The sequence below is a fragment of the Syngnathus typhle genome, linkage group LG1 (genome assembly GCF_033458585.1).
Source record: "Syngnathus typhle isolate RoL2023-S1 ecotype Sweden linkage group LG1, RoL_Styp_1.0, whole genome shotgun sequence".
Taxonomy (NCBI): domain Eukaryota; kingdom Metazoa; phylum Chordata; class Actinopteri; order Syngnathiformes; family Syngnathidae; genus Syngnathus; species Syngnathus typhle.
Window position 1 is genome coordinate 6,051,292 of NC_083738.1, and position 288,358 is coordinate 6,339,649.

Here is a 288,358-nt window from a genome sequence, read left to right on the forward strand (position 1 = left end):
GGTCTTGTAGTCTAATCTGAAACATTAAAGCCACAGCAGGATCAATTTGTTTGTCTTTTCTTAGCTAAGGTTTGCCTACTTGACATAATGATAAATCTGACACTACTCTGAATAAGCAGCTCCATGTAGATTAAAAGCTACTCTAGACATGTCTGTTTGGTGATAAAAAGGGTCAATTAGACGTTTACTGCAATGTTATCTGAAAAGCTTGGGTACATTAAGATAATCTGTCAAATTTTAAAGACACTATCCTTTTATATGATAACTCTATAGATTCTCCTGATTTATTATCCTGCATTGTGGGTTATGTTAATGTTTTATTCCATACGATCTGCTCAGTAAATGCTTAGCCCAACCAATCAGAAATGTCAGTTATGACTAACCTTACCTTGATTGTCACATGACATGCAAAGGATATCCAATCAGGATGGGATCTGTTGCTGAAGATGGAAGCACATCCAAATAAGGTCTGACTGTGGTCTGTTGCTTGACGTTACAAATTGATGACCACCTTGTTGAGTGTTTATAATAGGGACACCGAGTCATTTACAATAGAAATGAATACAAAAGTAGTTGGCAAGAACTCGTCATTGCAATCTACTTACCAGATAAGCTAATGGCAAGCCAAGCTACAACCCTTTTTATTTGATACTTTTGGACGTTCTGGATGCCCTGCAGGACATCGCTGTATTAAGTCAGGCTACGCTTGATTGCGCGAAACGTCTGGTTGGGGGACAATACTCTTGATTGTCGGTGGACAGATGTGTGTGGTGTGTTAATCATATGGAGTGCACCACACAATAGCAACAATACACATGGTTCTATGCGATTGCCCATGTTTTACAAATATTCGCAACAATTGGGCTAAAGCTATATTTAAGATGACACTGGTAATATTCAGAGACAGTTTATTTGAGATTATACGGTAATGGTATAATCATAAGTATGAACACATTGCTCCACAAACAGGTCATGTAGAGGATGGATGGACGGATGGAAAGGCGGGCGGACAGATAAAAGGAGTTTTAATCAAGAGCTCTTTTTTTTTTTAAATGTAGCTTGTGTTGTAACTTTTTTAGTCGTATTTCACATCATTACTTCTGTTGAAATGAATGATGAGTGCTGTAAAATAATAAATCAAAAGTGATGATGACTATTTTATTGAATTCAAATCTATTTTAAGTGTGACAGCTTTTGATGGCGTTCCAGTAGTAAAAGTGAGGTCATCATAATATTGTGCTTTGGTCTTGGGTTGCAACCGGCTGCCAGTGAAATGTTTATTCAAGGTGAACTCTGCATATTTAAATGCAAAGCAAGCACATCTGGTGGACTTATGTTGATAGGCAGAATGCTATTTAAAAAAAACAACTAAATATTGTAACTCTTTTTCCTGAGGGATTTGGGTTCACAAGTTTCTACTGAAATTGTGAGACCAACAACAGCTAAGGAATAAAACAACACATACCTTACTCTTATAATTATGCTTACCCTCATTCTGGGACTTCAAGCAGTTAGGCAATCTCAATTTGCTTCCTCATCTGATAAGTGCTGAAAATTGTATCTCCTCGCTGCAGAAAAAGAAAAACTCAACGTGAACTCTATAGACAGACGCACACACACGCACACACGCACACACACACACACGCACACACACACACACACACACGCACGCACACGCACGAACTCCAGTGGACAGGTTTGGATGACTAATCAATGCTTCCTTAAAAAAAGCAAAAAAACAAGATTATACTTTTCTTTTTGTGCACTTTCTTTAAATAAGAGGAAAACAACAGAGAAGCCGACTTTGCGCCATTCATATAAGAATGTTATTGTAATATTTGTGACCACGCATAGTTTGCTGAGTGACCCATTTCACCATGGTAATGAAGCACACAATCCGTTGTTGCACAACCCAGTGCAGTGTATCTGTGCCTTTTTGTCACTGCTTTTCATTCCACTCTTGAATGCTGTCATTACAATTTGGAACATTCGTGTTTAGAATTAGGGGTGAAAAGCAAGTGCCTCAATTTTTTTTTTTTTTTTGTGTTCATTGATTCCTAAAGCTAAATATGTAGCATCAAAAAGTACTGCTCCGCATGGTCACTGCACCTCCAAGATATAATATAAAATAAGACTTTTCAGCACAAAAAAACACACACAAAAAACCCATAGAAAAACCATACATATAGAAATTCACGCGCTGAGCTTACAGATAAGGTTTTACGCTATGCCACCCACAAACCTTCCCCTGGAATCCTTCCATTAAAATGAGTGGCCCGAGGAAAAGAAAGGTGGACACTGAGTGCCGAGTGTTTAAAAAAGAGTGGACAATTTGGCTCGACCTACGTGTGTGAGCAGACTTTCAGCCACATCAACAAAGCCTGTCACAGATCTAGGTTAACTGACTGACACCTCCGCTCTATCCAAAGAATTACCACAACAAATTTTACTCCAGACCATGATGCACTAGCAAAAAAGAAAGACCAACAATACTATTGATTTCTTTATTATCGTGATTTACCATGCATAATGCGCAAAATTGAACAAATTTATTGTCCTAAAATCTGGGGTGCGCATTATGCATGGGTACAACAATTTTTGAAGAAAACCTCCCTCGAAATAAAACTTGAAATCACCTTTCTTCTTGTTTGTTGTCAATCGCGCATCGCATTCAGCTATCCTGCCCAACACACTTAGTCAGTAAAATTCATAATTGACGACACATCGTTTGATGCGATGGTGCAATCCTTGATGGTGTGTTATTGTCAAATATTGTTTGTTTTTTGATCTCCATCGCAGACCGGATATCATACGGAGGCCGCCATTACAGATGCGCAGACCGGATGCGCAAGACACGTCAGCTATATAAAGAGCGAGAGTTCAGTTCTCTACCTAAATGCGTATTACAGGTAATATTTTATTTCACAACACTTTGCCTTGTTCCTTTCTTCTCTGCTGTTCACTTCAAACACGCTCCATACAAACACAATGCTCTCGTATCAGACGCTTGCTCGATCACCTGCTCGTTTGCTGTCACAATGTACCCTACACAAATCCGAAACATTTCTCCGCTATCAAGTTTGCTAGCGCATGCGCAGTGATACTGACCGGCAGAATAACATCCGGTTGTTCCCGAAGATAATCTTTTTTCTGAAATAATTTTACGTTTACGGACTTAAGTAAGAGTCAAAATTTGGGTGCTTATTATACATGGGTACAGGCTTTTTTCCAGCATCGACATGCCATTTTTAGGATTATGCACGGGGGCGCATTTTACATGGAAAATTACGGTACTTTATTTAGATGTATTCTTTCACTGATTCTTCAAGATGATGTATTTGGTCAGAATGTTTGCCGTTTGATGTTATCTCATAAGATAAACATATTTCATAAATCTGACCTGCAGGCGCTGAAGTGATGGAAACTATTATTCATAATAACAGTGTTGTATTTAATGAGAATCACCAATAGTAGTTTTTTGGTGAAATATTTTTTAATGCTGTTAATAAATGCATTTGTTTTCAAAAAAATTTTGAACATCCATGCTTTACTACCTAAAAGTAAAGACCTTTTATGCATTGACCTAATGACACTACATCCATCTGCTCCTGGTTTGGCCCCCCCGGTCAAAATTTAGAACCCAATTCGGCCCGCAAGTTAAAAGGTTTGCCCAACCCTGGTCTAGGCAGTGAATAAAACTGATGAAACTCCACTTTAGCCCTGCAGGGAACATTAACGATGATGAGAAGAGATTCTGAGAACCGAAATATTTCACATCTATGACCTCATTTAAGAGACTTATGTGATTGATGTTTTTGGCACCAAGCATGTTTTGACTCTTGCACCAGCCTAATGCCACTAGTGTCTAGAGTTTTCATCCTTTACAAAAAATGCACAGTACTAAGATATACATTTTCCAGTGGTTGTCATTAGCTAATGTTGCATTTTTTGGTACAGATTTCTAAACGGCACTTTTGCTTTTACCGTAGTCTTCTTTTCTACACAACAATCAGAACTTTGCCTTAAGTGCAGTGTGATAACTTTTGCGACCTCTGAACATTGTACGTATTTAATATTCAGTTGCAAAAATTCCCAAGGGTTCATATACTTTTGGGAATGAAATAAACAATGACAGCAATGACTATGTTAGTGCGGCTAAACAAACAACATGTTTACTCGACCCGCTTCCAGCAAAACTACTTAAAGAATTATTTCAAATTTTAGGACCGTCCGTCTTAAATATAATCAATCTGTCTCCTCTGGGATATAGTGCCAACAGCCTTTAAAACCGCTATCATTAAACTGTTACTTAAGCGACCAAACCTTGACGCGGACTGTCTCAGTAATTAGAGGCCAGTTTCAAACCTCCCATTCATAGCAAAACTTCTTGAAAAAGTAGTAGCGCAGCAGCTTATTGATTACATGGTCACCAATAATCGATATGACTCTTTTCAGTCTGGTTTTAGAGCTAGTCATTCCACTGAGACAGCACTTGCTAAAGTGACTTATGATCTCCTTATAGCTATGGATTCAAACACTTCATCTGTATTGTTACTACTCGATCTTAGTGCTACCTTCGACACTGTAGACTTCGATATTTTATTCGGGCGTCTTAAAAGTTGTGTTGGTATTTCAGGGTCAGCACTAGGCTGGTTCTCTTCCTATCTATCAGACAGAACGCACCGAGTGGTCCATGGCAACACGTCCTCTGAGCTCTATAATGTTACGTGTGGTGTCCCACAGGGATCTGTACACGGACCAATTCTATTTAATATTTATATGATTCCGCTGGGGGACATAATACGTAAATATAATATTAGTTTTCAATGCTACGCGGATGACACCCAATTATATATGCCGTTATCGATGACAGATCTGCGGGATTGTTGTAATCTTGAGGTGTGCCTCGCGGAGATCAAGCAATGGATGTCCCTCAACTTCCTTCGTAGATAAAACCCAGATAAAACTGAGATTGATAATTGGTCCAACTCGTTATCAACACTTATTTAAGGAAACCACTATAACTATAGATAACCGTACTAGAGAACCTTCCATCTGTGGTCCCTTCTCAAGGTTTCTCATTTTCCCCTGGTAGGGTTTTTTTTAGTTTTTCCTTGCCCTTTTGGGAGCTTAAGATCAGGGAATGCTTTGAGAATAATTGTCGATTTTTGTCTATGTGAAGCCCTGTGAGACTGCTTGTAATTTAGGACTATACAAATAAACTTGACTTGACTTGAAGTGGTTGTTTACAGCCGATTGAGAGCAGTGTTTCGATGAACTGATTCTGCTTATGTTTTGTGTTTCCTATTTTGTCAATCGACACTCTCTTTGTGTACCGTGTGTAATGGACATACTTATTTCCCATGTTTGCTTGTTTGAGAGTTGCCACTGTGCACATACACGATGCAGTTTTGCACAGGAAATGACTCATGTTGAACTACCAGACTAAAAGATTGCTGTCTTGCTTTCACCAACCAAAAGAGAGGAAGCAGAACATTGTGTGACAATAACAGTGTTGAACATCTTTGTATTCACATGAATACCAACTTTAGTATCTATCCCCACTTATGCACACAACCCTTCCATTCTAATTGCTTGTGCGTGTGTGTGGCTACCACCAAAAAATGTTTGACACAAATTGGACCAATATTTAGACGTGGTTCCAGAAGTCACCCAACGCATGAACAAGACAATGAAACATAGGCAAATAACTGTGTTAAAGTTTTTGTCCGTTTGTCTTAAAACAATTTACCTTAACTGTAATCCTGCATCTTTAGCAAAAGGTACAATCCCAGTGGTTTCAATTAAACATCAACACAGTGTACATTAAACTGTATAATACACAATTTGTTGATGTTAGTTCAAAGCGAAAGTAAATTGGGATGACTACTTCCGGTGGCAGTGCTTGTTCTTCGTCATTGTAGTTTAAAGATACTTTTGAATAAAATGCACCTCGGTATTCTAGTTAAGGTAAGCCGTTTAGGATCAAAACAAAAAACGCTAAAGGGACAACACACAAAATACGTGCATTCATGGGTTCGTTTCCATACGTACGCTCGAGCTTTGCTTGGATGGCGCTATTTCACTATACACCGATAAGGCAATGCATTTCCTCCTCATTTCAAGGACTGCTGTTTCCAATTTCTTGGATGTGCTCCATTCTTAACCTTTCCACACTGAAATTGGTGCATTTGTCTTGCATTGTGCAGAAGGATGTCACTGAGAGTAAAAAATGGATTGGTGTGTTTGGAGGAGTTAAGACTTAGACATGCCCTGTTCAAATCATGTATACTGTACCTATCTTCGGAATTTGGTTTCAATTTGTCTTGCAAAAATTGGATTTATGTTATTTGTTACTGTTCAGACTACACAAGAGCCATCCACTTTCAATCTAGATTGGCTAAAAATCTGATTTTTGCTTGCTGGCTAAATGCAGCCCGTGTTCAAACGACTCCTTGTTTGATGTTTACTGACTTCCTTGGACTTTCACACTGTGCTACGTCAAAGTCAAAGTCAAAGTCAGCTTTATTGTCAATCTCTCCACATGTCACAACACACAAAGAGACCGAAATTACGTTTTTCTCTATCCCACGGTGACGAGACACATAACACGATAGACATAACATGTACGCGACACAATATAAAAACAAGAAGGCAAAAATTCAAACAATCAATAGTAAGAGTGATGAATAAATAATAAATAAACAGATAACACAATAATTTAGTCGATACATTGAGTGCTGTCAAATATATCATGTTTATTTTGGCAAAGCCTGCTCTGACTGCACCGATTGGGGAGCTTTTGAAGCTGCAACTTCAGACTTCCATGAACTCACTGACACTGTCACATCATACATCAGTTTTCATCAGTGAGGATCTGTGTGTGCAGACTAAGACCTTCTCCACGTACAACGACGACAAACCTTGGTTTACACCGAACCTCAGGAGGCTGCGCAAAGTCAAGGAGGAGGCCTACAGGAGCGGAGACCGCCACCTGTTCAGGCAGACCAGAAACACACTGAACCGAGAGGTCAGGAAAGCCAGGAGGTGTTACGGGGAGAACCTGAAGAGACACCTCTCTGCCAATCCTGATCCCTCAACAGTGTGGAAAGGTCTGCAGAGCATCACGGGCTACAAGAAACGAACCCCCCGTCCTGTGGAGAGCCCAAGGCTTGCTAACCAGCTAAACAAGTTCTACTGCTGGTTTGATCGGTCCCCCCACACAACGGGACTTCCTGCAGCACAATCTACATACTCACCTCTCCCCACAACTGCTCTGTCCACACCTCTATCATCGCTGTCACCCACTCTCTGTCTTGCAGAGGCCGCGCCCGCACTCCAGATCCGCGAGGAGGAAGTGCGCCAGATGTTCCGGAGACAAGAGACCAGGAAGGCACTGGGCCCAGACGGCGTGTCACCTTCCTGCTTGAAAGTCTGCGCTGAGCAGCTGGCGCCCACCTTTGCACGGATCTTCAACCGTTCTCTGGAGCTGTGTGAGGTGCCCTCGTGCTTCAAGAGCTCCACCACCGTTCCAGTGGCCAAGAAGTTCGCCATCACAGGTTTGAATGACTATAGACCCGTCGCACTGATATCTGTGGTCATGAAATCTTTCGAGAGGTTAGTGCTGAACCACCTGAAGGAGGTCACGGGCCCCCTGCTTGACCCCCTCCAGTTTGCCTACCGGGCAAACAGGTCAGTGGATGATGCGGTCAACATGGGACTGCACTACATCCTGCACCACCTGGACACCCCAGGAACGTACGCCAGGATCCTGTTCGTGGACTTCAGCTCGGCGTTCAACACCATCGCTCCTGACATCCTCCAACAGAAGCTCATCCAGCTTGCGGTGCCTGCCTCCACCTGTCAGTGGATCACCAGCTTCCTGACCAACAGGAGACAGCGTGTGAGGCTGGAGGGCATCACATCTGACACCCGGACCAGCAATACTGGAGCCCCTCAGGGGTGCATCCTCTCCCCACTGCTCTTCTCCCTCTACACCAATGATTTCTCCTCAGGTGAATCTCCTATGAAGCTCCTGAAGTATGCAGACGACACCACTCTCATCGGACTGATCCAGGATGGTGATGAGACTGCGTACAGACAGCAGGTGGAGCGACTGGTCCACTGGTGCAGCCAAAACCACCTGGACCTGAACCCGCTCAAGACCGTGGAGATGACAATGGATTTCAGGCGAGTCCCTTCACCACTTTTACCCCTCACTATCCGCAGTAATACTATTCTCTCCACAGACACCTTCAAGTTCCTGGGAACCACAATCTCTCGGGACCTGAAATGGACCGGCCACATAGACTCTGACCGGAAGAAGGCCCAGCAGAGGCTGTACTTCCTGAGACAGCTCAAGAAGTTCAACCTGCCGCGAGAGCTTCTGAAGACCTTCTACACTGCCATCATCCAGTCTGTCCTCTGCACCTCCATCACTGTCTGGTTTGGATCGGCCTCCAAAGAAGACAAGCACAGACTGCAACGGACAATCAGGACTGCAGAAAAGATCATTGGAATCAACCTCCCATCTATCCAAGACTTGTACCTGTCCAGGACCAGGAAACGTGCAAGGAACATCTCTACAGACCCTTCTCACCCAGGTTGCAGTCTGTTTGAACTACTCCCCTCCGGACGGCGTTACAGAGCTCGGTACGCCAAAACCAGCAGACACAGAGACAGCTTCTTCCCCCAGGCTGTTGCTCTGATGAACTCACACCACTCTTAGAGTCTCAGAGTCATTACTGTGCAATAACATCCTTCTCTCCACACCTTTTTTGAGTTTGTCTACACTGTTTGTACTAACCCTAACCCTAACCTCTCTGCATCCATTGCAGCCTGGTCATCCTGGAAGAGGGACCTTCCCATCTGTGGTCTTGTGTCAAGGTTTCTCATTTCCCCTAGCTGGAGTTTTGAGTTTTTCCTTGCCCTTTTGGGAGTTTAAGATCAGGGGATGTTTGAGAATATTTGCCATTTTTCACATGTCCTGTGTTGTTAGTCACCTAAATGTTGAACAGAGGGTGTGATTTACCGAAGTCAAATTCCTTGTTTGGCACGCTCAAACATGGCGAATAAAAACTCTTGAATCTTGAAAGAGAATTACCAGCACCAGTCAATCAACATAGGTTAAAGTGTGGGATTGAGAACATCCAGTATGCAATCAAATTTGTGTTCCTGTTAGGGTGCTGCTCACTCTAACTTATTTTGCAAGAACCACACTGGAGTCAAGTTAGTCATTTTAGACACCTGCAGGCGGAGAGTTCACTCGTCGCTGTGCTCACAGCGATGGTCGAATGAAGTCTGACTCAGGCCTCGTCAGGTGCTTATTTATTGAGAGAAACAGAGTGGGGTTGAAAGTGGGGGTTGAAAGTAGGGGTGTGGGAACACACAGGATAGGGTGAAGACGGACGGTCCCCTGCTGATCAAAGCATAGCAGGGGGCCTTTTACAACTTTCTGTAAACAAAGCAACTTTGATTGCTTCCTCTGCGTTTAGTCAATCAGTGGTAAACTAATTTTGTCTAGACAGGGCAAACTAATTAAATTATTACAGGTTACATTCCAACATAATCATACGATGAAGATATTCTGCAAACCCTAACAGTTCCCAACCTTTGCTTTTCGTACTCATTGAAGATGCACATCTTACCTTGCTTAGAAAAAAACATCAAATGACCAAAATAAATAAGTAGATAATTCACAACCAAGATGAGTATATAAAAACTACTGACCGCAAATGCTTTACAGTATGTTCATTTAGAAAATACTTTGTAGGTACTGGACACCGACTTTGTAAACAGAAACATATTCTATCGCCAAATCATGTAAACGCATTTGTTAAAAAAAAAAATCTTGTCTAAGATATGCATTTTTGCATATCTGTGTAAGCATAGCCAGTGATTGAATAGTTTTTTCTTTATAGCCACATTCATTAAAGAGCTCAAGAATAAATGCAAGGTCCCTTGGTGTTAATAAGGCATCTCCTTCCGCACAATCTTTTCAATACAGTTCCTAAGCCCTACACACCCGCTTTGTCATTCAGCACAGCGTCCTGTCCTGACATTAACATTCTATCATAGTGACTTAAGAATCTGCACGAAATTCCCTTCAAGGAAAATGGGAAATTGTTGCGTTGATTCCATTCTGCACTGAATGAATATGAAACCTTCAGCATTTTGTAGACCACAGCTTGTGCTGTTCAAGCTTTATTTCCAATTCAAGAAAGGGCTCCTGCTTTATTTGATCAGAATGGTAGACAGGGGTGTGAATCATTGGCTACAGTGGCCCATTGAAAGGCCAAATGACACAACATATATATTTGTATCTGGCTGCTGATAAGATGACACAGATGCTCTACTAAGTGGTCATATAGGTCTGGCTATATATTGTAGTAATTATATAATAACTATTTAAGTCCGATATTATATTATATTATATTATATTATATTATATTATATTATATTATATTATATTATATTATATTATATTATATTATATTATATTATATTATATTATATTATATTATATTATATTATATTATATTATATTATATTATATTATATTATATTATATTATACAGAGACGTTTTCATATTACAGTGATACCTTGACGCATGACTGCACTGCAACCTACAGCGACAACCGTATCGTGAAGTTTGCTGACGACACGACTCTGGTGGGTCTCATCACCAAGGGAGACGAGACTCGATACAGGCTGGAGGTTGACCTTCTGACCACGTGGTGCAGGGACAACAACCTCCTGCTGAACGTCGACAAGACCAAGGAGATTGTTGTGGACTTCCGGAAGGGTCACACCCAACACCTGCCGCTGACCATCGACGGTGCTGTGGTGGAGCGAGTGAGCAGCGCCAAGTTCCTGGGGGTGCACATCAGTGAGGATCTCTCCTGGTCCACCAACACCGCATCACTGGCAAAGAAAGCCCAGCGCCGCCTGTACTTCCTGCGGAAACTTAGGCGAGCGAGCGCTCCTCCGGCCGTCATGACTGCATTTTACCGCGGCACCATTGAGAGCGTCCTCTCCAGCTGTATTGCTGTTTGGGGTGGCGGCTGCACTGACTACAACTTGAAGGCCCTGCAGCGCATAGTGAACACGGCTGGTAAGATTGCTGGTGCTTCGCTCCCCTCCTTGAAGGACATTTACACCTCCCATCTCACCCGCAAGGCGACCACGATTGTGAGTGATGCGAGTCACCCCGCTCACTCTTTGTTCGAGCTTCTGCCCTCTGGGAAGAGGTACAGAAGCCTGCGCTCCCGCACCTCCAGACTCTCAAACAGCTTCATACTCCAGGCTGTTAGGATCCTGAACTCGCTCCCCCGTTCTGCGTAGCGTCCTGTACTTTCGCTGTCTGAACTGTCTGAATGCACACTGGCTCTTATTATTTATTATTTGTTATTACTCTTATTTATTGTTTGTGCCTTTTTGTTTGTGATGTTTTTTACTTTTGCGCTATGCTTGCTGGCTCCGTTATTTATTGTGTTATCTGTTTATTTATTATTTATTCATCACTCTTACTATTGATTGTTAGAATTTTTGCCTTCTTGTTTTTATATTGTGTCGCGTACATGTATGTCTATCGTGTTGTGTGTCTCGTCACCGTGGGATAGAGAAAAACGTAATTTCGGTCTCTTTGTGTGTTGTGACATGTGGAGAGATTGACAATAAAGCTGACTTTGACTTTGACTTCAAAAGGCCTAAAGTTGTAAAATACTGAGGTCAGACTAATTGTTGGAGTTTAAACCATCATCACCATGACATTATTTTACAATGCAAGCAATCAGTGAACGATTATATAATTGTACTTTACTGTAGGAAAAAAGTAAATCAGTCAGGGTAATCACAGAGCAGGAAACACATAAGAGCAGGAAGTAAAACAAGCACAGAGCATGCTGTACATGCAAAGAGAAGTGAAAGAGCAAATTATACCACAATACGTCTGAAAGTTGGTATCAGTCATGACAGGTTTGACTAAAAGAAACTGAGGGAAAAAACAAGTACCGTACGGATGCACAGTTTATAAGTATAGATTAAGCAAATGTAAATATGGGCAGAGTACATGAAGTATATATATGATTAACAACTAAAATACAATCAAACAACAAATCTGATGAGAGCGAGAGAGCAAAAGAGGGAGGAAGTGCGAGAGAAAGAGAGAGAGAGAGAGAGAGAGAGAGACAGAGACAGAGACAGAGACAGAGAGAGACAGACAGACAGAGAGACAGAGAGAGAGAAAGAGAGAGAGGGACAGACAGACAGACAGCACAGTATGCCCAAGTTTCAGACCCACATTCACTTATACAGACATGTTCGCAGCCATCGGGACACCCTGTCCATACATATCAAAGGGCATCATTATGAACATTTCGACTTAAGACCAAGAAAACATCATTTTTGTCTAAAAACCGCAAGGGGTAAATCTGAATACAGTACTGGTATCTCAACGTTGCCTTTTTATACCAAAATTATGGAGCGAAAATACGCAGAGTTGAATATGCGAGATAAATTAAATGAGAATTACATCATAAATACAGTAAATTTAAGCTCTACATACCTTGAAATTGATTTGGCACTGAATCTATGAACACGGAGGAGGAGAGAAGGTGTGTGGGAGGAGGGGGTCATCGTTTGAAAGAGGAATCCCTTTCATAAGAAAAATCCGGTGGCTGCATTTTGTGAGTGTTTTCCTGATTTGTTTTTTCCACTGGGACCTCATAACCCCCTTAATAACACTAGCAGTTTTTATTCAAAAATGAATTTATGGTCAATCTCTGCACTTTGAATTCTGATGCCAAGCCCATCAGACAAAGGCGTCTTTCATACTTATCTATGATATGTTATAGATTTTGACTACCCCAGAGCACAAGTGACTTATTGACCTGCATTTTCATAACCACTGAAGTGACCAGAATCTAATTCATGCCAAAGGTTATGGGGGAGTAAGACCTTTCAAATGATATGAAGTATGCCCTGATATTGAAAAAATATATAATTTTCCCTGGCCCTAATTTTGAAACCATTCTTCAAGGGGCTTCACGTCCCATTTATGTCTCAAGCCCATATTTTGCACTGCTTTGTTTGATGTTACCATTTTTTCAAATGCAGTTGGCCTGCTGAGATGAAATCATTTTAAAGTCTAGCACTGTGTGTGTGTGTGTGTGTGTGTGTGTGTGTGTGTGTGTGTGTGTGTGTGTGTGTGTGTGTGTGTGTGTGTGTGTGTGTGTGCATGTGCGCGTGTGTGTGTGTGTGTGCGTGTGCGTGTGTGTGGTGGTCGTGGTGGGGGGGGGCAGTTGGTAGCACACAGACTACAGATCATTTTTAGAGTACTATATGTAACTGTATCTGTCAGAGTTTCAATTAGCTGTGGAGGTCAACGCTTGTTCATGAAAGCTGTGTCAGCATGGTTTGTATGTCCATTGCAGCAGCAGCAGCAGCAGCAGCAGCAGCAGAAAACAGTGCTCTCTATTTCGAGTCATAGTGTTTTACAACCTTTACTCAACAATATGACTGTATTTGTAAGACACTCAAATGCAGAATTCCCCTAAATAATTTGAATAAATATCAACAAAAATGATGCCATTGTGATATTGTGTCTATGAAAGACAGTTAAAAGTACAATACAATTATTATTAGTATTAGTAGTAGTAGTAGTAGTAAATAAATGAAATGAAATTCAAATGTATTTTGCAGCATCTTGGATTAATTGAATTATCACTTTAATATTGAGAAAAATGCGTCCAACATTTACCACAAATGACAAAGGATGATGTAATATTTCTTTTGTTTCATGTCTTGAAAAACTGTTTGTTGGAATTCAAAAAATACACTCTGTATCTTATGATTTGCAGGTGGTGGAGAGCAAGAATATGTAAAAAGTACTATATGTCTCCTCAATGCTCACAATGTGCAACAACAATAATACTTCATTGACAGCGACTGTGCCTTATGTTTATTTGCTACGCAACATTCAACTCATCACCTCCATACTGTTGCATTATGGCACACTCATTTTTGTTCCTCATTATTCCAATTTTAAATTGACGTCATGAATCAATTTACAGTATGTCAACAAAGGCAGAGAAAAACATGTCAGCATCAACGTAGCAATGCTGGTGATAAATGTTCCTAGGAGGCATTCACGTGTGCTGTTGTTTTTGTGATTCTATAAGATGCCCATTGCTCATGATGAATATCCGAACAATGCATCTTACCAGACATTACCTCTCATTTCAAAGAAATAATCGGATTTCCAGCAGTCTGCGGCCGATTTCATACTTTGTTGATGAAAGATATGAAGTCAACGGTGACACTTCGTAAAAAAAGATACAATATATAAATATATGAAGTGTCTCAAGGATAAAAGAATGAATCTGTCACAGTCATAGTGAACAGTGAACAGCCATAGTAGGACAAATGATAAAAAAGAATCAACTGAAATTAAATGCATATTGAATAAAGATGACATAAAAACTGAAACTAATAAATTAATTAAAAGTGAACAAGCAAGTGTGCTTTTTACAGAAGAGCACTTTTTCTGCCATCTTTTGGTGAAAAGTCATCAATTGGGTCATTGCATGACAGATGCTTCAAACTTTAAAACTACACCATCAGCCATGTGGCTTGCGAGTGTTGCATTCACAGTACCGTAAGCTGTAAGGAATTTGGAAATCTTGTGTACAGAGATACCCTCTGCATCTCTTGAATGCAATTCACTTCAGGTAGGCTGGACCACTTGGGGGTTGGTTCTGGGCCGCTAGTGGCCCATGGGCTGCTATTTGAATAGGTTTGCTTTGGACTATAATGCAAATACTTGTTACTGTAGGCTTACTATATCCCATATATTGGCTACATTTGATATACAATTAAATTATTCCATTACAACTACAAACTGGTCCACTGGTACTATTCGTTTTCATCCAATTAACGCAGACGGATTTAACAAGATACTCAATACATGTTAATTCGGGCCGCTTGCTGGATTTCCATATTGACAGAAAATGGAGATATAAATTCATGTCTAATGAGCATCAGGTTTAAGCCACAGTTTTATTTCATTTTAATTCTTACTTGCTTACTCTCGACTAGTAGTTGCAACATCTTCCAACAAGTACGGGGCGTGGCGTTCCCTCTAGTCGGTCAAATGTCAAGTATTTTCATTGCTACTATCTTTGACTCTCACTTTCCTTCAGCAAATGGTGCTAATTTATGTACCTTACACAATAGCTTATGTGCAATGGATGAGCATATTTGCTGGTCATTTGAGCAAATGCATCTGATCATGCAAAATGTGAGTTCTGAGAAGGTGAAATGGAGAATAAGCCTGTTGTAGTGAGTGCACAGTGGCACCTTTTGTACAGTTTCATTCTTTTATGGAATATTCATGATTCCCAGCAATTTTATGGAGACTGCATTCATTATCTAAGGCACAATTATATTTAGACGACTTGTAAATAATAATCACAATTTTTTTTTAATACTGCGGTACAGTGGACACATTTGCAGTTAATATTTTGGTTTCTGTTATTTTCCCTTGGAGATTCTTTTTCAGTCATTTACTGCAGCCATCTTCACTTGCTACCTTCAGTTTTGAAGATGCTACACAAACAGCAGTCAAAAAAGAAGTTTATTGGCACCAAGGATAACGTGATAAGAATTTAAGCAATTGCATTGGAGCCTTTGCTTGGGCCCTAAATACATTATGATTTTCGAAAGGTCTATAAAAACAATATTTATAATAAGGGGTTTATTCATCATCATGACTGTCTTATATTTGCATGTGTGTTTCCATCATCTTCGCTCTGACATTCTTCACCTGCATGAGTGATTATTGCTTGATAAGCTCAATAATGTGTACAGCCTCTCCAGAAATATTATTGACTGACTCATAAAGATTTTATCTCTAGTGTCTGCTTAGCCTTCCCACACTCTCACAGGAAAAAAAAATCCTCTTCAGTATCTAATATCCCGCTCATAGCTTCAGTGTACCAAAACAATTTTAGGACTGTAGCTCTTTTTACGAGGCACTTGACAATGTGATGGCGACAAACAAAAGTGGTTCCTTGGTAGAGAATGAAAAGATCTCTATTTTAAGTCAGTCACCGTGGCTGAGGTTCAAAGGTTGAACAAGAACAGACGGGGGATTGTTTCCTTAACTGGTAAAGTCCAGCCAGCTTTGTTTACTCGTAAATCACCGCCGGAGGGGGGAGGAGGAAGCATTCCCGCTTGTTTTAGCCATGCAGATTTGCTTGGCAATAGGGAGCTATAACAATCAAGATGCTTTCTTGTGGCAAGTGGAGGGAAACACTCGAATTGTATTATCTAGGGCAGTGGTCCCCAAACTTTTTTGCGCCACGGACCGGTTACATGTCAGAAATATTTTCGCGGACTGGCATTTACATAAATAAATAATACATTTATATAAATAAATAAATAATACATTTATAATAAATATATAAATACAATGAAATAAAATGATACGACTGACATAAAAACAAGTACAAATGACAAAAATAAAACTCACCATTACGTTGAATTAGTGGGAGCACTGAGTTTGTTTCTCAGAAACGAGCCGGTCCCATCTAGACGTAATCGGAGACAATGACACCCGAAGTGATTAAGGTTTGTCTTTTATTGCAGGATGATTGGTCTCCATGTGTTGAAGCAGTTTTGAATGCTTCATTGCCTGGTTAGTTACCCTGTCGCCACATATTAGCTTTGCGGGCTCGACTGGGGAAACATGTCACGTGACCGGGACGAGTGTCTTGACCTGAATTAATTGATCGTCGATAAAAAATAATAATAATTCTGTGCGGCTTGGCGGCCCGGTACCAAGTGACCCACGGACCCCGGTACCGGTCCGCGGCCCGGTGGTTGGGGACCACTGATCTAGGGGATCAAAGCAAAGTGTCTTACAAGAATTTTGCCTCTTCTACTGATATACCCAAGTAAATGAAGTAGTATATTAAATGCATTCAGTTTTGATAAATGAGGTAATAAAAGGCTAATGTATAAGCAAAAAGCTCAGGTTCTTTTTCAAGGCTTCATTATTCTTTATATGGTCATCTGTTCAGGGTAGAGCTAGCCCGCTAGCATGAACCCCTTTTATTGTTCACGTAATGTTGAATAATCTCGATAACTCCAGATTTAGTCTGCAAATGCACATATTTCTTTGTGTCCCCCGCCTACTGCCCGATGATGGCTGGGATAAGCTCCGGCACGCCCGCGACCCCCATGGGGACTAAGCGGTACAGAAAATGGATGGAAACACCATATCATGCTGAGGACATTTTTTAAATGATTAGAGTAAGGAGAATATTTAGGTTCATAGTTGATGAATGAATTGTCCCACCATCAATCCATGGCAGTATTTTTTCTTCTTAATATCTGAAATTAATTTAGATTAAATTTCGCCAGAGTGATGGACACATTTCGATTGACCAGATTAGTTAGATCGCTACAGTGAATGAATCGCACTATTCACCTTCAGTCAAATATGTGAGTGTGGATCAATAAAGACCAGAGAGATTCCCGTGAGAGCAATCATTTGTCAGCCAATATCAGTACATGTTCCCGTGCTCTGATGTCAACACCACTTTGTAAAATCATGTTCTGTCACAAAATGTATTTGTTGGTGACTCTCAGTTCCAACAACAGTGAGGGAAAACATGCAGTGCTGGATGACAAAGTGTAGTCAAACCTGTTCTTCTCAAAGTAATGCATACAGGAAATGAATGGAGCTCCCCGCGTGTGTGACCGAAACCTAACTTTTAACCAAGAAGCACAGCCAAGTAAATTGGGGTTGAATGTTATTTCTTGACCTATATACACGCCCCAGAAAGGCCTCACTTCTCAAGCACTAATTTCTTCAGCAGAGGTCTTAGTAAAATGTAATCACAAACAACTTGTACCGTAATTTTCAGACTATACATTTTTTTCATAGTTTGGGTGGGGGGGCGACTTATAATAAGGAACGAATTATATGTGTTTTTTTTCAAACATTTTCAAAAATGTTCAAAAAAAAAAAAGTGAAACCACGATAAACGAACCGCGATGTAGCAAGGGATTACTGTAATTGGAATTTCAAGTGACGTCAGCAGCGCGACGCGGCGTGGCGCCGCGGTTGTTTACGTAAAGGACAAAGATTGATCACGGGATGACGATGATGACGAAGGGCCCCACGTACTACCGGCATCATTAGCGGCCTTGTTTCTAAGTGACACGGCGGACGAAGAGTTTGAAGGATTTAAGGATTTGGAGTGACACAGAAGGTTTGAAAAACTATTATGGCTTTTACCCACGCCCGGTCCTACTCTAAGGAGCTCTCTTTCACCTCCGTGGATTGAAGTCGGGGGCCGTGCGTAAAAGCCATAATAGTTTTTCAAACCTTCTGTGTCACTCAAAATCATTAAATCATTCAAACTCTTCGTCCTCCGTGTCACTTAGAAACAAAGCCGCTAATGATGCCGGTAGTGCGTGGGGCCCTTCGTCATCTTCGTCATCCCGTGATCGAATCTTTGTCCTTCATGTAAACAACCGGCGCGCCGCGCTGCTGACGTCACTTGAAATTCAGATCACAGTAATCCCTTGCTACATCGCGGTTCGTTTATCGTGGTTTCACTTTTTTTTTTAATTTTGAAAATTTCTGAAAAAATTCACATATAAGTCACTCCTCAGTATAAGTTGCCCCCCCACCCAAACTATGAAGAAAAAACGGATTTATAGTCCGAAAGATACGGTAAATTTGCCTGCATAAATAACACAACCAAACCGCTGTATTGGGTGCAGAACAGATTAGCATGATACAAATGGCAAATGGGAAGAAAACTGTGGAAAAGTATCCCCCAAAACGGATTTTACTTAGCTAAGCTGCTGTAACAGGTTGTCAACACACAGACGCCTCTTTATATTCCCTCCACTACCCAGTCCAACTGGGATATGTTATCATAATAATCATCACATTTGAACTTATGTTAAACAGGAGTCAAAACACCACCTTGAACCACTTAAAATCCCTCGGATTAAGCCCAAATAAATTTCAGATGTTCTAGAAGGCTTTTGCTCACATTTGTTTTGCTTTCTAGCAGAAGCCTGAAGGTTTTGTGCTCATGCAGACTGCTATTTCAAATTGATCCTAATTCCTTCCATTTTGTCAAAGGCCCCAGTTCCATCTGAAGAAAAACAGCCCCAAAGCATGATGCTGCAGCAGCCATGCTACACAGCTCATATTCTATTCTTCAAGAGCAGTGTTGAGTTTGTGCGCAAACATACCTTTTGAAATGGTCGCCCAGAAGTTCAGCCTCAATTTGATCGGCCCATAAAACATTTTCTCATGTTTATTGCAGATTTTTTCAATGATCGCCCCATCAAATTATACAAACATCGTGCACTACGGCATTCTGAAAGGTACCAGTATGACTCAAGTATCTGCTATTTTTTTGTGACTTGTCGCGAGACATGTCTGACATTATTGATTTGAGGGGTTTTTTTGGGTCATTTTTATCTTGTTGGATATCATCCAGACCATCCGGATGGGAAAATGTGTCACAATGATAACACACATGCCAAAGTCTTTACTCAGATGCAACCAGAGATCACACATTAAGTTCACAGGATTAACGTTGTGTGGCAGTTGAGTGATTCCTGCTGTATTTGAACAGAAGTTTGAGTAAGAAACCATGCGTTTTACATTTCACTCCCTAACCATGTGGTCCAGAGTCTAGGAAAATGACTGCTGCTTTTGGTGTTTTATTTTCAACTATATTTTAAAGAATATAGGTAGAATCATATCATTCATATATTTGCAGTAAATAAATATTTGGTGTATCCGACTTGATTACAGTGGAAATTTGTGAATCAACCAATTTTGCACGAGTGATGCCTTTTTCAAAAAGGCCACTGTGCATAGCATTGCAAAGTGACTTATTGGTCGCTGGTTGTTATACGCTAATTTTCATGGGTCAATTGAATAGCCCCTCAGGAAATTTATAAAGTAGAACGATTGCTCTGGATTAAGCCCAAAATGAAAGTATTTTTTCCAAGTAATTACACACAAGGAACAAAGTTGAATGGACTGTCATCGGTAAACATTTTTATGTGACTGTTTTTTGGTTTGTTGGCAAATACATTCATGCTTTAATTTGATTACCACGCCTTTGCATAAAAGTAGAAACAAATGCACAAATTCTGCCCAGACTGGAAGAATGACAAATATTTGCTAAAATTAGTTCCTTGTGTTTGCTTTGACCTGCTGGAAGTCACTTGCTGATTTCAACAAATATTGTTTTGCTCTTCTGGTCTTATGATGTTTCACAAATGCAAAACCAGTAAAAAGCGTCAACTCAAGAAATAAAAGTGGAAGTGAATTTTGAGGCCCTTGCATTTCCTTTCATTTCCCTGAAGAAATAACGCCTCCAGGTACTGTTCTTCATGCATCGCAGGAAAAATCTAAAATGGGGAAGTAAAGGTGAAAGCTGGATCATCAGAGCGACACCACAACTACTAAGAAACATAGAGTAAAAACATTTGAAAAAATGAATGAAGGAGATACAATGAAGTGCAACAAGTGACAGGATGAAATTTAAATGAAATGTCAAGTTGCAGACTGACGCTGACCTACTTTGCAAAAGTGGTGCGATTCCTCCATATGACAGGATGCAGGAAGGTAAATATCACAGATTGAGGAAGCCAGTCATGATTAATCAAAGATACAGACTCCTTTTGCAAAACAGCGCGACACTCAACAAGCAGGACCTGCATTCACTAGTTTTGACAAGAGGGCGAAGGGGTATGCCAGGGCAGTAATGAGTGTGGAGAATTTATTCATCCACTTCTAAATATGCACAAAGAAATAAAAGAAATGTCTTTTCAGCAGACACTACATCAGTACTTGACACTAAACCTTGAAGTATGTGTATCCAAGTGCAAAGTAAACAATTAAAAATGGCTATAAGAGGCGCTTATTTATAATTTATACTTTAATAGCGGGTACATTACATCCAGCAAACCATTTCCTTTAAGCTATTCTATCTATCTATCTATCTATCTATCTATCTATCTATCTATCTATCTATCTATCTATCTATCTATCTATCTATCTATCTATCTATCTATCTATCTATCTATCTATCTATCTATCTATCTATCTATCTATCTATCTATCTATCTATCTATCTATCTATCTATCTATCTATCTATCTATCTATCTCAGCTGATTGAAGGACTCTGAGTGACGCTACGTGACTTGCCACATGAATGAGAAGAGCAGGGAGGACTTGATTGGATCTCCTTCTGCGTCACGGGTCATATGGACCTCTCTAAGAGCTCATTGTGAGGCGCACGGCTGAAGAACAGTGCCTGTGGCACCAGCACATGGACCTCCATGAAGCATCATTGATTCCCGGTGTAGCACAAAATGTTTTTCACAGTCGAGTAGATAAAGGGCTTCTTTGTTAATTAATCTGTTTAAATGCTATGACCTAACCTCCGGAAAGTACAGCGAGCATGAGCAAAGTTTTCCTTTAAATTACTATATGTATGAAGAGGTTGGAGCAGGATATTTTGTGCACCAAAACCCAGGCAGGTATCCACTTATGAATACCATACTACAATATCCTTTTAAGTTCACGCTTGAATACAGCACGGTGAATGTGGATGTATAATTATCAAATACAAGGAATGGAGGTTGATCCAGAGGCGTAGCCAGGAATTTTTCTAGTAGGGGCGCACGCCCACAGGAAAAAAAATCTAACATCACCCACACCCTTCGCTGATCGCTAAAACAACATCCGGGTCAGGGAGGCAAAGGGTGAATGGATAACATCGCGCACATAGAATAGCGCAAGCACATTCGCGCAAGACCCAAAGAAAAAAACGGCATGAAAATGAAGAATCGAAAAAGCTCGATTTTTTTCAACCGGGGCACAGGGAGTCCTAACCGGGGCGCCGTCCCGGCTCGCCCCGGCTTGGCTACGCCACTGGGTTGATCCGTTGCTTACTCACCTGGCTAATTCCAGTTTCAAATCCTGAAATCCACACTTGGTCTATCAACTGTATCCTATGCACACTAGTAATACTTATGAAACAAAGCAACAGGACCACACTGGAGATATTTAAACCCTGCAGACAGTGGCGTAGCCAGGAATTTTTTCAGTAGGGGCGCACGCCCACAGGAAAAAAAATCAAACATCGCCCACGCCGTTCGCTGATCGCTAAAACAACATCCGGGTCCGGGAGGCAAACGGTGAATGGATAACATCGCCCACATAGAATAGCGCAAGCACATTCGCGCAAGACCGAAAGAAAAAAACGGCATGAAAATGAAGAATCGAAAAAGCTCGATTTTTTTCAACCGGGGCACAGGGAGTCCTAACCGGGGCGCCGTCCCGGCTCGCCCCGGCTTGGCTACGCCACTGCCTGCAGACTATCATCTTTGCTTGTGACTTTACTTTTTTGTGAATCAATGTATAGATGGCTAGATTGGTGGTGGTTTTATTCTGCTTGTATGTTAAGATTGTAGAAATCCATCAGTAGTTTTAATTTGTTCATCAACTGTACAACTGGAAACACTCTACCAAAAGGTGAACCAATATTCTTTCTTAACTACTGTCCTACCTCAACATACATTTATATATTTATATTTTAAGAGATGATGAGTGTCCCCAACACTTCGAAATGTGCTGTTTTGAGGGGGGTTGATTATTATTTTTTTTTTTATGTTTAAAGCAGGAATTTAAATGTGTGTTTATCTTTCATATCAATTGGATCCCCATTTTAATTGGTAGAACGGCTTTAAAGATTTTTTTAAAGGTGTCTGAAAACATTGTCGTGTAGACATGGAGAGGTTAAGATGGAAACACTGTTGGTTTTTTACCGAAATGTACACATCCTTTGAGTGCGCGAAAGAGCAATGTAAGGGGCCATAAATTATTGAGTGATGGTGCAGAGCCCTTAAATTGAACAAACAGCTGGTTTTATGTTATTTTTCTTTAAGGGGATCTCCCATCTGAATCTGCAGTATGCACCTAGTAAATGCAATGACTGAACGTGTTTTGCATGGAAATTCGGCAGCAATATTACATAAATGGGGTCAAACTTAGCATTTTGACAGCATGTGTGTGCAATTTGTCCCCTAACTTAGAGCCAAAAGTGTCAACTGTTAACCACTAGCAGACTCAATCCAAGCCCTCCAAATGCATCACTGAACACATTGTATGCATTGTAAAATGATGCCAGAAAATGCAGTTGTTTTGTATTTTGTCACAATAAAAAGATTTGTTTTTTTAATTTAAATTAATTATGCGTGGTCAGCTTTTGTCTAATCCAGTCACAACTGCAGGAACAATGTGTTCAAACTCTCTGCGGCTCTCAGCTCCCTCTACCATGCATATCCCCTGATTGGCTGAGCCCTGACTGTGATGTCATCAGTGCATGTTATAAGGGCGCTGACAAATAGCCTGAGAGACACATGAGAAGCAGTGCTGCTAAACTGAGGGGCAGCTTGAGTGAGACGCCAGCAGTCCAAGAGAAAGTGCGTAGAAAGAAAGACGTGGCGCTGAAGTTTTAACAGAAAGTCATCAGACGGTGACTTTTCTAGTAAAAGGAAGTGAAGGAAGGAAACCACCTGTTGAGGTCTGTACTTTTATTTTAAGGTCAACTTGTTAAATAGGCTTTAAGAAGTGGGCTTGCTGGACCTTTGTAGGATTGGACAGTGTTTTTGGCAACATTTTGGGTGTAATTGAACTAACTGCTGACATGTGGGTGTTCAATACTGAGTGCTATATCTTCCATAGTTTCTCTTGGATGTTTTTTTTTTCTATATTGTATCCTGTCTCAACAGGTCACTGTTGAAACGGTGGTTTTAATGGAGCCATGTTGTATCTCTTCAGATGGGAAGTCCAAGCCCACCGCCGTACCTCGATGTGCGCCCGGAGACGATCAACTCTTCATCAGACCCGGCCAAAACCGAGGAGGGTTTTAGTGAGGCCACAATGATTGTGCTGGGCATGATCGTGTCGTTGCTCATCCTCTGCATTGTTTTCGGAAACGTACTGGTCATAACGGCAATCGCCCGCTTCCAGCGTCTCCAAAACGTCACTAACTGCTTCATCACCTCCCTGGCTTGTGCCGACCTGGTCATGGGTCTCATTGTGGTCCCCTTCGGTGCTTGTTATATCATCTTCAAAACCTGGCACTTTGGTAGTTTCTGGTGCGAGTTCTGGACAGCGACCGACGTTCTCTGCGTGACAGCAAGCATCGAGACTTTGTGTGTCATTGCCATAGACCGTTACTTGGCCATCACCTCACCCTTCCGCTACCAGACCATGCTGACAAAGTGTAAGGCTCGCATTGTGGTGGTGCTGGTGTGGGTCATCGCCGCCCTGATATCTTTCCTTCCCATACACATGAAGTGGTGGATATCTGATGATAAGCAAGCCAAAGAGTGCATCGCTGATAGTAACTGCTGTGAATTCCACACCAACATGGCTTATGCCATCACATCCTCTATCATCTCTTTCTACATCCCTTTGGTCATCATGGTGTTCGTCTACAGCCGGGTTTTCCAGGAAGCCAAGCGCCAGCTCAGAAAGATCGACCAAAGCGTGGGGCGCTTTCACAACAGCGACAACCTCCAACCTATGTTTGCCAACATTGGACGGGGACAGAAGAAGGTGAAATTTTGCCTGCGGGAGCACAAAGCCCTAAAGACGCTGGGCATCATCATGGGCATCTTCACTCTGTGCTGGTTGCCCTTCTTTCTGCTCAATGTGGTGGTTGCCATTTGGAAGGTGGAAGACATCGACCTCACTTTCAGGATCCTCAACTGGATAGGCTATGCAAACTCAGCCTTCAATCCCCTTATTTACTGCCGGAGCCCTGAGTTTCGATACGCGTTTAAGGAAATCCTCTGCCTTAAAAGGAACCACAACTCCAAAGCGGCACCTATGAATGGATACATCTACGATAGACACAGTTGGCAGAGTGAGCCGCAGGGGCGGAGTAAAGGCAACTCATATGAAAGCGTCGGCAATGAGGGCTGTTTGGAGCAAGAAGCGTGTGTTGATAGTGTTGAGGAACGAGCGATGGACTCCAACGGGAACTGCAGCAAACATTTCACTATTGTGAAGGCTGTACTTTAAACTATGAGACTTTTGCCCATAGGGTATCTTTAATGTTTACACTGCTGTCATGCACGTATTGACTTTGGCAGGTAAAGCCAGTCAAGTAGCATGGTAGAGGCACAGGATTCTGCTTTAAGGAAACGATATTTATCATGTTACAAAAATACTGTTGGCAGATTTTACTCATTCATTCTGTTGATAGTGCATCTACCTCACCACGTCGCCTTGGATGTTTGCTTCACCATTTGTGTTGCTGCAACATGATAGCATTGCTGTTGTTTTAGCTATTGTCATGTTCAAAACGAAGGCATTTCTGCCACTAAGGAAGTGTTGTAGATTCACCAGACTAGATTTCAAATGTCATCATCGGTGGTGCTCCTTTGCAAAACATTCCAAAAGCATTCCATGTTCATTTAACCTTTGTTGAGTTTCTGCATTTCTTGACAATGCGAAAGATGAACAACAGGTATGGGATCATTTTACTTAAACTGTTCACTGAGCCCCCCTCCCCCCTCTACGCTTGATCTCCTTTTTACAGCCTGCTCCTTGGGAGGTTGTGCAGCAGATAGCGCCACTGATAAATAACAGTTATCTCCGTCTCGCCGGTACAAACTGAGCAACGCCCGGGGCCATTCACTGTCAGCTCTGTGATAAAAACCTGCACATTTGTAGAGCAATCAGCAATTCCATTATCAGCACTAACGTTTCCTAATAAGCATACTGTTTTAAATGCTTTCAGCGGCACATGCCGAGCAAGCAATTAATTACCTTCAGTGCACTGGTTCATTTGAATGTAATACCCAATAGTAGATGCACAAATGTTTTGTTAAATATTGTGTTTGAATGAGAGTACTGTGTTTACAACATGAACATAAGTGTGCATGTGATTTTGTGTGTGCCCGAGTTTGCGTGTGAATGTGCATACCCCACAGAGGGCGGGAATAGCCAAAACATAACAAGAGATATGGTTTGTGCTAATCATCTTAATGAAAAGAGACAAGCAGTGCACATTTGTCACTTGAGTGATGTTTTCCAGATTTCTATAGTGCCATGAACACAGTGCTCGGCACAGAGCTCTTCCCTTTGCGTGTCTGTCTCCAGGAAGTGCCCCAATCCAGCTGAGCCCAGCCCAATAAACAAAAGTAAATCCATTATCGCCACTGTCAAGCTACAGGATCTGATCGCCTCCCTTAAAACAACATCGCTGTACCGAGTTCCCGCTTTGAGTACTGCCATCACCCAAAGGACCAATTTGAAAATTAGTCTTATGAGAACAACTTTTTAGTCGGCTGACCTCCTGTCTAAATTGCTTTTGGGGGTGTGGTCTCTTGAGTCACGTTAGGATAACTTGCTTTGATTGCAGTGGCAGTTTGTGAAATGTCGCAACAGATGGCTGGAGGAGGGAGCGCAGTGAGTGTTAGTAAGATCTGTTTTTGTGGCTCTAGCCTTGCCCTGGGTCTCTGCAGTTTGAATCTTCCCCCACTAGTTTGCTGGGTTCAATCTAGCGCTGCAAAGCACAGCAAATTGACGCAAGTATGGGGTCATCCTACGTCAATGTGTGTGAAGTGAAAAACCAAACGACCTTTTACTGTCACATTTTCCCTGCCTGTTTTTCTTCATGGATTTATTACAAAACAAATCCAAAGGTTTAGTGTCATAACAAATGCTCCCTTGATGTCTTTTCACTGTAGTTTTTATATATAAAACAAGAATGGAGTTCAAGATTCCTGACTGTGTTTATATTTATTAGCACACACCATGACCTGAAACTTTGACTGTCACGTTTCAGGTTCATACAAAACGCAGCTCTCATTTTGGGGGGAATGGATTTTGAAAAATTTGTATTTGGCATGGTATATCTGTGCTGATGTGCTGTGCTCTTCCAAGTAATCTGTTTAGTCCCATTAATGGCGGCTTTGAACCGCACTCAGCCATATACCCACACTGCTCCCTCCTGGCAGTGCCCTCTCCTTGCACCTCAACTCTAACTCCTAAGTAGTTATTTTAGTGCACACAACACTTTTGATGTATGCAGTTTCAATTGCAGTAAAACTAATCATGATACGTTGACAACATTCCAACTCTGGATGAGAACAGTGAGTCAATTGCAGTCGGTTAAGCGTCCTTACTACTGTGTGTAAGTGCAATGGCATGCAAAGGCAGAGGTCCATTGGACTTCAATTAAAAGAAATACATTGGAATATGTTTGTCTGATTTATACAAGCACTGAAAAATGCTTTGCAGAATTTTAAGATTGGAAGAAAGAACACCACAACTCACTCAATGGTTAGGATACTTCACATTACCTGAATGTTATTGAAATTTTGCATAATGACTGTCTGCTGGACTGCTGTGGCACATTAACGTGTCAATTAGTAATATTAAATATGCTTCAGCCACATTGTGAAATGTGGCCGCGCTTGCTGCTCAGTGTTTACTAGTTGTTTTTCAACTCCTTCACGCACAAGTTTGTGGGAGGTATACGTCTGTTGCGTCGTGTGATGTCTGCGATATTTATAAAACGCCTGAGCTGTTGTTTTGAACTAAATTATTTACGTGTTGCATGGACTGTCCTCATTTTGTGATCATTAAAATGCTCAACAATAAGAGGTCTACCTTTTTTCTGCTGTTCTTACATGCAAATTCAAAAGCACTTAAGCGGTATTTGATATTTGCATTCTTATTCCTTTTACACACTGAATAATGGACAATCAGATAAAATGCGGCCTGGCTAAACTTGTCGATTAATTTTCATTCATTGTTTCATACTTACATCAAAGACAATACGGGACAATAAACTTACATACTAGCACAGATAAGCGCTGTTGTTTGTTGTCCAACCATCCTGGCAATACACTTTCTCTGTCCATATTTTTCATCTCTTGGTGTCATGTGGGAATTTGTGAATCTTCAACTTTGCCACTTTGCGTGTGACCATTTTCCAAGTATTTTTATTTTTTTTAATGTCGAAATTTTACAAAAACCTGGACCAGTGACAACAAGCGATTGACAGCAACCTTGCTACAGGAAAATCACGTGACTGCTTTCTGTCTGTAGTCACGACCACTGACAACCCCATTTGTCGGTCATACTGTTGTTTGCATCACAAGTGAGAAATGTGGAATGCATTGCTGTGCCCTGAACTAAATCATACCTGCATGATTAACAGAGGGAAATCAAAACACATTTGCACACAGAATTTATATGTAGCTAAGCTAGTTAATTGTACTCGTCCTATATTTTTTCTTATCCTTGTTGCGGCACAATAAGTAACCCCCTGAGTTGAATAATGTTTTGAAATGCATCTGATCTTTACTCTGAAGTTAGTTTATATAAATGGGTTAAATGCCTCCAAATGAAAGATTACTTTTGTTGATACAATGGGTGACACCACAGGCAAAAGAAAACCCATTATCTACAACTGGCTATTATTCACGTCATTGACTAGAATCAGTTGCTATGACATAACACAAACTGCACCCTGTTTAATGTCTATTATATGCTTTGTAGTTCATCTTGAATGCTTGTGTGGACGACTTAGTTTCATGAAACCATCATTCCTCATTTGTTTTTTACAACGAACCGTGAGACATGTTTTGCTTTTTATTTTCATTATCATTACATCTATACATCTTGTATTGGGCCTCCAGACATTGCGTTAGAGGTCCAGCTTCATGTGACCCTGCATAGCACCAGCAGTTGAGAATGATATAGATGTCATGAATTGATTGCTGACTGATGACATTTTCTTAATTACTTGGTACAGTTACAGTCTTTTGTTTGCCCAAATGTGTTTGACTTTATATGCATTGTAGCAACAATATTAAGAGTCACATCATTGAATATCATACAAAATGTTCTTATGTTTTGAACAAAATGAGTGACTACTAAATATTAGTACGCTGCTTTGATCCACAATATATAGTAGCTTCTTGATTATATTCGTGATTTACAGCAATTAGGGTGGGAGCGTGTGATAAGTTTTGTTGAAGAGATTGAACTGTCTCCTGACATTTTGGTGACTTAAGCAAACAAGGCACCATCATGTCTGCCGTCCCGACAATCCCATGGGCTTCTCTCGCTTACGGGCATGTATTCACAGTCACATGTAAAATCTCACTGTCGATTCTTGGTCCCGTTCTGACAAACTAGTTCCACCTGACCCGAGGTTATAAAAGCAGGAAGGACTCCAAGGGTGGGTTGGATTCTGCCAAAAAAAATGTAATAAAACAAATCTCTGAACAGCCTATGCAGTTTGGTGCTACATAACCGAATAACTTACATAAAACCAATATGTGTATGCACTGTCAACCAAATGCACTCCTATGTTCAAATGAGAACATTTCCTTTGACAGCATATTCATGGGCTTGTCTGTGCCACTATAGATTTAGGATGAAAAATGGCACCAAATCAGCTGCTTTCCCATCTTGAAATTGAATTGATCACTCATAGAGAAACAATCGCATAGTTGGTAAAGCTTGAATGAAGAGAATGGTGCATTACACTTTAAATGAGCTTAATACATGCAACCATCCATCCGTTTTCTATCCCACTTGTTATCATGATGGATTGGGTGAATGCAAGCTGTATTTTGCATATGTATTTAAATCTCCCAACAAGAAGCACTAAATATTGACACACTTTTCAAAATGCACTAAAGCCAGCCAATTCTGTGAAATCTAGCAAGTGAGTGAAATACTGTAATGCCTGTGGTGTCAGGCACATCTGCAGGATTTATTTTTTTCTCTTCTGGTTTTAAAGCAGTCCTTGACTGATACAAAATGGGGCGAAGAAAATACAGAAGGACCCCAGAAGTCGATTGCCCCAGTATTCGACATATTTCGATGCAAAAAGTCGAGAAATCTGTCTCTGATCTCGAACAAAGCTTCAGAATCCGATGTTAGTTGGCATTGTTGTTTAGCGGGTTTGAAACCATTGAGACGCTCGACTGTGGTCGTGTGCAGTGGTGTCTAGTTTCAGTAAGACAGGATGTGACTTAATGAGAACGGCAGTATTGTTAGGTGAGAGGGAATGATGCCTAAGGGAGATGTGTCTGATGGCATGCATGTGTGTCTAGTTCAACTGAGGTTGGTCTCTAATGGGAGTTCAAACCGAATGGAACAAGTTGTGGTTTTAAAGAAGCTGGATTTGGTGCCTACAACGAGAATTTACTTTTTTTTTCCACCATCAAATTTGAGAAAGAGATCTGATTTCCTGTATACCGTTAGTGATGGAAGTGTGTGTCTGGATAGAGGTGGATAGTTAGGTGGACAGATAGAGCAGGGTTTTGACTGCGTGTACGAAGTGCAAATGTTATTTATGTGTTTGAAAAGTATGGCTACCCTCTCGTCCACCAAGCTGAATCACAATGTACTGGCGCCAAACCAGGGAGCAATAAGTAACCCTAACCCTTGATCGGCGCCTCTCACCAAAGAGAGTCACGTGGAAGAGAGTCTAACCCCTCTCGAGAGGGCTTGTACCACAGCCCAAACCATGTGTGCCGGTGAGTCCGACTATACCTAGTCGGAACTTATCTGTCTGGCACACCTCTTTCCCTGTCAGAGGGGACATTCCGCATCCCTAGAGCCAGCTTCTGTAGCCAGGGATCGGACCGCCAAGGTCCCGACCCCATGGTCCCTCCAACAGATGATGAGCCCATGGGAAGGTGGACCCACATTGCCTTTTTGGCCTCAACCAGGCCGAGCTTCATGGGTGAGGTCCAGCCACCAGATGCTCACTTCTGAGCTACAACTTCAGGCATAGTTCCACAGGGCGGCCCCGGGCAAGAAAAATGAAGTCCAATATTATAACTCATCATAAACTGTGATTTGTCTAGTCTCTCACCTAGGACCTGGTTTACCATGGGTGAACTGCCAGTAGCATAAAGCCTCAGACAACTTAGGTTCTCGGATCATTGGGACACTCAAACCTTCCACCATGATGAAGTGATGGCTCATGGAGTGGTGTCCAAAACATGCGAGATAACTACAAAGTATCACAGATGAGGTAGAGCAAGTCAAGTCAAGTTTATTTATATAGTCCTAAATCACAGACAAGTCTCAAAGGGCTTCACATGTGCAAAATTGACAATTATTCTCGATATCCCCTGATCGTAACTCCCAGGAGGGCAAGGAAAAACTCAAAAACCAACTGGGGAAAAATGAGAAACCTTGATAAGAAACCACAGATGGGAGCATCATCCTCCCAGGATGACGAGGCTACAATGGATGCAGAGGGGGCACAGAGAACACATAATGTAAAACAATCCAATCTAGAGAGCAACCAAGTGCAACACAAATTTTGCTTATTTAAGGAAAAGGGAAGCGGGAAACTGGAACAAAAAAAATAGTGACTTTTATTTTTTAACTAACCCTGAGGGTAGCCGGCGGTGCCGAAAATGTTGAGCTCATTCACTGAGATGGGGGATTGTTTTTAGTTCCCAGTTTGCATGACATCAGCCAGAATCATCCAGACTTTTGGCCCATCATAACCTGTACAACATAGAAATAAAAAGACATACAAATACATGTACTTCAATGCAACGTGAAGTAAAGAAAAACATAAACAAAGTTTTGCTTGCTTTTCCCACTACTCAATGCAACGTGAAGTAAAGAAAAACAAAAATAAACTTTTGCATGCTTTGCCCACGGCTACTGAATCCTTTATGCATAACCTAATGTATGGAAATATGTACGTACATTACCCTAAAAACACTTTTCTTGTTGTGTTGCAGTCACTCACACACACCTACATAGTAATAAAGTTGGTCGTGTTTTGTTAGAGGAGTGTGTACACAGTTATGTTTGGCTTTAAGCAGACGTATGTTTTTGGAGCCAAACCGTTTCCAACTGCATAGTAACCACATGATTGCCAAGAAGCGTCATGTAAATAAGCTTCACGTCACTCAATGGTATACAACTGCAGTTATTCTTCAGAGTTTATGTGAACATCATTACTTATATTACTTATGTTAACTTTAAACACTCGCTGAAAATAATGTAATTAGCAACCTTCAATATTTTGAATTTCATGAGCAAAACCTATTCCACGCCACACTAAAAGATCTCACTACATCTTGACAAAACACAGTATTTACTGCCCATGAAATCTAGAATATTATGGTGATCCTTTTGATAAATTCAGAAGTTGACAAATACTAACGTCTCCCACACAGATTTAAACAATACCTGATGTTATTGTGGCACTCACTCGGCGGGTTTCCTCCGGTGGTTTAATGCGAGCACATTAGCACAAAATTCAATGCAAGCGTTGTATCATGCTTTATCCATGAAATGAAAAGGAGCACAAGTACGTCAAGGTGGTCTTTTCAAACGACTCTCAGACTAGACTAATTCGTCTGTGTTTCTAAATCCCGGATAGAAGCCGGAATCTTTGAAGCTCAAAACAGCAATTCACTACAACCATACTAATCATGAACTAGCCTACTATCTCATATCAACCACTGTCTTTTTTTCAATACAGAGTGTCTTCAGTGGGGAGAGGTTATCTTGTGTGTAAATTGGCAAAGCACCCGGGGCGCAAAGTCACAAACCTAACCCTAACCCTACAAACTGCTTAATTTCACCATCTGTAAGAGCTAGATTTTCTTTTCCTTTTTGCAGTGTATAGAAGTTTGATTGGAGCACTTTTATCTATCATTTTTGTGAAATAAATGCATGTATAATATTAATATTCTATCATTTTTGTGAAATAAATGCATGTATAATATTAATATTCACTTTCCATCCGTCCGTCCGCCCGTCTGTCTGTCCGTCCGTTCGTCCTTCCATCCATCCATCCATCCATCCATCCATCCATCTATCCGTTCGTCCCTCCATCCATCTATCCGTTCGTCCCTCCATCCGTTCGTCCACCATATTTCTGTCTGATTCGGCTCATGCTTTGAGGAAGTTGGAATTGATAAAAATACATTATTTTCTTTTGTTTCTCATGGAGGTTTCCTGTGTACGATGGGATGATTTTTCTTTTTGTGTTTGAACGTGATATCCAAACATTTGCTCAATTTATTACTAAAATGGAAATGTTCATAATTTAATTGTTGGATAGTGCGCAATTCTTCCCAGTTTTAACTTGAGTGGGTTTAGTTCATCTTCTATTTGTTCACTGGGATTGTGGGTGTATTCATTCGTAAGGACTTTGAACTCACTTTGTAATGCAACAATGAAGTGACAAAAAGCTGATGCAGTCACTGGGTTATGATTCTAGAGAGAGAGAATGTATTTAGGAAATTAATACAGATAATGTCAGTTAAAGACAACTGAAAATCCACAATAATGAAAAAATGCAAATGCACAACAAAAATAACCTATATTTAGTTTTGAACAATTTGAATCTCACAGGGAATCATTTAGCGCACACGGACAAGAATGTAGTTGCTTCATATTCAAGCTTGTCCTTTCTCCTAAATGGCTCCATTATCTGAGCAAAATAAGAAGCAGACATAATTGGCTTCAAAGCAATCAATATTTCCCTATTCAACTCCAAGCTGTAAGGGACATTGTATTCTTAATGATTAGTAATTACGTTCACAATGGGTTCACTTTTGCCACATCACTCCTACTCTTACGTGGCTCGTATATTAAGTGTTACATCGCATTGTTATGAAGTGCAGACAACTTTAAATGCATTTTTATTCCTTTTGAGGTTCCTGAACCTCATGGTCACTTCCTTCCAGAATCGCAGTGTGCAAGCATCTTTGATAAGTAGCAGTCGTCATGATTTTATTGTATTTTTATAAACAGTAGAGTTTGTGATGCGTTTTGTGTGGATAAAATAGATATCACTGATCTCAATCCCATCAAATAATATGAGGAAAAATTAAAACTTTACAGAACACAGTAATGAATATAAAAATAAAAAATAATATGTTGGTCCGTTTTTACATCCTTGTGGTGTCATGGCTAACGGTCCCAATAGTACTAGTGTTCATGTACTTTTGCTGTTCCATGCTGGAACAAGAATTTGGGAAGGATTCTAATATGGTGCAAAGTGCATGGATTGTGTGTTTCGAGTTGGTGACGCAAAATACCAAGCATGTTGAACAGTGCACATGTTACAAAGTGTTTAACTTGAAGATAACTTGCTGTCATGGTTATTGTCATGCAGCACAGGACATTCCAAGAGAGGACATAACTCAACAGAGGAGCGCTTAGTGTGAAATGGAAGCTAGTACATAACATAAGGCTGTGTATTAAATCCACGAGGATGTTGTAGGGAGGTCATGTATAGCAAGTTTTACTGGATTCCTCTCATCATTGAAGGCATCATAATTCTTTGGAGTGTTTTCTGCAGTCCTGACCATATTTGTAATCCAAGCTGTGGAAAACTCATTTCAGTCAACAGATCACATGATTGTATGTCGGTAACAGATTTCCCTTGCAGCACACGACAAGCCTCTGGTCAATATTTATTCTGGATATAGTAGTTTCCCCCTATAACTGTAGATAGATCATTTAGTTTTAATGTTTTAATGTTTTTATGATCAATAACGTATCGACGGTGCAACACCGGTTAGCACGTCCGCCTCACATTCAGGAGGGTACGGGTTCGATTCCACCTCCGACCCTCACAGTGGGGACTTTGCATGTTCTCCCTGGGGCCGCGTGGGTTTTCTCCGGGCAGTCCGGTTTCCTCCCACATCCCCAAAACATGCTTGGTAGGCCGATTGAGCACTCCAAATTGCCCCTAGTTGTGAGTGCGAGTGCGAATGGTTGTTCGTCTCTGTGTGCCCTGCGATCGGCTGGCAACTGGTTCAGGGTGTCCCCCGCCTACTGCCCGGTGACTGCTGGGATAGGCTCCAGCACGGCCGCGATGGGCTTTTGCTGCCCATTAAAATAACCATCTTCTTAAATTGACTCCTCGATGAGCTTTGTGAATAAATCTGATAAAAGCAGATGGTGTGAAAAACTGTGAGCAAATGTAGTCTATAAAATATTTCTACAAAAAAAGTCAACTGTGAGTTTTGAGAATTGTTATTGCTCTCACAAGGACTGAGTTAATTAATGCTCAAGATTAAGCTGTTATTCACGTGACATGCATAAAACTTGCCAGACATGCAGATCATGAAACCTGAACTTGGATTGTATGAGCGCATGTGTGCGTGTGGGGTTATAACCTACGCAACCCTACCCCACCTCCAACGGAACCTCCTGCCATGCTTTTGCCACACAAGTTAGAACGTCTTAGCGCTATTCAACGATTATACTAAGCAGGAAATCTAGGGCCCTGTACCTACATATATATAGATGGCCTTGCATCATTAAAGTACCATAAACCAAATGTTAGATTGTGGGCCACCTGATTTATCTAACATTCACAAGTTAACCTTTAAAATAACCTAACAGAAATAATGAACAACTACTGCTAATTGTAAATAGAATTTAAGATGTTTCAGGTAAAAGTGACAATGATAAATCATTTCTAGAACCCATCCATCCAATATCCAAACTACTTTATCTCACAAGAGTTGCAGGGGTGCTGGGGGCCGGCGGGGTACACCCTGAACTGGTTGCCAGCCGATTGTAGGGCATATATAAACAGACAACATTTTACACTCACAATCACATTACCACCCAAAATATTAAACTACCGTATTTTCCCGACTATAAGGCGCACGGGACTACAAGGCGCACCTTCAATGGATGGCCCATTTTAAAACTTAATCCTTATATAAGGCGCACCGGACTATAAGGCGCACCATTAATGCATCATGTCGGATTTTTAATCCAAATCAAATCATTCTCCATTTTATCTTTTTTATTTCAACTTCAGATGCAACAAATGACTTTATAATCACAAAATAATGATCCATAGTCTTTTTGATTCATGATTCATAGTCTTCAGCAGGCCACTTATGCTTGATTTCATGACACAATGCTTCGGGCCAGTTTGAATTTAGGAATTTAGTCCATATATAAGGCGCACTGGACTATAAGGCGCACTGTTGGCTTTTGAGAAGATTTTAGGTTTTTAGGTGCGCCTTCTAGTCCGGAAAATACGGTAACTCAATAATGTGTAGCTTGGTAAAGACATACAATATACATAGACAATGTGAAGATCTGTTTTATATTTTCATGAAAAAGAGATGATAGATGGTGCAGCTTGTTGTCACGGTGACTTTGGAGGGAAGCTTGCAAACGCTAAATGTACAGCGTATATTGGAACAGGACTGGGTATGAGAGCCTGCTGAACTTACAGTGCTTAAATATTTACACGCTACATTGATGCATACTCATTTTCTGTCCATCCATGCGTTTTCTATATGACTTAACCTCATTACGGTCAGGGTTGAGCAGGAGTCTATTCCTTCTGTCTGGGTTCGAGGCAGGGTACACTTTTAGTATGGGATCTGACCTGATCACCAGTCAGTTGCAGGGCATATGCAGTACAGAAAAACATCCATTCCCCCTCACCTTTACACATGGAGTCGAGAGACCGCAATGAACCCAACATGCATAACTTTGGGAATGTGGGAGGAAGCTGGAGCAAAATCTATCCCAAGACAGCAAACACGTCACTGGAAGACCCAGGCCAATACTGAATCCTAAACCTCAGAGCTGTTGGCCAGATGAGCTAAACATGGGGTGTCAAACTCTGGCCAGCAGTCCAAATTTGGCCCACTGTGTAAATATATTCGGCCCATGAAGACAAAGGGAGTTTCGCCAGTTTAACGTAACAAGTCAGTGAACGATCGGCTAAGGCAGCGCTATGGAGGCCAATCAGAGCCAGTGTTTTTACATGTGTGCCGACGCGCATTGGTCAGTCGTCACACGTAACACCAACAGAGAGGAGGCAGAACTGGTGAGTCAGCAGTAAGCTGATGAAAAGTTAGCATTTTCAAGGTGGCAATATCAACATTATTTTAAATTCATTGAGGTTAAAGGCAGAAACGTGCATGAGCGTGTACTTTCCCTGGTAACAAGTTATGTACTATTATTCAGTCATTCAGTTAATAACTCAGTTACTTTTTTGAACAAGTACTGAGTTCCCAACACTGTAAATTAAGGGCTAATAATAATTTGTGATATATACCTTTTACATTTGTTAGCATTCTGTTTAGGTTTGTTTTCTGTCTTCCCTTAGGTCAGTGCTTCTTAATTATTTTCTGTTACGCCCCCCCCTAGCAAGAAGAAAACTATTCGCGCCAACCCCCCCCCCTCCCCACCGTGACTATCCTAACTTGTCTTGTAAGTCGTAAAACGTTCTAAGATTGACAAGACTGTTACAAGGTCAGTTTTCAGGCATATTTATTTCCCTTAGGTTAACGTTGGCCCGTGATTAGCTAATGGAATGTTTGCCATTTGCTAGTTCCACTATAATTCGTGACAACTATTTTTGTGTCATAATTGAAAGTGTGCCAAGCATAAAATTCAGGAACGTTACCAAGGAGCTAATCGTGCCTCTTTCCTCGAAAGACAAATTAATGTCATGTATGAGTTTTTTTGCATTAATATGTATTATTATTATTTATGAAATTATTTACTACATTATAATGATATTTACATTAATGGCACTTTATGGAGGGATGTTTCGTAAAAGAGTTATATTGTGGTATATCAAGCTCAATTGCAACTAGAATTTTGCAATTTCTGGAGAAATTGCGTGTGAAGGCGAAATGTATGAATAACTTCTTCGGGGAATGCTGCCGAACGATGTTGAAACGTGTTGAATTACTTGAGAAATGTAGAATATTTGGAGAATTTGTGGTGAATTTCAAAATAAAAGATGTGAAGTTTTTGGTAAGTGGGAAGTTGTGGAATAGGTAGAAAAATGATGAACAGTTGAAAGTTGGAATGGGTTGAATCGGTTGAAAAATGTAGAAATGAGAAGGGAAAAAGGAATTGGGTGTGAATTTCAAAATAAAAGATGTGAAGGTTTTGGGAAGTTGTGGAATAGGTCGAAAAATGATGAACAGTTGAAAGTTGGAATGGGTTGAATCGGTTGAAAAATGTAGAAATGAGAAGGGAAAAGGGAATTGGGTGTGAATTTCAAAATAAAAGATGTGAAGTTTTTGGTAAGTGGGAAGTTGTGGAATAGGTAGAAAAATGATGAACAGTTGAAAGTTGGAATGGGTTGAATCGGTTGAAAAATGTAGAAATGAGAAGGGAAAAGGGAATTGGGTGTGAATTTCAAAATAAAAGATGTGAAGTTTTTGGTAAGTGGGAAGTTGTGGAATAGGTAGAAAAATGATGAACAGTTGAAAGTTGGAATGGGTTGAATCGGTTGAAAAATGTAGAAAGGAGAAGGGAAAAGGGAATTGAGTGTGAATTTCAAAATAAAAGATGTGAAGTTTTTGGTAAGTGGGAAGTTGTGGAATAGGTAGAAAAATGATGAACAGTTGAAAGTTGGAATGGGTTGAATCGGTTGAAAAATGTAGAAATGAGAAGGGAAAAGGGAATTGGGTGTGAATTTCAAAATAAAAGATGTGAAGTTTTTGGTAAGTGGGAAGTTGTAGAATAGGTAGAAAAATGATGAACAGTTGAAAGTTGGAATGGGTTGAATCGGTTGAAAAATGTAGAAATGAGAAGGGAAAAAGGAATTGGGTGTGAATTTCAAAATAAAAGATGTGAAGTATTTGGGAAGTTGTGGAATAGGTAGAAAAATGATGAACAGTTCAAAGTTGGAATGGGTTGAATCGGTTGAAAAATGTAGAAATTAGAGTACAAAAACGGAATTTGAGAGAATTTTGGTTGAATTTCAAAATAAAAGATGTGAAGTTTTTGGTAAGTGGGAAGTTGTGGAATAGGTAGAAAAATGATGAACAGTTGAAAGTTGGAATGGGTTGAATCGGTTGAAAAATGTAGAAATTAGAGTAGAAAAACGGAATTTAAGAGAATTTTAGTTGAATTTCAAAATAAAAGATGTGAAGTTTTTGGTAAGTGGAACGTTGTGGAATAGGTAGGCAAAAGATGAACAGTTGAAAGTTGGAACGAGTTGAATCGGTTGAAAAATGTAGAAGTTAGAGGTGAAAAACGAAATTTTGTGAAAATTTGTCGGAATTTTTAACGTGAAAACGTGAAATTTTCGAATTTGGGAATTTTGGGAATATCGAGAATCCTTCCGAATGTGATTAGAATGTGCTGAATGATGTGAATTTCAAATTGGAACGACGTAAATGTGAAATGTCGAATGTGCCATTAAGAATGAATGGGGAAAAATTTGTCGGAATTTGGGGAATTTTGCGGAATCGGAAAATATTCGGAATGAGAAAAATACAAGCCACCCTTCGCCTTCACACAATTACAATTACAGGGGCTCTTGCAATATAATTTGGCACATATAACGTCTGTGCGAAATAAAGTGTGATGTTTTTTTATGGCCGAGGGCGGCACTCAGTAGTTTCGCCAAGGGAGTAATTCAGTGTAGAACCGCCACTGGTTGTACTCCTATGTTGAGCACTCACTTGAACATGCATGGGTGTCCTGCATCAAGCTGAATTTCCCTTGATGTCAATAAAGTATCTACAATATTTGTGCAGACATACTATTGCTCAACATGCTGTATCTCCCACAAAATGTATATGTTTGCTTGCTTTGCCCCTGTCAGCCACCACGATGATCTGGTCAGTCGCTACGTGCACCTGTTCTGCTGGCGTTCCAGCCCTTGTTTTCCCAGTTTCCTATTCCTTAAATAAAGAGTCCGTGTTGCACATTGTTGTCCTGCCTCATCCGTAACATGCTTAGGTTTTGTTTGGAGTTGAAAATGTGATTTCTTTTTTCACCTCCATTGAGTGTTACTGAATTATAGTTTGTGTGGGTGTATATGTTTCTTGTGTCTGTGAACAGGTCATTCATTTATAGTATAAATGAAGCAAACAAGCATATTTCGACAGATATAAAACTAGACACAAAAATGGGAACACCAGATATGTATCAAACTTAACAATATTGCTCCCTTTCCCAATCAAGACCTCAATGTCCGGAAGTATCCTTTAAACCAGCGGTTCCCAACCTTTTTTGCACCATGGACCGGTTACATGTCAGACAATATTTTCACGGACCAGCCTTTAAATAAATATATAAACAGATAATACATTTATAATCATTTATACCAACTCAGTGGACTAGTGGTTAGAGTGTCCGCCCTGAGACTGGAAGGTTGTGGGTTCAAACCCCGGCCGGGTCATACCAAAGACTGTAAAAATGGGCTCCATTGCCTCCCTGCTTGGCACTCAGCATTAAGGGTTGGAATTGGGGGTTAGAAGGAGTGGAGCTCTTTACAAGCCCTAGGCTTCGTCTCCCTCCTTGCACAGTTATTGATATAATAATATGTGCTAAACAATAAACTAAACTAAACTAAACTAATAATAACAAAACTCGTAAATATAAAACTCACCAGTATCTGCTCCGTGGCTTTACGGGCTCGACTGGTGAAACATGTTACGCGTCTTGACCTGAATTAATTGATCGTCGATAAAAAAAATGTTTGGTTTTTTTTTCTGTGCGGCCTAGTACCAAATGACCCACGGACCGGTATCAGTCCGCGGCCCTGCGGCCCACCTCAATATGTTGTCATGCTTTGTTTTAGAGTTCAGTGGTTATGGCTGAAATCGTTCAAGAAGCATGGACTGCCACGTGTACTTATGGATCTGAATCTCTTTCCGGATGGTAAAGTTCAAAAAAGGTTGTATGTAGACAGTGTGGAAATAGTCTTTGATGATGATGAATGACTTGTGGAAGCAGTGAGAGGTGAAGCTGTCATTCAAGGATGGGAGCTCAGAGTTGGTTATGTGTTGTGTAGTATTTAGAATTGTATGCAGTGTTTTTTGTTTTTCCTGCTGCTGACCTCCTCCCGTCTCATGTAAGGATGCCGTACGTCAGAGGACTGGGCGTAAGGCACAAGCAGATGGTGTGATCGACTAATCTTACAGATTTTTTTTTTTAATTGGATGTGACTCACTGGCAAACAGACCAGAGTGGACAACATATCTTGCACAAATTCAGCTGGGATAGGTTCCGCGTCACCGGCGCCCCAATTGAGGACAAGGTATAGAAAATGTATGGATGTATGGATTTTTTTTACTGCTCTGTTATAAAGTGAAGGGCACTGTAATCATCTCCATGTCACTACAAATCAATCACACCTCTGGGCACTGTCCAGTTAGGAAGCAATAAAAATTGAGAATCAATCTCACCTGCTGAGTGGGGGGACAGAAAACAGATGGGAAGGAAGATAGCAAGATATAGGAACGATATTGAATCCTTTCTGGATGCGTCCTTGCTCGTCGTTTCTTCAGTACACATGCCACTCACTAATAGTACTGTGGGATGTATTTTTGCAGGTAGTGAGTGCAGCTCTTTGAGTGTTGCACATGCAGTCATTATCTACTCGCAAAATTCAAGCTCAAGGAGACATGCCGTTAAACCAGGAGATTTGGGGGGAGGGGGGCAAAATCCAAGCAACAGGACTGTGATTTCCTCCACAGGAAGAACAGGAAAATCAAACAGATCTCAAGTAGGCCTCTCGTGTTCATGTTGCTGGTTTCCTTCAACTGTCAGCAAAAGACTTGTCAAAAGCATTGACGTGATACCAGGAGAAAGGCGAGTACACCAGGAGAGGGGCTGTACAAGGGTAACAACCCGTCAGCAAGACGGCTGAGCAAATTGATCTCCAGCAGGCCACTTGTGTTTCTCATGACACACTTCTCATGAGCAAGTTCACGTAAGTACACCAGGAGAAGAAGAACCCTAACACTGCACTATTTGCTCCTTTATGTGCACAACCATTGCAACAACCCAATCGGAAGTGAAATAGCAAAAAGATAGAAATGCACAACACACCAGAGGCATTACTTGCACAATCATAGATGCCTAAAATCCAAGGAAAGGTTTCCTCCCAGTCAAACTGATTGAAAACACATATACTACATAGAATAGTAGTGGACTTAAATGGATGATGCAAGAAGAAAAAAAACAGGCATCATGCAAAGCCTTCCTAAACAGATCAAATATGCCAAGAAAATCACAATAACCTCTCAACCAAGCACACTTTTAAGTTTGGATAAGACAACATATACAGACATGCCTGTTTTCAAACTAAAACCGCGGGACTCTTTTTTCACTAAGATTCACTCCACCCATCATTGCACTTTATGTTCCAAGGTGCAATGGGGCTCTTTATCTGTGTGATGAGATATGCACTGGCTCATTTTCATTACAAGGTCTTAAAGGTAACATGCCACCATACATCACAACATCAAACTGGTAACTATTCAACATGTTTCAGTGGTTATAATAATCTACAACACTCAAGAATTGATTAAAAACGATTTTGCTTTTGAATGTAAATGTTTTTAATATTGGCTCTGTTTCCTTCCCATGTTCTCTCTGCATCAGGGCTGTCAAGCTCCAGTCCTCAGGGGCGGCATTCCTACATCTTTTTTTTGTTAAACACACCTAATTCAATTGATCAGGGTCATTATTCAAGTTTCAAGTTCAAAGTCAGCTTTATTGTCAATCCCTTCATATGTCAGACACACAAAGAAACCGAAATTCCGTTTCCTCCATCCCACGGTGACGAAAAAATAAAACAATGGAAAGATGACCTTGGAAAAAGAAGGATATGGTGACTTTGTTCAAATTGGGAAACAAGTAGACGACACAAAATAAAAACAAGAAGGCACAAACAATAACTAATAAATAATAAATAAATAAAAATAACCCAATAAATAAGAGGAGCAAAACTGAGCCAGTGTGCGTACAGCTGACAGTAAGCATAGCGCAAAGTACAGGACGCTACGCAGAAAGGGGGGGCTAGTTCAGGATCCTAACAGCCTGGAGTATGAAGCTGTTGGGAGAGTCTGGTGGTGCGGGAGCGCAGGCTCCTGTACCTCTTCCCAGAGGGCAGAAGCTCAAACAAAGAGTGAGCGGGGTGACTCACATCACTCACAATCGTGGTCGCCTTGTGGGTGAGATGGGAGGTGTAAATGTCCTTCAAGGAGGGGAGCGAAGCACCAATAATCTTACCAGCCGTGTTCGCTATGCGCTGCAGGGCCTTCAAGTTGTAGTCAGTGCAGCCGCCACCCCAAACAGCAATACAGCTGGAGAGGACGCTCTCAATGGTGCCGCAATAAAACTTACACACATGGTTTTGCTTAAAGCACAATTCCATCTGAGTCTGATCACCATACAAACACATGTAAGCATGCATGAGCTAACGAATGGGATCCCACACTGTCTGTCCCTTTGCACATACATAGAAAAACGATTTTGCTGCAAGGAAATGTTATGCTAAGCAAAGTATGAGATGTTCATCAAATATTTAAAATTACAGTAATCACAAAAAAGTCCAAGTCATCTGTTGAATTTCATTGAAGGCATTGCATAATACATTGTATCAGGTGCTGTTTGCAAAGCAAGATTTAGATTAGATGTTGCGTTTATATTTAGATTTAACATTTTCTCTCAGCGTAACATACTGTACAACATTTGGATTTAAACATCACATATATTATATGGAAATATTGTTGAAATGTGCAAAAAATGAAAGTGAGTCAAAAAATTCATAATGCACACTCAAGCTAAGTGTGACCATATGTTGCTTTTGTTATTTTAGCATGAGCCACTTTACAAGTAACAATGCCAGAAGTCACAAGTACATCTTATATTTTTACATGACTTTAACACCTCCATTTTACGTTGAGTTCAAATTGTATTGTATTGTGGGTTTCAGGTCCATGTTTGGATTCAATGGAACACTGCGCATAAAGAATATTTTGGAAAGTCTGGGAATACTTTAAAACAAGGAAAGAACAACACTCTGTTTGTTTTGGCTAAGGTGAATAGAGGTTTAGACTTGCTATGCCTCTGGGGAAGAAAGAAACAGCAGGGCTGTTCAGTATGCAAGTCATGTAGGCACACTCTTTAGCCTTTTAAATTTCAACACGCTAATTGTTTTCAGTGGTTTTTAGCTATTTGTAAAGTATATCTCATGCATTTTATTTTGCCGAACATTTGGCTATACTCTTCCTGGCCGATTTACTAGACATAGCCATTTTTCCCTCCACAGTTATCACATTATGCTACAATACATCCATACATGCAAGTTGGCCAAGAGGGCACTCTTGTTTGACTTCAGTGTCTTTCACACGTTGCAACTGAATGGAGCAGCTCATGTGGCCATAACCATCTTTTGACTTTGACTGCCCTCCTCTGGATACATTGGAGAATTACATCATCTCGCTGCTTTTCTTTGGGCAAGAGTCGCAGTGATTCCCGTGTCGTATGTGGGGGGAATAACGGAAAATATTTGAACTTGAACAAAGACACAAATCTAATTAATTATAAGTCTGATTATTTCACTTCCTTTTTGCAGATTCTTCAGATCCTTGAGGGCTCGCATCACAAGTGTCATGTCATGTATGACAGGAAGCCTAAGGAGGGTCAAGTGAAGGGTCAGTTCCCATGCTGCAAATGTGGGTGGAGATAAATGTTTTAAGTGTTTGCCAGAAGTGGTTAAAAATGGCCATTCATATTGATGGCCAGTCAGGGTAAACAGGGTCATATACCCTGAAAATTGTTTTTTTCAGCACTATTTTGTTCTAAGCTTTAGTCACACATTATCCTACAGTTTTTATTGATTGCTTTGACCTATTTGGAGAAGCTGGGAAGTTCTCGGTCTTTATCGTCACCATTGCATGCAAATGTTTTAACCCATTCTCAGTGGATGGACAGTTTTTTGCAAAACAGTTAACGCGGATGTCATTCAAGAGGTCCAAACTCCATTGTTTTAACTGAGGTTACAGAACATAAATCATATGCTCCGAGCCCTTAGAAACTCCCCGATCAGTATGCAATCACTAAAAGCACCTGTCTGACACTTCACAAAATTTTTCAATTAGCAATCTGTCTTCAGGCCTGTGTTGCTCTTTGCAAGCATGAATGGAGGACGTCTAAAGGAGGTAAGAGTAAGAGGCAGAGGGGTCAGAGGAAGAGGAGTTTGTATGCGAGGTGGAGTTATCGCTGGAAGGGCTCAGAAGAAGAGACAGAAGAGTATCACTTGTGGCTATCTCATACTCTTATAGTTGTAGTATATTTGCTTTTGTTACATATTTTAAATGGTTTGGCATAGGTATTGTCTTTTGCAAACAAAATGTAGCATCTGTTTTGAAAATGTCGATTTTGAGTTGCCGGCTGCGTCAAAACAATCGATTAAAACTGCAATACTCTGAAAAAATTCAAAGTTACATTGTTTTTTATAATGTTATAGTTTTATTGTGGCTGCAGTGCGATTTTCTTTCCCCATAAGGTTGGGAGGTATGCGGTTAATCGTGCGATATTTTCTTTTTATTGCAATACCACAATGTTGGAATTTGTGTCTTGTTTCCACAGCAGTACCCTTCTTTCGAAGGTTTCCGTAAACCCTTTCAGCCAAGCAGTAATGCAAAAACAGTATCCTAGGGAAACAAATACTAAAGAAATTACTTGCATGTTCTCAGTGTCAATATTGCCCAAAATAATTTATTGATGTTGTCATCTGTCGAAATGTATTCTTTCTCGTATTAACACAATCTTATAAGACATGTCGCAGAAGTATAAAAGACATAGAAAACCCCTATCATTGTGACAACATTCTGATATGCCAACTGTATCATAGAAAGGCACATCATTTAAAGCAAATTAGAACTCTCGTCTCATTCTATAAATAAGTGCCATCTTGTTAGAACATTGCATTCCTTTTACTGGCTCAGACACGTGTCTAGAAAAAGGAAAATAAGGAACATAAAGTGCCGTTAGGTTTTTTTCTTTTTTTTTCTGCGTGGAGGCCCACGTGAATCCACTCAGGATGAAAGGTTATCTCCACTGCTGCGATCTTTCTGATCAAAATGTGGAGCCATATCCAGTTCTTTCTCAGGATAGAGACTGATTTTACTGGACAAATCATCATCCCCATTTAATTGTTTGGGGGAAGTTTGTACAGTGTCTGTTGAGCTGCATGAGTCTGACATGTGCTCCCTGGCCGTGTCAAAGGACTCAGTCAAAATACTCTCATTATAAGACTGACTGGCAGTAAATGCAGGGATGTCAACCAATGAATTGTTTGTGTCAGGAGGAGGAATGTAGTCATCCACTCTTCTGATCGCAGTGCCTCTGTCGGTATCCACTTGCATCGGACAATTTCTTGGGAATGGTTCACTGTCACAGACTTCATCTGTATCCTTTCCAATTTCCTGGTTCACAGCAGAGTCCTCTGCTCCCGAAAGAATTCTCTTCAGGCTATGGGCTCTGTCTCTGTACAGCTGGCATAGCTGAGTATCAGGAATGTGGTTCCCGTGGATCTCCGCTAACTTCATATACACTACGTACAGGGCCTCTGCGTTTGCTTGATCCTCCAGGGCAGCTGCCAGAGCAAGGAGGAAATAACCCAATGCATCATAAGAATCCTGGTGATGAAGCATGACAAGAAAAAAATACATGGTTTATCCAAAATCAAGAAACAATCCAAAAGAATAGTTTGTGAAGCCTATATCTAGGAACTTCAAAACAGAGTATTTTCAGGGACATGGTAAATTTCTCAAAGTGTGCTTGTTGGAATAATTGTTTTTGCAGAAGCGCTGGTCGGCCTGAACCGGAGGCCTCATATGTTCGCTCAAGCCAACATATCTGTCTAGCTCTGGGGAGTTCTTAGACTCCCTTCCTTTTCTTACCTGTGAGAGGCCCTCACTAGTTATAAACAGAACACCTTTGTTCTTTGTTTAGTTCAAGAGAAAGAGAAGTTCTTTCGCTTTTATACCTTGTAGTTTCTATTCATGAATTGTTGTTGACCGGGACAGTTTTTAAGTTATCCCATATTTACCGTATTTTCCGCACTATTAGGCACACCTAAAAATTTCCATTTTACTAAAAAAGAAAACACAGTGCACCTTATAATGCAGAGCGCCTTATATATGGATCAATTGATGAATTTGTTGATCCATACTGGTTGTACACAGTGCTCTGGCAAAATGTTTCAGTACGTTTTAGTACGACTAGTAAATTACAAGGTCGCATCGCTTCCCAACATTACGGCAACTGTAGTCAGGGGGCGTCACCGAATAGCTGTTGTACCCGCGAGGCTATTTCATTTCAAAATAGGCTGCTCCGTTAATGTTTCGAGTAAATTTACGGATTGATATGGAAGGGAAACATAAGTAAGCAATACCAATGTGTTAGATCGAACTTTAGTCAGTTCCGATCATTTTATAGGAGATCGTTTGAGAAACGCGATTGTTTACAGAGGGCTCGTTGGTTATTGGCTAGTGGATGCATACTGCAACCCTAGTCAACCTCAGTTTGTTGCAGTATAGCTTCTATTTTATGCACCTTATAATCCGGTGCGCCTTATATATGGACAAAGTTGTTTTACAGGGACACGGCACCCAGCACGTTTGAAGATCGCAGCCTAGGACGAGACTGCCAACCAACTAAGGACTGATTCTGCATTGCTGGGGTCACATACCGGCCAAGGCCTCGCACCTCACAACATCCTTTAGTTGGCTAAATCAGCGTTGCTACAGCCACAATTTCCCCTCCCTTTAGTGTAGCAACGCCTCTTGTAACCAGGGCAACCCCAAATAAAAAGAGGAGATAGCGGAAGAGGAGTCCAGAATTGGTGGAGGACTGTAACTGTGCCTTCTACGTAATTCTCCTCGCGAGCAAAAGGAATACTGGTTGTCTTCTTCTCTTCTTTCAGTGTATAAAATAATGTCTTATGGTACTTAGACCTGACAGTGCTAATGACTGGACAAACAATAAATTAAGCTAATTGAAATAACAAATGAAATAATTGTATTAAGGTAATTGAAATAACAAATGAAATAATTGTAATTGTACAAATGTCCCTGATACTAAAGGCTGCGATGTTGACTGTGTGAAGAATTCAAAGATTTAAGTAGAACTGCGGTCCCCTATTTTGGTGGCGCGCATTCAGTTAGAGTTTCAAGTCTAATTAGAGCTGATGTTTTGGTCAAACCTATACTCACTTTTCCAAGGCTTTCCAAATGATTGGGCTATTTCTTATATAATTCACCTATTTACAGTTTTCTTTTCTAACCCATCCTACGTTATTTGCTGAAAAACTCACACATGCATGCTCAGGCCAAAGCCCTGTCGAATAGACACAGTAGTAAACCTTTAGGTGTGGTAGATTACTCGCAGATTTCCGCTATTTGAGGCAGGACTCGGTTCCTATCATTGGTGAATAGCGGGTGTATACTGAAATTTGATTACAGTCACATACAGAAAGAAAGAGCTAGACGGACAGTGTCATTTGGTCATCAGTTTTTGAGACTCTTCTGTATACTCTATCATGTACATTCTAGCCAAATCTTATGTCAGCAAAAAATCCAAACTACCCTGCAACGATTTCCCCAGTTTTAAACAATGAAGACTTTTTGCAGATTTTTCTGATTCTAGGAGTATTATATTATTGACTCGGGTTGAAAGATTTCAGGAAAATATTGATTTAAGATTTTTCTAACAGATTTCAATTTGATTCAGTTCCCCAGTGTGATCACCAAACAGAATTTTACAGAACAGTAAATGCTAGTCCCAGAATTTGCACAAGGGAAACATTTGTGCCATTGTCCACGTAGTACCTTGAGCTTGTGCAGCGTGAGATTTCCCAGTCTGCAGTAGACCTGAGTGTAGTAGCGCGCTTCCATTGGGTGCTCCATCACGGGCGGACAGAGAGACAAGGACTTGAGATAGTAGTTCTCGGCCATCTCATAATGCTGAAGGTTGTAGTAAACTGTCGCCAGTCGATGGTAGGCTGTCCTCTCATTCATATTCAGACCTGCAAAAATAAGTCGTAACTCGCCTGTACAAACTCAGTGGCCTTGCTTGTACCTGTTTTGTTAGCTACTTCAACAGTTAGTGTCGCATATTGCAGAGCCTCTTCCTGCTCCCCCTGGTCCATTAACAGCTGTGTTAGTTTACTCAACAAGCGGAACTCTGAATGCGTGTCTCTGATACTTCGGGAAAATGGTAAACTGCCATCCTGTTTAAGAAAAAAAGCCCAAAATATACCATCAATGTCAGACATCTGGGAATTTTGAAAGCAGTTTTGAAACAGATTGTGTTTTCTACTTACCCTGTAGAAAGGCACTGAAGCCATCCTGTTCCTGTGTCCTTTCAAATAGACATCCCCTGCTTCCTCGTAGATGCTCATCGAAAAATGGGGGTCGTTCATTCTCAGGGCCGTCTTCACTGCTGCCTATCAATCACAGCTTTATGTTCATACAGTACAACTGATTTCCATTATTACAATATATTGGATCAGTATATGAGCTACGCTGATCCTGACTATAACCAACAGCATTTTTAATATGTTTCATCAAAAATTGAAAAGAATCAAGATCCGCTGGATACGTCCCCTTTCACTCATCCGCTGCTGGCCCAGTTAAAATGGACAGTTGAAATTTATGGGAATGAGTTAAAATGGGCTGTTCTGCCTGCCTTTCAAGCAATTTGTGTTTGTTCTCACTCATTTTTTTATTTAAAAAAAACCCAAAAAAAAACCACCACGCTTCTATTTTGACGCAAGCAATGTAAAGCAGGAAGTATAAGGGGCTCATGTGATATAGCCTATTGCGGAAAAAAATATCTGCCAAATGTTGATGTCAAGATTTTCTATTAAAATCTAAAAAATAAAACCTTGCATTATCTCTCCAGTTTAATTGAGCTCATATGTTATAGCGAGGACAGGACATTTAAAGGCATTTAAACTTTGAATATTTGGAACAATAATTTAACACTAATATTCAGACCCACCCACTATAGCAGTTTTGGGTTCTTTTTCGACCATCTGAGCTTTAAAGCGACTGAAGTTGGCTTTTGTGATTTTGGCGTGGCTTTGCATAGTGATAGTCTGTGATATGGTCGGTGATATAAATTATTAAATGTTTCCTCATTAAAATGTTAATTCATTATCTTCAGCACTTGTCTAAATAATTCCTATTATAAGAAAAACATCCAGCCTAACAATCTTTTTTTTTTAACTGGCAAAATATGCAGGCCGACCCGATGCAACCCTATCAGATATGTACTTAAACTGTCAAAACGTCCGACCCTTGTGACCATCACGCAATCCAAACGTATTGCTAGCAGCCCTCCTCACCTGCAAGTACATGTCGGCCAGCTCATCCTCCTGGATGAGATAATAAATTCTTCCCACCTGCAACCAGGACTCAGATTCTTCTTCTCGCTTGCCTAAATCAATGGAAATCCTCAGGCTTTGCTTGGTGTAATCCAAAGATTTACGTGATGATCTGTACCACATATTTGAAAAACGTTTTGGTCTGTTACCATAAAAAGAGCAGGTCGTAGAAAGCTGAATGAGAATTAAAAGTCACCTTTCAGTATTTAGTGAGAGGTAGAGGCTGCTTAAGATTTCAAGGTACTCTCCTTCAAGTCTCTTATCCTTCAGCTCCCTGGCTACTGACACACAGTGTTCATAATAGACGATGCTTTGAGCGTAAAGCAGTAGGTCTGAATAGAGCCGACTCAGCACCTTGGCCACCACTAACTGACCTACACAGTAAATAAGGCACAATTTGAATGCAACACATTTAATTACGTTAGGAGACTGTGAAGTGTTCAATAGTTTTGTTCACTAAAGGGTGTACAATGTAAAATTGGTTTATATTGATGTTCACTGATTAGTCTTCATACTTACTGGGCAGGTTTCTGGCATGCAGTGCCATTAGAAATCCCATTTCATAAGACACCCTGACGCGGTGACTCTGCCCCCTGTCTTTGTAGCTCCTCCCCAACCAAAGGAAGGTCTGCACATGCTCCTCATCTGTGGGGCTCTCCCAGAGTTCCTCAAAAAGTCGCAGAGATCTGGAATAACAGTTAAGTCACTTGAAAATTCAAAATAGCAAGACTTGTTGCCAGAGCACATACTTTTCAGCAAGTGATCACTCAGTGATTTGATATACATACTTGGTTGATTATTGAGAAGGGGTGTATACACTTTTGCAGGAGAAAGTAGTCTAAAATTGGGAGGATATCTGACCTGACCAAGAAATGCTCTGCCAGTGTAGATGCCCCTGAATGCAGTGCCAGGCAGCCCAGGTTGGCTAGTGCCAGGGCCTGATTCCTCTGGTTTCCGCTTTCCCGGGATATTACCAAGGCCGAGTGGAGTTGCCAGCCTGCCTCTAGTACACAGCCCTGTTGTCTCAGACACAAAGCCAAGAGATTGTGGATGACACCTCTTTGAGTAGAGCTGTCCGATCCCTGCAAAGTGGTTCGACATGAAAACAGACATCAGAGTACTTTTAAAGGAAGGAGCAAACAAAACATGACTTTAGAGTGGTTTTGTACCTGAAGTGATGTAAGCAGTGGTTGTAGGACACCCTGAGCGTTCTCAGCCTGGCCTGTTAAAACCAACAGCCAGCTGAGCAACACAGAAGCTTCAAAAGCTTCCTCCTCATTGATGAAGCCTCCCGTCTCCACTGCTCGTTGAGCACAGCACACAGCCTTATCAAGAGCACCATACTGCTGGTAAACTGAGGCCAAGCCCAGACATAGGTCCCGCTGCGATTTTAAGTCCCCCTCTTTCTCAGCTATAGCCAATGCCTGCAGGAGGTAAACCACAATCTGGGCAGGAAGCAGCGAGGTTCCTTCCTTCCAGAATGGGTTCAGGCGAGCGGAGTTCCTGATAAACCTTTCAATCCTCTGGAAGGAGTCACGGAGCGAGTGGTCTTGTCTTGAGTCGAGGCTCAGGGAAGCCAACACCAGGTAAGGCATGTATTTCCGATGATAGAGCAAACTCAATAGCCAATTGAGGTCCAGAGGTGCTACAGAAAGCCCGTCGTTGGCTGAGAGAGTCGAGGAGAGGAACTGGAGGCGCTCAACAAAGGGAAGAGCATCGTCAGGTTTCCTTAGTAGCAGGAAGAGGCTGGAGATAAGGTAGCACACACGGGCCTCCAGATATGTATCCCCTGTGACCATTGATCTCCTCAGAAGCAGTTTGAGCAGTTCAATTTCATCGGAGGATGTGTAGGTGTGTTTGGGAAGACAAAGGAGCATGGCGCTGGCCTTCTCCAGGGTGAGGGGCAGCTTATCAGTCATCCGCTGCTTCAGGTAGACGGCTGTGAGATTAGTGAGGAGAGCGATCAACAGCGGTGTGTCTCTGAAACCTTCCACCTGAACACTCAGAGCTTCCTCGTAGTACACGCGAGCCTGAAGAGGGAGGACATTGTCAGAAACACTTTGTAACATTCACAATCTATTTCAGATATTGAAATGTGTATGATGAAAACTTGCTAATTAAAACAACGTTTTCATAAAACTGTAGGAAGACAAAATGTGTGTCTCTGTATACAGTAGAACATGTTTGAACTGTTTGTCTTTTTCCTTTTCTTCTTTTTCTTACCAAGCATACATACAACCAAAAAATACCAAGCATTGTTACTACTTTGGTTATGAGGAAACATCAGACTGTTTATCATAATAATAAAACAAACGTGTGCATTTTCAATTATGTTATATATTGGCCAGCACACAGCAATAATTGGTTATATTGTGTGCATTTAATTGACATTATCTATGAAAGTGTTAAAAAGTGTGTCTGCATGTCAGAAATGTTATGACGGGAAAGTTTTTTGTTTTTTTTACGAAACACTAAATGACAATAAACAACTCATCAATAGTATGTCACAAAAGGCCTGGATTGGATTTCATTAGATTTTGAACTTTGACCAAAGGTAAGTCTGACATACGTATGAGTAGGTTCTAATCGCATGAGGAACAGTATGTGATACAATCAAATCAACCAATAAAACCAAAAATGGATTATGTATTTAGAATATAAATGACCTGCGATAGCTTGAGCTTCCTGGCACAGAGTCTTCCCAGGAGGAAACATGCTCGCCTATGTGCCCAGTGCATCCCCATCCTCTTGGCACACTCCCTGATACTCTCAAGCTGACCTGAGAGCTCACTCTCGCCCTTTCCATTGAAGGTCACCCACAGGAAGGAATACTTGAGGTCATACATGGGGAGGAAGTCTTCCTAGGAGGAAAAAAAACAAACACACAGTCTCCTAACAGCTTTTAATGTACAAGTAGAAAATGATTTACTGGCACCACATCAATTACAATTCCATCTCGGAAGTATCTCAAGTCATGTGTTGGCAAATTTAACTTGTCACACATTGTAGATTAGTTCAGTAAGAGAGAAAACCATTGCCATGAACTGGAAGCAAACTAAAACATCTTTTAGAACCTGACTTGAAACAAATGAAATGTGTCAAGACACAATCTGTGAACCCTGCATGATCTGAGGCACGCAACTACAGAAGGCAGCCATCTTGGCTCACTAACTATGGCAACGACACTTTTAGTAATATAGGTAAAGTTTGGTATTTCTTTCTAATTCAAACTCTAATCAATCTTCTGTGCATTCTTCTCATAGAAAGTGGGGATTTCGTAATATTTCCACCCCTAATTTCTTTCCTTGTAGTATTTTAATAGAACTTAAACTGTCATTCATCTTCTCTAGATGACGAAAATATAATAGCCTCATAGGATCTATGTGTATGTTTCTTATTAGATCATACAAACGTGCACCATTGCGACTTCTAGTGTAGCTGCTTTACTTAGCAATCCAAGATGGCTGACCTACTGCGTATGCATGCATCAGATCGCACAGGGGTCACAGATTACATCTTGACAAAGTGACTTGACTGCAACTTTGCTAACCTGGAAGTGGTCATGGTTTAGCAGGATCAACGTTGGATCCCTAGCTTTTGATTCGTCCCCCTCCCAAATGTTTTCCTCCAAGAAGAGAGGGAGATCTTCCTGGAATTCACTGAGTTCTCTGAATGTGTCTTCTACAGTGAAGGACAGGCACCCTCCCTCCTGTGTCAGAGAATTGTGGGACTGATAGAGTGACACACCAGGTGATGAGTGCGATAGCGATGGGCGGGGGGAGGATTGGTACGGGGGCGTTCCGCCGCTTCTGTCCGACATGACACTCTGACGAGTGCTTGCAGGGACCTTGTGATCTGAGAAGGAAGATTATTGTTAGAACATAAATGAAGTGACAGCATGGTAGTTATACGGGAGTGCCACATAATCACTCCATCCACTTTCTCTACCAATTATCCTGATTACTGTTACAAAAGGGGCTGGAATGCATAGCAAGTCATGAGTACAAAAAAAGTCAATTACGCAACCCACTATATAGTCAATGCCAACCACATAACCACAGTAACTATGTGTCAAGTGTACACCAAGGCAACAAAACAGTTACAGACCTTAATTATTTTCGACTAAAGTATATACAGAAACTATAAATGAGTCACATTTATAGTTTATAGACTCATCATCTGGTGTGTCACTATCAGATTGATTGCTTCAGGTTTTGGGTGTGTTCAGCGACGGCGGAGAGACGACCCACATTCTACATTCGTTTTTCTAGTTCCCCTCGCCTTACATTTTTACTTTTTTTGGGGGGGTCTACTATTTTCATTTTTTGTAAGGTTCGACCCGTCAATCCATGCCAGTTTCGACCGCGTCATTGCTTGAAATTTAGCGGAGCTCCGTGGCTTTTTTTTGGCTTTCCCAGTCCAAAATCGCCCATGGCTCCGTCCTCTACGCCTGTGTACAGTTGGGCATTCACCTATACACTAACATAAAAAAAACACTTGTCGTTTGGTAGCCTTTTTTCACTTGGTCCTCAAGCATGCACAAATGAGATCTGCAAGTCACTAAGAACATGCAAAGTAAAAATAAAATAAAAATGCTTACATTTTAAGACTTGAGTCTTTGTACAATATGAAAATAATCCAACAATGAGTTTAGGGTTAGGGTCAACTTCTGTGTATTTGTGTTTTATTTACCGTAATTTTCGGACTACAAGTCGCACCGGAGTATAAGTCGCACCAGCCATAAAATGCCCAAAAAAGTGAAAAAAAACATATATAAGTCGCTCCGGAGTATAAGTCGCATTTTGGGGGGCAATTTATTCAACAAAAACCAACACCAAGAACAGTCATGAACAAGCAACAGCAGGCTAAACGATAGGCTATGCTAACGTGACATAAACACAAACAAGGAGCTGAGAACGGCCCTGACGTAAAATTCAGGGTTATTCAAAAAACTATTACATAAATAACACGTTAATAAAACCATCTGCGTCACTCCAATTCATTAAATCCATCAATCGTCCTTTGTCAACAATGCGTGCGCGCCGCTGAGGGCTCTTGCACTTCAAAATATTCCACAGGCCCATATAACGATATATAAATTATATATCAAATAATTATTATATAAGCAATAATGTTATCAAACCATCTGTGCACTCTAAATCATTAAATCCATCGATCAAATTCCTCGTCCTTTGTCAACATCGCCGCGCGTGCGCCCTGACGTCAGCCCTGACGTCAGCCTCGTTGTTATTTCACAGATCTACTATAAAACTATATTGTAGCGTTAACAAAGTACAAGGAAAGACGTGGGTTTGGTAAACGGCTCTTTATTTAACAAAACAAACTTCCAGGCGTGTGGCCATGTGGACTTCCAGCCACGGAAGTGGAAGAGAGCTCCATAGAATAGGACCGGGCGTGCGTAAAAGCCATGACCGAGCCCCATCCACTGTCCCCGGACAGCCCTCGACTTCTATCCACGGAGGTGAAAGACAGCTTGGTAGAGTAGGACCGGGCGTGCGTAAAAGCATTGTCCGAGCCCCATCCACCGTCCCTGGACAGCCACCCGGCCGAGCGCCGGCCCCCGACTTCAAGCCACGGAAGTGAAAGAGAGCTCCGTCGAGTCAATCTTTGTCCTTTATGTAAACAACCGCCGCGCTGCTGACGCGGTGTCGCGCTGCTGACGCGCGACCGTTTACATAAAGGACAAAGATTGAATCGACGGAGCTCTCTTTCACTTCCGTGGATTGAAGTCGGAATACGCCGACTTCCGTGGAATACGCCGCCACACGCCTGTAAGTTTGTTTTGTTAAATAAAGAGCCGTTTACCAAACCCACGTCTTTCCTTGAACTTTGTTAACTCTACAATATAGTTATATAGTAGATCTGTGGAATGACGACGAGGCAAGGCGATGCCGCGTCAGCAGCGCGGCGGTTGTTCACATAAAGGACAAAGATTGACTCGACGGAGCTGCTGCTGACGCGACGTCGCGCTGCTGTCGTCACTTGAAATTCAAATTACAGTAATCCCTTGCTACATTGCGGTTCGTTTATCACGGTTTCACCATATAATTGAATTATAAAAAAACATATAAGTCGCTCCTGAGTATAAGTGGCCCCCCACCCAAACTATGGAAAAAAAACGCGACATATAGTCCGAAAATTACGGTAAATGGAAAATTAATTGGGTGTATTATGGTACGGTATTATGGTTATGTATGGTAATGTTAAAATTCTAGTAAACACTGCAATTAATTGAAGTTAGCAAAAACATTTAGGTCATAATAATGGCTCCAAATAAATGTGTAAAACACAAACAAGTAATGGTTTACCACGTTTGGGCCGATTCCTGATGTACATGAAGTCAGTCTCATCCAGCCTGTCTGAAAAGACATAGACATTTGTTCGGTGCAAGCTTTCCTGCTCATAAAAATTGACACCAAAATACATCTACTCTGTGACAACTTTACAAGCCAACATTAGTGATGAGTTTGAGCTTTACCAAGCCTGTACATCGAGCTGATGTCAGATGAGAAGAGCCTTTCCATTAGGTTGCCATCACAAGACTCGGAGCTAAACAGGCTTGTCTGAGCGAGCGTGGTTCGCTCCTCCTCGGTCAGAAATACCAAATGGGTCTCACTAGACAAGAGAAACAAAGGCAGTATTCTCATTAGAGCTGTGGGTCGAATGTTCTCATGCTTTCCACCCTGTCTAGAGTTCAGTTATGCTACAAACATTAAGATAAGCAAGAAAAAACAGGAGGGTGTGGTTTTGAAGGATGAAGTGCTTTACAATGAAATTGACACACATAAGCATCAAACCATTACATTTCAAGCCATACTGTGCAATGGGATTAATTCTGTTTACAGGGACATGGTGTCCAGAGGCTTGACGTGGGACTTGTTGATGAAGCCGGTACGACCAGTGGAGGAGTGTTTTCCAATGAAGACGCCAAGGCCTCTAACAAGTAGTCCTTGAATCTCCACAACGTCTCCTTGATTTAGCTGGAGCTCATCTTGAACCACTGGACTGTAGTCGACCACCGCTACACACGAACCTGTCACTGCCGTGTTTAGAGAAGACAAAGAGTCAGCATGAACGATTTGGTGGACATTAGAGTTACTGTGTCAATGCCATTCTAACTCTCAAACTTTCACCTAACAATAACAACAAAGTAAAGAGACAAAAGCGCTTACATGACGTTCCATTTTACAATTAACGCTGTTGCTGCATAAATAAGCAGCCACAAAGTTAATTTCTCTGTGTACTGTGTTCTCTACCTAGTGGATGTTCAAATGCTTCCTTGTCTGTTGGTGAGCACCCTGCATAGCTCGGGTAATTCCGCAGGAACCACCTAACCAAAGGGGACAATACCATTAACAAAGACATACATGCAAAAAATCAGCAAACGTAAAGGTTAAGCAAGTATTTTACATTGCATCATAAAGTCGCTCAATAAAATTCATCCATCCATCCATCCATCCATTTTCTGAAGCACTTAGTCCCCACAGGGGTCGCGGGAGTGCTGGAGCCTATCCCAGCCGTCATCGGGCAGTAGGCGGGGGACACCCTGAACCGGTTGCCAGCCAATCGCAGGGCACACAGAAACAAACAACCATTTGCACTCGCACTCACACCTAGGGACAAATTGGAGTCTTCAATCGGCCTACCAAGCATGTTTTTGAGATGTGGGAGGAAACCGGAGTGCCCAGAGAAAACCCACGCGGGCCCGGGGAGAACATGCAAACTCCACACAGGGAGGGCCGGAGGTGGAATCGAACCCGCACCCTCCTAACTGTGAGGCGGACGTGCTACCCAATGTTCCACCGAGCCGCCCCCAATAAAATTCTAATAGAGAAAAACCCACTGGTAGAAAGGGTAGGGAAGCGGCTGAGTGGCAGTGATTGGCACTAGGCCGTGATGTCCAGTGGAGAGCAGAGTACCCTCCCACGTATCCTCCTGTCCCGTGTCCTTCACCATGAGAAGGTCATTCTTTTTGAAAGACAGCTGATCTTCATCATCCTCGTCATGTCTTGTGCACAGTGCTTTAGCAAAGAAAGATCCTGTAACAATCAATGTTCATTCATTAATGCACACTTTACACAACTCAAAGATACAAAGTGGTTTTACTCTGTCCTTTGGAAATGGATGATGGTTGTTTAACACCAACCAGATTAAGTAATCTCATTCAAATTAGGCAGCAAGGCAGTTTTACTTTGCAATGCCAACTGTATTAATTTGCAGTATAACAGGTAGTTTTATAGTTTTGCTGTAAAAGAAAGGATCTTATAATGTGCTCCATGTACGTGAAACATGGAAGCCAAGTCAGCCAAAATGGGACTGTTAAGCATTGCAAAGTACCGTAATCCCTCGTTTATCGCGGATAATTGGTTCCAAAAACCACCCGCGATGAATGAAACCCGCGAAGTAGGGTCACCCGCTCATCTGTAAATTTTTTTGTGTGTCAATAAATGTATATGAAACCATTTAAGTGCATATTTTATTATTAGTACATTAAATAATTGTTTCAAACATGTAAATAATACATTCATAGTATAAATAACATACAGAACATTTTGTATAAATAAAATTTATACAAAATATGAAAATATAAATATTATACGTATTTGCATGTAACATGTTAACAAGAAATACTGGGCAGGCTAACAAGTTAGCGGAAAGATGCTTATTCGCGATCGTTCTAACACGTGAAAACCGACCTCTAAAGCACAAGTGTTAAACTCAAGGCCCAGGGGCCAGATACGGCCCGCCACGTCATTTTATGTGGCCGGCGAAGACAAATTGTGCATCAAATTCGTGTGTCATTCATTACTAGAATTGCAAAATGTCTTCACTTTTAATAATTGTCAGTTTGTTTTGTAGTTTTTACCGTGTATAAAATGAGGTGCTCATACATTTATTTAGTCATAATGGCCCTACGAAAGAAGCTATGACTACAATGCGGCCCGCGAAGAAAATGAGTTTGACACCCCTGCTCTAAAGGAATGTAAACCAACATTTGGAGCAATACTCCATTGTTCTAAAGGTTAGACATATGTGATCGTTCATTTCTCTTGTTAGGAGACCCACTGACATCGTCAATGACTGCTGTACCACTGTAACATGTATGTACACGAACGTGAAACATGAAGTGGTATCGGCTGAAAACGGCCTTCAAAATAAAGCACTCTACCTTAAATCAAAGCACGACTGAATAACATATGGAGAATTCTTAACACATACTGTATATATGTTTTTAGAACAGCTTTTATTATTATAATATTTTTTTATAACAAGGTACAAGTGTACATACTGTAAATATGTTTTTTTTATTTTTTTTTATTAAATTTTTCTATAACAAGGTAGAACACTGTAAATATGTTTTTAGAACTCTTATTATTATTATAACATTTTTTTTTATATAAAAAGGTACAAGTGTACGCACTGCAATTGTGTGGGCACTCCCTGCCTTCTGCTGGCGTGGGGGCAACTTTCATGCCATAATTGGCCAAATTAGAAGTTACATTTTTATTTTTTTTTAATTTGGAAAAAAAAATCCACGATGTAGTGAAACCGCAATAAACAAACCGCGATGTAGCGAGGGATTACTGTATTTATTCTGATGAAAATACCGTTTGGACGTCATAAGGCTTTACTATAGAAGCTATATATTCCGTGCATGCCTGCGTTCGTTGCATTGCGTATGTTTCATACCTTCCTGGAGTAAAAGCTCTAGGTAGAGGGTGGCCAGATGATCCTCATCTACTTTGACACTAATCTCCAAGTCGCTGAGCAATTTTGGCTCCAGCCAGAAGGACTGATCACACAAGAAGTTCTCCAAGCACCGTGCCACGTAACCTGCCATGCAGTAGGTACAAAGACTGTAATTAATACCAATAACAGCCACAATGAACATCAATATTGCTAAAAGTAATGACAATAAACAAATAAAACCTACCTAAAGCTAGATAAGTCGAAAACTTCCAGAGTTCCTCTGCAGTTTTAAATGTGAGGACAAAACTGTCCTTCTCTGCATGGACAGACACCAGACGTGCAGACAGGTCCTGGAAGAACAAAGACCCATCCTCATAAACTGAACAGAAGATGCGACAAATGCATTACACAGTGAATTGTGAAATACTACACAGTCCAACCCAGCGGCGCCTGGAAAGCGGACTTTAAACCATAACCTGGCTCCACCCTACCTCTCTGACCTCCTCCAGCCACACGTCCCATCCCGTTCCCTCAGGTCGAGTGATGCCGGCCTCCTGGAGGTCCCCAAGACCAGGCGCCGAACCTGGGGCGACAGGGCCTTCTCCGTGGCTGCCCCCTCTCTCTGGAACGCTCTCCCCAGGCACATCAGAGATGCCCCCTCCCTCCCTACCTTCAAAACCACCCTAAAAACCCACCTCTTCACATTAGCCTTTCCTAACTGACCCTGTCCTTGGTATTTCTTTGTTCTTCTTATTTCCCCCCCCCCCCCCCCACACACACACATGTAAAGCGACTTTGGGTACCTAGAAAAGCGCTATATAAATCCCAGTTATTATTATTATTATTATTAAACCAATTATGATGATGATGATGATTGTGAAATACTACACATACGACGGCTCATTGGGTTATTTAAAAGGCCAAGATTAACAGCCATGTTTCTGCATCTATTCATGTGTATCGTTTTGCACTCACCTTAAATAACTGGATGACATCTTTGCTGTTACTCTCAACTACACGGAGGCGGGTGCGCAGGGCCTCCTGGAGAGTCCGGTCAGGGCGCTCACTGGAGCGTCGGCGTCCAGTGAAAAGAAGCGTAACTTCTAGACAGGATACATGAAGTCAAATGAGATTTGCGAAAGAGCACTGAAGCCAAAAAGCTTATAGTTTCATAAAGCATACTAAAATTAAAAAGGGAATGGTTTTACTGTCTGCAAGCAAGAGGAAAACTTTCGGAAGTTCATTAAAGATTTTCTATGGCAGCTCATATTACAGTGAGGTGCTTTGTGAGAACTACCATAGTCCCTAGAGGAATAACAAAGCTATCAAATTGCTGACTGGACTCTCCGTGTGGCCATTTGAATCCATTTAAAAAGCAGAAACCATAGGGTGTGATGGACCTAAGATGCTGAGTAGGTACGTAAACGTGTCCTGTCGGTATGCATGAATTCCTTAATTAGTTGGAACATTATCGTACAGGTCTGTCAATCCACTATGGTGCAAAGCACGGGGTATGAAAGTGCAAATATTAAGAGCCATATAGTTTTATTTAGTTAATATAACTTTTCCTGACATGACCTGGCAGGGGATCAGGGTAAGCCTTCTTTGTTGTTCATGTTTGTGTAGTACAGTCCACATTTTCCCTCTCAATGAATGACTCTGGGGCACGTTTTATAGGCTGTCTGTGTATCCATTGGTATGAAGACAAGTCCTGGTCAACACTCGCAGACCCAACCAAAATACAAAGTGAAGGACAGCATTTCTCCGTCCGGGTGTGCTTGTCACGCGGTAGGCACCCACATTGTGTGTCTGCAGCTTCACATGGTAGACTGACTGCTTAAATTTGCTGTGAAAGTCGAAATGGGTCTTACTCCCATGTTACTCGTCTGAGAAACCTGCTCGTGTCTGATCATGTAAAGGGCATTCACACTTCAGAAACCACACATAGGCAGCCAGCGGGTTGGTCGCGGCACGGGAGCCACCTGTCGAGTACTTTGGTTTATAAAGTGCAGTATCAGGAACCTACCTGAGGAGCATTTTTCGCCCACTGTCACCCGACTTCCTTTAAGAAGGGTCTCTTTTCTCTTCCAGTAGTTGTCTGGCTCTGCGTCTACGTCTGACTCCACCAGGTGGCCGTCCTCATCTTCACCTACACCTGATGGTAGACGTAAGAATGGATCACAGTTTAACATGCGCTTTTACAGTCAAGAGCAAGGTGACGCAGCCAGCCGTTTCAGGGCACTCTGAATGATATTTTCAAATCTACAGAATGTTGTGTTCTGTGACAATACAAGCACGAGTGTAAGAGTACACTTGCTTCTTTCCATAGAGAAAAAAGTTTGTCTCAAGGTTTTTACATTCTTTAGTCATCAGCGGTAGAGCATGAGAGTACAACCAAAAACACGGAGCAAAAAAAGCAAAAACAATCTTATGTGAAAAGAAATAGGTAAATCGGATAGATATTAACAAGAGCAAGAGAAATATTTTTTCTTCTCACAATTGCAACACCTTCTGTTCAACCTGTCAGAATTCCACAGTGATAGCATTTCTTTCCCTCTGCGTTAATAAAACAAGCATATTTTTCTCTTCTTCTCAAAAGCTGTTATCAACGTGACACCATCTGCAGTGATCTGTAAGTCATTAAGTGGTTTACACAAATGAGTTTCAGAGAGAAGCTGGGTGGGACTGAGACCCTCTTCCACAACTTTAAAAACATTCTTGACAAACACGCCGGTGGCAAGAAACTAGTTTACGACAACATTATTCTAGTATTGTTCCAATAATTTTGACTGTGTACATTCATATTTATGAACCAAGTGCAGTCTCTGTCTTCTACATTGCATTTAAGATAATGAGTGAGCATTGAGTAGTTTTATTCTTTTCTATCTCTTAGTCAGAGAGATGGCTATTAGCTGACCCTAATGAGGTCAACGAGGCTTTCAATGATTTGTTCCAAAGAGCAGGAAGAATGTGCACCACAACTTTCACAGTGTTCACACGTTTTTTTTAAATCATTTGTTTGGTGCTCGGAATATTGAAATACAAGTTTGATCAAGGCAGATGCAATTTGCTGGACCACATACCCTACCTTCAGTCATGATGTAATTTCCAGAAAAGTGTTCGTGGGTCCCCCCGAGATTATATGGTGGTTCCCTCCACAAGGCATCCAGCTCAGCAGGAGAGATGTCTGTGAATAAGTATGTCACATATAAGTGCTTTTCATATACTATACTGTTACTTCTAAACACGAGGGGATGGGACAAGTGATACAAAATGTTAGTCGGCGGCTTGGGGTAGGTTTACGGGGATACTACAGCATTGAGAGCCCACTTAGGGTGACGTCAGAGAATCCCCCGGACGTGCGCACTCAACTCTGCACCCGACTTCTGGGGATGCGCTCTTTTTCGGACATACAATAAATAAATTACTGTTACAACAGCGGCTTCCTTCTTTATCAACATGCTGTGTCAGTGTTAAGGTATCCTGTAAAGCTTTCACACAGAGACAATCGAGAACACAACTTGGCCACACAATACAACACGACATGACGTTGGAGAGGACAAGAGCCCATTCACTTCCATCCTACGACACAAAACACAACACTGACAGAACCACTCGGGTCGCACTTGCGGGCTCACATGCTTCTACGACACAAACAACACACAATGCCCTTCAATGTTACCTTCTTGGCTTATTGTGTTACCCATGTTGCACAGAGAACTACACTCCACTACAAGTCATGACACCCGGGCGAAGTGGGCTGGGACCGACCTGTGAAGGAGGAGAGGCAAAATTTGATGAGGGGTCCACAGCAGGAGGAGTGGAGCAGTGGTCTGCAGCAACAAGACGCCATCTGGCCCAAGAGGCGGCAGCTCCCAGGGATCAATGCCATCCCATCGGTTCCCTCCTGCCTCTGGAGCAACAATTCACTCTCTTCCTCTCTGCCGGACAGGCCCGCTTCCCCTTCCTATTTCTGCACTCCCATTCTTATCCTGCCTAGTCTTTCACTCTCTCCCCTCCTCAGTCCTCAGTGTTGAGTGTTCCTTCTCTTATTCTGTCTCATTCTGTTTCTAGTCTGGCTCCGCTCCGCAGTCCCATCGTCTGTCTGTGTCCATCCACCTCCACCCAGCTGCCTCTCTCTCCCCTGCGCAGCCAGCGTGAGTGCACAAAGCACTCTCTCCAATTCATGAGCGTGTGTGTATGTGTGTGCGGGGGACCTTACAGAGATTTCCCCCTATCGTGTGTGTGTGTGTGTGTGTGTGTGTGTGTGTGTGTGTGCGTGTGTGTGCGTGCGTGTGTGAGTGTACTGTTAAAATATGCTCAGAATGTGTGTCACAATAGACAATGTTGTCTGTCTTTTGTGTGAATTGCAGAGATAATTGCTGATCTACCCAGTACAGCAATGCTATGGATTGGCAGGCGGCAAGGTCACAGAAAAGGCGGGGGAGAGCAGCCTGGGTGGTACAGATAAAGGATCAGTTTATCCACATCCTAAATTTCTTTGTCCTCTGATGAGTAAGAAAGGTATGACAACACACAAAGGCAGAATCATCCTGCACCAACATTGAAGAAGGTTCATCACTGTTTGTGGCTAAGGGAGGCATACAAATAGAGCTGCTGATTGTCAGCAGAACAGATTTTATGCTGATCTTTACCAAATAAATAATTAGCCCAAATTTTGTCCTACCTGATTCAAGTAAATTGTCCCAGCAACACTGAACAATATTTCATGACGTAAAGTCTCTGTTCATGTTTAACATATGACAGAAACAACCAACGTTCCGCAACAGAGGGCAATGTAGGAAGCAATAAAACACAAACGTTCCGCAACAGTACAACGAAGAAGTTCCTTATTGGGTCACTGGAGCATTTACTGTATTGTGTATAAATGTGTCAGATAATTCACGGCAAAGAGTATACTCCTGAGCTATGTTTGACATGAAAATATAGAGACGGTTATTCAATAGATTAAAGTAAACTTTGGGAACATTATGGACATTCGACAACTTTTTAAAGATGTTCTTCAGTCCAGAGTGTGCCCCACCTCTCCGCTCCACAACCCCATGCCCTAAAGCAGTGCTTCTCAAATAGTGGGGCGCGCCCCCCAAGCTATACCTGGGGGGGCGCGTGTGACCCTGGGGAACAGGCTTTTTTTTTTTTTTGTAGTACTAGAATAAAGTGTAATTGCGCATCTACTACAGTAGGCGGCAGTGGCGCTCTCATTGTTACTTCTGTCACGTTTGCGACAGTGCAACATTTTACGACTTACAAGACAACAGGTTTGCCTTGGTTAGCAGTGTTGAGTCAACAGAAAGCTCCGACTGCGTCCCGCCTCCGTTATTCAACATAACAACCACCAACATGAAAAAGTTTTTAACAGGTATGAAAAGAAAAGCGGAGAGAAACAAAGATAATGAAACAAAAGAAAGTCAGCCGAAAGCTAAGACGAGGAAATACGACGAAGCGTATTTAGCGCTTGGCTTCACTGTGAGTACAGTTGGAGAATATTATTTATTGATTTGATTTAATTTTGCAATGGTGCAATTAGTTGGTCAAACATGTTTACAGTTTAAACAAGGATTTATTTATTTTTAATTTCAGGCATTGATGCACTTAAAATCTTTTCTGTTGCAGACTTAAAACACGATTTGATAAAGTTATTCTTTGTAAGTTTGACCAAATGTCTTTCTTTTTTTCTTTAATGTTAATAAGGATAAAATGTTATGCAGAGATGGATAGTCACGGTGGGGGGCACGAATAGTTTTCTTCTTGCTAGGGGGGGGCGTAACAGAAAATAATTGAGAAGCACTGCCCTAAAGAGTATAAACAGTTCTGAAACTAGATGGACATAGCATATTTAGACAGTTTTGATTAATTTAATAAAAAAATAATAATTAAATAAAAAAATATTTGAGAAAGTTTTTTTTAAACTGGCTTTCTACATATATATATATATATTTTTTTTTTTTTTAATTTATATATATATATACATATATACATATATATTAGGGGTGTAACGATTCATCGATACACATCGATTAATCGATATAATGCTCTACGATTTATTGGCATCGATACTAAACGTAAACATCGATTTATATCGCCGTGTTTGACCTCGGACATTAGACGCGACTTTATTTTAAAATCCAGTTCATTGTTGCTTGCTTCCTTTTTCCGGGAGCAGTGCGCGCGGCGTTGTTGTGTTGTGAGCAGAGCACGCACGTGAAAGGGGAGTCGACAACTAGTACGCGGCTCCTGGGCTGGTGCTATGGCTAGTGTCCAAAAAGACGAGGAAATTTGCTCCCCTTTAGGCTTCAAGTCATTCGTTTGGAAGCACTTTGGATTCCAAAGAAAAGATGGCTCAACGGACAAGACACGTGCAGTTTTTAAATCCTGCCATGCGTTGATCAAATATTCAGGGACCACAAATCTCTATATTTATATTTAAAGAAAAAACATGACATCAAAGTTCAGTGTTAAAATAAGCACTTTGTATACTACAATACTCTTGTAATTTCCTAAATAAAGAGTTTGCAGTACCTTGTTGATTTTGCATATGAATTTTTATAAATCAGGTTATTGTTCTATATTTTTTATTTAAAAAAAGAAAATATCGATCGTAGAGCACTATATCGTGATATATCGTGAATGAATCGCAGCAGGCTTTAAGATATCGGCAAATATCGTATCGTAGTCCTTTGTATCGATATGATATCGTATCGTGACAAAACCCGCGATTTACACCCCTAATATATATATATATATATATATAGAAATATATATATATGTATGTATATATATATATACATACATATATATATATATATATACATACATATATATATATACATATATATACATATATATATACATATATATACATATATATACACATATATATACACATATATATACACATATATATACACATATATATACACATATATATACATATACATATACATATATATATATATATATATATATATATATATATATATATATATATACATATATATATATATATATATATGCGCAGAACCCTCAAGCTCCCAGGCCTCTGGTAGAGGACCCGAGCTTGGAGTGGGAGACCACCCGCGGAGGGTGAGAGGGGAATTTTTATATATATATATATATATATATATATATTTCTATATGGAACCGCAGAGTTCAAACCACTTTTGGCAAAACCCTCTGGCTTCCTGCCACATTACAAATGTATTCATGTTAGGTTTCGTGAGTACCTTGCCCACAGGCATAAGTTTGAGTGTTAAAGGGAAGTCAACCCCAATTTTCTTTTGTAATATGTTCTGTGGAACACAGACATAAGACAATGATTAATGTTCTGTCTGTGGAATATAAATTTGACAGGTAAAATTCACCTGTTTTTATCCATCTCAGGGACGGCCATTTTGCCACTTGCTGTCGACTGAAAATGACGTCACCGTTGCTCAAAGTGGCAAAATGGCCGCCTCCTGCCATGAAATTTGCTGCTTAATTTATATTCCACAAACGCTATACACCTAAAGCTCAAGTTTAAACAGACTTTGGGGTCCAGAGTTTGAGAATCGCGTTAACCATGAAAGCGCTTTGAATAGAAAGTCTTGAGGAAAGCATGTTTTTAGGGAACTGAAAGGGTACTTTGTTACATTAATTTAAATCAGGCATATTTTTGAGCAGCCAAAGGAGTCTGTTTGCCGCCCGTTACCGTGAATTCTCCCCACTCATAAAAGTCTGTTGACATTTTCTTAAAAGAGAAGCAATACGCAGATGACAATATCAGGCGGATTGAGTATGTTATTTTGATGCTATGTGAATTGGATGGAAGAGCGAATAAAGCAGCCACTTATTCTACTACTGTGTCCGGCCATGTGCTTTAACAGTGTGGATAAGATACTTCCGCAAACTTTCCCCTTTACCAATCAAAAACAATCCTAGCTATCCGTAACACTGTCATAAAGCAGTCATAAAAATCAAACAGCCCAACTTATTATCAAATGCCTTTAATCGGCCACGGAAATTCATCAAATCACTAGCGCTAAGGTTTACATGCTAGTCCTTTAGCTTCGTATGGTCCTTATAGCATCCATTTAAAAAAAATTGGGGTCCATGACCAAACCGCGTTCGACAGAAAGTTGTGTGCAATCGAAGCGCGTAAAATCAAGTTTCAGGTGTATTAATAAGAATGCTGTGTTAGACTAGTGGGGGCACATATAACATATAATTAAATACATTTTTGGGGTTGACTTCCCATTCAATGGTTGTTTGTCTAATCTTCTGCCCAGCAACTAACTGGTGAACAGTCTCAGGTGAATCTCACTTCTTGTCCCAAATGGTTCCAGTTACCACAACCCTAAGGAGAACAAGTGGTATAGAAATTGGATGGATGGCTTAACACCAGCTAATATATCTTCTTCTCAGGTTAGACCAGTGCTTCTCAAATAGTGGGGCGCGCCCCCCTTGGGGGGCGCGGTGCTATTCCTGGGGGGGCGCGTGTGACCCTGGGGAACAGGCTTTTTTTTTGGCAGTACTAGAATAAAGTGTAATTGCGCGTTTACTACAGCAGGGGGCAGTGGCGCTCTCATTGTTACTTCTGTCACGTTTGTGACAGTGCAACATTTTACGACTTACAAGACAAGTTAGGATAGTCACGGTGGGGAGGGGGGGCGCGAATAGTTTTCTTCTTGCTAGGGGGGGGCGTAACAGAAAATAATTGAGAAGCACTGGGTTAGACAGTTGTCTTTGTTTTAAGACTCATGATCTTGTTTCCTTCATATTAGATGAACTAAGATCATCTCTGTGAGTCCCCACTAATGGCCTGTGTCGCATGACTTAAGTCACACTCAAATGAAATTGTTGGTTCTCTTCCGTTAAAGAAAGAGAAACTCAACAGTGGTCACTGAAAAAACTTGAAAATTAATTTCCAAAATTCACTTTTACAAGCCACAAAGTCACTTCAGCTCTATCCTGACAGATGATAAAGTAGCAATTAGTAAAAAAGAAAACAACACAGTGTGGCAATAAAATAAAAAGGAGCCAGATTTATCTTCTCGCGCGGCTTTAGTAAATCTGAATATGTGCAGGGTCCATCAAAATCCGCCCAGGTCACTTCCAATAGTGTTTTGACAATAATGTTTGGTCATAGACTCCAGTTATTTCAGTGCCTGTTGGGTTTTTCAGAGAGAGTCAGCTTTATTGTCAATTCCTTCATGCCAAGACACACAAAGAAATCGAAATTACGTTTCCCCTATCCCACGGTGACGAGACACAGTACACGATAAACATACAAGTAAACAACGCAAAATAAAAACAAGAAGGCACAAACAATGAACAATAAGACTGATGAATAAATAATAAATAAACAAATAACACAGTAAACAAGAGGAGCAAAACGGAGCAAGAGCGCACAGCAGACAGTCAGAACAAAGCTCAAAAGTACAGGACGCCCTGTTTTTCCCTTTTGTAATGGAAGAGTTTTGTGCAAATGTGTGTAAAGCTAACACTCGCTTGTCAATCTTGTAAGATCAGCGTAATCCAGTATTTACAGAGTATTTTCTAACCACTATTTATGCTTCATGAGAAAATGTCTTACGCTCTTACTTTGCCTCATTTTTGCACTGATTGTCAGTGTCTGATGTGCAAGCGACTGAATTTGAATGTGGAAGCTCTAACAGTTTTGAGCTGCTTCTGACATTGGATGTTAAATTGCTTGTTCTCAGAGCGCAACTGAGTCGGGTCTAATCTAATAAAATTCTGCTCCAGTCTGACAGGGTCACATGCTCTGTCATTGCTACAAACCAAAAGCTGTCCAGGAGACAACAGCTGTCTAGATTATAAAAAAACGGACCACGAAACACACACTTTCAATAGCAAAGTGACTTGAAGTTGTGATGTAGAAGTCACAATATCCACAGAGAACAGCTGTGGACTGAGTTGCACTTTCCTGACAGCTGGGACATCAAACCCATTCCTCTCACAAATGGCAGCTCACCCTGTACTGTGTATGTCAGTAAAGTCTCATGTCACTGAAAACAAGATAAGTCACAGATACAACTTTCGCAAAGCATTCACATGTGAACAACTTATCTTTTCCTTCACACATTGAAGCCAGAAGTGCAATTGCGGCACTCTGCAAGCAACATTCAATCAAATAGAAAACATAGGCTCTATCTAGTCACGTGAATGAATGGTCCTCGTAAGTTTGGACGTTTTTATTTTTAACTGGATTTTTAGTAATATATAGTTTGGTCATTTGAGAAAAAGGGTATATAATTTTAGACTTACTTAGTTCACTTGCATGCCTGTGGGTCCAGGACAGAGTTCCCTGCACGGAGAGTCCCACACTGTTGCGGAGTGGCATTCGCACTACAAACAAACAATCGGAGTTGAATTGTTGCTTTCTATTGCTTTCAAGTTGTACAGTATGTTGTTATATTTTAATACACGTTTATTGCATACAGACACAAGAAGAACACAAGACTATAGTTGTGTAAGCGCACACGAAAGTCATACACTGTATGACAATTACATTTGTGAGTTTAAGGTTAGTACAAGGTTCAGCTTTGATAAGTGGGATATTTTTAGGATACCGATCAGTGCTTGAATATTTAGAGTGGGAGTAGTCACACACGTTTACCTCTTTTCTGTTCTACTCTTCAAGGCATTCCTCTTGCGCTGACACAACATGTGTGTATCGCTGTCTGTGTGCGTTTCGCCATGCATTTCCCGGTGACCGCTGTTTTAAGTTGTCTCAAAACCCACAGGACACAAAGATCTCTGAGAAAGTCCAAACGTCAGTGTCTGCTTGTTTTTGCCTTTAAACGCCACAGAGGCTGTCCCGTACAGCATGTCACTTGACAATTAACTCCGCCCCCTCATGTCTCTCTCACTTCCCTACATCCATTTACCATAAAGTCTTCCTCTCCACGGACGTAACCTGTCACTCAAGCGGTTGCTCATTTGACTGAGGTTCTTTTTTAATCTTTTTAAACCCATTAGTGACTCGCTACAAGAATAAAGTGCTACGTTTATTTCCTCATTCTAAAACACCAGTCATACCAGTTTGAGGTGAAGCGCATGACAGATTAAAAACAAAATCGCATCCAGGGTTGTCAGTTGTCACGATACGTGGAGGAATCCCTGGTCTACATTCCAGGACCTACACCTGATCCTGCCCGTCAGTTCACACGGATAAAGTGCCTACATTACTCTGATAATGCAATCTTTCACTTATCTCTCACTTTGTCCTCATTATCCCAGCTAACTCACGCCCACTCGTCACATGGCAAAACTAGTCAAAAGAGCATATACATAACAACTACGGACCAAATAGTCATCAATAAATCAATCAATCAATCAATCAATCAATCAATCAATCAATCAATTAATTAGACTATTCATGAAGCACGAGGATGCAGCTCTAAATGTTTCATTTAATTTAAATCACTAACTGCTCCACTGTGATCTGGGAAAGGCAGGACACACGTACCATACTTTGAGCTGATTGGGCGATGTGTCAATTTGTGCAAGCCTACACTTTTGTTTTGACCAACCACAACAAATGATAATATCGTCAGTGGCATGCGCCTTATTTTTGACCATCTGATGTCATTTGAGTGAAACATCATGGCGTTGCATGATAGCTGTAGTTATTGTCATGTAAATATCCGGAAAAGGGCCTCTAAAGAACAGCGACAACTGTGTAAAGAGAATTAATTGCAGCCTTCAAGCATTTGTCTACTGATGTCCCCAAGTCTGGTTTGTCCATTTCCCCCGGCCTTGCCACCTCGTTTTTGTCACACCTGCATAGCCCGCGCCCCCAAACACACTGTTGCTTTGTGAGGGTCGCTGATGGTGACCAACCAGCCAGACTAAGAGCCACATTTTTTACTGTGTTACCGGAATGAGCCACATCATACACATGAGTGAACACGCAAAAAAAAACAATTTTTTTTATATCAATCAATTTTTGATATGAACGTAAAGGAGCCGCATGAAACCAGACAAGGAGCCACATAAGGGAATGATTGTAAGGATTATTGTAAAGAATTCAGCAAAATGCTAATCGGTAATACCGATAAGGGCCAGACAGAGGTTGATTGACGACCAGAAAGCACTGCCTGGAAACACTGCACAAATTAGTAGGCAATAAAAGTGTAGAAAAAACATCAATCCAAAATCGTATTAAGTAACTGGTGTAATCAGAGATTGCAAAGTTTTTGCTCTTATAGCACAGTCTTTCTGTAAAGATTTGATATATTTCCTACTAATAACGTAAGAGGGAATATTCATCTTTCTGTATTGACCTGACCTGCCCTGCTGCCCTCGTCGCACGGGAAAGCAGCTTCCTGTTTTTCCCCCGTTAGTTCGTAGGACACAACTAACTCAGAGTATAGTCAGCACCCAATTGGACCCAACTGGACAATCATGTGTTGTTTATTATGACCAAAGACATTTCAATGTCCAATGACATTTGTCTGGGATGAGAGAGCGCTTTGAGTAACTCCTAAGCAATTGGCTCTAATTAATTTGATTTACTAATTTACCTCAATGACTCCACCTCAATGGAGCCACAAGGTTTTATGAACCCTGACAAAACCTAAAATGTGGTACTGTCGGTCAGTGAGCGATGACAAAAGCAGATGTCGATAGATTTTTTTTTTTTTATCATTTAACACTTGGTGGGTGGGCACTCAAGATTTGTATGCAAGAGACCCAAGATTTGTATGCAAGCCATGTATGTATATATATATATAGTTTTTATAAAGCACAGCAATAAAGCAGAAGTTGAGGATGGGTATTTGTAGCACCAGAACACTCAAATCATCTTTATGCTCGTTTTTGAGTGGAACCCTTTACAACTAATGGGCCAGTGAATCAAACAACAAAAAGGTCACAGAAAACAACTGCCAGCAAGAATGACGATGGAGGACAGTGAGGCGCCACTGACATCCCGTTGACCCATTGTCCGGCTTCCTTTGCGCTTCATAAGCGGGGCTTCCTTTGGACACAGTGGGTGGATCATTGAAAAAAGACAAAACACACACACACCACAACCCCCCCCCCGAAGAAACCCCTCACAATCATTGGAAGAGCACGCAAACACTACATATGACACTTTATTGATTATGGATTAACGCCGGACCTCAATACTGTGAGGCAGACAATGCCATTGTGTTAAACTTAAAGCGCAGTATGTGTACATTAATGTTGATTTTTTTTTTTCAATTATTCTTTAAAATTATGTTATTCACACTTACATTGGGTGCAAACAAACTAGTTCACACGCTCTGGCATCTCCAGATAAAAAGAACTACAAGGATCTGTGAAGGTAATTACTGAAACAATCCCAAACCGTGAAGTATGCCTCGCAACAATTAACCTTGCCTCCTGCATTAACGCTTCAGTATATAACCAAATTAACATTTGTTTAAGGGGGATTTTCCACAAGAGGGCAGTGTAATAGCAATTTTGGCAACCTTGACCGCGCTTTAACGAAAGACAATCAAGGATTTCTGTTATTTTCAAGCATTTAGACATGCTTGAAATTAAGACAAGCTACAAATATCTACCTCATTCTGCACAGTATTATGTATTAGAAATTATGACTTTTATGATCATTAATCTGAAAAGCGGCGTTCAATCACGGCGGCTTTTAAATCAGGATTGACGTCATCACACTGACTGACTAACCAACTAACTAAAACAAGTAATTGAAACCAGTCGAGAGAATAGACTTTTTGGGAATAAATAAATACAATTTAATGGAATAAATGTTCAAATAAATTTGTTAGAAGTCAATGCTTCCGAAAATCTCTAAGCCAGCAGAGAAAGAAGCCCTTGTTTGACCAGATTGCTCCCCACCTCTATTAATAAACACAACCATAAAAATATTCTTAATTGACTACAGAATTAGGAGCCCCAAAACCAATTGTCATGTTCAAGACCATGATTTGGAGTGCATCAAAGCTCTTGATTTCAAACTCCATAACTGAATTGAGATTTTCTCTCAATTGAGGGAATGATCCAATTTTTACCGGTGTTTCTTTTTTTACAAGGACAGTGTTGGTGATGGTGACAATTTTGATGATGTAAAATTATATTTTGCCATAAATATGTGTATTTCTAATTGGTTTTAGCAGTCTTCAAGAGGGAGCTTAAAACAGTCCTTGGAAATCTCCGTTCCAACCATATTCTCACTGATTACCACAGCGCAACAAATGCACTTGTTGGTGTTTGAATCATTGAATTAAAATATTATATGCTTGGGCTGGCTCAAAAGTGATCCACAACATACTGTGTATGCACTGAAAACTGACACAGAAAAAAAAAATCAATACGTAAAATATATATTTATAAAAATATAAATACAAAATAAAAAACGTTCACTTATTATTGTATGATCTAAGTAAGACGTTTTTTTGTTTTATTTTTTTAAAGTCAAACTCTGCGAGTCTCTGTACTTTATTTTGAATAAATCTACCGGAAACGGCAAACTGTGACTATAGTAGCAAGCTTTTCAGAGGCGCGCTCGCTGTCAGTAGCACAGTGAGCACACCGCTACAGAGCCGGCAGAGAGAAATTATGTGAACAAGGTGGCTTTGTGTTTTAACTATTGTTCGTTTCTACGCAGAAAAAAAAAAAAACCCACACACGTAGAGACAACAGGAACATGAGGTTGATTTTTCGTATTTCATCCTATTTTTTATTAGAATTATTTGTTCCTCCCCCCGTTTTCTCAGAGATGGACAAGAAGCGACGTTCCGAGGAATGAGTGAGTGAGGAGCATCATTTACCTTCGGAAATTCATTCTTAATGACACCATTTGGATACAGTACTCTGAGTGTATGGGAGTATTTTTCGACAAAACGACCTTGCTTTGGCGAACAACACCTTAGACATCATGAGCTCTAATGGTAAGTCAATTCATATACAGTAGGTGGGTGCAGTGGGAAGAGCTACTGTAGATCAATAGTAGCCCCTTTAGATAGTTACACCTGAACAGTTGCGTGTGAGCCAATACAATAATGATATCTTTAATTAGCTTAAAATTCCGAAAATTAATTTATTTCACTAAGTTGGATCAAGTTGTCTAACTGAACTGCATAGCTTTAAAAGATGTTCCTAATATTTTGGCCCATGAAGCCATGATAAAACTGGAGTAATCATATTGCAAGATCAGTAAAAAACAAACAAAAAAAAACATCAGAGTTGAGCCTTAGTCAAACTTTTGGGGGGATTCTGCTCCATTTGACTCTTTTCTTCCTCATTTTATAGTTACTATTCACACCCATAACATTGACTCATATTATCATACTTATACAATTCCTCACGGGCTCTCATATGCTCATGCAGCGTAACTGGAAACTTATTCAGTTGTATATTTTTAAAGGAGGTCTTCCATGGATATTCAACACCCCAAAGACAGCTAAATGTCCACCTGTCTCTTCTCCATCGTGCAGCCAATGGAGGAGGAGAAGCAATGCACGTTTTCTAGGCAGCCTACTGCTGGTCTCGTGGACTTTGTGTGATTGCGATTCAGAGCATGACAAAGATGCCCATAGCCCCCTGTTGTACTTATCTTCGCCAAACCCGGGGGCTGCCGTGATGTTAAGCTGACCTTGTATCAGCTGACTCTGACCCTGATCCTCTGTCAGCTGAATCAGGACTTTTATCCCACAGGGCTGGTGGGTTCAGTGAATGTTGTTGCGCAGTTGTACAAGTTGTCCTTTGTTAATTCTCGAGTAAAACTGATTTTTCAGGGGAAAACATCTCCTCAGTTGCAGAAGTTCAAAACGCCGCGTGTAGTCCCGTCCAGTTCTGCGTCCACTTCCCATCATGTCAAATTAATGGCATCTTGTATGACTGCATCAGTCATACACTGGTCCGTCCTTGTGAGAATCTCCATCATTCATCCAGGCTCCTAACTTGTTCCTCACGAGCTTCCATGTAATGTATGCTTCAACTGTGGCCATTTACTCAAGCCACAAAGGCAACACTTTCATGGTAACTCTTGTGGAACAATAACTTCTGTTCTGGATAGTACCATTGCAGGTTCGCAACTTGAAAACCTGGAAAAACTTGCAAAAAGTCAACCCAGGTTTGATTTATTAAGGATTACGTTGGTTTGTATTTAGAGTCGTTGATGGTGTAGGTGTACACATGCCTGACTTGTGTGCCGGCAGCGTGGGATCAATTCCCGCTCGGAGGCGGTTCTCCATGTGGGTCTGAATCGTTGTTTGTCTCAATGTGTGCCCTGTGACTGGCTGGCGACCAGTTCAGGGTGTGGTCTGCCATTTGCCCGATGTCAGCTGGGATAGGTTCCAGCTCTCCCGCGACCCTGGACAGGATATGCAGTGTTAAAAATGGATGGGTGGATAGTTTGTATTTATGATACACTACTTCTCCATCTGAAGTTGTCTTTTTTTTAACTAAAAGTCCTTTTAAACTAACTAATTTTTTTCTGAAAATCCTCCATCTTACCCTGCTGAAAAGATTTCAAACCGAAACAGTTTAGGGATGGGCATTAGGCTAAATTTGATGAGATCCACTCTGAGAAAAATATGATCAAGGAATTAATTGTTGTTTCTGGAATTTCCGGGACATGACAGTCTTGATCTGAATGTGCTGAACCCCTGCTTTCAGTGGAAGTGTTGTGTTAAGCACAATAATGCAGTCCATTGGCTAGACTTGAGCCTTTAGGTTGAAAGTGGCTCTGAATCTTCATCTAAACCTAGCTGATCATGTCATTGTTGGAGAAACATGGTGTTGGAGTGGTCATTTTGTAAATGAGCCTCAATGCTAAGTAATAATGGGACAGAAGCGCTGCGTGACATCTGGACTATTTCAGAACTAGGCAGGTAACAAATGATCTGCTTTTTTTACACACTTGATGGGTGGGCAGGCACTCAAGAGACCAAAATATGTGTATATAATTCATTAACAAATCAATTTTCCCAGATCTGTCCCTTTCAACAGCTCCTCTGCAACCAAGTACTATCGTACTTTTAGTCATCAGTTAATTGATTATTATTTACTCCTCTGCAACCAAGTACTAAAGTACTTTTATTGATCAGTTAATTGATTATTAGAATCAGAATTGCCTTTATTGTCACTGTACACAGTACATCGAAATTAAATTATTTCCCTCTCCCTTGCTAACAGCTGAGGATTAAAGATGGTGATGAATTTAAGTTTTATTATCTCAAAAGGGACTGTAAGGGTTAGGTTTAGATTCCCACAATCTAAACACACACTGGTCTTCTTAAGGTTTAATACGGAGGAGGGTTTATGACATGGGAAGAAGCGCACATGAAGGGCTGAAGAATGAGCACACATAAGCCAATAGCATATCAAGTTGGGGTTTACCACAGGCTGAACGCTCGAGGAGTGTGTCAGTGCTGTCACAGCAGGCAGATGGTGGTGCAACATGCTTAGTGAACATGAATCTGCTGGCATGAATACATCTGAGGACAGATCCTTTCCTCCAGTCAGTCAACATGTGTCCTCCTGTTCCCTCCGGCACTCTTCTGGCTTGTACATGAATGGGCCTGTTAAGCCAAAGCGAGGGCATTTTCCATGGCATCGGGCGTGATAGACTAGAAGCCATCACTTTATACACAGTGCTGTCTGTCTTCATCTGTGAGCCAATCACATGCACTGAGATTATTTTGTGTCTATTCTGATATTGTAAAAGTCATTGGCCTACCCACATTGAGTAAGCAAAGAAATATGTTTTGTTGGCAACACAGCAAAAATGCTAAGAATATAAACCTTGGAAACATACATACGTATGACACAAAAATCCTGTGCTACTTTAGACACTGTGGGGAAGTAGACGTAAACATTGTTACTGGCATCTTGATTATCTTGCGCACCACAATACCTCCAGACAGTTCCCATCTATTTAAAGCAGTGCTATATGGAGGTTCTGCTGACATCATTAAGCCCAAAACAGTCAGAAAGAACTTGAACTTATTTCTAATGACTGAAAAGACAATCTTTATTTCTGAATTTCTCCTAGAAAATGGCCTGCCAGAGTTCTGGGTGTCATTTTTAGTGTCCAAATGGAATGGTGATTCAGGAGGATGTGTGGTCTTTGCATTCTTTATTACAGTGACCTCAGTCAGTCGTTCTATAATTCCGATAAATCTATAATTGTGGTCTTTTTTTTTAAGTTGAGGAAAGTACCGCAATTTTCAGACTATAAGTCGCACTGGAGTATAAGTCGCACCAGCCATAAAATGCCCCAAAACGTGAGAAAAAAACATATCTAAGTCGCTCCGGAGTATAAATCGCATTTTGGGGGGCAATTTATTCGACAAAATCCAACACCAAGAACAGACATGAACGAGCAACAACAGGCTAAACGATACGGTATGCTAACGTGACAAACACAAACGATTTGGGTTAAAAACTGGACCAAATTATACACAACAACCTCTGTTAAGATTGAGTGATCATTCACATTGTCAGTGGTGTAACCTTTTGCTCTCCTGTTGCACTGGAGCAGAATGTTAGTCTTGATACTGACTGGGCAGTTGTAGCTTTGATGAATGCTCGGTCTCGGCTGATTTGATAGCAGGAGAGTGGGGTGAGGTTGGAGGGCAAACATCTGATCATTTGCCACTAGACTTGTTTGTGAAAAATTCACCATTACAAAGACTACCGTATTTTCCGCACTATAAGGCGCACCTAAAAACCTCCAATTTTCTCAAAAGCTGACAGTGCGCCTTATAATCAGGTGCGCCTTGTCTATGGACCAAAATTGAGCCACTACAGCAGGTGTGTCCAAAGTCCGTCCCGCGGGCCAAATGTATATATCTGGACAAAGTTTTAAAATGGGCCATTCATTGAAGGTGCGCTTTATAATCCGGTGTGCCTTATAGTGCGGAAAATACGGTACTTGTTCTCAAAGATTCCTGTTGAAGTCAATGAAGCCAAGTGAGCAGCAAATACAAATTAAAATGGATTTACAGGTTTTGAGTTGCCATATTTGTTGACCTTTCATCAAAGACAAAGTTTGAATGGAAATGGGGTTTACCATTAAGATGTGAAACAAGAGGGTTGGTAAGTGTCGGTGAGGATGCTCAAACCATTTAGACAGATTAAAGAAACGGCAAGAGGTGTGGTAGCTGTTCCCAAACTGGTTTTGTTACATTTTGCAAAATGTTTTAACGATGAAACACCAACCTCCTACATTTCTAACCGGGCACTATCCAATCTCCTCTACTCAAAGCATTCCATTGAATATGCCCCCATGATCACCTTTGGTTGCAGTAATTGATCAGATTCTCAGAATACCGTCCATGTTTTTAGACTACAGGGTTCATGATGGGATAAAGTTTGAGAGTACACCCCAGATCTCAGTAATAAACAGTTGCAAGAAAAAGTGGAAAATGAACTCTTTTAAATGAACTTGATTTCTGCATAAATCGGTTATGAAACGCGATCTAAGATTCTCAAAATCAAGTCAACAAGAAAATAAAATCTAAAACAATGCCACAAAAACAAAACTGTATGTGTGCATGTTTTCACTGACAATGAAATGTAAACGTCACAGTGCACAGTAAAAAAAAACCTTTGGCTTTAATAAGCAGTTGACTTTCCTTTGGCAGCAATAAACTCAGCCAAATGTTTTCTGTAGTTGGAGATCAGACCTAAACAGCGGTCAGGAAGGATTTTAGAACATTCTTCTGGTCAAAGGTTTTGCAGTTCTGCAATATCTATACACACATTGCCCAGGCACAAAACTTTCAATGTGCCAGTTTACTACAATTCCACAAGGTCGCCACATTGATTTTCTTGATTGTTATCTCTTCATTCCTCATCACCAACAATATCCCAGCATCCCTCGCGGCTGTGCTCCGAGCATACTCCGTAGCGGCGGCTGTCAGGTCAGAGGCAGAAATAGTAGCAGTCTCTTGGAGTCTGGGGATGCTGTCTGCTTCACTGACCCTGACCCTGTTCTTATCACCTGTCAGTTTGAGCCAGGATTCTCCTCGGGCACTTGCCAATGATTTTGTCTGGGATTACGCCTAGTGCTTGGCGGCTATCGTTACAAGAATGACTCACCACCTCTTCACGGGGAAAGATGGAGGCCTTGAATGGGCTGAATGGGATTGAATCCACTTACATGATTGGATAGAATGTACTAATTCGTATGTTCCTGAGCCGATTGTGTATACGTGTTCTCACTTTAGGTACTACAGCACGTTGTCATTCACACTAGAGGTGCACGATATTGGAAAGACGTGATATTGTTGTTGAATATAGTAATATCGATATTATTGTGATATTTAACATGTACCTAAAGAAATGACTTTTTTATTATCTAATGAAATAATTCATTTTTTTCTTGCTAAAAAAAAAGCAAGCTCAATGTGTTCTGAGCTAATTAATTGTAATAAATTGTAATTAAGCTTGATATTGTTTGCAAGTTTGCATTTGACTGGCCAAATTCACATAGAAGCACATCATTCCATGAGAAAACTATTTCAAGTGCATATTGCGTGGGTCAATATCACAATATTGATCTTTTTTTTTATATATTATGCAGCCCTACTATACAAGTCAAGCAAGCCTTTCTTTCATTTGATTCACTAAGATAAATCTGGCACTTTGTATTCAATCTCCCAAGCACTTAGCACTTCATCTTTTTGGTCGAAACCTTTCCTGGGTGTGGAGAGCAGAGGATATTCCAGTTATTTTTGGCACCATTCTCTCTCTCTCTCTCTCTCTCTCTCTCTCTCTCTCTCTCTCTCTCTCTCTCTCTCTCTCTCTCTCTCTCTCTCTCTCTCTCTCTCTCTCTCTCTCTCTCTCTCTCTCTCTCTCTCTCTCTCTCTCTCTCTCTCTCTCTCTCTCTCTCTCTCTCTTCTCTGTCTTGCTCTCGATAACACGGTGTCTTCCTTACACACATTTATTTGCAAAAAAGTGTCATTATTCAGTCCACAAGCTTAACTTTGATCAGGTTCCATTGGTGCAGCCAGCATTGTGAGGGGAACAATGAATTAACACTGATTTAGTGTGGGAGAGAGTGAGCGTATGAAATAATTAAGCTTGCATATTTCCAAAGCCCACTCTCTGGGTTTGAACGGGAAGGTAAACATCATACAATCATGCATTAGGTTCTGCCTGCTGTCCATACGAGACAAAGACTCGTCGTATAGATGCACATCATCCGGCTCACGGCACTCAGGATATGAGGCGTGCAAGGCTCTTAGACATTTTAAGTACTGTGAGTCCTTTGAGAATCCTTCAGTGAAATGGACTGAGTAGCTCAAGCACACTATGTGTCCATGTGCTGCCACCGCTGAAGCAGCAAAGTCCTTCAGTCAGCTATTTAGATGACAAGTAAGGCCAGCTGGTTCTCCTGCCATTATACCTCTCCACCACTCGGATGCTCCTTGAGGAGGATGAAGAGCTAAATGAGCAAGGGTGACTGCCTGCAGCTGTTGATTCACAAAAGCTGTGGATTTACATACTTTTTAGGGTATCTGGGTGTTCCCATTATTTTATTATACACTATTAGTAGAGGTGCAACAAAAATTGATTTGGATTAGAAAATCGATTTTGATGCAACGAAAAAATAGACTGTGGTTCTGGCTCCTTTCGGCTTTTCCCCGAAGGGGTCGCCACAGCAAAACACCTGTTTTTGTCCAGACGATTCGAATGAGAAGTGCTTGACGCAGTTTTTACGCCAGAAGCCCTTCATGACGCCACCCTCTGCACCCAGGTTTGGGACCAGCACATGGGAGACAGTGACAGGGTTGCATATGGTTCCCTGACTGGGATTCGAACCCAGATCGCGGGCAATGAATGCTCTGCAACCTAACCACCTACAAAAACCTACTAAACACATTTACATGTCCCTACAAAAATGAGCAAACAATTATCTTGAGTCTTCCACTTTTATCTTGATGCAGCAATTTTGGTTATAAAAAATAGAGTAGAGGGCTACATTAGGTCACAAGACGTAGGTGTCAACACATGAATAACATTCTCCCATCTTATTGTTGGTCTGACATTTGCACAAAGCCCATTTGTTTGTGGCATTAACAAAGAAACTATTTTTCTCATACTGTAAGTCATTGTACAATCAAAATGATTTTGAAGGATTGCTGCTTGATGAATTTTTGTTTTTTAAATAGCATTCAAATATTTTTTCCATGAAATGATCAAAACATGGATAGGTAGATAGACATACAATTAATGAATGAATGAGTGAATGAATTATTAAATAAATAAATAAATAAATAAATAAATAAATAAATAAATAAATAAATAAATAAATAAATAAATAAATAAATAAATAAATAAATAAATGAATTAATGAATTAATGAATTAATGAATTAATGAATTAATGAATTAATGAATTAATGAATTAATGAATAAAAGACTGCCGATGTAGCTGTGAGTTTTACTGTTTTTCTTTCTGTCCACCTCAGCGCATCACCAAGGCTCAACGGGAGGTGAGCCAAGTGGTGGGCCAATTCGGTGTCAACGGTGTCGTGAAGTGTGCAAAGGAGAGGTGGTTCGAGTTCAAGAGACCCACTTTCATGTCAAGTGTTTCACCTGCACAGGTAAGACTTGATCTATACATAACAGTAGGACTTATGAATTTTGCAGTGACTAATTCAAGGCAGGGCGGCTCACAGATAGGAAGGTGCGGGTTCGATTCCACCTCCGGCCCTCCCTGTGTGGAGTTTGCATCTTCTCCCCGGGCCCGCGTGGGTTTTCTTCGGGCACTCTGGTTTCCTCCCACATCCCAAAAACATGCTTGGTAGGCTGATTGAAGACTCCAAATTGTCCCTAGGTGTGAGTGCGCGTGCAAATGGTTGTTTGTTTCTGTGTGCCCTGCGATTGGCTGGCAACCGGTTCAGGGTGTCCCCCGCCTACTGCCCAATGACAGCTGGGATAGGCTCCAGCACTCCCGTGACCCCTGTGGGGACTAAGCGGTTCGGAAAATGGATGGATGGATAATTCAAGGCAGAGAGTATACACAAGGCCTTAGTAACGGTTTTACTATTTCTGCAAACTACCTGCATTGACTGCTTGGAATAGTATCTCTTCTTTGCTAATCCATCCCAGTCCCCATACTGGGTGCTACTATTAGTGCACAGTGAGGATTGGAGCGGATCAGAGTTGCCTTGCGGGGGGGGGACTTAGACTCATGCTAAGGTAGCTTGTAATAGTCAACTCAGAAAGGATTTCCCCTGTTGTACACTGCTTTCTAATGAGATTGTTTCCCAGCTTTTTTCGTGCCACCAGGCAGGAAAAGCTCTACAATGGAGTAAGTAAAATAGTGTTCAATACTGTGCGGAAAGTTTTTGCACCCACTGCTCATCGTCACATCAAGGCAGCTTCAAGTTTACAATGAAATAACACTTTATATTTTCTGCTTGTATTAAAAATTATATTAAAGGTTTGTTATCGCTAGGGAGTTCAATATTTTTACAAGTACACCAGTAGTGGCTTCTTTGAAATTTTATTTCTCTGGTTTTACGTTGCACACTACTGATAAGGTAGCAAAATGGCTTATCTGCAGGAAAGGCTCAAGGTCTCTTTCAAACATGACGGTGATTTATGGCACACTTACAAAAATTGGTGCTCCTCCGGAAAAGGCCTTATGACAGTCAAGTATGCGTGCCGAAGCAAATTAGAAATCAAAGAACCAAGAAACATCATTTGTCATGGGGCCGTGTGGCCTGAAGCCAGTAACTTTAGGAAGGAATAGTGCTACCTCTAAACCAAGAATCACTTTTCAGTCATGTGCAAATGATTTTATACGAAGCAGCTAAAACTCAGGGTGGCAATTGCAGAGTAACAGTACCTGTGCTACAGCAAGTATGCAATAATCAAATATATTAGACGGATAACCATTTATAATATCTCTAAGCATAAGGCGTAAGCATACAATAAAATGAAAAGATTAAAATTAGTGAATAGAAAAATATACTTTTCTATTTCAATAAAAAAAGAATAAAAACACTTGTGTTTAACATGGTTTTACGGAATACGATTATTCTATTCTTATGCCATTGATTATTACTCCAATAACTAGATGCAGTTTTATTTTGTCTTATGGTGTATTATAAATGTTTTTTATTATTGTTTATTAACCAATTATTGTTGTGGACTTGGTATTTAAGTGGTTAAACAGAAAACAATTAAACAATATGGTTTCATATTGTACTCACAACCCTTGAAATTGATTCAATTATTTTTTCTCCCCAAAGTTAAAGCTGATGTTTGCAAAAGTTTTATTTTGATTACACAGAAGAGATAACGGTACTACTTAAATAGTTAATAGTAGACTGAAATAAGAGGATTTAACACTTAAATTATGTCTCTGAATAGTTCATGTCATAGCATATAATAATTTGATAATTGATTAGTTGTTAATTAATTGATGAGAGGATTCAAACACTTACATTATGTCTCTGAACTTCATACGTATAATAGCATATAATAATTTGATAATTGATTAGTTGTTAATTAACTGATGAATTTTCACACCTCTTGTATCAAGGGAGATAAAGTCGGGCAACATCAAGTTTTCAAAATTTTCAATGCTTATTACCCCTGCAAACATTGTTTTCTGTACCATCTGTTCACCCATTTGTTTCCTGTCTGTCTTCAGGTTTGTGCTCATAAATGTATTAAGGGCATAGAAAAAATAGCACTACGCAGTTCAAATCTTCTCACAGCTTGTGTAGTGTGTGTGTTACAACAGCATTCTGTCATTCTACGCTAGATGAACACACTGGAGGCTACTTATAACACGCTCCCTACGTGTAAATGTCTGTCACACGGACGCGCACGCACGCACGCACACACACACACACGCACGCACGCACACACACACGCACACACACACGCACACACACACACACACACACACGCACACACACACACACACACACACACACACACACACACACTGATATCGCTTGTTGTGCATGAATCCACATGTGCATTTGTGTGCACGCATACTCTATCACTGTGGTTGTTAAGAGTTGCTGTGGTAACGGACCGGTGGGGCACCCGTGCCCTGGTTGGTGGATATTCTCAGCATCTCTATGGTGCTATTAACCAATCGCAGGGCACTATTTGTGCCCCAGAGAAAGAAATGGGGTGGTGAACACAGGAAGACAACGGAGGAACGAAGGGGTGGGGGTTGGGTTGTTTGTGTCACCGAAACATTACATCATAACTTTGGTCTAATATCTAGTAGGTTTATACTGTATTTCTGCCTCTCCTCTCCCATTCCTTACTCCCGGTCGCTATGTTACAGTAAGAGCAAACCTTCAGAGATCAACATCAAACAGCTCTCTCATGTTTCAGAGTGCTCTTCTCATCAGAGTTTATGAGGCATTATTGTATGGCCAGACAATTCCACATCCTGCCCTATAATGTGCAGACCTGTATGCGGGCCTCTGCTCAGCCAGCAGTTTTTCACAGATTTTATTGTTCAATGGTTGACTTCCCCTCACGCTCAAATGCGCTGTGTTTCTTTTGAATTTCTGAAACTCCATTGATAGCTTCATGCTTGTTGCTGGTACTGTCTGTTTTGTTTGGTCCACAATGAATTTCTAAAGCTGACTGGCTGCAAATCAAGATACATTTAAAGAAGCTGTATCATGCTATTTTAAGCTTTCCACAGTAAATTATTCCACAGAGGGGCGTGCCTCTGAGTAATGTGCATCACTGCGGACAAGCGCGGCAAGCATGGCGGCCAGCCGTGCACGAGTCGGAACAGCGGCAATGAGCTCTGATAGCGCGGGGCGTGCCTCTGAATAATCTGCACGTGACTGAGGACAAGCGCAGGAGGCCTGGGAGGCCGACAGCCAGCCATGCGTGAAGGAAGAAGCACCCATCGGTGCAGGAGTCAGGACATGTGGCAATATCTCATGTTTGTTTGTTTTTTTACTGTAAAGGTACAATACATTCACAGAGCAGTGTGGGAATGGTTATTAAGAGAATGGGAAAAGTTTATGTATTGTGGAGGGTTTACAAAGCCTTAATATTGTGTACTGGACCACATTGCAACAGGAGATTCATGCACAACCGTGACTCACTTTGGTTTCGCTACGCATGATGTCCCCCGGGTTAGTGTGGTGCCGTAATCCGGGAGGTGGCTACTTTGCATTGCTTGACAATGTAAACCACACTTCAATTTAACTTGCAATACACCCATGCCCACTAGCGGCCAACAAGAAACCCAAAGGGTTGGAAATTTCACTACAAAGGTGTCTAAATACCTAATTAATAAATGGGGGAATGAAAAAAGAAAAGTCTTTATGACAATGAGTAAAGACAACAGCAGTCAGGTAAGCAAGGCAATGTAACCCCTCTCTTTTTATGGTTAGTTTACTCATTTTTTCTTCTTATGTGGTTAATTTCGTATGGAACATGAGTGAAAATCTTGCACAATGCCGAGTTAAAACGTGCCCAGGTCTTCGATACACTCAGTACGCAAATGTGTTGTAAACTAGGGTTTATTGTTAACCTTTTACTGTTGTTTTGAAAGGTAGTAGTTGAGAACCACCAGCTGATTAGCGTTTCATTTCCATTTAGCGTGTGCAACTTAAGTCTGTGCAATTGAATTCGACAGTGGGAGAGAGTGTGAGAGAGGAAAGGTTGTTTTGCTCTTGTTTCGAAAGTTGTAGTAGTTGAGAACTATCTGCTGATGAGCCATTCGTTTAGCCAATGAAACGTCAGTACAAACGAAACAACGGAGGAGGGAGTGTGAGAGAGAGGAAGGGGTGCTGTGTGTGTGTGTTTGTGTGTGTGTGTGTGTGTGTGTGTGTGTGTGTGTGGCTGTGCGTGCGTGTGTTAGATTGATTGACAGACTGCATGATTGGACGCTGCAATGAGGAGCAATCTGTCTGTCTCCCGATATTTTGTTGAATGAAGTTGTATTTGTAAACTTATGTTGATACTGTTGGTGAGTAGGAGGTGAAGCAACTGATTATTTGAAACTGAGTAATTGTTAATCACTCATTAAACTTAATTTGAGTCAGTCAGATTTTGTCTCTCTGGTCTTCGGGGGAGGGGATTGGATGACTTTAGTTAGGGGGGCCCCTTGACATATTTTTGCCTAGGGCCCCATGAAGGTCTGAACCAATACGTATACCGTTTCTACTTCGCGGATCTTCATTTAATATCCAGGTGGTTCTGGAACGCATCTCCCGCGATAAACGAGGGATCACTGTACTCACTATTGTCATTTTAACATGGCTAAAAGCTCCAGAAAGTTGATTTGGCATGCTATGGGTGCTTTAAGGTTACATTTTGCTTCTGTAGCTCACTTGGAAATCTAATCTTTTAATCTCGCCGACTGGAAGCTTTTACTTTCTGTCCTTCCTGCTGAAGGCCACTCAACCATGAAATCAATTTCTCATCATGGAACAGGATGACATAGTCATGCTAGGTGTGTGGAGGCTAATGTCAAATGCCATTTCACAAGGATGACAATCCTCTGTCAACAGATAGATGGCTTCAGTTGTGTTTTGGAACTTTATCAATTGGTGTGTTGAACTCTTTAAATTTGTTCTTGAGCCTTTTTGTCCTCAGAGACTCGTTGAGTATTCCTGGATTACTGAACTTGACTCAAAGTGTTGTCTTCTGTTATATTATTGTCACTGTAAAACTCGGTTTTCTTTGTCCCTACTTCCACTCCTTCTCAATTTCCCTCATATTTGCTCAAAAGGGCTGACTGTGCCCTATTAAAAGATTCAGACCATAGTGTGCAGTCTAGACAGTACTTGAAAAACTGTTTGCCTTTATACAATTGAGATGCAATTGAAATTCAGATAGGAATTAAGATTAAGGACAGTTCCTCTATTTTAATTGATTAAAAAATATTTCGACAAAGACATCCATTCATCCATTTTCCATTCTGTTTGTCCTTCTCTAGGGTCACGGGTGGGCTAGATCCAAAATGTGTAGCTAGGACTGAAGTGGTTGTCATCACAGTAGTTGTAATCACAGATATTTATCATTTACTACCATAATTTCTTTAATGGTGATTACAATCCGTTGGTGCAATTAAGAATTTAACCCACCACTTATAAGTTGTGAGACTGTCACTCTACAACTGAGCCATGTGAAAAAGTCATTAGGCAGTCAGGAATCACCATTGACCAGAAAATGTTGATGGCTGGAAATCTGAAAATGGGTTTAGTTATTCTCAGGGGTTGACTTATTCTAGTAGGGCTGCTGTTAGAATAAGTACCCCTGTAACTTTGTTTATAGAGGGGCGAACCTATTAAAATTTGCTACACTTGGTGGAAAATACCCCCAAGAAGACACAGAAAAAATAAAGTGATACTGCCATGGATGGCACTGCCAGGCCCTACTGGCAGCAAAATAAAGATAAATTTATTGCTCAAAGACAATATGATACAATAACCAGGGTTAATGAGTTTTCCGACTGTGCGAGTGGTCATTGAAAGCACCTCCATAATTTAAAAAAAGAAAAGAAAAGGAACCAACGGCTTCCGTCTTTCACTCAATGGGTGCGCGTTCCTGCAGGAGGGGATACCTACTTTGGCACAACACCGGCTGTATTCCGTGGCGAGCTCAATGATACGCATGCCTTTGCCATGGCTCCAGTTCGTATCTCGAAAACATTCACAAGGTATAGGCTTTCGTAAGTAGAGGTACCACTGTTTGAGCCATACTAGTGTTGTAGCAATAAGTTACTACAGAGTATAACAAAATGAACTTTTTGGACGAGACGCATAGGTACAGAGTGTCGGAATGTGTACGGATCTTACTAAAGGAACATCGGCACAATTGTATGTAAGTAAGTTGCTGTTATGAGGACAAACAGATTGTGCGCTCCCATCTAAAAGAAAAGTGCATGGCAGGATGCCTAATCCATGAGCACAGGGTCAAGAGGACACCACAATGCCAAGGGTCCAAGTATGGTCCGCCAGCTCCATAGAGGCGCCCAGAACAGCCTCGGGAGAGCCAGATGCCCCCATCCGCCACCATGGCGGGAGGGCAACAGCCTGCAACCGGATCCACGAGTGATCCACAGCAGCTGGAAAAGAGGCCGGATGAATGCTCCTGAGAGGGTAGATCAAGAGTGGACAAGAGGGAAACAGAACCCCAGTGTCATGCCATGAACCTTGTTCACGCACACCTCCCGCCCTCTCATGAGGGTCCGCAGGTTTCCTACTGACAACCACTGAAGCCATGCATCAATTCAAATAAGGAAGTGTGTAATTTATAGCTCTCTAAGCTATCCCCAGTTCAGCAGCAGGTTTACTTGATGACACGGTGTTGAATTACAGACTGAGACAACTCACATTTGGTGGCCCACAGTCACCCTTTATGAATTGTAATCTATACTCCTACGTTGCAACAGAGACGAAGTGCCTTTGACTGACAAAGGTACCTTACCCGCATGTAAATAAAATGAACACCAATGCAAAAGCTAAACAGTGATCCATTTATAACGCAGCCAATGAACAATGTGTATGTAAACAAATGTCTCACTCTTCCACATCTTTAGATTGTTTTTTTTTTTCCCAATGAAGGGAAAATGAGTTAATAAATACATAAAGGTTTGATAAATACTAGGGCTGTACGGCTTCTCTTGATTGCATCATTTTATTAGTTCTCCGTCAAGACACCATTAATCCCATCACCATTGCATTCATAAAATCTTATCTCAACATCTCTTTATTCCGCTGTCTGATGTCCAATGCAGCATATACAAGACTTAGCTGAGAGCAATGAAAAGGCATAGAGTGGTCGTGAAGAAAAAAGAAACAGAAACACAGTTAAAAGTGGGGGTTTACACGGAAGGGTGGCTTCCTGTAGCTATAGCAACTACTGATACGCTTGTCCAATCACCAAGCTAAAGCCCGGTTGCTAGGGAGAGAATGAGTGCGGGAGGATATGGGACTCCTCCCCAATGGCTCTCCAGGATGCACGATACATGACGGGGTTTCATTCTTCTGCTCATCCATGTCCAACGTCACTCTACTGAAGGGTTTTCACTCAATGTTGTCTTGATCTATTGTCTTGAAATGTGTGCAGATATTTATGTTAAATTGTCACTATGTGTGCATACATGCATGCGTGTGTGCGTGCATGTGTGTGTGAGTGTGTGTGTGTGTGTGAGTGTGAGTGTGTGTGTGTGTGTGTGTGCCTGTGTGAGGGAAAAAGCATTCTGCTCTGTCAGACAATAAACACAGCCTTGCTCTCCGTATATGTACATACATAAGTTAAGGTAACACATTCCCATTCTCTACATCCTTATACATCATTTGACAAATTGCTCCTCAGCCCTCAGAGGTCCTCAGTATTCTGACTGGTTTGAGCAGACTCCACTGGGCACCCATCTGTCTCCATCCAAAAGCCACTGCAGAGTGCCAAAAGATAGAAGTCATTAATGCACACTATTACTCCACTTGAGAATTCCGCTTTCAGCCTCCACTCACTGTCTTTGTTTCTTTGTTTACATCATCCTTGTCGTTGTCCATCGTTGAAGGTTTCAGTTTTCAGCACAACACGTTTCAAATTTGTGAGGTCACACACTGATAATTATAAGACATTATATAAAAATCCCGTTAATGTTAGAATAGAATAGAATAGAATGCCCTTTATTGTCATTTTACAACTTAGTTGTACAACGAAATTGGAGAGCTACTCCCTTTCTGGTGCCATAAGTACCGTAATTTTCGGACTATAAGTCGCATTTTTTTTCATAGTTTGGGTGGGGGGGCGACTTATACTGAAGAGCAACTTATATGTGAATTTCTTCACAAATTTTCAAAATTCAAAAAAAAGAAAAACAAAGTTAGACTGCGATAAACTAACCGCGACGTAGCAAGGGATTACTGTAATTTGAATTTCAAGTGACGTCAGTGTCGCGGCGCGGCGGTTGTTTACATAAAGGACAAAGATTCGATCACGGGATGACGAAGATGACAAAGGGCCCCACGTACTACCGGCATCATTAGCGGCTTTGTTTGTAAGTGACACGGAGGACGAAGAATTTGAAGGATTTAATGATTTGGAGTGACACAAAAGGTTTGAAAAACTATTATGGCTTTCACGCACGCCCGGTCCTACTCAACGGAGCTCTCTTTCACCTCCGTGGATTGAAGTCGGGGGTCGGCGCTCGGCCGGGTGTCTGTCCAGGGACGGTGGATGGGGTTCGGACATGGCTTTTACGCACGCCCGATCCTACTCTACGGAGCTCTCTTTCACCTTCATGGATGAAAGTCGTGGGCCGATGCTCGGCTGGGTGGCTGTCCGAGGACGGTGGATGGGGCTCGGACATGGCTTTTACGCACGCCTGGTCCCATTCTATGGAGCTCTCTTCCACCTCCGTGGCTGGAAGCGCCACCTCCGGGGATGGAAGTCCACGCCGCCACACACCTGGAAGTCAACGCCGGTGCTTGTGGCCGTGTTGTGCTGAACTATTTATGTTATAGTTATTTGATATATTTTATTTCGTATAGCAACTTGTATATGTTTTTATCGTTACAGTTCAGTACTTGTTCGCTCGTTGAACTCTTTTTTTGTTAAATAAAGAGACGTTTACCAAACTCACGTCTTTCCTTGTACTTTGTTAACGCTATAATTTAATTATATACTAGATCTGTGGAATAATGACGAGGCTGACGTCAGGGCGCACGCGCACCGTTGTTGACGAAGGGCAAAGCATTTGATCGATGGATTTAATGATTTGGAGTGACACAGATGGTTTGATAATATTGTTGTTTATATGATAGTTATTTGATATATACTTTATATATCGTTATATGGGTCTGTGGAATATTTAGAATATTTAGACGTCAGCGTCGTTTCCATAAAGGACGATTGATGGATTTAATGAATTGGAGTGACACAGATGGTTTTATAAACGTGTTATTTATGTAATAGTTATTTGAATAACTCTGAATGTTACGTCAGGCCCGTTCTCAGCTCTTTGTTTGTGTTTACGTCACGTTAGCATACCTATCGTTTAGCCTGTTGTTGCTCGTTCATGTCTGTTCTTGGTGTTCGATTTTGTCGAATAAATTTCCCCCAAAATGCGACTTGTACTCCGGAGCGACTTATATATGTTTTTTTTTCACGTTATTGTGCATTTTATGGCTAATGCAACCTATATTCCGGAGCGACTTTTAGTCCGAAAATTACGGTATGTGGAAAAGAAATCCCAAAAGATAAACATTACAAACAGTTTGACTTAAAATATCTTATGATTACAACGCAGTGATTACATCAGGTGAAGAGAATCATATAGACCAGTGGTCCCCAACCACCGGGCCGCGGACCGGTACCGGTCACTTGGTACCGGGCCGCCAAGCCGCACAGAAAAAAAAAAAATTATCGACTATCAATTAATTCAGGTCAAGACACTCGTCCCGGTCACGTGACATGTTTCCCCAGTCGAGTCCGCAAAGCTAATATGTGGCGACAGGCTAACTAACCAGGCAATGAAGCATTCAAAACTGCTTCAACACATGGAGAAAATATTTCTGACATGTAACCGGTCCGTGGCGCAAAAAAGGTTGGGGACCACTGATATAGACCACAGGTGCCAAACTCAAGGCCCGATACGTTTTATGTGGCCCGTGAAGACAAATTGTGCATCAAATTCATGTGTCATTACTAGAATTGCAAATTGTCTTCACTTTTAATGATATCTTTTTTTTTTTTATATTTGGCCAGTTTTAACTCGTCTGATTTGAAAATGAGTTATTTGTCAGTTTGTTTTGTAGCTTTTACTGTATATAATATGAGGTGCCCATACATTTATTTGGATTGACAAGTCATAATGGCCCTTCGAAAGAAGCTATGACTACAATGCGGCCCGCGAAAAAAACGAGTTTGACACCCCTGATATAGACTCACGTTCATATGTATTAAGAGTGAAATGACGATGGGAATCTGCGGTAATCCACAGTGACTACTTGGCTGGCGCATACGTTTTTTTTTTTTGTTTTTTCCTCAAGATATTTTTTATGTTCTGCTTCCGTCCATTTGTACCTACTTTGCAGAAGTCTCCTTTTTAGCGAATTTTATTGAGCATTGTTTTAAGACATCTCTTTCAAGATTTTGGAGAAATGTACAGATGACGCTGGCCAGTGGCCAGTTTCCATGCCACCGCAAACTTTTTTTGATAATAAAGATGAACGTTGTTTTTTTATTTCAGCTACTTTTACCAGCCTCATCAGCTCACGTTTTGCGAATTCCCTCTCTTTTCATTGGTAACTCTTGTCTTGATAATCTGATCATGCAAAGTGGATTGGAAATAATTGTAAAAAGTAAAATTTACCCACTTTAATGTAACTTATGTTTGTTGTGAAACTTATCGCATTAGAATGTGAAATTTATCCCAATATACTAGCAAAATGATGTTGACCTTTTTTTCTGGTGCGGGAGCAATTTGCTCTCATACCATGGCTACAACAGAGACAATGATTCCGTCTTTTGGATCAACTGTAGAAGAATGTACACATTTCAAGCGTCTGAATGATTTTATAGGTGTTTTGATTTTGGCATGCATCTGCTTTCTTTTTGAGTAATTGTAAATTTATTCAGTTCTTATTCAGAAATCACCTGGATTGCTCATCCTTGTCATGTGATTACAAATGTTTTCACTGCCTTAATATTTGGATCTGCATGTTAATGTTTGCCTGCCTCAAGTAGTTCACTATTTGCTGTAAAAGTGAATCAAACCAGCGACTTGGTCATCTTAAAAATAGCAATTTATTTACAATTTATGCAATAGCAAGAGGAAACTGAAATTGAAGATGCCTGCATTGAAGGATGTGGGTTCCAATGTACCATAAAAGCCATTTGATATTGTTTGCGGTTCAGATAACTTCTGTGTGCTCATCAACAAAATTCATGGTTACATTGGCCATTAAATACAGTCATTATACCTTTTACATTGAGCACATCAGCATTTAGCTGAAAGCCTTTACTTATGTAGATGCAGCCTGACATTACGTATAGCTGACGACTTCAGCTTTCTCCTTCTCACGTCTGTCTGACTGTTTTCTCTACCACCTCTGTTAACTTAGTATTTAATGAAAGGGCATGTTAGTGGAACCCACAGCGTCATGCTTGTAGCTCAATTGTGGAGGAATACAGTGATCCCTCGCTACTTTGCGTTTCGTTTATCGCAGCTTCACTACATCGCAGATTTTTTTTTTCTAAATTATAAAAACGTTTAAAAGTCAAAATAAAACTTCGAAACCTTTAGGACAATGTATTTTTGCTCCAAATGTTCGTTTACATTCCTTTAGAAATCCATTTTCGCGTGCTAGCACGATCGCGAATTAGCATCTTTCCGCTACCTCGTTACTTTCACTTATTGCAGGTGGTTTTTGGAACCAATCATCCGCGCTAAACGAGGGATTACTGTACCTCTTTTGCTGAGTACTAGGTTTAATCCTCGTTTGCCTTCGTTGTTCATTATTATCTTTCACAGCAGACCTAATCCGTTTTACGTCTACAACAAGATCATTTCACCATAAAGCACACTATACTCAAGTGCATAATCAGCTACAATGCAGTCACGGTGAGACAACATTGTGGTCACTCTCCAATGTTTTGAAGCTGAAACTTCAAAGCTGAGACACGAGGAGAGAAACGGGAGGTGTCTAACTGATTTTAGGTTTCTTGCCTGGGTTGACTTGAGATGGGAATTTTAATTGCGTCTGTTGGCAGGAGATAAATACCCAATCACCCAGACCCCCTGTTGGGGTCTCATCAGTGTAGTTCTAATGACCACAGCTGCTGACAGCAGCCTGTGTGTTAACCTCCAATCACTCGCCTTGCGATCTCTCACCAAGTCCTTGGATTGCCTGAAATGAGAAATCAGAAGTCAAAAGACCTGTCTTTTACGTTCAGGCATTAGAAAGCCACTCAGGGATTGATCTGAAAATGAGCAGAATGCATTCAATTAGATCTTTGTTGTAGTACTTAACATGTTGTTAAATTCATTTTGGAAACCGATTGTGGCTAAATCTAATTATGTTTGGTAACATAGTATAATATGTATTTCTCACTTCAAAAGATCTTATTGTTTATCTCATCATAAAAATTAAGACTGAAAGTCCCTCTTAAGTAGCCATGGAATAACTCAAAAGCTAAGAGGTATTCACGGGGTAGTAAAACAGACCCAACAAGTTCCACTTGGGTTTTTATTCGACTGCTGATTTTATAGGCGTATGTTGCTACCATGTGCTGCTGGTTGTGCAGATGTAACCAAAGCCTCTCGTCCTTGAGCCAACCAAAGCCGTGCCTCTGCAGGGGCAGGAACCTCTGGCTCAAGTCCACCCACACTTCTGGCAGCAAAATTGTGGAAGGATTTAGAATTTTTGCTTGAAGGTTAAGAGTGAATTTAGTCTGAAATCCAACTTTTTGTAAGTTTTTGAAGAATTGTGCTTTTACTGTATATTCCTGGAAATACAGTTCTCTGCAAGATTCTGCTATTCAACATTAAATTGAAAACATTACTGCATTGTAACAAACTGTATTCCATTAAAAATGACTAATGTTTATTTTTGACAGCCAAAAATGTAAATCTCTGAACAAGGTTGTTGTTTGACAGTTACGATATAACATTGAGCATGCTATGCTTTGATACCACTGAAGTTACCGGTCAAATCAAGATTGAAAAATGCCCTATTATTGTCATGAAAGTGAATGTATGATTTTAGCAAGTGTCTCTCCTTTCTACCTTTTCTGAGAGAGAAAAGATCATTTTGTGCCGGATGAAGCCTCATTTAACATATTTGAGAATTTGACAGACGGCTCTGAAACCGTGCAGGATGTTCCAGTCTACTGAGCGTTTTTTCTTCGGCATGCCCCTGACACCTGGCAGTTTAGTGGCTGAGAGTAGAGTAAACTTTACGCCTGCTAGAAATATGTCTAAGTAATGGCTCAGGGAGTGTAAGATGTTTTTGATATATTTAAACGAGGTGCAGACAGACAGAGTCTGAGCTAATTTTAGCATTTCCATCGATCCAGAGCAACCATAAACACAATAACACCAACATCATTTAAATGGGCACACATTGTACACGGCTTCTGTTTCCTATGGCAACCGAGCACGGGAACCTCCCTGAGCCAATTGTCCATATTGCGGTACACGTTGTGATTAGCCAGAGAAGATTGGACTTTCCAGTCCAGTTTGAGCAAATGCTGTGAGTTGGTCAGGCGTCCATATGCTAATGAAGTGCATTATGCAAAGTGCGAATATCCTATCATTTGACAGTCTAGATAACAGACTGGTAAGCAGAAGCGAGGGAAATAGCTTTAAAGCACTTCAAGACACATTTTCCCCACGTTTCCCTTTTCCATGACGGTATCAGATAGCATGTGATTAAGATTCTGGTAGGAGCCCCAGTCAGACGAAATCAAAATGTGGTGGGAAAACTTTGAAGGCAATGGTTTTGAAAATGTGGTTGACACACGCATTTTTATGAGCAGCTTTCCCATTTTTCCACTTCTTATCCTTTCTCTGTAGTTTTCCAGCCACTGCTGCTCAATGCCAATGACCTGTCATGATGATAAAGCTCCGTCATCACATCTCACCATACACACTGTCACTTTTCATCACTGTGCCTCTTCATAGTGCATCAGAGATGTATTTATGTATGTGCTTCCAACCTTCTGCAGCTGCCGAGACGGTTTTGTTCCCTAAGTGAAGACATATTGACCTTTTATTACAACATTAACTCATCTCATAAACAGTTTGAGATTAAACGAGCTTTTTTAGGGCTTTATGGTTGACTGCATGGGTTTTTGTGTAAGTTTAGGGTCTTATTCTCAAGAGACGAACAACCATTTGCACATACTCTTGAATGCATTATTATCATTATGATAATCTTTGATGTATTTTCAAAAGCACCCACTTAACTGTAGCAGAATTGTGTTTGTAGCTGTGTAGGGTAACCCTGGGTTGTTTGTCACACAAAAAAGCATGACTTGGGACGGAAGGCGGTCTCCACTTTACTTTTGAGCAGCTAATTTTACTTCATCCATAACTGGAGAGCTTCTTAAAGTTTCTTATTAACTTACTTTGTGCACGTCCGTTATGATTTTGCCACAAAGTCTATATGCTTCACTTGCGCTGAATCTAAAGGGAGTGCAAGAAGCTGCTTTGATTAGCCAAAAATCAAGTCGGCTAAGTTCACTCCCACAATGGTGCAAACGCCAATTTTTAACTGCACCCTTCTACAAAATTACCAAAAGAAACAATACACTTCCCATGCACACTCGTTCAACTGCATTTTGTGCTAAACTTGCTCAATTGTGGTTCCTTACCCTGATATAGCAGTACGTACATGGAGTCACAGTGGTGTTTAGTAGGCTGTATTAATGGAGATTCACTTTGTCTGTTGTCATACTAACAAAATACTAGTCTTCTCCAGAACTGTACTCCAGTTCACCAGAAGCATCTTTCTGTGTATCTAATATACTCACAATCTGAAAGAATATCATATGACAGTCTGGATTTCATCTGCATCACATGTGATCTTCATAAGTGCCACGTTTAACTTGTTTTTTTCCCTAGTAGGAGGGTACAACATCTGTCAACTCATTTTGTTGGTTAACCACAGAAACTGGAAGAAACCAGACACCAGTTAGCATGCTGACCACTGTTCTACAAAAAAGGCCTTTTAGTATCCCGCTAATCCCATTGGAATTCATTGACAGCTTTATGGCAAAATGCTGAAGCATAAATTCTGCTTTGGGTACACCAGTTAGAGACAACACTCACATGGCATCGTATGCACGCACACACACACGCACGCAGGCACGCACACGCACACACACACACACACACACAAAAGCTTGTGGTCTGTTGTTTTGTCAAGTTCTTCACATGCGGTACCTGATTTTTCCACTATATTTCCACAAGAGCAAATTTTGTTGTGGGACAATGCCTCTCTGCCAATTTTCAATACAAACACACACATTGGAATCATACAGACGGAAAAAAATAAATAAATAAATTCGTAAAGGATCTTGGTTTCCGTAAATTTGCATCAGAGATGGGCAGAATCTAATTTTCACTGGGAAAATTACTGTTTGTCAACTTATTATTATTATTTTATTAATTAAAGGTATGAAATTGGTAAGCGGCTTGGTGGCGCACTGGTTAGCACGTCCGCCTCACAGAATTCCGAAGTTGCGGGTTCGATTTCACCTCCGGCCCTCCCTGTGTGGAGTTTGCATGTTCTCCCCGTGCTCGCGTGGGTTTTCTACGGGCACTCCAGTTTCCTCCCACATCCCAAGAACATGTTTGGTAGGGCAATTGAGCACTCCAAATTGCCCCTAGGTGTGAGTGCGAGTGCGGATGGTTGTTTGTCTGTGTGCCCTGTTATTGGCTCGCAACCGGTTCAGGGTGTCCACCGCCTGCTGGACAGTGCAACTGCGACCTCCGTGGGGACAAGCGGTACAGCTAATAGATGGATGGTATGAAATTTTGGAGGTGTTGCCCTTTAAGAGAATGGTTGAGAAAGAGCGTCTGAATGAGCTTAGCCGATTTATTTCAAAGTACATGGGATTTGCAGCAGCTTTAGAAAAATCTAAGAAAATCTTGTTCAGGTATAATGAATGACCCAAAAAGTCCATAAAATGGTCAAACGAGGCAGATTTCCAAATGATTTGTGCACAATTTTAAGATGGTAATATGGACAAAACCTGTGTATGGTACTTTGTAAGAAATTATTGTGGATGTATGTCTGGACTTACCGTTTTTCTCCATGTATAATGCGCCCCCATGTATAATACGCACCCTAAAAATGGCATGTTGAGAATGGAAAAAAGCCTGTACCCATGTATAATACGCACCCAAATTTTGACTCCTACTTAAGCCCGTAAACGTAAAATTATTTCAGAAAAAAGATCATCTTTGGGAACAACCGGATGTTATTCTGCCGGTCAGTATCACTGCGCATGCGCTAGCAAACTCAATAGCGAAGAAATGTTTCGGATTTCTGTAAGGTACATTGTGACAGCAAGCGAGCAGGTGATCGAGCAAGCGTCTGATACGAGAGCATTGTGTTCGTATGGAGCGTGTTTGAAGTGAACAGCAGAGAAGAAAGCGCATATGTAATGGCGGCCTCCGTATGATATCCGGATTAAAAAAAAATAATAAAAAAAAATTGTAGCCATGTATAATGCGCACCCCAGATTTTAGGACAATAAATTAGTTAGATTTTGCGTATTATACAGGAAAAAAACGTTATTCTATTTTATTTCATTTCATTTCATTTCATTTCATTTCATTTCATTTCATTTCATTTCATTTCATTTCGTTCATTTATTTTATTTTATTTTATTTTATTTTATTTTATTTTATTTTATTTTATTTTATTTTATTTTATTTTATTTTATTTTATTTTATTTTATTTTATTTTATTTTATTTTATTTTATTTTATCATTTAGACAGGACAGTACCAGTTTGATGAACACGAAAGATATAGACATATACGTATACAAACATCCCAGTGTAAAACCAGTCGGAATTAGCCGGAGCTAAATTTCATCCGTTGTCCTCGTGACATAGAACATAGACAGGACAGACAGACAAATAGACATTAGACATTACATTAACTCAGCCTGACAGAGAAGACATCCAGATTGACAGACTACCGTTTTTTTCCGTGTATAATGCGCAAAATTTAACTAATTTATTGTCCTAAAATCTGGGGTGCGCATTATACATGGGTACAATTTTATTTTATTTTATTTTTTTTAAGAAAATCATGGTACAACAAAACCAACAACAGGACTGACAGACAAAATCGTGGAACAAAAAGACAGGGTGACATTACCAAAGACAGGAACAGAAACCAAACAGACATCATGACAGTAACACATGCAATGATCCGACGGTGAGAGAGGGGCAGACAGGACTTAAATACAAAACACGTTACATTGATTGAGGTGACACAGGAAGGGAGGGGCGACGCGAACAGGGCACGCCTTTTTCACATGTCCGCACTGATCGCGGTGGTGCCTTTACGGGCAGTCGGAGAAATCAACGCCAACAAAATAAATTACATCCAGCCTAGTTAAGACCATACCAAAGACTATAAAATGGGACCCATTGCCTCCCTGCGTGTGTGACGATCATTGGGACTTAGAAAATAAATAAATAAATAAATAAATAAATAAATAAATAAATAAATAAATAAATAAATAAATAAATAAATAAATAAATAAATAAATAAATAAATAAATAAATAAATAAATAAATAAATAAATAAATAAATAAATAAAAATAATTGGGTGCGTATTATACATGGGTACAGGCTTTTTTCCAGTATCAACATGCCATTTTTAGGGTGCGTATTATACATGGGGGCGCATTATACATGGAAAAAAACGGTAATACATTATAGGGAGATAAAAAAATAAAAACATAGTATAAAAGGTTACATTCACACTGTGAAAAAACTATTCTAACCGTCCCAGCAGACTATTTACTAAAAGTGATTACAAGTTTGTGAGCTTTGTAGCCACTGTTTCAGTCGCCTTTTAAAAACATCAAAAGAAGGGATCTCTCTAATTGAGGCAGGGAGTAGATTCCAGTATTGACAGGATTTATGGAGAGTACGCTCTTACCAAAATTAGTTCTTCTATATTCAATTTCACAATCACATCTGGATGTTGACCTGGTACTGCGTACGCAGTCTTTCTTATGGATGAATTCCATAAGAGGAGGAGGAGCCAGGCCATTTAAACACTTATATATTCAGTAGTTTCCAAAACTGAGGAGATAATACTTTTCCAGAATATTAAAGTGGTGATAAGACTTGGTTTTTTTGTCTAGTATTTTGATAGCCCTTTTAAAAACCTGTTCAATCAATCGATTTGATGATTGTCACGTTTGCAAAAGACCAGTTTGTAAAACAATATTCCATGTGCGAGAAGATCATACAATGCAGATATGTTTTTGTTGCTTCTGTTGTTAGATAGGGTCGGATTTGTTTGAAGTTTCATAAGTTGAACTGAATAGTGTTAGTTAATTTTTTGATTTGTTTCTTAAAGTTTAGATTGGAGTCCAAGATCACACCGAGATACTTGAAGTGTGGCACACACTCCGATTCTACTCCCTTCGAGAAAACACCAGACCTCTCAATGGTCGTTGGTCTTTTGCTGAACAACATGAACACTGTGATATTGTGAAAAATTCGAAGCATTAGCCATGGATTTTTAAACATATCTGAAATAACTATTGGAATGTTTTAATTTTAAAACTATTTCGAGAAACCTTACAATGCACTGTACATTATGATAACACATTTTCGCTCATCTTTCCACAGTGTGTAACTGTGATCTGGCGAGGTCAGGCTTTTTCCAGAAGAAAGGCGAGTACATCTGCACAGCAGACTACCAGCGACTGTACGGCACACGGTGCGACCGTTGCAACACTTTCATCACGGGCGAGGTGGTCTCCGCTCTGGGACGGACTTACCACCCCAAGTGCTTTGTCTGTGGTGTCTGCAGGTACATGTGAGCACACTCGCCATCACACATCACAGTTACGACCACAGATTGACAAAAGTCCACCGCACACCCAGCGACACCTATTCATGGTGGATTTGATTTGTTTTAAGATTTGCAAGTGAATGGGGTCACAGCATCACAGATCAAACACCTGATCAAAAATGCTGTCTCTATTACAAATTTCTTTATAACAAAAATTATGTTGTTTTCCTTTCATTGAGTTAGCTGTATTGCCAACAACCACTCAAAAACCCACATTGTTTTCTTCCTTCTTTGTAATATGGTATTATAAAATAGCTAAAGGGGCCAGCGAAACCGGCTTCTATTTTGTCCCTTCTTCCTTGCTCGTAATGGTTGTGTGTGCGTGCCCTTTCCTAGCTAAAGGCACCGCGTACCTTTTGCCATTACCCCTCCCTTCGTATGGAAACTGCTGCCGGGTTTTGGCAGCAGAGTTGATTTGAAGTTCGCCGTAGCTGGTGATTGTCGAGTATTGTCTTGGCTTGTGATGGATGACTTGTGTCTGCCATGTCAGGTGGCGTCCACACCACATTTTTTTATTTTTGGTGCATGTGACTTTCTGTTCCTGTTGGCCATGAGCCGCTGGTGGTGCGTGTATTGCATCTGGTGACTCTGGCCCCTGCATTCGGCTTTGCCCATTTGTGTCCGACAGTTCACTTTGCTATGGAGTGGTCCCCGTGTTGTGTTGACTGTGGTTCCCCCTGTGTGGTCGTAGAGGCCAGATTGACCACTGCCAGAGGTGGCTCAGGTCCGCCCGTGTTGGCGCGTGCCAGTCCGGGGATCCGTATGTGACCTACAGCATGTCTGTGTCACTGGAGGTTGCCAGCCAGGAGCTGGTGTCATCTGTTTAGGTGGTAGGTCCCTTTCCCACTGGTCAAACCAGACACTTCAAATATTGGTGCTTCTGCTATTGTGTCTGGTCCTTCCAAGAGCAGCTGTGAAGCATTTGCATGCTGGTTTGGAGGTCTCTCATGCGGGTGTTTTGTTTTCTTTGAAAGCCATGTTAGATTGTTTATGGTTCAGTAATATCATAATGTCGTTGCTCAAAGCATTGTTTCCTAATAATATGATAATATGCCACTGGTTAGCCCGTCCGCCTAACAGTGCAGAGGTTGTGGGTTTGATTCTGGGTCCGGCCTCCCCGTGTGGAGTTTGTATGTTCTCCCCGTGCCTGCATAGTTTACCTCCCACACTCCAATAACATGGATGGTATGCTCTTTGAGTACTCCAAATTGCCCGTAGTGTGAGAGTGGACGGTTGTTCATTTCTGTGTGCTCTGTGATTGGCTTGCAATGCATTGTAGTCTATATTCAACTTTTGAGTTGAACATCTATGGTCACTACCTTTCCAAGTGCATTGTGGGTAATATTGAGTGCCCTACATTTATGCTTACCGGGCATTCGGACACCCCAAAATGGCGTAACCCCTTACTGGTGCACTATATACGTACTTAGGAAAAAGTGCGTACATTCGGACACAGCCCGTGTTCAAAGGCCGTCAATGGAGCAGTCATGTCAGTACATTTGGAGCACACTGGAAGAGACAGCAAGAATCCATAGGGCGGATCTCATTTTCCCTGCCAGCTGCTCTTTGTTACATTGCTTGCAGTGCTTTTCTTGGCCCCTTCTTTTCTTGATATTCTCCACCTTTTTATAGAGCAATAAATATGCAGTAGTTACATTTTTTCAGATTTTTTTTGTCTGCTAATTGTTATGTTGATGATTTTATTGTCTGCACCACGGAAATGGTGAAAATTAGACTATTACAGCAAAAAAAAAAAGAAAGTAAAACAGATTACATGAACCCAGGAAAAAGCCTATATAGTATTTGTACGTCTATTTTTTATAGATCCCAATAATGGTTACTGGATTTCCTTCCGTGCATTTTCCTTAGTGCTTGTCCTCATTAGTCACGGGTGAGATGAAGTCACTCTCAGGTGACTCAGCAAGTGAGGGTGGGTACAGCCTCGACTGGTCAAGTGCAAGACACATGCATGTCAATCACACGTTTTCATATCTACTGTATGAACAGTACAGCTTTAAAAGTTTTCAATTGACCTAACAAGCATGTTTTTTCAGGTGTAGAGTAGCTGGAAAAATCCACACAGGCATGATGAGAAAATGCAAATTCAATTCAAGATGTTCCAACTGACATTTGAACCTAGATTTTGTAACAGAGACAGATGTGAAAGCCCCTCTGCAGAATTATTTTTAAATAAAATGTATCATTGTGACAAGCGATAAAGACAATGTCAAATAGTTTTGACATTTTATCCCACCCTAACATCCCTGCATTATTCTTCCCAACCTCAATCCTGCCCCCTTAGTCGCGCACTTCATTATTATGATTATCATCTTTCTTCTCTTTATCATCATCCACATCACAACGCCCTTCTCTGTCATTCCACCATGACCTGCCTTTGTGATTGTCATCATTTCCTCAGCTCTAATAAAATCAGAAAGCAGATTTCTGTGCTAAGGTTTTCATGGGGAATGATCAAAAGGGCAAGCTGCAAGTATAACCAGAAATAGCTTCACTTTGGGGGCTAGTTAAAACATGCATTAAACATCTTAACATCGTAAAATGTTAAAGCATTGCTGATAAAGCAACTTACTGATGAGGCCAAGGTCAAATGTCATATCTGCACTGCACTCAATTTGACACACAAATCCCCTTGTTACTTCCTACCATTTCACGCACCACAGGAAAAAGTGCACTTTTCAGTCATATGTGTGAATAGAGTGTCATTTTTGCTGCAGAGACAAATAAAATTGTGCAAATGGCAAGGAAAACTCACTGTATAATTTATAATCAAGGAAGCTGGTTAAAGGTAGCTCCACTATCTTTTTACCACTGAATGGAATATTAACGAGGGAGTTTCCACCACAGGTAGAGGCCTCTATGCAAAGCATCCTAATGCTATTGTTTTGCAATTCAAAAGAGTGACTACGTTCACATGCAGTCAATATTCGGGTTAAGGGCATTTTGGGCTTCTGAAAAAATCTGAATAACCTGTTTAGATGCCTGAACAAACAGAGATACTTGTGCGTTTAAACATCTCGCACATCGACATCATGGCGCAATTCGGACGTTATTTCCTCTTGTTACTTTCTACCATAACCAAAAGACATCATATTCATGTCACTCACCATAGGAGTAAAGATGTTTCTTTTGCCCTCGCTCCAAAAGTGTGCTTTTCTGCCGGATCTCCCGGTTCCGCCACGACTGTTTACATCTTGTTGTGTGAGTTGTGCACCAAACATAGGGACTTATTCACACAAATGTACTCTTAAAATACACAAACTGCGGTATTTTCACAGTAGACAGAAAATCACCATTGACGTTTTTCTCAAGGAAGCTGCGCAAACACTTCCCATACTACAAAGACCAAGATTCCTTTGAATTGTAGAGCTGTCAATACAAAACCCCCAATTTCAGTGAAGTTGTGACATTGTGTTAAATGTAGATATCAACAGAGTAAATTGTTTTTCAAATCCTTTTCAACCTCTTCAATTGAATACAGTACCAGCCACCAAAGAAGTGAGACCCATTGAAATCTGAGGATTCCTCCAAAACCGAATTGTGGATTTTCCCAGAGAAATGTGAATTAGATTGAATTCCATTTGGAAAATATTGCACAATTTTAATCTAAAATTGACTCCCAGATGTTATATTGATTGTCGCCAGTGACGTACATGCGGCTCATCTGCAGGTTACTTCTAAGTAGCTTGTGTTTAGTTCATTCACTTTTTAATACATCCGATACAAGCAATCCACTCAGAAAACCGTGCTCATGACTGAATGCTTAAGAGATGGTGATGGTGATGAGTGAGTGTTGATCAGGTTGACAATCAAAGCAATTCCCACTTGGCACACACGCAATAAAATGCAAAAAATAAAAATCGACAGCACATGGGCCATTATTACGATGACTGTCTTGTTTGCGATTGGTGCTTCAGCTCCAATCCCCATGAGCATGTGGAAATGGTCCTCATAGTCAGCAGCCACTGACCCTTTTTTCATCAATTAATGATAAAATGCCGGCATTGGGTTAAGCATACGTAGTATTTGGGCCAAGCGTGCCACCCCGCACAAATCAGCCGAGTCGGTCAAAGAAAGTCATCACCCACCCTCAGCGGCTGTGAAATCACTCCAAACGTAGAATATGATGTTTCACCTTCAACAAGCGCTAGACCAGAGGTGTCAAACATACGGCCCGTGGGCCAAAACCGGCCCGCAAGGAGGTTCGATCAGGCCCGCGGGATAATTCAAAAATGAAAAAATGCATAAAAGATATAGAATTAATATTTTTAATATTATGCAATTCATGGATCGTCCGCTATGGGGCACACTGTTTTGATCAGAGTAGAAGATAACATTGTTTTGATCAGAGAAGACAGACCCAACACAGCAGACGGTAGCAATGCGCCAATTGCTGCTTGTTACGACGTTGTTTCTACCCTAGTCTGGCACCTGGTATTGATGCACTTGTACAGGCCAAAAGATGCCAAGTATCAGGAACAAAAACAAGTCCAGACTGGACTAAGGCCTTTAAAATGCTGCCTTAGATACTGTTTGCATTGAAAAAATACAGTTCTGTGAAGATGAATCTTTACTGTGGTGATTGAAAAAGTGTGCAGTTTAATGTTAGTCAGCAACTTCACGACAAAAAAAGTATGGTGGATTTCTACTGTTCATGCAACTCCATGATTAGATTTTATATGCACATATGTGGAAATGGTTTAAAAATTCCTTTATTTATAAATCTTGTTTAATCTTAAAGTGCATTACTGTTAATGTTCTAAGTTATGTTAATGTGACGCTATTAATGTTTTGTAAAAAGAATGTTCATTAAATTTCAACATTTTCCTCATTGTGCTTCTTTACACTCAAAAGGAAAGACATGATATTTTGGTTATTTATAGCATAGTGTGGTATTATTTTAATGGTCCGGCCCACTTGACATCTACCGAGGCTGTATGTGTCCCACGTTGTGAAATGAGTTTGACACCCCTGCGCTAGACCTTAGTACAGCCTCTGGAGCGTGCAGGACAAAAGATCCGTAAGTCACAAGGAGATTTATCAAGGGTCGCCCTCATTTTAAGGTCTCTCCATCCAGAGTGTGTGTGCATTTCATGAAGGTGATGCACTTAGGTCGATGGAAGAATCTGCACGGTTGAAAAGTGTGCAACAGCACACTTTTTCTGCACATTGGGGGACATACCACTATTGAGTCTTCCAACAAGGAAAGATGCTATAACACAATGATAAATGCCCCTGCCTCACCTTTTTTGGAATGTGTTACAGGAATCAAATTAAAAATGATTGGATATTTGCAAAAAAAAAAATCATGTTTTTTTTTTACATTTTGCACAATTTAACAATTTCATAGAAATTGGGATTTGTAATTTAAATCAGCTGTGGTAAGCAGAGAAAAGCAGTGTGCTCTATTAATGGCAGGATATGTTGGGGACAGTTGCACCTAACAGAAACAAGAGCTGACTGTTTTACATAGTTACTGAACCAAGGCAGAGGGAGCAAATCTGCCTCAGGGTCTACAGCAGACACAATGTGTGCTGCTCCTCTGCTGGTAACTCCGGGGTCTTGATGCCATTTCCAGGTCTTAGCGGAGTAGTAAATAAGATCATTCTGTAATTTTAAAAGTAATTTTATCCATCTTCTGTATCGCTTATCCCCACGGGGGTCACGGGCGTGCTGGAGCCTATCCCAGCAGTCATTGGGCAGTAGGCGGGGGACACCCTGAATTGGTTGCCAGCCAATCGCAGGGCACACAGAGACAAACAACCATCTTAAATACATATATATATATATATAGTATATGTTATGTATGTATATGTTTATATACGTATATAAACGTATATACTGTATATATAAGCGGCACAGTGGAGCACTGGTTAGTCCACCTCACAGTTCATAGGGTTAGGGTTTTACACGCACACACACACACCGTAATTTATATATAGCATAATTTCCGCACTGTAGGCTGCTACTTTTTGCACAAACTTTGAAGCTTATAGTCCAGTGCGGCTTATCTATGGATTTTTCATGATTTTTATGATATTGTAAGAGGGTTTGTTTTAGTAATACAGGTATTAGAAAACAGTCTGGTGTAGCTTATATAAGAACAAAACAGGATTTTCCCCAAATTTTAGCTGATTCATCTTACAGTATATTCAAGTGGATGGATATCTCACAGAATTCTTGCCAGCAAATTTTGCTATCTCTAAGTAGATTTTCAGCACTTGAACCACAATTAGGTCCTTATTACTGGTTCTAATTCTCTGCCTGTTTTCACTTCCACAGCAAACCCTTTCCCATCGGAGACAGAGTGACATTCAGTGGAAAGGACTGTGTGTGCCAGCAATGCTCTCACTCACTGGCCAAGCCAAATGAACCTATCAAAATCCACGGGCCAAGCCGTAAGTCCAGCATCTGCCTTGCTTTCTCCCTTCTGTTTGAGCTACCCGGCGCAGACTCTAATTTGATGTGTCCGTAACCCCACTTTGCACATTTAGCTAATCAAGTTTCTTTCAGATCATTGTGCCCACTAAGAATTATGCATTTTACCACACTCATCATTCGTCACTACCGACACAAGACATTGATGTGCAGGTTCCTATAAAGGGATAAAAAAACTACAGTTTTTTTCCATGTGCAATGCGCCCCCATGTATAATACGCACCCTAAAAACGGCATGTTGATGCTGGAAAAAAGCCTGTACCCATGTATAATACGCACCCAAATTTTGACTCCTACTGAAGTCCGTAAACGTAGAATTACAGTTTTTTTCCATTCATTTTTCTTTTTCTTTTGATCTTTTTTCCGAAATAATTTTACGTTCACGGACTTAAGTAGGAGTCAAAATTTGGGTGTGTATTATACATGGGTACAGGCTTTTTTCCAGCATCACCATGCCATTTTTAGGGTGCGTATTATACATGGGGGCGCATTATACATGGAAAAAAAACGGTATTTCAGAAGAAAGATCATCTTTGGGAACAACCCGATGTTATTCTGCCGGTCAGTATCACTGCGCATGCGCTAGCAAACTCAATGGCGAAGAAATGTTTCGGATTTGTGCAGGGTACATTGTGACAGCAAACGAGCAGGTGATCGAGCAAGGGTCTGATACGAGAGCATTGTGTTCGTATGGAGCGTGTTTGAAGTGAACAGCAGAGAAGAAAGCGCATCTGTAATAGCGGCCTCCGTATCATATCCGGATTTAAAAAAAAAAAAAGAAAAAAAAAAAAATGTTTTCTTTTTTTTTTTGTACCCATGTATAATGCGCACCCCAGTTTTTAGGACAATAAATTAGTTAAATTTTGCGCATTATACATGGAAAAAACGGTAGTTGTAAATTAATTCACATTTTAATCTAGGATGTATTGGAATAGCTTTCCAGAAAATGGATTAGACTAGACTACCCTAGACTAGTTTCTAGACTAGACTCTTCTCCTACTAAATAAGCTGTCTCAAAGAAAGACTAGATATTTTCCAGGTTTAAATTAAGAAGCCTGGCAAGGGGAAGATTTACTTCAGAGTAAAAGATGAAAGGGTGATACAGTGAAGCAATGGTTAGGGGTTAGATTACAGCTCCGGCCTTTCTGTGTGGAGTTTGCGTGTTCTCCCCGTGCCTCCGTGGGTTTTCACACTGTGAATTGGTTGCCAGCCAATTGCAGGGCACACATAGTCAAACAAGTTAAGTCAAGTCTCTGAGTTGACAGCTTTGCCCTTTCTTTTCACTCGAGATTCCAAAACATGGGACCACAAATTCACAACTACACAACTTCAAAGTTGATTATTGTCCAAATGTCCAATATCAGAACACCACTTTGGTTCAGATCGGGTGGGGGGGCTGTTCCTCCCAATCAGCCCTATCTAGGGTTCACTGTCATTTTCTACATGAGCATTGAGGTCACCCAGCAGAATAATGGAGTCCTCAGAAGGAACACATAGTCGACCTCATTGATGGAAAAATGTTGGAAAATTAAAACTATGACAACAAACCAAAACAGTAGTGATTTAAAGGGAATCATTTATTTGGCACGTAAAACGCTGACGAATGCTCACTGACTGGAGTAACAAAAGATGGTGGAGCAGGACTAAGCTAGGGCTTGCTTCATTCATGAGTACAAAATCCAAATGGCTCCCAAGATGCGTGTGCATTACTCTATCAGAGTGTGTGATGGTGCAGTTCTGTGATGTGAATATGATTTATAAGAATGCAAATGCATGCTTAGAGGGCACAGGAGGTAGTATGACTATCTTTGTTTATTATATACTAGGGGTGTAAATCGTGGGTTTTGTCACGATACAATATCACAATATCATATCGATACAAAGCTCTACGATACGATATTTGCCGATATCTTAAAGCCTGCTGCGATTCATTCACGATATATCGCGATATAGTGCTCTACGATCGATTTTTTTTTTTTTAAATAAAAAATATAGAACAATATCCTGATTTATAACAATTCATACGCAAAATCAACAAGGTACTGCAAAGTCTTTATTTAGGAAATTACAAGAGTATTGTAGTATACAAAGTGCTCATTTTAACACTGAACTTAGATGTCGTGTTTTTTCTTTAAATGTGCGGCGAGATTTGCGCTCCCTGAATATTTGACCACCGCATGGCAGGATTTACAAACTGCACGTGTCTTGTCCGTTGAGCCATCTTTTCTTTGCAATCCAAAGTGCTTCCAAACAAATGACTTGAAGCCTAAAGGGGAGCGAATTTCCTCGTCTTTTTGGACACTAGCCATAGCACCAGCCCAGGAGCCGCGTACTAGTTGTCGACTCCCCTTTCACGTGCCTGCTCTGCTCACAACACAACAACGCCGCGCGCACTGCTCCCGGAAAGAGGAAGCGAGCAACAATGAACTGGATTTCAAAATAAAGTCGCGGCTAATGTCCGAGGTCAAACGCGGCGATATAAATCGATGTTTACGTTTAGCATCGATGCCAATAAATCGTAGAGCATTATATCGATTAATCGATGTGTATCGATGAATCGTTACACCCCTATTATATACGTAACTGTGGTACAATCAGGGGAGACATTGAATTTGTAGCTGTCTTACATGTATGTCCTACATATTTTATTTTAGTTCCATTTCCCAAAAGATGTTACACATAGATAAAGCATTTAAAATGTGTATTACACACGTTTGATACAGTTGTACATAATGGCTTACAATGAGTTCTGGAAGAACTGCCATCATCACAAGAAGCAAATGTATAATGACCCAGTAGAAAACAACTTCACAATGAGAAATAAAGTCATGGCTTTGTTGAACCAGCACCATCACCACTGAATGGCAGTTTCAATATAGTATTTACTAGCAAATACACTGACGCTGCAGCAGTTTTTCACAGTCAAGTGCAGTTTTTCGTGGCTGACAGTTTGCAGAGTGAAGCGGTCGCTTTGTTAGTGGGCATACTTCTCCAAGGGCCGATTGATCATGTCTAAGAAGATACTCGGAAGCCAAGTCCTTTACCTAATGGAAATAAGTAATTATTTCCCAAGTACTGTAGTGTGATACTCGGGAGCCACAAATCATGATCTAAATAGTCCTGTTAGTAATGTGAAATACAGTTGTTAATTGCTGGTGGAGATAGCATGCAGGACCTTTGGCTCATTTTCTTCTTACTTTAATCACAGTTTTACAATTGTAAGAAGAAACAGCATTAGCTCAGCTCAGCATTATACCGCATTTGCACAGCTATAGATAAGGTGGGCTTCGGCCGATTGGTAGACAAGTATACAAGGATGCCCAAGTGGGGTATGCACACACCAAAATTCAACATTGAAATCCGTGAGGCAACATAGGACAAGGAAAACAAATCGCGTGCATGCTGTTATTTGCGGTGTACACACAGACTGAATTCTCCACTGAGTGTCCACCAGGGCTGAACAATTAATTGAAATCAAATTGAAATTAATGACATCATCCTTTTATAGCGTCACGTTCGCCCTTCACACCCTTCCACCGAATACATTTTAGCAGCACATAACCTATTTTCTTCATTTTGTTCTGCTGCTCAATTCCCACCACCTGTCTATCCCTCCTCTGTGTTGTTCTTGCTCTTTTTCTCCAGACTGTGCTGGATGTAGAGCAGAGATCAAGCAAGGTCAGTCTCTCCTGGCACTGGAGAAGCAGTGGCACGTCAGCTGCTTCAGATGTCAAACGTGCAACATGGTCCTCACCGGAGAGTACATCAGCAAGTGAGCATGCAAAGACCAACAGAAACCAATATACTGTGGAGTGAGTCTCAAAGTTGAAACCCATTACAGTCATAAAGTCTCCAAGAATTTAATAATTAACTCTGGGCAAGTGATTTTCTATTTCTTTAACTTTCTGTGTTTTGCAACACATTTCATAATAAGCCCACAGAATCATGGATTCACTGTTTGCTTTCCAAGTCAAGTCAAGGTATAGTATCTTTTGATCGCTTGCTTGCATTTAACAGTGGTTGACTTTTTAGTGCAACCTGTCACATAGTAAGTGGAAACAGAAGGATGCTAAACAACTGAAATGTTTGAGATCTTCAATTGTAGTTGGATTATTATTGATTTTGTATCAGTGCGACCTGTCACATAAGTGTGAGCAGAAGGATGCTAAAAAAATTAAATGTGTGAGATCTTCAACTGAGGTTGGATTATTGATTATTTTATTTACACACTTGTATGCCAATTAAAAGGCTATCCATAACGTTGCATATACTTTGTGAGAAAGGTTTTAATTTTTTCAGGTTTTTTTTTTTCCCCTTGCCCTCCTCGGAGTTGAGATCAGGGAATGTCATTATTTGTCAACTCTGGGAATGTGACTTGGTTTTATAATGGCAACAAATCAACTCAAACAAGATACAAACAACAAGATAATTCCTGCTTTCATAATTATCTGAAAACATGTCAAAACAGCAAACCACGAAGGAATTGAAATTGACTATGATGATTCCTCTCCACTCCTTTTTCATACATGAAACTAATTACAGTTTTTTTGTGTTCTCGATTGTAGGGATGGAGTGCCATACTGCGAGGCGGACTACCATGCCCAGTATGGGGTGAAATGTGAGGGCTGCAGCAGATACATAAGTGGAAGGGTTCTGGAGGTGAGACTCAAGAACACTTTCAGAAGTGACACAATGCTAACTGAGTTTTAGCTGGGAGGATGTGCACAGTAATTAAGAAACATTCAAATAGGAAATGACTGTGCTAACCAAGAATAATCAGCCTTATCACAATTGAGCAGTCACATTTCATCTGTTAAAGCCCCGCTGTGCTTGGGGAATGTGCGACTTACGATTAGAATATGATAAACATTTTGACATGCTCAACCAGACTGAATAAAATCATCTGCATTCGTCAAGCATAGTCCACTCTATTTAGGGATAAAGTGGTTTAAAAGTCGGTCATGGGGTTTCGGTGTACTATAAAACTATGTTTGACCAAAACCTGTGGTAGAGTTTCAAACAGTTTTTACTTTATAACCATTTAAAATATTCATTTTACGTTATTTAGTGCCATTACAGACACAAAACATACTGGAAGGCTGTTCTCGTGATAGTGGTAGTTTTTCCCACGACAAAAAAAAAAAAAACCACTATGCAGAAAGGTGGAATCCAGATTTAATTCAAGATACTCTCTCTAGATGCAGAGAATGCAATAAAATAGTTTCTGCAACTTCTAGTCTCCCTGGTCAACATGGATCGGGGAAGTGCGGTTTACACCTCAACCAGGCGGGGGCACGGCTGCTCTCCCTCTCCATGGAGCTCACTCTGGAATCCCTGGACTGGCTCCATGAGTCGTGACGCGAGGATAGTCCGATCCATTCTCTCCCTCACAACAACAGTTCACCTCCCCTCAGACCTCGGACTAACCAAGATCCCTCAGCCTCCCCACACGCTAGTCCTCACACATGGCCCCTTTATTCCACCCCCCCAACCTTCACCAAAGGAAAATCCACACCACTATCACACACTACCTTTCCACTGCAAAAAATTCATGTCCACACTTCCTTTAGAGTATCCACCACCAGCTATCGATCTCAGGCACAATTAACCAATCATAATAACCTCATAAATATCCCACTAAACCCTAGCCCAAAACTACATGCCTCTGGAGTTCGCTCCCAGCCCAACACGCAATCTGATTCCAGTCAAATAGATGCCGGCACCCAATCTAGCACCCATAATAACGTACAAATGACAAAACGGAAAAATAAGTATCACATAAAACAAATTCAAACCATATCCCAATTAAGCAAGATTAAAGGTTTTAAAATATGCCATCTCAATGCAAGAAGCATCACATCAAAGCTTGATGAAATAAAAATACTCACTGAACAAGGCAAACCACATCTTCTCATTATTACAGAATCGTGGCTTTCTCCAATCACACCAGACTCGTTTATCTCCATAGACAATTATCAACTACACAGAAGAGACCGGCCAAATAAACCTGGTGGTGGTATTCTATTACTAGTATACAAACTATATGCACACACAGTAACCCCAATCACAACAGAAACTGAAACAATGCAACTGGTCATCAGCTTTACCAACCAACATGCAATCACAGTTATTGCCAGTTACAGGCCGCCAAACTCAAACCCCACAGATTATATTAAAAATCTATCCAACATTATAAAAAATATAAAAACAAAGGAATATATCATAATTGGCGACTTGAACCTAGACTACAAAGACAAATCATCCAAACCGCTAAAAAGCATGGCAGAAAAATTAGGACTCCACCAACTGATAAAAGAACCAACTAGAATATGTCACACTCGCAGCTCTATTCTTGATCTCATCTTCACTAATCAACCCGCAAAATATAGCATATCAGGAGTCATCCACGTAGCTGTATCAGACCATTGTCTCATATACACAGTTAGGAAAAACCCGAAACCTCGGAAAAATCATCAACAGTGCACTATTTCAAATATACCAAGATCTAAGCTACCACAGTATGAAACCGAAATAAAGAATATTGATTGGAGCAATCAACTAGCACTCACCGACCCAGAACAAATCTCAGCAGATTTCCAGAATCTTATAGAAGCCATACGGAAAAAATACACTACTACCAGAAAACTCAGTCTACGACAGAATAAATTACCATGGATAAACTCAGATATTCTCAATCTAATCGCACAGAAAACCACTGCACTGAAATTGTATAGGTCAATAAAAACTATTGAAAATAAAACAGCTCTCACACATCTTAGAAATAAATGCACCTTAGAGATAAGTAAAGCTAAAACCACTTACTTCCAGAAGCAAATCACTCAGGCCGCCACGAACCCCAAAATCCTCTGGCAGACACTAAAATCCATCACTGGGCAAATTTATGAAAATACAAATAACAACATACAAATATCTTTACAAAATACACTCACTACTGATCAGGAACAGATTGCAAATGCATTTAATAATTACTTCATCACCTCTATTAAAGAACTAACAGAACACTTTGATCCTCCGTTTCCACCCACACCTATAACTCCCTCATCAGACAAGCTAACCTTTTCTGAGATTACGCTCTCAGAGTTATCCAGTATTCTCAGCTCACTCAATAACTCAAAGGCCAAAGACATATATGAACTAAACACAGACTTCTACAAAACCCATGCCAGTAGCTTCCTACCCCTAATCCTCCATTTAATCAATCTCTGCATAAGACATTCCATATTTCCGACTGCGTGGAAAAAAGCAAAAATTACCCCCATATTTAAATCAGACGACCGAACAACCCTATCCAACTACCGTCCCATATCAATCCTCCCACCTATATCAAAACTTTTAGAAAAAACCCTGTCAAAACAACTTATAGAACATCTTGAAACAAACAACCTTCTCAACAACTCACAATTTGGCTTCCGATCAGCTCGTTCTACACTATCTGCACAGCTACTACTCACAGAATATATACGCACTTCTCTTAATAAAGGCCACATCACAGGAGCAGTCTTTGTCGATTTCCGTAAAGCCTTTGACACAGTTAATCACCAAATACTCCATAACAAACTAGCTTCCTTTCATCTCTCCCCCTCAGCGTTAACTATACTCTCATCATACCTCGCGGATAGAATCCAGGTTGTTAATATTGGTCAGGCCACATCTACTCCGTTACCATCTCCCACGGGTGTCCCCCAGGGCAGCATACTGGGCCCATTATTATTCATCATGTACATCAATGACATGCCTAACATATGCAAACAAACTCAAATCATATTATATGCTGACGACACAGTTATTTTCATCTCAGATCCGAACATCGAAACCATAAACTCCAAACTTACTTCTGATCTCCAGCTCCTACATGACTGGCTAAAAGTAAACCATCTGACGATCAATATAAAAAAAACTGAAATAATGTATTTCCACTCACCTAGGAAAAACATCTCCATAACTGTCCCCATTACTCTATCCGATCAAACTCTAGTAGTCACAAACACATATAAATATCTTGGAGTGCACTTAGACTCCCACCTCACCTACAAAAAACATGTTAACACTCTCACTAATAAGCTCAAACAGAAAATGTATGTCTATAACAAGATCAGGCCATATCTCACCCATAATGTCTCAAATATTTATCTACATTCTATCATACTGTCTAACCTATCATACTGTCTTCCCATTTGGTCTCTAACCACAAAAGAAACTCTGGATCCTATAGCCAGACTATACAATAGGGCATACAAAATACATGGCAGACTATCAATCTGGACCCATCACTGCAAGTCACTTGCACGCTCCAATGCACTAACCTTTCAGAATTACACAATTCTCATGGCAATAAAACTCTTCCATCAACTACATATAAATTCTTTCCCACCTATAGTTAATTCACTCATCCCAGGCCGTAATGAAAGACAGGCCCGCATCACCCGCTCAGTTACACAGGACCTCATCCGAATCCCAGCATACCAAAACAATTTTGGTCATAACTCATTTATCCGCACATCTATTTTAATCTGGAATAAGATACCCCTTCAAATCAGATCCGCCACCTCTATTATGCAATTTAAACGGTTATACACATATTTCTTAATAACAAATCAAACTTGCACCCATTAACAATAAGATATATATATATATATATATTGTATATATTGTATTGAAATGTATGTAATGTTATAGGAACCTGCTGTAAAACAGTTCTTGAACTGAGTCAGGCCAGTCCATGAAACTTTGATGTTACATGTCGACCTTTCCTTTAACATCTAATCATTTTAAGTGAATCCCATGTGCTATTCCTTTTGGTTGGATTTAATTCTCGGCTGCCAATTGCAGGGCACACAGAGACGGGGCAATTTAGAGTGCTCAATCGGTTTAACAAGCATGTTTTTGGGATGTGGTAGGAAACCACATGGGCTCGGGGAGAACATGCAAACTTCACACAGGGAGGTTCGGAGGTGGAATCGAACCCGCACCCTCCTAACACTAGTCATAATACATTGGAAAACTGTTTTTGTGGGTTTTTCCTTCAGCACATACAATTATTATTATTTTTACAATTGTGCCATAAGTGCTGTATTGTTACATTATCCTTATTTTTGTCAAAATATCTCACAAACACCACATCAAAAGAGGGATGAGACTAAAGAGACAGAAAGTTGATTGTTTGAAAAGTGAAAAGTTTCAAAAGACTGAATTTTGGTAGAAGTCTACATAGAAAAGGGGCAGAAAGGTTACCAAAACAGAAGACCTGAGCAAATAGACTTGAAATGTTGAATGGAACATTTCTGAGACTATTTGGATTGGAACTAATGAAAGAGATTAGCAAAGATTGATTAAATACCTTTGGATGGTTTTATGGCATTAGGATGTAGCGTACGCATACGCGCAGACACACACACGCATGCACGCACGCACACACACGCACGCACGCACACACACACACACACACACACACACACACACACACACACACACGCACTCCTTGTCCCTGAGCTCCTTTGCTCATCAGAACGTTTGGTGTAAAGTACTTTGTGCCTCTCTTGAGTTATTTATAGACACAGAGACATGTCAGTCTTTATCTCTAAATCCCTCCCTCTCACCCTCTGTCTCATTCCTGTTTATACTATGTATGTCTCACTCAAGGAACGCTCCTGTGCACGCATATTGTTTTCACCAAGTTTGATGCGACATCTGTGGCATGGTGTCAAACTCAAGGCCCGGGGGCCAGATACGGCCCGCCACATCATTTTATGTGGCCTGCGAAGACAAATTGTGCATCAAATTCCCGTGTTATTACTAGAATTGCAAATTGTCTTCACGTTTAAGAATATATTTTTTCTAAATATTTGACCAGTTTGATTTGAAAATGAGTTATTTGTCAGTTTGTTTTGTAGCTTTTACTGTATATAATATGAGGTGCTCATACATTTATTTGGGTTGACAGTCATAATGGCCCTTCAAAAGAAGCTATGACTACAATGCGGCCCGCGAAAAAAAACGAGTTTGACATCCCTGATCTATGGGGTTCTTATGTAGAACACATTTAACTTAATCTTATATATAGCAATATTTGATGTATTTCACTGGAGGTCATCACTGATATTCATCCGTTTACTAGATAGCTTATCCTCATCAAGGTTGTAGAAAATCGGAACATATGCCATCTAACTTCAGTCAAAGGGCAGAATACACCCTAAAATATTTTTCAGTTAATCACAGGTCACATAAAGAGACAGACAAGACTACCATTCACACTGCTAATGAGCGGGAAGTACCGTATTGTCACGAATATAAGACGACCCTGATTATAAGAAGAACACTCTTTTTCTAGACTCAAATTTGAAAAAAGACTTTTTGAACACCAAATTTAATTTTTTAGACAGAAAATGATTTCATCTGAAACAAATGATTATAACACTATATTCAAGAGAAAAAGCATGTTATTTTGCCTCATTCAAATCATGCAAAAACTCTGTGTCACATCTTAATATCTGAACATTTAAATATGTAAACTAAAGTGCAATCACATTTGTAAATGAATGGCTTCTGGTTTTTGAAATATAAATAAATACTGTGATAAAACAACAAAATTGCAATAACTGCATTAACCATCAAAGTGAAGCCTAACTGTAACTGTAGTCTTGAAACAAATCTGAATAAGGAAATACATTGCAATAAAATAATGCAAACAGCTACCACTATTGTTCAGGAATCTGAGAACTGTATAGGGGTTGGCTCGGATGGTTATGCTCTTTTCGCCCTCGGGTGTCGGTCAGAACACAGGAGGGAAGACGTGGTTCGGTTTTGATTGCTTTACTGAATTATTGGCAAAAAAAGAAGAATAACCATAAATGAAGTACTCTCGGCAACACACCAAACATAGGTAATCGATCGAGACAACAAAATACATTTGCTGGCAATCGTTAGTCGCCGTGCTGCTGCGTAACGGCTACTCGTACGATGCTAGGCAAACTTAAAGGAGTGCGCCGAAGCTATCAATCAAACGGCACACACACAAAACAAACGGCGATCAGACAAACGGCACAACAGTAGACAGTAGTAACAATGAAATGTATATACTCACTTTGTGTCAAAGACGCACACGATCACAGCAAGTGTCAATACCAGCAACCTTTGACTTAACGCTGCGCACAAGTGAATGGGTATAATGTCCAGACCCCGAATGTAAGACGACCCCCATTTTTTCAGTCTTATTTCAATGCAAAAAACATCATCTTCTATTCGGGCCAATACGGTACAAATCGAACCACAAGACTCCCCTGTCTGAAAGGTGAAATTGAAGTCCAAGTTTGAAGCAAAAACAAGTGTGTTGTCAAAATGCATAGTATTTAATCTCAATACTAAATTTAGAACAGCCTCTTAATGTCTCAGGCTTCAGCTGTTGTGCAAATACTGTAGCATATGACCAAAGACACTAACTCTCTGTTCTTGGAAATCAAGAGACAGAAATGCATTCCTCTTGACTTTTTCTTAAGAGTAACATGATTAACATGACATTAGACGATTTCCTGCACATCATAGAGAACATTTTGAGTAAAAGACAGCAGAAGTATCTGCAGATGCATGTATTCAAAGTTGATGATTGTATTAAAAGCATGCAATAGCCTATGAGATGTGTGTCAGTGCATTAAGATAAACAGCTCAAGTCTCTGTGGCACACACCATAGAACATAGATGTTGGCAGTGTGTCTATAAATAGCAATTCCCTGATGGCGTGTCAGAAAGGTAGAGTTGATGGTTTGGGGGCACACCTCAGACATCAACTATGTACACTGAGGCACGTGTGACAGTGAGAACTGCATTTAGGACTAGACTGAATTTAATGGAGTGGTGTTTGCTTAGGTGTGTTGCCACCACGTGCATGGTGACTTTTTTCTTTCCGTATCTATGACACACATGCGCGCTCACGCATTGCACAAACATGTACAGCGCATTGTCCACATTAACCTTAGCACATTTGCTCATTTTCACGTTGCCTGACTCACTTTCTCTAATTTTGGCAGGGAGGAGAAGAGGTATGGGCTTGAATGTGTTTCCAATAAACAGGCAATATTAAGATGATGTCTCATGATGTCTCAAGAACTATGAAGCCATTGTGATCATGTGTTAAACAGATGACACATCTAAAGCAGGATTGCACTGGAAACATATTTGAAAAACAAAACAGAGTTACATGTTTTCTGCTAAACTTTTTTCTGCCAAACTAAAATCCTCATGCTGATTTCTAATTGTTGTTAGTTCTTTTCTAGCACGTTGTTATGTTTTCTACATCTTAACGTACAGATTATCAAAATTCCACTGATCAGATGTAGTAAGACGGTAGTTAATTATGATTGGACTCATTAACAGCTACATGGCAACGTAGAGACTGTGCAGTGAGAGTCTGTGGAGATCCCAATAGGTAAGTAAGTCTGTGCTCATGCTAACTTTGGTTGTCATCTTAATATTTGGCTTCAAGTAACGGTCTACGTAGTTTTGTGGCTTGTTTGCAAATGGCAGTCATATTTTCAGAATTGGGTAGATAAAAGATGTACTTGCTTGTTTAATTTGATACTTGATGGGTGGATGGATTCTCCCCACCCAGGCACTCAACTAATTGTGTGCATTAAGGAGTCAAGTCTCCATAAATGCCCCCTTTGAGATGGTGTTTGTGGTTAAATCAAATGTTTGTTCTTCTCTTTTCTTTCAGGCTGGAGGGAAGCACTACCATCCAACTTGTGCCCGCTGTGCTCGCTGTAACATGATGTTCAAAGAGGGAGAGGAAATGTATCTGACAGGTGAGATGTGATGCAAAACCTATTCATCTGTCCATATTGACCTCTGTCCTTCACTCTACTTCAGGGTGCGAGGTGTGGCACCCATTATGCAAGCAAGCAGCAAGAGCAGAGCGGAGGCACAGGGTGAGATTGAAAGTATTGAAGTTTTAATTAGTTGGGTTGAAAATGAAACTGTGGGTTTCTCAATATGTACTTTGTTTGGTTTGTTGCTACCTCACAGCACAGACGCTTGTCTGAGACCTCCATCTCTCCTCCAGGCTCTTCCATTGGTTCTCCTAATAGAGTTATTTGTGTAAGTAGCCAATTGTCTTTGCATCTTTTAGACCCCCTTGCTTTCACCAGCACATCGATATGTCTTAAATAAGAACACAAAAGCTCTAAAGGACTACGTATACGTGAAAAGAGTGTTCGACACCAACCCGAGGGCTGCTGCTCACTCCCATGGCCTGTTCACTTTCTTTGCTCATTCATGTCACAAATTACAGTCCCTTGTTGTCGTATTGAGCAAACACCACAAGAAACTATCCTCCCTACATGCAAGTGTGTCTTGTTATCCTTCCCATAATACCTTGTATCCATAAATGTCCATGGTTACAGTATCCCTTCAGAGTCCGAACCTGTGCCTCTGCATCTTCTCTGCACAGTAGCCAGCCACTCAGCTCACCATTTTTGTACGAGCTCTTGATGCACCAATCCATTTTCCTAAACTCATGATTATTGTATTTGTATTGGCAAAATTGGGAAAACTACCATAATGAACACCTGCAAAAAAATCCTCTGGCACAAAAAGCGGACGCATCAAGACTGGTTTGATGAGAATGACACTGAGATCCAGCAGCTAATTAACAACAAGCGGCAAGCTTTCATCACCTGGCAACATGACATCCACTGCAAGGTGAAAAGAGTAGCGCATGCCAAAGCGAAGGCAACCGTCCAAACACAGGTTAGGAAACTGAAGAACCAATGGTGGACAAAGAAGGCTCTGGAGATCAAGCAGGTTGCTGACTCTGGAGACACGAGAGGCTTCTTTGATGCCACAAGAGCGGTGTATGGTCCCAGCCACCGCTGCCTAACCCCCCTTCGCTCAAAGGATGGCCAAAGGACAAGGAGGCAATTGCAAACAGGTGGAAAGAACACTACGAGGACCTCTTAAACAGGGACACTATACCTAAGATGGAGGCTCTTGATCAACTACCACAACAGCCCACAGCTGAAAGCATGGGAGACCCACCCAGCCTGAACGAGCTGCAGGATGCCATTGGGAAGATGAGGAACAACAAGGCTGCTGGGCCCGATGGAATTCCAGCAGAGGTCTTGAAGAAAGGCGGACCCGACCTCCTCAGGCACATCCATGCCCTGCTTCTTAAGATCTGGGAAGAAGAGGAAATCCCTGCGCAGCTCAGAGATGCCTTAATCGTCTCTGTATTCAAGAAAGGAGACAAGGCAGACTGCGGGAATTACCGTGGCATTTCTCTCTTCTCCACCATAGGGAAAGCCCTCGCTCGGGTTCTGGCCAACAGACTCACCCCCCTGTCAGAAATCCTCCTTCCCGAGTCTCAGAGTGGATTTCGCCCAAGCAGAGGCACCACAGACATGGTTTTCACTGATCGACAACTACAAGAAAAATGCCGGGAACAAAATCAACCACTATACATGGCCTTCATAGACCTCACCAAAGCCTTTGATTCAGTTAACCGTCAGGCCCTTTCGCTGGTTCTACCCAAGATTGGCTGCCCAGACAAATACATCAGAGTACTGAGACTACTGCATGATAACATGTCAGCCACAGTGCTCACCGGCAGTGGAGACGAGACGGAACCCTTCAGGGTTGACACAGGTGTCAAACAGGGATGCGTCATCGCTCCAACACTATTTTCCATCTTTATTGCTACTATCCTCCGCCATACAAGCAAGCATCTGCCCCACGGAGTCAAAATCATGTACAGAACTGACGGTCAACTTCTCAACATCAACCGACTCAGGGCTAAAGGTCAAACCACCACCATATCCATCATGGAGCTGCAGTATGCGGACGACAATGCCCTTGTAGCCCTGTCGGAAGAAGACCTACAGAGTATTCTGTCTGCCTTCGCGAAGGCATACTAACAGCTTGGTCTAGCCATTAATATAAAAAAGACCCAAATCCTCCACCAACCACTACCAAACTGCAGTTTGCTTGTCCACCCCCCAAACATCTCTATTGATAACATCCGACTGGAAAAGGTTGACCACTTCCCCTATCTTGCCCCCTGTCATCTAAAGCCACCATTGATGATGAAATTGACCATCACCTCAGCTGTGCCAGTGGGGCTTTCTCTAGGCTACGGAAGCGAGTCTTCGAGAATCGTGACCTCCAAATAAAGACCAAAATCCTGGTCTACAAAGCTGTGGTCCTCTCCACCCTTCTGTATGGGTCAGAAGCCTGGACCACATACAGCAGGCACTTAAGGGCACTGGAGACTTACCATCAGAGATGCCTCCGGAAAATCCTCAGGATCAGCTGGAAGAACCGACGCACCAACACCAGCGTCCTGGAGGAGGCTGGCTTGCCTACCATCACTGCCACCATTGCCCAAAACCAACTGAGATGGATTGGCCATGTAATCCGCATGCCTGACTCTCGCCTCCCAAAACAAGTTCTTTATTCCCAGCTCGCTAAAGCAAAGCGGGCCCCGGGAGGTCAGAAGAAGAAGTTCAAGGACAACATAAAAGCAAACCTGAAGAAGTGTCACATAAACCTTAAAACTTGGGAAGACAAGGCCGCAGACAAGATGACGTGGAGAAACCTTGTCCGTGACGGCGCCGCTCAATATAACGTTGACCTCCACCATGCCGCAAATGCAGACGCAGAAAGGAGAGAGCCCCCACCAAGCAGGCCCAACCCAAACCCACCACCATTACATTTCCCTGTCCACACTGCACCAGAGTTATCGGGTCCAGGATCGGCCTCTTCAACCACCTGAAGACCCACAAAGACCAAGAAGGAGGACCGTCATACTCGACTACGAGTGACCACCGATGATGATGATGATTGGCAAAATACTAGACACAAATTTTGATCGCAGAATATTGTGGATGCTCAGACAGTACAATAAGTTGTTCATAGTATTTAGTATATTTAGGACTCAATAAAGTCACCCAGGTAGTCAGCAGTAATGATTGTTTTCCAGAAATCCATTTCTATAGTGTGTGTGTGTCATGGCATTCTGCATGGCAAACTGCTGAGTGTTGCTGTGTGTTGTCAGTGTGAGCAAGCGGGTCCTGCGTGCAAGTGGGGGTCTCACTCAACTCTGCTCGGCCACACTTGCCTCTCATCTCCTAATCAATGACCTTTGTGGTTAAGGTGATGGATGAGGGACAAATGTAGTGTAAGCACACTTGCCTTCCATGATGTTTCCTCTCCCCCTCCCGCACTCTAGCTGTCTTTCCTCCTGAAAGTCAACAACTCCTCAAACCCTTCAGACGCATGCACGCACATTGGCGTACAATTAAACAGGTGCTTGCACAAGCTTTCATGCGTTCTCTGTTGCTGCATGTTCTGTTTGCCATCACTCATGGACTTCATATTTCTGGTTGTCGTTCATGTGGTTGCTGTTGTGTCTGTGTTGGTGGTTGTATGTGTGTTTGTCCTCTCTCCAGGCCAGATTGGCGAATGAGTTCCTAGATTATAAGGACCTAGCTGCCCTCCCAAAGATCAAGGCCATATATGAAGTCCAGCATCCAGACCTCATATGCTCCTCATACCAGGCCTACCAGAGATACACCTCTGATGACAGGCTAAACTTGACTTACAGCTATGGGGAGGTACAACTGCTGCACACTCCAGGCCAAATGTGGTACTGGTTTGTAATTTAAAGAGAAAATTTAACTTTTCCCAGATAGACACACGAGGAAGAATGCTTGTGCGTTGCACATATCTTTGCATATTGCATTTTATTGGGGTTATATGAAATGCATGACGAAATCAAAGAACTGCAACTTGCAAGATGGCCACTCAAACATGTATTCAAATATAACATGTATTCACTGTCCTGTTTATCCAGTGTCTCCAATTTGAATTCATTTATGTTATTTCAAATGGGCGGCTTGGTGGCGCACTGGGTAGCACGTCCGCCTCACAGTCAGGAGGGTGCGGGTTCGATTCCACCTCCGGCCCTCCCTGTGTGGAGTTTGCATGTTCTCCCCGGGCCCGCGTGGGTTTTCTCCGGGCACTCCGGTTTCCTCCCACATCCCAAAAACATGCATGGTAGGCCGATTGAAGACTCCAAACTGTCCCTAGGTGTGAGTGTGAGTGTGAGTGTGAATGGTTGTTTGTCTCCGTGTGCCCTGCGATCGGCTGGCAACCGGTTCAGGGTGTCCCCCGCCTACTGCCCGATGACGGCTGGGATAGGCTCCAGCACTCCCGCGACCCCCGTGGGGACTAAGCGGTTCAGAAAATGGATGGATGGATGTTATTTCAAATGAATACAACCCCCTCTTTATAAAGTCATCAAATTCACCCTGTTTAAAAGGATGCATCTCAGCTTGGCTACAAAATCTGATTTGTTCTGATTGATGGAAGCCTGCCAAGGGGCAGCACAACTGTACATACTTAATCTGTATTGATTATTTTGATGTGATAAGATGTTTGGACTTGAAAATAACATGTCTGCCTTCTTCGATTTTGCAGTCACTTGGGACACTTTCACCATATTCTCAGGTAGGCATTCCCCTTCGCACTGTAACAGGAAGACCATTTAAGATCACTCTCAACCACTTCTGTGTTTTTATTTTGTCATCTCATCTCACGTGTCAAGGACTACAACTGCCTGGACATGAAGCAGAGGCGATGCTCCAGTCCAGGTTACATTGACTCCCCAACCTACACTCGTCAAGGCATGTCACCCATTGTGCCTCGCTCTCCGCAGCACTTCGGTTACCCTGGTGAGCATTTAAAAATTGATACTCAAGTCGATGTGAATGCAAATGCGCTATATGTGTGTGTATGTATATAAAAATGTGGAATTTACTAGCTGACTTTTGAAACTGCTAAATGACTATCATTTTTCATTTTGTGTTGGACCCTCATATTCATCAATGCTTTGGTATGATTGGCTATAGGATCCGAGAGTGGCAGGAGCTCACCATACTATGGCCAAGAGGGACGGTCCAACACACCAACCCTCATCCAGCCCCCAAAACATTTTCATGTACCTGGTAGGACTCGTCACCACTTCATCACACGAGCCACTAATCACTCGGAGGAACAACATCAGGTTCCTCGGGACTGACAGGATGTGAATAATATGTAAAAGGAGTCTTGTTATACAAAAGAGAATTCCTTTTGGTCTATCCTCTCATACGGCATACTTGACCTGATTTAATCATGCTTCGCAACCTCTCCCCGTTTCTTCATCCCATTGTTCCGATAGCAAGTCACAACCTCTAGCCTTTCCTCTTTTATGCCACTGCGTTTCAATTTCCCATCTCCTCTTTCTCTCCTCAGCCACAGGGGAGCCCAACATCTACAGGAAGCCTCCCATCTATAAGAGAACGGGTACAGTGCAGTTAGCCCCGCCTTAGCCTGCCTGTCCTCCTGTCAGTGTAGTCATGCTGTGCTTTGACAACCATGTCATTACTGATCTATCGATGTCTTTCAACAGACCTTTAGGACCAACTATTGATTAGTATTGACATTCCAGTTATTGTTATTTCAACTACAGCAATCTAAAAACAAAACCTAGCTTGCAAACTCTAACAGCAATTTGACTTCCTTCATTTGAGTGGTGAGACTTGACTCACGGGTAAGTTTTTGCCACAGGCCTTGGAGAAAGTCAACTCTGCTCAGCCATCATGTTCCAATGTGTGGGGAAACACAAATAACTTTTAGTATTGAATGTAAAGTATGAAATCACGATAGAGATTGTTATTATTCCACCTAGACTGTTGACCACTATTTGGCAGAAATCCACTGGAAGCTGTTGTATTAGCTGCTGTATTTCAATACTTTGTCTCCTAACTCAAGCTGTTACTAAATTCAACTTGACCAGAATGTTCTACTAGAAATACTCACTCATCAACAGCTATATTACAGCTATATTACATTAGCACAGTATTTTAGCAAGTGGCCTTGTTGTTAGTTCCGTGTTTGTGCATGTTGGCTTTCATGGTCACTTTGTGAATTTTGTCAACTTGTGTACCAACACTTCTGTCCGTAAAAATGATGCTAATTACATCACAGGCTGTAATCTGTTCTTGCACTAATCCGAATTTTCAAACCATGAAATATCTATGTAACCTAACATAAAGAAATATGATGTGAGACCAAATCCCCAAGATTTGCATAGTTTGGGATTACAAGCCCGTTATGTACTACTTAACAAACATGTTTGTTTGATTTCATATCAGTCAGTTTTCTGAGAACTTGAGCCACTTATAGCCGACGGAAATATCTTGATAAAATGTCACACAGTGTCCCACAGGGGTGCTCCAGTAACATTTCCCTTTTCTTTCCACCTCTTTTTTCTTGCATCCAATCACAATTTTTTTTCCACTACCCTCCACCTCCACATCCTGCTCCATTTAACCCGGTGACCTTGCCACTGTAAGTAATCTCCCTTGTACTTGCTGTTTCACTCAGTCGGTCCATGGGTTATATTCATGTCTGTCTCTCTTCTTGTTTTGGGAACTCCATGTCAGCACAGTACAGCCTACACAACTTTACTGTGAACATACTTGTGTACTTGTGAATGTGGCGTCAGGCAAGTGGAAAGTGTGTGTCCCGAAGATGACGATGCCCGTCGCTAGTGTCATGCATTGTGTGGATTGGAATTCAATGCATCATGGATCAGGGCCGGCCGGCATGGTTACTGGCCCACAGAGTGATGGGGCGATCCATCTGACATTACGCTGCATGTCAACCTCATTGACTTCCATTGACTGTGCTTTTGTGCAGAGTGGCATCAATGTGATTGCTTCACACTCATGAAATGACTGCCTGCCTCAGGCTGGGCCAGTATCGGACTCAGGTTAAAGAGGCTTATTTTCTTGCTGTTGGCTCAAACATTGATCTCCCCGAAAAATGACGTAGGGAAGTGAATGTGGCTGTGAAGGACAATTATTAACAGTTTTCTTTCCAAGAAATCTCCTCTCATCTCATGTTCCTGTGTTAAGGATTTTTTTTAAATACAAATCTAGACGAAGAGCCCAAGCAGCCAAATTCAATTTCCATTTCATTGTTTACATGTACATTTCAAGTCTCACTTTGGCAGGTACCTGATTGACATTTGAAACACAAACCTGGGTTGGATCTAAACATATGTGTGCCTGTGACTTTACGGTGTAACAGAATCAAAAGGAAACAAAATTTAGAACCTAAATGTTCCCTCAGAGCTCATTGCAGCACTTTATTAAAAACTGTTTGTGCAACTCAGATTTGTTTGACCTACATATGTGGTACAACCAAGAATTCTAACAAAATCTCGACTGTCTCGTTTAAAAAGGCAACTTTTGGATGTGAGCTGTTGCTTTCTTAGGTTGGCCACCATCTAAAACGGCACGCAGCTACATTTATTTTGTGTTTTACTGCTGCACTCTGTCATAAGGAGACATCTACAGGCCTTGGCAATTCACTCCTCAGGCAGGTGTGGTTGTGAGAACAGATAATGCCACGTAATGCTTTTGTCACAAGTGCTGGAACTATTTTTGCAAGCCACACACGCACACACATACAAGCTGAAATTAATTCTCTGGTATGAATCAGAGCATAATTAAATTTGTAGAAATCCTATTCATCTCAGCAAAAGCACTGTGACATCTATTTTCATTCTGTTTTTATGGCTGCAGCCCCATTTCTCAGCTGGTATTTGAATATTTAAAGTGGCAATAGCAGAGAAGTAAGCAAATTTCTGATGACTAATATGGGCACGGCAAATTTACTAATTCAGAGAGACTGCTATTGAAACATTTGACAGACCAGATTGTCGGGTTTGATCGGTCTAGGTACATATGTTTTTTTTATCTGCTTTCCCTTTCTCTCCCAAATGCCTCTCTTTTTCCACAGACAATCATTTGAACACAGCAACCAAAAGTAGGACCAGCGAGGATATCCTGAGATCTTCAAGCCTGTCCACCTACTCCCCTGAGTCATACCCCCAGTCCGAGTGTGACTACTACCCATACAGCAGCTCCCCCAGGGGTATGGAAGACTCTTTTCACTCCATATGTTTTACTGCCTCCTCCTTGAGTTTATTTTCACTCATAAGGCAATGTCTTGTATCTGTGTTGCCGCTCAGCCTATCGGGTACCAAGGAGAAGGTACTCAACAGGAGGAGATGAAGAGAGTTGGAGTCACAATCTTCAAAGAGTAAGAGCTTCATTATTCGCGTCCCCCTTTCCTTCAACATAGTGTCAGAAACAGCATAAATTATGCATATCTTAGGGTATGGTACCTAAACGATCCCCCTTTGTTTGTTCCTCTTGCACTACTTGGGCTCTGCACGTCAAATTTTCAGATTGGGAGTGGCATAGGAAGGATGATCCTAAAGGAGGAGATGAAAGCCAGATCTGGTTCCTATGACAACGACCCCTGGGGCAGTGCAAGGAATTCTCGTAGCGGGAGCAAGGAAACCCTCAACACTACAGGCTATGCCTCCACGGCTTACAACAACACTATCAATGGATGTAAGCAAGCACCTTGCTCCCCTCATGCACCCGCTTCCCATATGGCGCGAGAGGTTCCAGAATGTACCAATACCAAGTGTCCATCTCATCCTACCTCCAACTTTGAGGATGTACTAAACTGTCAAATATAAGACAAGTAGATTTAGCAGGATTACACAAAAAAGATGTCAATAATTTCTTTAACCTCCAATATCATTACTTGGAGCTGGGGTGTAGATACAGGTCAGGACTGAGTTTGTGGTTTACTGGAGGGGGGGGGGGGGGGGTTCCTGTGATAGAAACGGGATGCTGCTGTCAACCTTGTGGCCAGTCTTCAGCAGCAGGCAGACAAATTTGTCATTGTTTGGACTGTATGACCACAGTGTTCTCTCATTGATGTAAATTCCAATATACAAAGATACTGTCACAGAGAAATTTATCTCGTCATGTTCATCACTCACAGGCAACTGAAAACACTACCGAGGGCCCGCCTTCCCCCACAATGCATCGCACAGAAAATTAGCAATCTCCCTCTCTCTTAAAAAGATAAATACGATTCACAGAACATTTGAAGTGTGCTTGAGTAAGGACCGTTTTGAACCATAAAACAAAAAAAAAACTAAAATTATTGTAACCATGAGCCTTCATCTAAAGTAGGGGTGTCCAAACTTTTTGCAAGGAGGGCCATATTTAGTAACACGAAGGGGCCCGGGGGCCAATATTTGTTGTCGCTTTACTCCCGGGGGTGTGTGTGTGTGTGTGTGTGTGTGTGTGCTAGTGGGACGTCCAACGCTGCGCGTTCCCTTCTCTTCCTGGGGGTGCTAGTGGGACGTCCAACGCTGCACGTTCCCTTCTCTTCCGGGGGGGTGGGGTGGGTGCTAGTGGGACGTCCAACGCTGCGCGTTCCCCTCTCTTCCGGGGGGCGTCAAGCGCTTTGTGTGGCGGGCTCCATCTAGTGTGGAAACTGAGAAGTGCTCAAGCTGTTGTGCGGGCCACATTCAATTATGTTTTCGGAATTTGCTGCGGGCCAATAAAAATTGGACCGCGGGCCGCAGTTTGCCCGCGGGCCGTAGTTTGGACACCCCTAATCTAAAGCTTTGAGAAGCATGAGTGGAGAAGCTCCCTTTTTTATCAGGCAATCTGCAAGATGAGATTTAGTCACTGACCAACAGACCTGTTTTATTTATTTGGCCTATAAGAGCTCGTTAACATTATTTATCTATTATTTAACACTAACACACTTTAACTTTATTCAACCTAGACTGGTGCTCACATAGAAAAAGATCTTCATGTCTGATAAACACCACAGACCTATCCTGTCCAATAACTAGAGCAGGACCTTTCCACTCTGTACTGTCAGCTTGTTTGTAGAACACTTTGTCTCCTGTTTCATACTTTTCATCTGTAGGCTGAGTTGTTTGCGTAGTGCTGTTCTTATACTTTCAGAACATTCTACCTCGGTGAAAGCTCTCCTGGCTCCAATTAATTCTGATATTTGCTGACCTACTTTAGTGCTCAGAGTATTTCCTTCCAAAGCAGGTACTAGTTGATCAACTAATACAGAAGACAGATTAAGGTTTTGACCAAAAACAAGCTGGTGTGGGCTGTAACCATTAGGGGTGTAAATCGCGGGTTTTGTCACGATACGATATAATATCGATACAAAGAACTACGATACGATATTTGCCGATATCTTAAAGCCTGCTGCGATTCATTCACGACATATCGCGATATAGTGCTCTACGATCGATTTTTATTTTTTTTTTAAATAAAAAATATAGAACAATATCCTGATTTATAACAATTCATACGCAAAATCAACAAGGTACTGCAAACTCTTTATTTAGGAAATTACAAGAGTATTGTAGTATACGAAGTGCTTATTTTAACACTGAACTTTGATGTCGTGTTTTTTCTTTAAATGTGCGGCCAGATTTGTGCTCCCTGAATATTTGATTACCGCATGGCAGGATTTACAAACTGCACGTGTCTTGTCTGTTGAGCCATCATTTCTTTGGAATCCAAAGTGCTTTCAAACAAATGACGTGAAGCCTAAAGGGGAGCAGATTTCCTCGTCTTTTTGGACACTAGCCATAGCACCAGCCCAGGAGCCTCGTACTAGTTGTCGACTCCCCTTTCACGTGCCTGCTCTGCTCACAACACAACAACGCCGCGCGCACTGCTCCCGGAAAGAGGAAGTGAGCAACAATGAACTGGATTTCAAAATAAAGTCGCGTCTAATGTCCGAGGTCAAACACGGCGATATAAATCGATGTTTACCTTTAGCATCGATGCCAATAAATCGTAGAGCATTATATCGATTAATCGATGTGTATCGATGAATCGTTACACCCTTAATAAATTGGTTTACAATGTGACAGAAAAGGTTTTCCATATTGCCCAGCAATATTTGAATCTCTTTTTTTGTAGCCCTTGACATTCATATTGTAGCTTGTCTTCATCCGCTTTCCCCTTTTCCCCACCAAAGTGCTTCTTTTCACTTGCATGCAGCATCACTTTCGTCATCTCCCTTCTCGTCCTCCTCCAACTTCTTCCTCGCCCCAGGCGTGGCGTTTCTACATGCTACTATTCTTCATCACTCCGCGTATTCATTAGGGGTGTAACGATTCATCGATACACATCTTGATTAACGGACAAGACACGTGCAGTTTGTAAATCCTGCCATGCGGTGATCAAATATTCAGGGAGCACAAATCTCGCCGCACATTTAAAGAAAAAACACGACATCAAAGTTCAGTGTTAAAATAAGCACTTTGTATACTAAAATACTCTTGTAATTTCCTAAATAAAGAGTTTGCAGTACCTTGTTGATTTTGCGTATGAATTGTTATAAATCAGAATATTGTTCTATATTTTTTATTTAAAAAAATATATATATCGATCGTAGAGCACTATATCGTGATATATCGTGAATGAATCGCAGCAGGCTTTATGATATCGGCAAATATCGTATCGTAGTTCTTTGTATCGATATGATATCGTATCGTGACAAAACCTGCGATTTACACCCCTAGTATTCATGCATCCATTCCTGTGCACAGCTGGTGTTGCATAGCCTGGTTTATTTATGAGCTGTAAGATCTCTCATTAAAGCTCTTTCTCAAATGGGAGGGGACAGCACTCTGTTGGTTCACGCTCTTGATTCCTGTTTGATTCCTCTCCTTACTGGGCCACTTTCTTCCATATCGTGCTTGTGATGCTGTGTGATCCTCCCAAGCTTTAATAATAATAAAACATTTCATTGCTGTGTAAATTCGAGTTCTTTTTTACTTGTGTAGTTAAGAAGTTCTAATGATCTTCTCATTGTTTGCCTCTCACAGCTCCCCGATCCCAATACAGCACTGATAGTGGTGAGTAGATTGGTCTGATTAGCAACATAAACACACAGCAAACTTCACATTCATTTGAATAGCAACATTTTTAAAGTATAACATTGTCACGGAAAAATGTTGGCATTTCAGATAACTCTACTGGCACCCTCAAATATTTGTTGCTAGTGAGCGCCGTCTTGTGGCAGCAGTTTGTCACTGATGTTATATTTCCATAACATGTCTTGTGCAGGACTGATATGTCAAACCTGGAAAAATGATTGTGCAGCACTGTAATACTTTTAAATGTTCATGTTTTTATTTTAGAGTTTGTTTGCAAGTCTGCCTCACTTCCCGGTTATGGACGCAATGGCATACAACGGGTGAGTGAATCACACAAAGCATTTTCCTGAAAATATGCTAAATTTGATCCTTGTATGTGGTGCAGAGCCTTGAATAAAAATTCAAAAAAGTAATCCCATTAAAACTGTCTCACATTTTTTCACTTTACTATCACAAACTTGAGCGTATTTTGTTTTTACGACTTGCTGAACTGACCCTGTTTTACTCCAAATCACCTGCAGCCTCAAAGTGCCGATTACTACCAGTACCAGTACGACAGTAGTAATGAACTCAACTGGGGAAGCAGAGGTATATGGAAACATCTTTTAAGCACGTGAATCTTTTTTTGAATAAGTGAATCAAGCACTATCCATTGCACTAACTTAACTATCTTTTATTTGGATTACAGCAGAATACAAGGTAAGCGCTTTACACTTAATTCTATTGAGATGTTTTGAATTATTCAAATGGTAATGAAGATGAGACATCTGATTTTTAGGCCCGTTTGAATTCTCTTGCAGATTTATCCGTACGAAGCGCTTATTGTCACCACCAGAGGGAGGAACAGGCTTCCCAGAGATGTCGAGAGATCCAGACTGGAGGTAAATTGTACTCTTCCTTCTAAAAAAAAGAATATATACTAGGGAAATAATAAGAATAAGAATAAACAGTCAGCATTCGACTTCACACTGTATCACTCAAGTGTTGCTCACCCAGATAGACAGGATAATGAAGAAATTTTACCTGAGAAAATAAAACAGGTAGTACGTGTTAAAGGGATTTTCCTTCTTTGTCCCAGCGTCACCTTTCCCCAGAAGAGTTTGTCCAAGTGTTCGGCATGAGCATCGAGGATTTCGACAGGTTGGCCTTATGGAAGAGGAACGAGCTAAAGAAACATGCCCGACTCTTTTAATCGTGTGTGAATGTCCGTCAAATACTGCCATACATTTAGAGAGGAACTGAGAAACTGCAGAGATTCCTGCACCGTTCACTGCCATGGCTGAGAACCTGTTCTAGAGCTCGTCAAGCAACCAACCAAATTGTGGGCACACCAGCACAGACTTGTGTGGTTCCCAGACGTATTCACACAAACAGTGCTTGTGTGATCATGTGCTGGAGTAAGATGAAAGCAATACAGACTTGGAAGTGTAGATGCCATCTTGTACTTTTCTTTATTGTGAAGGACTGAGGGAGGCATGTCTGCCCCCCCCCCCCCTCCCCCCCAAAAAATAAAGAGAGCTGCCCAACTTTGCCACCATGAGAAGAATTTTGGCTTTGCCTTACTTATTATGCTTTTTACATAACCTTTAAAAGTGTGCAGCACCAGCAATCTGAATAAGTAGAATGTAGTTGAAATATAACATTTTTGTCACTTTACTTGTAAAAATGATGCATAATGATAATGAATAAGAGCTTAAATGTTTGCTTTGTGTTTTTTGTTTTTGCATTATTATCACTTCTTCCCCCTGATTATGCACTCTTACTCAAAATACTGTGTTCCTTTATACAGACTATCGATAGGAAACAAGCAACGGAAAGTACAGTGCTTCTAAACCTATTTGACTTACAGTAAATATGAAATAACAGTGTGCAAATGCAGATTAGCAGTACACAATAATTAATGGTTACACCATTTAAAATGACTGACAATGCATTTACTATGTTTGAGAACATTTGAGTATGTGCAATACACTTCACTGATCACAAGACAAGCCACAGACACAATGTTATCTTTCTGTTTGTTTTGTAGTTCATTGCAATAAAGAGTTGTGCACAGCTGTCATCCAAACAACATCCATAATGATTATCCAATGATTTTACAGGGGTTATGATGAGTAATTAAAAAACTGCTTTGCAACGAATTGCTCGTGTTGCTTAAAATCCAGGGTTATCAATGTTTTTCATTTGCACACTATTATTTGGGATTTTGCCATTAAAATTAAACTTATAATTCCCTATCCCTCTCTTTGTGGAGAATGTAATTTGATATTAATACAAACACATAGTTACAAACACCATCTCAGCCTCAGGAATATTATTACTGCTACCAAGTTTACGTTGTTAACTGTTTAATATATGCATTAAACATTTTTGTCTTGAGTTAAGTAATTGGTTAATTGTTTACTATTAAGTTACCGTATTTTCCGGACTATTAGGCGCACTGGACTATAAGGCGCACCTTCATGTCAGATTTTTAATCCAAATCAAATCATTCTCCATTTTATCTTTTTTATTTAAACTTCAGATGCAACAAATGACTTTATAATCACAAAATAATGATCCATAGTCTTTTTGATTCACGATTCATAGTCTTCAGCAGGCCACTTATGCTTGATTTCATGACACAATGCTTCGGGCCAGTTTGAATTTAGGAATTTAGTCCATATATAAGGCGCACTGGACTACCAGGCGCACTGTCGGCTTTTGAGAAGATTTGAGGTTTTTAGGTGCGCCTTATAGTAAGGAAAATACGGTAATTAGAAATGATGCCTGGAGCCAATCTTTGATCAACTTGCTCATTTGAGTTGACACATGCTAGGACTGAGGGATGCACAAAGTGGTGTACATCAAGGTTACTGTAGAAAGAAGGTCGGTACAGAATCAGTAACTGAAGCATCCACATAAGACGCCTAAGTATATTTGAGTACCGTATTTTGCGCCCTATTAGGCGCACCGGGGTATAAGGCGCACCTTCAATGAACGGCCCATTTTAAAACTTTGTCCATATATAAGGCGCATAAAATAGAAGCTTTACTGCAACAAACTGAGGTTGACTAGGGTTGCGGTATGCACCCACTAGCCAATAACCAACGAGCCCTCTGTAAACAATCTCGTTTCTCAAACGATCCCCTATAGAATGATCGGAACTGACTAAAGTTCGATCTAACGCATTGGTACTACTTACCTATGTTTCCCTTCCATATCGATCCGTAGATTTACTCGAAACATGAACAGAGCAGCCTATTTTGACATGAAATAGCCTCGCGCGTATAGCAGCTATCGTTATAGCATTAGCCATCCGCAATTTCATATGAGCCTCAGCTCGCAATCTCCCATGAGCCTCAGCAAAGTGTAAACAATTGCGTTTCTCAAACGAGCTCCTATGAAATGTTCAGAACTGACTAAAGTTCGATCTAACGCATTGGTACTACTTACCTATGTTTCCCTTCCATATCGATCCGTAGATTTACTCAAAACATTAACGGAGCAGCCTATTTTGAAATGAAATAGCCTCGCGGGTACAACAGCTATTCGATGACGCCCCCTGACTACAGTTACCGTAATGTTGGGAAGCGATGCGACCTTGTAATTTACTAGTCGTACTAAAACGTACTAAAACATTTTGGCAGAGCACTGTGTACAACCAGTATGGATCAACAAATTCATCACATATGTAAGGCGCACCGGACTATAAGGCGCACTGTCGACTTTTGATAAAAATTTAGGTTTTTAGGTGCGCCTTATAGGGCGGAAAATACGGTACATATTATTTTTTGACAAATTGTGAAGTGGGCGTGTTCTGCCTGACGAATCAGCACAAGACACAACACGGCTTTTAGTTGACTCGTGTTGAATCAAGCGAAATATCCATCCATCCATCCATTTTCTATAACACTTAGTCCCCATGGGGGTCGCGGGTGTGCTGGAGCCTATCCCAGCCGTCATCGGGCACTAGGCGGGGGACACCCTGAACGGGTTGCCAGCCAATCGCAGGGCACACAGAGACAAACAAACATTTGCACTCGCACTCACACCTAGGGACAATTTGGAGTGCTCAATCAGCATACCAAGCATGTTTTTGGGATGTGGGAGGAAACCGGAGTGCCCAGAGAAAACCCACGCAGGCCCGGGGCGAATATGCAAACTCCACACAGGGAGGGCGGGAGGTGGACTCGAACCCGCACCCTCCTAACTGTGAGGCGGACGTGCTAACCAATGCACCACCGAGCCGCCCTCAAGTGAAATATGATATTAAAATCAACCCACCCGCACACACGCGCACACACCACCACGAGTGAACATAAAAATAAAAGAAAAACTCTGGTGTTGAAACAGCCAACAATACATCTGTCTAACCGGCTCGTCTGTTTTCTTGGAGGAACAGAGCTGCCCCTGCACTGCAAAACATTGTTGCTGGACTCAGGGCGGCCCACCTACCCCTTCTATGTAAGCTTTGGCTTTGTGAGGTGCAGCATTCTTTGCATTTTACATGTGACGTTAAGCCTTACTCAGAGGGTGTTGTCATTTGGGGGCCTAAGGCAAACCCAGTCACGGGGCCCTTCACATCTGTGGACTGCAATGATTTTCTAATTTTACTCTTTATCAACATCTAAAAACTGTCAATCTGAGAAAAATCTCCTATTGCCTGAGCTAAAGTCCTAAAATCTTTTTTGCTTATTATTATCCAATAAGTAAATCATCTCGGTGCATTTACTATAATTGATAAGAAACTAGACTGCTTTATTGACACATTGTCAATGACACTGACCACAGTCCTACTGCTCCCAATAAGAGCGTTCAAGGTGAGGCTTTTGGTAGTTTCGATAAAAAACTTTCCACCCGGCATTCCACTGGTGGAACTCAGCTGCTAGTCCTGGATTAAGTCCACGCGTTCAATGATGTATGTAACTGTAACATTTGCCATTCCTTGGACAATGTTTAGTCTTGATAAAAAAACTTCACTAAGTATAGAATTTTTTTTTTTATCATCAGATGATTGTATTTACTCTAAAATTTTCAGTACATGTCATTTTGATAGCAGTCGATTCAATGACAGGTAGACAACATGTCACTTTTTTTTTTTTCTTCTCAGTATGACCACTATTTGAATTAATAAATGAAGTGAAACTAGTAGTTCTTGAAATGGATACCGTGTGGTATCACTTTATTAAAATAAGGACCCAAATCTTTCATTCTCTGATGTTGCTAAAGGCTTCGCAATTGAACTGGTTCAGTATTTTTAGTTTCTAAAAAAAAATAATAATAAATATTATTGCAAATAAGGATCCACAGAAAAAAGAATACATTTAGGTCATTGTGTGAAGGCTGTGGTACTCTACATTAACTACTACGTATATTATTCTATTTTATTCCTCGTACTTTTTGGGAGTTCTACAAATTCTACATTTATCGACCAATTCTCACCATTCCAACTTCAACAAATTCCAAAAATGTGCCATTCAAAAAATGAATGGTTTTCCCAAAATTAAAACGTTTTCAACCAAATATTCACCATTCATTCCCTATGGCACTCCCTTTGGAAATTTAAAACATTTAGCTCATCCAATTTACCTTGGGAAGGATTTTCAACATGCCCAAAATTCCCAGGTATCAAAAAAATCTACATTTTCCTCATTAAAATACCCACAGAAGTTTTCAATCACAAATTCACCATTCATTCCCATTGACACATTTACCATTTCATTTTTGACATCAATGTGCTGAAAAGGTGATATGTCTCCCCAAACGACTGAATGTGGCAGACTTCTCCCATAATGCTTAGCTGTTCAAGATGAAATATTTTTTCTCAATTTCATGTTCCAAAATGAAAACAATTGTTGTACGTATGTATGTTAGTTGTTAAAAATGTTTGTTTTACGTTTTTTTATTTTATCTTGTTTGTTAAAAACACATTGTTTTGTTAAACTTGCACTACAGCTGAAATAGGTGTGTTGATTGATGCACTCTGGTGGATGATGCCTACCAATAATTACCAGGGATTCTCTCTATCAATCGGTGATCGATAACAAATGACCGAAAGTCGTCCTAAATAGTGTGACTCAAAATTTTAGAGCATTGTCATCCATGGTTAATCATTATGGTCAGGCATCACCCCCTGGAATCACATATAAAATAACTGCCTAAATATGGAATGAGATGATTTAACAGTAATTTCACTAGCAAGATGTAGTGAGCTTTGATTTTGACCTGGATGTTACTATTTCACATACAACTTAGTCAGTTTGTTAGAAACACAAAAAACAATTATATAAATGTTAAAGTTTATATATATACCGTAAATTCCGGACTATAAGCCGCGACTTTTTTCCAAAGTTTTGAACCCAGCGGCTTATAGTCAGGTGCGGCTTATATAAGGATTTTTTCGTGATTTTTGTGATGACTTGATCACTTGAAGATTCAAGATTCAAGAGTTTTTTATTCGCCATCTTTGAGCGTGCCAAACAAGGAATTTGACTTCGGTAAAACACACCCTCTGTTCAACATTTAGGTGACTAACAACACTCAGGACATGTGAAAAATGGCAAAAAATAAAATAAAATAAAATTCACTTTTATACACTGCGGTATCTTGAAGAAAAAAACAACAACAAAAATACTATTTTGAAACACTACTATGGCTGCTGCTTATTCTGGCTGTGTTGCTTGTGACTATTATGAGCTTTAGTAGGAATGTACGCTAGGTGACCTGCGTCAAAGGGCTCTAAACCCTTTCTCTTACTCTGCCATGTGACTCAGAGATTACACAAAGCAGTGGCGCTGTTTGGACCATCTGCATTGTATTAAAACCCAATCAATCAGCATTTGAATTAAATTCTTCTGACATTTTGCTCACCAAAAACAAGTTGTAATGAACGTGAACTTTTAATGCATTTTATTCAGAAGGTTACTTTGAACCCCGAGGCTTAAAAGGCGGCGTGGCGTATTTATGGATTTTTACGGCCTCCAGGGGGCGCTCTAGCAGGATTGCTTCTTCTTATTATTATTATTATTTCTTCTTCGTCTGTCTCGCTGACAGACGAAGAAGACGTGCTAGTTTGTGTTTTGAGCATTTCGCGCATCATGCAACCACCCTCATGGAAAACACGAAGAAATGCATTTGATGCAGCTTTTAAGTTAAAAGCAATCGATTTGGCTGTCAAAGAGGGAAATAGAGCTTAAATGGCGGCGCGGCGTATTTATGGATTTTTACGGCCTCCGGGGCGCTCTAGCAGGAAGCAAGAGCGAGACAGACGAAGAAGACGTGCTAGTTTGTCAAGACGGTTGCGTCACCCTTTTCTTTATTTCGTGGTCCCGTCCGTCTATACGTGTCGCTCGCTAATTTAATGTAATTTAGCACTTCGTGCATGAATAAAATTAACATGAACAGACCCTCATCACACTCGAAGAAATGCATAAAAGCGACGACGAAAGAGAGACTGAGAAAGTGTGAGGCGAAGGATATCTAACGCTATTCCAATCGGACGCTGAGGAGGAAGGCTTCGATGGTTTCAGTGCACTGGAGGAAGATGAAGACGATGAAGCTCTTTTTTGACTTTTACTGGTATGTTTTTTAACGAGCCCTGTTGGTGCTGTACTGCCGTGTTGCTGCTGTGTTACCGCCGCGTCTCAGTGACTTTTACCGGGTATGTTTTTTTTAATCCAGCCCTATTAGTCTTGTGTTACTTCCGTGTTGCTGCGGTATTACTGCCGCGGCACGGGCAGTGTTTGGAAAGAAATGTTAAGGTATGTTATTAAAACTTTAAAAAAGCTTTCTGTGTCCAGTCTTTCTTTGTTAATAACTCGCATGCACACTTCCGTGTTGCTGCGGTACTACTGCTGCGTCACAGGCAATGTTTAGAAAGACATGTTAAAGTATGTTATTAAAACTTTAAAAAGGCTTTCTGTGAACGGTCTTTCTTTGTAAAAAACGCATGTGCACATGCGGTTTATAGTCCGGTGCGGTTTATATAAGAAAAAATATCCCCCAATTTTAGCTGGTGCGGTTTATAATCCGGTGCGGCTAATAGTCCGGAATTTACGGTACTACAAAAATAAAAGTAAAAAGAAATACAAAAGTAAAAATATAAAAATAAATAGCAACTCAAATGATATATAAATAATTAATAAATATGAATAAAAAAAAAAAATATTCATGTGTATATATATATACACATATACAATTAAGTATCAATTTGGATATTTTTTTTTTTTTTTTTTTAATATACCGTAATTTTCGGACTAAAAGTCGGTCGGAATATAGGTCGCATTAGACATAAAATGCACAATAACGTGAAAAAAACATACAAGTCGCTCCGGAAGACAAGTCGCATTTAGTAGATGGGGAACCGCTCGCCTGCGCATTTACTACCGGAAGCCGTGTCAGAAAGCTTGGCGCACACTCACAAGCGCGTGCACGTACTCAGTAGTACGGACATGGCGCAGTCGCGCTCTATTTGTATCAGTCCCGAATTTAGAGCGTTGGCTGTGACGACAGCATTCTCGTAACTCGCGCGCTGAGCTTTCAGATACAGTTTTAATGGTAAAGCCACCCACAAACCTTCCCCTGGAATCCTTCTATTAAAATGAGTCGCCCAAGGAAAAGCAAGGTGGACACAGTGCCGAGTGTTTAAAAAAGAGTGGCCAATTTGGCTCGACGTACGCGACATGACGTTCAGCCACATGAACATCAACATCAACCCGTCATAGATCGAGGTAAACGGACCAACACCTCGGATCTCTCCTAAGAATTGCCACAACAAATTTTACTCCAGACTATGACGCACTAGCAAAAAAGGAGACCAACAACACTGTTCCCAAAAAAATGCATTTTGAATATGATTTGTACACATAGCAGGGATTGAAACTAGCGACCATTCTCATTTTCAAACAATGCAGGATGCTCAAGGACATTGATGCACCACCTGTTTGCGACTAATCTTAACCTGTAAAGTTCTTAAGGCTTACTTTAAGGAAGTGTTTCCCGTTTCCTCACCTCTGTTACCAGGTGTTTGCGAGTTAAAATTCTGCTCTGATTTTCACATACCCCTCACCGTGTTGCGTTTTTGATTACTTTATTTGGATGTATGCTTTCACCGATTCTTCAAGATGATATATTTGGTCAGAATGTTTGCCGTTTGATGTGATCTCATAAGATAAACATCTTTCATTAATCTGACCTGCAGGCACTGAAGTGATGGAGACTGTTATTCATAATAACAGTGTCGTATTTTATGAGAATCACTGATAGCAGTTTTTTTGTGATTTCTTTTTTTTTTAATGCTGTTAATAAATGCATTTGTTTTCAAAAAACTTGTTATCCATGCTTTACTACCTACTAAAGGCCAAAATATTTTATGCAATGACCTTTACAGGTCGCTTATATTACTTCACACAAACACTACGTCCATCTGCTCCTGGTTCGTCCCTCCGGTCCAAATTTAGAACCCAGTTCGGCCAGCGAGGCAAAATGTTTGCCCACCCCTGGGCTAAACGATAAGTATGCTAACGTGACAAACACAAACGAAGAGCTGAGAACAGGCCATTACTGGTAACATTCAGAGTTATTCAAAAAACTATTACATAAATAATACGTTTATGAAACAACTGCCGCGCTGCTGACGTCACATGAAATTCAAATTACAGTAATCCCTTGCTACATCGCGGTTCGTTTATCGCAGTTTCACTTTTTTTTTAACATTTTTGAAAATTTTTGAAAAAAAACACATATAAGTCGCTCCTTATTATAAGTCGCCCCCCCCCCCACCCAAACTATGAAAAGAAACGCGACTTATAGTCCGAAAATTACGGTATATAAGAAGGGGAATTAGCGTGGGAGGGAAATGCAGAGCATGAAAAAAGGACTTCCTTGCAATTGATAGATATTTACATAACAGGTGATTTAAAATGACCCATTTAGTATGTCTGTTACACCTAATCTTGTTTGGTTCACTTACACTATAATGAGCAGTCAAATGAGATGGGGTTGTTTTTTTTCTCCACCCAAAAGTCTATTTTCATGAAGAATGATCTTAATGAGTGAATGGACCTGATGAACCTAGTATGAAAGCTTTTTAATATATGAGATTTGCTGCTTGAAAAGTGACAATACAATGTATTTCAATTATAACTGATGGACATTTGCGTCTCGCTTCTCTTTTAAGATGTCAAAAGAGCCTCTGGCGTTTACATTCCATGGCGATGTAGATAACTACCACTCTGTTATTACAGTTGGTACTTTTCTCAGGAAAAACATTTAGAAGGTTGGGTTTGCTTCAAATGCAAATGTTTGTAGAAGTGATTGCGGTTTCACTTTTTTATTTTCTTCGAAAATGTTTGAAAAAATTCACATATAAGTCGCTCCTTATTATAAATCGCCCCCTAACTCCCCCACCCGAACTATGAAAAAAAAAGTGACTTCTAGTCCGAAAATTACGGTACTTGTTCTTATTTTCACTTTTATTTTCACTTTTATATATTTATATATATAATAATAATATATTATTATTTTATTTAAGTCGAATAGAACAATTTTAACATTCTAAAATATGCTTTCCCAGTGGCGTAGCCAGGAATTTTTTCAGTAGGGGCGCGCCCCGGCTTGGCTACGCCACTGTGCTTTACTCAAAGACATCTTGAGTGCCTTTGTTTTGGTTCCTGTATATTATAAGTATGTACTCTGAGAAGTGGAGCATCAGGTGCGTGAGGAAAAAGGAGCGGTTGTCCCCATAGAGAAACACTGCGGTGGTGAGATGTGTGTTTTGTAGCTCAGTAGCCGTGATGAATCGAGGCCATTGTCAAGCTGCATATGGAAAACATTGTGGACAAAATAGACTGTGGGATAACGGCGCGTGAATCTAATATACTGCTCCTGTAAACATAATGAATTCTCGGTACCTCCACGCAAACGAGCGTTTTGCTCAAAATGATTGACAGGTCATTACTGGTGACACAAATCTGTGTAATTAGCTGTGTAATTATGCACCCTGCTGTCATTACCATGCTACTTATTTGTGACCCCATTATGGATACAGTCAAGCAATGCTGCTACTGATTTTCTCCTCGAAGGAGTGTATTACATTTCCACAAAACAAAGTTCTTACGTTTGTTACAAAGTTCAATGCAGTGATTGTTCATAGTCAGATTTTGCAGCAACAAAAAACAGGAGACTTAACTGCAACAATAGGTTATCCTGTGCTCCATATAAACTGTTTGATTTCATAAATCGCACTATTGAGTGCTGAACATTCAGAACTTTACTGTTCATTTACAACTGTGCTAGAGGTTGTAAAAATAAGAAATCTAACTACAACAACAACAACCAGAGTATACTGAGAGTAAATCTCCTATCCAGTTTATTGTATTTGGACATGTAAAGGGATGGGCAGTGGTTGCTTTACCTTCTTCCCAAACATCGAAAAAGTGCCCTTGAGCAAGGAACTGGACCGCCGAATGTGTTTTATTGCACCCTCATCTTCATGCCTCTATTTTTCGTGTACAAAATATACTACTTCGCATAACAATTTTATAAAGCACCCTATAGAGGTAATTATTGGATTCCAGGTTCCTTTTTTCTTTCATAGCCATTAACAAAAATATAAAGGATCAACAGTTAAAGCACCTCTATTATTATTATTATTATTATTATTATTATTATTATTATTATTATTATTATTATTATTATTATTATTATTATTATTATTATTATTATTATTGTTGTTGTTGACAGCTGGCTACTGGCATTATACAGGGATTTTCCTGGCTCAAATTGAGGTAGCGGCGGTACCATCCTGACCATGCATGTATTCTGTAAATTCAACTGACTCACTTTCTTTTACAGGCAAGATACTTTGAGTTCCAATAAGAACATGACTAATATCATATTCAGTCATGATTTATTAAAACTACACACTTACACAAATCTGGTGACAAATCCATTATGTAGAACCTCCTCATGCACTCCTTGTAGTCCAAGGCGCCATGGTCTGGTTAAACTACTGTGTATATATATGTACACACATACCTCGTGGGTTTATTTTTGTGTGTATTAACCTTACTGTGTGCAACATTAGTTAAATTTTGACAGTGTAGTGACACCACTTGAATGTTTCTCAGTGAATACTTTAGTGTGAGGCAGACATAGCATTGTGGTGATCTCATTGGACTGCGTACTGAATAATATTGAGTGCACTGTAGGGTCTTTGTGTGGAAGCAGGCTGACTCAAGCCCTCAGTGTCATGTTGGACATGAATTAATCACACAGAAAGAGTCGAAAAATGAGAATGGGGGATACGCTCTTCCTAGTCAGTGACCTTTGACGTCCAACCATGGCTTGATGAGCCCATTTGTCTATTTTCAATATCTCTGTCCTGAGATGGAGCATCAGAAAAAGCATCTGGGAAATTCTGGAAAATCCCCTGTAAGTTGATTTTGAGTGCAGACAAATCTATGTTCCATCCATCTATCCATCTTCTTCCGCTTATCCGGGGTCGGGTCGCGGGGGCAGCAGCTTCAGGAGGGACTCCCAGACTTCCCTCTCCCCAGCCACTTCATCTAGCTCATCCCGGGGGATCCCAAGGCGTTCCCAGGCCAGCTGAGAGACATAGTCTCTCCAGCGCGTCCTGGGTCGTCCCCGGGGTCTCCTACCGGTGGGACATGCCCGGAACACCTCCCCAGGGAGGCGTCCAGGAGGCATCCTGATGAGATGCCCGAGCCACCTCATCTGGCTACTCTCAACGTGGAGGAGCAGCGACTCTACTCCGAGTCTCTCCCGGATGACCAAACTTCTCACCCTATCTCTAAGGGAGAGCCCGGACATCCTGCGGAGAAAACTCATTTCGGCCGCTTGTATCCGGGATCTCGTTCTTTCGGTCACGACCCATAGCTCGTGACCATAGGTGAGGGTAGGAGCGTAAATCGACCGGTAAATTGAGAGCTTTGCCTTTTGGCTCAGCTCTCTCTTTACCACGACGGACCGGTACAAAGTCCGCATTACTGCCGACGCTGCACCGATCCGCCTGTCGATCTCGCGCTCCATCCTCCCCTCACTCGTGAACAAGACCCCAAGATACTTAAACTCCTCCACTTGGGGCAGGATCTCATCCCCGACCTGGAGAGGGCATTCCACCCTTTTCCGATCGAGGACCATGGACTCGGATTTGGAGGTGCTGACCCTCATCCCGACCGCTTCACACTCGGCTGCGAACCGCTCCAGTGAGAGCTGGAGATCACGGCCTGAAGAAGCCAACAGCACCACGTCGTCTGCAAAAAGCAGAGACGCGATGCTGAGGTCCCCAAACCGGACACCCTCAACGCCTCGGCTGCGCCTAGAAATTCTGTCCATAAAAACTATGAACAGAATCGGTGACAAAGGGTAGCCTTGGCGGAGTCCAACCCTCACTGAGAACGAATCCGACTTACTGGCGGAAATGCGGACCAAGCTCTGGCATCGGTGATACAGGGACCGAACCGCCCTTATCAGTTGGCTCGGTACCCCGTACTCCCGAAGCACCCCCCAGAGAACCTCCCGAGGGACACGGTCAAACGCCTTCTCCAAGTCCACAAAACACATGTGGACTGGTTGGGCGAACTCCCATGCACCCTCGAGGATCCTGCTGAGGGTGAAGAGCTGGTCCACTGTTCCACGGCCAGGACGAAAGCCACACTGTTCCTCCTGAATCCGAGGTTCGACCTCCCGACGGACCCTCCTCTCCAGCACCCCTGAATAGACCTTCCCAGGGAGGCTGAGGAGTGTAATTCCCCTGTAATTGGAACACACCCTAATCTATGTTAGCTATTAAAAATTGAGATATGGCACAATATGGAGGAAGTAATGGCTAAACAGGGGGCATTAAGGGTAGAAGCGGCTTTTTTGGAGTTAAGGAAGGGAACTCTGCCACTTAGCAAACAATGGGAAACTTTGTTGCTGTATATTAAAGCATTGCAAGCTCTAACATAATCATAATTTGCTGTCTAATACAGTCATTACTCAGATGGAAGGTATCAAATCAAGTCTTGGGATTGTTTCACTTTATTAATTCAAAGGTCTACGCACTGCTTCTGTTGTGTATGTCTTGGCCTCCAATGAGGGCAATGTGAGGCACGCATACAGATAGTCGTGTAGATTTGATTACAAGACACAAATAACGATTTTGCCTCAAAACTGATCGTTGGTAACAAATCTTTTGCTGAATTTTGAGTATGGCTATGACTTCTTATATGTGTTGAGGCATCCTTTGTTTGAATATTTGTTATTTAAAATGTTATACTGCAATTCTAGTTCCTTGTCAAAGACAAGAGAGCAATCAGCATTATAGGAGCCGTCATTTTAACTCCATGACTGCAACTGCGCTATCTGAGATACTGTCGCCGGCAACCGCTATATTTCCCGCATACACCGGCTCTATTGATAATCTTACAAATGAATTCAATGCGACATTGTTAAATGCCATTGACTCTGTGGCGCCGTTACGTCTGAAAACTCGCCGTAGAGTGACTACTCCGTGGTTCACAGATGAAACGCGTACGCTTAAGTAATTATGTAGAAAGCATGAGCGCAGATGGCGTCTAACCAAACTTGAGGTTTTCCTTCAGGCATGGCAGGATAGCCTCCTGAAATATAAAGATGCACTTATCTTAGCAAAAACTTGGTATTTTTCGCAAGTTATTAATCTCAATAAAAATAATCCGAAACACCTATTTGATACAGTGGCAAAGCTGACTCTGCACCAGCCGACCACCGATAGTTCCTTCCACTCAGCTGACGAGTTCATGAAATTTTTTGCTCAAAAGATTGAATCCATTAGGGATGAGATCAAGAATACCATTCCAATCGCTCGGTCGAGCCCGCCGTTTACCAACGCTGATGATCATGCAACAACCCTCTCAACTTTTAAAAGCGTGTCTCTTGAAAGGCTTACACAATTGGTTAGTGCGGCTAAACAAACAACATGTTTACTCGACCCTCTTCCAGCCAAACTACCTAAAGAATTATTTCAAATTTTAGGACCGTCCGTCTTAAATATAATCAATCTGTCTGTCTCCTCTGGGATAGTGCCAACAGCCTTTAAAACCGCTATCATTAAACCGTTACTTAAGCAACCAAATCTAAACCCGGACTGTCTCAGTTATATAGAACAGTTTCAAACCTCCCATTCATAGCAAAACTTCTTGAAAAAGTAGTAGCGCAGCAGGTTATTGATTACATGGTCGCCAATAATCGATATGACGCTTTTCAGTCTGGTTTTAGCGCTAATCATTCCACTGGGACAGCACTTGCTAAAGTGACTAACGATCTCCTCATAGCTATGGATTCAAACACTTCGTCCGTACTGTTACTACTCGATCTTAGTGCTGCCTTCGACACTGTAGACTTCGATATTTTATTAGGGCGTCTTAAAAGTTGTGTTGGTATTTCAGGGTCAGCACTAGGCTGGTTCCATTCCTATCTATCAAACAGGACGCACCGAGTGGTCCATGGCAATGCGTCCTCTGAGCTCTATAATGTTACGCGTGGTGTCCCACAGGGATCGGTTCTCGGACCAATTCTTTTTAATATTTATATGACTCCGCTTGGGGACGTAATACGTAAATATAATATTAGTTTTCAATGCTATGCGGATGACACCCAATTATATATGCCGTTATCGATGACAGATCCGCGGGATTGTTGTAATCTTGAGGCGTGCCTTGCAGAGATCAAGCAATGGATGTCTCTCAACTTCCTTCGTCTTAACCCAGATAAAACTGAGATGTTGATAATTGGTCCAACTCGTTATCAACACTTATTCAAGGAAAGCGCTATAACTATAGATAACCGTGTTATCACTCAGAGCGATACTGTAACTAATCTCGGGGTAATATTTGACCAAACTCTCTCCTTTCAAAAGCACATTAAGAATATAACCAGAATTGCGTTTTTTCACCTTCGTAATATTGCAAAGATCCGTCCGATCCTCTCGACCGGTGATGCGGAAACTATTATACATGCGTTCGTCACGTCGCGCCTGGACTACTGTCATGTACTATTTTCGGGTCTTCCTAAGTCCCGCATCAAAAGTCTACAGTTAGTACAAAATGCTGCTGCAAGGCTGCTCTCTCGGTCAAGAAAAGTTGATCACATTACCGCGATAATAGCCAACTTACATTGGCTCCCGGTCCATTTAAGATGTGACTTCAAGGTTCTTCTATTAACCTATAAATCACTGCATGGCTTAGCGCCTTCATATCTCGTCGACCTAGGAGTTCCTTATGTTCCGTCTCGTAACCTTCGTTCGCAAAACGCTACCCTTTTAGCAACACCGAGGGCCAAGAAAATGTCTGCAGGCTCTAGAGCAGGGGTCACCAAACTACGGCCCACGGGACCGTTTAATCCGGCCCGCCAACCCTGAACAAATTGTATTATTCAACTTTTTTTTTGGGTCATTTTGCCTGCAATGACTGCGTTTCCCCAGTAGATGGGGAAGCGGTCGCCTGCGCATTTACTACCGGAAGCCGTGTTAGAAAGCTCGGTACACACTCACAAGTGCGTGTACGGACATGGCGCACCCGCGCTCTGTTTGTATCAGTCCCGAATTTAGAGCGTGGGCTGTGACGACAGCATTCTTGTAATTCGCGCGCTGAGATTTCAGATGCAGTTTTGCGCTCAAGCCACCCACAAACCTTCCCCTGGAATCCTTCCATTAAAATGAGTCGCCCAAGGAAAAGCAAGGTGGACACAGTGGCGAGCGTTTAAAAGAGAGTGGCCAATTTGGCTCGACGTACGCGACGTGACGTTCAGCCGCATGAACGTCAACATCAACCCGTCACAGATCGAGGTAAACGGACCAACACCTCGGATCTTGCCTAAGAATTGCCACAACAAATTTTACTCCAGACTATGACGCACTAGCAAACTTTAACAAAAAAGACAGCGGTGTCTACAAGCCTACTGGAACTTACAAAAGGATTATAAGGAAGGAACACAAGAACTTTAAGGGACTGCTCATATACGTCAGATAGATTCTGCTCTGATAACTGAGCTGAACTTTTATCTGTTAAGATTGTGCATGGCACAACAGAAAATTAATGTTCCATGTTTTTTTTTCTATGAAGAACCCAGAGAGTTATTTAATTATTATTTATTTCCTGTTTTTCTGTGAAGAACTCAGAGAGGGTTATTTAGTTATTATTTATTTAATTAATAGTGTTATTATTTGTTTCCTGACTTTTTTTCTGTAAAGAACCTGGAAAGGGTTATTAAATAACCGTTATTTGGTTATGTGTGGGTTTCTGGAAAACAATAAAAATGTTAAGCTCCCCTATGATCGTCACACTTTTTCTGTTACAAACTGAAAAGGTTATGTGGCCCTCACAGGAAAAAGTTTGGGGACCCCTGCTCTAGAGCATTTTCTATTCGGGCTCCAGAGCTTTGGAATGCCCTACCAATGGATATTAGGACTGCTACCTCAGTAGAAACATTTAAGACACGTTTAAAAACACATTTCTATGACATGGCCTTTAACTAACCTGTAGTGGCCGATTCGGCTGGAGTTTGTTTTCTCTCCCTCTCCACCCCCTCCCCGCCCCTCCCCGGCTGGGGAGGTGGTTAGGTGGCACCCATGCTGACAGCGGCTATCTGGATTCTCGTGGGCCAATTCAAGATGGGGGAACTGCAGCTCAACCTCCTCGAAGACACTGCCAGGACAATTGAGGGCTCCTTCGGCAGCCCTTTGCTCTGACATGGACATCCACTTTTTAATGAATTGATTTTCATATTGTATCATTTGTGCCCTCTCTGCATCCATTTCAACCTGGTGATCCTGAAAGGGGGATCCTTCCATCTGTGGTCCCTTCTCAAGGTTTCTCATTTTCCCCTGGTAGGGTTTTTTTTAGTTTTTCCTTGCCCTTTTGGGAGCATAAGATCAGTGGATGCTTTGAGAATAATTGTCAATTTTTGTCTATGTGAAGCTCTTTGAGACTGCTTGTGATTTAGGGCTATACAAATAAACTTGACTTGACTTGACTTGCAAGATTGATCCGAAGGCCATTTGGTACCGGGGTGCACAGAGATCAAACAAAAAAAAATCCTCAGCTGCGGTGAAATGTGCATGACAGCATCCAAACAGAGACTGGCCTTTCCTTCTCTGCTTTGGTTTGCAAGTTGAAGTAGCGAACAGAAAGTTAAAGTAAGAAAGTAACAATGACCGAAGATGAAGCTAAAGACGCAGCTTCAGCTATTTTGACAAGTTTGTGTGGCGTTATCTTCAGAAATGTGGATTAAATGGACTCATTTTACAAAGTATGACTTCAAAATCAAGCAAAACAACAATCTTTGTAATCATTTGAACAAGTACCACACTTCGTGATATGAAATTTATAAAAATGCAGCCCTGTCCATGAAGCATCCACCACTTAGCCACGACTTTTTGCTGTAATGCCTACAAATAAAACTGAAAGCCTTTCCATCTAAAGCAATAGTTCTGAAGAATGGAATGTAAATGCCAGAGGCTGATTTTCAATCTTAAACTGAAACAGTCAGGTGAGGCTGTTGTCAATCATTTCAGATGAAAATTGTGTTTTAGCGCACAATATTCTCATGCTTCTACTCTACTCAGCGTGAGATCATTGCTCTATTTTTATGATAACCCCAAGCATCTTCCTGAGTATAATAAAAACAGTGGGAAGAACATACTTTTCCCCTTCCCTCATTAATTTGTACATCCTTCCGACTTTTCCAAACATGTTCCACATGTTTGCATCACAAGCTGCTTACCTCCAGCTTGTGCTTGCAATCTGTCAAAAAGTTGAGTAACACCCAGCTCTCTCTACGCCCATTCATGAAGCTCCCATTCAAAAAATGACGGGAGGTACTGCACTTTACTTATGGGTGGGGATTTGTTGCTAAAAACAGCCTTACACTAATTGCTCATACTATTCTTTTGTCACTTTGTTGAATTAGAGCAGAAGAAACAACTACATTCAGTTATATCTCGAAAAGGTTCGAGGGTCACTAGAGACAGTACGGTAAAAGTGGATGCACGTCAGCTGACCGGAAGAGGAAACAGAAGGCCGGAGGTGATATGTGATGTCATCAACAGAAGGAGGAAGACCATCTCCATAGGGAACACAGAGGCCCTGCACATGCCATCTGGTGAGTGCAAATGTCTAGCATATTGTTAGCAGCATAAAGAATTCCATTTAATTCACTGTTTATGACAGGGGGACTATTGAAAGTAGCATGGAGATTTGTGTCTCCTTTATTGGATGTAAAGCAGGTGATTAGGTCATTAGATTATTTGATATAAGAATAGTTGGAGTAAATTGAAATTGCAGTTTAAAGGCTTGGGTGGGTGGAAAGGTTTTTATTTTTGCCCATGCTAAAATTTCTGATATGTTAAAATGGATTGTATCCTTTTAAATTAATAATAAGAATTATTGATGTAATCCATATATTTCAAACAAGTGTGGAATCTAACAAAATGATGATGCAATGTTTTAATCACTATATAGAACCCTTTTTATATTTGTTTTGTGTATTTCATTCATTCATTTTGTATTTTCACAAAAATATTTTCATCATATTTACTTCCGAGATCGCTTATCCTTTTCAGAGTTGGTGACAGACAGGCAGACAACAACCACGACTGGTTGCCAGTCAATCATAGAGAACATTATTTTTCTTTAAATTAGATAAAACAAATGACTTTTTATATGGGGTATTCACATTTGTATAGCCATTTATTTTCCTACTGTTTTGCACATTCAAACAATCACATCTACAAACATTTGCATCAGAAGCAAACCCAACCTTCTAAATGTTTTTCTTGAGAAAAGTACCAACTATAATAACAGAGTGGTAGTTATCTACTTCGCCGTGGAATGTAAACGCCAGAGGCTCTTTTGACATCTTAAAAGAGAAGCGAGATGCAAGTGTCAATCAGTTATAATTGAAATACATTGTATTGTCATTTTTCAAGCAGCAAATCTCATATATTAAAAAGCTTTCATACTAGGTTCATCAGGTCCATTCACTTATTGAGATCATTCTTCATGAAAATAGACTTTTGGGGGGAGAAAAAACACCAACACAATTTCTCATCACCGGTGAGCTACTTTTTCGAACGGGGCTGTGGGTCACTCATGTACTCCTTGGGGGCGACTTGTGACCGGCAGAGAGAATGAAAGGGATAAAAACGTGTTTTAAAAAGACGTTGGGTTTAAGGCAGCAGAATGTACTGTATCAGCAGTCCATGAATGCCCAGACATGTCGTCTAGCCACGAGATGAGAGCCGTCATTCTTGCGAAATGCCTGGAATCTGAAGAGTAGACTGGGAGTGGACTGGTGGCACATGCTGGTGAGACAAAGCATTGTTGGCACAGCTTTTGCAATTTTAAAGAACATCTGGCTATCCAGAATCCCCCCCCCCCCCCCATTATAGGATCCAGCGCATAAAGGATTGGTGTTCTTGTAATGTTACCTTGTCCTACTTGGGTTGTGATTTGAGTTAAGCAATCCGAACAAAAAGTAAAAGAGTAAAGTCCACTTCTGCTGTGCCTTTTCATGAAAATAAGCTTTGTTCACATCCTGCAGACCCCAGCACCAAAGTCTTGGACCTGCAGTGCTCTTTCATGTCTGATCAGGTTTGAGAATGATTGTTTGTCCTCCATGTCCAAAGACAATAAGGAAGGAGGGGGGACTTCCAAGAAAAGCCCTGCCGTTTTCATTAGACATAGCTCTCCCAGGGAGATGCTTCTAGACTGTCGGACTTGGGTTTGTTATTGGGGTTTGTTATTGTGAGTTGCTTAGTATGACTCAAAAACATGACATTTGGTGTGCCCAGTCAGTCTTCAAGGTAAAGTGTGTTTTGTGGCCGAGTTTGCTTTTGCTGTCCCTCCTCTGGCATCCATCATCTTGTGAGTTCACAGCTTTACTATGGGGTGCAGAGGTCACATTTAGTCACAACGTGGAGCAGTTTTGAAATACCATAACAGAGTTTATCAGGGCGTGTCTGGTATTTGTCACGTTAAACATAAATTAGGGTGATTTGTAGAAAAAATTGGAAACAGGTGAAAACCTTATACTGTATATTATTACTGACGCCTTTCGGTGAGAAATTCCCCTTGCTCTCTCCCAAGTTGTTTTTCGTTTTCCATTTTGTTCTTTGCAAACTCTTTGTGTGCCTGAGCTGGCTGCCTCCCTCTCCCAGTCTGCCAAAACAAGATCAAAGGTCATTCGAGGTCCTCTGAGGCTGAAACTGTTGTAACGCTTTTGAAACAATGGATGAAAAGAACAACAGTAAGTATAGTAAGAATATGACACATTGCCAGTATTCTTTTATTTCCTCAATAAAGTCTTCCGCTCTTCTTGACACTGTGGAAGATTTAGGTGTGTGTTTGTGGGATTTGGTTTATCCTGTCGGAAGGATTCCTGAAACACTTTTTACTAGCTGAAAATCACTGTTCTGGTTCAACCCAAAGGTGTGTTTACGGGGTTGAGGTCAGGGCTCTAGTTGAAGTCAAGTCAATCTGGACCAAATTTGATCCAAACAAGCCTTTAAAAGTGCTCCGCTTTATTGATAGGGAAATTAGGACACTTGTAGGACACCTAGTAAGTCATGGACACATTAGCAGTCCATTATTTACTCTATTTCACTGAATGCTATTGCGGCATTTGTATTTATGCCTACAAGTCCAGGGGGCAGATGAAGGTTTGGTCGACTAAACCAACATAATAGATAGGTGAATATGGTAGCTTTTATGTACTGGTTACAAGCATGATGCTAACCTGTTACGTAATAATATGGTTAGTGGGTCCCTTGTTTATAATCGCGCTAGCCTCTGGTCCCAATACAATGCAGCGGAATAGTTTGCGCTGAAATGACAGATGGTTTGATACAAAAGAAAAATGTGAGTTGAGAACATGAATGCCGTTAACTATCTTCTTCTAAATCGGGATTATTTGATTTGTTGTAGTTGTGAGATTGTTGAAAGTTTAAATGCATCATATCCAGTTGAGGGAGGACTTTGTATCTGAAATTGGCTTACAGTATTCTTCAAATGGGTGGGGAAAGTGATATAAATGGGTCTCTGTCAACCTTTTGCTGAAGAAGTGGGGAAAAATATTCAGTGCTCAGAATGATGTCGTGCACTTCTTTAATACCCAAAATATTTTTGGGATTTACACTTTCTTGAACCTTATTGGATCACGGGAGGTACATGTAATGTGGCCAGTTAACACTCGTGAAAGTTTTTGACTTCTGCAGCAAATTTGATAATTGGCAAAAATGTAGGGTAAAAGTATGCGTAAAAAATGGTTGTTGAGGTTATTTATTGTTGTGTGCTGGAGGGTTTTTGACTGTCACCTTTGTGCCGATGTCAATGAAGGCGTGTTTCCTCATGTCGGAGCCTGTATGTCTGCCTGAAGGCAAGTAACTTTGAAAAGTTCCAACTTGCCTCCCCTTCAACAGACGAAAAACATCTCAATTCGAAATCATCACTTGGAACAGAACTTTATCTAACAAAATAAGACATATCTCGGTTATTATGTCAAAGTGCAGATTGGGCCTAGCTACTGTACTTTAAAATAACACAGGCTGAGAGAAAATTGCAAATACTAATAAAACAAGTAAAAACAAATAACTGGTTGAGTCTTCATGAGTGAGAGACTATCCTGGGTGCGCACACACACACAGCAGCTCCCCCGCCCCCCAAAAGAAAAGAGAAGTGGGCAGATGGAGGGAGGGAGTGTAGAGATAACAGATCAGAGGGAGGAAGGGAGAGGAGGGACTGTGATTTCAGCAGCAGGCAGGCAAGCTGTAGCTCACCTCCACCAGTGATACGGACACAACACCCCGGCCTTGACTCTGGAATATTTCTCACACTATCGGCTAGTTGTATGAATGAACGTCTCTGTTATCTGGGACCATGGTCGGACTCTCAGCCACTGCTGTAGAGGGTAAGCTTTGCCTAATGCTCTCTATATGCTGTATTCCAAGCTGAATAAAGGGTAAGAAATGTGGACCTTTTTGTTACAAACTATTGAGAAGCTTTTACAGTGCATGCAATGCTCTGGGGTCAACTTTGTTTTTCATTGTAATGCAGAACTTTAATACATTCTAAGCCATAATCTGTCTTTTTTGTTGTTTGTTGCGCAGGGTTTCTTGGAATTATTGTAGAAGTTGTCTTAATTATGTTCCCGCATAGATGAAATTCTTGTTAGTCAATAAAGAAAGTAAAAACCACAGTGGTCACAAAAATAACTGATGACAATGGAATTTTCCAAAATGCATAGTGAGAAGCCACAAGGGTTGTTTTTGGATTGATGAAGCAAAATTGCATCATTTTGACCCCCAGTCACAAAAAGTCTATGTATACAGAAGTTGAAATGAGGCATAAAACACAAGGGGGGGGGGGGGGGGGGTAATGTCTGCTAATTGGAGGAGTCTCTGAGGCTGCTTTGATTGCATCCGGCGCAATGTATCCTTAATTTGGGCAGGATGCAATGAAGTCCCAAAACAACATTCTCTTGTGAAATGAGCTGCTCAGCGTCTGATAGGTCTGTCTCAGCCACAGGGCAAATTTTCTTCAACAGAGAAACAAATTGTTGAATTGTCAAACTTGTGTTTGGTGTTAAGGTTAAGGGTACATTTTTTTTTCTTACGCATACTTCATTGTTTTTTTAAGGAATTCCACTGGATGACAATTTATGAGCAGTTGCTAATTTAAATAATTTATTCAGAAATCAAGAGCTAAAGCATCATCTCACTTCAATATCCTTGACACTGAGGTGCCACCAGATGGGGCCAAATCTATAATGTTATTGATTTAACTTTAGCATCAAAATGGCAAACAAGTGAGCTGATATGTTCCCACCAAATATATGAACTTTTCAATGCAATTATAGATCTTTTCAAAATAATCAACATCGGCCCACGTTTGGCAGACTATTCTATTAGTCTCTTATAAAAGTACTTATATTCTGAATTTGAACTTGAACATGGTAAAAACATGGTCATGTTTGCCTAAAAATCCGTGCTTCTTTTGGCCACCTTTTGTTTATGTTGTTCCACCTGTTCCACTTGGCTCCCTCCAATTTGCAGACCAGTGGACCAGAGGTATTTCTAAACTCATTTGTGAATAGATTTTTCTTCTTAGTTTAGTTAAATAATTTTTATTTACTTATTTTTATTTGCATGTTTTTATCCCTAATTTTCTCTCTGTTTAGAAATTAAATATTGAAAGGCAAAGTATTTGTAAAACAGTCAAATGTTATATCTTTAATTCATATAGTTGTAGGAAGCGACAAAAAAAAGAAGTTAACGTAGTTGGTATGTATTCTCAGAATTAATCTGCCAATTAATTGGTAATCGGTTTTGTTGTCTTTCAAATATCAGTATTGGCATCGGCCATACAAAGTTTGTATCGATCAGGCCCCGAGTTTTTTGTAATAGACCAACACAAGAAGATCTTGTGAATCTAGTGAATGATTAAAAAAAAAACAAGCACCTCCAACCCTTACCCCCAACCCCCTATCGTGTATCGAACTGTGATAAACAAGACAATAAACCCAAACAGAAAGCCAGAGTGGAGTTTGGTGTGGAGAGGGAGAGAAAACAAACTCCAGCCGAATCGGCCACTACAGGTTAGTTAAAGGCCCTATCATAGAAATGTGTCTTTAAACGTGTCTTGAATGTTTCTACTGAGGTAGCAGTTCTAATATCCATTGGTAGGGCATTCCAAAGCTCTGGCGCCCGAATAGAAAATGCTCTAGACCCTGCAGACATTTTCTTGGCCCTCGGTGTCGCTAAAAGACTAGCGTTTTGTGAACGAAGGTTACGAGACGGAACATAAGGAACAACTAGGTCGACGAGATATGAAGGCGCTAAGCCATGCAGTGATTTATAGGTTAATAGAAGAACCTTGAAGTCACATCTTAAATGGACCGGGAGCCAATGTAAGTTGGCTAATGCTGGGGTAATGTGATCAAATTTTCTTGTAGCAGCTTTGCAGCAGCCTTTTGTACAAACTGTAGACTTTTGATGCGGGACTGGTCGAGAGGATCGGACGAATCTTTGCAAAACCTTACAAAGGTGAAAAAACGCTATTCTGGTTATATTCTTAATGTGCTTTTGAAAGGAGAATGTTTGGTCAATTGTTACCCCAAGATTAGTTATCGCTCTGAGTGATAGTACGGTTATCTATAGTTATAGTGGTTTCCTTAAATAAGTGTTGATAACGAGTTGGACTAATTATCAACGTCTCAGTTTTCTCAGTTTGTACCTACTACATTCTACTACTACAAAATACCTCTATTTTCTTGCTGTCAACAGTCTCCTCACCAATCAAAAATCCTCATTGTGTCCATGATTCTCGTTCTACATTTTTTTATTAGCATTGGTTTTGTCATCAATTTTAGTTTTCCTGGCATGTACTCGTTTATTATTATTAAAGTTGTTCTTTGGCCGTTCTATCCTCATTTTCCTACAGAGGTAACAATTTCCAACTGACAGCAGTGTGTCTCGATCCATCCTTTAGCTTCCATAACTGCAAGGTACCAGAAAGTGTTAAGTCTCCAAACACGTAACTAAACTGTGAACTGAACTAAACTGTGGTGCGTGGTGTTTGCTTGGTGTGTGCTTTAGTAATGCTGCACTATTGTGAAAGTGACTGGCGCCTTACCTCAACTAATTGGGAAACTTGGGAAAGAGTAACCAAATTCCTCTGTAATTAGATGGAGTATGCGCAACAATATTGTGAAACTGCTGAATGACTGAACTGTCACCTAGGACAAATGTCACTCATGCGTGTGTCTGTGTAATTGCAGTATGTGTAGGAGTGCAGCAGACTCTGCAAATCCTATTAAGGAGGAAAGATTCAGCTGAGGTCAGACTATTTTCCATATCAGGGTTTGTTGGGTATGTTAGCACAGGTGTTCTGTTTGCTGACGGGATTCAATTCCCAAATAAGCACCAACCTCCTCCACCGCTTCTCTTTCCTTAATCCTTGCAGAATTGCTTGAGACAAAAAGAAAAAGTCTACGCTTGCATCTCTATTCATGGGCTTCACTTTGCAGAGTCTTACACTATCAACAAGGTGAGGAATGTGTGTGGTGTTTACCAGCAATTGTCATACAAGTGAGAGGAAGTCAATGTTTGACAGAGGCTAAAGCTTTTGAATAGCTCCAAGCATTCCTGCCAGGACAGCAAGAAGAAGAATGACTCTTCTTTTTTGGGCTCACATTACCATGCTGCCAATTTTAAGTACAAAACATCCTGTAAATATTTTAAGTGCCAAAAATTTCAGGCTGGAAAAAGATGTAGCGTTGTACACGTTTTAAGTAAAAGATGTAACCCTACGGCTCACTCTGGTTTTCCTCAGGTGTTCCGAAATACGAATACACATCTTGAAGCAGTCGCAGTTTTTAGTAAACGTCCTGTTTTCAGTTGAGATTTACCTTAGAGTTGTTATAGAGTAGTGGTTCTCAACTTTGTTAAAGGTACCGAACCCCACCAGTTTCATATGCGCATTCACCGAACCCCTCTTTAGTGAAGAAAAAAATAATAATTCAAATTCAAGACAGATGTTTTTTTTACTGGTGCATAAAATGAGCCGCGCATGAACGTCACCTTATTCAAAGAATAAAACCAACACAATGCATGAACTCACAACAAATGACATACCAGCCAAATCAGTGTGACTTCTGCTGTTGCCTATGCAAGACCAGTTCAGATATGCGTTATCACGAATTTATAAATCAGGTGTGTTCAGACCTCCGCAGTGGAGGCTCTCCCGAACCCCTGAGACCAACTTACCGAGTCCCTAGAGTTATAGAGGCATATGACTTTGGATTCAATGGTAATTTTTACGTGCACTTTCTTAGTGTTTTGGTGTTCTGTGTCAATGCAGCACCAATTAGTTTACTAGATTTGATTTTGTGCTGACTCTGGTCTAAATGTTCAGTGAATTAATCACAATGTGCATAGAATTTGATTTTTTTCATTCTTTCCAAAGTTAGGGGAAGCACAATTTCAACCCAGAGCGACAATCTAAGCAGCTGGAACATTTGGCAAAAAGACAGCTTTCACTAGGCCAAGTGATCCGAGTCATGAGCCTCCCAATCCCCCTTGCACAGTGAATCGCGTCATAATGAGCAAGGTCAAAGCGGCTGATCCATGCATGAATCACTTTTTCATGCCAACGTTACAGGGAGTGCAAGTGTGGTTTTAGTACAATAGAAGGAAATGCTTTTACAGGAGCAGTAAAACACACGTTACTAGCATGTAGACACAGTTCTATTTGCATTTCGACTGGAGCGTCCATGGCCCATTGTTCAACCCAAAGGAAGACCTACCTCAGGAAAGTATGCCTGTTGCTGTTCAGGGTGGGAACATCTTGCTCTCTCAAACCATTGAGAAAAGTACATTGCTGTTGACAACTGGCAAAAGCATTAATGATACACTCGTCAAATTTGCACATACACACACGCTGAACCTATTTATCATCCCACATGTGTGTGTGTGTGTGTTTGTGTGTGTGTGCATGTGTGTGTGCCTGCTTACTCGAACAGGTCTTATTACCCAACAAAAAGTTTTTTAGCTGAGGGACTGTCCGATGGCTGACCCCAACAAGATGCATGGTTCAGCAAGTCTATTGTGACTAGACTGTGAAAATGAATCCGGTAGCAGGGAGGTATGGCTGGTGGCTGATCAAAAGTCAAGTCAAAGTCAGCTTTATTGTCAATCCCTTCATATGTCAAGACACACAAAGAAACCGAAATTCCGTTTCCTCCATCCCACGATGACGAGACACAGTACACGATAAACATACAAGTAGACGACACAAAATAAAAACAAGACGGCACAAACAATAAATAATGAGGCATTTGCACCAGATGCTATCAGTTTTGTAGTGGCACCAACTGGGCGCAACATTAGGTACACCTGTGGAATTTTAACAAGAACATTACAAAGATGCTGACTTTTTAATTGACAAGATTATTAAAAAAAAATCACAGTAGTCTTTGCACGATCAGGATTTTGTTAACGATCACTGCCCTAAAACTAAAAAAAAATATCACCAATCCCATCATGTCAGGTCAATTTTCTTATAGTTGTTGCCAATTGAAAAGCATTGTGAAAAAGTAATTTGCTGAACCGATTGAGCGTAAGTATAAAGTCTGTGTAAAGTCTAGCTAACAGTTACAACTCAACACAGGTCTTTGTTTTAAAATCGTAGTTACTCCGTACTGGGCGCATCAAGCTGTCACATTTTTGTTACTTTTTTTCACCTATTGGAGCAAATGAGAGTGCACTCGCGTACCTAAATATATGTCTACTTGGGATTTTGAGTGAACTAAGGCATTGATGCTACGTCAGATGTGAATGATGGAGACTTGCTAAAAGGAAGGAATCTTCACCTGTATCATTACCACACAACAATGTGTGCAAACAACATCTGTGGTCTTTTTATTAGACTTTATTCACTGGATTGAAATGTGTATGTGTTGTGTTGTCACCATGACAACCAGCCACAGTGAGGAGACACCGAAGTACAATGGAATTTAAAGGATTCAAAATAGAGATAGGTTGAAATGTGGCTCTGTTTTCAACAAGCGGGTAGCAGAGCATCTCACAGCATCAAATGATTTCATCTGTGCATGCATGCCTTAACATCGCCCAACTTCAAGATAAAGATCAAGTCTACAAATGAAAAGCTTGGCTGCTGCATCATAAATGTGCTCTCTAAACTGTGATTCCTGCCATTATCTCATATCTCAGCAGACTGCCAGAGCTTTTAATTCTGCCTCATCAATGTTTGATTAAAATTCGACTTGGTTTCCATTGTTTGTGCAAGCCATCTTTCCAAGATGCTGGCTAATAATGATGTTGCTTTCTTTTGGTCAGAGGATTCAACTACTTGTTTTGCTCCCTCCAATTTTAGCTTTCTCTATTTTAATGAGGAATTGCTTTGCAGACATCTGTCCAGTCACTCAATTCGTGTATTGTTTAGTCTGGCTCTTCTCAGAAGAGAGAGATGTTCACAGATTGTGAGGGGTTAAGGGTTAAACAAGCAAAATATACTGTGAAGCAGTGCTTCTCAATTATTTTCTGTTACGCCCCCCCTTAGCAAGAAGAAAACTATTCGCCCCCCCCTCCCCACCGTGACTATCCTAACTTGTCTTGTAAGTCGTAAAATGTTGCACTGTCGCAAACGTCACAGAAGTAACAATGAGAGCGCCACTGCCCCCTGCTGGGAAGATGCGCAATTACACTTTATTCTAGTACTGCAAAAAAAAAAAGCCGGTTCCCCAGGGTCACACGCGCCCCCCCAGGTATAGCACGGCGCCCCCCAAGGGGGGCGCGCCCCACTATTTGAGAAGCACTGCTGTGAAGTAAAAAGAAGCAGCTTGCATGCATTGAATGCTTGTTTAGACATCTGTGCCCGACCTTTGCCCTCTGCTTATATTTCATCTCATTTCGCCCTGACATTTCATCTCAATATTACAGCAATGGAGCAGTTAGTGAGTGAGCTGAGCGCACTCCTGAAGTTGCTGGATCAGGAGACTCTGAGCTCATCAACGCAGGAGAAGAAGACTTCAGTGTGGAACCTCCTGCAGCAGATACAACCATCAGGTCAATAAAAAGACACCTTGAGAGAAACCTATGCATACTTTGCAGAGTATTTAACTGAGCCTTCTTTATTCCAGTTTCGGGAACAGACTATATCTATGTGAACTCAGCAGTGTACAGGAATGGCACCAGCTTTGTGGAGTCACTCTTTGACAAGTTTGGTGCGTTTTTATTCAGTAATTTTACAGTACGTAGGGCCTACTTTTGTATTTAAAGTGGAAGTCAACCCCAACATTTTCTTTACAAATATATGTTCTACATGTACTACTAACTACTCACAACCAATCACGACTCACCAGTTTTCTGCAGCCAAGTTGTGATTGGTTGTGACCTGAGACTTTTGGCAACTGCGATGTCATTATCAGCCAACAGCAAGTGGCAAAAATGGCTGCCCCCTGAGATCTATAAAAATGGGTGGATTTTGCCCATTTTTATTCATATTCCACAAACGAAACATTATTCAGAACACTGTGTTTCGATTAGTTGGACTGCACAAAACATATTACGAAGATAATGTAGGGGTTGACTTCACCTTTAAGCATGAGTTGTTTTCATTTCCAGACTGTGAACTTGGAGACCTAAAGGATGTTACGGACGATTTGAAGCTAGAAAAAGACGCACAAAGCGAGACTTTGAAACAGGTCAGTGACCTAATTTCTTGTACATCCAAATGTAAGTTTCAAATAACAACTGGGTTAGTTTTCTACATGTAGGCTGGGATGTGTGACTTTCCACATCATTTAAAATCTATGCTACTCTTTCCAGCCTTTCTTTTCCAAAACGAACTATGTGAGCAAAGATTACGATGTGTAAATGATTAAGGAGGCCTGAGGGGATAAAATACAATGTATTCCATGTAGCGGGGTTTCCCACATGTTCATCGCACGGTAAGGAGAGATTTAGGGCCTGCTACACCCAGGGAATCATTTTTTCTCTGTTTCTCTTTGATGAAATAGCTCCTTTGGTGGGGAACAAACAAATCGCTCATAGTTATTGATGACATTTAAGATGTACTGTATGTTTCTGTCTCATCTTTCAGGACTGTGGAGACTCCTCAGCTGTGCATTCAGCCGGCTCTCCTCCCCCTCTGCCCACAACACCTCCTCCTGAGGATTATTATGAGGAGGCAGTGCCACTCAGTCCAGGCAAGATGCCTGAATACATCATAGCTAGAGGTAAACATCTTCCTTCTTGACTCAACTTGTCGCATTTGATTGCTTTCCAGTAAGCTCTCAAACATTATAAATACATTTAATATGATACATTTAACATATATTATCAAATATTTTTCATTTGATTTAATTTATTGAACAGATAAACACATTACACTAAAGGTGAAAAGTTTGGAAGAAAGAAAACTAAATCAATATAGTTCAAAGCAGTTTGTGTAGAGTTGATAATAGGCAGACTTAGTCGATTCATGTGAACCAACAGTTGAGTTTCAAGAAATGTGGTGTAGCAATTGTGAAATGCCTATATAGTAATTAATCCTTTTTTTTTTCTTCAGTTAGACCTAGCCCTCCCACTTCTGTAGAGGATGGATATGAAGATGCAGACAACAACTACCCAACTACTCGCATCATCTCCCATCGTAAAAACTCCTGTAAATTAATAATACATAATACCGGCATCCAAATGTAATTCAAAGAAAGAAAATACCGTACTCTGCCTCTGCTCTCTCAGATAATGATTCTGATGCTTTGAGTAGCTCTTATGAGTCATATGAGGAAGACGAGGAAGAGAGGAGTCCCGGTGTGCAGCTGACACATCAGTGGCCCTCAGATGAGAGCTCCATGCCCCCAACCAGGGACTGTCGGATCTGTGCCTTCCTGCTACGCAAGAAACGCTTCGGCCAGTGGGCCAAACAGCTCACGGTTATACGAGAGAATCGATTACAAGTGAGCAAACGCCAGAAAAACAAGAACAACAACAATGTGAAACATTGCGACAACTAGTACAATCCTTTACGATCCAACGCATGTGTTGAATTGAACTTGAAGAATGTGCTATTATTGTTGTGGTAGGAGTTTGCAATGTGTATTTCATTGACACATGTCCTACGTAGTTTGGGCCACAGACAGTTATAATAATAACAGGATTATTGTTAAATTTGATACTTCTCAATTGCCACTGTTAGATCTAATTAGAGCTGTACCTAATGATGTGGCTGTGAGGTTCCAATATTTAAGAACATTTTACTATAATCTCTCTTATGTATCATCGGCAGTGTTATAAGAGTTCCAAGGATACGTGTCCCTACGTGGACATGCTGCTGCCCCAATGCACTGTGGTCTACGCCCCCAAGGACAGTAAACGGAAGAACCATGAACTCCGGTTCACCTTACCCAATGGAGATGCTCTGGTTCTGGCCGTGCAGAGCAAAGAGCAAGCGGAACGATGGCTCGGGGTAACTGCAACATGACAGTAAATGTGTTTACTCTGATTGTCTACTCCAGTTGGCATACACTGCTTTGGCCAGCCTGAGTGTGAATACAATAATAATGTTGACCGTCAATCATATTGACAGCCCCTGGAAAAACAGGGTGGAACTTGTTTGACTTTGACAATTATCCCTGCAGGTTATCAGAGAGGTGAAGGGCCAATGCACTGGGTCGGAGGTATCCGCGTCCCACGTCATTCTGAGGAAAACCGAACTTGACAAGGTGTGTCAAAAGGCCATGGTCACTGTCATTTACGCCCACACATTATCATTCCTTTTCTGAGCTGCGGTGAGAAAAAGTCAGCAGCAAGCAGCAATTGTATTGACACCATCAATTTTCCTAATCGATTGTATGTCAAAACACAGCACTACCTGTGTTTGATTGGCAGAGCAAAGGCAAGATGTGTTATCTTAGTGATTGCTAAGACGCCAATAATAGGGCTGGGGGTGAGTCAGTGTTTGACTGAGTACTACCTCTTCAACGTTCACCGATATCACCATAAATTAATGTCAAGGAAGGGAGGGGAGAAAAGCAGATGGAAAATACTGTCCGAAACATTTGTTGCGGCTCCGAGTCACGACGAGGGGCAAGTTTTGGTTTCCATGGGTGTTTTTATTCCTCTTCAATGTCTCTCCCATACAGAGCCGCCTTTTTCACGTCCGCACGCGTCTTTCCCGTGCGCGCACGGAGCGCGGTGGTGCGTTTATGGGCAGTCGGAGAAATCAACGCCAACAAAAAAAATTACATCCAGCCTAGTTAAGACCATACCAAAGACTATAAAAATGGGACCCATTGCCTCCCTGCGTGTGTGACGATCATTGGGACTTAAAAAAAAAAAAAAAAAAATTTTTTTTTAAAAAATTCATAAAAATTGGGTGCGTATTATAAATGGGTACAGGCTTTTTTCCAGCATCAGCATGCCATTTTTAGGGTGCGTATTATACATGGGGGTGCACTATACACGGAAAAAAACGGTACTTTATAGAGACAGGACAAGTGGAACAGGAATTGGAGTTGTTGGTTGTGCCCATGCACAGCTCACTAACACCAGATTACTCTGGAATGCTATCTAATAACAATCTTGCTTCAAAAATATATTTGGGTCATCGAGTAGAAAAGTGTCTCAGAAAATAAATCCATTTGTTTGGGTGCATGTGTGCCCTTTCCCAGAGGTTATCTGCAGAAAGGAACAATTCAGATTCAGATGTTGGAGTATCAACGGGGGAGAACTTCCGAGAAAATAGTGAGTATAATGTGAATGGAGCTACGCTTTTCTGTTTTGTTTTGTTTTCAGTTTAACAAGTTTGGCAGATGCAGCAGGCTGGGAATTGCCTCTTGCTGATAACTCAATAAGAATGATACACTTCCCGGTCAAAAGGTCAATACTGGGATTTTACAAAATCTCAGATCTACTGTATCTTTACAATGTAAAGCTTGATGATATGAGAGACATTGAAGCTTTGTTTTTGAGGGCGAGGGCTCAGATGACTGCCTTTCAATGCTGCCATGACCTTGCGCTGGATATGCAATATAGAAAATGCATGGGTTCTACTTATTATTCTTTCTAACAAAGAAACCAACAAGATTGAAAACTGGACAGCAAGTTTTTGGCCAAATAGAATCGAAAAACTTTCACATTGATGTAATTTGATGTAATTAAAATTCAGCAGTAAATAAATGTCACATTGCATACCCTTGCATGAATGAAACATGTCCCAGTAAGTGTCACCCTAAAGGTCATCAGGAAAAGGTTGCTTATTGTCACGTGAAATTTTTACTGTGTGGGTGTTATTTAGAATTTAGATTTAAAAATCTCTCATCAGTGAATGTTTTCCAATCAAGTACTGTTTCCAAATGTCAACCAAAAGCATCTCCAATGCTTTGATTTTCAAAGCAGGTAAGGTGAAGCGTGGTGCCTTAGCTGCAGGTCGAAAGATCACACGCATCATCAGCTTCTCAAAGAAGAAGACTTCTCGAACAGCCTACACCGACCCTCGACAAGGTCTGTGGCTGCTTCCACGTTTCTCTTTGCGATGACTCGGAGTTCATTCGTTATTTCTGTTTGCACAGGTTATCTGTCAGTGCTCATCAACCAAGAGTGGCAGGAGCACTGGTGCTGTGTGTGCAGAGGCTTCCTGCATTTCTACCATGACAGAGGCGACCATCAGACCTCCTTGCCTTCCCTCCCACTGCATGGCTGTGAAGTGGTGCCAGGCCTGGGACCCATGCATCCCATTGCCTTCCGGATCTTACGAGCAAGCACCACTGTGGCTGCTCTGGAGGTGAGAATTGTTTGTTTGACTGCGGCTTTTGTTCACCTTCCAACCTACTTGAGGTTTAAAAGAAGTGGCCCCTTTCTGATTGAATATGTTCTGCTTATTTCCAGGCAGCCAACTCTGAGGACCTTGGCAGATGGCTCGGGGTTCTCTTGGCAGAAACCGGCTCCACAACAGATCCCGAGTCTCTGCATTACGACTGCGTGGACGTGGAGACCATTGCTAATATTCGCAATGCTGCTCGCCATTCCTTCCTGTGAGTGAAACAGTTTTAGTGGGTGCATTTGAGACCCTTCTTTCTTCATTTCTTCTCCACTCTCTGCTACTTATGTAGATGGGTCACATCCTCCGGAAGTAATACAGACTTCAGAACATATGACGAGGTCCCAAATGAGGATGTTCAGGTTGGTCTTGCATGCACAGAGATGAGCGCACGTTTCTTTTGAAACAAGAATAAGCTGGAATATCATGAACATTTTTGTCCATATTATCATATTTCATATCATATCATATTTATATTCAAAAAGTAACTACATATATAGATTATTTTTATTAAAAAAGTAAGTAACTATGAATTCGCTTCACACTAAAATGTTTCAGGATTCTGATTTTCGTGTGTGCGTGTGCGTGCGTGTTTATGGGAGTGAGGACAAACAGTCTCCATAGTGGTGACAAGAAGGTCACTGCAGTTTAACACCCTTTAAACTCACATCGGTCTGCTGACATGAGTTTAAACACACGCTTCTCACCGCCTCCACCCACACACACTTGGACACACCTCCGTTGTCAGAAGTCAATAAATCCAAAAGTGGGTTCACTACATTGATGAGTATGTAAACTTTTTGTTTGCATCCCTCCCTTCCCTGTGTTCTTCTACAGCAGTCTATCGAGAGCTGCCGGCAGCAGTGGAGGAATCAAGGCAAGTGGCAATCCAGTTTGTCCAGCAGGGATTCTGAAAAAAACAAATTGTTCAACTCCCTCGAACGAACAGGTTCAAGTAAGTGTTTTTTGGTCGAATTCCCGCACAAACTAACATTCATGGGTCATGGCCATGCTTCTGGCTAGTTTAAAGGATTTGAACTCAAAACAGTTTTCAACAGACCAATTTAAAAACCGTCACTTTGCTGTTTTGTGGCCTGCAAAGGCAAATAACTGGATGTTTTTGATTCCTTTTCATGTCACACCGAAACGACAAAGTATCTAAATTGTCCAACTTCATCACTGTTGTTTTGTTTTCTTTGCTCAAGATTGATGTATTTTTGAAAAACTGTGTTGGTTGCACCGCTACTGTAGTAGTATGCTACACAAGATTTAGAATAAGACCAGTGGTGAAGCAGTTTTTGAGCTGGAATCTTCATATAAAATTTGTCCAGAACCTTATTTACGAAGTTATCATGTAAATGTGTCCAACATTTGTCTCATCTGACAATTATTGCTGGCCTCATAGATGTCTTACAGATGCTGTATCTTAATCATAATCCCAGATGACACTCTCTGGTGTTTACCAATCCCTTCTTTTGTCATAAAATAGAATGACAGCTTCTATCTGGCTCAAAGTCCAGTATCCAGCATCTTCACTTCCCACTGGCCGCTCCCATGTGCGTCATTGTGTCCCTTGGCTGCTCTCCCACAAATTGAGATGAGCATTCTCGGTTTAGCAACATGATATTGGCGTTGTCCTTTCTTTCTCTCTCAGGCCTGTGCGCTGACATTGCGATATTTCAAAGAAGGACTGAGCACGCTTAGTTTGACAGCTTCAGGATGAAACACGAGATTTATTAGACGCATTAGATTCGCTGTCTCGCCTTATGACCTTTACACCAGTGTGTGTGTGTGTTCTGTATGTGTCATATGATGTCGTCATTTTAACACTGTGGTTGAAGAGGAGTCCTAGGATTTTTTTTTTTTGCTTTGTTAGTCGTTAGCAAAGATAAAACAATTCTCTTTTTTACCTCTCACCTGAAATCTCTGACATCACAGATTCTAACAACCAGTATGGAAGGTATGGGAAAACACGAGCGGAGGAGGATGCTAAGCGGTACCTGAAAGCGAAAGAAGAGCTGGAAAAAGAGAAGGAGGGAATTCGGCATAACCTCTCAAACCTCCGACAGGAGAAACGAGAGCTAAAGGAACAGCTGCAAACAACTTCTGGTAAGTAAAAAAGATCAAAAGTAAAGAAAAATTTCTGTGTTTTGGCCATTATATCCATGCAGTTGCTCAGCTTTGCTTAAACTTGGAGGTTGATATCCTGCAAAAGCTTGCATGTCGAATGGGTCTGACCCAGCTGTCTGACCCCCTCAAACCCAGATTATTTTAGAGTGAGTGGGAATGCAATTTGCCTGCAGGGATAAAGAAAACATCAACAACATAGCATTCCTCACTGATTTATTAATTTCCTCAAATTGAATAGCCAATGTTTTATTGTGATGGTTTCAAGCCCAGTATCAGTATAGTAATGATGTAATTGTTTTGTTTTTTTTTTACACATAATGATTGACAATTGTATATAAATCAGTATTGCCTACCGTGGCTTGTACACTAAATTATTATGGTAGTAAATCTCCTTTAGGATACACCCAATCCAACTCAACCTTAAACCTCCTTTAAAGTTGAGTTGGATTGGGTTGATTCTAAAGGAGATTTACTAGCGTAATAATTTATGATATTAAGAATAAGTCAATTTCTTTCTAAGGTCATAGCCCCCTGAAGTGTTACATTAATAAATGTTTGACAGTGCCAACCATAGCGTTAATATATGTGAGATGTTGGTATGCTTATCATTGCACCAGATTCTTTGACTAATTTACACATCTCATTTTGTGACCAGTGCTAAATTACTCAGAGGTGTGAATGTGAATGCGAACAGTCCAGGGGCTACCCTGTCTCGCCCAAAATTCAGTTCAGTTTACCCGTAAGCCGTGACCCTAGCGAGGACAAGCCATAGTGAAAATGATTAATGCTTTAGGGTGACATTAAATGATACAATTATCCCACTTGAATGATAAAGGTTCAAATATTAGATATGTGTGTGGACAGAGAAGAGATGTGTCCTCTTGAAGCAGCGCGTGTCCCAGCTGGAAGAAGCTTGTCGGGCTAAAGAAGGAGCGCAAGTGGACCTGGAACTGCGACTGTCCCAAGTCAAAGAAAACCTCAAGAAAAGCCTGGCAGGTGGAGTTCTTGGTGCCCCTGTGGAAATTGTCCCTCCCGTCAAGGTATTTGAAATGGAGGATCATTTATCTTTACCCATCCTTGTTTACAACATGTTTCTTTTCTGTAGGGGTCCAGAAAGAAGACACATAATATCTACAGTGACACCTTACCAGTAAACTGTGCTGCGGAGATGCGCAAGAGACCGCCCTCTGTGTATGCTTCATCGTCAGGAACTGTCATGCAGAAGGCAAAGGTAGCTTTCACTCCCTGTATGCACTTCTGCTTACAGTGAGCAAATGGTGCAAATGATTCGATCCATATGAACAATCAAAAAACAAAAAAATATGCCATTGTCAAGTGGAAGGTATTTTTCAACATTATGTCTGATGTTTAGGTTGTGCGGTTCAACTTTTGTATTATCTTCTCTGTTAATGAATGTGTTGTGTAATAACTACACCGCTTGCCTTCTGACTTTTTGCAGGAATGGGAATCAAAGAAAGGAAATTAAAGGCAGAACCTTTAGAAGTACTTGCAGTAAATGGAACTGATTACAGGATGTAACCGTTGCAACCTGCCAACCTGCTGAGGAGAACTTCTCACCAGCATTCAGAAGCACAGATGCCCAACGAGTCGTTGCAATGAAAGAAATAGCCACTAGATGGAGGTACGTCCTCTATAATGCTCTTGACCAACTTCGGCGCCTGAAAGGACTTGACGATTCAGAAATCCAAAGACTGTCTTTCAAATTTTCAGCTTTAAAAATGTAGAACTTAATGTGGAAAGCACTAATGAGATAATTAGAGTTTTGGAATGTCGTAAAGCGTAGTCCAATGTAAATAGAAGTTTATATTGGCTCAGGTGGTTGTGGTTTAATATGAGGAAAGGCTTGTGAATGTGATGTGGACTGATAAAATGATTGGAAGTAGATCAAGTCACAATGTGCCTTTTCATCAATGTTATGTTTTTTTTTTTTTTTTACGGTGACTGTTTCGTGTGTTTCGATCTTTGTGTATAGTTCTTTTGTTTGTGTTTTCGTAAGGCTTCGGACAGAGGCGTAGCCAAGCCGGGGCGAGCCGGGGCGGCTCCCTGCGCCCCGGTTGAAAAAAATCTAGCTTTTTCGATTCTTCATTTTCATGACGTTTTTTTCTTTCGGTCTTGCGCGAATGTGCTTGCGCTATTCTACGTGCGCGATGTTATCCATTCACCGTTTGCCTCCCGGACCCGGATGTTGTTTTAGCGATCAGCGAACGGCGTGGGTGATGTTAGATTTTTTTTTCATGTGGGCGTGCGCCCCTACTGGAAAAATTCCTGGCTACGCCTCTGGCTTCGGATAGCGGAATCATGCCATCTTTAAAAGGACACACTTCACTAGATGTGCTCTTAGTTTAGCTTCTAAATACATCCTACATAATTTTAGATTCAGCTTAGGCCATAGATGAGCCATGCATCAAGAGTTTGGATGCAGAAATGTAACTCACTCCTGTCAAAGTAGGGAAGTCTTACCTTTTTCATTTACCTACAAAACCTGTGTTGAATTTTGCACTTTAAGATTGACCTGGGTGCGGACAGAACCTCAAAGTCATTAAATTGATTCATGCCATTTATAGCCATGACGTTTATTTTAAAAAGATTACGATGCTGATCTCATTCAAAAAGATACCCAATCATTGAATGCGTTTTTCTTTCTTCAAGCAGTGTTGTCTTTCTACCTTTTTTTTTTATTTTCAGATCCCTGCCTGCATATGCAACGTCATTAAAAAAAGTTTTAATGATTTTTAGTCTTATTTAAATGTGAATTTGTTCGGCATTTGCTCAGCCTGAAATTATGATAGCCTCAATTATCCAAACAAAACAGCACATCAGCTTGTCCTGCATCACTGTTTTATTATTCTAATGTTACATGCTGTGAAAGTAATTACAGGACATGGTCTTGTACAAACAACGTATTAAAAACAGCAGAGAAAAGGCAGTCAGATGGAACAGACATTTCTTTTGTTGTTTTCTTTTCTTTTCTTTTTACAGCTAGTTCTTTCTTGTGTGATTTTGCCAGTCAATGGATAAATTGCAGGCTGGGTAGAATGTGTGATGTGATCTAAAGACGGTTTCTGATACTGGCAGCTGCTTTCTATTTGTTTGTGGTCTCTTCATCTGGTTGAAAGTTGTTTTTTTTACATATCACTTCTCAACCAAAAGCATGTGCGATCACTTCAGATCCAAGCGACTGGCCTGACATCTCCATGGGGAATGCAGAGCAGCTGCGGGGTGCTGAAATGAACTCAGCAGCAGCTTGCGAGGAGCTCTCAGTGAAAGAGATAATAAAGCCAGTAGAGAATATTGACAAAAAGGAATGCCATGGGAAAAACGGTGCGGGCATGGCGATCGATGTTGTGTGGATTTTCCACAATAAAGATGGATACTGCCTTCTTTGAAGCATTCTTCACTGATGACAAGCTGCAGCCTTGACCTTTTTTTTCCTGCTTGGGTTCACCGGTGGCCTTTGTGTCACTGTTGGACGATTGTTCTGTAGGCTCCTCGTCGGCGGAGCTTACTTTCACAGGATCCTTCGGTTGGGTGGAGCTGACGACGGGGATGGAGCCGTTTCCGCTGGACTCATTGAACTCTCTCACAAGATCCTAAATAAAAGGACAGTTGCTCTCAGTATGGGAACATTACACGAATATATTTTTGCTGATGTTTGCACATTTGACCCACCCTGTGTAAGTCCTCTATAGTTTGGTGCTGCATGGTATAGAAGTGAGCACAGGCATACTCCAACAGAGCACCAAATATGAAGGTAAAGCAAATGCCCAGGTAGACGTCTATGGCCTTAATGAAGCAGTTGGCATTTGGTAGGGAGGTGCGAGCGCCCATCATCAGAGTCGTCATTGTCAGGACTGTAGTAACGCCTGTGAGCAGATCAGTTTCATGTAAGTGTGACTCTTTTGTTCTCTACCCTAACCAACTCTTTAATCATTAATTATGAATTAGCTCGTTATCTTCATGCATTTTTCCTACAATGTTAGTGTAGCGTCCGAGCCATTCTATTTTGGAGTGCACGTTCATATGATGCTGGTCTATATATGTACAGTTTAAACACACTTCAATCTGGCATTTCTTACACATGCACACTGCTGTTTAATGAACTCAGCTCACATGTGACCATCTTAACTGCAACATGTCGTCTCTTAGGCACGTCTCCTCCGCACCCCACTCTCCAGGCATCGCTAATTGATTTGTGCTAAATCACTGGTACACTAATGTAACAGTTGTATCAAACGTGGCTTTATTGGTCATGTTGGAAGAGTGATGCACAAGGGTGCCGTAATAAAACTCTTGTTGAGTTACCGTCTCGGATGTGAGATAAGTGTAGCAACAGACAGCAACCAAATCCCACACATCCAAATAACAATATACGGTAAACAAAAGAGGATTATATCGTACTGTAGACACTTTTATCTTACACTTTGATGCTAATGCCAAACCAGAAAAATTCAGAAACAAAATACAAAGCTTGTGTGTGATGCCATCATTCATTTGCATCATCATAACAGATATTTAGAAGCAGAATTGTCAAGCACGGATGCAAATAATTCCTAGGAGTCAAATAACAGTGAGCTTAAAAAAAAAACGAAAAGAAAACAGTTCCTGTGATTAGTTTGTTACTAACCAATGCAGGTCCTGGCTGGTACAGAGGACTGGCTGATCCAGAATGAGACCCAGGAGAGAACCACCAAGAGGGTGGAGGGAACATATGTTTCCAAGATAAAGAACAAAACATTTCTGCGCAATGCAAAATGCAGCACCAGCTTGGGGTATTGTCCTGTGAAGAAAGGCACACCCTTAACCCTTGTAAAATATCGCATCATTCCCAAGCGTATGTAGCAGACCTACCAGTCTCGTACACAGCCTCTGACACAGACGTGTAGTAGCTCTCCACGCTATACTGAGCCAGCCGCAGTGTGTCCAGACCCCTCACTGAATCATTCCCTCTGGTCCAGTAGAACACAACATCCTGCAGATTGTAGCCCCCTGTATACACACATAACACAACACTCTAAATTGAGTTTTGTCTACTCTTAGCCAACCACAAGCCTTTACATCGCCAGTGTCATACTTACTAGAACGATGTTTATAATGATGATGATGATATTGAGGAGGATGGTGATGATAGTGGCCATCAACACAGTGAGACAGTATGATGGATGGGAGTGAGTTGGGGTTCAGTTACTCACAGCTTTCTAGCTGCAGGGTGCACACCTGTCTGTCCATGGGGTATTTGGTCAGGTCCATGTTGCAGGCGATGGTAGCTGTGATGCTGTGGAGACAATGTATTCTTATTTTCCATACAGCTTACAAGTGTTTTACATTGAGAAATGTATTTGAGGAGTATTTTCATATACACATGTAGTTTGACATTGCAAATAGATAGTGAACTTAAACCTAAAGTTATTGTCTGATAAGTAAACCAATTGACACATAGACCTCCTGGTGCCTTGCAAGGAGAGAAGACAAATGCCCCCACCCAGTTTATGGTTGCTTGAAGGTGTTAACAGTTCCTGGCTGGAGACGAAAGTAGTTGCCCCCTATTGTGACCATTCGCCTCAAGGGGAACAGAGCCCAAAGCCCAAAGAGGCATTTGCAATTAGTCAATTTGCACATTCAAGACGGACCCAAAAAGACGTCACGGGAGCAGAAGAGAGAAACACGAGGAAGGACGCTTGTGCGCGGACGCAAGGTAACGAAGAAACCTCAGCATGAGCAGGAATAAAATCTTTTTCAAACCAAGATGCATGTGCCATGAGGAGTAATTTCCCATCAGCCAGCCAGCCTTGCCGGAACGGACCCACGCCTCTCAAAAAATACACAACATACTCAAACAATAGACTACAGTGTTAAAGTTTACATGCCGTGCAAATTCTTGCAAATCAAGGATCTGTAATTAGTTTTAATTCTAAAATGCTGAGAAGTTCCATTCATTGACTTGGGCAGTTTTCAAAACAATAAACTAATTGTGCAGTCAAAATAATTCTCTTCCACAGGGACGGGCAAATGCATGGCGGCTCGTGCCCACGTTCTGAGTGAACCCCTGATTAAAAAACTGATAAAATATTTTTTTAAGGCCAGATTCTAAACATGTAAAAATACTACAGGGGACCTATTTCACCTCTTCTCATTATTTAAAAATATATTCTCTCAAAATGGCTTTTTTTAGGAAGGGGCAGTGTTAGTGTTTTTTTCTTTGTGTTTTCTGAAGGTTTTTCTGGGTTTACAAAATTTACACATTTTTTGTCAATGTATTTCAATGGGAATCCATCATACACAGATTTTTCATTTTTGCGAGCCGGTGCTCCCTCTCCCCCACTAATAACCAAGTATTTTACTTTCAATTTGTAATATCACCATTCACCACTAGATGGTAGATATTGCTTAGTTGCACGTCATTTTAATAATTCTTTGCAGATTTAGAATGACACGCATGATCTTTAATCTCCAGAATTGTTGACACAACTCAACGAAGGCCTCAATTGATGCTCATGCACTGTATTATTTCAGAAGTGTCGTTAACAATTCAAGCTGCGCACATTGGGGTTATCATTGTTTTCTCTAATAGTCCCTCAAGAGAGAAGTTCAAAGTCATTGTGTGTTGAGGGTTAGGGTTAAGTTTGTCTCCTTAGCAGTCTGTAGCATACAAATGATGGCAAAGCATGTCAGCCTAAGCTGAGGAGCAACCCATGTCATATACTATGTGATTACTAGACCTATGATTATAGGGAAAAATGTATGTTGATATAATTGAAAGTGAAATGTAATTGAAAATAATGTTTTTCTAGAATGAATGAATGCTGAAAAATCTAACATTTCTACATACTGACCCTTTAATGCTAAAAATTATTCTGACAAAGATACATGCTTCTATTATTGAACCCAGGTAAAACCAGCAATCATTTTTGATTCAATATTGATCTCCTTAGTAGGGCAGCTCAAATGTTTGACATCACAAATTCACCTGATTTTTGAACACCAGATCCCCTCATGCATAATGCAGCAAAATACTGTCAAACTTGAGATTGTCACCTAGTTAAAAATATGTCTCTAAATTTAGGATTATGTTAGAAATCTATTGCAATTGCAAAGGTTTTTTTCTTTGATTTATTTTGTTCACATTGCGCCTTGGCGTTTGGGGAATTTTCTGGGGGATGATTTATTGGGGTTTGTTTAGACAAAAATCATGGGGGTGGGGTTTAATCAATCACTGGTTAACGCCGCCAGTTGCCCATCCCTGCTCGAGAGACTAATAACAAAGCCACCATAGGGACACCGCTTCACGTTTAGGTGGGTTTTATTTCACAGGGCCCCAACCCAGGTTATGAGAAGACCAGCATATGCCGTGGCAATGGCTCACGCTTGACTTCCGTAGTGTAGCAGGTGGCTTTACCATTATAAGCAACTGCGATTGTAATCAAAACTCACACCTCAGAACAAGATTTCTCTTGCTAACTCACTCTGCATTTTTTTTGAAAATGTACAATAGCTTCCTAGCTTATGGCCTCTGTGTTTTGTATGAAGCAAACTGGAAGAATGTACCGTAGTGCATAGAGTACGGTCCCGTTGCTGAATATGCGTATGAGGCGGTTTTCCACCGTCACATCATGTAGGAAAGAGCGCTTTGAGTCAGGAATAAAGGTGTCGGGGATCCAAAGAAGTGACACCAGGCGTCCATCCACACTGACACTCTCATTCCCTGGGAACACCAGTCTGGAATCTCGCCACCGTTGGCGCAGGAAGATAGTTGCAGTGTAGTCCTGAAAAGCAATATCTTGGTGTATTAAATCAGCAATTGTTTTTTTAGTGCCTCATTCTCACAGACACATTATCCCACTCGAACAAAATAGCAGGAATAGTGTACCATATTGATTTCAGAGATGGCATCGATGCTTGCAATGTCAAGACTCATCCCGATTTCCACAGGGCCCTCTGTCAGGGAGACACAAGAGGCTTTGGCAAACAATTCATGAATAAAAGTGATCAGGCATAGTTCTACCATTGAAATTGGGTCTAAGATAGCGGTTGTATCCTTTCATCAGTTTCTGAATGGTTGGCAGGAGCTGGGAGTCGTTCCATTCCCCCCAGTTATGGCCGGGGAACATGCAAGCACTGTGGACCACAGACAGAAATGTAAATTCAATTTCAACACTGTTTGTGACACAAATTGTGGGGTTGAGCTGTCTCACCTGAGCGTGAAGGTCAGGCACATGATCAGCGGTGTAGACAGCTGGACAAACATTTTTGATCAGCAGCTAAGCAATGACAAATGTGAAAGATGCTCATTGTTCATAAATCAGTGTGCATACAGTTTTTCCCAAAAAAAAAAACATGAATCGGAAAATCGGTTATATCCGTGAATCGTGTCCCACCTCATGTATCTTTCCTGATAACACACCAGATATAAATCAATTTGACGTTCCTGATGATTTGTTGTTTCCTTGGATTTCACTAACCTGGGCTTTGGATAGCTTTTACATGTTGCGTTTTAATAAACATTAGAAAACCTACAGCCGTAACCTAATGAATTGAATCAGAATACCACAGAATCAAAATTTTATATTTTAAAATTGTTACATCCATGAATTTTATTGTAATCCATGCATTGTTAAATCAAATAATCATTTTGGTAGAGACACATTCCTTGTACACTAGATGTTATGACAGTACACTTGTGTCAGTCACAGATGCATATTGATAACCAAACCAGGCAGCATCTTGTAAAAGTGGTAATGATGCATCGATTACCTCCAAAAGTCAAAAGAAAATTAACATACACCTAACTAATCATACAGTCTAACTGATGAAATTTGTTTTGCTTACACCTTCACCAAATGGCAAAGGAATGAAGATTAAAACTAAAGCGAAAACTGTTCGCATATGATGGCCTCCAGCAGCTAAGGTCAACTCTCAGTGGCAAGGTAGCAAGACCGAAACAGACCTACTCTAGGCTCTAATACAACGCTCATGGCTGGCTAATTTACAAAAGCAGAGAAATATCCCAGAACAAGAACCAGTAATCACAACAATGGCCGATATCCAAGCAAGAGTGTCTCAGGTGAAGAGCTTGCTCGCACGTGCCCATGATTCATGCCTACTGACTAAAGAAACAAACTTCTCTCTGTCAGTGCAAATGAACCAGATGCTAACATCAGGCACTCACAAACAATGGCTAACCCAGTGCTTCTCAAATAGTGGGGGGCGCGGTGCTATTCCTGGGGGGGCGCGTGTGACCCTGGGGAACAGGCTTTTTTTTTGGCAGTACTAGAATAAAGTGTAATTGGGGGTTTACTACAGCAGGGGGCAGCGGCGCTCTCATTGTTACTTCTGTCACGTTAGCGACAGTGCAACATTTTACGACTTACAAGACAAGTTAGGATAGTCACGGTGGGGAGGGGGGGCGCGAATAGATTTCTTCTTGCTAGGGGGGGGCGTAACAGAAAATAATTGAGAAGCACTGGCCTAGACCAACGAGCCATACAATTAGTTGGGAAATTGTTAGATGTCACATGGGTTGTCATGGGACAATGAAGGCCAAGAGCCATGGTTGGACAATGGCTCGAGTAAATGGGGAAGACACCCAACAAACAAGGAGTTCTTCGGGATTTGAACCGGGGACTTCTCGCATACTAAGCGAGAATCATACAACTAGACCAACGAGCCATGTACTAAAGTCCTAAATTATTAGTTGTCACATGGATTCTTATGGGACAATGTACAAGCTGAGGCAAGGCCGAAGGTTGGACAATGGCTCAAGTAAATGGTCAAGATGGCCAATAAACAAGGGCTCATCCGGGATTTGAACCCGGGACCTCTCGCACCCGAAGCGAGAATCATACGACTAGACCAACGAGCCATTTACTAAGTTGTGAAATTGTTAGATGTCACATGGGTCGTCATGGGACAATGAAAGTAAGCACGCCGGTTGGACCATGGCTCGAGTAAATGGGGAAGCCACCCAACAAAGGAGGGCTCGTACGGGATTTGAACCCGGGACCTCTCGCACCCTAAGCGAGAATCATACGCCTACCCTAGACCAACGAGCCATGTATATATCATGAAATTGTTAGATGTCACAAGGGTCGTCATGAGACAATGAAAGGCCAAGAGCGCCGGTTGGACCATGGCTCGAGTAAATGGGGAAGACACCCAACAAACAAGGAGTTATTCGGGATTTGAGAATCAATGGGGAGGCCACCCAACAAAGAAGGGCTCGTCCGGGATTTGAACCCGGGACCTCTCGCATCCAAGACGAGAATCATACGCCTAGACCAACGAGCCATTTACTGTATTTCGAAATTGTTACATGTCACATGGGTCGTCATGGGACAATGAAAGTCCAAGAGCCATGGTTGGACAATGGCTCGAGCAAATGGCGAAGACACCCAACAAACAAGGAGTTCTTTGGGATTTGAACCGGGGACCTCTCGCACCCTAAGCGAGAATCATACGAGACCTAGACCTAGACCAACGAGCCATGTACTAAAGTCATACATTATTAGTTGTCACATGGATTCTTATGGGACAATGTACAAGAGAAGGCAAGGCCGAAGGTTGGACAATGGCTCAAGTAAATGGTCAAGATGGCCAACAAACCAGGGCTCGTACGGGATTTGAACCCGGGACCTCTCACTGGCCATCTTCCTCATTTACTTGAGCCATTGTCCAACCTTCGGCCTCGCCTCATCTTGTACATTGTCCCATAAGAATCCATGTGACAACTAATAATTTAGGACTTTAGTATATGGCTCGTTGGTCTAGTCGTATGATTCTTGCTTAGGATGCGAGAGGTCCCCGGTTCAAATCCCGAAGAACTCCTTGTTTGTTGGGTGTCTTCCCCATTTACTCGAGCCCCAGTCCAACCATGGCTCTTGGCCTTTCATTGTCCCATGACGACCCATGTGACATGTAACAATTTCAAAATATAGTACATGGCTCGTTGGTCTAGGCGTATGATTCTCGCTTAGGGTGCGAGAGGTCCCGGGTTCAAATCCCGGACGAGCCCTTCTTTGTTGGGTGGCCTCCCCATTGATTCTCAAATCCCGAATAACTCCTTGTTTGTTGGGTGTCTTCCCCATTTACTCGAGCCATTGTCCAACCATGGCTCTTGGCCTTCATTGTCCCATGACGACCCATGTGACATCTAACAATTTCCCAACTAATTGTATGGCTCGTTGGTCTAGGCGTATGGGTTCAAATCCCGGACGAGCCCTCCTTCTTTGGGTGGCTTCCCCATTTACTCAAGCCATGGTCCAACCGGCGCTCTTAGACTTTCATTGTCCCATGACGACCCATGTGACATCTAACAATTTCACAACTTAGTAAATGGTTCGTTGGTCTAGTCGTATGATTCTCGCTTTGAGAGTCATCGTTTATTGGCCATCTTCCTTATTTACTTGAGCCATTGTCGAACCTTCGGCCTTGCCTTAGCTTGTACATTGTCCCATAAGAATCCATGTGAAAACTACTAATTTAACCATTTTGAACATTGCTCGTTGGTCTAGTCGTATGATTCTCCCTTTTGGGTGCGAGAGGTCCCGGGTTCAAATCCCGTACGAGCCCTCGTTTATTGGCCATCTTGACCATTTACTTGAGCAATTGTCCAACCTTCGGCCTTGCCTTCTCTTGTACATTGTCCCATAAGAATCCATGTGACAACTAATAATGTATGACTTTAGTACATGGCTCGTTGGTCTAGGTCTAGGTCTCGTATGATTCTCGCTTAGGGTGCGAGAGGTCCCTGGTTCAAATCCCAAAGAAGTCCTTGTTTGTTGGGTGTCTTCGCCATTTACTCGAGCCATTGTCCAACCATGGCTCTTGGCCTTTCATTGTCCCATGACGACCCATGTGACATGTAACGATTCCGAAACACAGTAAATGGCTCGTTGGTCTAGGCGTATGATTCTCGCTTAGGGTGCGAGAGGTCCCGGGTTCAAATCCCGGACGAGCCCTTCTTTGTTGGGTGGCTTCCCCATTGATTCTCAAATCCCGAATAACTCCTTGTTTGTTGGGTGTCTTCCCCATTTACTCGAGCCATTGTCCAACCATGGCTCTTGGCCTTCATTGTCCCATGACGACCCATGTGACATCTAACAATCTCCCAACTAATTGTATGGCTCGTTGGTCTAGGCGTATGGGTTCAAATCCCGGACGAGCCCTCCTTCTTTGCGTGGCTTCCCCATTTACTCAAGCCATGGTCCAAACGGCGCTCTTAGACTTTCATTGTCCCATGACGACCCATGTGACATCTAACAATTTCACAACTTAGTAAATGGTTCGTTGGTCTAGTCGTATGATTCTCGCTTCGAGAGTCATCGTTTATTGGCCATCTTCCTTATTTACTTGAGCCATTGTCGAACCTTCGGCCTTGCCTTATCTTGTACATTGTCCCATAAGAATCGATGTGAAAACTACTACTTTAACCATTTCGAACATGGCTCGTTGGTCTAGTCGTATGATTCTCGCTTTGGGTGCGAGAGGTCCCGGGTTCAAATCCCGGACGAGCCCTCGTTTATTGGCCATCTTGACCATTTACTTGAGCCATTGTCCAACCTTCGGCCTTGCCTTCTCTTGTACATTGTCCCATAAGAATCCATGTGACAACTAATAATGTATGACTTTAGTATATGGCTCGTTGGTCTAGGTCTAGGTCTCGTATGATTCTCGCTTAAGGTGCGAGAGGTCCCCGGTTCAAATCCCAAACAACTCCTTGTTTGTTGGGTGTCTTCGCCATTTACTCGAGCCATTGTCAAACCATGGCTCTTGGCCTTTCATTGTCCCATGACGACCCATGTGACATGTAACAATTTCGAAATGTAGTAAATGGCTCGTTGGTCTAGGCCAGTGCTTCTCAAATAGTGGGGCGCGCCCCCCAGAAACAACACCAGAGGAGCAAAACGCCAACTGGTAGCGGACAGGGAAATCACTCCAGTCAGTAAAACCAGAATCATCAACTTGTGCACTGTCTAGGTCTTGTAGGATTTCCAGATCCAGATTCACAAACTGGTGATAGCCAATCAGCTTGACATAGTGGTGGAGGATTCTGTAATCAGCAGAGAACAGCAGTCGTAATAAAAGTAGCAATACTGAATGATAGCAACATCTGGAAAAAGGAGCATGAAAAGCTGGAGAAATACTTAGAGCTGAAGGAAGAATTAAAGAAAATCTGGAGGGGAAAGGCAACAGTGGTGCCACTCGTGACTGGGGCATTGCGCACAGTTACCACCAAGCTGGATGTATGGCTCCAGATCCTGCGCAGAACCTTGAAGATCCGAGACCCTACACATTCGCTTGTATTTATTTTTGTGAAAACTGCATGTGTGCGTGTCACTCGACGTGATGCTTTGTGCACACGTGTGCCACATCCCGGACGCATTCCAGTTAACATCAGATTTTTGTAATGGGGACGAAAACATAAAAAGGGCATGTATAATGGAAAATCTGAATAGGGCATCATGCCCTGAAGCGTGGATATTGTCTGCCTGACTGTGACATCTCGCTGAGAACTAGATGTAAACCAGCTTGCCAAAATTTCCGCGGACTGCATTGATCCCCGCCGAGAGCTTTAAAATCTACGGTAAATTCCGTCATCACGGAATCATTGATTTCAAGAGGGATTAATTTGTGCACTTGTATCTGCTGAGATTGAAAGGCAACACATGAAATTGATTGGATGAGGCTTTGTATTTTTTTATTGTCATGCACTTTGGTCTTTACCGCTCTGCAAGAAGCATATTTTAGTGGGCCACTACTATTTGCTCAATAAAAATTACCTTTATTATGAACTTCCAAATTTGAAATCATCAATAACTTTTTAAAAGCAGGACGTAAAGCATGGCTGTTTTAGCATGAGAGACATTTACAATTAATATCAAGGCAATGTTTAAAAAAATTACAAATTAGTTTTTTTTAAATTGTGGCTTGACTCTTATTGATCAAATCACATTATAATTATTAGTATTTAAAGCTGCTTTACCTTTTTTTTTTAACTATAAAAAGACAGATTTTTTTTTATACTGACATAATTTCTATAAGAAAAAATAAAACAAAAAATAGAATAGTTGGACGTTGGAATGGATTGTGGGGGACTTAACAAACAGTCCAGCATGCATATTGAATTTGGAATTTTTTAAAGTGATGTGATGCATCAGCCAATTTAATCATTTGATCACACAAAACTACATTTTGTCTGTCCTTTTAATATGTGGAAAACCTTCACTCCTCTACTCCCATAATTGCTCCAGAACTAGTCCTTTGTGTGTAATTAACACATAAAGCCGGCGAAGCGTCATGAATTTTAAATGGTTGTTTCGTTTTCCTGTTACCAAGTTGCACGTGACAGGGAAAGTGTCACCTGCTGATTTATGGCACCATTGCCTCATGTTTTATTCACAAAGCTAAGCCGATAACTAATTCTACATCAACGTCATCAAGATTGTACCATTGTGTTGCAACTTATTTCGTCTTACCTCTGCCCTCCAAATCAATCTCCCTGTCACTAATTGACTTTTATTCTCCCTCTTCATCACATCTGCAAAATAGGACTGGTTTTGGTTTCCAGCAATTACCAAAGGCAAAGCTGGTCTAGCTATGTATTATTCAGGCAGAGGTGTCATTCTAAATTATGTTTATGGCAAGAATGATTTCCCTTGCTAATGGCTGTTATGAGCGTTAAGAGACATATTAGGTGCAATTTGTTTCTTTGCAGTCAGGTAGTGTATGATGAATTTGTAATCACATTTTAATTTGACTGTTTTCATGATTTTTGTTAAGCTTTCCATTTTAGTCTTCGTTTCTTTGTGTTGCGTCCCTTAATCTTTATTAACTCAAATTCATAATCACCCCTGTCCGTGGATATCCACTTTGCGTCATATTCTTTTTACATTATGGCAAGAGTTGTAATTTTGACATTTGTTCTTTTTTTTCTCTCTTTTTCTTACCTTTCTCCGTGCAGCACCAAAGATCTTCAGGATTTCTTTGTCCACCTGTTCTTCTTTTGCTCTCCTTTCTTTGTTTCCTTTTCCAGTTTTGGGATGTACCCTGGCCAGCAAAAGAGATTTGTGTATGTTGGTTATGATTGCATCCAAGTGTCAATCCACCAATGAAGCGCTCATTTGGTCCTGGTGTGCTGGTAATGTTGTTTGTTTGACTGTGTGCGCATCTCCCTGCATCTCTGCACAGCTGCCGTCATCTCCCAGCAGAGCAGTTGTTGAGCCCCCACCTTCCTCCTCACCCCGCCCACTTTTGTACCATGTCCCTTCGCTCCTTGCTTCGCTCAACTCCACTCTCAAACGAGCATGAAGCTGAAGAACAAATACTACATGTCCTTTAATCACCTTTGACAGTTCCCTCTCACTCTCATCCTCACATACTCTTCTGCTCCTCTGCACCCTGACAACCACCTCCTCTTGGACTTCTGATCACATCTCATCCCCTCAAGCATGCCTCAACTCTAAATCTGTTCCTTTGCATCATTGTCTTCATGTGAATGCTTCCCTTTTAGCATTTTCATTGAAGTGCTCACAACACTAGTCTTTTACGCACAGAAATCTTCCTCACCAGAAAATGTGTCAATTATGGACCTTTGTGTTGAGTTTACCTTTTACAAAATGCTGACCTGGAAGCAAAACGTGGATAAATCCCACCTTTAAAATGGCTGTATTAAATATATACATCTTCCCAAAGAAGGGAAGAAATCAGAAGACACTGACTTTCATTTCATTCATACATTCAAAGGTAGGTGGTTGTGGAACTCATGTTGAAGTCTGATCGTTTCTCATCATCATCTCGTCGTCAACTCACTCTTTTTTTTTCTTCTTTTTTTTTTTTTAAAACGTTTATTTCGAACATTAAAAAATACAGGAAAAAATTAAAAATACAGAAAAATGATAACTCCATAGTACAATAACTCTTTGCCACGTTAGTAGACAATATAGTTTTTTACCCCCGGCTATATGGCAACTATGTTAGTGCATCCATTGTTGCTGTTTTCCACCTCCGCAGACCGATAATGTAGTTTTCATGGGATCTACCTACCTACCTACCTACCTACCAACCTACCTTCCTACCTACCACCCTACCTACCTACCTACCTACCTACCTACCTACCTACCTACCTACCTACCGATTCATCTATCCATCAATCTGTCTATCTATCAATCTACCTATACTGTGATGATCATGCCATACATTTGTACCTCTCGATGAATTCCTTGTTCTCCAATGGCTCAGACCATGTTTGTGTAAGAATGTTTTCACATTGGACTGTTAGTCAATGCTTCATTGGTTCCACAACCTTCATCCATCGCCAGAGTCAATATTTCTATCATTATTATTATTATTAAGAGTAAGATGTTAGTGGTTATTTGGTGCATCAAAAAAGCTGTCGCAAGGTTGTTTAATTTTAGTCACTGCTTTTTAGTTTTCTGCTTTGTAGTAGCAGAGTCTGTGTACTTTTGCCAAGAAAATAGTAAATTCCTTTGGGATGAGACCCTCTTAAAGTGATTTACATAAACTGTGTGAATAATGAGGCGCGCTTATTAGCCTGACAATAATGTGAGAGAGGAATACTGTATATTTGCGAAATTTGAGGAATTATTGTCTGAGCAGAGATTTCAGGTAGGTAGATAAGTCACTGTTTGTGTGCGCCTGCTAGTATATTTCATCTGATTTTATTTTCTCATTTTGGCATCTTTGTCAAGAGTGTTTCATCAGCCCATAAATCAGTTGTTAGCTCATATTGTCCTCACCTTAATATGATTTGTGCCTTTCTCGTTCTGACCCGATTCCCTCATTTGGTGGATGTATATCCCTTAGTACCATCATTTAATAATTTTAGAGCTGTATTAATGAAATAGACCCCTTCTCTAATACGAGATGCAGTCAAAACTGAACATCCAGGCGCAATTGAAATGATGCCAAGGTGAATAGACCTGAATCGATAATCAAGTGCAGTCAGACTTTAACTTGCATGTAAGAGGAGAGACTGCACTTATAATGAGGACGTTATGTCATGCCCAGCACAGTTAAATACAGTGCAAAGCACACGGTAACTGTGCGCATGGGTGGAGCGTTTTTTTTTTGGTTTTTTTTCCCTTCTGGTATTTTCCCAGATGCACGTAAATAGAAACGAGCATTTGCGTCGTAGTGGGTGTGAACACAAGCAATTTGCTTCCCACCCTGCTCATCTCATTCCCTCTAAATTCAGCGCGGAACACGCGCATAGTTTAAATCACTACATAGGAGACTGACAAGCGCAAAGCATGTTTAGAAGAAAATGCAAGATGATCGCCACTCTCGGATGAGGTCAAGTTGGTCAGGGTGGTCACAGATCACCACTGTGAAATGGGCAGAGATTGTGTCAGCCCATAGCTATGCCACTGCCTGTGGGCGATTTTAAAAACATCTTAAAGATGATAATATTAATAATGTGTCCAGTGAATTGATTTCTACAGTGATCCAGAGGGTTTGTTGCATGCATTTGTTATAATTATGAATGAAATACAGTACATCCACATTCATCACACATAAGCTTGGTGTACAAAAACTGTCTGCTTGCACTTTGATAAAATTCACCAAAATCGTGTTAGACTTTATCCCGCTTTTTGCAGGCATAAAATGTAGTTCCCGTTCAGCCACAAAAATGTCAGGTGTCAAAGAAATGCCGGAATGCCCAACATGGTGCAGTCTGCGTAATAACAAGATACTAAAAGAGGTGTGCAACTGCATGGGAATCAGGATGCGTCAGTTTTTACTCCCGAGTGCACATGCCCTGCCTGCAAAAATAGAGCGCTGAATGTGTGTCTGAAGTGTATCTTAATGCACTGTTTATTTGTCTAGTGGTGTATAACAGCACTTGAAAGCGTAACCATTAACCCGTAAAAATTGATGACAAATGCTACAATATAAGATCTTACCTGCTAAAAGAAGGAAAGTGGAGAAAGAAATCAAGCATTTTCCAAGAGAGTTTAAGTTATTGAAACTCTGAACATTGAATGCAACAAAATATGAATGAGAGAAGAAAAAAATGCCCAAAACTGCAGTAAGTTTTACACAAATGTTACATACACAAATTATATATATTTTTAGTCCATAAGAAGTAGTGTTCCTCAGTCCAACAATTTGCAGCGTCAAATTCACACTTTAACTTTGCATTCTCTGTCTGGATACTTTGGTCCATTTCCCATCTTACTTTGAATATTTTCTTATCCCTCCACTTCTCAGTCTCTTTCTCTTGGTGTGTGTATGTGTGTCTCAAGGATGAATTAGCAATGATGAGGTCACTGTGTTTCACATATTGTTGCCCTCGTCTTTGCATTAACAACAGTGAATGGAAATGTTACAGCCCACGCACTGGCCCAGTAATTTGCCGCCACGTGACAAATGCAAATGTCATTGGAGTGCACATTAAAGAAACGGGAATGGCGTTCTTTTAAGTGATTGTGACGGCTACCATGTCCATAAGCAACATGTAAAGTATGATTTAATGTAGTATAGCCTTGCTCTTTACACTACAGTCGTTTATGTTTTTCATTGAACAAGATAAAAGTGTATCACAGCATGTCATGTCAGTAGGTTTGCTGGCCTATATTCTTCGACATTTAAACCTTTGTTCTATCAATCTGTAACCAGTTGCAGTTCCTTGGTGATTTTTTCCCCCTACAATCTGTCTGGTTAATGCAGTGCTTCTCAATTATTTTCTGTTACGCCCCCCCCTAGCAAGAAGAAAACTATTCGCGCCCCCCCTCCCCACCGTGACTATCCTAACTTGTCTTGTAAGTCGTAAAATGTTGCACTGTCGCAAACGTGACAGAAGTAACAATGAGAGCGCCACTGCCCCCTGCTGTAGTAAACGCGCAATTACACTTTATTCTAGTACTGCCAAAACTATTTGAGAAGCACTGGGTTAATGACAGTAACATTCTTCTTTTACTGTTGCTCTTTACAACCTCATTACGACCTCCTTTCACTTCTCATTTCTATTATTTGCTTTTAAAGTGTTTGTAAAGTTGCATTACAAATAATGGCAACCTCTCCAAGGAATATATCACAACAAATAAAATATATTTAGAATTTGAAAACTGTTTAACTTGCATTTCATTCCAGATAGTAGACATATTACTAATTATTGGCATCAAGAACCAGAAAAGGTCAAAAAATGCATGAAAATATTAAATTGAAAAATGGTAATGCCAATCCCAATCCTTGATATCAATCATTTAACAAATTGCTCTCGTAAACACGTTCAGGAATAATTAAACAAACTGCGTAATTAAATTCCTCAATATTTCTGCACTCTCACATATGAAGTAGTATCATAGGTCAACAGTGGATATATAAAGTCTACAAACCCATATTTGAATGTGGTGTATAAGTAATAGACATCAATCATTTCAAAATGTCTTCCAGCATTAAAAAAAAAACCTGTAACCCGTAGAACTCCATCCATCCATCCATCCGTCCATCCATCCATCCATCCATCCATCCATCCATCCATCCATCCATCCATCCATCCATCCATCCATTTTCTGTACCGCTTGTCACACATGTAGTGGGTAATTAGTAGGGGTGTAAATCGCGGGTTTTGTCACAATACGATATAATATCGATACAAAGAACTACGATACGATATTTACCGATATCTTGAAGCCTGCTGCGATTCATTCACGATATATCGCGATATAGTGCTCTACGATCGATATTTTTTTTAAATAAAAAATATAGAACAATATCCTGATTTATAACAATTCATACGCAAAACCAACAAGGTACTGCAAACTCTTTATTTAGGAAATTACAAGAGTATTGCAGTATACAAAGTGCTTATTTTAAACTTTGATGTCGTGTTTTTTCTTTAAATATGCGGCGAGATTTGTGCTCCCTGAATATTTGATCACCGCATGGCAGGATTTACAAACTGCACGTGTCTTGTCCGTTGAGCCATATTTTCTTTGGAATCCAAAGTGCTTCCAAACGAATGACTTGAAGCCTAAAGGGGAGCAAATTTCTTCGTCTTTTTGGACACTAGCCATAGCACCAGCCCAGGAGCCGCGTACTAGTTGTCGACTCCCCTTTCACGTGCCTTCTCTGCTCACAACACAACGCCGCGCACTGCTCCCTGCTCCCGGAAAGAGGAAGCAAGCAACAATGAACTGGATTTCAAAATAAAGTCGCGTCTAATGTCCGAGGTCAAACACGGCGATATAAATCGATGTTTACGTTTAGCATCGATGCCAATAAATCGTAGAGCATTATATCGATTAATCGATGTGTATCGATGTATCGTTACACCCCTAGTAATTAGTACCTCAGTGTCCCTATATTAAATCACTCATCTACTGAAAGTCACTATTTTTAGAAATATCTCTCTTGTAAAGAAATGTTAATCTTTTTATCTTCAGTGACACACAGAGAAATGAAACTGTTGCTGGTACATTCTAATAATGTAAGAACTTCCGGAATGAATGAATCGTCACTGCAATTAATTTGTTTTCATCCATCCATCCATTTTCTGTACCGCTTTGTCCCCACGGGGGTCGTGGGCGTGTTGGAGCCTATCCCAGCTGTCATTGGGCAGTAGGCGGGGGACACCCTGAACTGGTTGCCAGCCAATCGCAGGGCACACAGAGGCGAACAACCGTCCGCATTCACACTTAGGGGCAATTTGGAGTGCTCAAATGGCCGGAGGTGGAATCGAACACGCACCCTCCTAACTGTGAGGCAGACGTGCTACCCAGTGCGTGCGTGCGTGGGTGCGTGCGTGCGAGTGCGTACGTGTGTGTTTGTGTGTGTGTATATACTATATATATATATATATACACGTGTATATATATATATATATATATATATACACACACACATATATATAAATATATATACATATATGTAATTACTACTAACTTGTGTTATGTTAGCCCATCTATGATGATTAATGTAAGCATTAAGGACTGCAAAAGTACTCCTAGTGCTGCAGCAAAACATGCACAACAAATAAATTGTTGAAGCTTCAAGGGTGAACCTGAGGGCCCTAGAAGTTGTGGTTTATAGTCCAAACATTACGGTACACGGATTTACTGTTTATTTACACAGCTGCCATGTCAATGAGTCTGTCTCTTTGAAATATTGTTCATTTAAATACATGTTAATGGGTTTAACCCTACGGCAGATGACATCTAGATTTAGTGTTCCTCTGGCCTCTCCGCAAAGGAGCCTACGCATCACCTACCTGTTCACATAAGGCCTTGTGTGTTCTCCTGATACGAGAACAGCCCAGAAAGCCTCATGTTGGACTTAAATGTCTACAATTCAAGTAAATGGAAAAGTTTACCTTTGATAACAGAAATTCTATTTTCCCCTTCTCAAAGCTTATAGGTGTGAGATTGCTGCTTTGACTTTGAGCCAACCACTTAGGAGTCAAAGGTTCTGGAATTGGATATGACACTCCATCAGTAGTTCTGTCAGCATTGTGTTGGGATAGTTCCATGAGCAAAGCTACTTGATGAAATTCTGTAAGTGTGTTTGCAACTGGCTGGCTGTTGGGACCAGTTAGCAGTACGTTGATGCAGCATGGAGGTGGAACGATAAACTCTACTGGAGAGATAGCTTTACTGGAACAGCTTGCACTTTCCATTCCAGCTCAGTGACCTAGTGGTAGAGTGTCCGCCCTGAGACTGGAAGGTTGTGGGTTCAAACCCTGGCCGGTTCATACCGAAGACTATAGAAATGGGACCCGTTACCTCCCTGCTTGGCACTCAGCATTAAGGGGTGGAATTGGGGGGTAAGATCACCAAATGATTCCCGAGTGCGATACCGCTGCTGCTCACTGCTCCCCTGTCCCCCAGGGGATGGATCAAAATCACACGGGGACGGGTTAAATGCAGACCACAAATTTCACCACACCCAGATGTGTGTGTGATTATCATTGGGACTTTAACTTTTGGTGCCAAAAAGTACTTAACTTGCCTCAATTTCTGTTCCTCTTTCTACTAGTTTGTCAGAACTCTTTTCAAAGTTGATAAATTAACTAATCAGAACATAAATTAACCTCACCCCCAGAATGATGACAAATGTCATAACAGTCCGTAGTTTAAATGTGCTAATTTAGTGTCTCATTAAAATCCCAGCATGGATAAAGAAGAGAGTTGTTTTTCCCCCTGTTTTTTCCATTCATTTTAATGGTCCACAGGTTCACATTCAACTCACATCTCATGGAGCAGTTTCAGCATTCGCATCTAATCAAAGTGAGTGCAGTGTTCATCCCAGACTCACACTGTTCCAGTCTGAAGTGTGAATCTATCAACTGGCCGGGTGGCTCCCGCGGGATCCTGCACAGCCATGACCCTGGCAACTAACAGGCAAAAAAGTCAGTGACAAATTTATTATCCATGGATTTGCTTTACCTCCTCTTTGACCTCGATCAGATTTTTTATAAAATTAGTTTTCTGACGCATTGTTTCACCATCTCTTCTCCGCCCGCCTCTAGCCAGGACAAGTCGTGTCACTTTCTCCTCTCTGCTTGAAATTCAGATGAGCAGAGTGTCAAGAGTGGTTATTGTCTAGAGCAGCTCATTCAGTCCATAGGATGGAAGTGAGAACAGAGAATATGTTACGGTGTCATTCTACTAGGGAGGAAACTAATGGCCACTGGTACCGTAACTGACATTTCTATCGTATTTGAGAATTCTAACAGTTGTTAAAAAGTGAGGAATGTGACCAAAAAGCTGTTGTTATGTAAAATATGTATTTAAAGTTTATTATGGTCAGTCTTTTATCCTACATATAGTCAGTGAAAAAAAAGGAAAAAAAAGATATAGTGAACATTTCTTTTGCCATGTGAATGATGTATATTTAGGAGACATGCTGGTACAAACATTCAAATATTTTTTCAAATCCATGCAGAGAGCCTTACTGGAGAAAAAAAAATTATATGCAAAATTTGTGTACTTTTGCAAGAATAAATCGCAATATTTTGGGATGGGGTGGTTATTGCACCATAATCCATCCATCCATCCATCCATCCATCCATCCATCCATCCATCCATCCATCCATCCATCCATCCATCCATCCATCCATCCATCCATTATCTGTACTGCTTGTCCCCACAGGGGTCGCGGGCATGCTGAAGCCTATCCCAGCAGTCATCGGGCAGTAGGCGGGGGACACCCCGAACTGGTTGCCAGCCAATCGCAGGGCACACAGAGATGAACAACCACTCGCACTCACACCTAGAGGAAATTTGGAGTGCTCAATCGGCCTACCAAGCATCTTTTTGGGATGTGGGAGGAAACCGGAGTGCCCGGAGAAATCCCAAGCGGGCCCGGGGAGAACATGCAAACTCCACACAGGGAGGGCCGAATGGGAATCGAACCCCCACCCTCCTAACTGTGAGGCGGTCATGCTAACCAGTGCGTCACCGAGCCGCCCTGCACCATAATCGTGTGCTTATTTTTTTTTTCAGTGGTTTCCTAAGACTTTTCCTCACTTGCTTCCACCAGTACAAAAACCTCATGTTTTGTGTCGTTTTGTTAAAATACCTCTCAGGTTTTGATTTGTTGCAAAAAAAGCACAATTAAAAAAAAGCAAAAAATTCTTTCACATTCATACCTTACAATTTCTTTAGCCGTAGGTCTCGAGAAGAAGACAAAATTGAAAGTAAAGATGAAATTGCCAATAAAGATGTTGTTAAAGATGTTAAACATGGCTTCATCAACAACTGGAAACTACAATGTAACATAGTTTTTTAATTGCTCTCTCTTATGTAGACTCAATGTTAAGGCACAAGGTGAAGCCAGTTTGCTCGAAAGTGTCCTCAAGGAACAATTTGGCCCTCTTTTGAATGTGTCTGCATGAGGGTGTTGTGAATTTTTATTCTGGTATCATGCAATGTATATCTCACTAGTAAGCCTAAGTACGACCAGGGCATGTTCGGGTCAGGTTCGTGTGGTATTGTTTGGGGCTTGGTCCAGGAAGGTAGACTCATTGGCGCCAGACACATCTGGCTTCCATTAACAACTGCTAAGATACACACGATGTAGAGATGGGGAGGCAACTGCGGGGTCATAGGTCAGCCAACAGCCCCATCTGCGCGCTCCCGCGTGGAGGGAAGCGCAAGAGTATAAGGTTTAGGACGAGAGTAGACAAAGGGACTCGACATCTTGGCTAGGGCGCGAGACACTTCTCTCTGACATCGGTTGAATAAAATCTTTCCCCAATCAGCCATGTGTGACTGAAGTTTTCCTTCCCCAAGCCAGCCACTTTTTCACCATCTTGTTTGGAAGACCAGCTGACCATCGAAGAGAATTCACCACAAGGGGCTCAGTCAAAAGAGATCTGCTGGACTCATGATAACTGTCGAGGGATTTTTCCCTCAGGAAATTCCAGACTCGATGCCAAGACTCTTCCACCCACACATATGCACATTTACATTTACTATCTTTCCTGATTTTCAGTACTTAGAACATCAATTTGTATGCAGCAGTTAGCTCGGGAATTGATGAAAAGCCCAGTGGGACGTTGCAGCTTTAGACGATTGTGCCAACCAGTCTTTCTGGCACTGCAGTCAGAGTAATTAAGGTACACAGTTGCAACTTTGATGGGTAACAAGATTTTAGGCAGTTTTAGTTAAATTGCCAATTTATGGATACTAGATGATACAAGTCATAATGTTACCGTCGAGTCTCTGGTGCTTCAATGCAACTTTCAAGCTTCTGGTGCTTGTATCATGTTGTAGGTCATGATGACTGGATGAACACCTCAACTAATTAACATTCCTTCTCTTACTCCCACATCTGTGTGCGTGATGCAAATTTCTTGTGTGATGCATCACCCATCTCCATATGCACTTGGTTCCTTCTTTTCAGAAATAAAACCTCGTTTTGCTCATTAACAGCCAAGGGATATAGTATATTGTCTGATCGGGTTATTGAAGGGTTGCCATCTGTTTCTGACAAAAATCCTGTAAATTTTGACCATTGAATCAACCTTTTTGTTTGTAAGCAATGGCGCCCTTCGCACATCTAACCCAAGATAAAAATCACCCTTCTACTCTGCAATTGCATAGCTCTAATGAGTAAAAATGACACTTACTAATTACTTGTTTAGTTAATTGCTAATTTAATAGCAGGCCTTGTTTTGTGTTTTGAATGTTTTTCATGGTTTTGGACACCTGGGGGTAAAAGAGGGGAAATAAATGATTACCGTTTTTTCCCATGTATAATGCGCAAAATTTAACTAATTTAATGTCCTAAAATCTGGGGTGCGCATTATGCATGGTACAACAATTTTTGAAGAAAATCTCCCTCGAAATAAAACTTGAAATCACCTTTCTTCTTGTTTGTTGTCAATCGCGCATCGCATTCAGCCATCCTGCCCAACACACTTTAAAATTCATAATTGACGACACATCGTTTGATGCGATGGTGCAATCCTCGATGGTGTGTAATTGTCAAATATTGTTTGGTTTTTAATCTCCATCGCAGACCGGATATCATACGGAGGCCGCCATGACAGTATGCGCAGAACAGATGTGCAAGACACGTCAATCGCGCATCGCATTCAGCCATCCTGCCCCACACACTTAGTCAGTAAAATTCATAATTGACGACACATCGTTTGATGCGGTGGTGCAATCCTTGATGGTGTGTTATTGTCAAATATTGTTTGTTTGTTAATCTCCATCGCAAACCGGATATCATACGGAGGCCGGCATTACAGATGCGCAGAACGGATGTACCCTACACAAAGTGACAGAAGTCACAGAGTGACACTCTGATGAAGGCGGAAGAACCCGCCGAAACATGTCAGGTAAATAAACCTAAAACAAATTGTTTGATATAGAAGAACCAGTGAAGTAATTGAAAAGGAAAAACAAGATGAACCTAGTACAACTACTAACAACTACCCTACACAAATCCGAAACATTTGTTGCGGCTCCGAGTCACGACGAGGGGCAAGTTTTGGTTTCCAAGCGTGTTTTTATTCCTCTTCAACTTCTCTCCTATACAGAGCCGCCTTTTTCACATGTCCGCACGTCACTTTCCTCTCTTTTCATTTTAACCTAACTGATCACATTGGTGCCTTTCTGGGTAGTCGGAGAAATCAACGCCAACAAAAAAAATACATCCAGCCTAGTTAAGAAATCACCAGAAAGATCAACATGACAATTGTGAATAATAAATAAATAATTATTATATATATTATATATTAGGGGGTGTAAATCACGATACGATATCATATCAATACAAAGAACTACGATACGATATTTGCCGATATCTTAAAGCCTGCTGCGATTCATTCACGATATATCACGATATAGATATATATCTACGATCGATATTTTTATTTTTTTAAATAAAAAATATAGAACAATATCCTGATTTATAACAATTTGTACGCAAAATCAACATGGTACTGCAAACTCTTTATTTAGGAAATTACAAGAGTATTGTAGTATACAAAGTGCTTATTTTAACATTGAACTTTGATGTCGTGTTTTTTCTTTAAATGTGCGGCGAGATTTGTGGTCCCTCAATATTTGATCACCGCATGGCAGGATTTACAAACTGCACGTGTCTTGTCCGTTGAGCCATCTTTTCTTTGCAATCCAAAGTGCTTCCAAACGAATGACTTGAAGCCTAAAGGGGAGCAAATTTCCTCGTCTTTTTGGACACTAGCCATAGCACCAGCCCATGAGCCGCGTACTAGTTGTCGACTCCCCTTTCACGTGCCTGCTCTGCTCACAACACGCCGCCGCGCCACTGCTCCCGGAAAGAGGAAGCAAGCAACAATGAACTGGATTTCAAAATAAAGTCGCGTCTAATGTCCGAGGTCAAACACGGCGATATAAATCGATGTTTACGTTTAGCATCGATGCCAATTAATCGTAGAGCATTATATCGATTAATCGATGTGTATCGATGAATCGTTACACCCCTATTTTATATATTATTATTATAATAATAAATAATTGTGATAAATAACTGGAACATCACTCAAATATTGGTGATCCCGTTGAGAGTCTCACATATTTCTTCGCTATCGAGTTTGGTACTGCATGCGCAGTGATACTGACCGGCAGAATAACATCCCGTTGTTCCCAAAGATGATCTTTTTTCTGAAATAATTTTACGTTTACGGACTTAAGAGTCAAAATTTGGGTGCGTATTATACATGGGTACAGCCTTTTTTCCAGCATCGACATGCCATTTTTAGGGTGCGTATTATACATGGGGGCGTATTATACATGGAAAATTACGGTAGGTTCCGTCTGCTTATGTGGAATAAAAACAATAATGTAATTTTTCACAGGCTATAAGAATAACCAAATGTAGTAATGCAAAGTGTAATGCCAAACAGCTTACCTGCTTGCTTAGAGTGTGGTGGGTGCTTTGCTTGTGCTTGCCTGTGCCTCTGCTGCTTGCTGCTCTTGGCTGGGTTCGATTTCTATGTTTTTTGGTCTTGGTGTGATTATCTAATGCGGTTTTACCTTCATATTTTAGAATACTTTTCTCTAGGCACAGGGAGCAGCTAGCATAAAATGGTTCGCCTGGGCATGGTCTTAGCCACATAGCACATTTCTCCTGTTTTAACCAGTCATTGCTAAAACATGTCGAGAATTTATATTTTTTCTTAACTGGCCTGTCATCACCTCCCGTAGCACCCTCGTCATATTTCTAGAGCCAATAAAGATGCGCACAAGTTTACGGACAATTAAACTGAAATACACGTTTTGCACAACGTACAAAAACCCGGGACATCTCAGTGTCTCAGATTGTTTTTTCTTTTAGGTTATTGATGAGACCCTTTGGGGTCACCAACTTTTTTTAACCTGAGAGAGGCTTCATGTATACTAATGCAAAGGGAGGCCAATTTGAAATTACACACACGTTTTACAGTTTGTTGGAGTTGAAGTAATCGTAGTGTGAATTTCAAGAATAACCACTACCTGCAGGTGACCCCTGATATACTGAATGTACATGTTTAGCAAACAGGTCAGACTCAAAGTATTTTGCTTAACCATTTAGTTACTTTAGCACTTTGATTGGGAGTTAGTTATTGGGAGGGAGATTATTGTACTCCTACCACTGGCAGTCAGCCTGTCCATTTTCAGCCTTTCAGAGTGAACTTAAAGCGAAAAGTGTGTTACCCCATAGTGGAGACTCATCACCAACACATGATGGATCAATGTCAATGCTCACATCCAATCCTACTTGTACAAGCAAGTGAATAAATACACTACGGTGGGGAATTGAGCTGTCAATACAAAACGGACAAAACACATTTTGGTACACTGTACAGTGTATGTATTACTAACCACCATATCTTACTGCATCTAATAATTTGCACTGAGTTTAAGATCAGGGGATGTTTGAGAATAATTGTCAATTTGCACACATGTCCTGAATGTTGTTAGTCACATAAATGTTGAACAGAGGCTGAGATCTACCGGAGTCAAATTGCTTGTTTGGCATGCCCTAACATGGCCAATAAACGTCTTGAATCTTGAATTGGTACAAGGGTTTAGCAGGGGTGTCAAACTCATTGTTGTCTCGGGCCACATTGTAGTCATAGTTTACTTCAGAGGGCCATTATGGCGGTCAACCCAAATAAAGGTATGAATGTCTCATATTTTATACAGTATAAGCGACACAATAAACTGATCAATAACTAGTTTTGAGAGTAGTAAGAACTTTTTTAATTTTCAAAAAGATGAATGGTAATAAAAATTGCTAGAAACATCTCTATTTTTTAAAAGTGACACAAAGTCGATGCACAATTTGTCTTTGCGGGCCAAATATTATTACACTGCGTGCCAAATTTGGCCCGTGGGCCAGATTCTGACCACCCCTGTTCTAGAGCAATAAATTACATACATCCAAATGTGTCTGGAGGTTGTTCTTCTAATTTCTGATCACTGTGGTTCTGACGCTTGTAATTACATTTTCAGGCAGCAGGGGCTCCTGTTTCATCAAATTATGCTGAGTGTAAGTGGTCATCCATCCATCCATTTTCTGTACGTCTTATCCATACATTAGTTAGCAGGCAGGCTACACCCTGAACAAGTCACAATTTATTTAAATTATGTTGCCTTTTAGCCCATAAGAAAGACATTTCATGTGTATCAACCATTTAATGTGACACAGTGAAATGAAATTGTTATTTCAACCTAAGTATTGCCATGAAGGTCTGATTTGATATCTTTTACCATTGTGGTCCTAAGATCCAACAGCTGGCACACTTTTTTAGTTTTGCATTTCATTTATATGGAGTTTAACGGCAACTGCATCTGAATGATTTATGATAATAAATCATTCAGATTCCTCTTCGACAGGGAAATCAGAGAGTAGTAGGAACTGGCATCTCTTACAAGTAGCAACCTTTCAGATCCGGATAAATCCGTCTGTCTGAGTAGTAATAAATTCACATCCATACATGTATAAATGGGTTTACTGAAAATAAAAAGGACACGATTATAATAAATAACATTGAATGTAGTTTGATCATTATTATGGAAGTTTATCTGTGCCATCGGATTTTGAATTCGAATTTGTAGCACTGAATTTTTTTACATCCAATTTTTAACACTGAATTTTTTTTTGCATCTAAATCAGACTTTGAATTTTAAAAGCCATCGAATTTCTAGCACTGAATTTTTTTTTCCCTAAGACATTTTTTTCAATGTCTCAAAAAATTCAGTGTCAAAAAATTCAATGTCTTAATAAGTTCAGTGTAAAAAAATTCGACATCTCAAAAAATTCTATGTAAAAAAATTCAATGTCTAAAAAAATTCAGTGTAAAAAAATTCGATGTCTCCAAAAATTCAGTGTAAAAATATTCAGCGCGGACATCCGGGGTAACCAAGGGAGAAGTAATCGATCCCTGTATCAAATCATCCAACGTTCAGCCAATCAAGTTACGCTCCATTGGTCATGTGACGTCGAAACAGGAACGTCGTGAAGTTCAAAGGTAACAGTAACAGTTAATACTGTAATACTGTAATGAACTTGAACTTCACGACGTTCCTGTTTCGACGTCACATGACCAATGGAGCGTAACTTGATTGGCTGAACGTTGGATGATTTGATACAGGGATCGATTACTTCTCCCTTGGTTACCCCGGATGTCCGCGCTGAATATTTTTACACTGAATTTTTGGAGACATCGAATTTTTTTACACTGAATTTTTTTAGACATTGGATTTTTTTACATTGAATTTTTTGAGATGTCGAATTTTTTTACACTGAATTTTTTAAGACATTGAATTTTTTGACACTGAATTTTTTGAGACATTGAAAAAAATGTCTTAGGAAAAAAAAATTCAGTGCTAGAAATTCGATGGCTTTTAAAATTCAAAGTCTGATTTAGATGCAAAAAAGAATTCAGTGTTAAAAATTGGATGTAAAAAAATTCAGTGCTACAAATTCGAATTCAAAATCCGATGGCACAGATAAACTTCCATACATTATGCTGGAAAATGTAATCAGTTCAACTTGAACAAACTCCATACTCTTAAGAACATATAAATGACATTTGGACTATAATGGAAAAATATACAATCATTTTCTTAAATATTTTTGGAGTAATCATGCAATAAGTAAAATTTAATGACATTATCCTACATGAATAAGACCGCAGCCTACTACAGATTGATTGGTCAGCCGTGTGTGAAACCCCCACTTCACCTCAACGCTACTACCCCGTGAAATTAATTTGCCATCGATTTGCGCTCTGACCTGCAGAGATTTGTGAAGTAATGAAAAAGCGGATAAGACTCTTTTGTAAGGCTACGGTGCCATAATGAAAAAGCAGATAAGTCTCTTTTGTAAGGCTATGGTGCTGTGCTATCTAATTGATGCTTATAGTTAAAAAAATTAATGATATTGGATCATATCAACTGAGGGGAACAAATAGACAGATCTCTCAGTGCATGTGCACTGACATCTCATGGCCATATTAAAAAATGATGTAATCAACTCAATTCCAAAGAAGCAGTTTCCTCTTACATGACCCAAATTATGCTATTTCTTTGTGCGGTGATTCACAGTGATGACACTCGAGGTAGTTTCAATTCATTATAGCAGTTGTTTGGAAAAAAGGATAGTTGGCTATAAAGCCAGCATATCTAATGAATCGGTATCGTTCAAGGGTTTTCATTGAGTTATCTGGGAAGCAGTGAAATGAACGTAGAAATCGATCTCTTGAAAACAAAATAAATTGCTAGAAATTATTTAATTAGGGCCATTATTCATGAAATAGTGTTCCACTTCCAAGTTAGGAATTGTGCTGATTACAGTTTTTTACAGTATTTTATTTTCCCTGCAGCAGGTGTCATGTAATTTGTCAGTGGTACAGGCACTAGTAATGATGTACAAGGTAGCACGTTGAAGGCTTCATGACGGCCTTGAGGCAAATCTGAAATCCGGCCCTAAGAAGATTGAACAGGCTGAACTGAACCCACTAAACTTTGATTAGACAAAAAATAAAACTGACAACATCCAACATCAACATAGGCCTACGCCTACTGCAAGCAGTGCAAGAGAAATGCAAAGGAATAGCAAAAACAGACTGTTGGTAATAAATGACAGTAAATCCCCCTCCATTACAAGATTGGGTTTGCTATTTTTGTGAATTTTATCTGGTATATTAAATAATGCTTTATGTTGCTCTGATGATCATCTGTTCAGGAAGTACCATAATTTCCGGACTATAAGACGCACCTGTTTCTAAGCTGCACCAGCTAAATTTAGGGGAAAATCTTGTTTGTTTGTTTTCATTTATAACCCGCACCATACTATAAGCCGCGGGTGTTTTAATGTTTAACTACCATTCGTTAGAGAATATGCACAAGAAATATTGTCAGGAAAGAGATGGTTTATCAACATAAGCTTTATTGAGAAAGATGAAGGAGCTCTGCAAACATACAAAGATTTATAAATGTTCATTCACTAAGTTACATTTAACTGGTGAGCTACATGTATAGCTCCAGAGTAGACGTGACCGGGGAATAAAGAAAGAAAATGGTAATGCAACAAGATGTCATCAACAATAGCCCAGTGCACTCCAGTGACCGGAGGAAACCTCTGCAGCACATGAGCAGCTCTAGTTCTTTTGTTAAGAGCCAAATCGACTGCCTTTAACTTAAAAGCGGAATCATATGCATTTCTTTTGTCCCCCATAATGAGGGTTTGTGTATAAAAGCTTCCTTTTTTTAGTAATGTCCGTCTTGAGCTCGTTCTGTCTCTTCTTTGTGTAAATTAGGCAGCACTATTTGCCTGGCAGACGGACATGAGATCAACACACCACTCTTCTGCTCAGTGACCATGTGTCTGGTCACATATTCCTCCGCCCAACAAAGCGGTGCCGCCCAGCAAAGCGGTGCCGCACAACAGCAGTCCACAGCCTTTTTACGAGTGAATAAGTGTAGTGTAGTCATCACACAAATCATGAAAAATCCATAGATACGCCGCACCGGACAACAAGGCGCAGTATTCAAAGCTTGTGCAAAAAGTAGCGGCTTATAGTCCGGGAATTACGGTAATTGCATTCTTGACCAGATGATTTACTCTGAGATGACGTATGTTTAAAATAAATGATCCACGGCTGGAGTTCATTCTACGTGCCTCACTGTTATAACAAACATACGTCACCATATGCAAGTTTGTTTCCAAAGCAGCTCATGTTGGCTGTCTTCTTGCTGTTAAAATTCAAGTTCAATCCATAAAAGAAAAAAGTAGAGGACTTGACAGGGATTTCATGGTTGTTCATACTTTTGGGCGATGACCAATGCTTTGGGGGGTATAATCTGCACAAACCTAATTTCTCGGCCTGATCCCCATTGAGGTGTGGCAAAACATGAGACCACCCTGCTACCTGACATGAATAATTCTCTATCACTTCCTTTTTATTTTCTGGTCCTCCCGTAAGCCCCCAAAATGTAAAAGTTAATTTGAAACTGAATATCATTTCTTCCAGGTGCATGTTAATCACAACTTTAGAGGGACCGTGAACTTCAACTACACCAGAGAGAGGATGTCATTATGTTGGATTTCACAGTCTCTCTAAAATTGTAATGGGCATGCACTACAAAATATATTTCAATTCCAAATGAAAATAATATGTGTGCAATATACCGCACTAATCTTCAGCTCAGAGAGATTCCCACTAGTGGTGTTGTTCCTTCTCCCTCCCTCTCTGCAAAGCCCTCTTCATATCACCGTGTTTACCGCCTGTTGACATGGAAAATATTTTAGGGTGAAATAGCAATGATTCATATATACACAGCCTCTCTCTCTGCTCCTGTTTGTCTTTAAACTTAATGTTTTCCACAAATGGTGTATATAAGCCATGTTTAGAAAGGGGAGAACACTCACAGCCTTACTCTACAAGACCTGACTGGGATGGATACTGCATTGCCTGGTAAAGATATTTGAAGTTGGCTCAACTGGAATATATTTGGAAACTAACCTGATTGGTTAGATTTTAAGGATTTCTTCTATTTAGTAGACTTTGTCCAGAATGCTACTGTAGGGAAATGTTTCTCTGACTTTTTTTTTTTTTTTAATTAAAAGATGGTTTGGGCAATTTTATGATTCAAATCCAAGCTATGGTTGAGGACATTTACATTTTCCATTGACCTTTAAAGGACACAAAACTTGTGGACTCGGGGCAAGGTATTTAGTGCTTTCATCACCTGCGTACGTGTGTCTGGAGTGTGTTTGCGTGTTTACACATAACAGTAAGCTGGTAAATCCTGGGCCCACTCCTGAAGCACTGAGCATGACCACATTTCTCCAGGCTTGACGTTCTCCCCTGACGTTTACTAAACAGCCTTGATAGGGCACGGCTGTTTGGGTAAAAACAGGAGGTGCATGGGTGTATGTTATGGGTTAACATGGTACCAGGAAATTTAGCATTTCAATTCAGATCATTTCGAAGCAAATGAAATCATTTATTTTGAACAGTCTCACCAGCTGTCTCATGTTAAAATCTCTACCGAAATATGTTTTTAACGCTGCTAAAATGCAAGCATATCCTTCAAATGGTTTCCTCTTGCTCTGCAGCAAAAAAAAAAAAATCGCTCCTCTCATAGTTTATGATATAAACATCACACACAAAACACGTGTGGGTGAATTCCGTTACTTCGGCAGGTGTGTGAGAGACTGCCACGAGCCAGGCAGCAGGTGGGGGAGAGGATTTATTAGATTTTAATCACTTTACTGTATTGAGCAATGATTCCACTGCCTAAGGGGAGGAAGGGCGGGGGTGTTAGTTGCTCCCTGGGCTGTGGCTCCGTCATAATGTATAACAAGTATGTCAAAGAACCATTTTGAAAGATTGTTCCTAGTAATATGAATGTACACAAGTTTCATACGTTTTGGGCCCAATTACATATTATTTAGTCAACAGGAATTTCCTCATTCAATGAGTTCAAATGAAACTTGGCACCAAGTACACATGCGCTCAGCGTAAAAACCGGTGCATCTTAATTTTCATGTCAGGGCAAGTTGAATTTACCGCTTTTGCAAATTTGGCAGACCAAGCTAGGTGTTCTGGCCAAGGGCATAGTGGCCAGGGTGACACAACACCTCAATGAGGGGTGGCATGGGCCATGCATATGCCATCCACAATCAGGGCTTCATGAAATAAAATTCATATATATCCAAAACAATGCCCATCACATTTAATATCAAGCATGAACAGTTTAGTGAAATGAAAATCTTTTGCTGATCTTAGTTTACGAGATGAGGCCATTTTCTTGCTGGTTTCGTGTACTATCTCATAGTGTACTTCTATCTCACGCACTGATTCACTAGGTAACAGCCAATCAGAGTGATCAGTTGTCAACTACGGCCGACGACCTTTTGGATAGTACGATCAATGCCATCAAACTAAAAAGCACAGAAGCTCTCTTAATTGTAAACGATTGTTCATTTTCCAGTTCTCAACATAGCTCTATACTTAGGTTTGTTTCCGCTTGCATTGATGATGGAAATATGTGTGTATTTAATTTTCAAGTATTCCCCCAAGTCTGCAAGTAAAGCATTATATTTTGCATGATTAGAATTACATTAATACTCTTTATTTTAATCAGAACTCATATCCTGCTCTGAAATCAGAACATATGCCAATTTTATAATGCTGATCTTTTTCACCTTTTTCACCTCTATGCCGTAAATTCTGGTTTTGCAGATCTTTTTTTCTTCCTCTCTATCTTCCCTTCTTTGTTTCTTTTTCATTTTGTGTTTGGTGTAAATTGATGTCATGCTGCCTGTGTTTCAGGGTAAATAAAGGCCTCAGGCTGAAATTTATCAGTAGGTAGTTTACTGTGTATTTTTATGTTCTGGACTGCCAAACAAAAGTGTACTGTAACCTACCTGTGCACGCAATTCGACCACAATCAATGAATAAAGTTTAACATGCATATAAATTGTGTTTTCTATGTCATGATCCTGATAAATCTGACCCAGTGTCATTTCATATGATTATTTAAAAAAATAAATAAAATCTCTCTGAATCTATGTGTGTTTTCATCTGTTTCTTGCAATTTCATTGTTGAAGAAAAAGACTACAATTAACAATTATGACCCACACTACTATCAGTCAAATGGTGTCACAGTCGGTTCCCACGTCACCATCGTTGATACTTGTGGCAGTTGAATCAAACTGTATCCAGTCAGCATTCCATACAGAGTCACTGTGACTGTTTAGTTGTTTAGTCAGGGGAGGCGGGACAGCATGGGAATGAGAATTTTTATCATTTCTGCAAATCTGTGAAACAATTCATCACACAAAGATCAAGTTTCATCGACCCGCTGCTTGTACTCTGCTGGTCATCATATTCCCTAGCATACACCTTGTGCTTAATATTTATTGTCCTCTACATTTGGTTCTTGTTCTTTTTATTCATGTATTTATTCCACAACATAAATAAGTGAGAAATGCAACTGTCAAAAGTATTTTATTCATATCAAAAGGACAACATAACATTTACCTTACATTAAGAATACATTAGAATGTGTAATAACAACCAAATTATACAAAGGATTCAGATTAGAAGACACATACACATATTTACAAAGACCATCTATATGACTCCGGAAGATCATCAGATCAGATTTAGGAGACAACAAAACAAAACAGTAATGGTTCACATGAACATAATATGTAGACAAAGCTGTAATTTAACCGCTCATCTAAACTGCTGTCTGGACGTTGTATTTATGTGATACCATCAGGGAATCACAGAGAGTAGAGCGGAACAGACCGATGTCAGCAGATCAGATCTCAGATCAGTTAAGAATGACTCAGCTCTGATAGAGACAAGCTTTGGTAGGAATAAAAGCTGACTCTGGATTTGGTAGCTTCAGACAGTTTCTGCTCTTTGCTGCTGACTCGGATGTTTCTGTGGGAATCTAAGGTTTTTAAATCTGTTGTCACATGCTTTTGTGACCTCAACCGTCTCTGTCAGCGCAAACATGCTTAGTGTGTGTGTGTGTGTGTGTGTGCGTGCGTGCGTGTGTGTGTTAGCCTCTCAAAGTGACAACTAATGTCTACTGCAAAACAAAACAAATCTCTGTGAAATGTCTTGTCTATACCAATCAGTTCATTGTAAAATTACACTTCAGTGCCCTCGCGTTGATAGATGATTCCTGTTGAGCCCAGCGGGGGGTAGAAGGACGTACTATACTGGCTGAGGATGGGACTAGTGTACCCTAGTGAAGAGTGGGTGGGTGAAGAGGAGAGCATAGGGGGCGCTTGCACCTGTGGAAGCCACTCTCGCCCGGCAGAGTTTGGAGAGTAGCTATTAAAACTCGCAGGCTGTGGAAGCCTGTGTGGCCCCTCGATAGGGAGGTTGACCTGCAGGGGTCTGCTCAATGCATCACCTCCCACATCATTGGGTGATCCACCGGACACTCCAGACATCTCAGACAGGAAGCTGCTCAGACAAGGTGCAGCACTGGATGATGATGGCGAAGGAATTCTGTCTGGCGTTTGGGAGATGTTAAGGGAAGAGTTGGCAGAGTGTTTGGGGCTGCCCCTCTCACTTTCACCTGACTCTGCGGCTCCTGAACTACCGTCGACTCCAGAGAGGGAGTCAGACTTCCTCTTCCTTTTGCGGCGGAAGTTTCCATTGTCGAACATCTTTTCACAGTTTGGATCGAGTGTCCAGTAGTTGCCCTTGCCTGTTAAGTGACATCCGGCAAAAATTGTTAACGATACAGGATGTACAATGAAAACAAAATGAAAAAAAAAACTAGAAAAACCATTAAAAATATTATTCTCAAAGAATTACCTGGATCGTCTTCATCTCTTGGTACTTTTTTGAAGCAGTCATTTAGCGACAGGTTGTGTCTGATGGAATTCTGCCATCCTGCTTTACTCTTGTTGTAGAAAGGAAAGTTGTCTGCGACATACTGATATATCTGACTCAGGGTCAGCCGACGGTCGGGTGCTCCGTGGATAGCCATGGCGATGAGAGCCGAGTAAGAATAAGGCGGCCTGACGAGCTTCATCAAGTCTTCTTGTGAGGGGAGGGAGAACCAGCTCAACTCCCCTCCTGGGCCTCCTGCTCCAGCTGAGCCCAGGTAAGGCCTCTGCATGCCATAGTGCTGCGGGACGAAGGGAGGGCCCGGGTTCCCGGGTGGACCGTTGGAAGTCAGGTACGATGGTGTGTTGAGCCCGGGGCCGTTGAACCAAAGGTAAGGGTTTGGGGACGTGGTGCTGAAGTCACCCAGCTCATAGGAGGTCGGTGTGGTGCGCTGAGGACTTGGTAGAGATGGTGGAGGGTAGTAACAGTCACTGTACATGCTGAGTTCAGGGGGCTCCTGGCCGAGGCTCGGAAACTGAGGGCCGCAACGTGGAGGAGACTGTTCCTGGGCTTCAAACGCAGACATTGTCGTGGCGGTGTTTCTTCTTACCTTGAAGAGAGCCTCTTTGACCTTCAGGTTTCTTGGCGCCTGTATCAAAATCTCCGACTTCTGTTTAAGCTCTTGAAGGTAGTGATCTGATCCGAATGGTGTTATCTGTTCTCTTTGCTTGTCAGCTTTGCCCTTGCTCTATGTTCAAATGTCACCTGTCATACCTGCTATATCTGTTCCCTGGAAACGCCCCCACTCTCATTTGATTGGTTCTTTCCTTAGGTGAGTAGCCCTTTTTTTCTCCTTGGGAGTGTACAATTGCTCCAGGCGTTTTGTTTAACCTTGCTCAAGACTATTTTCTTAAAACTTATTATTTCAGCCATTCTCACTTTATTGCGCAAATTCATCTCCAAATAAAATGTGCTTTTCTTTATACAAAGATTAGTAAATGTAGTAATCGTCTCATCAAAATGGAGTTTTGTCATCAAAGCGAATGGAACATTCCGCAATTTGTATGTTTATTGCTTCACATATTGACAACCCGTTTTAACTGACACAATTATATATCTGGAACAAGGTTGGAATTAATATCATTTTATCATCTTTTAATATTTATATTGTAATTTTCAATTGTTTTATTTTTATTTGTGATATTTTTAGATAGATAGATAGATAGATAGATAGATAGATAGATAGATAGATAGATAGATAGATAGATAGATAGATAGATAGATAGATAGATAGATAGATAGATAGATAGATAGATAGATAGATAGATAGATAGATAGATAGATAGATAGATAGATAGATAGATTTTATGAAATTGTTTTTACTCATCAAATTAATGTAATTTTATTGTGGGCGTGGTTTAAGTGTTTTTCAATAAAGTTCAGTGTGCCTACTGTTCACCATTGTCAAAGCTGTCGACTGCCGAGGTCTACTGACTGACCCTAAAGCCTCGCCTAACGTAAATTGTGAGACTTTTTATTTGATTAAATACATACTTATTCTGAGCCTGCTATCTGGGAGTTAATTCAGCTGTTTCTCCGAATAAATAGTCAAAAAGGCGTGGATATTGGTGAAGCTAAAATGACCGAGCAACCTAGCATGATACATTTATGTCGTCTATAGACGTCAGCGTCGTAATCCGAAATGGCTGAACGATGTCTCGTGTCAGAATCTATTTGTGGACTTGTCGGTTTTTTCGGCAGATGGCCTACTCTACATTGCCTTCTGGGTACCAAACAGGGGTCGAAAACCCGTTGGAACTCGACGGGGATTTGGAAAGAATGATTGAAGACGTGGGAAACATATCTGGTGCGAAACGTGTGGACTTTTACCGAGTATCGTTAAATTCGGGGACATTTTGTCGGTCCGAGTCTAGTACAGTGCAAGTGAACTGTAGTTCTGTCTACCTGTAGCGCAACTTACGCTGATGGCCCACGAGATGGCGGCTCTGCGGACCAGCCCCGAATGTTGGGGTTCAATGCTGCTTCTCGAGGAGGCTCATCGTAAATGCTTCAACGCAGTGGGAGGGAGCCGGCTGCTGGAACCAGCTCCCACTGACACGCCACACGCTCGGATGTGAACTTTTCAATCCTGTGTTGTTCATATTTCCTAATACTAACCGACATATCTACACACTCAATTGTTAATACTGCATGTACTTTATCGTAAGACTGTCATTCAAATATGTTTAAAAATTCTAATAAAAGTACACGTTCAGACTAAATATATGGTCTGTCTTTCATTTATGACAGCCAATAATTATAATTGTTCAGACACAATTTCACAAAGTGAAATGTAACATTTAAGTAATTTTCTTGTGTTATCTTTTCATTGTTTTTTGTTTTTGTGTTTTTTTCCAGATGAATAACACAGGGTCAAGCACTGAGCAGAGTTCGTCAGCCACCCACATTGATCTGGAATATATCCTCAGAGAGTTGCAGTCGCTGTCTGACAGCATGGATCAACTGGCAGGTATGGGTGATTATAATGTCAAGTACGCATCAATTATGTCATTAGAATAAGGATGACACTGATGATTATTTGTCAAGTATGCAAATCACAAGGTGTAACAGTTTGCCCTCGATCTGCAATGCGATAGCCACATGTGCTTTACAGAGGTCCAACTGCTATGCAAGTTAGCCACGCTTAGAGGCGTCAGATGTGCAGACTTGCATTGTTATACATGACAGCTGTCAGATTGTAACCCGCTGGTGGGTTAGAGAGAAGTAACTGAAGGTTTACTCAAATGCCTTATCCATCAAGCAGGATGTTGTGACTTGTTCTCTGCCAAGGGGGACAGATATAGTAATAAAATAAAAGTGTGGCATCAGTAAAAATGTCTTCTCCTCAACAGCTCCAATCAAAGAAGCCACAAGATTTGTTTAATCCCAAAGGTTCTACATTCAATACGGGAAAAAGAAAAAGTGACAGGGACATGCAGTTACCGTATTTTCCGCCCTATAAGGCGCACCTAAAAACCTAAATTTTTATCAAAAGTCGACAGTGCGCCTAAAAACCTAAATTTTTATCAAAAGTCGACAGTGCGCCTTATAGTCCGGTGCGCCTTATATATGGATCAAGTGATGAATTTGTTGATCCATACTGGTTGTACACAGTGCTCTGCCAAAATGTTTTAGTACGTTTTAGTACGACTAGTAAATTACAAGGTCGCATCTCTTTCCAACATTACGGTAACTGTAGTCAGGGGGCGTCACCGAATAGCTGTTGTACCTGCGAGGCTATTTCATTTCAAAATAGGCTGCTCCGTTAATGTTTTGAGTAAATCCACGGATTGATATGGAAGGGAAACATAGGTAAGTAGTACCAATGCGTTAGATCGAACTTTAGTCAGTTCTTCTGATCATTTTATAGGAGATCGTTTGAGAAACGCGATTGTTTACACTTTGCTGAGGCTCATGGGAGATTGCGAGCTGAGGCTCATTGGAAATTGCAGTGCGCGGCGTGTTGTGAGCAGAGCAGGCACGTGAAAGGGGAGCCGACAACTACGCGGCTCCTGGGCTAGTGCTATGGCTAGTGTCCAAGAAGACGAGGAAATTCGCTCGCCTTTGGGCTTCAAGTCATTCATTTGGAAGCACTTTGTAATTTCCTAAATAAAGAGTTTGCAGTACCTTGTTGATTTTGCGTATGAATTGTTATAAATCAGGATATTGTTCTATAGCGATCGTAAAGCACTATATCGTGATGGATCGTGAATGAATCACAGCAGGCTTTAAGATATCTGCAAATATCGTATCGTGATTCTTTGTATTGATATGATATCGTATCGTGACAAAACCCGCGATTTACACCCCTACTGTGAGATTCTACTTAAGGTAAGCCAGTTGGAAAGAAAAAAAGACAACATCCCGTCGTTAAAACATGATAACATCAGCGATTTGGTTTGGTTTGGTTTATTCCAATATGAAACTGATATACACTAGCATAACATAAACAAGCAAAGAGAAAAAGAAAACCAATCTTCTTTCAGCTGTTCCCGTTAGGGGTTGACTATGCTGGAAATCAATAACCCTCATTCCTGCATCTCATTAAAAAAAACAGTTTTTGAATTGGTTTCTTTGAATATTCCTTGTGCTCCTCTCTTAACCTATTTCCCTCAACCACAGTTTGACATCACACGGCAAAAGACTAAAACTTCTTGTGCTTACTCTCTTAATTTTGAACTCTACCTCTCGATTTATAGCCCTCTTCTCTTTCAATGAATAACTTCTGAATATTTGTTGGTAGCAAATTATGTTTTTGCTTTGAATAAGTTCTTTGTTGTTTGCAGTTCCATTATGTCTCTGACTCTTAGGAAGTTTGATCAGAAAAATAATGAATTGGTGTGATACCTGTAACTTGGTTATCCCGATTGCTTTCTTTTGCCAAATCAGGAGCGGATGTATTGAATTGATGTAATTATCTCTGCAAACCTCAACACAATAACATATATATGGAAGAATCATTGAAGAGTAGAAAATACAAAATGACCTGTTTTGCTTTGTTCAATAATGCTATGCATCTTTAGATCTCGGTCTGTAAATATTTGATATGTGATTTTCAATTAATTTTCTCACCCATCGTCACCCCAAAATTTGATTTCATTAAGTCTGTCAATAGTCACCCCATCCAAAAGGATCTGTAATTTTATGTCATTTTTACAGTTCACCCATAAACATTATTTTATTTTTACTCGAGTCTAATGCCAATTTATTTATACCAAAACATTGTTTTATTCTGTGTTAATGCTTTAGGAGTTGTAAATTATTGCCATAACAAAATTATTAGTATCATTTGTAATTCCAACACATTTGATGTCTTACATAAATCATTGATATAGAGAATAAATAATTTGGGGCCTTGTACTGATCCCGGAGAGACACCGGAATGTCCAAACATGTTGACTGTAAATCACCTAGCTTCACAAACTGTACCTTTTCCCGATACCATGTAAAATATCACGTGTTTTTTTTTTTTTTTTCATACCAGTGAATATTCCAATTGTATATAGTGTTTGTTCCAATGAATTAGTGACTTCTTCTATGGACTCTGTTAAAACGTATGATGTTCATCTATTTGATGTGATTCCATAATGACCTTCGCCAAATAATTTGTGTCTGACCAAGAAATAATCCATTCTCCATGTTTTCAATATATTATTGTGTTGTAAAATAATTGAATGGATGACAACAAAATATCTTGAGAAAAGTATAGTGTACAATAAGTCTTTTGCAATTACTCTTCAGGAAAACCTTTTTTTATTTTCTGGGAAATATGTATCTGTTTGTGCATACATATCTTTAAATGTGTGCAACACTCAAGTTGTTTATTGCTAAGATTATTTAGCTTGAGAAACTCAGACTGTTTTTTTTTCCTCTCTCTCTCTTCTTTCCACCTGCAGTACAAACCCAGCTCAGGCAATGCGATCTAATCGTTTGTGTCGGCCAGCCTGACAAGTTGGGACACCTGAAAATCCTGGAGGCGCCTCAGCAGGCGCCGCAAGCTTTTCCGGGAAACGACGTAAGAGAGAAGAGGTCATCTTCGAATAACTCAGACAAGTCAACTAGCCCAGTAGATGCTTTTTTTTTTTTTTTTTTTTGCAAAAAGTATTTCATACTGTAAAATATTATTTACATGGCAATGATCTTAGGAGACATGTCTTACTTTTAAGGTTCTGTTGGACAGCCCCCATGTATGGACATAATTTGCATACAGAAATGCATGCTGTTGGTGCAAGACACAATCTTGCAGGGTACTGCAGACCTATGTGGCGCGTGTGTGTGTGTGCGTGCGTGTGCGTGCGTGTGATGGGTAATCATCTCCTTTACCCTGGGGAATCTTAACATCACTAAAGTGCCCACAAAAATCTGACTTTGACGTAATAATTCAGTGCTACACTCGTCGACACTCGCCTATGGCATGCACACTTTTCAGTTTGCATTGAATGAATGGCTACAATGTTTTTCTCCCCGATCGGGGTTTCATGTTTTCCTCCCTTTCTTTGCTTTTGTGGTGGCATGGCAGGGAGTTAAGTTGCCTTGGGTTACTGCTCTTGAAGCTGTAAACTGGGTGAGGTTTATAGCAGTGATCAGAGTCATGAATTTGAGAAGCATCATGGTGTGAGAATGCCTCACATAGGCACAAACACACACATACACACACATACCTACATACTGTAGATTTTACATGTATCTTATTTATATGCACTGTAACTTGACTGCAAAAGACAAAGGATGACACGCATGTGTGAATTTTTTTCTCTATACCAGTTGGAAGGCCAACCCTGAAGCTACTATAAAACCAAGACACTGCAAGGACGACATCAATTTGACAGGATAGCAAGCCAGGTAGTAACTTACAAAGACTGGGCTCTGTTGGAGTATTGTTTTGACAACACCACCATCTGCTGTTCGTTTTCTCTAAGTTCATAGGTTAAGCTTGTCAAAAGTATTTGCATTGTGAATTCTTTGTACAAAATGTTTGTAAATTCCCATATATTTTTCATGAAAGCTGGGCCCCATGTTAATTTCTGTGCCTTGAGATGGACAGTGCATTTGAAAGGAGTATTATTGTTACATAAAACTCTGCATATATAGATGACAGAGTCTACATCTCCTAGGTTGTGGGGTTTCTTTTTCTTCATCAATGTTTCTGTAATCGTTTTTAAATCCAATACACGGGTGATCGGCCCATGAGCTTTACCATTGCCCTATTTGCCAGCTTAACCTGTTACCACCTCTCACGACGGGGACGTTAGGGTTGGATTTTGAGAGGCATAGATGACAATAAAGCAGTTAAATTCCATAAAGTCTGTATGGGTTCATTCAAATGGACAATGTGGCAGTGCTGGAATAATCAATTTAAAAAACATTATTCATGTGTGCGAAATGAAGGAATGTATTTGAAGAATTTCAAATGAGGTACATGGAGACAAGAGTAAAACAAAAATTGAAAACAGGATATGATGATCAGTTTGTGTTTGTTTTCTGGTGTGTATTGATGGTTTCAACTGATGGCTAGTGAGCAAATTTAGAGGTGGGCGTTATGAGGATATACGAAAATGATAGTGATAGTGATGATGAAAATAGTGTTTTTACCTTTTCGACTAGTGTTGTGTTGTCATTTGTCGCCTGAAGCAAGCTGCGAGTTATAAGAGCGTCAGAGGACATTGACTGATGTGATTAGATGGGCAAAACCCCTTTTTTTTTCAGTAAGTACATAGTCAACACACTTATTACAACTACATTTTACATTTTGTTTTACATGACTTGTCAAAAAGACAAGTGTGTTGAGGCAATTCTGCTGATCTAGTCCCATCCCGATTTCAACCAAGGATTTCACTGCCAGACACACAATCTACATATCTACAGTACTATCTATTATACCACCATAACCAAGGAAAAAGGAAGAAACAAAGGAATCAGAAATTTGACGTAGTATAACATACGATTTGAATACAGCAATGACAAGTTACCGTAATTTTCGGACTATAAGTCGCACGTGCGTTTGATAAGTCGCACCAGCCATAAAATGCCCCGAAGAGTGAAAAAAAAAACATATATGTATATAAGTCGCTCCTGAGTATAAGTCGCCCCCCCACCCAAACTATGAAAAAAAACGCGACTTATAGTCCGAAAGTTAAATGGAAGTTGATAGTAACAATTGATAGCAATTTGATTTTAATACAGCAATGACAAGTTAACTGGAGGTTTTAACATATTTTAACAGTTTGATTTGAATGCAACAGTAACAATTTAATCCGTTTCAAGAGCGTTGGAGTCATAATCTCGCACACGCTCTGGGCCCCATCACCTGGGCTCTCTGCTCTCAGCCCTCTGGTTGCTTTCCAAGGCTGGAAGTCCCTTATTTTCAAGGGCGCTAGACTTTGTTCCTTTCAGCTTATTTTACAGGTGCAACCCCATGAGGGTCAACGTCGAGTGGAAATGGTCTGGTCGATTGCAGTGAAAACCCAGTTTAGGAGATCCGTAGCAGTTGGGGAAGTGCCTGTTCCTGCCACGAGGAGATTTGTTCCCAGTGTGCCCTCAAGACTGCAACTCCCTCTCATTTATGTATTACACATTCAGCATTCTGCAATATTGTTTCTATATTTCGGTATCAGCGTTTGACAACAGTGTTGAAGAGTTTTTGTAACATTTGCACGCATCAGCAGCATAGGCACTAGCCTGTATTAGAGACATAATACATACATAATACCCTAACCTTTCTGTTCCAACCACTACCAGCCACTGGTCGCAGTTCAAATATCAACAGTCTTCGAAGCCCAAGGTTTTGTCTCAATCTGGTATGTTCGGGGACATGTCAAATGTGTCTTGTGTGTGTGCCATTTGTTTTTGTAGTCACAGATAGAAAAAAAAATGATTTCGACTGTTGCACATTCACAAACATCTTCAATCACCATTGACATACTCAGTAGTGTTTAAAATATATATTTTCAATATAGACTGCGACTCCACCACTTATCAATCGTATACTTCACAGCTGCCACCAGGTGGCAGAAGAAACAACACCATAGCGACGTCTACAGTATAACGTATTTACCGTATTTCCTGGACTATAAATCGCAGTTTTTTTCATAGTTTGGCCCAGTGTGTGACTTATACTCAGGAGTGATTAATTAACAGATTATATAATTTCACATTATTTTCACACTAAATCACATGAGGCCGCTCTAGGCCTGTGGAATAATTAGGACTGCAACTGACAATGAATCTGACTTAAACCATGTAGAAGTGGAAGCGCTGCATCTTCTACTTCCGGGGTTAGAGGTATTTTGTTTCATTTTAATTCAATATTTTACCAGGTAAGTCAATTGAGAACATTTTCTCATTTACAGTGGCAACCTGGAAACAAGGTGTATGAAGTGTCTTGCCCAAGGACACAATGACACGTGACTGACAGAGTTAGGGTCGAACTGCCAACCCTCCGGTTACTAATCGACCCGCTCTACTGCCTGAGCCAGTGGTCACCAAACTACAGGACCGTTTAATCCGGCCCCCCAACCCTGAACAAATTGTATTATTAAACTTTTTTTTTGGTCATTTCGCCTGCAATGACTGCGTTTCCCCAGTAGATGGGGAAGCGCTCGCCTGCGCATTTACTACCGGAAGCCGTGTCAGAAAGCTCGGTGCACACTCACAAGTGCGTGTACGTACTCAGTAGTACGGACATGGCGCACTCGCGTTCTATTTGTATCAGTCCCGAATTTAGAGTGCGGACTGTGACGACAGCAGTCTTGTAATTCGCGCGCTGAGCTTTCAGATGCAGTTTTGCAGCACCCACAAACCTTCCCCTGGAATCCTTCCATTAAAATGAGTCGCCCAAGGAAAAGCAAGGTGGACACAGTGCCGAGCGTTTAAAAGAGAGTGGCCAATTTGGCTCAACGTACGCGACGTGACATTCAGCCACATGAACGTCAACATCAACCCGTCACAGATCGAGGTAAACGGACCAACACCTCGGATCTCGCCTAAGAATTGCCACAACAAATTTGACTCCAGACTATGACGCACTAGCAAACTTTAACAAAAAAGACAGCGGTGTCTACAAGCCTACTGGAACCTACAAAAGGATTATTAGGAAGGAACACAAGAACTTTAAGAGACTGCTCATATGTGTCAAAGAGATTCTGCTCTGACAACTGAGTTGAACTTTTATCTGTTAAGATTGTGCATGGCACAACAGAAAGTTAATGTTCCATGGCTTTTTTTTCTATGAAGAACCCAGAGAGAGTTATTTAGTTATTATTTATTTCCTGTTTTTTCTGTGAAGAACTCAGAGGGTTATTTAGTTATTATTTATTTCATTAATAGTGTTATTATTTGTTTCCTGACTTTTTTTCTGTAAAGAACCTGGAAAGGGTTATTAAACAACCGTTATTTGGTTATGTGTGGCTTTCTGGAAAACAATAAATTTTTCAAGCTCCCCTACGATCGTCACACTTTTTCTGTTACAAACTGACACCGGCCCCCCATCAGAGAAGGGAAAAGTTATGAGGCCCTCACAGGAAAAAGTTTGGGGACCCCTGGCCTGAGCCATGGCCGCTACAGTTGTTTATAAGTGACACAGAGGATGAAGATTTTGTTGGATTTAATTACTTGGAGTGACGCGGTTGGTTCGACAAACTTGTTAGCATATTATTCATGCTATAGTTATTTGAATAACTCTTAATATGTTACATCAGGCACGTTCTCAGTTCCTTTTGTATGTGTTTATGTAATGTTAGCATACCGTATCGTTCAGGCTGTTGATGCCTATTCTATTTGTATTTTAAATTGCCTTTCAAGATGACATGTCTGTTCTTGGTGTTGGATTTTATCAAATAAATTTCCCCAAAGTGCGACTTATACTCCGGTGCGACTTATATACACGTCTTTTTCTTCTTTATTATGCATTTTATGGTTGTTTGCAGGCCAGCCAGTGCGACCCACGCAGCGACGCCTGCCACATTACCGGTGCGTATTTCTTTCTTACGTGACATCCTAAGTAATCTGAATTTCATTGTGAAAAAAAATCTGAAAATAAGCACCGGAAGATAATTTTACCAGTGCTTTACTTATTTTTTCTTGATTTGAACATATGGGTAGGGGTGGGAAAAGCTATGGGGTCCCTGGGGCACAATCAAATAAAATAGGCCATACCTTAACAAACTGCTATGCTATATCTATTGCTTTTTACTCTGTATTTGACTTATATTAGTGAGAAATAGGGAGAAAAACCTCAAATCACAAAACAGCACTCGTCGTTCGTTTTTTTCATGCACTCAATGCATTTTCTAACTTTCGAGATCTGCACAATACTAAAAATTACATTACAGTAGATTTCCATTTTTTTTCAATACTTTAATGTCAATACTATTTTGTGCAAAAATATGCAGACTACTTCGCTTCTGTTTACATTCGATAGTTTTCTATAGCAATTCTAGTGGATGCATTTCTCATTTGATACAGGCCTGTATAATAAAGTGAGAAAAGGTCAGTAGTCATGGTGTGTGGTATAATTTTGTACAGAATAACCGAAAACATATCATGGTACACTGTGTTTTAAAATGGTGTGTATTGTGATTTTTTTGTTCATGTCGCGCAGCACTAACTTGGGATGTGAATAATAAACAGATCAGTTGAATAAAAAAAAGAAGATCAATTCTGCTTTAGAATTGGAACTGCAACCTTGCACTGACATCTTTTGGTCATTGTTGGTAATGTCCACCTTTTTTTATTTTTAATCACTACATTTTCAGTAGTGATTAAAAGGGATTGGGTTTCGATCAAGTTCAAATTAATGTAATTTTGTGAAGCATATTGTTTGTGTTTTGTGCGTGCAGCAATTGAATTCGCAAAGTCAATCTTTTACTCACCTGTTATTGTTATTTCTATGGGCTGTAATTATTGCAACAAATTGGTATACCAGTGAAACATTCAGTAATGTAAAGTGATGACCACTTGCATATCTTGCACTTACATATCTTCATAAAAATAACAATTGTGCTTATTGCCCACCTAAATCTCCTCATTGCAGACCTTTTGTTTGGTGATTTTGAGCTATTAAAAGTTGCTGTGACTCTTCACTGTTAGTGTTGTCGTCATACAAACCGGATCTTATAATTTTATTCTAAATCACAGCATTGCCTAAATCCAATCTTGTATCCCGGCACAGCGAGACTTGTCTCTTTGTTTCTCACACGTAGGTGATAGAGGAGGATGGCGAGGGAGGGGGGTGATCAATCAATGGTGTGATCCACCCCCAAGACCCTCAAGCCTGTCTGAGTGTATACATGAGTCCTCCTAGGGGGTCTTTGTGATGACCCCCCCCCCCCCCCCCCATCTACTGTTGTACTCTACTGTTCTGATTTTGAAACGTATCCCTGCTGAAAGGCTGGATCTTGCCACCGTGGGGTCAACATGGAACACTGTATGATAATAGAGTGTTGCTTTAATTTGGACATATGTTTGATCACGCTGTGGGGAAAAAAGTTCATTCACAGACTCCCCTATTGAAAAGGGTGTTCAGTCTGACCTTATTTGACTCAAGTAAAATTGATGAGAACAGACGTGGTCATTTGGAGCAAACGTCATGTCAGTAGATTGTCTTTTTTGGCATCAATATGGAAGTCATCATGTAGAGCTAGTGGGAGAGAAGAGATAAGGGGTGGATCGGGAAGGACCTCCAGTGGGGCAAAGCCTTCATTAGTGCACAGCAGGACAGCATGGGAAATACGGGGCATCCCCAGGAGCAAACGGGCAAATGGGAAGGATTAGCAGCTAAAAAGTTTCATGTTTTCAGAGTCAATATTTGGGACTTTTGTTATTATGACCTCCCTTGCCTGAAACAGAAGGCCGCATTTCTTTCTTATTAATTGTGAAGCTTTAGCTCCAGCACCTTTCGTGACCCTGAACAGGATAAGTGGTGTGTATAGATGGATAATTGAGAAGCTGTATGGAAGGTTGCTAGTGATCCTTTTTTTGGCCCTTAACCATACCAAAACGTTTTTAAAAGACTCCTACCCCCTTCGCCCCAAGGTTGGACCCCCGATGAAGGGGGCCGTCTTTCATCTAAGACACTGGCAGATTTATGATATGTCCAGCTGAGTGGAAGATTCTTATTCAATCCAAAGGGTCGAAGAGGATAGAAGGCAGTCAATCAAAGACTGTGGGTGCAGGTAACCAAAATAATTAAATTTTTGTTGAGGAACTGTGAGTATATTTTGCATTTGTTACGAAGAAAAAGCGAAACATCAAACATCCTGCCTTCTTCGAGCTTTGATGTATTGTATTGCATTAGCATGCTCTAGTAAATGTGAGCTGTGAGTTTGGCATCCTCTCAGATTATCAGGACAAATGCCTGGTGGAAATACTTCACTAATTTGTTTCCCAAAGCCCGGGAATCGATTCAATACACGTTGGCTTCAAAGTAGTGCTGGATCAACACCTTGATAGGATAGAGGTGTCATTTGCACCATGTTATCCCTGTAATCCGCTGTTTAGTGGATTCACGCCATTCTTATTCTAATGCCCACAGCTTCCTTTGCGGCTTGTTCCCAAGTAAAGCAATATTCAGTAGTTTGACATGGAAAAACAACAACAGCACAATACTTAATGTTTAAAAATATATTCAAAGACTGAGGCAGCACTGTCGGTTGTTTATGTCAATGACAAGTTCATATAAATAGATGCAAAAGTGCAAACATGATGGCAATTCAGATATTGGCCTTCATTTAGGAGATTGTCACACAAGCTTGTTTTATTTGGGTCCACGGCGTCTGCGTCCGAGGGCGTGACCTTCCGTCGCTTCCCTCCTGGCGCAGACGTGTTTCACCTTGACTTGCGAGCAGTTGTCACAGTTCACCTTGCAGCACCAGTGGAATTTACAGTTACAACTGGTCACCACCTCTGCACGCCTCTCCTCCACACTCAGGCCGCACTCGTGGCACAGCCTGCGGCAGCTTCTCCTCTCCCGATGTGTCAGACCCTCGCCATGCTGCACGCACTCCCGGCCCTCCGTGCCATACAGGCCTAGAGTGACGTTTCTCTTGCAGTAATCTGGGGAATCTTCCATGTAGATGAGTTCGGTCTGGGGGACACTGCCAAATGCGTCAGCAATGGCCCCGCGGCTCTCTGCGCTGTTACCCGCCCTTTTGCGCTTTTTGTCGATGTCCAGTTTTTGGGCTTGACTGTGCTTGACCTTTAAATAATCGCCAATTTCTCTGAAGTCAGACAACTGTGCCCAACACGTTTGGACGCTGCAGCTCTCAGACATGCCGTGACATCTGCAGATGCGCTTCATGGTCGCCTTCACGGCCTGTTGGAACACAAGCAAGAAGATTTTCTTGACATTATCAATTCTCTCTTTAATTCCCTGCATCTTACCGACAAAGTTTGTACTCATGAATATGTTAACATTTAACATTCAAGATTGTCGATATCCAAATTTATAAGAAACCCTCGATTTTGAATTTACTTAATTACTGTCTTGCAATGATTGTGTTTTACTATGTTTATGCTCTGCTGTTTTTTTACATCCTTTTGAGACCAAAGGGAAAAATTAGTCAGTCAGTCATTGTATTTGGACTATCTAATCTGTTTCAGTGTGAGAATGCTTACAAGACGTCCAGCTTCATTGTTGTGCAAGTTGACAACAGCTCTTGAGTCCTGACCAGTCTCTTGCGCATCCACAAACTCCTTGGAAATCCTCTCCCCGAACTCCACGTTATCACTGCAGCCGCCCCACAGCCAGCCTTGCCCGCCTATACACACACACAAAGCACAAGAACAGGGGGTTTGCCATGTATTTCTTTTTAACCAGTGGGATGCAGTTAATTAGAACAGTCTAATGGCGTATACCATTTTTTAATATGGTTTTACCGATTTTGCCATTCCTCGAGACATCACAGCCACAGTTGTCAAGGTCTCCCATACTGCAGTTCCTGGACAGAATGTACATGACTCCTGCAGCACTGATAGCATGGACAAATGATGTCTCCCTGGTGGCTGCAAATGAACAAAAGTGCATAAGTATTCAAATGATCAACTTTTAAGACGAGTGCTGAGTGAATAGCACAAAAACATATTGTACAATTTACCGCTCAAGCACGCTGGTGTGTGTGTGTGTGTGGGGGGGGGGGCGTGACGTGTGCATTTCTTCTTTCTATACAGTACAGTAATCCCTCGTTTATCACGGATGACTGGTTCCAAAAACCACCCGCGATAAGTGAAATCCGCAAAGTACGGTCACAGTGGCGTAGCCAGGAATTTTTCCAGTAGGGGCGCGTGCCCACAGGAAAAAAAATCGAACATCACCCACGCCGTTCGCTGATCGCTAAAACAACATCCGGGTCCGGGAGGCAAACGGTGAATGGATAACATCGCCCACATAAAATAGCGCAAGCACATTCGCGCAAGACCGAAAGAAAAAAAACGGCATGAAAATGAAGAATCGAAAAAGCTCGATTTTTTTCAACCGGGGCGCAGGGAGCCCTAACCGGGGCACCGCCCCAGCTACGCCACTGTACGGTCACCAATAAGAAGTACTGGGCAGGCTAACGAGTTAGCAGAATGATGTTAATTCGCGATCGGATTTCTAAAGGAATGTAAACGAACATTTGGAGCAATACTACATTGTCCTAAAGGTTAGACACATGTTTCCTCGATTTAGATTTTTTTTTTTACTTTTAAATGTTTGTTTTTTTTAATTTGGAAAAAAAATCCGCGATGTAGTGAAGCCGCGATAAATGAAGCGCATAAAAATGAAGTAGTGAGGGATCACTGTATGTGATTCCACATTTAGAATCGCGGAGGTTACCCACCGCGTCTCAATCCCTTTAGCTGGACAGCGCTTTCCGGACAGTTCCATCTGTCCCACGTAAACTGGTGTTTGCACTCCTCGATGCCACTCTGCGTGCCAACCTGGACGCTTTTGGCGTATGTAAGATAAGCCTAGGAAGAAGGCATGTGTTCATTATTTATGCTAAAATGTCTCCCCAGCGTTCTCGTTTCAGTTGTCATTTACCTTGGATCCCGTCATCAAAAAGTTACCAGCAATCCTGAAAAGAAAGTAACAATAATATTGTCCCGCTCTCAGAGTACAAACAATTTAAGATTGTTATTCACTTACCAAGTGTGTCCCGGAGAAATTCTGCATAGAAAAAATAGAAGAAGCCGCTGCAAGTGTACCATTTTGACCGACAGTCGACCAGCAAACTTATTTTGAACCCGCGCTTTGCAATTTAAGTGGGGAACAAGCTGGGCCTCTGTGCCTTTACCCCCAAGCAGTCAAAAAGCTGATTGGATAACGGATTTAGGAAACGCCTATAGGCTATGCGCACTTCAATGGCTGGTATTAGAGGTGATAGTTATTTAACTTCCAAAGCTGCACGACACCAAGAAGTGAGTGAGACCAGCTTGTTACAAACCAGACGTCTTTATTTTATATAAAAATATTTTGTTAAGTACATCTAATGTACAATATCACAGTTTGAAAGCAATTTTGATCAGGTATATCCTCAAGCACAATTGCGGTGTATGACGTTATTTGTACTGTAATTGGTATTTAAAATCCAGTTTATGATATGAAGTGCAATTAGACAGCATGCAAATTATTAGGTTATGAAAATGCACCCGTGCAGCACGAAGCTGCCCATTAATGTCCACGCGGACGGTTTTTACGTTTTGCTTTGTTGTGTGATTTTCTGGCACTTCCCTTGCGTGCACAGTAATATTTGGTCACCACCTGTGTGCATTTGTCACATTTAACCGTACAGCACCAATGGAATTTGCAATTACAGCTGCTGACAACTTCAAGGTGCTTCTTTGCCACCCGGAGTCCGCATTCGTAGCACAGCCTGCGACAGCTTTTTCTTTCCCACAGCGGTAAGCTTTTGTCCCCCTTGAGGCATTCCCGTCCCTCTGTGCCATCGTAGCCTAGGCTCTGGTTCCGGACGCAGTAGTCCGGGGAATCCTCGAAGAAAATGAGCTCTGTCCGCGGGATGTTGCGGAAGGCCTGCGTAATGGTGCCTCTGTTGTCTGCGCTGTTGCCAGCCCTCATCGGCTTCTTGTCTACTTCCAACTTCTTGGCTTGGGAATGCTTAATTTTCAGGTAGGTGCCCACCTCTCTGAAGTCGGCCAGTTGCATCCAACACGTTTGGATACTGCAGCTTCCAGACACTCCATGGCATTTGCAAGCTCGCGTCATCGTAGCTTTGATTGCCTACAAGAAGACGGAATGATCATAAACCAAAAAGAGTATATTCAAACCTCAAGAATCTGAGTTTGTAATTGAATGCCTCACTAGTCTCCCAGCCTCATTGTTATGGAGGTTAACTGCAGCGCGAAAGTCGTGACCATCTTCCAAGGCATCCACAAACTGTTTGGAGATCTTCTCTCCAAAGGCCACGTTATCGCTACAGCCTCCCCAAATCCACCCTCTGCCTCCTGAACAGGAAAAACAAATTAATTTGTATTACACCATTAAATTAATGAATATATGGTGCCAGACCTGTCTGTCCTACTCTGGAATCATCACAACCGCAGTTGTCAAAGTCTCCCATGCTGCAGTTCTTGGTGAGCGTATACATCACTCCTGCAGCACTGATGGCATGGACAAATGATGTTTCTTTTGTTGCTACTACAAATCAAAACCAAAATTAGACTTTGCAAATATGGAGTGTACCCCGTGCGCAATGTGTGCGTAAAATACAACCGTGTCCCGTGTGTTGAGTGCTTAAAATGCTTTTTAATTGCAGAGTCTTCCGGTGGGAAAGTTTAGCATTATTTGTGACTTATTGTCGGTGTGTTCAATTTGGATTATGTCAATAAGCTAAGAGCAAGGTGACAGAATTGGTGACGTTATAATTTGTGGGCGGTTCTGCGCGCTCGGTGCCGTTTCAGTTGTCATTGCTTGTTTGACTTGCAGAGAATTAAGAGTAATTTCTTACTATTTCGATGTGAGGACAGCTGAAGCATACTCTGTGGACAGTTCCATCTGTCCCAAGCAAACTGGTCCTTGCACTCTTGTATCCCATTCTGCGCACCCACTTGCACACTACTAGCGTAGGTAAGATAAGCCTTGAGAGATGCAGCCAAATACGTGATCATTTATATTAATTATCTCATGAAATTAAGTTTTTACTGCACAAATCGATGTGTGGTGTGCTTACCTTAGGACCAGTCATGAGGAAATTATTCGCCGTCCTATCAAAGGAAGAGTCCAAGAATAATCAAAATTAATCCAAATTTGAATGCCAGCAAACACAAGGTTTAAAGTAGGTCCACGAAAATGTAGAAATGACAAACCAAGTTGATGCAGACTGCACAATCCAACTCGTGTAGAGAACCATCCCAATAAGAAGCGTCCTGCAGCCTCCCATGACCGGAGTGCAAATTCCTGTTTATTGGAGTCCCAGATGAGAGTCGCAAAGAATGAAGCGGTCCACTAAAGGTGTACCCCAACCTCCACGCTGATTTTATTTATATGGTGGTGGGTCCTTTGATTGAAAGATTTGTCGAACAAGTAACGCTCCACTGTGAAAAAGACGACAATGATGGTCCCGGCCAGTAGACAAATAGGAGCCGTCCGCGCATAAGTGCACTTCAAAGCGAGAACGCAGACACTTCAGCAGCCCCTCATGAATTCACCTGCATCGATCCAATCCCCTTTTCCCAAAAAGTAACAACATGTAAGTAATGTATAGTAATACCTCATTAAATCCCGATATCCTTTAACAGAGCCATCGCGAATATTTACCGAACTATTTGAAATAACGGGTGATAGTTCTTAGCCACTCCTTTTTCTTTCTTTCTTTTTTTACTTTATTTTTTGGGAAATGGCACCAGTGTCCCACAGGGCACATGGTGACGACAAAGCCATAAAGTCCTGCAGGAGCTAAGCCCATATAGTCATGTAAATATCTTCTTCACACATCGCCGACATTGGCATCTTGGTGATAATAGGATAATAGATGTTTCCTTCAGAAACAACCTGGTGTGAAAATAGTCTGGAATTTACAATAAGGGTATAAAAATCCATGAGAGAGAAACATGCAGGGTGAGCTTTGAGTTGGAATGGTATATTTTTACCCCTTTCACGTGTCGAAATAAATGTATAGATTTTTTTCATCTCCTCTGGTTATTTTCCTGATTTAGCCTATAATTATTGCAGTCAGTCATTAAAATTAATCTCATCAATTTCTGTCATTCCTTAGCGTTATTCGCCAGTATCGTGACTAACATCAACAAGATGCTCTACTTGTCCAAATCTCCAAATAAACCACTCAAAATCCCCTACAACAACAACACACTCAGCGAGTAGAACAATGGACAGACGATTGGACGAGAACATGAACGCTATAGAATAGATAAGTAAGTGAGGATAATCCCTATAATTAGATATCGCCCGCAACATTCATCATGCAATATGACTGAAACCCATCCACTCCGGACTTGGTAGGATATAATACGTGCCAATTTAAATATCGCGGTCCTAATGTCTTAATTAAGGGATATCTTATACGTTTTAATGGGTTAACAAATTCAAACAATAGTCTAAACGCGTGGGCGTGGTTGCCATCGAAAGTATGCTGACGAATCTCGTGGGCAATTGTGACATTCGCCTTCACAACACAATCAATGCTACTACAACTGCTACAACTTCATTGAAATACGGCACGATTACTACCACTTTTACTACTTTAAAAATATATATACTAATAGCATGTCGTGCCTTTCAGAGCCATTTCTAAATGGCTTCATCAAGATCATCATCATCATCATCAGCAGCAGCAGCACCAGCAGTAGATGTATTAGATTAGTAGTTTAGAACATTTATTTATTTATTTATTTATTTATTTATTTATTTATTTATTTATTTATTTACTGATTGATTGATTTATTCATTCATTCATTCATTGATTCAATTATTAATTAATTAATTTATTTATTTATTTACTGGTAGCACTTGTAGTAGTAGTATTTGGAAATTGTAGAATTTTAATGGATTTTGCATGTTCTCCCCATGCATATTGTTAGGGTGGTGCTCACTCTAACTTATTTTGCAAGTGTACGCTCTGGTACTCTAATTTCCTCCTACATTTCAAAAACGAGCATGGCAGGTTAATTGTGCACTCTAAATTTAAGTGTGATTGTGAATCGTTTGTCTATGTGTGTCCTGCAATTGGCTAGCAACACCAGTTAAAGACCAAGATTTAAGGTGGTCATATATCTTTTATGAGAGTTTCAAATAGCCTTGGAATATTTAAATAATTCAAATAAGTTGAGCTAAACACAGAAATGCACAAAACTAATGCACTTAACACATACTTATGGATCTGCAGACTAATAATGTTGCCAAAGTACTAGTACTGACGGCTTTAGCCTTTTTTTTCTTACTGTTCACATTCACTTTGTGATGCCTGGTCGCAGTTTGACTTGTATGTGGGCAGCATGGGATCGATTCATGTGGGTGTGGTCGTTTGTCTCTACCTTGTCTGTGACCTGCGACTGGCTGGTGACCAGTTCAAAGTGTAGTCTGCCTTTCGCCCATTGCCGAATGGGATAGGCTCCAGCATCCCCCACGACCCTGAACAGGATAAGCGATGTTGAAAATGGATGGATGGATGGATGGATGGATGGATGGATGGATGGATGGATGGATGGATGGATGGATGGATGGATGGATGGATGGATGGATGGACGGACGTTAGAGTTGCTGATAGTGTAGGGCATAGGTGTCAAACTCAAGGCTCGGGGGTCAGATACAGATTCCGCTACATCAATCAATCCGGCCTGTGAAGACAAATTTTGCATCAACTTTGTGTGATTACTGAAATTACAAATTGTATTCACTAGTGACACTGCTTGCAATTTTTATTACATTCATCTTTTTAAAATATTTGAGCAGTTTTCACTAGTCTCTGATTTCAAAACTAGTTATTCATCTGTTTGTTTTGTAGCCCATTGAAGACGTTGACAATCATAGTCACAGTTTGTTTATTGACTTTAGGGGAATGGGACGTGGAGAGTGGACGCAGCGTAGCAGGAGGACGAGGCTGTGACTGACATAAACAAAAGCGGGGCACTGACCAGGGTGCTAGGAGAGCACAATAAGAGAGTGACAATAACATTAAAAGTTTTTATTCAAGCCTAAAAAAAAAAAACAATACGGCTCAGCCTCACCCCAGACTCTCTAGTGGCCCCCAGGTAAATTGAGTTTCAGACCCCTGCTGTACATAGAATACACTACATACAATGTACAGTCACTGTCGGAAATGAGGCATAATTACTTGATCATCACTCTCCCGGAAAAAAAGTATGCCTTATTCAGTACAAGAGCTAGCTATATGAGAAACTGAAATATTAGTGCTCTGAACACACTTTCAAAGTGGTATTATGGCAAAAAAAAATATTTTATTATTGTGGTGGTAGTGTTACACTATTGTCGAATAGGTGAGCAACACGGTGAGAGATGTTTCTAATATTTTGTTACTCACTCGTAGCTAAATGAATAACCTACAGCTGGTAGCACAATGGAGTCCAAATGAAAATGATCAGTTTCATAATTGACTTGACTTCTACATTTGTACCATTGACTGAAATTGTTATTTTGTAAAGGCTTGATAATACCTTGTACAATGTGCCATATTAGTGCAGATGTAAAATGATGTGCCCAGTGAGTATTATGTAATCATTCATCTGTGCTTGTTTTTGATGTGGGTGTTTGTTGCCCGACCAGCAAGTGCACAGTGTGTTCTTTTTATTTTTCTTGCATTCTAGTATACTTAGAGGAGACTGACAAAATACACATGATCATTAGGTTCCGCATCTTGATATTTATTTCAAAATGAAAAGTAAAAAAACAATATTAAGAAAACATTCTTAATGGTTTGGCTCCAATGGTTCTCTCCATTTTTTTATTTTTTTTAGGGGACCTCCCCCATCCCCTCATTGTCTGGGTACCTGCCTCCTGATGCTACATCACAACACCACTCCCCAGTTTGGCAATATCGGTGAGCTGTTAGCTATAAGCTAACAGAGTAAGACAGGCAACCAGGCTAACCCTTTTCTTTCAAGTAGTAAAGAGAACCCATGAAAGGATAAAAGCCCTGGGAGCTCAGGAGGACCCTATTTGAAGACCGAAGTCGAATATTTGAGTGGTGTGATAATTAAAAGAAAGTGCATTTTGCTGTGGCATCCCAGCTTCTTTTCTTCATGTGCTTATCAGTCAAGGTGTGGCATCTCCTTTTCTCTCTTGCTCAATAGCTGCAAAAAGGGGCAGAAAAATTGTCATCATCAACAGATGACGAGGCGGGAGAGTTCATTCAGTTCATTCTTTTCATCACATGCTTTTTTACACGGTGGTGCAATGAACAGAAACTATGAGGCGCTTTGTTTTTTGGAGAATAGCGGGAGACTCACTCTCTTTGGTGGGTAGAGGATTTTTTTCTTTTGTCTCCGTCTTCTTCAGCTTTGTCTTGTCAAAACGGGAAATCTCAGTCATATCAGGCTTGTCAGACATTTTGACTGTAGACAAAAAACAAAATCATCTTAGCATTTGACCGATAAAGCATCCAGTCAAATATTGAAATTGTTTCATTTCTTAAATCTAATATTGTTTTTAAAGATTATCACAAGAACTGTGAAATGCGTCACTGGCTTTGAATGATTCAACTATGAGCACCAGAAGTGGTTGCCTGTGAAGGGAGTGGCTTTGTGCAGCGATCACATTGATGCCCGAGTAGAAGCTGCTTCCACATAATGCATGTAGCAGCACGTGCCCAGTTTTACGCAACTGTCCATTTTTTCCCTTGCCTCTGTCTTCCCTCGAATGAGGCTGAAGTCTTTGTTCTGTCTTTCTGCATCCACCCCTGCAGCCTCGTGGTGCTCGACTGCAGTTATTTTCTTGACCTAGCCCTCAGCTCTGACATGTCCTTCGACCCAGTCACGCTTGTTCCAACCCTACTGCATCGTCACTAAGGCTGCCGGATAATTCCATCAAGTAGAAAATGGTCTAGTAACATGACCAGATGTTTTAATGATTAGTGTCAAAGCCATTTGGATCCTGGCTCTAATGATAGCTACACCCAACTCTGCCAAGCCCTTATCAGTACAATTAACTAATTAACCAAACACTAATCCCTATTGGTACTTCATCAGCATGTGCACAACCATCCCTTTTCACATTTTCTTCCACTTGCTGCCATCAGCAGGCTGCCTCCGGTGCTCCAGCCACACCCCAATCCTTTGTCTGATTCCCAGTGACAAGCGGCCGTAAAGACCCCCACTGACACACAGATGTGAGAAACATGCTGGAAAAAAAACAATGAACTTTCCTTACCGATGTTGCACGCGAACAGCGGGCTCAAATCCACTGGAGGAGATGAGAGGATATGGAAGGGTAGCGTTAGAGCGGAAGAAGGGAGCTTGAGTGTATCTGTCGGTGTGTGCACTCTTGCCTGTATCCAGGGTGGGTATTAAAGGGGGGAGGTAACGGAGAGAGAGACAGAGGAGAGAGAATGACTAAGAGCTTAGTCAGTGTTCCTCTTGGTCATCAATATTTATGCTCATATGGATGAAAGACAAGAATTGTGTGATGCTCGGCCCATAAATAAATGTACATTTTAACTTTGAACAATGTAACAAGTCCAGGCTTTTTTGTCGAATTTAAATTGTCATCTGTTTTGTTCTGAAAGTCATTCCTCTCCTATACTGTGCGTTACACAACGACTAGGGTCACTGTTGCTAGAGCTAAGACCGGTGGATTACATTCATTGGAACACAGAATAATACGTCACAGCACAAAATACTGCATTAGACAAGCAAACACAATGAAATCACTCATTGGTAGCCACAATAATTTAAAGATAAGGTCAACCCCAAAATATTCTTTACAATAATAGGATTAGTCAAAATACGGCATTCTGATTAATATTGTGTTTGTGGAATACGAGTTATGCAACAAATTTCCACCGTTTTTAACCATCTCAGGGGGCGGCCATTTTGCCACTTGCTGCTGACTGAAAATGACATCACAGTTGCCAGGTCTAAGGTCACAACCATTCACAGCTAAGGGGGCAGCAATTTTGCTACTTGCTGTTGATTGGAAATGACAATCACGGCTTTTTATTTTATGGTTGACTTCCCCACTGTAGATCCATTAATTTGAGTCAATGGTTTTTGGGTGTGGCTTGACAATCAAAACAAATAATAATGTGTTTTATTATTATTATTATTATTATTATTATTATTATTATTTGTTCCACAGCTTGATTTTGAATGTGTCATTTGTAGTAGATCTTTAAAAATTGAGTCTGTTAGAGTTGATCATGGTGTCTAATTTGAGGGACATTAGTCACATCCCTGATTTAGAGTCTGATCAAGCAGCTCTTGATTACATCAGACATTAATAGAACAGGCATGATGAGAGGCTCTATTGCTGAGCTCATGAAACATGAGTTTCCCTTCCTAAATGTTCCCTGAGGCACACTGCATCGATTTGTTGCCAGTTGAAGAACACTTCCCGTATATATCAGCCAATCACACAATAGAGCGGTGAAGATGAGTCAACATCAACCTCACCTCTGAACCAGGCCAATACATATGTGCACGCTATTTTGCTCCCATTTACTAGATGCATTTAGGAATGCATTCTACAACAGCGCCTCCGTGTGGTCATAAACAATAACAGTAGGGTACGCCTTAAAAAAGCTGCCTGACTACAGTTGCTGGTCCATGACAAGATCAGGAACTGACCCATTTTCTCGAGTTTCCTTTCATGACATTGATGACATTAGCTGACATTAGACAAAATAATTGCGCAATACCATTGTTCTTTTTGAATGACATTTATGTCATACCTTCCATAAAAGTCTCATCACTTAAACGGACCTCAGTTACAATATAGATTTTGCCAATTTTGTTTTATTTTCAACCATACTCATAATCCCAAACTGAGAAAATTGTTGCTGTAGTTGTGATGCACACTGACACCACACTAACTATTTCCCAGTCATTGCTGATGTGAATGTGAGTGTAAATGGGTGACTGTATCAATGTGCTCAATGGTGACTGGTGACAAGTCCAGGGTGTATTCTGCCTTTCACTTGAAGTCAGCTGGGAATCCTGCGATACTTTAATTGAGTTTACACAATTAGATTTTGTCAAGTGGTTGCACTATTTCATGAAATAAAACCATATGGATCCAGAATTTGAAACACTTTAAAATGTATCTGGAACCAGATGATATTATTTGGTGCACCCACTTGACAAAATAACGTTGCGGAAATTCAGCACATCATTTTTTTCAGTGCTCCAAGCGACTTTGAACATCAGTGAAACAAATGTAAATGCATATCATGGATGCAAATTCACATTTATTCATGTGGCCAATTGCGACTCTACAATAAACCCTCATATGCATATTTTGGGAATGTGAAAGAAAGCCTCACTACCCAGAGAAAACACACTCAAGTAGTTAAGGTATAGATGCAAACCTCAAACAGAGGGTTAGATTCAAATCGAGTGTGAGGCAGACATGCTAAGTAAAAGGTCCACCATGCAACCTTAGATTACATTTCATAACATTTCAAACGAAAAAGACATTCATTTCATTCATTTGTGCCTATGGACATGGTTGAGGATGAATGCTTTTCACAGGCTTAAATAAACAGAAACGTCTGACCACTAGAACCGTAAGTACAGTATATTTGAGTGAGTAACTTTTCTTCTTCTTTGTCCAAATGTAAAGTATACAAATGTATATTGTAGCAATATATTTCTTTTTTTTATTTTTATGAGTATAAATGATAGAGTATTTCAAAAGTAATTAAAACTAGAATTTTGCAATTTCTGGAGAAATTGCGTGTGAAGGCGAAATGTATGAATAACTTCTTCGGGGAATGCTGCCGAATGATGTTGAAACGTGTTGAATTACTTGAGAAATGTAGAAAATTTGGAGAATTTGTGGTGAATTTCAAAATAAAAGATGTGAAGTTTTTGGTAAGTTGTGGAATAGGTAGAAAAATGATGAATGGTTGGAAAAAAGTTGGAATGGGTTGGATCGGTTGAAAAATGTAGAAATGAGAAGGGAAAAATGAAATATTGGAGAATTGGGTGTGAATTTCAAAATAAAAGATGTGAAGTTTTTGGGAAGTTGTGGAATAGGTAGAAAAATGATGAACAGTTGAAAGTTGGAATGGGTTGAATCGGTTGAAAAATGTAGAAATGAGAAGGGAAAAGGGAATTGGGTGTGAATTTCAAAATAAAAGATGTGAAGTTTTTGGTAAGTGGGAAGATGTGGAATAGGTCGAAAAATGAGGAACAGTTGAAAGTTGGAATGGGTTGAATCGGTTGAAAAATGTAGAAATGAGAAGGGAAAAGGGAATTGGGTGTGAATTTCAAAATAAAAGATGTGAAGTTTTTGGTAAGTGGGAAGTTGTGGAATAGGTAGAAAAATGATGAACAGTTAAAAGTCGGAATGGGTTGAATCGGTTGAAAAATGTAGAAATGAGAAGGGAAAAGGGAATTGGGTGTGAATTTCAAAATAAAAGATGTGAAGTTTTTGGTAAGTGGGAAGTTGTGGAATAGGTAGAAAAATGATGAACAGTTGAAAGTTGGAATGGGTTGAATCGGTTGAAAAATGTAGAAATGAGAAGGGAAATGGGAATTGAGTGTGCATTTCAAAATAAAAGATGTGAAGTTTTTGGTAAGTGGGAAGTTGTGGAATAGGTAGAAAAATGATGAACAGTTGAAAGTTGGAATGGGTTGAATCGGTTGAAAAATGTAGAAATGAGAAGGGAAAAGGGAATTGGGTGTGAATTTCAAAATAAAAGATGTGAAGTTTTTGGTAAGTGGGAAGTTGTGGAATAGGTAGAAAAATGATGAACAGTTGAAAGTTGGAATGGGTTGAATCGGTTGAAAAATGTAGAAATGAGAAGGGAAAAAGTAATTGGGTGTGAATTTCAAAATAAAAGATGTGAAGGTTTTGGGAAGTTGTGGAATAGGTCGAAAAATGATGAACAGTTGAAAGTTGGAATGGGTTGAATCGGTTGAAAATGTAGAAATTAGAGTAGAAAAACGAAATTTTAGAGAATTTTGGTTGAATTTCAAAATAAAAGATGTGAAGTTTTTGGTAAGTGGGACGTTGTGGAATAGGTAGGCAAAAGATGAACAGTTGAAAGTTGGAACGAGTTGAATCGGTTGAAAAATGTAGAAATGAGAAGGGAAAAGGGAATTGGGTGTGAATTTCAAAATAAAAGATGTGAAGTTTTTGGTAAGTGGGAAGTTGTGGAATAGGTAGAAAAATGATGAACAGTTGAAAGTTGGAATGGGTTGAATCGGTTGAAAAATGTAGAAATGAGAAGGGAAAAAGTAATTGGGTGTGAATTTCAAAATAAAAGATGTGAAGGTTTTGGGAAGTTGTGGAATAGGTCGAAAAATGATGAACAGTTGAAAGTTGGAATGGGTTGAATCGGTTGAAAAATGTAGAAATTAGAGTAGAAAAACGAAATTTTAGAGAATTTTGGTTGAATTTCAAAATAAAAGATGTGAAGTTTTTGGTAAGTGGGACGTTGTGGAATAGGTAGGCAAAAGATGAACAGTTGAAAGTTGGAACGAGTTGAATCGGTTGAAAAATGTAGAAGTTAGAGCTGAAAAACGAAATTTTGTGAAAATTTGTCGGAATCTTTAACGTGAAAACGTGAAATTTTTGAATTTGGGAATTTTGGGAATGTCGAGAATCCCTCCGAATGTGATTAGAATGTGCTGAATGATGTGAATTTCAAATTGGAACGACGTAAATGTGAAATGTCGAATGTGCCATTAAGAATGAATGGGGAAAAATTTGTCGGAATTTGGGGAATTTTGCGGAATCTGAAAATTTTCGGAATGAGAAAAATACAAGCGCTCATGTCGTGAATATTTGGAATACGTGAAAAGTGGAATGGAGTGAATCGGATGAATTTTGTGGAAGAAGAAGCGGGACAAAAAAGTGGCGGGAATAAAATAGAATAATAATAATAAAGTAAATGGAGTAGAATAACATATGTGTGAAGGCCTTCGCCTTCACACAATTATTCAAGTTACATTATTTTAAAATGATGTAACTTGGATTACATTACTAACCACCTTTTTTTTTTTAACAGTTAACTAGTAAACTGTACTGGAATATGTTATAAAATTAACTATCCCAACCCTGTTTTTTAACATCATGAACTGGAAAACTCAAGTGGGAACCAAGTGATGAGGCAATTTTTTAAAGTTTTGCCAAATTTAGAGAAGTTTGATTCCATCTTGCAAGCAAAGACCGAAATGATGCTGAATAAATTATAACTAGAATTTTGCAATTTCTGGAGAAATTGCGTGTGAAGGCGAAATGTATGAATAACTTTTTCGGGGAATGCTGCCGAACGATGTTGAAACGTGTTGAATTACTTGAGAAATGTAGAATATTTGGAGAATTTGTGGTGAATTTCAAAATAAAAGATGTGAAGTTTTTGGTAAGTTGTGGAATAGGTAGAAAAATGATGAACAGTTGAAAGTTGGAATGGGTTGAATCGGTTGAAAAATGTAGAAATGAGGAGGGAAAAAGGAATTGGGTGTGAATTTCAAAATAAAAGATGTGAAGGTTTTGGGAAGTTGTGGAATAGGTCGAAAAATGATGAACAGTTGAAAGTTGGAATGGGTTGAATCGGTTGAAAAATGTAGAAATGAGAAGGGAAAAGGGAATTGGGTGTGAATTTCAAAATAAAAGATGTGAAGTTTTTGGTAAGTGGGAAGTTGTGGAATAGGTAGAAAAATGATGAACAGTTGAAAGTTGGAATGGGTTGAATCGGTTGAAAAATGTAGAAATGAGAAGGGAAAAGGGAATTGGGTGTGAATTTCAAAATAAAAGATGTGAAGTTTTTGGTAAGTGGGAAGTTGTGGAATAGGTAGAAAAATGATGAACAGTTGAAAGTTGGAATGGGTTGAATCGGTTGAAAAATGTAGAAATGAGAAGGGAAAAGGGAATTGGGTGTGAATTTCAAAATAAAAGATGTGAAGTTTTTGGTAAGTGGGAAGTTGTGGAATAGGTAGAAAAATGATGAACAGTTGAAAGTTGGAATGGGTTGAATCGGTTGAAAAATGTAGAAATGAGAAGGGAAAAGGGAATTGAGTGTGAATTTCAAAATAAAAGATGTGAAGTTTTTGGTAAGTGGGAAGTTGTGGAATAGGTAGAAAAATGATGAACAGTTGAAAGTTGGAATGGGTTGAATCGGTTGAAAAATGTAGAAATGAGAAGGGAAAAGGGAATTGGGTGTGAATTTCAAAATAAAAGATGTGAAAATTTTTGGTAAGTGGGAAGTTGTGGAATAGGTAGAAAAATGATGAACAGTTGAAAGTTGGAATGGGTTGAATCGGTTGAAAAATGTAGAAATGAGAAGGGAAAAGGGAATTGGGTGTGAATTTCAAAATAAAAGATGTGAAGTTTTTGGTAAGTGGGAAGTTGTGGAATAGGTAGAAAAATGATGAACAGTTGAAAGTTGGAATGGGTTGAATCGGTTGAAAAATGTAGAAATGAGAAGGGAAAAGGGAATTGAGTGTGAATTTCAAAATAAAAGATGTGAAGTTTTTGGTAAGTGGGAAGTTGTGGAATAGGTAGAAAAATGATGAACAGTTGAAAGTTGGAATGGGTTGAATCGGTTGAAAAATGTAGAAATGAGAAGGGAAAAGGGAATTGGGTGTGAATTTCAAAATAAAAGATGTGAAGTTTTTGGTAAGTGGGAAGTTGTGGAATAGGTAGAAAAATGATGAACAGTTGAAAGTTGGAATGGGTTGAATCGGTTGAAAAATGTAGAAATGAGAAGGGAAAAAGGAATTGGGTGTGAATTTCAAAATAAAAGATGTGAAGTATTTGGGAAGTTGTGGAATAGGTAGAAAAATGATGAACAGTAGAAAGTTGGAATGGGTTGAATCGGTTGAAAAATGTAGAAATTAGAGTACAAAAACGGAATTTGAGAGAATTTTGGTTGAATTTCAAAATAAAAGATGTGAAGTTTTTGGTAAGTGGGAAGTTGTGGAATAGGTAGAAAAATGATGAACAGTTGAAAGTTGGAATGGGTTGAATCGGTTGAAAAATGTAGAAATGAGAAGGGAAAAGGAAATTGGGTGTGAATTTCAAAATAAAAGATGTGAAGTTTTTGGTTAGTGGGAAGTTGTGGAATAGGTAGAAAAATGATGAACAGTTGAAAGTTAGAATGGGTTGAATCGGTTGAAAAATGTAGAAATGAGAAGGGAAAAGGAATTGGGTGTGAATTTCAAAATAAAAGATGTGAAGCTTTTGGTAAGTGGGAAGTTGTGGAATCGGTAGAAAAGTAATGAACAGTTGAAAGTTGGAATGGGTTGAATCGGTTGAAAAATGTAGAAATTAGAGTGGAAAAACGAAATTTTAGAGAATTTTGGTTGAATTTCAAAATAAAAGATGTGAAGTTTTTGGGAAGTGGGACGTTGTGGAATAGGTAGGCAAAAGATGAACAGTTGAAAGTTGGAACGAGTTGAATCGGTTGAAAAATGTAGAAGTTAGAGCTGAAAAACGAAATTTTGTGAAAATTTGTCGGAATTTTTAACGTGAAAACGTGAAATTTTTGAATTTGGGAATTTTGGGAATGTCGAGAATCCTTCCGAATGTGATTAGAATGTGCTGAATGATGTGAATTTCAAATTGGAACGACGTAAACGTGAAATGTCGAATGTGCCATTAAGAATGAATGGGGAAAAATTTGTCGGAATTTGGGGAATTTTGCGGAATCGGAAAATGTTCGGAATGAGAAAAATACAAGCCACCCTTTCCTGAATATTTGGAATACGTGAAAAGTGGAATGGAGTGAATCGGGTGAATTTTGTGAAAGAAGAAGCGGGACAAAAAAGTGAGGAGAATAAAATATAATAATAATAATAACTAGAATTTTGCAATTTCTGGAGAAATTGCGTGTGAAGGCGAAATGTATGAATAACTTTTTCGGGGAATGCTGCCGAACGATGTTGAAACGTGTTGAATTACTTGAGAAATGTAGAATATTTGGAGAATTTGTGGTGAATTTCAAAATTGAAAGTTTGGAATATTTGGTAAGTGGGAAGTTGTGGAATAGGTAGGCAAAAGATGAACAGCTGAAAGTTGGAATGGGTTGAATCGGTTGAAAAATGTAGAAATCAGAGTAGAAAAACGAAATTTTGGAGAATTTGGTTGAATTTCGAATTTGGAATTTTTGGTAAGTGGGAAGTTGTGGAATAGGTAGGCAAAAGATGTACAGTTGAAAGTTGGAACGGGTTGAATCAGTTAAAAAATGTAGAAGTTAGAGCAAATGTTGAATCCCCATAGAGAATGAATGGGAAAATAAAAAAAAGCAATTGCGCCAAAATCTTTCTAAATTTGGAACAAAACAAAAAAAACGGCCTCAGGAGGTTCACTTTTGGGGTAAAAATGTTGAAACGGGTTAAATCGGACAAAAATCGAAAAAGTTAGCGCAAATGTAGCTATTTGGGCCACTCAGTGTTGAAATAAGGTCACTTCCGGTTTGATTCGGGTCACTTCCGGTCTAGTTTGGGTCACTTCCGGTTTATTTGGGTCACTTCCGGTTTAGAACAGGTCACTTCCGGTTTAGCTGAGGTCACTTCCGGTTTATTTGGGGTCATTTCCGGTCTAAAAAGGTCACTTCCGGTTCATTTGGGGTCACTTCCGGTTTGATTTGGGGTCACTTCTGGTTTACCAGAGGTCACTTCCGGTCTATTTGGGGTCACTTCCGGTCTATTTGGGGTCACTTCCGGTTTAATTTGGGTCACTTCCGGTTCGTCTGAGGTCACTTCCGGTTTATTAGGGGTCATTTCCGGTCTAAAAAGGTCACTTCCGGTTCATTTGTGGTCACTTCCGGTTTGATTTGGGGTCACTTCCGGTTTACCAGAGGTCACTTCCGGTCTATTTGGGGTCACTTCCGGTCTATTTGGGGTCACTTCCGGTTTATTTGGGTCACTTCCGGTTTAATTTGGGTCACTTCCGGTTCATCTGAGGTCACTTCCGGTTTATTAAGGGTCATTTCCGGTCTAAAAAGGTCACTTCCGGTACATTTGGGGTCACTTCCGGTTTGATTTGGGGTCACTTCCGGTTTACCTGAGGTCACTTCCGGTCTATTTGGGGTCACTTTCGGTTTGATTTGGGGCACTTCCGGTTCATTTTGGGTTCATTGGGGGCACTTGAGGGTCAATCCAAGATGGCCGCCACACTGGAATTGGGGGTCAAGGGTTGAATGTGTAAGCGTAGTGGAAGTGGGGGTGAATGGGAGTGAATGTGGGAAGCATAAGGTCAATGCATTTGGAATGGGTTGAATCGGTCGAAAAATGTAGAAATTAGAGTAGAAAAACGAAATTTTAGAGAATTTTGGTTGAATTTCAAATTTGAGAATTTGGAATTTTTGGTAAGTGGGAAGTTGTGGAATAGGTAGGCAAAAGATGAACAGTTGAAAGTTGGAACGGGTTGAATCGGTTGAAAAATGTAGAAATTAGAGTGGAATAACGGAATTTGAGAGAATTTTGGTTGAATTTCAAATTTGAAAATTTGGAATTTTTGGTAAGTGAGAAGTTGTGGAATAGGTAGGCAAAAGATGAACAGTTGAAAGTTGGAATGGGTTGAATCGGTTGAAAAATGTAGAAGTTAGAGGTGAAACACGAAATTTTGTGAAATGTCGAATGTGCCATTAAGAATGGATGGGGAAAAATTTGTCGGAATTTTGGGAATTTTGCGGAATCGGAAAATTTTCAGAATGAGAAAAATACAAGCGCTCATGTCGTGAATATTTGGAATACGTGAAAAGTGGAATGGAGTGAATCGGATGAATTATGCGGAAGATGAAACTGGACAAAAAAGTGTGGAGAATAAAAGAGAATAATAATAATAACTAGAATTTTGCAATTTCTGGAGAAATTGCGTGTGAAGGCGAAATGTATGAATAACTTTTTCGGGGAATGCTGCCGAACGATGTTGAAACGTGTTGAATTACTTGAGAAATGTAGAATATTTGGAGAATTTGTGGTGAATTTCAAAATTGAAAGTTTGGAATATTTGGTAAGTGGGAAGTTGTGGAATAGGTAGGCAAAAGATGAACAGCTGAAAGTTGGAATGGGTTGAATCGGTTGAAAAATGTAGAAATCAGAGTAGAAAAACGAAATTTTGGAGAATTTGGTTGAATTTCGAATTTGGAATTTTTGGTAAGTGGGAAGTTGTGGAATAGGTAGGCAAAAGATGTACAGTTGAAAGTTGGAACGGGTTGAATCAGTTAAAAAATGTAGAAGTTAGAGCAAATGTTGAATCCCCATAGAGAATGAATGGGAAAATAAAAAAAAGCAATTGCGCCAAAATCTTTCTAAATTTGGAACAAAACAAAAAAAACGGCCTCAGGAGGTTCACTTTTGGGGTAAAAATGTTGAAACGGGTTAAATCGGACAAAAATCGAAAAAGTTAGCGCAAATGTAGCTATTTGGGCCACTCAGTGTTGAAATAAGGTCACTTCCGGTTTGATTCGGGTCACTTCCGGTCTAGTTTGGGTCACTTCCGGTTTATTTGGGTCACTTCCGGTTTAGAACAGGTCACTTCCGGTTTAGCTGAGGTCACTTCCGGTTTATTTGGGGTCATTTCCGGTCTAAAAAGGTCACTTCCGGTTCATTTGGGGTCACTTCCGGTTTGATTTGGGGTCACTTCTGGTTTACCAGAGGTCACTTCCGGTCTATTTGGGGTCACTTCCGGTCTATTTGGGGTCACTTCCGGTTTAATTTGGGTCACTTCCGGTTCGTCTGAGGTCACTTCCGGTTTATTAGGGGTCATTTCCGGTCTAAAAAGGTCACTTCCGGTTCATTTGTGGTCACTTCCGGTTTGATTTGGGGTCACTTCCGGTTTACCAGAGGTCACTTCCGGTCTATTTGGGGTCACTTCCGGTCTATTTGGGGTCACTTCCGGTTTAATTTGGGTCACTTCCGGTTCATCTGAGGTCACTTCCGGTTTATTAAGGGTCATTTCCGGTCTAAAAAGGTCACTTCCGGTACATTTGGGGTCACTTCCGGTTTGATTTGGGGTCACTTCCGGTTTACCTGAGGTCACTTCCGGTCTATTTGGGGTCACTTTCGGTTTGATTTGGGGCACTTCCGGTTCATTTTGGGTTCATTGGGGGCACTTGAGGGTCAATCCAAGATGGCCGCCACACTGGAATTGGGGGTCAAGGGTTGAATGTGTAAGCGTAGTGGAAGTGGGGGTGAATGGGAGTGAATGTGGGAAGCATAAGGTCAATGCATTTGGAATGGGTTGAATCGGTCGAAAAATGTAGAAATTAGAGTAGAAAAACGAAATTTTAGAGAATTTTGGTTGAATTTCAAATTTGAGAATTTGGAATTTTTGGTAAGTGGGAAGTTGTGGAATAGGTAGGCAAAAGATGAACAGTTGAAAGTTGGAACGGGTTGAATCGGTTGAAAAATGTAGAAATTAGAGTGGAATAACGGAATTTGAGAGAATTTTGGTTGAATTTCAAATTTGAAAATTTGGAATTTTTGGTAAGTGAGAAGTTGTGGAATAGGTAGGCAAAAGATGAACAGTTGAAAGTTGGAATGGGTTGAATCGGTTGAAAAATGTAGAAGTTAGAGGTGAAACACGAAATTTTGTGAAATGTCGAATGTGCCATTAAGAATGGATGGGGAAAAATTTGTCGGAATTTTGGGAATTTTGCGGAATCGGAAAATTTTCAGAATGAGAAAAATACAAGCGCTCATGTCGTGAATATTTGGAATACGTGAAAAGTGGAATGGAGTGAATCGGATGAATTATGCGGAAGATGAAACTGGACAAAAAAGTGTGGAGAATAAAAGAGAATAATAATAATAACTAGAATTTTGCAATTTCTGGAGAAATTGCGTGTGAAGGCGAAATGTATGAATAACTTTTTCGGGGAATGCTGCCGAACGATGTTGAAACGTGTTGAATTACTTGAGAAATGTAGAATATTTGGAGAATTTGTGGTGAATTTCAAAATTGAAAGTTTGGAATATTTGGTAAGTGGGAAGTTGTGGAATAGGTAGGCAAAAGATGAACAGTTGAAAGTTGGAATGGGTTGAATCGGTAGAAAAATTTAGAAGTTAGAGTAGAAAAACGAAATTTTGGAGAATTTGGTTGAATTTTAAATTTGGAATTGTTGGTAAGTGGGAAGTTGTGGAATAGGTAGGCAAAAGATGAACAGTTGAAAGTTGGAACGGGTTGAATCAGTTAAAAAATGTAGAAGTTAGAGCAAATGTTGAATCCCCATAGAGAATGAATGGGAAAATAAAAAAAAGCAATTGCGCCAAAATCTTTCTAGATTTGGAACAAAACCAAAAAAAACGGCCTCAGGAGGTTCACTTTTGGGGTAAAAATGTTGAAACGGGTTATATCGGACAAAAAACGAAGACGTAAGCGCAAATGTAGCTATTTGGGGCACTTAGTGTTGAAATAAGGTCACTTCCGGCTTGATTCGGGTCATTTCCGGTCTAATTTGGGTCACTTCCGGTTTATTTGGGTCACTTCCGGTTTAAAACAGGTCACTTCCGGTTTAGCTGAGGTCACTTCCGGTTTATTTGGGGTCATTTCCGGTCTAAAAAGGTCACTTCCGGTTCATTTTGGGTCACTTCCGGTTTGATTTGGGGTCACTTCCGGTTTACCAGAGGTCACTTCCGGTCTATTTGGGGTCACTTCCGGTTTATTTGGGTCACTTCCGGTTTAATTTGGGTCACTTCCGGTTCGTCTGAGGTCACTTCCGGTTTATAAGGGGTCATTTCCGGTCTAAAAAGGTCACTTCCGGTACATTTGGGGTCACTTCCGGTTTGATTTGGGGTCACTTCCGGTTTACCTGAGGTCACTTCCGGTCTATTTGGGGTCACTTCCGGTTTAATTTGGGTCACTTCCGGTTCGTCTGAGGTCACTTCCGGTTTATTAGGGGTCATTTCCGGTCTAAAAAGGTCACTTCCGGTACATTTGGGGTCACTTCCGGTTTGATTTGGGGTCACTTCCGGTTTACCTGAGGTCACTTCCGGTCTATTTGGGGTCACTTTCGGTTTGATTTGGGCCACTTCCGGTTCATTCTGGGTTCATTGGTGGCACTTCAGGGTCATCCAAGATGGCCGCCACACTGGAATTGGGGGTCAAGGGTTGAATTGTGTAAGCATAGTGGAAGTGGGGGTGAATGGGAGTGAATGTGGGAAGAATAAGGTGAATTAAGTGAATAAATTTGGAATGGGTTGAATCTGTTGAAAAATGTAGAAATGAGAAGGGAAAAAGGAATTGGGTGTGAATTTCAAAATAAAAGATGTGAAGTTTTTGGTAAGTGGGAAGTTGTGGAATAGGTAGAAAAATGATGAACAGTTGAAAGTTGGAATGGGTTGAATCGGTTGAAAAATGTAGAAATGAGAAGGAGAAACGGAAATATTGGAGAATTGGGTGTGAATTTCAAAATAAAAGATGTGAAGTTTTTGGTAAGTGGGAAGTTGTGGAATAGGTAGAAAAATGATGAACAGTTGAAAGTTGGAATGGGTTGAATCGGTTGAAAAATGTAGAAATGAGAAGGGAAAAGGAATTGGGTGTGAATTTCAAAATAAAAGATGTGAAGCTTTTGGTAAGTGGGAAGTTGTGGAATCAGTAGAAAAATAATGAACAGTTGAAAGTTGGAATGGGTTGAATCGGTTGAAAAATGTAGAAATTAGAGTAGAAAAACGAAATTTTAGAGAATTTTGGTTGAATTTCAAAATAAAAGATGTGAAGTTTTTGGTAAGTGGGACGTTGTGGAATAGGTAGGCAAAAGATGAACAGTTGAAAGTTGGAACGAGTTGAATCGGTTGAAAAATGTAGAAGTTAGAGGTGAAAAACGAAATTTTGTGAAAATTTGTCGGAATTTTTAACGTGAAAACGTGAAATTTTCGAATTTGGGAATTTTGGGAATGTCGAGAATCCTTCCGAATGTGATTAGAATGTGCTGAATGATGTGAATTTCAAATTGGAACGACGTAAATGTGAAATGTCGAATGTGCCATTAAGAATGAATGGGGAAAAATTTGTCGGAATTTTGGGAATTTTGCGGAATCGGAAAATTTTCGGAACGAGCAAAATACAAGCGCTCGTCGCGTGAATATTTGGAATACGTGAAAAGTGGAATGGAGTGAATCGGATGAATTATGTGGAAGATGAAACGTGTCAAAAAAGTGTGGAGAAACGTAGAGAATAATAATAATAATAACTAGAATTTTGCAATTTCTGGAGAAATTGCGTGTGAAGGCGAAATGTATGAATAACTTCTTCGGGGAATGCTGCCGAACGATGTTGAAACGTGTTGAATTACTTGAGAAATGTAGAATATTTGGAGAATTTGTGGCGAATTTCAAAATAAAAGATGTGAAGTTTTTGGTAAGTGGGAAGTTTTGGAATAGCTCGAAAAATGATGAACAGTTGAAAGTTGGAATGGGTTGAATCGGTTGAAAAATGTAGAAATGAGAAGGTAAAAAGGAATTGGGTGTGAATTTCAAAATAAAAGATGTGAAGGTTTTGGGAAGTTGTGGAATAGGTCGAAAAATGATGAACAGTTGAAAGTTGGAATGGGTTGAATCGGTTGAAAAATGTAGAAATGAGAAGGGAAAAGGGAATTGGGTGTGAATTTCAAAATAAAAGATGTGAAGTTTTTGGTAAGTGGGAAGTTGTGGAATAGGTAGAAAAATGATGAACAGTTGAAAGTTGGAATGGGTTGAATTGGTTGAAAAATGTAGAAATGAGAAGGGAAAAGGGAATTGAGTGTGAATTTCAAAATAAAATATGTGAAGTTTTTGGTAAGTGGGAAGTTGTGGAATAGGTAGAAAAATGATGAACAGTTGAAAGTTGGAATGGGTTGAATCGGTTGAAAAATGTAGAAATGAGAAGGGAAAAGGGAATTGGGTGTGAATTTCAAAATAAAAGATGTGAAGTTTTTGGTAAGTGGGAAGTTGTGGAATAGGTAGAAAAATGATGAACAGTTGAAAGTTGGAATGGGTTGAATCGGTTGAAAAATGTAGAAATGAGAAGGGAAAAAGGAATTGGGTGTGAATTTCAAAATAAAAGATGTGAAGTATTTGGGAAGTTGTGGAATAGGTAGAAAAATGATGAACAGTTGAAAGTTGGAATGGGTTGAATCGGTTGAAAAATGTAGAAATTAGAGTACAAAAACGGAATTTGAGAGAATTTTGGTTGAATTTCAAAATAAAATATGTGAAGTTTTTGGTAAGTGGGAAGTTGTGGAATAGGTAGTAAAATGATGAACAGTTGAAAGTTGGAATGGGTTGAATCGGTTGAAAAATGTAGAAATGAGAAGGGAAAAAGAAATTGGGTGTGAATTTCAAAATAAAAGATGTGAAGTTTTTGGTAAGTGGGAAGTTGTGGAATAGGTAGAAAAATGATGAACAGTTGAAAGTTGGAATGGGTTGAATCGGTTGAAAAATGTAGAAATGAGAAGGGAAAAGGAATTGGGTGTGAATTTCAAAATAAAAGATGTGAAGCTTTTGGTAAGTGGGAAGTTGTGGAATCGGTAGAAAAATGATGAACAGTTGAAAGTTGGAATGGGTTGAATCGGTTGAAAAATGTAGAAATGAGAAGGGAAAAAGGAATTGGGTGTGAATTTCAAAATAAAAGATGTGAAGTATTTGGGAAGTTGTGGAATAGGTAGAAAAATGATGAACAGTTGAAAGTTGGAATGGGTTGAATCGGTTGAAAAATGTAGAAATTAGAGTACAAAAACGGAATTTGAGAGAATTTTGGTTGAATTTCAAAATAAAATATGTGAAGTTTTTGGTAAGTGGGAAGTTGTGGAATAGGTAGAAAAATTATGAACAGTTGAAAGTTGGAATGGGTTGAATCGGTTGAAAAATGTAGAAATGAGAAGGGAAAAGGAAATTGGGTGTGAATTTCAAAATAAAAGATGTGAAGTTTTTGGTAAGTGGGAATTTGTGGAATAGGTCGAAAAATGATGAACAGTTGAAAGTTGGAATGGGTTGAATCGGTTGAAAAATGTAGAAATGAGAAGGGAAAAGGAATTGGGTGTGAATTTCAAAATAAAAGATGTGAAGCTTTTGGTAAGTGGGAAGTTGTGGAATCGGTAGAAAAATGATGAACAGTTGAAAGTTGGAATGGGTTGAATCGGTTGAAAAATGTAGAAATGAGAAAGGAAAAGGAAATTGGGTGTGAATTTCAAAATAAAAGATGTGAAGTTTTTGGTAAGTGGAAAGTTGTGGAATAGGTAGAAAAATGATGAACAGTTGAAAGTTGGAATGGGTTGAATCGGTTGAAAAATGTAGAAATGAGAAGGGAAAAGGAATTGGGTGTAAATTTCAAAATAAAAGATGTGAAGCTTTTGGTAAGTGGGAAGTTGTGGAATCGGTAGAAAAATGATGAACAGTTGAAAGTTGGAATGGGTTGAATCGGTTGAAAAATGTAGAAATTAGAGTAGAAAAATTAAATTTTAGAGAATTTTGGTTGAATTTCAAAATAAAAGATGTGAAGTTTTTGGTAAGTGGGACGTTGTGGAATAGGTAGGCAAAAGATGAACAGTTGAAAGTTGGAACGAGTTGAATCGGTTGAAAAATGTAGAAGTTAGAGGTGAAAAACGAAATTTTGTGAAAATTTGTCGGAATTCTTAACGTGAAAACGAGAAATTTTCGAATTTGGGAATTTTGGGAATGTCGAGAATCCTTCCGAATGTGATTAGAATGTGCTGAATGATGTGAATTTCAAATTGGAACGACGTAAATGTGAAATGTCGAATGTGCCATTAAGAATGAATGGGGAAAAATTTGTCGGAATTTTGGGAATTTTGCGGAATCGGAAAATTTTCGGAACGAGAAAAATATAAGCGCTCATGTCGTGAATATTTGGAATACGTGAAAAGTGGAATGGAGTGAATCGGATGAATTATGTGGAAGATGAAACGTGTCAAAAAAGTGTGGAGAATAAAATAGAAGAATAATAATAATAATAGAGAATGGTGTAGAATAACATATGTGTGAAGGCCTTCGCCTTCACACAATAATAGAGAATGGTGTAGAATAACATATGTGTGAAGGCCTTCGCCTTCACACAACTAGAATTTTGCAATTTCTGGAGAAATTGCGTGTGAAGGCGAAATGTATGAATAACTTTTTCGGGGAATGCTGCCGAACGATGTTGAAACGTGTTGAATTACTTGAGAAATGTAGAATATTTGGAGAATTTGTGGTGAATTTCAAAATAAAAGATGTGAAGTTTTTGGTAAGTTGTGGAATAGGTAGAAAAATGATGAACAGTTGAAAGTTGGAATGGGTTGAATCGGTTGAAAAATGTAGAAATGAGAAGGGAAAAAGGAATTGGGTGTGAATTTCAAAATAAAAGATGTGAAGGTTTTGGGAAGTTGTGGAATAGGTCGAAAAATGATGAACAGTTGAAAGTTGGAATGGGTTGAATCGGTTGAAAAATGTAGAAATGAGAAGGGAAAAGGGAATTGGGTGTGAATTTCAAAATAAAAGATGTGAAGTTTTTGGTAAGTGGGAAGTTGTGGAATAGGTAGAAAAATGATGAACAGTTGAAAGTTGGAATGGGTTGAATCGGTTGAAAAATGTAGAAATGAGAAGGGAAAAGGGAATTGGGTGTGAATTTCAAAATAAAAGATGTGAAGTTTTTGGTAAGTGGGAAGTTGTGGAATAGGTAGAAAAATGATGAACAGTTGAAAGTTGGAATGGGTTGAATCGGTTGAAAAATGTAGAAATGAGAAGGGAAAAGGGAATTGAGTGTGAATTTCAAAATAAAAGATGTGAAGTTTTTGGTAAGTGGGAAGTTGTGGAATAGGTAGAAAAATGATGAACAGTTGAAAGTTGGAATGGGTTGAATCGGTTGAAAAATGTAGAAATGAGAAGGGAAAAGGGAATTGGGTGTGAATTTCAAAATAAAAGATGTGAAAATTTTTGGTAAGTGGGAAGTTGTGGAATAGGTAGAAAAATGATGAACAGTTGAAAGTTGGAATGGGTTGAATCGGTTGAAAAATGTAGAAATGAGAAGGGAAAAGGGAATTGGGTGTGAATTTCAAAATAAAAGATGTGAAGTTTTTGGTAAGTGGGAAGTTGTGGAATAGGTAGAAAAATGATGAACAGTTGAAAGTTGGAATGGGTTGAATCGGTTGAAAAATGTAGAAATGAGAAGGGAAAAGGGAATTGAGTGTGAATTTCAAAATAAAAGATGTGAAGTTTTTGGTAAGTGGGAAGTTGTGGAATAGGTAGAAAAATGATGAACAGTTGAAAGTTGGAATGGGTTGAATCGGTTGAAAAATGTAGAAATGAGAAGGGAAAAGGGAATTGGGTGTGAATTTCAAAATAAAAGATGTGAAGTTTTTGGTAAGTGGGAAGTTGTGGAATAGGTAGAAAAATGATGAACAGTTGAAAGTTGGAATGGGTTGAATCGGTTGAAAAATGTAGAAATGAGAAGGGAAAAAGGAATTGGGTGTGAATTTCAAAATAAAAGATGTGAAGTATTTGGGAAGTTGTGGAATAGGTAGAAAAATGATGAACAGTAGAAAGTTGGAATGGGTTGAATCGGTTGAAAAATGTAGAAATTAGAGTACAAAAACGGAATTTGAGAGAATTTTGGTTGAATTTCAAAATAAAAGATGTGAAGTTTTTGGTAAGTGGGAAGTTGTGGAATAGGTAGAAAAATGATGAACAGTTGAAAGTTGGAATGGGTTGAATCGGTTGAAAAATGTAGAAATGAGAAGGGAAAAGGAAATTGGGTGTGAATTTCAAAATAAAAGATGTGAAGTTTTTGGTTAGTGGGAAGTTGTGGAATAGGTAGAAAAATGATGAACAGTTGAAAGTTAGAATGGGTTGAATCGGTTGAAAAATGTAGAAATGAGAAGGGAAAAGGAATTGGGTGTGAATTTCAAAATAAAAGATGTGAAGCTTTTGGTAAGTGGGAAGTTGTGGAATCGGTAGAAAAGTAATGAACAGTTGAAAGTTGGAATGGGTTGAATCGGTTGAAAAATGTAGAAATTAGAGTGGAAAAACGAAATTTTAGAGAATTTTGGTTGAATTTCAAAATAAAAGATGTGAAGTTTTTGGGAAGTGGGACGTTGTGGAATAGGTAGGCAAAAGATGAACAGTTGAAAGTTGGAACGAGTTGAATCGGTTGAAAAATGTAGAAGTTAGAGCTGAAAAACGAAATTTTGTGAAAATTTGTCGGAATTTTTAACGTGAAAACGTGAAATTTTTGAATTTGGGAATTTTGGGAATGTCGAGAATCCTTCCGAATGTGATTAGAATGTGCTGAATGATGTGAATTTCAAATTGGAACGACGTAAACGTGAAATGTCGAATGTGCCATTAAGAATGAATGGGGAAAAATTTGTCGGAATTTGGGGAATTTTGCGGAATCGGAAAATGTTCGGAATGAGAAAAATACAAGCCACCCTTTCCTGAATATTTGGAATACGTGAAAAGTGGAATGGAGTGAATCGGGTGAATTTTGTGAAAGAAGAAGCGGGACAAAAAAGTGAGGAGAATAAAATATAATAATAACTAGAAATTTGCAATTTCTGGAGAAATTGCGTGTGAAGGCGAAATGTATGAATAACTTTTTCGGGGAATGCTGCCGAACGATGTTGAAACGTGTTGAATTACTTGAGAAATGTAGAATATTTGGAGAATTTGTGGTGAATTTCAAAATTGAAAGTTTGGAATATTTGGTAAGTGGGAAGTTGTGGAATAGGTAGGCAAAAGATGAACAGTTGAAAGTTGGAATGGGTTGAATCGGTTGAAAAATGTAGAAGTTAGAGTAGAAAAACGAAATTTTGGAGAATTTGGTTGAATTTTAAATTTGGAATTGTTGGTAAGTGGGAAGTTGTGGAATAGGTAGGCAAAAGATGAACAGTTGAAAGTTGGAACGGGTTGAATCAGTTAAAAAATGTAGAAGTTAGAGCAAATGTTGAATCCCCATAGAGAATGAATGGGAAAATAAAAAAAAGCAATTGCGCCAAAATCTTTCTAAATTTGGAACAAAACCCAAAGAAACGGCCTCAGGAGGTTCACTTTTGGGGTAAAAATGTTGAAACGGGTTAAATCGGACAAAAAACGAAGACGTTAGCGCAAATGTAGCTATTTGGGGCACTTAGTGTTGAAATAAGGTCACTTCCGGCTTGATTCGGGTCATTTCCGGTCTAATTTGGGTCACTTCCGGTTTATTTGGGTCACTTCCGGTTTAAAACAGGTCACTTCCGGTTTAGCTGAGGTCACTTCCGGTTTATTTGGGGTCATTTCCGGTCGAAAAAGGTCACTTCCGGTTCATTTGGGGTCACTTCCGGTTTACCAGAGGTCACTTCCGGTCTATTTGGGGTCACTTCCGGTTTATTTGGGTCACTTCCGGTTTAATTTGGGTCACTTCCGGTTCGTCTGAGGTCACTTCCGGTTTATAAGGGGTCATTTCCGGTCTAAAAAGGTCACTTCCGGTACATTTGGGGTCACTTCCGGTTTGATTTGGGGTCACTTCCGGTTTACCTGAGGTCACTTCCGGTCTATTTGGGGTCACTTCCGGTTTAATTTGGGTCACTTCCGGTTCGTCTGAGGTCACTTCCGGTTTATTAGGGGTCATTTCCGGTCTAAAAAGGTCACTTCCGGTACATTTGGGGTCACTTCCGGTTTGATTTGGGGTCACTTCCGGTTTACCTGAGGTCACTTCCGGTCTATTTGGGGTCACTTTCGGTTTGATTTGGGCCACTTCCGGTTCATTCTGGGTTCATTGGTGGCACTTCAGGGTCATCCAAGATGGCCGCCACACTGGAATTGGGGGTCAAGGGTTGAATTGTGTAAGCATAGTGGAAGTGGGGGTGAATGGGAGTGAATGTGGGAAGAATAAGGTGAATTAAGTGAATAAATTTGGAATGGGTTGAATCTGTTGAAAAATGTAGAAATGAGAAGGGAAAAAGGAATTGGGTGTGAATTTCAAAATAAAAGATGTGAAGTTTTTGGTAAGTGGGAAGTTGTGGAATAGGTAGAAAAATGATGAACAGTTGAAAGTTGGAATGGGTTGAATCGGTTGAAAAATGTAGAAATGAGAAGGAGAAACGGAAATATTGGAGAATTGGGTGTGAATTTCAAAATAAAAGATGTGAAGTTTTTGGTAAGTGGGAAGTTGTGGAATAGGTAGAAAAATGATGAACAGTTGAAAGTTGGAATGGGTTGAATCGGTTGAAAAATGTAGAAATGAGAAGGGAAAAGGAATTGGGTGTGAATTTCAAAATAAAAGATGTGAAGCTTTTGGTAAGTGGGAAGTTGTGGAATCAGTAGAAAAATAATGAACAGTTGAAAGTTGGAATGGGTTGAATCGGTTGAAAAATGTAGAAATTAGAGTAGAAAAACGAAATTTTAGAGAATTTTGGTTGAATTTCAAAATAAAAGATGTGAAGTTTTTGGTAAGTGGGACGTTGTGGAATAGGTAGGCAAAAGATGAACAGTTGAAAGTTGGAACGAGTTGAATCGGTTGAAAAATGTAGAAGTTAGAGGTGAAAAACGAAATTTTGTGAAAATTTGTCGGAATTTTTAACGTGAAAACGTGAAATTTTCGAATTTGGGAATTTTGGGAATGTCGAGAATCCTTCCGAATGTGATTAGAATGTGCTGAATGATGTGAATTTCAAATTGGAACGACGTAAATGTGAAATGTCGAATGTGCCATTAAGAATGAATGGGGAAAAATTTGTCGGAATTTTGGGAATTTTGCGGAATCGGAAAATTTTCGGAACGAGCAAAATACAAGCGCTCGTCGCGTGAATATTTGGAATACGTGAAAAGTGGAATGGAGTGAATCGGATGAATTATGTGGAAGATGAAACGTGTCAAAAAAGTGTGGAGAAACGTAGAGAATAATAATAATAACTAGAATTTTGCAATTTCTGGAGAAATTGCGTGTGAAGGCGAAATGTATGAATAACTTTTTCGGGGAATGCTGCCGAACGATGTTGAAACGTGTTGAATTACTTGAGAAATGTAGAATATTTGGAGAATTTGTGGTGAATTTCAAAATTGGAAGTTTGGAATATTTGGTAAGTGGGAAGTTGTGGAATAGGTAGGCAAAATATGAACAGTTGAAAGTTGAAATGGGTTGAATCTGTTGAAAAATGCAGAAATTAGAGTAGAAAAACGAAATTTTGGAGAATTTGGTTGAATTTCGAATTTGGAATTTTTGGTAAGTGGGAAGTTGTGGAATAGGTAGGCAAAAGATGTACAGTTGAAAGTTGGAACGGGTTGAATCAGTTAAAAAATGTAGAAGTTAGAGCAAATGTTGAATCACCATAGAGAGAATGAATGGGAAAATAAAAAAAAGCAATTGCGCCAAAATCTTTCTAAATTTGGAACAAAACAAAAAAAACGGCCTCAGGAGGTTCACTTTTGGGGTAAAAATGTTGAAACGGGTTAAATCGGACAAAAAACGAAGACGTTAGCGCAAATGTAGCTATTTGGGGCACTTAGTGTTGAAATAAGGTCACTTCCGGCTTGATTCGGGTCATTTCCGGTCTAATTTGGGTCACTTCCGGTTTATTTGGGTCACTTCCGGTTTAAAACAGGTCACTTCCGGTTTAGCTGAGGTCACTTCCGGTTTATTTGGGGTCACTTCCGGTCCAAAAGGGTCACTTCCGGTTCATTTGGGGTCACTTCCGGTTTGATTTGGGGTCACTTCCGGTTTACCAGAGGTCACTTCCGGTCTATTTGGGGTCACTTCCGGTTTATTTGGGTCACTTCCGGTTTAATTTGGGTCACTTCCGGTTCGTCTGAGGTCACTTCCGGTTTATAAGGGGTCATTTCCGGTCTAAAAAGGTCACTTCCGGTACATTTGGGGTCACTTCCGGTTTGATTTGGGGTCACTTCCGGTTTACCTGAGGTCACTTCCGGTCTATTTGGGGTCACTTTCGGTTTGATTTGGGCCACTTCCGGTTCATTCTGGGTTCATTGGTGGCACTTCAGGGTCATCCAAGATGGCCGCCACACTGGAATTGGGGGTCAAGGGTTGAATTGTGTAAGCATAGTGGAAGTGGGGGTGAATGGGAGTGAATGTGGGAAGAATAAGGTGAATTAAGTGAATAAATTTGGAATGGGTTGAATCTGTTGAAAAATGTAGAAATGAGAAGGGAAAAAGGAATTGGGTGTGAATTTCAAAATAAAAGATGTGAAGTTTTTGGTAAGTGGGAAGTTGTGGAATAGGTAGAAAAATGATGAACAGTTGAAAGTTGGAATGGGTTGAATCGGTTGAAAAATGTAGAAATGAGAAGGAGAAACGGAAATATTGGAGAATTGGGTGTGAATTTCAAAATAAAAGATGTGAAGTTTTTGGTAAGTGGGAAGTTGTGGAATAGGTAGAAAAATGATGAACAGTTGAAAGTTGGAATGGGTTGAATCGGTTGAAAAATGTAGAAATGAGAAGGGAAAAGGAATTGGGTGTGAATTTCAAAATAAAAGATGTGAAGCTTTTGGTAAGTGGGAAGTTGTGGAATCAGTAGAAAAATAATGAACAGTTGAAAGTTGGAATGGGTTGAATCGGTTGAAAAATGTAGAAATTAGAGTAGAAAAACGAAATTTTAGAGAATTTTGGTTGAATTTCAAAATAAAAGATGTGAAGTTTTTGGTAAGTGGGACGTTGTGGAATAGGTAGGCAAAAGATGAACAGTTGAAAGTTGGAACGAGTTGAATCGGTTGAAAAATGTAGAAGTTAGAGGTGAAAAACGAAATTTTGTGAAAATTTGTCGGAATTTTTAACGTGAAAACGTGAAATTTTCGAATTTGGGAATTTTGGGAATGTCGAGAATCCTTCCGAATGTGATTAGAATGTGCTGAATGATGTGAATTTCAAATTGGAACGACGTAAATGTGAAATGTCGAATGTGCCATTAAGAATGAATGGGGAAAAATTTGTCGGAATTTTGGGAATTTTGCGGAATCGGAAAATTTTCGGAACGAGCAAAATACAAGCGCTCGTCGCGTGAATATTTGGAATACGTGAAAAGTGGAATGGAGTGAATCGGATGAATTATGTGGAAGATGAAACGTGTCAAAAAAGTGTGGAGAAACGTAGAGAATAATAATAATAACTAGAATTTTGCAATTTCTGGAGAAATTGCGTGTGAAGGCGAAATGTATGAATAACTTTTTCGGGGAATGCTGCCGAACGATGTTGAAACGTGTTGAATTACTTGAGAAATGTAGAATATTTGGAGAATTTGTGGTGAATTTCAAAATTGAAAGTTTGGAATATTTGGTAAGTGGGAAGTTGTGGAATAGGTAGGCAAAAGATGAACAGCTGAAAGTTGGAATGGGTTGAAAAATGTAGAAATTAGAGTAAAAAACGAAATTTGGGAGAATTTGGTTGAATTTCAAATTTCGAATTTTTGGTAAGTGGGAAATTGTGGAATAGGTAGGCAAAAGATGTACAGTTGAAAGTTGGAACGGGTTGAATCAGTTAAAAAATGTAGAAGTTAGAGCAAATGTTGAATCCCCATAGAGAATGAATGGGAAAATAAGAAAAAGCAATTGCGCCAAAATCTTTCTAAATTTGGAACAAAACAAAAAAAACGGCCTCAGGAGGTTCACTTTTGGGGTAAAAATGTTGAAACGGGTTAAATCGGACAATAAATGAAGACGTTAGCGCAAATGTAGCTATTTGGGGCACTTAGTGTTGAAATAAGGTCACTTCCGGCTTGATTCGGGTCATTTCCGGTCTAATTTGGGTCACTTCCGGTTTATTTGGGTCACTTCCGGTTTAAAACAGGCCACTTCCGGTTTAGCTGAGGTCACTTCCGGTTTATTTGGGGTCACTTCCGGTCTAAAAAGGTCACTTCCGGTTCATTTGTGGTCACTTCCGGTTTGATTTGGGGTCACTTCCGGTTTACCAGAGGTCACTTCCGGTCTATTTGGGGTCACTTCCGGTCTATTTGGGGTCACTTCCGGTTTATTTGGGTCACTTCCGGTTTAATTTGGGTCACTTCCGGTTCGTCTGAGGTCACTTCCGGTTTATTAGGGGTCATTTCCGGTCTAAAAAGGTCACTTCCGGTACATTTGGGGTCACTTCCGGTTTGATTTGGGGTCACTTCCGGTTTACCTGAGGTCACTTCCGGTCTATTTGGGGTCACTTTCGGTTTGATTTTGGGCACTTCCGGTTCATTCTGGGTTCATTGGTGGCACTTCAGGGTCATCCAAGATGGCCGCCACACTGGAATTGGGGGTCAAGGGTTGAATTGTGTAAGCATAGTGGAAGTGGGGGTGAATGGGAGTGAATGTGGGAAGAATAAGGTGAATTAAGTGAATAAATTTGGAATGGGTTGAATCGGTTGAAAAATGTAGAAATGAGAAGGGAAAAAGGAATTGGGTGTGAATTTCAAAATAAAAGATGTGAAGTTTTTGGTAAGTGGGAAGTTGTGGAATAGGTAGAAAAATGATGAACAGTTGAAAGTTGGAATGGGTTGAATCGGTTGAAAAATGTAGAAATGAGAAGGGAAAAAGGAATTGGGTGGGAATTTCAAAATAAAAGATGTGAAGTTTTTGGGACGTGGGAAGTTGTGGAATAGGTAGAAAAATGATGAACAGTTGAAAGTTGGAATGGGTTGAATCGGTTGAAAAATGTAGAAATGAGAAGAATCGGTTGAAAAATGTAGAAATGAGAAGGGAAAAAGGAATTGGGTGTGAATTTCAAAATAAAAGATGTGAAGTTTTTGGTAAGTGGGAAGTTGTGGAATAGGTAGAAAAATGATGAACAGTTGAAAGTTGGAATGGGTTGAATCGGTTGAAAAATGTAGAAATGAGAAGGGAAAAAGGAATTGGGTGGGAATTTCAAAATAAAAGATGTTAAGTTTTTGGGACGTGGGAAGTTGTGGAATAGGTAGAAAAATGATGAACAGTTGAAAGTTGGAATGGGTTGAATCGGTTGAAAAATGTAGAAATGAGAAGGAGAAAAGGAAATATTGGAGAATTGGGTGTGAATTTCAAAATAAAAGATGTGAAGTTTTTGGTAAGTGGGAAGTTGTGGAATAGGTAGAAAAATGATGAACAGTTGAAAGTTGGAATGGGTTGAATCGGTTGAAAAATGTAGAAATGAGAAGGGAAAAGGAATTGGGTGTGAATTTCAAAATAAAAGATGTGAAGCTTTTGGTAAGTGGGAAGTTGTGGAATCGGTAGAAAAATGATGAACAGTTGAAAGTTGGAATGGGTTGAATCGGTTGAAAAATGTAGAAATGAGAAGGGAAAAGGAAATTGGGTGTGAATTTCAAAATAAAAGATGTGAAGTTTTTGGTAAGTGGAAAGTTGTGGAATAGGTAGAAAAATGATGAACAGTTGAAAGTTGGAATGGGTTGAATCGGTTGAAAAATGTAGAAATTAGAGTACAAAAACGGAATTTGAGAGAATTTTGGTTGAATTTCAAAATAAAAGATGTGAAGTTTTTGGTAAGTGGGAAGTTGTGGAATAGGTAGAAAAATGATGAACAGTTGAAAGTTGGAATGGGTTGAATCGGTTGAAAAATGTAGAAATGAGAAGGGAAAAGGAATTGGGTGTGAATTTCAAAATAAAAGATGTGAAGCTTTTGGTAAGTGGGAAGTTGTGGAATCGGTAGAAAAATGATGAACAGTTGAAAGTTGGAATGGGTTGAATCGGTTGAAAAATGTAGAAATGAGAAGGGAAAAGGAAATTGGGTGTGAATTTCAAAATAAAAGATGTGAAGTTTTTGGTAAGTGGAAAGTTGTGGAATAGGTAGAAAAATGATGAACAGTTGAAAGTTGGAATGGGTTGAATCGGTTGAAAAATGTAGAAATGAGAAGGGAAAAGGAATTGGGTGTGAATTTCAAAATAAAAGATGTGAAGCTTTTGGTAAGTGGGAAGTTGTGGAATCGGTAGAAAAATGATGAACAGTTGAAAGTTGGAATGGGTTGAATCGGTTGAAAAATGTAGAAATTAGAGTAGAAAAATGAAATTTTAGAGAATTTTGGTTGAATTTCAAAATAAAAGATGTGAAGTTTTTGGTAAGTGGGACGTTGTGGAATAGGTAGGCAAAAGATGAACAGTTGAAAGTTGGAACGAGTTGAATCGGTTGAAAAATGTAGAAGTTAGAGGTGAAAAACGAAATTTTGTGAAAATTTGTCGGAATTTTTAACGTGAAAACGAGAAATTTTCGAATTTGGGAATTTTGGGAATGTTGAGAATCCTTCCGAATGTGATTAGAATGTGCTGAATGATGTGAATTTCAAATTGGAACGACGTAAATGTGAAATGTCGAATGTGCCATTAAGAATGAATGGGGAAAAATTTGTCGGAATTTTGGGAATTTTGCGGAATCGGAAAATTTTCGGAACGAGAAAAATATAAGCGCTCATGTCGTGAATATTTGGAATACGTGAAAAGTGGAATGGAGTGAATCGGATGAATTATGTGGAAGATGAAACGTGTCAAAAAAGTGTGGAGAATAAAATAGAAGAATAATAATAATAATAATAATAATAATAGAGAATGGTGTAGAATAACATATGTGTGAAGGCCTTCGCCTTCACACAATAATAATAGAGAATGGTGTAGAATAACATATGTGTGAAGGCCTTCGCCTTCACACAATAACTAGAATTTTGCAATTTCTGGAGAAATTGCGTGTGAAGGCGAAATGTATGAATAACTTCTTCGGGGAATGCTGCCGAACGATGTTGAAACGTGTTGAATTACTTGAGAAATGTAGAATATTTGGAGAATTTGTGGCGAATTTCAAAATAAAAGATGTGAAGTTTTTGGTAAGTGGGAAGTTGTGGAATAGGTCGAAAAATGATGAACAGTTGAAAGTTGGAATGGGTTGAATCGGTTGAAAAATGTAGAAATGAGAAGGGAAAAAGTAATTGGGTGTGAATTTCAAAATAAAAGATGTGAAGGTTTTGGGAAGTTGTGGAATAGGTCGAAAAATGATGAACAGTTGAAAGTTGGAATGGGTTGAATGGGTTGAAAAATGTAGAAATTAGAAGGGAAAAGGGAATTGGGTGTGAATTTCAAAATAAAAGATGTGAAGTTTTTGGTAAGTGGGAAGTTGTGGAATAGGTAGAAAAGTGATGAACAGTTGAAAGTTGGAATGGGTTGAATCGGTTGAAAAATGTAGAAATGAGAAGGGAAAAGGAATTGAGTGTGAATTTCAAAATAAAAGATGGGAAGTTTTTGGTAAGTGGGAAGTTGTGGAATAGGTAGAAAAATGATGAACAGTTGAAAGTTGGAATGGGTTGAATCGGTTGAAAAATGTAGAAATGAGAAGGGAAAAGGGAATTGGGTGTGAATTTCAAAATAAAAGATGTGAAGTTTTTGGTAAGTGGGAAGTTGTGGAATAGGTAGAAAAATGAAGAACAGTTGAAAGTTGGAATGGGTTGAATCGGTTGAAAAATGTAGAAATGAGAAGGGAAAAGGGAATTGGGTGTGAATTTAAAAATAAAAGATGTGAAGATTTTGGTAAGTGGGAAGTTGTGGAATAGGTAGAAAAATGATGAACAGTTGAAAGTTTGAATGGGTTGAATCGGTTGAAAAATGTAGAAATGAGAAGGGAAAAAGGAATTGGGTGTGAATTTCAAAATAAAAGATGTGAAGTATTTGGGAAGTTGTGGAATAGGTAGAAAAATGATGAACAGTTGAAAGTTGGAATGGGTTGAATCGGTTGAAAAATGTAGAAATTAGAGTACAAAAACGGAATTTGAGAGAATTTTGGTTGAATTTCAAAATAAAAGATGTGAAGTTTTTGGTAAGTGGGAAGTTGTGGAATAGGTAGAAAAATGATGAACAGTTGAAAGTTGGAATGGGTTGAATCGGTTGAAAAATGTAGAAATGAGAAGGGAAAAGGAAATTGGGTGTGAATTTCAAAATAAAAGATGTGAAGTTTTTGGTAAGTGGGAAGTTGTGGAATAGGTCGAAAAATGATGAACAGTTGAAAGTTGGAATGGGTTGAATCGGTTGAAAAATGTAGAAATGAGAAGGGAAAAGGGAATTGGGTGTGAATTTCAAAATAAAAGATGTGAAGTTTTTGGTAAGTGGGAAGTTGTGGAATAGGTAGAAAAATGATGAACAGTTGAAAGTTGGAATGGGTTGAATCGGTTGAAAAATGTAGAAATGAGAAGGGAAAAGGGAATTAGGTGTGAATTTCAAAATAAAAGAATTGAAGTTTTTGGTAAGTGGGAAGTTGTGGAATAGGTAGAAAAATGATGAACAGTTGAAAGTTGGAATGGGTTGAATCGGTTGAAAAATGTAGAAATGAGAAGGGAAAAAGGAATTGGGTGTGAATTTCAAAATAAAAGATGTGAAGTTTTTGGGAAGTTGTGGAATAGGTAGAAACATGATGAACAGTTGAAAGTTGGAATGGGTTGAATCGGTTGAAAAATGTAGAAATTAGAGTACAAAAACGGAATTTGAGAGAATCTTGGTTGAATTTCAAAATAAAAGATGTGAAATTTTTGGTAAGTGGGAAGTTGTGGAATAGGTAGAAAAATGATGAACAGTTGAAAGTTGGAATGGGTTGAATCGGTTGAAAAATGTAGAAATGAGAAGGGAAAAGGGAATTGGGTGTGAATTTCAAAATAAAAGATGTGAAGTTTTTGGCAAATGGGAAGTTGTGGAATAGGTCGAAAAATGATGAACAGTTGAAAGTTGGAATGGGTTGAATCGGTTGAAAAATGTAGAAATGAGAAGGGAAAGGGAATTGGGTGTGAATTTCAAAATAAAAGATGTGAAGCTTTTGGTAAGTGGGAAGTTGTGGAATCGGTAGAAAAATAATGAACAGTTGAAAGTTGGAATGGGTTGAATCGGTTGAAAAATGTAGAAATTAGAGTAGAAAAACGAAATTTTAGAGAATTTTGGTTGAATTTCAAAATAAAAGATGTGAAGTTTTTGGTAAGTGGGACGTTGTGGAATAGGTAGGCAAAGGATGAACAGTTGAAAGTTTGAACGAGTTGAATCGGTTGAAAAATGTAGAAGTTAGAGGTGAAAAACGAAATTTTGTGAAAATTTGTCGGAATTTTTAACGTGAAAACGTGAAATTTTCGAATTTGGGAATTTTGGGAATGTCGAGAATCCTTCCGAATGTGATTAGAATGTGTTGAATGATGTGAATTTGAAATTGGAACGACGTAAATGTGAAATGTAGAATGTGCCATTAAGAATGAATGGGGAAAAATTTGTCGGAATTTTGGGAATTTTGCGGAATCGGTAAATTTTCGGAACGAGAAAAATGGAAGCGCTCGTCGCGTGAATATTTGGAATACGTGAAAAGTGGAATGGAGTGAATCGGATGAATTATGTGGAAGATGAAACGTGTCGAAAAAGTGTGGAGAATAAAATAGAAGAATAATAATAATAATAACTAGAATTTTGCAATTTCTGGAGAAATTGCGTGTGAAGGCGAAATGTATGAATAACTTTTTCGGGGAATGCTGCCGAACGATGTTGAAACGTGTTGAATTACTTGAGAAATGTAGAATATTTGGAGAATTTGTGGTGAATTTCAAAATTGAAAGTTTGGAATATTTGGTAAGTGGGAAGTTGTGGAATAGGTAGGCAAAAGATGAACAGTTGAAAGTTGGAATGGGTTGAATCGGTTGAAAAATGTAGAAGTTAGAGTAGAAAAACGAAATTTTGGAGAATTTGGTTGAATTTTAAATTTGGAATTGTTGGTAAGTGGGAAGTTGTGGAATAGGTAGGCAAAAGATGAACAGTTGAAAGTTGGAACGGGTTGAATCAGTTAAAAAATGTAGAAGTTAGAGCAAATGTTGAATCCCCATAGAGAATGAATGGGAAAATAAAAAAAAGCAATTGCGCCAAAATCTTTCTAAATTTGGAACAAAACCCAAAGAAACGGCCTCAGGAGGTTCACTTTTGGGGTAAAAATGTTGAAACGGGTTAAATCGGATAAAAAACGAAGACGTTAGCGCAAATGTAGCTATTTGGGGCACTTAGTGTTGAAATAAGGTCACTTCCGGCTTGATTCGGGTCATTTCCGGTCTAATTTGGGTCACTTCCGGTTTATTTGGGTCACTTCCGGTTTAAAACAGGTCACTTCCGGTTTAGCTGAGGTCACTTCCGGTTTATTTGGGGTCATTTCCGGTCTAAAAAGGTCACTTCCGGTTTATTTTTGGTCACTTCCGGTTTGATTTGGGGTCACTTCCGGTTTACCAGAGATCACTTCCGGTCTATTTGGGGTCACTTCCGGTCTATTTGGGGTCACTTCCGGTCTATTTGGGGTCACTTCCGGTTTATTTGGGTCACTTCCGGTTTAATTTGGGTCACTTCCGGTTCGTCTGAGGTCACTTCCGGTTTATTAGGGGTCATTTCCGGTCTAAAAAGGTCACTTCCGGTACATTTGGGGTCACTTCCGGTTTACCTGAGGTCACTTCCGGTCTATTTGGGGTCACTTTCGGTTTGATTTGGGGCACTTCCGGTTCATTTTGGGTTCATTGGGGGCACTTGAGGGTCAATCCAAGATGGCCACCACACTGGAATTGGGGGTCAAGGGTTGAATGTGTAAGCGTAGTGGAAGTGGGGGTGAATGGGAGTGAATGTGGGAAGCATATGGTGAATGCATTTGGAATGGGTTGAATCGGTCGAAAAATGTAGAAATTAGAGTAGAAAAACGAAATTTTAGAGAATTTTGGTCTAATTTCAAATTTGAGAATTTGGAATTTTTGGTAAGTGGGAAGTTGTGGAATAGGTAGGCAAAAGATGAACAGTTGAAAGTTGGAATGGGTTGAATCGGTTGAAAAATGTAGAAATTAGAGTGGAATAACGGAATTTGAGAGAATTTTGGTTGAATTTCAAATTTGAAAATTTGGAATTTTTGGTAAATGGGAAGTTGTGGAATAGGTAGGCAAAAGATGAACAGTTGAAAGTTGGAATGGGTTGAATCGGTTGAAAAATGTAGAAGTTAGAGGTGAAAAACGAAATTTTGTGAAATGTCGAATGTGTCATTAAGAATGGATGGGGAAAAATTTGTCGGAATTTTGGGAATTTTGCGGAATCGGAAAATTTTCGGAACGAGAAAAATGGAAGCGCTCATCGCGTGAATATTTGGAATACGTGGAAAGTGGAATGGAGTGAATCGGATGAATTATGTGGAAGATGAAAGTGGACAAAAAAGTGTGGAGAATAAAAGAGAATAATAATAACTAGAATTTTGCAATTTCTGGAGAAATTGCGTGTGAAGGCGAAATGTATGAATAACTTCTTCGGGGAATGCTGCCGAACGATGTTGAAACGTGTTGAATTACTTGAGAAATGTAGAATATTTGGAGAATTTGTGGCGAATTTCAAAATAAAAGATGTGAAGTTTTTGGTAAGTGGGAAGTTGTGGAATAGGTCGAAAAATGATGAACAGTTGAAAGTTGGAATGGGTTGAATCGGTTGAAAAATGTAGAAATGAGAAGGGAAAAAGTAATTGGGTGTGAATTTCAAAATAAAAGATGTGAAGGTTTTGGGAAGTTGTGGAATAGGTCGAAAAATGATGAACAGTTGAAAGTTGGAATGGGTTGAATGGGTTGAAAAATGTAGAAATTAGAAGGGAAAAGGGAATTGGGTGTGAATTTCAAAATAAAAGATGTGAAGTTTTTGGTAAGTGGGAAGTTGTGGAATAGGTAGAAAAGTGATGAACAGTTGAAAGTTGGAATGGGTTGAATCGGTTGAAAAATGTAGAAATGAGAAGGGAAAAGGAATTGAGTGTGAATTTCAAAATAAAAGATGGGAAGTTTTTGGTAAGTGGGAAGTTGTGGAATAGGTAGAAAAATGATGAACAGTTGAAAGTTGGAATGGGTTGAATCGGTTGAAAAATGTAGAAATGAGAAGGGAAAAGGGAATTGGGTGTGAATTTCAAAATAAAAGATGTGAAGTTTTTGGTAAGTGGGAAGTTGTGGAATAGGTAGAAAAATGAAGAACAGTTGAAAGTTGGAATGGGTTGAATCGGTTGAAAAATGTAGAAATTAGAGTAGAAAAACGAAATTTTAGAGAATTTTGGTTGAATTTCAAAATAAAAGATGTGAAGTTTTTGGTAAGTGGGACGTTGTGGAATAGGTAGGCAAAGGATGAACAGTTGAAAGTTTGAACGAGTTGAATCGGTTGAAAAATGTAGAAGTTAGAGGTGAAAAACGAAATTTTGTGAAAATTTGTCGGAATTTTTAACGTGAAAACGTGAAATTTTCGAATTTGGGAATTTTGGGAATGTCGAGAATCCTTCCGAATGTGATTAGAATGTGTTGAATGATGTGAATTTGAAATTGGAACGACGTAAATGTGAAATGTAGAATGTGCCATTAAGAATGAATGGGGAAAAATTTGTCGGAATTTTGGGAATTTTGCGGAATCGGTAAATTTTCGGAACGAGAAAAATGGAAGCGCTCGTCGCGTGAATATTTGGAATACGTGAAAAGTGGAATGGAGTGAATCGGATGAATTATGTGGAAGATGAAACGTGTCGAAAAAGTGTGGAGAATAAAATAGAAGAATAATAATAATAATAATAATAGAGAATGGTGTAGAATAACATATGTGTGAAGGCCTTCGCCTTCACACAATAATAGAGAATGGTGTAGAATAACATATGTGTGAAGGCCTTCGCCTTCACACAATAATAGAGAATGGTGTAGAATAACATATGTGTGAAGGCCTTCGCCTTCACACAATAATAACTAGAATTTTGCAATTTCTGGAGAAATTGCGTGTGAAGGCGAAATGTATGAATAACTTCTTCGGGGAATGCTGCCGAACGATGTTGAAACGTGTTGAATTACTTGAGAAATGTAGAATATTTGGAGAATTTGGCGTGAATTTCAAAATAAAAGATGTGAAGTTTTTGGTAAGTGGGAAGTTGTGGAAAAGGTCGAAAAATGATGAACAGTTGAAAGTTGGAATGTGTTGAATCGGTTGAAAAATGTAGAAATGAGAAGGGAAAAAGGAATTGGGTGTGAATTTCAAAATAAAAGATGTGAAGGTTTTGGGAAGTTGTGGAATAGGTCGAAAAATGATGAACAGTTGAAAGTTGGAATGGGTTGAATCGGCTGAAAAATGTAGAAATGAGAAGGGAAAAGGGAATTGGGTGTGAATTTCAAAATAAAAGATGTGAAGTTTTTGGTAAGTGGGAAGTTGTGGAATAGGTAGAAAAATGATGAACAGTTGAAAGTTGGAATGGGTTGAATCGGTTGAAAAATGTAGAAATGAGAAGGGAAAAGGGAATTGGGTGTGAATTTCAAAATAAAAGATGTGAAGTTTTTGGTAAGTGGGAAGTTGTGGAATAGGTAGAAAAATGATGAACAGTTGAAAGTTGGAATGGGTTGAATCGGTTGAAAAATGTAGAAATGAGAAGGGAAAAGGGAATTGAGTGTGAATTTCAAAATAAAAGATGTGAAGTTTTTGGTAAGTGGGAAGTTGTGGAATAGGTAGAAAAATGATGAACAGTTGAAAGTTGGAATGGGTTGAATCGGTTGAAAAATGTAGAAATGAGAAGGGAAAAGGGAATTGGGTGTGAATTTCAAAATAAAAGATGTGAAGTTTTTGGTTAGTGGGAAGTTGTGGAATGGGTAGAAAAATGATGAACAGTTGAAAGTTGGAATGGGTTGAATCGGTTGAAAAATGTAGAAATTAGAAGGGAAAAAGGAATTGGGTGTGAATTTCAAAATAAAAGATGTGAAGTATTTGGGAAGTTGTGGAATAGGTAGAAAAATGATGAACAGTTGAAAGTTGGAATGGGTTGAATCGGTTGAAAAATGTAGAAATTAGAGTACAAAAACGGAATTTGAGAGAATTTTGGTTGAATTTCAAAATAAAAGATGTGAAGTTTTTGGTAAGTGGGAAGTTGTGGAATAGGTAGAAAAATGATGAACAGTTGAAAGTTGGAATGGGTTGAATCGGTTGAAAAATGTAGAAATGAGAAGGGAAAAGGAAATTGGGTGTGAATTTCAAAATAAAAGATGTGAAGTTTTTGGTAAGTGGGAAGTTGTGGAATAGGTAGAAAAATGATGAACAGTTGAAAGTTGGAATGGGTTGAATCGGTTGAAAAATGTAGAAATGAGAAGGGAAAAGGAATTGGGTGTGAATTTCAAAATAAAAGATGTGAAGCTTTTGGTAAGTGGGAAGTTGTGGAATCGGTAGAAAAATAATGAACAGTTGAAAGTTGGAATGGGTTGAATCGGTTGAAAAATGTAGAAATTAGAGTGGAAAAACGAAATTTTAGAGAATTTTGGTTGAATTTCAAAATAAAAGATGTGAAGTTTTTGGGAAGTGGGACGTTGTGGAATAGGTAGGCAAAAGATGAACAGTTGAAAGTTGGAACGAGTTGAATCGGTTGAAAAATGTAGAAGTTAGAGCTGAAAAACGAAATTTTGTGAAAATTTGTCGGAATTTTTAACGTGAAAACGTGAAATTTCTGAATTTGGGAATTTTGGGAATGTCGAGAATCCTTCCGAATGTGATTAGAATGTGCTGAATGATGTGAATTTCAAATTGGAACGACGTAAACGTGAAATGTCGAATGTGCCATTAAGAATGAATGGGGAAAAATTTGTCGGAATTTGGGGAATTTTGCGGAATCGGAAAATGTTCGGAATGAGAAAAATACAAGCCACCCTTTCCTGAATATTTGGAATACGTGAAAAGTGGAATGGAGTGAATCGGGTGAATTTTGTGAAAGAAGAAGCGGGACAAAAAAGTGAGGAGAATAAAATATAATAACTAGAATTTTGCAATTTCTGGAGAAATTGCGTGTGAAGGCGAAATGTATGAATAACTTTTTCGGGGAATGCTGCCGAACGATTTTGAAACGTGTTGAATTACTTGAGAAATGTAGAATATTTGGAGAATTTGTGGTGAATTTCAAAATTGAAAGTTTGGAATATTTGGTAAGTGGGAAGTTGTGGAATAGGTAGGCAAAAGATGAACAGTTGAAAGTTGGAATGGGTTGAATCAGTTGAAAAATGTAGAAATTAGAGTAGAAAAACGAAATTTTGGAGAATTTGGTTGAATTTGGAATTTTTGGTAAGTGGGAAGTTGTGGAATAGGTAGGCAAAAAGTGTACAGTTGAAAGTTGGAATGGGTTGAATCAGTTAAAAAATGTAGAAGTTAGAGCAAATGTTGAATCCCCATAGAGAATGAATGGGAAAATAAAAAAAAGCAATTGCGCCAAAATCTTTCTAAATTTGGAACAAAACAAAAAAAACGGCCTCAAGAGGTTCACTTTTGGGGTAAAAATGTTGAAACGGGTTAAATCGGACAAAAAACGAAAAAGTTAGCGCAAATGTAGCTATTTGGGGCACTTAGTGTTGAAATAAGGTCACTTCCGGTTTGATTCGGGTCATTTCCGGTCTAATTTGGGTCACTTCCGGTTTATTTGGGTCACTTCCGGTTTAATTTGGGTCACTTCCGGTTCATCTGAGGTCACTTCCGGTTTATTAGGGGTCATTTCCGGTCTAAAAAGGTCACTTCCGGTACATTTGGGGTCACTTCCGGTTTGCCTGAGGTCACTTCCGGTCTATTTGGGGTCACTTCCGGTCTATTTGGGGTCACTTCCGGTTTATTTGGGTCACTTCCGGTTTAATTTGGGTCACTTCCGGTTCGTCTGAGGTCACTTCCGGTTTATCAGGGGTCATTTCCGGTCTAAAAAGGTCACTTCCGGTACATTTGGGGTCACTTCCGGTTTGATTTGGGGTCACTTCCGGTTTACCTGAGGTCACTTCCGGTCTATTTGGGGTCACTTTCGGTTTGATTTGGGGCACTTCCGGTTCATTTTGGGTTCATTGGGGGCACTTGAGGGTCATCCAAGATGGCCACCACACTGGAATTGGGGGTCAAGGGTTGAATGTGTAAGCGTAGTGGAAGTGGGGGTGAATGGGAGTGAATGTGGGAAGCATAAGGTGAATAAATTTGGAATGGGTTGAATCGGTCGAAAAATGTAGAAATGAGAGTTGAAAAACTGAATTTTTGAGAATTTGGTTGAATTTCAAATTTGAAAATGTGGAATTTTTGGTAAGTGGGAAGTTGTGGAATAGGTAGGCAAAAGATGAACAGTTGAAAATTGGAATGGGTTGAATCGGTTGAAAAATGTAGAAATGAGAAGGGAAAAAGGAATTGGGTGTAAATTTCAAAATAAAAGATGTGAAGTATTTGGGAAGTTGTGGAATAGGTAGAAAAATGATGAACAGTTGAAAGTTGGAATGGGTTGAATCGGTTGAAAAATGTAGAAATTAGAGTACAAAAACGGAATTTGAGAGAATTTTGGTTGAATTTCAAAATAAAATATGTGAAGTTTTTGGTAAGTGGGAAGTTGTGGAATAGGTAGAAAAATGATGAACAGTTGAAAGTTGGAATGGGTTGAATCGGTTGAAAAATGTAGAAATGAGAAGGGAAAAGGAAATTGGGTGTGAATTTCAAAATAAAAGATGTGAAGTTTTTGGTAAGTGGGAAGTTGTGGAATAGGTAGAAAAATGATGAACAGTTGAAAGTTGGAATGGGTTGAATCGGTTGAAAAATGTAGAAATGAGAAGGGAAAAGGAATTGGGTGTGAATTTCAAAATAAAAGATGTGAAGCTTTTGGTAAGTGGGAAGTTGTGGAATCGGTAGAAAAATGATGAACAGTTGAAAGTTGGAATGGGTTGAATCGGTTGAAAAATGTAGAAATTAGAGTAGAAAAACGAAATTTTAGAGAATTTTGGTTGAATTTCAAAATAAAAGATGTGAAGTTTTTGGTAAGTGGGACGTTGTGGAATAGGTAGGCAAAAGATGAACAGTTGAAAGTTGGAACGAGTTGAATCGGTTGAAAAATGTAGAAGTTAGAGGTGAAAAACGAAATTTTGTGAAAATTTGTCGGAATTTTTAACGTGAAAACGAGAAATTTTCGAATTTGGGAATTTTGGGAATGTCGAGAATCCTTCCGAATGTGATTAGAATGTGCTGAATGATGTGAATTTCAAATTGGAACGACGTAAATGTGAAATGTCGAATGTGCCATTAAGAATGAATGGGGAAAAATTTGTCGGAATTTTGGGAATTTTGCGGAATCGGAAAATTTTCGGAACGAGAAAAATATAAGCGCTCATGTCGTGAATATTTGGAATACGTGAAAAGTGGAATGGAGTGAATCGGATGAATTATGTGGAAGATGAAACGTGTCAAAAAAGTGTGGAGAATAAAATAGAAGAATAATAATAATAACTAGAATTTTGCAATTTCTGGAGAAATTGCGTGTGAAGGCGAAATGTATGAATAACTTTTTCGGGGAATGCTGCCGAACGATGTTGAAACGTGTTGAATTACTTGAGAAATGTAGAATATTTGGAGAATTTGTGGTGAATTTCAAAATTGAAAGTTTGGAATATTTGGTAAGTGGGAAGTTGTGGAATAGGTAGGCAAAAGATGAACAGCTGAAAGTTGGAATGGGTTGAAAAATGTAGAAATTAGAGTAAAAAACGAAATTTGGGAGAATTTGGTTGAATTTCAAATTTCGAATTTTTGGTAAGTGGGAAATTGTGGAATAGGTAGGCAAAAGATGTACAGTTGAAAGTTGGAACGGGTTGAATCAGTTAAAAAATGTAGAAGTTAGAGCAAATGTTGAATCCCCATAGAGAATGAATGGGAAAATAAGAAAAAGCAATTGCGCCAAAATCTTTCTAAATTTGGAACAAAACAAAAAAAACGGCCTCAGGAGGTTCACTTTTGGGATAAAAATGTTGAAACGGGTTAAATCGGACAATAAACGAAGACGTTAGCGCAAATGTAGCTATTTGGGGCACTTAGTGTTGAAATAAGGTCACTTCCGGCTTGATTCGGGTCATTTCCGGTCTAATTTGGGTCACTTCCGGTTTATTTGGGTCACTTCCGGTTTAAAACAGGCCACTTCCGGTTTAGCTGAGGTCACTTCCGGTTTATTTGGGGTCACTTCCGGTCTAAAAAGGTCACTTCCGGTTCATTTGTGGTCACTTCCGGTTTGATTTGGGGTCACTTCCGGTTTACCAGAGGTCACTTCCGGTCTATTTGGGGTCACTTCCGGTCTATTTGGGGTCACTTCCGGTTTATTTGGGTCACTTCCGGTTTAATTTGGGTCACTTCCGGTTCGTCTGAGGTCACTTCCGGTTTATTAGGGGTCATTTCCGGTCTAAAAAGGTCACTTCCGGTACATTTGGGGTCACTTCCGGTTTGATTTGGGGTCACTTCCGGTTTACCTGAGGTCACTTCCGGTCTATTTGGGGTCACTTTCGGTTTGATTTTGGGCACTTCCGGTTCATTCTGGGTTCATTGGTGGCACTTCAGGGTCATCCAAGATGGCCGCCACACTGGAATTGGGGGTCAAGGGTTGAATTGTGTAAGCATAGTGGAAGTGGGGGTGAATGGGAGTGAATGTGGGAAGAATAAGGTGAATTAAGTGAATAAATTTGGAATGGGTTGAATCGGTTGAAAAATGTAGAAATGAGAAGACAAAAAGGAATTGGGTGTGAATTTCAAAATAAAAGATGTGAAGTTTTTGGTAAGTGGGAAGTTGTGGAATAGGTAGAAAAATGATGAACAGTTGAAAGTTGGAATGGGTTGAATCGGTTGAAAAATGTAGAAATGAGAAGGGAAAAAGGAATTGGGTGGGAATTTCAAAATAAAAGATGTGAAGTTTTTGGGACGTGGGAAGTTGTGGAATAGGTAGAAAAATGATGAACAGTTGAAAGTTGGAATGGGTTGAATCGGTTGAAAAATGTAGAAATGAGAAGGAGAAAAGGAAATATTGGAGAATTGGGTGTGAATTTCAAAATAAAAGATGTGAAGTTTTTGGTAAGTGGGAAGTTGTGGAATAGGTAGAAAAATGATGAACAGTTGAAAGTTGGAATGGGTTGAATCGGTTGAAAAATGTAGAAATGAGAAGGGAAAAGGAATTGGGTGTGAATTTCAAAATAAAAGATGTGAAGCTTTTGGTAAGTGGGAAGTTGTGGAATCAGTAGAAAAATAATGAACAGTTGAAAGTTGGAATGGGTTGAATCGGTTGAAAAATGTAGAAATTAGAGTAGAAAAACGAAATTTTAGAGAATTTTGGTTGAATTTCAAAATAAAAGAGGTGAAGTTTTTGGTAAGTGGGACGTTGTGGAATAGGTAGGCAAAAGATGAACAGTTGAAAGTTGGAACGAGTTGAATCGGTTGAAAAATGTAGAAGTTAGAGGTGAAAAACGAAATTTTGTGAAAATTTGTCGGAATTTTTAACGTGAAAACGTGAAATTTTCGAATTTGGGAATTTTGGGAATGTCGAGAATCCTTCCGAATGTGATTAGAATGTGCTGAATGATGTGAATTTCAAATTGGAACGACGTAAATGTGAAATGTCGAATGTGCCATTAAGAATGAATGGGGAAAAATTTGTCGGAATTTTGGGAATTTTGCGGAATCGGAAAATTTTCGGAACGAGCAAAATACAAGCGCTCGTCGCGTGAATATTTGGAATACGTGAAAAGTGGAATGGAGTGAATCGGATGAATTATGTGGAAGATGAAACGTGTCAAAAAAGTGTGGAGAAACGTAGAGAATAATAATAATAATAATAGAGAATGGTGTAGAATAACATATGTGTGAAGGCCTTCGCCTTCACACAATAATAGAGAATGGTGTAGAATAACATATGTGTGAAGGCCTTCGCCTTCACACAATAATAATAATAAAGTGAATGGAGTAGAATAACATAAGTGTGAAGGCCTTCGCCTTCACACAATAAAGTGAATGGAGTAGAATAACATAAGTGTGAAGGCCTTCGCCTTCACACAATAATAGAGAATGGTGTAGAATAACATATGTGTGAAGGCCTTCGCCTTCACACAATAATAGAGAATGGTGTAGAATAACATATGTGTGAAGGCCTTCGCCTTCACACAATAAAGTGAATGGAGTAGAATAACATAAGTGTGAAGGCCTTCGCCTTCACACAATTATATCCTATTTTAGCAGCGTAAGAGTGTTACTGTCACTTTTTAACACTATACCTGAACTTTTAACACTGGTAGATTCAAAATAAGTGTTACCATAATTTTGGGACTATAAATCGCTCCGGAGTATAAGTCGCATCAGCCATAAAATGCCCAAAAAAGTGAAAAAAAACCCCATATATAAGTCGCTTCGGAGTATAAGTCGCATTTATTCGACAAAATCCAACACCAACAACAGTCATGAACGAGCAACAACAGGCTAAACGATAGGTATGCTAACGTGACATAAACACAAACGAAGAGCTGAGAACGGCCCTGACGTAAAATTCAGAGTTATTAAAAAAACTATTACATAAATGACACGTTAATAAAACCATCTGTGTCACTCCAATTCATTAAATCCATCAATCGTCCTTTGTCAACAATGCGTGCGCGCCGCTGATGGATCTTGCACTTCAAAATACTCCACAGGCCCATATAACGATATATAAATTATATATCAAATAACTATTACATAAGCAATCATATTATCAAACCATCTGTGTCACTCCAAATCATTAAATCCATCGACGGCTCTTGCACTTCAAAATATTCCACAGGCCCATATAACGATAGATAAATTATATATCAAATAACTATTATATAAGCAATCATATTCTCAAACCATCTGTGTCACTCCAAATCATTAAATCCATCAATCAAATTCCTTGTCCTTTGTCAACAACGCTGCACGTACGCCCTGACGTCAGCCTCGTTGTTATTCCACAGATCTACTATATAACTATATTGTAGCGTTAACAAAGTTCAAGGAAAGACGTGGGTTTGGTAAACGGCTCTTTATTTAACAAAACAAACTTCCAGGCGTGTGGCGGCGTGGACTTCCAGCCACGGAAGTGGAAGAGAGCTCCATAGAATAGGACCGGGCGTGCGTAAAAGCCATGACCGAGCCCCATCCACCGTCCCCGGACAGCCACCCGGCCGAGCGCCGGCCCTCGACTTCCATCCACGGAGGTGAAAGACAGCTCTCGGTAGAGTAGGACCGGGCGTGCGTAAAAGCATTGTCCGAGCCCCATCCACCGTCCGTGGACAGCCACACGGCCGAGCGCCGGCCCCGGACTTCAATCCACGGAAGTGATAGAGAGCTCCGTCGAGTCAATCTTTGTCCTTTATGTAAACAACCGCCGCGATGCGACTGTCGCGCTGCTAACGCGACGTCGCGCTAGTGACGTCACTTGAAATTCAAATTACAGTAATCCCTTCCTACATTGCGGTTCGTTTATCGCGGTTTCACTTTTTTTGGGGGGGGAATGTTTTTGAAAAAAAAACATATACCGTTTTTTTCCGTGTATAGTGCGCCCCCATGTATAGTACGCACCCCTAACAATGGCATGCTGATGCTGGAAAAAAGCTTGTACCCATGTATAATACGCACCCAATTTTTATGAATTTTTTAAAAAAAATTTTTAATTTTTTTTTTTTTTTTTTTTTTAAGTCCCAAAGATCGTCACACACGCAGGGAGGCAATGGGTCCCATTTTTAAAGTCTTTGGTATGGTCTTAACTAGGCTGGATGTCATTTTTTTTGTTGGCGTTGATTTCTCCGACTGCCCCTAAACGCACCACCGCGCTCCGTGCGCAGGGGAATGAGGCGGCTCTGTATGGGAGATACGTTGAAGAGGAATAAAAACAACCTTGGAAACCAAAACTTGCCCCTCGTCGTGACTCGGAGCCGCAACAAATGTTTCGGATTTGTGTAGGGTACATTGTGACAGACGGCAAACTAGCAGGTGAACGAGCGAGCGTCTGATACAAGAGCATTGCGGTCGTATGGAGCGTGTTTGAAATGAACAGCAGAGACGAAAGGAACAAGGCAAAGTGTTGTGAAATAAAATATTACCTGTAATACGCATTTTGTTATTTGCTGATTGAAACTGCTAATTAAACTGTGAATTGAAACTAATAGGTGGAGAACTGAACTCTCGCTCTTTATATAGCTGACGTGTCTTGCGCAACCGTTCTGCGCATCTGTAATGGCGGCCTCCGTATGACGTCCGGTCCGCGATGGAGATTAAAAAACAAACAATATTTGACAATAACACACCATCGAGGATTGCACCATCGCATCAAACGATGTGTCGTCAATTATGAATTTTTTTGACTAAGTGTGTTGGGGAGGATGGCTGAATGCGATGCGCGATTGACAACAAACAAGAAGAAAGGTGAGTTTTATTTCGGGGGAGATTTGTCATGTCTCGTCCCCAGTTTTGCTATGTGTCTAGGTTGCCATAGTTTCTGTTCGTGTCACCCCGCTCTTCCTGTGTCACCTCAATCGATGTAACGTGTTTTGTATTTAAGTCCTGTCTGCCCCTCGCTCACCGTTGGATCATTGCATGTGTTACTGTCATTCTGTTCCTGTCTTTGGTAATGTCACCCTGTCTTTTTGTTCCACGACTTTGTCGGTCAGTCCTGTTGTTGGTTTTGTTGTACCATGACTTTATTTAAAAAAAAAAAAAAAAAATTTAAAAAAAAAAAAATTAAAAATTTTTTTCTTTGTACCCATGTATAATACGCACCCCAGATTTTAGGACAATAAATTAGTAAAATATTGCGCACTATACACGGAAAAAAACGGTAAGTCGCGCCCCCACCCAAACTATGAAAAAAAACGCGACTTATAGTCTGAAAATTACGGTACATTTTTTATTCCATTTATAGTCAATGCAAGATGAAGCCATGTGTTTTAGCTACGTTTTCATAGCTTTCGCTTGACAAGTCATCTATGCCGTATAACATAAAAAGACGACTAATGAGAACGGTGTGTTACAAATCGGGGATTTAGTTCCTATTTTCTTTGCAAAATAGTTGACCTTCTAAATGGATCTCAGCCTTCCTATTAACCTTTATGTTTGAAATGTTAACAGATTTGATGGTTCCTGACTGACAAAGGTCAATGAATGATCTGGCAGGTCGGTCTGACACTATAGCTTCTTGATGGAAAATAATATTCTAGTGAAGCACAGGGTGTATCAAGTCTGTCTCGATAATGATGTGAGAATGTCAAGATAAATGCGAAGTACAGCACTGCTGTGATGTACTTTATATTTAAGGTTTGGTATATAAATAGCCAGAAGATGGCAGCATCAGGCCTTTTATGTTCATAAAAACACAACCAGGGTAACAATTTCAGCCCCAGTAATAGTGCATTGCTGTGCAATGTTAATTTAATCAAATGAATTAGGTTTTGTTAAAAGCAAATGCTATCGAAGCTGTAGGCTGAGTACTTGCTCTCTGGTGGTACCATTGCATGAAAAGGCAAGGAAATCAATTGAAGCTGATGTTCTTCGGGCAAATTTAAAAACACATGGAATTCATGGTGGTAGAAACATTTTGGATCCTGTGAGGAATTTGCATAAAAAAAAATTCTGTTTGTACAGGATTAATTAAGTACACTGGCCTTTTGACAAATTTCAAAACATCCATTTACTGTTGACTCAAAATTGCCCATAAGTGTGAATATAAAGTTGTTTGATCAAATGCGTTCTATAGTGGCAAGTCCAGGATGTACTCTACGTCTTGCACAAAATCAGTTGATATAGGCACCAACTAACCCGATTGCTTTAAAAAAATAAACTGATGCATGGTTCCAACGAAAACAAGGAATTCTCATCAGGAGCGATGAATCACAGGCTTATATAATTTATTCATATTGTTATTTTTGTGTGTGATTTGTGATGGTAGGACCATGGTGACATGGCTAATTACACTGCTTACACAAATCAGATTAAAGCACGCAGAGTCTGAAGGGCGCAGGTACGCTCCACAAGTGGGAGGCATCTCAGGGCATCTGGTGGTTGTGAAGGATGAGTTAGGACAGCACAGCTTTAGTGTGACCGGATAAGAGCTCTGCCTCGCCTCATGAACTCCTCGACTAATGATCCTGCGTTTGATTGGTGTCCTGTGTTCCATCAGCCGGGCCACCGAGCGGAGTCTCTTGGTGTGGAGTTATCTCACCTTGCCAGATGGAGGACCATGGCAGAGATAGAAAGTAATGTGGGTCGACTGTGGACAGGGACAAGAGCTGAGGGATGCCACGAACAAAACACATTTGTACTCTCTTTTATCAGCTAGCAGAGTTATTATATTGCTCATACCTTCTGATGTGGAAAACATTCTTCTTAAAATGTAATCGCTTAAATGTCCTCTATGCTGTTCTTATTTTTGAAACATTCGAACAAATGAGTTTTAAGTTTTATATATAGTATATATGTGTAGCTGCAAGAGACTTTAATTCATGGCTGTGAGGGTATGTTTGGCATATAAGGAGCAGTATTCAAAACTGAACTTGCACAGGCTCTGAAATGCAAATCAATACAGCAAGATCAAACAAAGCTTACATCTGGAATTATAAATAAATAAATAAACAAATAAACAAATAAATAAATAAATAAATAAATAAATAAATAAATAAATAAATAAATAAATAAATAAATAAATAAATAAATAAATAAATAACCGCTGGATAAAGTGGTCACGGTTACGGCCATGTCATTGGCTAGTAAGTCTCGTCAGTCCAATTCACATGCATGCAAGTACATTGTTAGGATTAGTCACAGTATGTTTTCGCCACAATATTTCATTTTGTGTGTCATTGCTTTTAAGCTTCCTGTCCTGCGTTAGTCGTGAGTTAGTATCAGTCTGCTAAGTAGTGTACTTAAAGGACTGTTACATGGTTTCAATTAAAAGCGCAACAGAAAACTGTGTTAGCAGCTTAAATGTTGCTGACTAAAAAGCGTTTGATAATTATTTGCCTGTGAGAAGTGTCTCACCAGTAATCCAGAAATGTTCTTGACCTGATGATAAGAATGTGTAAATTCAGAAAAAATGTCAGAGAAGTGGATATCTATTTATTGCTAGCTCAGCTATATGTATGTGTGTGCGTGTGTGTGTTTCCAAGAAATAATATTGGTAATATGAAAAATCAAATGCAGATGGTTCCTTTCCATTGTTTCAGACAAGCATTTTATGTGTTGTTTCTTGCACTAAGACTCACATTAGTGTAACATTTGCATTATAACTCGTGACCTTTTGAAGGACCTTTCGGAGGCCGTCCTTTTTTCCTCTCTTTTTGTTGGAACCATTCCCAGGAACGTAGATCTTTATGCCCTTCCAGCACTGAAATGTGTAGATTCAAAAATGTTCAGATACTACAGTACACCTTTTCTCAGTCCGATGTTATTGTTCCCACCAGTTGTCGTAAAACAGAGATGCAAGCCATGTAATAAAGAATACCTACCTGCCTATCAACCCACCCATCAAAATAAATACAAGGCAAGGTTAATGTCTCCGAAAACAGCAGAAGACTGAAAATGGATCTTACTATGTAATTTTTGATAGCAACCCTCAGCCAGAAAAGCTAAACTGACATTCCAAGGGCCTTGAAAACACAGTCTATAATGTAACCTTTCGTATTGTGGAAAAAAAAAGTCCCAGTTGTCAGAAGCCAAAAAATTCACCCCCTGGAGTCATTCTATCACTACACTGCCAATGAGTCCATTAAGAGATTAAATTCCAATATGGCAGTCTCTCATAGTTTGGGATTGGTGAAAATCTATGTTTCTGGGAGTAGCCACACTTCACCGTTCATGTAGTGTCAGTTATGCCTTTGAATGAGCCAAGAAACAATCATGTATCTTGCCCCTTTTCAGCTGTAGTGAGCAGAAAATCACCACTTCCAAAATATATTTTAACAAGAGTAAAATGATTAATGATAAACTTTAAAACAGTGAAGAGAGCCTTGTCAGTAACTAAAGTTTCTGCAAATTACACTATGTGGCATTTGTGGTTGGACAACCCAGTTTCGTACCCTGTAAAACATTCACTACATGAATATTGGATTGAAAAAACTTAAATTCTCTTATTTCTCAACGTATCCCTACCTTTCTTTAGTAAAGATTGTTTTTGATGATGGTAAAGTATATTACGTCCGTACTAGATGACTGTATTTCAATGTTGTATGTGCTACAAACACAAAAACATGGCCTAATATTAAATGTGTTTAATAAATAAATAATTTCTTAATGTAGGACTTTGTGTTCATATTTGCTTGATCTTTTATTTCATCTATTCAATAACAATGTCCTTTATGTTATTACTCGCCAAATAATTGTCACGCAAGTTTCTCCATCTTGCTGTGTAAGTACTTTAGATACAAGCTAAGGGTGAGAAAAAGAATAGTCAGTTATATTTATTGAATTAAAATCATGTCCACACCTTTCATGCTATCAGCTGAGATAGCAAATCCTATTTAAAACACCCCTTTAACAGCAAGTCCAAATCTTTCCAAGGCATTTTGAAAGTATAATTCGTTCAGTCAGGATAAATTGTAAGAGCACTCCGCCCACTGCGTTTCTTGTCCTTTGAAAGGAGAGAGATCAATGAAAAGGTTGATGTGAGGTGCTAAAGTCAGCATTTAGATGAGCTCTTAAAGTGGGAGGCAGTGGAGACTAAAATCACATTTCTATTAGAATAAAAGACCACAGCAGGACATGGGACCGCATCACACACACACACGCACACACACACGCACACGCACACACACACACGCACGCACACACACACACACACACACACGCACACACACACACACACACACACAAACACACATGCAAGATTTGGTGTGTGTTAGATTCAGTTCATCAGGAACTTACAGGAATTTATTCATTTTACTGTATAATTGGTGGGCTATGTGCTAAATGTTTACAATGTATTATGTAAATATAGCTAGAATTTTTTTTAACGCTATCAGTTTACAAATGATGGTGGAATTGTTTGAATCGAGACAATGTTTTAAATAATAATGGAAATAAAATAAATCTGTTCGAAGGTTAAATTGTTCAGACTGTCAAAACTGTTATTATTAATTATTACTATTATTATCCACTCAGCATTATTGCCATACAAGTGTACATTACATTCATGGTTTTATTTTTTTACTATTATTGTCATATTGCACCAAGGAGCCAAGACAGATACATACAGTAAATGTTTCATCAATAATATTTTCCATTTTGTCACCACTGGTACCCTTCCCTGGTGACATCGCAAAACACAAATCTAATGCAGGTGACCAATGGCGTCAAACCTCCTTTAGTCCTGGCAGATTATGGTCAAATTCCCAACTGCACAACCTCAGCATTCATGTTCTTATCATGTACTGTCCTAAAAGAGAGGCAAGTGAACAATACCAGCTGTGTTGTTCCCGCTGCATGGATACAAACAAGACATCTGTTGAGAAAGGTTTCTTCTGAAATGGGGTGATTAATAGGGCTCCTCACTTGCATGCCCTCAAATAACACACTTGCATGTGTGTGTGTGTGCATGTGTGGGTGCAATCATACGGAAGATGTGCTGCAATGTTATCTTCACACAGCCACCTGTTTATACGAAGGAAGTCAACAAATGCCCTATGAATTCCAATAAACTTCACCCTCTGAGTACACATTTTTACTGTTCTATGCCATAATCTAAATCCCTCATTTGAAAAAGTGTGTGAGACGGGGGGGAATGTGTGAGTGATTAAAACTGACACTTCTCAGTGGTCTTTAGGGTGACACGCCAAGTGCGGCTTTAGTCATACAGTAGTGACGTTTTGTATCAACGCTTGAATGATCAAATGTTTAATTAGCGTCTCTTATCAGGATACCTGCAAATAAATGTGGCTACAATGCAGGCAATGTTCGCTTTGCCAAATTTGAACATTTACCTCGTGTGCAGCCCCCAATTTTCAGCAAGGAAATGAAAACGTTTAAAACAGGAAACGTGTTTGGAATTAAAATCGCTAATCCCGAGGATTAATACAATTGAGTTTTCTGGATTCTGGCAACAGCCTGTTTGCCAGGATTTACCCATTACGCACCTGCTGCTGTCACAGTTCGCTTGCTCAACAGGAAATTGCCTGGTTTTAGAGGGCACGCCTGAAAGGGAAAACGACTTCCACGCTCAACGCACGTCCAAAACACTTACCAGACGACGTCAGGAAAGGAGATTGCGCATTTGTCTTTTAGCTTCACAAGTTCAATTACCTAGCTCAGTGTGTGTGTTTTTCAACTCTTTTATGAGTGCAAATGAAATGCACCAGCACGTGCAGGTAGATCAGCGGACCCTGACAGTCAGATTTCATGCACCAAAGAGTGCGCCGCATGATTGGCCCTGGGCTTCTGTCTGGAAGCATTCACAAACAAGACAATTTGAAGCACCAATTGTGAGTCAGTTTGTGGCCTGTGATTGCCACTGTAACTTCCAACAAAGCTTCAAAGATTCAACTCAGAGACTGGTTCTTATGAGGATTCAGTGGAACAACTCAACAGTACATAAATTGTCATGGGTTTTCCTGCTGTCATTATTATAATTTAAAAAATCTTGGCACAAAATCCTGTGCATAGCTCATGCAGCCCCCCCCCCCCCCCCCAGCTTCTGCAGACCTTGCCGATTATCTGATGTGTTGCAGCAGGGGAGACATTTAAACATACAGGCAACTGACCCCATAGAAACAGGATAGAAGACCCCTGCTGTAAATTGTCCTAAGGTGTGAAGTGTTTGCGTGTGTAGTATGTGTCCCGTGATTGGCTGGCGAATAGTTGCGGGTGTACCATCTTGCCTGAAGTCATCTGCTAGGTTCAAACTGAATGCAAAACATCCCTTTAGCCTGTGTGTCTCGTGTGTGTGTGCGCGCGTGTGGATGTGTGTGCATGTGTGTGTGTGTTAGTTCACTGGGGAACCACAAAGACCAGCGAATGGGAGAATGAGCAAATTTCACGTCAGTCGCGTCATGCAAACCGGCCTGCACGCATTCCCACCCAGCTACACAAACTGCTGCATGATGTTTGAAAAAAATCCACATAGCTTTAAATCTCATGACATCAGTCATGAAATACCTTGTTGATTTTGCTTATGAATTGTTATAAATCAGGATATTGATCTATATTTTTTATTTAAAAAAAAAAAAAAATCGATCGTGGAGCACTATATCGTGATATATCGTGAATGAATCGCAGCAAGCTTTAAGATATCGGCAAATATCGTATCGTAGTTCTTTGTATCGATATATTGTATCGTGACAAAACCCGCAATTTATACCCCTACGAGCTACACTAATGACTGTGCTACAATGTTGCCAAGTAAAAACAATTGCCCTCCACTGTCTGCCCTGTTTGAATCTGCAGTTTAATCATTAAACTACACGCCAGAGGCCCGGTAAATTAAGCATTAATGTGAGCCATATATCATGCCAAGTGCATAGCCAAATGAATTGTTGCAGTCTTGACATCAAAATCCTCCATCCAAGTGGGAGAGGGGGTGGACAGACGTATCTTCCACTGATTCGCTTTTCCAAACAGTGACACATGTCATGTTCCTGTGTGCTTTCACATTTGCTCTTTGCTCATTTCTTCACAGTTAACACCAACAGTGCAAATATAGGCCAGCACATGTCTCATCAACCGTCTTTGTTAATTCCCATTTTGCTTTGCCACTCAAAATTACCTATCTTCTAATTCTATCGCTGAGATACCTCTAGTGACCCCATTTTCATTTATCCTCTTCCTCTGCTCAACACTATCTCCTGTGCCTTTGGGAAGGAAAAGTACTAATTAGTATGCTGATGCTCAAGCCTGTTATGTTTCCATATCTAGTTAACCAGCTATTTTCACATTTTTCTGTGGAGCAATGCCTCAGCCACTGATGTGTGTTCGCGCGCGTGTGTGTGAGTGCGTGTGTGTGTGTGTGTGTGCGTGGGTGCGCGCGTGTGGCTTAAAAAAGACAGTGGTACGTCCTGTTCTTGTCACACTTCAAGGTATAGCGACAGATGCTCCTACTATGCAGGCTGGCACTGAGTCACGCCAACTATCTGTCTGTCTTTCTGTCTGGCTCCTGACAGGTGCGTGGGGCACTGCTGTTACATAAGAATCCACACACTAATTCCTGCTGTATATGCGCTGCTGCAAGCGAGGGAGTGTTACCATGACGATGGTATTAGAAACCAATCTTACTTCAGACAATGAGTGTATATTTAGGTCTTTTTGTTACGCTTTTCCTTTTTCCAGGTGGACAAGAAAACCTCTAGAGATCCAGCAGCTTGCTGACTGTGGGGACACTGTGGGAAGGGCCCTAGCCACTGCTGCCTAGCTCCCCTTAGATCCAAGGACAGTCTGTCCAATGTGTCAATGTTCAACCAGATGGACAGAGCAGTATGAGGAGCTCCTAACTCGGGACACCACCCCTGAGATGGAAGCCCTTCACCAACTGCCTCAACTGCCCACCAAAGAGTACATGTAGAGTACCTCCCAGCATAAAAGAATTGCAGGATGCCATAAGAAGTATGAAGAACAAGGCAAGCTCTCTGTCTGGCTCTCAAGATTGGCTGTCCAGACAAATACATTCAGGTGCTGAGACTACTCCCTGACGAGATGCCAGCCACAGTTCTCAGCGGTGGTGGGAATGAGACAGAACCCTTCTCACTCTTCTCCATCTTCATCTCTGCCATCCTACATCTTATGGGAAAACATCTGCCTGAAGGAGTCAAAATCATGTACAGGACTGACGGTCAACTCTTCAACATCAACAGATTCAGGGCTAAGGGCAGAACCACCACCACGTCCATCACTGAGCTACAATGTGCCAACGACAATGCCCTTGTAGACCACTGAGAAGGAGACCTACAGTTGCTTTTGGATGCCTTTGCCAAAACATACAAACAGCTTGGTCTGGATCTCAACATGATAAAAGCCCAAATCCAAATCAACATAACGATCCCTGCTTCACCTCAAATAGCTCAGTTGACAGAACCCAACTTGAAAATGTGGACCACTTTACCTACCTCGGGAGCCTCCTCTCCGGCAAGGCAACCATTGACGAGGAAGTACACCACCACCTTAGCTCTGCCAGTGGGTCGTTTTCTAGAGTGGGGAAAAGGCTTAGGGTTATTCATCGCCCAGCGCCAACTCCGATGGACTGGCCATGTGATCCGCATGCCCAATTCTCACCTCCAAAATTAAATCCTATACTCCCAGCTTTCTACAGGACAACGTGCCCCAGGCAAACAAAGGAAAAGGTTTATGGACAACATCTAAGCAACATAGTGCCACATAGACCCTAAAACCTTGGAGGACACAGCAACCAACAGAGTGGCCTGGAGACTACTTGTCCAAGACGGAGCCGCACAATACAATGACAGTGCTGCGGAAGACAAATGCAGACGTATACCAAAAAGGTCCCACCAAAACCCACGACCCTCGCTCCCCATCCCTGTCCACACTGCACAAAAGTCTGTGGCTCCAGGATTGACCTCTTGAAGACCCACCTGAAGACCCACACGGACCAAGAAGGAGGACAGTCATACTCGACCCCGAGTGACCGCCGTTAGTGTGTGTGTGTGTGTGTGCGTGTGTGTGCGCGTGTGGCTGAAAAAAGACAGTGGTACATCCTATAACGACAGATACTCCTACTATGCAGGCTAGCACTGAGTCACGCCAACTATCTGTCTGTCTTTCTGTCTGGCTCCTGATGAGTGCGTGGGGCACTGTTGTTACATAAAAATCCACACACTAATTCCTGCTGTATATGCGCTGCTGCAAGCGAGGGAGTGTTACCATGACGATAGTATTAGAAACCAATCTTACTTCAGACAATGTGTTTAAATTTAGGTCTTTTCGTTTCACTTTTCTTTTTTTCTGCATGTAACTTCTGTACTTGATGTGGTTTTCAGTCAAATTGTAGCAGGAATACGGACACTTTTGAAAGTTAAACGAAAGGGTGCTTCATGATTAGATGAGAAATTGGTTATAGATTTGTTGGTGCAAAGATGCAAGATGAGCGGAGTGGAGTGAAGAGGCCAATGAGGTTAATTAGCAGGAAGGAAGCTCTTGTGGATCCAGATGTTTCTAAATCTCCAACTGATAACCCTCATCTTCACCACCAAACTCTTTCCTTCTCCATCTTCAATCTGCTCTGAGAAGCCTGAGCACCTATTGACAAAACTAAGACTAAGGGTGAATTCAGACATGAAAAGTCCTTTAGTCCGCTCGTTTGGTCCAGACCAAAAGCAGCTTTTTTTTTTTTCGTTTGGTGCGATTCCTATTCAGACTGTACATTTTGCAAGTGAAGTATGCACATCCACGCTTGTGACGATCTCTGCCCCCATTGGAGACCTACGCGCTGCGTTCCTGCTCTGCATACTTGTGCTGTTGGTGCGGATCTTTGCTGTTTGTATTCACACCTGAAGCGAACCGCATCAGAGTTGGTTTGGAAGCGAACCGAGACCACTTGAAAAAGTGGATCTCGGTCCGTTTCCTTAATCTGCACCAGGATTCGTTTGCGTGTATTCGCACCTGCACAAAAGGTCCGGACCAGCGTTACAATCGAACCCAGGTCCGTTTAAAGCGAACACCCTAAGATGTGCGTGGGTTGCGACACTTGTATTACACTTGTCTTTGAGCATGAGCATGACAATAAAGCTGACTCTGACTCTGACATTTGGCCTGACCTACTCTGATTTCATTAGTGATGTTTTCTTCAACAAATACCACAGGGGGTGAGACAACATTTGACCCACAGCATGGGTCTTATTTGTTTTGCCTCAGATTCTCCTTTGCAACAGTGACTCAGCTCTCAGGATTGTCCATCCATCCATCCATTTTCCGAACCGCTTAGTCCCCACGGGGGTCGCGGGAGCGCTAGAGCCTATCCCAGTCGTCATCGGGCAGTAGGCGGGGGAAACCCTGAACCGGTTGCCAGCCAATCGCAGGGCACACAGAGACAAACAACCATTTGTACTCGCACTCACACCTAGGGACAATTTGGAGTCTTCAATCGACCTACCAAGCATGTTTTTGGGATGTGGGAGGAAACCGGAGTGCCCGGAGAAAACCCACGCGGGCCGGGGGAGAACATGCAAACTCCACACAGAGAGGGCCGGAGGTGGAATCAAACCCGCACCCTCCTAACTGTGAGGCGGACGTGCTACCCAGTGCCCCACCGAGCCGCCAGTCTCAGGATTGTGTGCAATAAAAAAAAACAAAAAAACAGTTCAGCATTGTCAAGCTAGCTCAATATATTGTTGACAGGATACAATGACTACATACTGAAGTATAATGAATTACTTTTTTAAGACGACCATCCACAGTCGCTTGCCACATTTACCTGAGTAATATTCTGGCATATTTTTCTCGGTCTCTCTCTTTCTCATTGTAGCAACCGGAGTCATGAAAGGAGCGTCCACGTCGCGGCCCCAGGAGTATTGACGAGATCAACTAGATTGACTAGATACTGCTAATCCTTTCACCACTACAAGCAAAAGTTATAAGCTACAACACAGCTACAAGCTACGCTACAAGCTACGCCAAAAACTGCAAGCTAGAAGCCACAAAGCTACAGAACAGAAAACAACATCATGCCTGGAGTTAGACACAAAGGTCGATCTTGGAATCGAGGAAACGAGGAACCTCCTCACGACCAGCATTGACGGTCCTATCTGAGAACGAACATTCTTTGGCGATCTATGCAGCAGACAACACTGTGACATGGTCTGCTTGCAAGAGACACACAGAGGAAGTGAAAATAATCGCCCCATCATGCCAGGAATGGTCCCGGCCATTGAACGACCTCACGGGCAGTATGGCAGTGCCATATTTGTAAAAACAGGTTTAGCTATAGAAGACACAGACATGTCAGATGACCATGATGTCTGTCCTATCTGTCGAGCTAAGCAGTGCTGTAGTAACATCTGTCTATAAACCACCACCTGTAGACTTCATATTCCCCCAGCCAATCTCCAAAGTACACAACAAACCACAGATCATTATTGGTGACTTCAACAGCCACAGTATCCAGTGGGGCTACCCTGAAATGAACAAGGATGGAGAAGCAGTTGAGGAATGGATTGAGGCCAACCAACTAAGTCTTATTCATGACCCCAAGCTACCACACTCATTCCTTGGTGCTCGCTGGAAACGGGGCTATAATCCAGATCTCACCATGGTCACAAACAACATCGCTGGACTGTGTAAAAAGACTGTGCTGGACCCCATTCCATCGAGCCAACACCGTCCCATCGGGATTAAAATCAACGCGGCTGTAGTCCCAACCATCGTGCCCTTCAAAAGGCGCTTCGACTACAAGAAAGCAGACTGGGAAGGATTCACCAACGAGCTGGAAGAGAAGATCAAGAATATAATACCAGTTAGCACAAACTGTGACCATTTTGCTAACCTGGTGCTGAAAACTGCTCGGAAACATATCCCCCGTGGCTGTAGAGTTGAATATATACCTGGTCTCTCAAAGGACTGTGCAGGACTCTATGACAATTATATCAGCATGTTTGAATCAGATCCCCTCTCCGAGGAGACAACTGCCCAAGGTGAGAAGGTGATGAAAAGCGTTGCCCAAGAGCGAAGCAAGACCTGGAATGGACACTTACTCAGAAGCTACGGGGTGACCCTAAAGCAGCTCCTCAGCGCCCAAAAGTCACTGCCAACCAAGTTGCCAACCAATTGCTTGAAAATGGAAAGAGTGGAAAGAGCGTGAAAAAGATCAAACTGAACCGCAAGAAATACATCAAGGACCCTGCATTTGCAAGACAGCTCACCATGGAAGAGCTGGAAGGGGGAATCGCTAACCTCAAACCAGGAAAATCCATTGGACTGGATAACATCGCAACTGAACAGATCAAGCACTTCGGTTAAAAGGCCAAGACATGGCTCCTACAGCTCTACAATGAGTGCCTAACAACACACAAGCTCCCCAGCATCTGGAAGAAGGCCCACATTATAGCACTGCTGAAACCTGGGAAAGACCCATCCGCTCCCAAGAACTTTAGACCAATCTCACTTCTGAGTCACACCTACAAGCTCTTCGAACGTCTAATCCTCAACAGAATCGGCTCCTTTGTTGACGAACACCTCATCCTTGAAAAAGCAGGTTTCCGCCCTGGCAAGTCGACAACTAGCCAAGAACTCAACCTCACCCAGTACATCGGAGATGGTTATGAGGAAGGGATGGTAACTGGTGTGGTGTTTGTCGACCTCTCAGCTGCCTATGATACAGTCAACCACAGACGTCTCCTCAGCAAGATCCTGGAGACCACAAGAGACATCCGTCTGACAGAGCTGATTGAAAGCATGCTTGAAAACAGGCGCTTTTTTGCTGAACTTGGAGGAAAGAAAAGCAGGTGGCGAAGACTCAAGAATGGCCTCCCACAGGGAAGTGTGCTTGCACCATTTCTTTTCAACATCTACACTAACGACCAACCAAAAAGTGCACACACGTCACTTCATCTCTAAAGACGATCTTGGCATAGGTGCACAAGCCACTGATTTCAAAATCGTGGAAGACAGACTCTCCAATGCTCTGACAGAGCTAACACCCTACTATGAAGAAAACCACCTACCTGCAAACCCATCTAAGACACAGGTGTGTGCCTTCCACCTGCGAAATTGTGAAGCTAAGCGCCAACTGAAGGTCAGCTGGTCAGGAACCCCCGTTGAACACTGTGAGCACCCAGTCTACCTCGAGGTAACCCTGGATAGATGCCTCTCCTTTAAGACCCACATTGAGAAGACTAAATGCAAAGTAGCTGCGAGGAACAACATTGTCCGCAAGCTCACTGGCACAACATGGGGTGCTAATCCACAGACTCTCAAGACAACTGCACTTGCCCTCTGCTACTCAGCTGCGGAGTATGCTTGCCCAGTATGGGAGCGAGCTGCCCATGCCAAGAAGCTGGACCCCGCCCTAAATGCTACCTGCCGTCTAAAACCAACGCCTACAGAGCGCCTGTACATCCCGGCAGGAATAGCCCCGCCAGAGATACGTAGACAAGCAGCAAGTAAGGAAGAGCGGCAACAACAGTCCACTGACCAAAGACATCCTCTCTTCGGCCATGTACCAGCCAAAAAGTGTCCCACCCCTCAGAACACCGAGCATAGGCAGTGAAAGAGTCACTCGTGGGAAGAAAGACTTGACGATCTTCCACCAGAAACTACAATGGAGCTTAAGGCAAGCAAGGCAATGCCCCCAGGAGCAGACACCAACTATGCAACGTGGAAATGCCTAAATAGTAGGGGTGTAAATCGTGGGTTTTGTCACGATACGATATAATATCGATACAAAGAACCACGATACGATATTTGCCGATATCTTAAAGCCTGCTGCGATTCATTCACGATACATCGCGATATAGTGCTCTACGATCGATTTTTTTTTTTTTATAAAAAATATATAACAATATCCTGATTTATAACAATTCATACGCAAAATCAACAAGGTACTGCAAAATCTTTATTTAGGAAATTACAAGAGTATTGCAGTATACAAAGTAGGGGTGTAAATCGCGGGTTTTGTCACGATACGATATAATATCGATATAAAGAACTACGATACGATATTTGCCGATATCTTAAAGCCTGCTGCGATTCATTCACGATATATCGCGATATAGTGCTCTACGATCGATTTTTTTTTTTTTAATAAAAAATATAGAACAATATCCTGATTTATAACAATTCAAACGCAAAATCAACAAGGTACTGCAAACTCTTTATTTGGGAAATTACAAGAGTATTGTAGTATACAAATCGCTTACTTTAACACTGAACTTTGATGTCGTGTTTTTTCTTTAAATGTGCGGCGAGATTGGTGCTCCCTGAATATTTGATCACCGCATGGCAGGATTTACAAACTGAACGTGTCTTGTCCGTTGAGCCATCTTTTCTTTGGAATCCAAAGTGCTTCCAAACAAATGACTTGAAGCCTAAAGGGGAGCAAATTTCCTCGTCTTTTTGGACACTAGCCATAGCACCAGCCCAGGAGCCGCGTACTAGTTGTCGACTCCCCTTTCACGTGCAGCAACGCCGCGCACTGCTCCCTGCTCCCGGAAAGAGGAAGCAAGCAACAATGAACTGGATTTCAAAATAAAGTCGCGTCTAATGTCCGAGGTCAAACACGGCGATATAAATCGATGTTTACCTTTAGCATCGATGCCAATAAATCGTAGAGCATTATATCGATTAATCGATGTGTATCGATGTATCGTTACACCCCTAATACAAAGTGCTTATTTTAACACTGAACTTTGATGTCGTGTTTTTTCTTTAAATGTGTGGCGAGATTTGTGCTCCCTGAATATTTGATCTCCGCATGGCAGGATTTACAAACTGCACGTGTCTTGTCGGTTGAGCCATCTTTTCTTTGGAATCCAAAGTGCTTCCAAACGAATGACTTGAAGCCTAAAGGGGAGCAAATTTCCTCATCTTTTTAGACACTAGCCATAGCACCAGCCCAGGAGCCACGTACTAGTTGTCGACTCCCCTTTCACGTGCCTGCTCTGCTCACAACACAACAACGCCGGGCGCACTGCTCCCGGAAAGAGGAAGCAAGCAACAATGAACTGGATTTCAAAATAAAGTCGCGTCTAAAACGCGGCGATATAAATCGATGTTTACGTTTAGCATCGATGCCAATAAATCGTTGAGCATTATATCGATTAATCGATGTGTATCGATGTATCGTTACACCCCTACTAAATAGACTAACATCTGGTGTTGGACGTGCAAAAGTCACTCTCGTCAATGGGGACATCCGGATGATCGGAACGCTGAGTGTGACTGTGGCACTGAACCACAGACCATGAGAAGTTTAATGAGAAGGGACAGAAATGTGTTCAGCTGTGGCTGAACCACATCTAGCCAAGCCTGTAACTAACTGCCTTGTAGCCACGATAAGAAGAAGAATTGTAGCAACCCACTTCCTGCTTGACCATCACATTATGGCTTTATAGTTTACAAAAATCAATGCGATACAATATACAGTACACAGAGACCCCAAACCCTATGTGGTTGCAATTTTCAGTTGCAACAAGCGCCAAGCGCATAGATGAATTCACTCCGTGTAGTGTTTTTTTTACGTTTTTTATTGCTATTAATTTTTGTGTTTCGCCTTGGTCCATTCCAGTCTGTTTTTTCAAAAGAGACCATGAGTAGCATCTCTGGAAATAATCTGTCTGAGATTTAGTCTACAAATGTATTTTAATTTGTTCTGAGAGGAGTTCTGTTCTGAATGGATTGATCCTTACTTTAAAATAAGGTGTCTCATAAAGAAAGGAAGGCTTTTC

At 40.5% G+C, this 288,358-nt stretch overlaps 9 protein-coding genes, 1 long non-coding RNA gene and 5 other non-coding genes across 24 annotated transcripts; 6 read left to right on the forward strand and 9 right to left on the reverse strand.

The window, feature by feature from the left end:
• Nucleotides 1-23,474: 23,474 nt before the first annotated feature.
• adrb2a (adrenoceptor beta 2, surface a) lies at nt 23,475-27,735 on the forward strand. The gene is given in 3 exon segments (XM_061283812.1): nt 23,475-23,541; nt 23,544-23,638; nt 23,896-27,735. Coding segments are annotated over 3 exon segments (1,413 nt in total). The 3' UTR covers nt 25,147-27,735.
• Nucleotides 27,736-45,586: 17,851 nt separating this feature from the next.
• Nucleotides 45,587-70,977, reverse strand: sh3tc2 (SH3 domain and tetratricopeptide repeats 2). Of its 5 annotated transcripts, XM_061273682.1 has the most exons (24): nt 70,629-70,977; nt 70,277-70,357; nt 63,675-63,763; nt 63,081-63,179; nt 62,019-62,147; nt 60,968-61,095; nt 60,237-60,342; nt 59,993-60,136; nt 58,146-58,341; nt 57,559-57,632; nt 57,146-57,341; nt 56,781-56,917; nt 56,611-56,661; nt 53,832-54,136; nt 52,948-53,142; nt 51,451-52,311; nt 51,143-51,363; nt 50,801-50,967; nt 50,478-50,655; nt 50,243-50,393; nt 49,217-49,339; nt 48,973-49,123; nt 48,723-48,919; nt 45,587-46,529 (listed from the first exon to the last, which is right to left on the reverse strand). In XM_061273682.1, exons 3-24 carry the CDS (start codon nt 63,697-63,699, stop codon nt 45,927-45,929), a joined length of 4,437 nt encoding a protein of 1,478 aa, XP_061129666.1. In that variant the 5' UTR covers nt 63,700-63,763; nt 70,277-70,357; nt 70,629-70,977; the 3' UTR covers nt 45,587-45,926. The 5 variants fall into 5 exon arrangements, with proteins under 5 accessions (XP_061129666.1, XP_061129656.1, XP_061129648.1 ...); XM_061273672.1 differs by lacking the exon at nt 63,675-63,763; XM_061273664.1 differs by lacking the exons at nt 63,675-63,763; nt 70,277-70,357; nt 70,629-70,977 and adding an exon at nt 63,764-64,132 and having other exon boundaries at nt 60,968-61,092.
• A 3,521-nt stretch (nt 70,978-74,498) lies between these two features.
• On the forward strand, nt 74,499-135,226 carry ablim3 (actin binding LIM protein family, member 3). Its single transcript, XM_061273713.1, has 24 exons — nt 74,499-74,586; nt 74,734-74,907; nt 82,439-82,573; nt 101,319-101,502; nt 107,845-107,960; nt 111,646-111,772; nt 112,566-112,659; nt 120,728-120,815; nt 120,880-120,938; nt 121,036-121,107; nt 124,455-124,619; nt 125,485-125,514; nt 125,612-125,738; nt 125,916-126,011; nt 126,301-126,351; nt 128,857-128,991; nt 129,089-129,159; nt 129,308-129,476; nt 132,797-132,826; nt 133,112-133,167; nt 133,369-133,435; nt 133,536-133,546; nt 133,648-133,728; nt 133,926-135,226. Exons 2-24 carry the CDS (start codon nt 74,895-74,897, stop codon nt 134,037-134,039), a joined length of 2,091 nt encoding a protein of 696 aa, XP_061129697.1. The 5' UTR covers nt 74,499-74,586; nt 74,734-74,894; the 3' UTR covers nt 134,040-135,226.
• Nucleotides 133,082-134,009, reverse strand: LOC133151013 (uncharacterized). Its single transcript, XR_009713850.1, has 2 exons — nt 133,871-134,009; nt 133,082-133,747 (listed from the first exon to the last, which is right to left on the reverse strand). It is a non-coding gene; the product is annotated as an uncharacterized LOC133151013 (long non-coding RNA).
• Nucleotides 135,227-151,761: 16,535 nt separating the features above from the next.
• On the forward strand, nt 151,762-172,088 carry afap1l1a (actin filament associated protein 1-like 1a). Of its 6 annotated transcripts, XM_061280186.1 has the most exons (21): nt 155,555-155,776; nt 158,645-158,703; nt 158,830-158,913; nt 162,327-162,452; nt 162,527-162,610; nt 163,011-163,090; nt 163,489-163,624; nt 163,957-164,052; nt 164,133-164,347; nt 164,677-164,856; nt 165,029-165,112; nt 166,061-166,133; nt 166,785-166,892; nt 166,961-167,172; nt 167,277-167,422; nt 167,501-167,570; nt 168,046-168,163; nt 169,147-169,317; nt 170,203-170,378; nt 170,444-170,569; nt 170,798-172,088. In XM_061280186.1, exons 4-21 carry the CDS (start codon nt 162,329-162,331, stop codon nt 170,822-170,824), a joined length of 2,226 nt encoding a protein of 741 aa, XP_061136170.1. In that variant the 5' UTR covers nt 155,555-155,776; nt 158,645-158,703; nt 158,830-158,913; nt 162,327-162,328; the 3' UTR covers nt 170,825-172,088. The 6 variants fall into 6 exon arrangements, with proteins under 6 accessions (XP_061136187.1, XP_061136170.1, XP_061136179.1 ...); XM_061280195.1 differs by lacking the exon at nt 158,830-158,913; XM_061280203.1 differs by lacking the exons at nt 155,555-155,776; nt 158,645-158,703; nt 158,830-158,913 and adding an exon at nt 151,762-151,972.
• A 109-nt stretch (nt 172,089-172,197) lies between these two features.
• gabrp (gamma-aminobutyric acid type A receptor subunit pi) lies at nt 172,198-177,601 on the reverse strand. Its single transcript, XM_061280216.1, has 9 exons — nt 177,549-177,601; nt 177,359-177,471; nt 177,224-177,291; nt 176,902-177,119; nt 174,549-174,631; nt 174,208-174,345; nt 173,984-174,136; nt 173,029-173,222; nt 172,198-172,949 (listed from the first exon to the last, which is right to left on the reverse strand). Exons 1-9 carry the CDS (start codon nt 177,599-177,601, stop codon nt 172,617-172,619), a joined length of 1,353 nt encoding a protein of 450 aa, XP_061136200.1. The 3' UTR covers nt 172,198-172,616.
• Nucleotides 177,602-179,143: 1,542 nt separating this feature from the next.
• Nucleotides 179,144-179,215, reverse strand: trnap-cgg (transfer RNA proline (anticodon CGG)). The gene has a single exon. It is a non-coding gene; the product is annotated as a tRNA-Pro (tRNA).
• Nucleotides 179,216-179,568: 353 nt separating this feature from the next.
• trnap-ugg (transfer RNA proline (anticodon UGG)) lies at nt 179,569-179,640 on the reverse strand. Its single transcript has one exon. It is a non-coding gene; the product is annotated as a tRNA-Pro (tRNA).
• A 652-nt stretch (nt 179,641-180,292) lies between these two features.
• On the forward strand, nt 180,293-180,364 carry trnap-agg (transfer RNA proline (anticodon AGG)). Its single transcript has one exon. It is a non-coding gene; the product is annotated as a tRNA-Pro (tRNA).
• Nucleotides 180,365-181,238: 874 nt separating this feature from the next.
• On the forward strand, nt 181,239-181,310 carry trnap-agg (transfer RNA proline (anticodon AGG)). The gene has a single exon. It is a non-coding gene; the product is annotated as a tRNA-Pro (tRNA).
• Nucleotides 181,311-181,794: 484 nt separating this feature from the next.
• Nucleotides 181,795-181,866, forward strand: trnap-ugg (transfer RNA proline (anticodon UGG)). Its single transcript has one exon. It is a non-coding gene; the product is annotated as a tRNA-Pro (tRNA).
• Nucleotides 181,867-205,297: 23,431 nt separating this feature from the next.
• Nucleotides 205,298-207,426, reverse strand: foxi3b (forkhead box I3b). Its single transcript, XM_061286600.1, has 2 exons — nt 206,649-207,426; nt 205,298-206,538 (listed from the first exon to the last, which is right to left on the reverse strand). The coding sequence occupies exons 1-2, from the start codon at nt 207,247-207,249 to the stop codon at nt 205,970-205,972; spliced, it is 1,170 nt and encodes a 389-aa protein (XP_061142584.1). The 5' UTR covers nt 207,250-207,426; the 3' UTR covers nt 205,298-205,969.
• Nucleotides 207,427-219,975: 12,549 nt separating this feature from the next.
• LOC133158479 (protein Wnt-8a-like) lies at nt 219,976-222,267 on the reverse strand. Its single transcript, XM_061285724.1, has 5 exons — nt 222,241-222,267; nt 222,038-222,167; nt 221,097-221,222; nt 220,836-220,978; nt 219,976-220,533 (listed from the first exon to the last, which is right to left on the reverse strand). Exons 1-5 carry the CDS (start codon nt 222,253-222,255, stop codon nt 219,976-219,978), a joined length of 972 nt encoding a protein of 323 aa, XP_061141708.1. The 5' UTR covers nt 222,256-222,267.
• Nucleotides 222,268-222,870: 603 nt separating this feature from the next.
• Nucleotides 222,871-226,534, reverse strand: LOC133165374 (protein Wnt-8a-like). Its single transcript, XM_061294970.1, has 6 exons — nt 226,492-226,534; nt 224,387-224,421; nt 224,165-224,294; nt 223,726-223,854; nt 223,519-223,661; nt 222,871-223,437 (listed from the first exon to the last, which is right to left on the reverse strand). The coding sequence occupies exons 2-6, from the start codon at nt 224,399-224,401 to the stop codon at nt 222,871-222,873; spliced, it is 984 nt and encodes a 327-aa protein (XP_061150954.1). The 5' UTR covers nt 224,402-224,421; nt 226,492-226,534.
• A 1,498-nt stretch (nt 226,535-228,032) lies between these two features.
• tmsb2 (thymosin beta 2) lies at nt 228,033-229,713 on the reverse strand. The gene is made up of 3 exons (XM_061282043.1): nt 229,558-229,713; nt 228,639-228,743; nt 228,033-228,482 (listed from the first exon to the last, which is right to left on the reverse strand). Exons 2-3 carry the CDS (start codon nt 228,736-228,738, stop codon nt 228,445-228,447), a joined length of 138 nt encoding a protein of 45 aa, XP_061138027.1. The 5' UTR covers nt 228,739-228,743; nt 229,558-229,713; the 3' UTR covers nt 228,033-228,444.
• Nucleotides 229,714-288,358: the final 58,645 nt, after the last annotated feature.

Coding starts and splice junctions, on each gene's coding strand:
- afap1l1a (XM_061280159.1), top strand. CDS start 155,746: ATGGTCGGACTCTCAGCCACTGCTGTAGAGG. Junction 162,453..162,526: donor GCAGCAGATACAACCATCAG/GTCAATAAAAAG, acceptor TCTTTATTCCAG/TTTCGGGAACAGACTATATC. Junction 163,625..163,956: donor TGAATACATCATAGCTAGAG/GTAAACATCTTC, acceptor TTTTTTCTTCAG/TTAGACCTAGCCCTCCCACT.
- gabrp (XM_061280216.1), bottom strand. CDS start 177,601: ATGTTTGTCCAGCTGTCTACACCGCTGATCATGTGCCTGACCTTCACG. Junction 177,472..177,548: donor TGCCTGACCTTCACGCTCAG/GTGAGACAGCTC, acceptor TGTGGTCCACAG/TGCTTGCATGTTCCCCGGCC. Junction 174,632..176,901: donor ACCGTACTCTATGCACTACG/GTACATTCTTCC, acceptor TTGTCTCCACAG/CATCACAGCTACCATCGCCT.
- tmsb2 (XM_061282043.1), bottom strand. CDS start 228,738: ATGTCTGACAAGCCTGATATGACTGAGATTTCCCGTTTTGACAAGACA. Junction 228,483..228,638: donor TCCTCTACCCACCAAAGAGA/GTGAGTCTCCCG, acceptor CCCTTTTTGCAG/CTATTGAGCAAGAGAGAAAA.
- foxi3b (XM_061286600.1), bottom strand. CDS start 207,249: ATGTCTGCGTTTGAAGCCCAGGAACAGTCTCCTCCACGTTGCGGCCCT. Junction 206,539..206,648: donor AAGAGATGAAGACGATCCAG/GTAATTCTTTGA, acceptor GTCACTTAACAG/GCAAGGGCAACTACTGGACA.
- LOC133158479 (XM_061285724.1), bottom strand. Junction 221,223..222,037: donor GCTAAAGGGATTGAGACGCG/GTGGGTAACCTC, acceptor GTTCATTTGCAG/CCACCAGGGAGACATCATTT. Junction 220,534..220,835: donor ACAATGAAGCTGGACGTCTT/GTAAGCATTCTC, acceptor GTGTTCCAACAG/GCCGTGAAGGCGACCATGAA.
- ablim3 (XM_061273713.1), top strand. Junction 125,515..125,611: donor CACTTTCACCATATTCTCAG/GTAGGCATTCCC, acceptor TCACGTGTCAAG/GACTACAACTGCCTGGACAT. Junction 126,012..126,300: donor AAAACATTTTCATGTACCTG/GTAGGACTCGTC, acceptor TTCTCTCCTCAG/CCACAGGGGAGCCCAACATC.
- sh3tc2 (XM_061273653.1), bottom strand. CDS start 63,884: ATGGCATTGATCCCTGGGAGCTGCCGCCTCTTGGGCCAGATGGCGTCT. Junction 52,312..52,947: donor GGAAGCTCAAGCTATCGCAG/GTCATTTATATT, acceptor CTCCCTCTTCAG/GCTCGCGTGTACTACGAGGA. Junction 49,340..50,242: donor TGGCCGACATGTACTTGCAG/GTGAGGAGGGCT, acceptor TGTGATTGATAG/GCAGCAGTGAAGACGGCCCT.
- LOC133165374 (XM_061294970.1), bottom strand. Junction 223,662..223,725: donor TTCCAGAGTAGGACAGACAG/GTCTGGCACCAT, acceptor TTTCCTGTTCAG/GAGGCAGAGGGTGGATTTGG. Junction 223,438..223,518: donor ACAATGAGGCTGGGAGACTA/GTGAGGCATTCA, acceptor GTCTTCTTGTAG/GCAATCAAAGCTACGATGAC.